Here is a 231,105-nt window from a genome sequence, read left to right as displayed (position 1 = left end):
TTTCACTATAAATTAGAAAAGTTAGATATTTTAGAAGCAAAAAAATTTTCTGTCTTTTTTTTTTTTAAACAACATTCCACTTAGATCTCCTAAGCAGTGTCAATTCAAGTGGCTTATCTGAGCAACACAAGAGCTGATTATTCAAAGATTTGAATTCAGTGCACCAGAGAAATCCTAAATTAACCTAAGAAAAGCTTGTTTCCTTCAGCCAGGACAGTAGCTACAATGACAGCGCTCAAACACATGTATTCTCATTCTTTTCTTTCTTTTTTTGGCTGTGTTGGGTCTTCGTTGCTGCGTGCGGGCGTGCGGGCTTTCTCTGGTTGCAGCGAGCGGGGGTTACTCTTCCTTGTGGTGCGCAGGCTTCTCATTGCGGTGGCTTCTCTTTGTTTCAGAGCACGGGCTTCAGTAGTTGTGGCACGCAGGCTCAGTAGTTGTGGCGCACGGGCTTAGTTGCTCCGCAGCATGTGGGATCTTCCCGGACCAGGGCGCGAACCCATGTCCCCTGCATTGACAGGCGGATTCTTAACCACTGCACCACCAGGGAAGCCCTCATTCATTTTTGCAATAGAAAGTATTATGAGATTTAGGACTAGTTATATATATTCTGGTCAGCATCTTGCCAACACTTAAATGTTGCCACTTGAAAACCAATTTGTCAACCTGATGCTTACCCCATACTGAAAACGTTTTCTTCGTGATCAGGTTTAAAACTTCTATAACCAATGTAGTACTTACTGCTCCCAACATAGCTTATGTACTGGATATTTTATACAGACCTTCTAGAAATATACTTTAACGCAAAGAAATCTCACGGTAAGAACCTCAGACATTAGAGCAGGTGAAAAGAGGAGACCATATGGCTACAGGCAATGCTTTGTGGTAATCTCTTCTAAACTCTTCACGGGTCCTCAAGCACATAACTCTGTGTACCCATGGGTTACAGAGAGAAAATGCTAGAGGCAAAGCTGCCTGATGTCCATGCTTAGAAGACAAGAATCATGCCCAATCCTGGGCCGAACGAAACCCTCCAAACCATCCAACCTGTAGAAGTAAAAATACTGAAAACGTGGGAGACAAAATAACATTTTTTTTCTCAGATATGTCCTAAAAGAATATTAAAGGAATATCAAAAATAACTTGACTGTCAAAATAAAAACCCATGTCTCTGGTTCTTTTCTTGGCCTAAGATTAGGGGGTAGAGAGTGAGCCCGTGAGATGGAGCGAAGGGAAGAATTAGCAAGAGCTGGTGTTGGGCGTAATTCAGAAAGTGAGGGGAATTTACTTTATTCCTTCAGCCACACAGCATTGGTTTCAAGCAAAAGGCCACCTGTAATCTGCTGAGGAGTGGTCCATTTCCTTCTTTCACATAACCCTCAAATCTTAGAACTGCCACAATCCCCACTCTACTCTCCAGCCCAACTGTTCCCATTTTTCTTACTCAACAGTTAGAGATGGTGGCAGACATGGAAACACAAAGCCAGGAGGGGACTTCTCATGGATAAATGCCCCAGCATCCTGTTTTTCAGAAGATGATTCTGAAAACACCCCACACCCTTCTGGGACCATCCAAGCGGAATCCCCACTTGTCTACAGCCTTGACCTCCATAAGGAATCCTGATTTTGGTTTTTCCTCCCTCCCTGCCTGTCTCATCACCTCACCTCCTCCTGGGACCAGTTCCCAAAGAAACTCCCTCTGCTCAAGCCCTCGCCTCAGGCTCTGCTTTGGAGAAAACCAAAGCAATATGCAGATCTCTTATTCATCATTTAGGAACGAAATAGTTACCTTTGTTTTTCAAAATCTTTTTCCTTTCCAAGCAAAGAAAGTTCTGTAAACATAGCAGCCATTCAGCAATCCATTTTCATTCATTTATTTGGTATGGTGAATTGCCTTTTGTTGTATGAAGTAGCCTTTCTTTGTTGCTTTGTTGTTGCTGATGTTTTGTTTGATTCCCGTAGATGGGCATCTCAAGAGAATTAAAACCCCTTACCTGGGTGCTTCCCTGGTGGTCTAGTGGTTAAGACTCTGCACTTCCAGTGCAGGGGGTGTGGGTTTAATCCCCGGTCAGGGAACTAAGAGCCTACATGCCCTGCAGTGTGGCCAAAAAATTAAAAATTTTAAAATTAAAAAAAAACACTTTACCTGGAATTTAAACTTAGTTATAAAAGTAGGAGCTTTGCAAAGTCTTTTGGTAAAACTCTGCAACAGCCATCAACACGTAATATTTGCTCAGTTGTATCTATTACGGCAGACCCCTAAGAAGCAGAAAAGAAACTCTTAGGACACGAATTTCAAGGGAAGGGGTACTCAGGTTGCGAATTATGGCTCAATTAAGGGACTGTTTCTTTCCTCTGTGTGGATGTAGGATGACTAGCGTCTTCAAGAAACAATGCAGAAGGCTGTAATTAAGAACAGAGATTTGGGGGGCCTTAAGAATCACAATTTGGGAGACATAGATTCAGGTAAAACCAAAAAAGTGTTCTGGGGAAGAGAAAGAGTCAGGAAGACAAAAAGCCACAAGGTTGTTAAAGCTGCCTGGTGAGAGCTGTGATGGGCTCCAGCTTGAGCCAGGAAACATTTGCCTTCAAGGATCATGAGTTGTTTTAGGGCATGGATCTGCTAAGAAGACAGACCGTCATGAGTTATTTCAGGGTAACAGTCTGAGAAGTATCTCGAGTTTCTGGCAGACATTCTGGATGCCTTCTTTGGACAGTAAGTGGTCAAAAGGTCAGATTCCATCCAGGCTAATGTGCACAGGTCCCACTTCCTTACTGGCCTCCTGGCTCCATTTTGGAGAGCTCTCTTAACAATACCAACTCCATTTTTATTTTCCCTCCTTTGATTGAGATCTTCCATTAGAAGCACTGATGGTGAACCATTTGGTTATTTGGCAACAGTATCAACCCCTTGCTTCCGGGAAGGCTCATTCTCAGAAAGCATGCCCCACTGAGGGGCAAAGAGGTGGCTGTGTGAGAGGTATGCCCTTTGAGGGTTTATGGCCCCATAGGAGCAGCACAAAGCCATCCAGGAAGCGAGTCTTCGAAACAGGCATGTATCTTCATCGGGAGGGGTCTTAGAGGAGTGGTTAATCATCTCAAGACCTCAAGCTACCGTTATTCCTGTGGAAGGTATCGTAGCACAACAGCAAAAGATACAAAGCATACACTGTTTAAAACAGCAAAGAGAGAACAAATCAGAAGCACGATTAGAATCACTAGTTGCGATCCGGATCGCAATGAGGCCCCGAGTCCAGAGCGGAGCCAGCTGATTCTAGATGTCAGGGTCAAAGCACGTTTTGCAAGGTCTCTGATGCTGTCATCAGGTGTTTAGGTAAACTTTCTGAGTGGCTCAGATACAGAAGGTACAAAGACTGTCTATACAGACATGATGTTATGGTGATTTCTCTGAGGTTTATATCAAGTTGTCCAATTTTAGTTCCCATGACTTTGGAAAAAGGGCAGTTTTAGTTCTCAGTGATTCCAAGTTTTCAAAAAATGGGAGAGGAACTGAAAATGTTAGTTTGGAGAATTATAGCCAGATATTGGAAGACACCAGAAGAATTCAGGATCTACTCCAGTTTACAGATAAATAACAAAACCTCACAGACAACTGAGTACTGGAACCTAATATCCACAAAGGTATATTACTGGAACATAATTTTTCTCTCTCAGAACACCCTCATTTCTACCAAAGAGAGTCAAATTAAGACTAACGTGTTTGCAAAATGTCTGGTTTCAGAAAACTTGATCTGATTATTTATATACATGTAACAACAATAACAATTGACCATACAGGCTTTTTAAAACAGGATTTGCTGGAACTTTTCATAAGGAATCTCAGATTGAATTTTTTTTTTTTTTTTGACCATGCCCCATGGCTTGCAGGATCTTAGTTCCCTGACCAGGGATGGAACCCAGGCCACAGCAGTGAAAGCACCAAGTCCTAACCACTGCACCACCAGGGAATCCCAGATTGAACTTTTAAAGACCTGTCAGGGCAAGAAAAGACAAGCAAAGGATGGCTATCAGACTTTGCCTGCAGTACCTACAGATATGGGTGAATTCTTCTCTTCTTGAGGTCCCCAAAATGTCTTGAGTTTTCTGCACCTTCCAGGAAGTTACCTTCCCTACTAAGCTGGTTATGCTGCTGGGAACCATGTAACCAAGGTACCAAGTGAATATTTCCAAGAGTCTTATTGGCTCTATAAAGTCAATCTTAGTTCCTTAAAGCTCTCTGGTCACATCTGAGTCTGTTTCTCTCAAATATGACACTCCAGTCAAAGAGTATATAATATAACATATATATATGTTATATATATATATATATAATATAACATATATATAATATAACACTTCCAATAGTGTCCTGTAATAAGGAGAACAGATTCTTATTGAACTTATGCAAGTAACTATGTTGAAATAAAAATAAAAGTACTAAGAGTTTCCAAATTCTGGAGGAATCGGGTAGGGAGAATAAGATAAATATTTCATCTTTGTTTACAAAGGTATACTTTACCAAATTGCTGCAAGTCATAGACAGCTTGAGAGAGGAGGTTTCTTTAACCCTGGAAGAGCAAAACATAAATGAACCAGCAAGGTTTAAAAAAAAAAGTCATAAATATTGTAATCATCCCCATCAGTTCATTCAGTCCCATAGAATAAATTCTTGGCCTTTATCTTTTGTTAGCAGTTATATGAAGTCATCAGTTTCTTCATTAGAGTTTCATAAATTCTTTCCCAGTTCAATGGTATGATCTGAAAGTTCATTAGAAAACTGTACTCTAGATTAAGTGTCAGAGTCCTTGAATCTGTCTGAAGATGAAACATGTTTGTAAAAGCATCAATGTAAAACAATAACTGTCTAGAAATGACAAAAAACTTAAAATGACATGGTTAAAGAGCTGAGTACAATGCAATTGACAAAGGAAATTAGGTTATTTCCTCTGTGGTATACAACATTTTAAGACAATAAATAGAATTGGCTGATAACATTTACCAGAAATATCAAATTTCTAGGAACTTCACAGTTTCTGAAACACTTATATGCCTATAAAGAAATCTTAGCCTTTCTTGCCCATGTACTTTAACATATCAAATAAACTTAATTAATGACCCTTTTTTATAAGGAGAGAGAACAAATCTTTGAGATATTTCAGGGGCCCTCTGAAACATATCTCAAAGTTAGTTCTAAGTAAAAAGAACAGAATTTGATTTGGGGAAGTTTGTCAAAAATATCAAAAAATTTAAAACTCTTGTTCAAATTGGATCAGGGGTCACTGTGAAACAATGCTTAGTTATTCATTTAACCAAGATAACAATTAAAGATGCCACAGGCAAATATAGATGGTTATATAGTTGTAAAAATCTTTGTTTTTCCAGACAGATTGCATTAAAAGTAAAGAAAACCTTTGTTTACAATTTATCATTAAGACCAGAACAATAATCTAAGAAAACTTTGTCTTTTAACGGAGAGAAAAAACCAAATTTTAATTTTTCACCAGCTTACTTTTGTTATTAAAACTCATTTACTAAATTAAAGTTATTCTGATTTTATCCAGATTGGCCACTCATAAAATTCCTTTCTAAAGATTCCTTTTTTGGGCTTCCCTGGTGGCACAGTGGTTAAGAATCCACCTGCCAATGCAGGGGACACGGGTTCGAGCCCTGGTCCAGGAAGATCCCATATGCCACGGAGCAACTAAGCCCGTGCGCCACAACTACTGAGCCTGCACTCTGGAGCCCGAGAGCCAGAACTACTGAGCCCACGTGCCACAACTACTGAAGCCCGCGCGCCTAGAGCCCGGGCTCCGCAGCAAGAGAAGCCACAGAAATGAGAAGCCCGTGCACCGCAATGAAGAGTAGCCCCGCTCGCCGCAACTGGAGGAAGCCTGCACGCAGCAGCGAAGACCCAACGCAGCCAACAATAAATAAATAAATGTAGAAAAAATATATAGATTCCTTTTTTAAAAACCTCTTACAACCTTCTAATTCCATTTTATTTGCCCCTTGTTTTCTTTCTCATTTACAAATAACCAGCTTTAGGACAAAATCACTTTTTTTCCCCTTAACAAATGCTCTTCCATTCTTTATACCTTTTTTAAAAAGTTTCCTTTCATTCAAAGATGCTTTCCTTATAATTTTAGGAGTTTTAATTACATATATTAAGTAGAATTCTTAATACTTTGAAACCCTAAATTTTTTTTAGTAAAAATAAAGAACTAAACAATTGTGAATTGTATTAATGTTACGTGGCTTGGCATACTTATAAATACATTTTATAATTTTAAAAAGGATATGCTAATTTATAGGACAATCTTTTAATAAGGCACAAGATATACACATTTACTTATAGACCCAATAGTTTTAGTCTATCTGAAAAAGAGGTCAAAAGTAGGTAAACTTAGACTTGTTTAGCAATAAAGCTTTCAGTATTTTGACTTTTAGCAAACCTAGGTACAATAAAAGTATTATACTTAATGCTGATAGCTCTAACGACATGTCTGTATTAATTAAACCAGCCAACTTTAACAAGTTTTACACCAAATGTTAATTTAATACCAGATATTTCCCAGACCACATGAACCTGAAATTCATTTGGGCTAGTTTCTATTATATTTCTGAGAATTTATATAAGTACTTAATTTTCTTTAAGTCAATTAAATAGAACTCTTTACAAATTAATTTTGGTTATACCATCTAGAGGTAGAAAAAAATACCATATCTAAAATGTACATATCTCGACATACAAAGTGATAGACACAGACACAGACAGAGATCTCACAGCTTTCTTTTTAAAACTTTAGCCAGGGAATTCCAGTGGCGGTCCAGTGGTTAGGACTCAGTGCTTTCACTGCCGGGACCCAGGTTCAATCCCTGGTCAGGGAACTAAGATCCCACAGGCCAAGTAGCACCACCAAAAACAAGCAAACTTTAGCCATAAATCAATTATACCACAAAAGTCACTAGTTTATAAATTACAGTTGGAATAAAGTAAATCAACTTGCTTAGATGGCTTTGATAATTTGTGGGGAAGACTTTTAAGATTTGTGTTTGTCCTTGACAAGCAATTGTAAGAAGGCGGTTTGGACAAGAGAGTCCCGTTAGTAGTTTGTGTTTAAAAAGACCCCTTTCCTCAGTCTTTTAAATAAATCTTCAATCTTAGGATTGGTGATGATCTAAAAAAGGGTTCTTGAAGTACTGGTAGAACATTTACATTTCAAAGGCACAGGGAGAGAAATGCAAGCTCCTCCTAGGAAGACTTTTGAATAAATAGTATTTTCGCAATGATCATAATAATCATAGACAATGTCACCAGGCCATTGGATGCACTGTTGCCTTCTATGCGGGATCAATCTTAGTGTTATAAGAAATAAGTTCAGAGAGAGGTGGGCAGCAGGGCGGAGAACACTGCAGTGGACATTCAGAGGAACAGGAAGAAGCAGGGGTGGGGTGGGGGGAGGAGGGAGACTTTCAGAAGCCTCAGAGGACGTTTTTCCAATCTGGAAATCCTTTGAAGTAATCGTGAGTTCGTTTCTCTGAGGGAAGCATTAGTGGATTCATTAGTGTGTTTGGGGCCCTCAAAACACCAATTGAAATGTGCTTCCCTATTTTGTCTTACATCCTTTTTTCTAACTGACTGGGCACATAGACTCACAAATAAATTAGATAAACGAATAAATAAATTAGGTAAACAATTCAGGGATTTCAAAGGAGCCACAAGTAGGTCAATTTAATTGTTAATCATCCCAGGTAATCACAGTCAGCAAAACAAATACTTGCAGGGCTGGGGTCCACAGTTCTCATACGAAAACCCAGCAGGAGTTCCAGAGGGATTGCTCTGCAGACTGACCCTTAGAGAGTGAACTTTCCATATTTCGACAGTAATTACTCCTCAGACCAAACAGAAAACGACATCTTGAAAACAGAAGTCAACAACAGAGGACAAAGAAATAAATTAGAACCTCTACAAGGTGAGAGCCTTGAGTAGAAGAGCACCCACCAGCAAGTCCAGGGCCACGGAGGAGACGCTGGAGCGCCGCGCACTCCCGCGGGGGCTTCCCTCGGATCCGAGGTTGCGCCAGAGCTGGGGCTGGAGCAGCTGCCCTGTAGCCTATTCATCGGATGCCGTGAAAAGTCAACCCCAGAACAATGCAGAGGCTGCAGTTAAGAAAAGAATTTATTTGTGGTCTTAAGAACTGTGGCTTGGAAGACACAGATTCGGGTAAAACCAAGAGTGTCCTAAGGAAGGGAAAGAGTCAGGGGATTGTAAAGACAAAAAGCCACGAGGTTGTTGGTTACCTGGCGAGAACGGTGATGGACTCTTGATGTGGGTCAGAAAATACTTGTCCCTGAGCAATCGTGCGTCCTTTTTGGGTAGGGGTCCAAAAACACATGGACTGTGGCGAGTTATTTTAGGGTGAGGGTCTGGAAAGTGTCTCGAGTTTCTGGCAGATGTTCTGGGCGCCTTCACTAGGGCGATAAGCGATAAGTGGTCAAAGGTCAGATTCCATCAGGGCTGAGACACACTGAGGCCACATTTCCCCAGTGGCCTCCGGGCTCCATGTTGGAACTCTCTTAGCAGTACAGACACAATGATGATTTTCCTTCTACACTCGTTTCCAAGGGAAAAGGAAAACAAGAGAAACACTCGTGGGAGATGTGCTTGTGCAAGGCTGCTCTAGCCCACTGTGTGGAAATGGCTTTTGTCCACTATTGCTGGTGTTATTTGTCATGAAACTCCCACCCACATTTTAATATTCATTCTTTCCCTAGGTCAAACGTGATATTTTGCCATTTAAAATATGTCCCCAGATTATGCTTTTCATTATATAAATTAATATAATTTTTTAGATAAATGTACTATTTATACAATGAGACATCATTCAAAATTGTCTATATAGTATGAGTTGTACAAATTTTATGATATAATCTTCATGTATCATATAATTTTTAAGAGTACTAAGAACACATTTTATAATCAGTTGGATAAAATGGATAAAATAATGGAAAAGTTTAGGTACGTAGCCATAATATATTGTTTGAATCACATGAAATTGTTGCTTTTGTGAGTCAGAATAGTTGAATAGCAACTTCATATGGTTCATGTTATCACTATTCATGTAATACTTAGTACTAAACATAGAAACATTATTAAAGGGGGTTTTGAGTCAGGAAAATTTGTGAAATGCTCAAATAGACAAGTCAATTCTTTGAAAAGGAAGAGGGAAGCCCATTCTGATGCTGCCAGGTTAAACATATCTTTAAATATTCAACAAAAGCTGCATCATAACGTATTAGCAGAGAACCCAAGATTTCACCCTGTTACTGATTGTGCAGTTTTCAGATATATTTCCCATCGCTTCCAACCCAAACATCTCTTAATAAATCTGGAGCCCAGTGACTAAGTTCTGCAGTTTCCTGAGTCCTTCATTCTTAGCGTGCTCGCGTGACTCTCCCACTGAACCCTTACTGGTTCTTTAAAATGGTACTTCCTCCGCTTTGCTTCCATGCTTTCTGTGATAACCCCAGCGGAGCCCTGTATTCCCTCCCGAGTGTTCAACAAGACTCTCTACTTAAATTCTTAGACTTACTATCTTTGATTTTGAACCTAGGGTTTTCGGCCTGATTTGCTCACTAGGCTGTATTTCCTCCAGGTAAGTTCTGTGTGTTCTCTCGCTTGTGTCTTCGGCCTGCAGCATCCGCCCAGGGAAACAAGGATGCAACGAACGTTCTACCAAGGTGAGCCTTCTCGTCCCATCACCCCTTGTTCAGCAGAGGCCAATCTAAACGCTTAGGTACTTAACAGAGAAGGAGCCTGTCGATAGTACTTAGAAACATGGGGACAAACATGGATAACCTTTGAAGAAAGTCAATGAGCTTTGCTTTAAAATTATGAATCTCAGGTACTGGGGATTGTACATTTATAGCAAATATTTGCACACAGGTGGGTGGGTAAGTCAACAGCGTGCTGAGCACCTGTCAATAAAAGTCGTTCCGGTGCAGTTCACTATCTTCTGTGCACTCTGAATTCTCATGAGTCCAAGATTAAATTGATCACCCAAATCATTGGCCAATATGTGTGAAGTGATTTGCACAAATGGATGGAGAAAATACGAAAAAGAGAAAGAGAAAATAAGTATGTAATTTTTGTAATGCCTATTACATGCCAGACACTGCGTTAGGGTTGTTTCACAGATTCATGCATTTTTGGTCCCCTGAGAACCGAGGCTGCATATGTTGGGAGATAACAGAGCCGCGTGTAAACCAGACTCTCATTCCGAAGTGCTGCCTTGTCATTCCCAGCTGGTCGACTTCAGTAACTCACTGGGAGATTATAGTTCCTGGCACAGAGTTCTTGAAACCTTGTAATTTCTCAAGTGATAAGAGTGCTGGGAGCATCTTTTGTTCCAATATTTGGCCTTTGACCCCAACTCCTGACACAGCTCCTGAAACCCTTGTCATTTGCTGGAGGACAGGAGTGTCTTTTGTTCTAAGGAGGCGTCTCTGGGTGGGGTCCTGGACAAGGGTGGGTCACTGGAAACGCTAAGCCACCGTTAGAAGCTGGGGATTTTCAGGCCCAGCCCCTTTCTCTTGTGAAGGGAGAAGGGCGGGAAATGGGGTTACAGGTCCATCACGCCTGTGTGATGAACCCTCCACGCAATCCCAAGAGTCTGGCCTCCAGCAGGGGCCCGGTGGGTGCACAGGCGGTGGGAGGGTGGCACTCAGCGGGCAGCAGTGCTCTGCACCCGTCCGCACACCGTGCCCTGCAGCTCTCTCCATCTGGCTGTTCATCTGTACCTTTAATAAACTGGTAAACACGAGGCAGTGGCTCTCTGAGCGCTGAAAGCCATCCTAGCAAGTAATCGGACCTGAGGAGGGGGTCAGGGGAGCCTCCAATTGGTAGCCAGATCGGACGGAGGCTGTGGGTGACCCGAGGAGCTACTGCTGAAGCTGGCATCTGAGTGGCAGTCAGAGGCGGTGCTGTGGGGCTGATCCCTAAACTGGGGTACCTGACGCCGTCTCCAGGTAGAAGCCATTAGAAGCCGGTGAAATCGTAGGTGTCCCGCCTTCCTCCTTCCTCCTTTTGGGTGCATTTTGTCCTTGCCCCCTCTCGTGACTTTTGTGGGGAGCTCTTGGTGGCCTTTGCACCAACAGTACCTGTGCTCTGGGGCAGAGACCCCGCCTGTGCGGGCCGTACCCCCAGCAACCCTCGTCGGGGGGACAACGAGCCCGGGCCCTGGCTCCCCGTGCCCCCCACCGGCTGATCTGCTGCCCACCCTCTCACCGCTCTCGCCCCACGTCCAAGTGGGATTTTTAAGTCTGCGTTGGCCGAACAACAGTTATCAGTAATTCCAAAGGGAAAAAAAAGAGAATCGCTTGATGGGGTGAAAAACCTCCACACATCTGGCGACCAGAAGTAAAGTGCTCCGTGTGAGAGTAAAGGAGACACAACAGGTAAAAAGCGTTTTTTCTTTTTACATCCCTTTACTCATTCTCCTCTTTATCAAGGACCAAGTTTTGCAATTCTGTAAACCTAGGAATATCTTTAATTTCTTATACAGCAAAGAAATCAATTGTTCTGATAATGAGTGGCTGATTTGACTTTGATTTGAACTTTTATTTGCTTAAGTGACAGAATTGCAATAACCAGAATCGGACCCGTAAGTCAGGTTTATTAGTTCTCCAGGAAGTAAGGCATTTGTGAAAGGATAAGTCTCACTAGTTCCAAGGTTGCTTCAAGGCTTGGATCTGTTTAAACAGCCAAATTAAAAGAGATGCGTCCATACTTAATAGGACAAAATATCAATAGGACACCAAAGACTCATATCTCTGGTATAAAAAACAAAGTGCTTAGAATTTTCTATGTAGCATTTGTATTTCATAAGCTCCGGTATTTAAAATACAGCCTGGGTTTTAGAAGTTAAAATCGCTTAGTTCATCATCCGTCCAACCTTTTAAAACACTGACCCAAAATATAAACAGTCTTAAGTGTTAAACTATGTTATTATAAGGTTATTTAAATTTGCTCTAAAAACATTCATTCAGTCACAATATTGAGCACGTCGAGTACGTTATGAGCAGTGTTCTAGGCTCAAGGGTTCAAATGACGAGCGGCACAGAGAATATCCATTCTTTCATAAAGATAATATTCTTAATAAGAGAAAAATGACAATAAAAATTAAGATGAATTAAGAAAAAAAGATGATGACTTTAGATCCCAATGAATAAAATAAAACAGGGTCATGAGACAGGTCCAAGCAGGGCTGGGGCAGCTTGACTGACAAGGAAAGGGCCCTCGGAGGGGTGTCACCAGCGAGCCCGAGCCGTAGGAGGGAGTCAGCCAGGCCCAGACCTGGGTGGACATAATATCAGAAGCTTGACTCCTGTAAAGGAGTTAAACTCCAAAGCAAATGTATAAAAACGTACCAGTAAAATTGTATATGCAGCAAATTCAAAGTCACAGATCTAACCTCATGTCTGTTGAAAGTGTGTGTTCTTGGCTCCAGTGTGACTGCTCACACTTGTTTCAAGGCAGGTCTTTCTGAGTGTTGTTTGCTGATGATGACGGGGCCCAGTGATGCCTCCATCCTGCCAGCACTGCTGTCTGTCCCTACGATTGTGAACACCTTTCCCAGCACAGCAGAGGATAACATCGCGGCTGTGCCGGGTGTGAACAGGCAGACACCTCCGCAGCTCACCTGTATTCTCGTCTCACCTGCCCAGGACAGAAGTACGGGGTGCGGGTGATGACATGAATATAAACACAAGTGCACACATCCCCACATCACAGGTGACATGGAACCAGAGCCTTCATCTGCCTGCATAGAAAGCACCTTCAAGGCTGGGGGTTGGGCAGACTCCTCACGAGCCCCACCTGTTGCAGTGGAACATTATTGCCACGAGCACGTGCGCTGCAGTCAGCTGACATTCTGAAAGTAAATACAGCAAGTCCCCTACATACGAACCTTCCAGCTGTGAACTTTCAAAGATGCAAACGTGCGTTTGCACGTCCAGTCACGTAAGTTAGTTCACGTGTCTGGCGTACATTGTCACGTGCGTGCAGCCTCCACAAGGGGTTGTGCTTTTGTGTACTTTACTGTACAGGACTGTATAGGGCACAGTAATACAGTGTCTTTATTTCAAGCCCAGGATGTCTGGAAGCAAGCATAAAAACAGTGGCATACAGCCGATTGTGTTAGTTGGGTGCGTAGGCTAACCTTGTTGGACTTACGGACGAATTGGACTTACGAACGCGCTCTCGGAATGGAAATCGTTCATATGTAGGGGACTTACTGTAATGCAAAACTACTGCAGTTTCCCTGTTGGTGGGAATGTAAATTGATACAGCCACTATGGAGAACAGTATGGAGGTTCCTTAAAAAACTAAAAATAGAATTACCATATGATCCAGCAATTCCACCACTGGGCATAGACCCTGAGAAAACCATAATTCAAAATGAGTCATGTACCACAATGTTCATTGCAGCTCTATTTATAATAACCAGGACATGGAAGCAACCTAAGTGTCCATCAACAGATGAATGGATAAAGAAGATGTGGCACATATATACAATGGAATATTACTCAGCCATAAAAAGAAATGAAATTGAGTTATTTGTAGTGAGGTGGATGGATGTAGAGTCTGTCATAGAGAGTGAGGTTAAGTCAGAAAGAGAAAAACAAATACCGTATGCTAACACATATATATGGAATCTTAAAAAAAAGCTTCTGAAGAACCTAGGGGCAGGACAGGAATAAAGATGAAGATGTAGAGAATGGACTTGAGGACATGGGGAGGGGGAAGGGTAAGCTGGGACAAAGTGAGAGAGTGGCATGGACATATATACACCAAACGTAAAATAGATAGCTAGTGGGAAGCAGCCGCATAGCACAGGGAGATCATCTCAGTGCTTTGTGACCACCTAGAGGGGTGGGATAGGGAGGGTGGGAGGGAGACCCAAGAGGGAGGAGATATGGGATATATGTACACATATAACTGATTCACTTTGTTATACAGAAGAAACTAACACAACAACATAAATCAATTATACTCCAGTAAAGATGTTAAAGAGAAAAAGACTATAGGCTGCACATGACTTTGAAGATTGAAACAGCTGTAATATCTTTCTATCTAAACATTGGAAACATCTGCTTTTAATTATAATTGTTGTGATTCTTCTAACAAAAAAAAATAACTTGTACAAGTCATCCCTACTTGATAATGTGGGCTAATCTGTAACAGTCATTGCTAACAAGTATTGAGCTCACCATGGAGCAGACACATTACCTCATTTAATTCACGGACAGCTTTATGAGAAGCCATTGTACTTGATCCGAAGGAGAATCCGAGGGACGTTTTCTGGCTACACAGCCAGTCAATGGCACAGCCAGGCCATTGCAAACACTGTGCGCGTTCTACTCTGCTAGGCTGCCTTCTCTTAATAAACTTACTTTGTCTCCTAGAAGAGATTATTGTCTTGATATTTGCTCAAACTGATTGACAAAGTATAACCCACTTGATGAACCGTAATAACTGCAAGTAGGAGAACCACAAAATGTAAGAGAAAGAAATTCTATTAAAACAAACAGAAAAATAAGGGCAACTTTGCATATGATCCACTCCCGGGCATATACCTGGACAAAGCTATAATTCAAAAAAGATACGTGCACCCCCTATGTTCATAGCAGCACTGTTCACAGTAGCCAAGACATGGAAACACCCTAAATGTCCATCAACAGAGGAATAGATAAAGAAGATGTGGTACATATATACAATGGAATACTACTCAGCCATAAAAAAGAACAAAATAATGCCATTTGCAGCCACATGGATGCAGCTAGAGATTATCATACTAAGCAAAATCAGTCAGAAAGAGAAAGGCAAATACCATAGGATACCGCTTACGTGTGGAATCTAAAATATGACACAAATGAACTTATCTACGAAACAGAAACAGACTCACAGACATAGAGAACAGACTTGTGGCTGCCAAGGGGGAGGGGGGGAGGGAGGGATGGACTGGGAGTTTGGGATTAACAGATGCAGACTATTGTATATAGGATGGATAAATAACAAGTTCCTACTGTAGAGCACAGGGAACTATATTCAATATCCTGTAATCAACCGTCATGGAAAAGAAAAAAATATATCATTTATCTTGATAAAAAAGAAAAATAATGGCAACTTTAAACTTTTTTTAAACTCAACTTATCACTCAGACTTGAGCGAGTCGTGGCTTATTTTACGCAAAAGTTTTCAGTCACCTCAAGCTAAAAAGGCCATTGTGAAAGAGCCGTGGGCCTGCGTACCATGGCTGCTGGCCCCAGCCAGGGGCAGACCTCATGTCACAGAAGGGAAAGAACCATTGTTATCTCCTCAACTGACAGATCAATTCAGCGCGTCAACAGCAACTCTGCAAACACGCTTGCACCCACAGACTCCAGCTGTCTTTATTTTTACTTTTTTTAATATTTATTTATTTGGTTGCACCGGGTCTTAGTTGCTGCAGGTGGGCTCCTTAGTTGCAGCTGGCCAGCTCTTTAGTTGTGGCATGCAAACTCTGAGTTGCGGCATGCATGTGGGATCTAGTTCCCTGACCAGGGATCAAACCCCTGCATTGGGAGCATGGACCCCCACTGCACCACCAGGGAAGTCCCCCCAGCTGTCCTTAGCCACCTGCTATGGTAAGTCGTCTGAGAAACACATTTGTCCCAGTGAAAGCTGGTTTTAGCTTGTGTGCAGTGAATGCTCAGAATTGTTACGGAAGGGGAGCAAAGACTGTTCCTCGACCCTTTGAGGGTCCCTGGCTGTGTCTGAAAATCAAACTGCCGTATTAACAGGAGAAAAGTATACGAATGTTGTTGAACTTGTACATGTACACGGGAGCCTTCATAAGGGAACGAAGCCCTGAAAGGACCAGAGCAGGAAGCTTTTATATTTTTTAGACCAAGAAACAATAAGTTTGTGAAGAATTGACAAGACAAAGGGGGGTAGTAAATAGTGAAGAAGTAACTTGGGATATAAGGGCGAGTGGAGTAGGTTTTGTTTGCAGATTTCTCCGGTGACTTCTCTGGGCTGCTAAGGGTGAAAGGAGGATTTATTTCCTGCCTTTAGGCAGAAAGTGGGGAACTTTTCCTGCATTTACTGCTTCTTAATTGCCTTCACCTCCATATCACTTTTATGTCAAAGAAGCATATTTGGGGTGATATATTCTGGTGTTTCTTTCATTACTGGTCACTTTGGTTGTCCTTTGTATCTATTATCTAACTTGGTATCACACAAACACACACACACACACACACACACACACACAACAATCTCATTCACTTAACAATTCTTTTGAAAATCCCATGTTTTCTTCAGGAGAGAGATTATATCAAATTAAAGGACCTCCAGGAAAGAATAGGTATTTGAATTTTTCTTTATTCAGACAAAAATGTACACATTGTAAGACAATATTGATACAGAAAGAGCACCACGTCAAAAATGAAAGTCACCAGGTTCCACCTCCCAGAAATGACTGATCATTAACTAGAGTCAAATACTCCCCGAATTTTCCCATGTCTAGAAAAACAATTATTTTAAATATTATAAACTTAGTCAAATCTTTCTTTACCTATGTTGAAAAATGTAAGTATGTGTATGTTACACAAGTTTTCAACCCCAGCAAAGACCCTCTCACCTCCTAAGAGCTGTAAGCAAACCAGTGTCTGTTGATTAACGGGTTGATTTCACTTTCCTGAAAAAACATCCCCTAAAGACATTCATCCCCAAAGAAGCCCTCCCCAACATGGCTGTTTCTTCTCTCCACAACCCCCTAGGCCTTGTACCATGGGGAGCGATAGAAACTCTACTCCCTTTTTTAAAATTTAATTTTTATTTTATATTGGGATATCGTTGATTTACAATGTTGTGTTAGTTTCAGGTGTACAGCAAAGTGATTCAGTTATACATATATCCACTCTTCTTCAGGTTCTTTTCCCATATAGGTCATTACAGAATATTAAATAGAGTTCCCTGTGCTCTACAGCAGGTCCGTGTTGGTTATCTATTTTGAATATAGAAGTGTGCATACGTCCATCCCAATCTCCCAGTGTATCCCCCTCAACCTTTCCCCTTTGGTAGCCACAGTTTTGTTTTCTATGTCTGTGAATCTGTTTCAGTTTCGTAAATAAGTTCATTTGTATCATTTTTTTAGGTTCTACATTTAAGTGATATCATATGATATTTGTCTTCCTCTGTCTGACTTACTTTGCTTCGTATGACAATCTCTAGGTCCATCTATGTTGCTGCAAATGGCAGAAGTTCGCTCTTTTTTATGGCTGTGTACTCACTTCTTATTCTTGTTTTCAGACTATTCTTCTTTCTTTCTTTCTCTCTAAAAACTGCATCACTCCTCACTGTTGCTGTGATGGACAGAACCCTGCCTTGTCCTCTCATGTGTCCAAGAGATTCTACCTACCTGCTTATTGGTTTTTTCTTCAGAGGTTCTCCTTTGTTTATTCTTGGAACTTTCAATACACGTCTAGACGGTCCTATGAGCAGCCTGGACTTTCAGTTCCGCCAGTCACTTCCGCCGTCACCACCTGCATCCGCACCACCAACGCTGTAGCCATTAAACACACATTATTGACACTTGGAATGTGCTTGGTCCAAATAGAGATGTGAGTGCAAAATATACACCAGATCTTGAAGACCAAGCGCTAAAAGCAGAATGGGGACAGGTCTCCTTAACAATTCTTATGTTGATTACAAGTCCAAGTAATATTTTTAAATTATTTTGTTACAGAAGAGCCATGATTAAAATTAATTTCACCTGTTTCTCCTTTTTTACATCTACAGGAAGATTTGAAATTACAAATGTGTCTTGTCCTAGTGCCATGCTACTGGGCTCACTTTAGAGTCATAACCATGAACCTCAGGTGGGCTCTTCACATTATTTTCATCTTCTCCTCCCTCCCCTACCCCTAGAACACAAAGGAGCAGATCCCGTATGGAGTCAGAGTTGTTCTTCCCTGTTACACAGTGACTTCCCCATGTGTCACCTTCATCGCACTGTCTCCACAGACCCTTGATTTCTCCTGCCAGGTTTCACTTCTTTTATGCCCCTAGCACACTTCCTTCTCTAACGCGCTGGGTAACTTACTCACTGATTAGGTTTACTGTCGCTTGCTGCTAAACTAGCAGCTCTACAAGATTAGTCATCTCTGTTTTGCTCGTGGATGCTTCCTACAGAGCTGGGAGCAGAACCTGGACCACATCAGGTGTCCTGTCTTTGTTGAATGAAAACAGCTATCCCTGGGAATTTAACGCAAAACCCAAGCACAGTGTAAAAACACTTCTCATTGCTCTTGACGGACTGAAAGCCTTGCAGAGGTTCTGGCCTTTTGCTGTGACATAGACGTCATGAGGTGTTTCTCTCCATCTTCTACATCTTTCCTGGCATTCATCTGGATGGCCACATTTGTTTTGCTCTAGAGCCGCAGAAGAGTTTCACATCGTGTATAAATTCACTGTTCACTTTTGAAAACTAGGCTTTATCGTCCGGCTTAGTTGCCAGGGAACCTCACAACGTTTTTACAAGTCCTCAGTTAAAATCCGTCTGATTTCTCTTCAGTGTGTGTGCGGGTTTTTTAGGACTGCTAGAACAAGTTACCACAGGTGCGGTGGCTTAAAACAACAGAAACTCATTCTCTCACAGTTCTACCAAAATTCCAAGTCAAGGTGCTGCCAGGGCCAGGCTCCCGCCAAGGCTCCAGGGAGGAATTCTTCCTGCCTCTTCCAGCTTCCGGGGGCTCCTGGAGACCCTTGGCTGACGGCAGCCACACTCCAATCGCTCCCTCTGTCTTCACACAGCCTCCTCCCTGGGTGTCCCTGGGTCCCAAACCCAGATGGTTTCATCCTGAGAGTCTTAACAGATCACATCTATCCATAAAAAGACTCTCTCTCCAAATAAGGTCACATTGATGTTCCGGGTGGCCGTGCATTTTTTTTAACCCCACTGTAGTGTGTGAAATTCACAGGAGAAAAAACTAAATCGTTTCTATTATATCATGCCCGGTGATCTACACCTCGTGAATGTTCAGTTTTTAAAATTTGCCGTCTTTGAGTTCTTTTGTTTTGCTTTCTTTTTGGAAGATGCACTAAGCACACAACTTCTTTAGAATAGTTCCCAAAGGTATGAAGATTACGGGAAATCAATATTTTTGTTCTCAGTCGTTGGAAGGTAGGTACGTTTCTCCCAAATGTTCTACTGTGCAAAGAGATAAGAGATCAGAGTTGAGAAAAGAGACAGGAACATGATATTGCCAGTACAATGTTTGGATAGTTTGACGCTATCCGGGTAACCTTGACCCAAGTGACACATGATTTTGCAACCTCCTGGACCTGCAGGTTAAGCACTAGTGGAGCCCGTCCCTACCTTGACCAATTTCAGGAACAGTTGCATGCTGGGAAGAAAGCCCCAGAGGTGCTTATACAGAGGCTGTTTCCCTGGTGGCGTCGCAGCAGCTGAGTGACAAACAAACCTCCCACAGACTGGACCAATGGCAGGTGTGGCAGAGCTGAAGTGAAACTCACCAGCAGTCCCCCCAGACTTTCATTTTCAGAAGGTTGAACACACCAGCCGGGGATGGGCTTTTTGAACACATAAATAATTAGGATATATCCGAGGTGCATTTAATATGTGATTGTTAATGATGGTGTTACGGATCTGTAACATTTTCCTGTGTGTATTACTCCTATGTGCATTACAAAACAGTTGCTTCCTGTATTTAAAAATCGAAGGACGGGCATTTCATTTAATCAGTGCACAAAAATGCAAATCAGAAGAATTCTGTTTGGATAACAAGTTCAACATCTCATTAAATATCAAAAAATAGGGGCTTCCCTGGTGGCGCAGTGGTTGGGAGTCCGCCTGCCGATGCAGGGGGCGCGGGTTCGTGCCCTGGTCCGGGAAGATCCCACATGCCGTGGAGCGGCTGGGCCCGTGAGCCATGGCCGCTGAGCCTGCGCGTCCAGAGACTGTGCTCTGTGGCGGGAGAGGCCGCAGCGGTGAGAGGCCCGCGTACCGCAAAAAAAAAAAAAAAATATATATATATATATATATATATATATATATATATCAAAAAACAGAATGAAGAAACAGAGAGTCTGTGACTCGATTTTGTGTTGATCCAAGAAGTTTTGTTTCTAGTATATCTGCTAGAAAAGAATAAGATAAATATAGCAGAGGAAACCGAGTTATTTAAAAGGAACACCCAAAAGTTAGCATGTCTATATGTCGCCTTACCACTCTCTTTATAACCACCCAAGTAACTGAGAGCCAAAATATCATGAACTCTATCTCCTTTCTACGGCTAAGTATTTTGGTGCTCTAAATTGATTGATCTGAGTACAAAACATCACAAGTTTGTGTTCTCAAATTAACAATGTTTTTCGTCTAAAATATATTTTTGAGTTACTAATTTTAATAGATAACTATTGAAAATGAGACAGTAGTAAATACAGTAAATTTATTTCCATTAGTTCTTCCGGAAAAGGTGCCACTTTAAACAATTTTTTAAAAATAGCAACTATGGAAATAGGTTTTAACGTACAGGATAATAAAGCAATTCTTTAATTTTTTAAAAATAAGGGAGATCAGAAGTTAAAGCTCTACTTTAGAGAAGAATGCCAACAAGATATAGAAAGAAAGATAGAAAGAGAATATCATCATTTTGTAAACACCATAGCAATAATTAATTAAGATGAGACTCACTGATTCATACTAAAATCACTGGGTGAAAGGCTGGGGACGAGATAGGCTAATCTCCCACAGATTACTTATTAATTACAAAGGGAAAAGGTACGTTTACAAAGGGGAAATCTGACCCACACACCTTAGCCGAGAGATCAAGCTTATTGTCACCAATAGGAGGAGAGACTGAGGTCATGTGCTCTTCGATGTGATGCTTTGTGAAGGACACTCATCCCCGTGTGGTTCCAATGACCCTAAATGCTAGACCTGAGCCTAAGAAGAAACTGTACAACCCCAAACTGAGAGGCATTCTGCAAAACATCAGACATGGATTCTTCAAAGTTAGCAATGCAATGAGAAGACAGAAAAAAAAACCCAAGGAGCAAAAAATAAATTAATGGGTAGGGAACTGTTCTGGATTAAAAGTGAATAAACAGAAATGACAAGGAAATAAAACCTGTAATCCTTGATGGGATGTTGAATTGGGAAATAAAACATTATAAAGTTTGATTGGGGAAGAATTTAGAAATGTTCAGTATGAGATGTATACTAAAAAAGAGTGCTGTATCAAACTGAAGTTTCCTGAATGTGATTTTTATATCTTATTTACACAGGAGGATGTCCCTTTTCTTAAGCAAGAAGAGGAAGTTTCACTTAACGAGGAAGATAAAGCAAATGTGGGAAAATGTTTAAAATTAATGAATTACAGTAAAGAGTACATAGGTATTCACCGCACAGTTTTTGCAACTTTGCTGGAAGTTTGCATTTTTGAAAATAAAAGGTTGGAAAACTTACAGTCGTTTTCTCATATCATGATGGCATGTGTGTAATGAGAGCAGTGCAAAGCTAGGGCAAACTTTTTATTCATTCAACATATTTCCCGAGTGCTTCCTACCTACCAGATGGATAGATCCACAGCACATACAACGGAGCAGCCAAAGAGCCCGGACCTTGTGGGATTTACACTCTTCCTCTTCGGGTCTGAGCTTTCGCCACTGATGAATGAGTGAGGGTGGCAATGGCTTACAGGGTTGGCCTTGGTGGCAACATAGGGTCCCTTTCTGCACGAAACGCTATCGTTTTAGGTCTGTGAATTTATTTGCTTTGAATAGATATGATAGAATGGCTAATTTCTTCCATTTAGTATTTTATAGAAAATATTGTAATGAATACAAAAACAGTAACCCACAATGCTTACATACAGGGCATAGAGAAAATAGCAGTTCTGGTTTTTGTCTTAATGCAAACCCAAAGCAAGGCAGCATTAAAGTATTTATTAAGAACATGCTAAGCTGTGAGTTTGCTTTGTTTTTCCCTTCCAAGATTATTAAGAAAAATATCTACTTCCAATACAAGAAAAGGTATTCTTTACACTGTCTTCCTTTGCAGACCCTGTAGTCTTATCAAAGCTGTCTAAATCTAAAAGAGAAATTGCATCACTATTAATGGTTGTGCGTTGCCCCAAAGAGATAGTAAAATACAAGTTTTAATTCAAAGCTAAATTTAAAAGTAGTAGCTAAAGATAACTTTTATGTACCTTTAGCTGTATGCATATTCAATCGGATCAAAAATTTCATTAAAAACACATAAGATTTTTTTAAAAACACCATAAAAATGTGTCTGTATAACTGGTGGTGGGCCAGAACATACTTCTCTAGACACTGCATAAAATTCTTTTTTTTTTTTTTTTTTTTTTTTTGCGGTACGCAGGCCTCTCATTGTTGTGGCCTCTCCCGTTGCGGAGCACAGGCTCCGGACGCGCAGGCTCAGCGGCCACGGCTCACGGGCCCAGCCGCTCCGCGGCATGTGGGATCTTCCCGGACCGGGGCACGAACCCGCGTCCCCTGCATCGGCAGGCGGACTCTCAACCACTGCGCCACCAGGATGCCCTTATTTCATCTCTTGCAGTCTTCCGTGGTAATGAGTGGTTTTCTGCTGCTGATGCTACTTGTGCAAGGGTGGTAGACAACACTAATTCAGAACCCTCTAGATTCTCCCTGGGTTTGGCTTTGTCATTCAATTCCCCATTCTTTTGTTTGTGAGCATGGTGATGGGAGAAAGCTGAGAATGGATCTTTGGCCAAAGGCATCTGCTCTGCAAACCAAGGGCATGAGCGGGGGAAGCAGGAGGAAGGAAAGCGGGAGGGTCTGTGTTTTTATTGAGCTACTTAGAGAGTTAATAACAAAGAAGCAAGCAGAGGGCGTTGCGAGGGGAGGATGCTGGGCTTTGATTTCAGACAGGGGCAATGCAGGCAAACGCTGGGGTAGGGGCGGCATTTCCTCGCCAGGCAAAGAGGGAGTCCAAATTTACTACAAGTCGCCACAGTAGAGGGCGGTGACGGTGAAATACTTTTTAAGTGAGCGGAGAGGAAGAAAAGGCAACAATGTTCATCCTAAAGTCGAAGAGGCATCGATGAGGCGGTATCAGAGCCCTGCAAGCGAGAGCAACCAAAATTATCTATTTTATTTTTATTTTTACTGTTCAAAACCATTCTATTAAATAGTTGGTTTACAGTGTTGTGGGAAATCATCATTTTTAAATGTCACAGAAGAGAGGAACACGTGAGCAAATAAAAATAAGAGGCTTTTTAAAATTGAATTCTTTATCAAGTAAAGGGTAGGCACGACGGGAGAGACCTTGCTGACCTTCTTTCCTTTTTGTGTTTCACTCTCTTTTTTCCCTTTGCCCTGAGGCCCTACGCGGAAGCAACTAAAGGTTGTGAGCTAGAAAGAAGAGGAAGTGAAACTGAAAGGAACGTCAAGAAAATTTCTGGTTATGCCTGAGCCTTGGTTAAATCACGGTGCAGGTAAAATATGGCTTTGTAGGGCCTCTTTCTCTCTCTCGAGTTTCCTTCCAGCGCTTTCCCCCCAGGGCACCCATGTCCCCCTCCCCAGGTGCATTATTGCCCCGCAGGCAGTCTGTTCCCAAACTGAGATCAGCCAAAGACTCTGCGCCTAGAAGTCCAGTGAGTGACTGACAGGACACTGACATGTAACCTCCAGGAATGCTGTGGAAAGATGCTAAGAAGAAGAAAGGAAGGACGGCTGGCAAGAGCAGTAAGGGCGATGAGGTAAGTCAGGAGCGCCTGGATTTTAACAGACTGTACCTGAAGCTGTGATTAACCCCAGGGAGAGCTCTCGAGAGGAGAAACGCATACGTCGTCGTAAGATTGACCCTCTCCCTGAAATCTTTAATTGGATGCTTGGGGAAGTCTCCCTAGGACTTTCATTTACATCTCTTGAAATTTCTTAGTTTGTTTCCATATAAGACTAGTTTCAACTTAGAGTCCTGAGTTTCCAAGAAAATACTTGTGACTCATACATGTTAATGGTTAGAGGTTATATACCTGTAAAATGTTACCGTGGCGCTCCTAAAAGGCTCTGAGATACACGCAATTCCTCAGTTCTGTCAGGAGATGGCGCCATTTATACGCAACAATGCATATTCTCCAGTTTATTATTTAATATAAGAAGTTCTAATAATTTCTCAAAAGTGTTCATGTGAACCAATAATTAGCCTTTGTGCTTTACTGAATTTGAATGCTTTCAGCAATCATTTCTTCTCGAGGAAATATTCTCTGGTGCTTCATTTTATCATTTTCATTTGATTACTATTTCTGTTTAAAACAGTTTCATCTGAGATTTAGAAAGAACCTTCAACAAGGAGAAGACGTCTTTGTCCCCACAGTTTTCACTCCAGCTGCATTTGGATTCAAAGTGAGGTAAAGAGAGGTAGAATTAAAAACTAAGGAGACGATCTCCGGTGAGTCTCCTGAGATTCAATTAGCCTGGTCAATTAGAGGTGATTCTAAAACCACAAGTATTCGTAGAGGTTGTCCCTCTAACTGTGAGAAAATGGTTGCCTTAATTATGTTTTTTGGCTTCACTCTACAGTAGCTTCTCCCAAGTCCATAAATGCCCATAGCTGGTTCTGCCGGCGTTTATGTGGCAAAACATAGCAACACAAACATTGAAACTGCCCCACGTTTCACAGCCTCGACTGCTGTATTTTATGCAAAGGCCACAAAATGAGTGTGGTTATTGATGAAAATTGGTTAGACCTCAAGGACTCCTGCTTGCTGAAATTGGGGGTGGAGCAGATTGAGAAACCAGAAGCCCAGGCTGAGCAAGGTGTAAAATCCTCAGAACAGTTACAATTTTCATCTCTAAAAGCGAGAAATTAGCAAAGGAAAAGGGGGTTATATTTTTCATTGGGGAAATTTGACCTCCAATATTCCTTGGATATACGTCATACAGCTTCTTCTACTTAGGAAAAAGTCATTCCTATGAGGAAGTCGAATATATGTAGCTTCAAAATATTCCTATATGCTAGAACCTGTTTTTTGTTTTATTTTGTTTGGTTTGGTCTGATTCCTATTTATCAAGTGCCTACAATTTTTATTTCAAAACACAGCAAGACTTGTTCGATGTTCCTCAAAATGCTCTGTAAAGATCAGTATTCAATGCGAGGGCCACTTGTAATAATTACATAAGAAGTATTATTGGGAAAGTAAGACGTTTCCTGCTTTGTAGGCTGCTGGCTCTTTATTAAACCAGTTCTAATCTTCCTCACAGTAATACATCCCCTTGTTTCTTCACCATTCATCTAAAACAAGATTTTTGAAAACTCTTTTGAAACCCTAGCAAAAGATAGAGAAGACTCCGGGAAAGCCAACACAGTTGTCAAAGGGTAGATTTATATTAAACGAGCTGATTTTTCTGTGGTTTTGTTTGTTTGTGGTACGCGGACCTCTCACTGTTGTGGCCTTTTCCGTTGCGGAGCACAGGCTCCGGACGCGCAGGCTCAGCGGCCATGGCTCACGGGCGCAGCCGCTCCACGGCACGTGGGATCTTCCCGGACCGGGGCACGAACCCGCGTCCCCTGCATCGGCAGGCGGACTCTCAACCACTGCGCCACCAGGGAAGCCCAAGAATTTCTTATTTCTAACAAAGATCTGGATCCAGTGACTCCATGAATTCAAGGGTAACGCCTTTGTTTTATATTGTCTCCTCTGACGTATTTATACTAAAATGTAAATGAAATATAAATACCACTTGTTAAGGGGGCAGTGATTGAACTTGTTAACCACTGTTTTAAACATTGAAAGTGAAATGATAAAATTTTAAAAAGCTCTGTCCTCCCCACTGTGAAGTAACCCTCTTGTCTCCGTATCCTGTCCTAATTTTCATTTCAGACCACACTGAGGTTAGGGGATTATGTACGATGGGAACACATAATTCCAGCTGCCCTGTTCCCCGTGAAGAAGCAGAATACCCTGCTGCCATTTCTTATTCCGCTTTTCCGAGTCAAAAAGCTTTGAAACATCTTTCCAAGAAGTTGAATCAAAGCCAGCAATATATCAGGTAATCGTTTTAGTCTTGTAAATTATTTGTAATTAGCATACATATTTTCTTTACTTTCAAAGGCTCAGAAAATGAAACTCTGGTCAGTCACAGGAAGCCACAGCTTACAGCAATGAATTGTCAGTGAAAGCTTAGAATTTGAAACAGAAAAGATCCTGTCTTTCGATCCCTTAATTTAATTTAGTGAAAAGTAAAATGAGGTCTGTCTGAGTAATTTGCTTATGACCTTACATTTTTGGCCCAACTGGGGAATAATGCTGACTAATATCACTTAGTGTGTGAAAGCGTGAAGTTCCTTACCTGTATATTATATAGTCTGAGTCTTCTAATAGCTGTATTAGGGGGAATACAAATTAGTCTCATTTTACAGATGAGGGAACTGAAGTTACGGTGTTTCAAGTAACTGTCCTGTGAAGGTCCTTAGTGGTGCACAAAGAATTTATGCCCCAAACCTATGCCTCTGGTCTCCATATATTTTCCACAGAGACATATCACTACAGTTTTGATGAACTGAAGATTATATTAGGTCTCTTTCTGCTACATCACACTACCCATCAGAAATTACAAATCAAACTTCATAAAAAGCTCTTTATTTAAAATCAGGGAGCAAATGTAGCATTTCTCTTTGTATCTTATTTATACTTTCAAGCTGAGGGCCTGAAATAACAATATAGTACATTTGGTGTTTGTACTTATATGTATTATAATAAAGTAAATTCACTAAATAAAAGCTGATTTACTTCTGGACAGCCAAGTATCTAACGTTGAACGAATGTTTTGATTCCAGTTTTAAGCTGGTGTTTATTTTAATGAAACAAACAAAAAAAACATGCTCCCGGTATAAATGCCTAGACAATAAAGCGATCTTTCAAATCAGGAAGAAAACGTCTTTTCTTTAAGACAGGGTGGATAGGATAGCACTTCAAACGCTTGGCAGATAAAAAGATGGAAAGCTGGAAGATTTGCAGCTATATCTCTGTGAGCACTTCTGTCTCCAATCTAGATGTCTCTGTATTTCATTTTAATATGGGAAACTGATGTGCTTATAGTGTTATTCCTATTATACTTAAATGTGCCTGAGAAGAGCACTTCGTGTGACATTTGGCTGGAAGGGACCTTCTAGGTTTCCTATTTGGTCTGCAGAGAACGTAGGTGCCATTTTGGAGACATATTGGTGAACCAGAAAAGAAACCCCTTGTTATACAAGGCAACCTTAGCGAACACTGCTGCGTTTTCTCTCCTAAACCTTGTATTATTGTAAGTAGTTATGCAATCCACCTTCCCGTGTAACTGACACATAGGGACCTTGCATGCTTGTGACCAGCAGAGGCCAGTATCAGGAAGGCTAAGGCAAGGGCCGGAACAAGTACGGCTGGACGCAGGGGCGCCCAGATCCTAGACAGAGCCGGGGTTAGGATCACACATATAATTAAAAAACTGGTTCGTGCACAGGGACCAGAAATCAGAGTAGTAAATCAGAAAACGCACATACAGTTTGTCAGGAGAGCAGATACAGAATCTTAGCATCAGTAGGATTTAAGACACCCCTAATTTAATGACGAAGCCCTGTATGTTTTTTCTTGGGTACAAACCAACCCCAGACTATGACCAGCACAGAGCCCCACGTGGCAATTGCCGGACTCTGTTACGAAGGTGATAAGAAGCTTAGCCTGACTGAAGCAGGCGATGGGGAAGTGAATTGTGGCTGAAATTAGGCCAATTTCATTAGCAAAACAATATTTTCTGTTTTAATTGAACAAATTTTCAAGTAAAATGTATATAAAGTGGTTTGCTTTATGCAAAACAAATTTATTCCCCTTAATCCAGCACTCAGACTCAAGCACGTGAAAGCGTCTTTTTAGTGTTTAGTAAATGCAATAAACACTGTTTTTTCTTTGATCTTCTTAGCCTCATTAAAATCCAGATTTTATTTCATAATTGTGCCTCTCCTGACATAAACAAATATTCCTGGACTTAAGTCCTGAAAAATGTCGCCATCACCATGAGGTGTAGAACAAGACCCAAGTTAGTGGGCAAGTCACACACCGCAGAGAAGCTGAGTAAACCTCGGCACATTTTTGTAGGGGACGAATTTACCTTCTCTCAAAAACACAAATGGATAATGCCGGGAAATGGCTATGAGTTTTGTGCTTGGGAAATTACACAGTGTTATCAGTTGACACGCAAATTAGGAGCACAGTGGAGCACAGAAAGATTGCAGTATTACTAAAATTTCTGGACTTCCAAAATAACTTTATTACTTCCTTCACTTTGGCAACTGGTTTATTATTTGCAAATATTACAATATGCCCCTGATTAGCTATTTAAACACAGTACACTCTCCTGTCACCCAGGGTTAAACCAATGGAAATTAATTAAACATATTAATGGTATATTTTGAATTAATTATATTTGGGAATACTGATTTCTAAACAGTAAACCATAAGGAGAGTGATTTATAGCCATGCTTCTTAGATATATTAAAGACATCACATGATTCTGGGAAACATTGCTAATGGGATCTATTTTTTTTAAACTTCTTATTCTATATTGGACTATATAGTTGATTTACAACGCTGTGTTAGTTCCATGTGTACAGCAAAGTGATTCAATTATACATATATCTATTCTTTTTCAAATTCTTTTCCCATTTAGGTTATTACACAATAGGATATATTCTTAATGAAATTATTGTTGTGTTTGAAAATCATCAGGTTTCCAGTTTCCACCTCAGCTTATAAAACAGACAGGTTGATATGTACTTATCTATTCATTCCCGGCTTTCAGTTTTGATTTGTTCCCTTATTTGTCCATTTCACAAATAGGTCATGAGTGCCTAGTGTGTGTCAGGATTCCAGGGTGCACAAAAGACAAAAGCCTGCCTTGCTGCACTCACTCCCCGTGGAGTGAAGATGGACGGTAAATCCGTGAGGGCATGTCAGTGGTGCTGAGTGCCGGAGAGGAAAGGGGCAGAAAAAGAGGCTGGAGGAGCCAGGTAGGGTCGGGGGGAGGGTTGCTCTCAGCCTGGAGGATTGTGATCAAGTAAGATCCTCCTGTGAAGGTGACAGCTGAGCAGACCCAAGCCAGTGGGTCTCAGACTTTTCAGTGTCGAGGTCCCTTTGCATTCTCGTAAATCACTGAGGGGTCCAACGAGCTTTTCTTCATGTGGGTTTTAAGTAACAATATTTGCCATATTACAAAAGTAAGGTGTGAATTTTTTATTTTTTGATTCATTTAAAACAATAATGAACGTGCTATACGGTGACGTAAAGAAAAGTTTTTTTTATAAACAGTGACTATTTTCCAAAAAAAAAAAAAAATTTAGGAAGAGGAGTGGTGTTATTTTAGGATGTTGTAGGTTTCTTTGGTGTCTGGCTTAAGAGAGGAGAGCTGGACTCTCATTTTTGCGTTTAGTCTGTTGGTTTATGTCATTTGGTAGGAGAACACAAAGAAAACCTTGCGTCGAACAGAAGCACTGCTCGAAAAGAGGCATATTTTAATAGCTTTTATGGGTAATTGTGATACTTGTCTTTGATTACACATCAAAACTCAACAAGAGGAGCTTCTCACGTGTTAACTGTACTGCATGTCTGTGGTCGCCCCACAGGACTGGGGTCAACTCTCCACTCAACATTTGGTGAGGCTGCTGGGGTCTATGCTGCCACACGTGCATCAAGAGGGTATGAAAAATGTCCTTACTGCTCACGTAATGACACTTTCTGGGAAGAGTAGTGCAGGCTCCCAGGCAGAACCTCTCCTGGTTTGAGAGAACAAGGAAAGGCAGCTGGCTTTACCTGTCCTTGTGGTTTTGAGGTAGGACGTGGACGAGCGATCCCAGATGAGGGTCAGAGTCTGTGTGCTTGAACTTTCCCAGGTGCCGAAGCAGGAAGCGCATGGCCTTCTCATCAGCGTAACTCTCTGGGGACAAGAAAAGGGCAGGGTGACATTTGGAAGCTGTGAGCACTGAAATGTCAAAACATCTCAGTGAACTTTTCGTACTCAATTGTGTTTATACTCATTGATCTTGCACTTTGGATCTCTTCCTCATGCATGATTTGGACATGAGAAGAATTCTCTGGGCTATGCAGATTTTCCAAATATTGATCCACTTTATTATATAATGTACATTTCAATTTAATACCATTACTTATCCTGCCATAAATGTCTTTAAAAATTGAGTTGTCAAGCTCATCATAGCAGACATAAATTTTCCAAAATTCTCACTTTAGCGTAAAAGTCAAGCTTGAAATTTACTGTGGCTGCCGGTCTTCTCTGTTATTTTTCTGGTGCAACAGCTCGTTTTGTTCATTATGAACAAATGTTCATTTTGCTCATCATGAAAACGTCCCCCAAATTTCATAGTCTGAAGGACCGTAGCTCGTCAGTCGTTCCTTCAAGTGAGAACGGTGCGCCACATCGAAAGTGGCTACTGCAGCTTTCTTGAAATACAATCATAGTGAAGATGTCATAACATGTTAACATAACATGTTAACATAACATGTTAGTACTTTATGAAAATAATTTTGACTTTGTGAGCCTCCCTAAAAGATAACGGGGACCCCTAGGGGTCTGCAACCAAACTTTGAAAACTGCTGACCTAAAGGCAATGTAAGAGTTGGCCTCGATACCAATGGGGAAAGGACGTTTCAGGAGGGAAAACCACATGCAGAGGAAGGTCCTAGGCCAACAGCACGCCTCGTGTGTGGGTAGAATAGCTTGGAACTGGATGTGTCAACAGGCAGAGTAGGTGATGGCCAAGGATGGCCCGGGCGTGGGTCGCTGGGGGACAGAAATCTCTCAGGGCCACAGAGGGTTTTCCTTGGCGTATTCTGGGAAGTCTCTGGGGAGTTTGGAGAAGGAGAGTGATGGATCTGCAAGTTGCACAAGTATTATGTTGGTTCTTGTGTGAAGAGCAAAGAGTGAGTATCTATTGAGATGGAGTACGCCAAAGTCAGAAGCAGAAGGACCAACCAGAAAGCGACTGGAAAAATCCAGGAGAGAGATGATGACAGCTTAGGCACAGGTGGCAGCAGTGAGTGGGTGAGAGGTTGGAATCTGGGCATATTTGAAGGTGAAACAAATATTTATTGATGAACTGGCTGTGCAGTGTTATTGCATTAAAATGGGGAAATATCAAGAGTTTGGCTTGGAATATTTGAAATACCTATTGAACAACCAAGCAGAAATACCAAGAGTAATTCAATGTACTAATGAAGTTCAAGGTGGAATCTGAGCTGGAGATGGTGAGAGTTCACAAGTTATTTACAAATATTGTTTAGCTACTCTGGTCACATATAACGACTTGCAGAACGTATTAAGACAGCAGAGTCCCTGCCCCAATATATTAGGAATGTCAGGCAAGTGACTACCATTCATTAAACACCCAGTATAGGCAGGGTCTGTGCCAGTCCTGTCCATACGTCTGTCCATACGTTGTTTAGTCGCTTCTTGCCAGTCCAAAAGCCCAGCCACAGACGGAGCGCCGAGACTCGGGAAAACCGTGCGCCGTCTCCAGGACCCTGTAAGTCACACGGGACGGGACAAGACTTGAAGTAAAATTAGACACACACTCCATGTTTGTAAATAATATACTCGGCGGAGATGTACATCTAATGTCTTTTTCCAGTTTCCCAGGAATAGAGCATAGAAAAAGTATTGGGTCACGGGGAAAATTCTTTTCCCTAAATACCAACAAGATGTGAATGCCTTCCAAGCAAAGCTATTGTGATAAGTACTGAATACAGTGGCGTGTCTAATTCAACACTGAACAACATCTGAACCAAAAATACATATTACCTTTGTCAACTAGGAATTCAACGTAGGCCTGAGAATCTTGCACTCAATTCGCTCTGTTGGTATTCCCAGGGACAATCTTGTGAACATTGAGATAAACCATAGTGACTTAAACTATAAAATAACCCAGCAGCAAAAAGCAGTGAGTGTGTCTGAGTTACCTGGTAAGTGTTTTTTCGTTGTTCCTCAATTTAGAAAAAATTACGTCAGTGTTTCTTTCCTTTCGTATTTAAGGTTTAGCCTATCAGTGGAGGAAAGGAATCCATAGGGCTTGTCATTCGCCTGCCGCGTAAATCTGACATCTTTCCAGCCCCTTGAGTCGCCTGCAGCAAACTCACAGGGGTGCTCGCGAGTAAAGGCCGGGGCTCATCATGTCCTAGTCACACTCAGCATCTCCTTCCCCTCAGACGTACCCCAACCCACGTCGGGGTCGACTGTCAGCGACGAAGACCTCTGCACAGATCTCCAGGCAGATTGGGCTGCAAAGAGCCTGAACAAGCCTGAATTTATTAAGTGCTCAGCACTCTTACGTTCCTTCCGTCCTCGGCAAACGTAATTGCTGATTTCCTAGACCCACCGCCTACTAGGAGGTCGTGGAGGAGACAGAAGAGGGCATCGGAGTCAGGCAGAGTGAGCGCAGTCAGGCCCTGGCAGCTGAGCCCCTGAACAGGGAGGAAACACACAAATTCCTCAGCGCTCACAAAACAGCATCGTCCTAGGCACGGCCCAGGCAAGGAGCAAAAGATTAATAACGTATCTCTTTAAGAAGGCAGTGCTACAGCAGTGAAATCCATAAAGACGAACGAAGGTGGTGGGTACAGGGGGCTGGGGGAGGGGCGAAGAGCTAGTGTTTCATGGGGACGGAGTTTCCGCTGGGGAAGATGAGAAGGTTCTGGACACAATGGTGGCGACGGTTTTACAACAATGGCTATGTGCGTCACGCCTCAGAACTGTACACTTACGATTGGTCCACATGGCAACTTTTATGTTATACCCACGTTACCACAAAAAAGCACAAACAATAAAGACACATAGATGTTTAGAACTTCTTAAAAAGAAGGCAGTACTGTGCTAATATACTGTCGTATAACGAAATATTGCAAAAAGAAATCGTTTGGACACTTGACGTCACAAATGGCTTGGAAATTTGTTTCTGGAAAGTATCATTATCCAGTAGTGCCACCCTAATGTCCAATTTCTGTTCTCCATTCAGCACTGAGAAATGAATTTGTACTTGTCTAGGGGGTTTTATGAATTTGCTGAGATTTAATATCCTCCAAAGTCTCCGAGTTATATTTCTGGAAATGGATTTTGTGTTTGCCTTTTCTCTCTTTCTTCTGAGATAATATTAAGACATATTCATTGCTGTTGCATTATTTATACCAAACAATATGATACCATTAACTCTTATTCATTTATCAGTTACTATTAACTAATTAGCTTCAAATAATTTAAAAATTAGTAACGTTTAACTTGCTTTTCATGAAAAAACATGATTTCTTCACTTTCTTTATTGGTTTTATACCAGCAGATCTCGGACGTCTGCTGGGCCTATTTTGTGGGCCAGCGTGATTACAGTTCCAGAAATCACTGAGTATATATTCACCAGTTTCTACTGGACATGCATTTTGTTCTTGCTGGAGATCCCTGAAGTGAGCCAGGGGCTGCTGCACCTCAGATTCATCTAGGGGACAAAACCAGCGCACAGGAATGCTGATGTCCACTTAGGACAAAATCTTTTGCTGTTCTCTTCATGATACCTTCAGCTCGACTCGTGACTAACTCACTGCTTTGTGACTTTACGTTATAGCTCTGGGGGTTCAGTAAAATCCATTGTAGATACTGTCTCTTTATACATATCTTCATCTCTGTGTCTGTGTTCAAGTATATATATTAATTTATATATAAAAAAAGAAACAGGCACTGTCTTGTTTTGGGGGTTTTTTTTCCCACCATGGAATTCCCTGCACCTAGAACAGTAGCGATTACGTAGAAAGCATTTTGGAAATATTTTTTAATGAATGAAAGTTTGAGTAATGGAAAAAGACATACTTTAGGGCTAACTCATCTAGAAACTGAGGCTTCGGATTCCCACCCCAAGAATAATGCTTGGATATTTACAGACTAACGTATGGCCAATCAAACGGGCCCCCAGTAACTGAACGATTAGGAATATCTCTCTACGGGGAAGGCAATTTTAGAAATCTGTGTTGGAGAATTTTAGAAATCTGAAGGAGAATCAAAGTGGATTATCAGATGCCCACCTGAAGACCCTGTGTCGCTGCAAATTTGTTTCTTAAAGGTTAGGGTATGGGATGCTCTCCCAGCCCAGATGGGCCTGAAGTTTAGTGACCACTGGCCTCCGGTGAGTCCTGTGCTAACCGGCAGTGCATTTCAGATAGAAAGAGATCTTTGGGTGAAAGTTTGAGAAGTAATATTAACTGAGATGTGTTATGTAAAGCGTATTTTTAAGCTCTCCACAGCAGCTATATGTCATAATAAAAGATTCACAGTTTTACTTATAAACCTAAATGTAAATGAAACTTGAGTAAACTATAATCTCAGGATAAAGGTATGTTTTCAGGGGTTAACCTAAAACTCCCCAGTGATGTCATAACTCATGAGATTGATTGGCCAGAGGAAAAAGTAAATTTAAGTTTGGAAAAGTAACATATGGAGTTGAATTCCTCCATCAAACTCTACTAAAAGGTGCAAAAAAGAATGGATTGAGGAGGGAATTGAGTCATCCCAGTGTTTAAGGACTGTCAGAAAACCTGTGAGACTGGTCATCGTCAGCATGTTTTGGAGAGGAAATTCCCACCCTTCAAGGGAAGCTACAAGTCCTGATTGCCGTCGGTGTTTCAGTGGGTCTGTCTCTATGGGTCAAATATTGTAGAAATTGCTGCAGTGAGAATTACAGGCGGTAGCTGGGGAGACGGGGCTGAGGATGAACTCGTGCTTCTGTGGCCTCTCCTCCAACCGCAAAGAGGAATTGCCTTGAAACACAGGGAGTTTATGGAAGTAAACTTGGCTCAGATCCAAGATAACTGAGCATTCGGCCAAGGACTGTGGGTCCTGGGAAGCACCTGCGGCTGCATTTGGGGTTGTTCATTGAGCTGCGTGGGACCCAAGCGCTGCCACACACCCTGAGAACCCCTCACGACCGGTGACGAGTAGAAGCTGAAGGAGCCGCAGGGCTGAGGGCGTAGCGCCGGCTTGCACGATGGCGCACGTCCCGAGTGCACAGTGTCTGGGGCACACTGCAAACTCTTCCTGCAGTCACGAGACCTCTTCAATGCTGTGAGCATGAACTCGGTTAAAATTCAATACACCAGGGCTTCCCTGGTGGTGCAGTGGTTGAGAGTCCGCCTGCCGATGCAGGGGACGCGGGTTCGTGCCCCGGTCCGGGAAGATCCCACATGCTGCGGAGTGGCTGGGCCCGTGAGCCATGGCCGCTGAGCCTGCGCGTCCGGAGCCTGTGCTCCGCAACGGGAGAGGCCACAACAGTGAGAGGCCTGCGCACCGCGATGAAGAGTGGCCCCCGCTCGCCGCAACTAGAGAAAGCCCGCGCACAGAAACGAAGATCCAACACAGCCAAAGAGAAAGAAAGAAAGAAACCTCTAAGTTAAAAAAAAAAAAAAATTCAATACATCTTGATCCTCCCTCCCACCCTCCCTATCCCACCCCTCCAGGAGGTCACAAAGCACCGAGCTGATCTCCCTGTGCTATGCGGCTGCTTCCCACGAGCTGTTTTACATTTAGTGGTGCATATATGAGGAGATATGGGGATATATGTATACGTAGAGCTGATTCACTTTCTTATACAGCAGAAACTAACACACCATTGTAAAGCAATTATACTCCAATAAAGATGTTAAAAAAAAATCAATACAAAATGGAAACCAAGCTTGAGGATTCCCAGAGCAGACAACACCACTGAAGCCACTGAGAAGCTCCCGGTTCTCGAGCTGTTTTGTGCCCACTAAACTCTTACTAAGTACTGTTTATTGAGCTGGTGGTTTTAATTTTGCTGTTTCTGGATTGTTGACAATGCTCGGTTCCTGCAGAGCGTGTGTTCCACCTCTAATCACAAAATCCTGTCCTTTCTCCTTGGACATGTTCTCTCCTTTCTCATTTTCTCTCATGCTCCATGGCCACTGCCTTAAGACAGGCTTTCATTCCTGAAACTGGACAATAAATAGTCTCCCAGAATTCAACACCTCCTCTCAACAGTGTAGTACATGAGAACGTGTCTTAGGTATTATGTTTCTCTTTTCGTGGCATTCTCTCATCCCAAATGATTTTAGAGTTTCCAATTTCCCATCGCCCCTTGCAAGCTGTCCATCTTACGTAGTCAGCATCGTTTTTGACTTCCTTCTGGTCACACTAATCCAGGGCAGCTCTTTCTCTGTCCCACAAAGTCACCAGGATGATTTGTTCCTCGGTAAATCTCCTCATCTTCTCCTCTTTTTCAGCAATATCCTTCCTTTTCATGGAAGTTCTGAAATCTTCCGCACTCTTCAAGGTTCTGCCTTCTCTGTTTACGTTCTCCCAGATTCTTCAATCTCTACTTAGTTCCTTTTTGTCTAAATACTGTATGACATTTAATCAGCACTCATTTTAAAATTACTTAAAGGTTATAATAAATCGGTAGTTAAATAAGATAATTGAACACTTTATATAGAAATTAACATAGAAAATGAGATATATGCAATTGACACTTTTATGATTATTAAATATAATGAAAAATTTAAGAAAATAATAAAATAAACAGCCACATGCCTACCATTCATATTTAACATTATAGTTTGCCCTATCTCCCTCAGATTTTACATGGATTGAGTCAGTGCTATATATGTCAGTCTAAAACCTAGTCTTTTTATTTTACATGTTTACTGTGTATTCATGTTAACACATGAAGATCTAGTTTATTTGTTGCACAAAATTACATCAATAAATATACCATGATTTATTTACTGACTTTTCCCCAACTAATTCATATTTACATAATTTCAGTATTTTACTATAGCAAAGATCTTGCAGTGGAACTGTACATTTCCTTTTGGTTATGTTATTAGAAGCGAAATTGCTGGGAGTTTCTGGAACGTGCTTTTCCACCTTGACTGTCTACTGCCATGTCAGTCTCTGACTTTGCTGTCTTAATTCACACAGACTGTGTTTCCCATCAGATTATAATGTGAGCCTTTGAAGTGTCTTTTTTGTCCAACCTGATGCGTATGCATCTTATTTTTGCTGTAAATATTCAGTAGACATTAAGAGGCAGGATGGAAGTTGAGATTCTCTAGAGAACAAGAAATTACCGAAAAGTAAGGAGCTACTGCAGCAGAACCATGACCAGGATCTGTGTAGCTCTGATTGGATTCAGAGGATGGTAACCTGCTAGGGAGACTGTGATGCCCAGAGGGTCAGTAGGACGGGCAGAGGGTCCTACCTAAACTCTGTCCCCTTTAACACGAGGGAGTAAGTATTGCACGGCTCTTAGGCTAACATCAGTACAGGCATCGGCCAAATTGTCAGGTTGTTTTGGCGAGTTGTAAGGCGAGTGATCCGGGTGAGTGTGGTAGTTACTGGAAGAAAAACTCTTCTGACTGAGAATTTATCCCCGAAAGTTGCCGGTCAGTGTGTTCTGTTCTGATAATTCCTTTGTGAGTAGTCATCACCCGAGATTTATTGCAATTTTCCTTGTCATGAAGAAAAAAAAATGAGAAACAATGTTTAGAAAAAGGAACAGTTACTTTATTTCATTTATTTATTTTAAGCTCCATAATACATTTTATTTTATTTTTTAATGAGCATTTTTATGGTGAATATTTTTTCTTTTCTTTATTTTTTTAAAAATTTTCATTGAAATATAGTTGATTTACCATGTTGTTAGTTTCAGGTGTATGGCAAAATGATTCAGTTATACATATAAATTTTTTTTTTCTTTTTTTATATTCACTTCCATTACAGGTTATACAAGATATTGAGTATAGTTCCCTGTGCTACACGGTAGGTCCTTGCGGGTAAGAACAGTTATTTTAAATCATTCAGAAAACAAATAAGTTCATTTGTTCAGCAAGAAATGAATGGCTGACTTTGGAAAAAATGTATCTAATGTAGGGACTCTGTTACTTATTTTGTTAAATCATCTCATTACTAAAATTCTGAAAGCCTATTGGAGCATCACTCTTCATCTGAAGGCAAAATGAATGTTGGCATGTGAGTAATTACTTTTAGATTTAAGGTGATAGAAAATTTTCTTCTAGGGCTTAGCAGGAATAAAAATGATCTCATTGGAATGCCTATATCCAAAATCAGAATGAAGAATGGGGAGTGGCAGGAATACAAGTCATACGAAAAGGGATTTAGATCTACAAATCCAATTTAAAATCAATTGACACAGATTTTTCCAGAGTTAGGGGTTTTGAGAAAATAAGAAAGAAGATGAATTACTGCAAAAGCCGCTCAACAATTTCTACACGTTGGTCAGTTATCATCCACACAATAATATGTGGCAGCTTTTATGCAAATCCATTATTCCACGTTCTTAACATCTGCAATAAGTAAATACCTGTGGAAAGAGGAAGGAGTAGCTCAGATGACTCAAATATCAATTTTCAATGACATTCAACTTTTCATATGGTAACAACCACAGTATGTCACCAATTAAGTGTGACTTCTGTCAGTGACCATTCGGATGTTCTGAATAAATTAGTGCATCTTTCTAAAGCGCTGGCAAATTTCTATCTCTATTAAGAGCAAATCAAAATCTCCTTGGAGCTATTCCCATATCCTCTTGAGGCCAAAAAGGAGCTTTCTTACAATAAACAGCCCTATATTATTTTTGTTTTGAGCAGGAGGGAGAGAGGGGGAGAGAGAGAGAGAGACAATGAGTGAGAGTGAGAGCCAGAGAGAGAGAGTGAGAGAGAATGAGGGGAAGGAAGGAAAGGAAAGGAAAGGAGGTACCTACCCCTACGACATGGGAAGTGCATGAGTCTCATCTCATGCATGATTCTTTTAAAGATGTCTACAGCACTCTTTTTTTTTTTTTTTTTTTTTTTTTTTTTTGCGGTACACGGGCCTCTCACTGTTGTGGCCTCTCCCGTTGCGGAGCACAGGCTCCGGACGCACAGGCTCAGTGGCCATGGCTCACGGGCCCAGCCGCTCCGCGGCATGTGGGATCTTCCCGGACCGGGGCACGAACCCATGTCCCCTGCATCGGCAGGCGGACTCTCAACCACTGCGCCACCAGGGAAGCCCTACAGCACTCATTTTTAAACATGATTTAGGGAAGCAAAGGACACACAGTTTTGCTGCACTGAGGGATGCATGGTCTTATAAGCATGATGCAGGTAACTGTAAAAGAATTCAGTCTCTGATCTGGGCATTCCGGAGACAAAAAAACTCCACGTAAAATACTTCTGCTACACAGACATACGACTCTCTACACGGTCAGAGATTGTCGTAATGTCTACAAGACAAGGAAGAGAAATCCACCAGGATATTATGCTCAACCAAAACTAACATTACAAAAGGAAATGAAAATTAGGGGGGAAATACTGTGCATGTTAACAGAACACTAATATCTCTATTACATAGTGTGTTCCAAAGCGTCCATAAAAACAAACATCCCACCCATAAAGAGGTCAAAGAATGCAAATATGCCATACCCACAGGAAGAGAGAGATGAGAATGGCCAGGAAATAATGCATATACTAAAACTCACTAAATAATTACAGAAATACAAGAAAATAATGAGATAGAAATCAGGGCTTGAAAGATTTAATGAATATAAAAATACTAACAGTACTCTGTCGTGTTGACAGGAAAATGAACACCGTCCTAAAGCACTTACTGTCTGTCTGAAGGGTAATTTAGAAATACATTAAGAAGCATTAATTATTATCAAAAAATTGCTCTTCTTGAGGGTATCCTCTGAAAATAATAAGAAAAAAGCACAAAAATTTATGAGACTCATTGCAGCATTATTTGTAATGGTTAAAAAGTGGAAATAAACAATATTAAAATTTTGTTAAATTGAATTAATGACTTTTTTTTTAATGACACGGGAAAATTCTGAAAGACTTAAACGGTGTATACAATATTCAAATTTTGTGAAAGAATATAGGAAATTGTATTATACAAAGGCTTAATGAGAAGGCGAACTTGAGTATCCGTCAACGCATATAGAATACGGAGGACAGGAAACAGGGACTTGACATCTGGTAACGTAAGAAGACTCCCGAACGAATATACGGTGTGCTAGACACAGCGTCATGTAATCCTTAATACAACAAAATATATAAATATGAAAGGGGGATATACTATAAATACATTTATAGTGTTGTTCCCTGAACATATTTTGAGAAAAATGAAATTTTCTATTACGCTAAGTAGACTGTAACACAGCGAGTTATTTTTAAGTACTCCAACTACTTTTTACAGTGAAGCGAAACTCCTAGCCAAAAATATGCAATAAGTTAGCTCCAGGTACCTATTAATTAATTTGGTTTCATTTTAGATCTATTATTCAGACTCTCCAGATTTTTCTCTTTTATCCCCACGTAGCTGATTCATTCGTAATTATTTCTATTGGAATTACTCCATAAGGAAGAGTTGTCCTATCTCCCTCTTTTATTTATTTTTTTTCAGTCACTGATTTAAATCAGCATGGATTCAGAAAGGTTTTTTTTAAATACTTTGGTTACAATGCAATATTATCATTATTTATTTTATTGCTCAAATAAGATTGATAATAAGAAACATTGAAGAAGTCAGGTCCCTCCTTTTCTTGGAAACTGATATAACACCAGAAGAATGAATAAAGATTTTATATTTCACTGTCACAGAGATACCTGTTTTTAGTCATCAACATTAGAACAAATAGAAGAATGGAAATGGATTACATCCAGGTACAACAGAAGATGGGAAATAAAGGAAATGTCTTGTATATTTCTGAGAGACCTTGTTTGAAGCCTTAGAAAGGAAAGTCAAAAACGTTCCCTTGGTCAGCAGCCCTCACAGATAAATAGAAAATGCTAGTGATGGGGGCAGGTGCAGGACGGTGAGGTCGCCACCCTCTGGAGGACTTCCTCTACATCCAGGGAGCCAGCAGTCTGCACTCTGAGCAAGTGCCTTCGTGGAAGGACTCGGCCAGTGATGCTCTTTCCCTACTCCCCCTCCAGCCCAGCAGAGCCCCCTCTTGAATTAGTCGGTCTCACAGCCTGAAAACTCTAAGGCCAATGTGGCCTTCAGGCACAATGGGGCCAGTTACTAACAGGACATCTCTCCTGGTGCACACCATATGGGTTCTCTTGTTGTATCCTGTGATTGCTGCCTTGTGTCCCTCTCTAGACCTGCATTGGTCCCTTGCCTGTGCCTCAGGCCTCCAAATCCTGTTCTTAGTGTTAGTCATCAGATGCGGGACCAAAACCACCTGTCATACCTCCTTCACGCTCTTTGTCCACCTGTCCAACTAGAACTTTATTACCTGGCCGACAATCTTCTAACGTTTGGACACACACTGGAAGTTCATCACTTGCCGCTGCTCTGCTCACCTGTACCCTGAGAGACCTCAGAGGACACTGGTTGGAAGCACGGGCTCTGTACCTGGTTACCGTGTATAATTACTGGTTCTTCACTCACTCTTGTCTGACCTTAGGTGAGGAACCCAAACTTTATGTGCCCCAGTTTCCTTCTAAGTAAAATGGAGGTGATAATAAGGATATTTACTCAATGGCTTGCTACAGGATTCAACACACACAAAATGTTCCAAACAATGTTGGGGACAAGGGCATTCTGTAGTGACTGTAGTATTGCCCCCTGATTGCCACCTGGTGATGTAGGGACAGCAGGGGATCTGATCACCCCTTAGCTTGTTCTTGTCTTCGAAGTTCAATTAGTAGTTTCAATACAGAAAACACTTAAAGAAATGCACATTTTTAAAAGGAGTGTGTAACTTTTATTATAGCGTTAACACTATTTTTACAAGAACTCTTTTTAAAAGGGATTTACCTGTTAAGGAATACAAAGAGCTGTATTTAAAGAGTTATGAATCGCAAAAATACATATATCAGGAGCAACTTTTTGGTAAGATCACATAGAAGAGCTTGTGGTCAGTGTGGTAGGGACATTTGCTCCCACTAAAGTCTGAAGAGTCCCTAAAGTTTTGGGACATTTTGTTGAGCACAAGCAAAGTAAAAACTGTTCATGTATATACATGTGCAAAACTTCTAGCAGCTGCCCTTTGCATAATTAATTTTTACTTAATACCTGGGTAATATTCCTGTCAAATGCAAAAATAGCAGGTTGGGTCGACAGGGAAAGAACAATCTTTAACAGGAATACAAATGAACAGGAGAATGGAGTGTGGGTGGTACCTGAGTGATGAACTAAATCTTTATAAAGAGTCTTAGCTTTGTCAAAAGACAATAGTGTTTCATAATTGCTTCTTATGCAAAAACATTGCAAAAGAATCATCACGTGAAAATGGAAGGTCCTTTATCATCTGAAAACGCTAAGTTGCTAAATGTCAGCAACTTATAAAAAGGTCCAATTTCTTTTTCCTTAAATATTTTTCTAAAAATCTCTCAGATAGAACTCATTTTTCTTTATTACAGTTCTTATCACCGTTTCTACTGTGTCATAGTACATAGAGTGTTTACGTTCAAAAGAAATGCTCTATTCAAAACTGCATATTATAAATGAAAAAGTATGAGCATGCATATACTTTTTTCTTTACTTAATGACCACTTTCAACTATTCATCTACTTTTCTTGTTTTGTTTTTATAAATAACAAGGTATGACTCAGTGTACTGACAAGGAGCAAACAATCAAGTATCTAAAAGGACTATTTGCTTTTCATAGAAGATCTGAGCACATGCATCTGAGCACATGTCTGCTTCTATGAGTTCGCCCTTCTTAGATTCCACACATAAGCGAGATCATGCAGTATTTCTCCTTCTGTGTCTGGCTTGATCTCACTTAACATAATGGCCTCAAGCTTCATCCATGTTGTTGCAAATGGCAGGATTTCCTTCTCTTTAAAAACTGGACAATATTCTACTGTATATATGGACCACATTTTCTTTATCCATGTACCCACTGATGGATATTTAAGTGGTTTCCATCTCTGGGCTACAGATTTCTTTTTTCAACAGGAAATATTTTGCAAGTTAATACAAAACGGGCAATACATTTTATTGGTAATAATTTTTTTTAAAAAACTATATGTACCACTCACTGACACTTCCTGTCTTTAATTTTTAAGAGGTTATCTTCTACTCAGAAAGATTACTGCTTGAAATAGAGGTACATTTTCTCCCCTTATTTTTAGAGCATCAAAAGCCCAGCTCTTTACTAAAGAATTTGAACTTAACATAATTAGGGAAATATTATAGGGCCAGTTTTTAATGCTTTAATACTTGTATACACTAATATGACCTAGTCATTCTGATTTTAGCTTGGAATCAAAAGTCTTCAGCAGGTGTTTGCCAGAGAGTTGTTTATTTCTTAGAAATTAGCTTTAAAATCACCCAGTTGATCTGCTCATTGTTACTTGACTTAAAACGAGTTAAGACTGGATTGTCTTTCTAAGAATTCCCCAGAGGGCCAGGCCAAAGTCACAGCATCCCTGCCCTGAAATTTTCACCACAGAAATGTTGGAATTTTGGAGCAAGAATTGACTGTAGACATCATCTTGTCCAGCTCCTTTCAGATTAGGAATCTAAGATGCCAAGACCACAGGGTTGGCCTTGCCAGAACTGGACTCAGGTTCTTGACTCTCCGGACAGTGGTTTTTGCTTTTGTTTGGTTTTTTACATCTACCCTATACTATTTCCTCTCTCCAATATGGTAGAAGCAAGAGAGAATCATTTAAATGCATTTTTTAATGCAAAATAAGGGGTTTTCCAATTTTCTCCTTGTCTATTATAAACAATATTTGTATTTGATAGATTTTAACATGAGCTACATGCAACTTAGCTTGCCTATAACGATTCTGGACGAAATTATAGCTTCTAGTACAAATGGCCTGTTTGACACGTTTACACACCTTTCTACAGAATCAGCAGGAAAAATGTGGGTGAAATTTCTGAACATGATGCATAGGAGTAGATTTCCTGCTACACAAACGGTCATAATGGCGTAAAAATAATTATTCATGACGTTCCTTTGACCGTAGGGGACTGTGGGAGGGATGAATTCCAGATTGCACGCAGGGAGCGGCCTTCGGTCCGGACCCCGAGACACGCCAGCAGCAGCGCTTCCTACGAGAGCCCCGTGTCCTTCCTCTCCCCCCTCCGCCCGCCCCCCTTCGATTCTGCACGGCCCCTCTGCTGCCCCCTAGCGGTCCTAAGAGCCGGCAGCGAGGCTGCAAAGAGAAACCTACTTAATGGTGAGCAGAGACGTGACTCTTTTCTTCCCCTGTAAGAATCTGCACCCATTTACAGTGTGGGGTGTTTTCCCCACCACAGAGCAACTCTCAGGACTCCGGCCGGGTGTCCTACAATGCAGCTCAGTTCTGACACCATCTACGCCAAGATCGCCTCTGATTCCTCAAGTTCAGGGCTCAGCCCTATAATACGCACCCACTTGGAGACCAAAGCAAGGCCAGGTTGTCACCCGCGCTTGCGACCAACCGGCCGCAGACCCAAGGTTCCCTGCTAGAGAGAAACACAAACGAGGGACCCATTTTACTTACTAGCTGCCTTGTAATTACAAGAGGCTGTGATGTGACTCAGAACAGCCAGATGGGAGACACGCAGAGCTTCAGGCCCACCGCTGCCTCGCCCCGTGTCCACCAACCCGGAAGCTCTCCGACCTTTGGGCTTTTCTGGAGGCGTCATCACACAGGCCCGCTTGATGAGATCACTGGCTGCCGGCAAGCATTTAACCTCCAGGCCCTCTCCCTTCCCAGGAGACGCGGGTCAGGGTGGGACTAAAAGTTCCCACCCTCTGAACTCCAGGTCGGTTCACCTGGCAACAAGCTCCCCCCAACCCAGCGCAGGCCCCGAGTCACGTCACTAACATGATGAAAGACACCTTTGTCATTTTCATCACTTAGGAAATTCCTGGAGTTGTAGGAGCTCCGAGCCAGAAGGGGACGGGGGCTAAGACCAAACGTATACACCTCTTATCACAAACCACAACGTCACACCTTCCATGACGAAGAGACAGAACACATCATCTGGTGACTCAATCAAGATTTCCGTACAATGAGATAACGAACTGGTTCTGAAATATATTTGTGCGTGGGTATAAATTGCTATTCTTCTGTAGAAGTTTAAAAACATGTACCTATTACCCTCAAATCAAGCTGAGAAACTCTTACCTTTCCATAACATTTGGTTCTATTGGTGCTACCCAGAAGGGCTGAACAGATGGGACCCAGAGGCACTGAGAGTAGGCTTCTCCAAGGGACGCATTAATTTACCTTCAGACAAAACCATCACAAAACCCAGCGGGTCTCCCGCCGCCTTCTTCCCACTCCACTTCCGTCCTCTTGTTTCTCACGCTCTGAGTATTCTTTCTGTGTCTTGAACATATTTCATCACTATGAATATCAGACGGTTTGGCTATTTGTACGTGTCTTTCACCCCTAAAATGCCGGGAGCTCGTCAGTGTCACTTCACACGTTATCTGTGCAAATATCCTCCCCACCCCTGCCAAGGTTGGTCTTGCCGCTGTCATTGGAGAAAAATACCATCTGGGAATAGGCCTGATGAAGAGGGACCATTCAGCTTTATCCTAACAGCAGGGAATCAAAATGAAAGCCTGTAACAGGCAAAGTGACAAGATGTATTCCAAAAACGGCACTAATCAATCAAATGACCGACAAGACTATTCATTTCATTTTTATTGAATTAAAAACTGTCTAGAGACAAGTGGAAAAAATAATTTATTGCAGGATCTCTTACACATGAACACAGAACATTTTACACAAATATCCATGTGCTGATAGGAAATGCTAAATTTAAAGACAAACATTTTTACACAAAAGTAATTGTACTATATTTCATAAAGATAGATGTTAATAAATTATCAGAGATATTGAAGGACGACGGGCTAACGAGTCCAACAGGAATGCGTTCTATGTTGGAATTAAAGTAAGTTTTCTGAACACGATGCCCTGGATATAGTCACATTCTTGTAAGCTAAGATAAAGGAGCTAATTTCTGGGAATAAAGGGCCAGCAGGGGCTCTGACGAACAGGAATACCCCAGCCATGCTTCCAGCTTTTTCCTTGGATGTGGTCAGAGCCCCTAACGTTTACCCCAAACTAACGCAATAGCTCATTGTGAAACAGTGCCGCTTTCACAGCTGCACGGGAGTAGTGAGACTTATAATTACACAAGGGGCACAATGCAAACGACAGCGTTTTAGAGGAATTATAATTGCCACGTGATCTGAGTGAACAACCCAATAGTTTAATAACAGAAATGTGATTCTCTATTTCTGAAGGAAAGTGAGCATAATTCAAACTAGTGAGTATTTTCTTAGCATGATATATTAATTCTTATTTGGGGAGTCTGACAATAAATTGCATTTTTTCCCTAAAATTCTGAATTCACTCCTTTAGAAAATGATTTCTATAATGATATACACCAACATGACAAAACTTTTTTATATGTTATAGTCATTAAAATATACATATGCATATATATAGAGCACTGAACAGATATGGAAAACCATGGTGTGTGTGTGTGTGTGTGTGTGTGTGTGTGTGTGTGTGTGTGTGTGTGTGTGTGTGTGTGTGTGTGTGTATATATATATATATATAGAGAGAGAGAGAGAGAGAGAGAGAGAGGGAGAGAGAGACATGGCCAAATACTGTTCTGTTTCATTTAATTAAATTCAACAAATATTTACTGGGTGTCTACTACTTGCAAGTCACCATGTTAGGTGATGCCTGTAGTAGATTTTAAGACACGTGAAGCTCACATCACCCACACGAAGCCAAACTTCAGGTAATATACTAAACCTTGAAAATACTCACAAGCAGAGCTCAAGCTGAATAATGAATAAGGGAAGAGGTAACCAGGAGAAAGGCTTGGGGAAATGGAAAAGGACCAAGGGAATGACTGCTCCCAGGCTTGGCAGGAGTTAGCGGAAGACTGGACCTCACCCCGTCCTCTTCACCTCAAGGTCCAAGATTCAGTTGTCATCCTGCTTTGTTTCCTTTACAAAGTGGAAAAAATAGGGTATTAATTTTCAGTGATAATAAAGCTTGTAGGACTCCCAAAAGATTTTCTTTCTCTTTTTAAATAAAATTTGATCTGCATTCGTATCTACAGTTTTTCTAAGTCATTCCCAGCATCACGCTGGATGAGACAGAAGCACCCAAGTCAAATGAGCAATGCTGGCGGGAAGCTAATTTATCAGAACATCGGGAAGCAAGCTAGCACCAGAGGTGAGAACAGTGAAGAGAAGATGAAGATAAGTATTTTAGAACTTGGCATTCCATTCCTTTTAGGACTTCTACTCTAAACGTATTTATAACGAATGTGTACATCCAGGAAAAGACATATAGTCAAGGAGTCTCCCCCGCTCTAAAGAACCAGCGCATCAGCGGAGAACAAAGCATCAGACTTGTTTCTGATGCAACCCACTGGGAGGGGGGAAAGCTGGCAGGACCTCGGTGTCACGAGCCACCCTGGGTCACAGGACCACCGAGCGAACCCCAGAGTTCTGAGGCCCCCCAGCACCTGGGTTCAGGCTGGAGTACACCCAGGGCACGAGCAGGCACCTATAGCCTCCCTGCGGAATCATTTAGATTCCGGAAAAGTATAAATCACTCTTCTCTCCAGGAAAGACACACGAGGGACCAGGTTGTCCAAAAATGCCCAAACATCCCCCGAGGTGACAGCGTGGCCCTTACAAGGAGCTGGAGCGTCATGGTTAGGAAACCTCCCGTGAAGGCGGCCCTGTCTTGGCCCTGATGGCGCCCTCACGACAGCTGAGGGCGCTGGGGAGGGCCCGGGGGCGCCCCTCACTGCCCACTCCCCAGCTGGGTCTGAGCCAGATTGCGGAGGAACAACCAAAACCAGGTCTCCTCCGTCTACTGCTTTGGTTTTAATCTCATTAGAGGACAAAACCAGCAACCATAAAGTCTCCGCTAAGAAGTCTGTATAGTTCTAACCGGCTCACTAATGGTTCAGTATTTCTGCTGCTCTACTGAAGAGTTCGCGTAAGCAAGAATTCTTTGCAAATGAAACGTGTTTTCAGTGATTATGACTTAGCTCCCATGTTTATAGTCTGTCTTAAAAAAGGAATTACACTCTGATGAGTCATACCTCTGTTCCCGTAATTTTTCTGGATAGAAACCAAACTTGCATTGGCTCTTTTTTGCCCTTCATGGACACTGGGCCTCTGTGCTCCAAATGGAATTGTGGGTCTGAATTTTCTGGTGTCATGAGACATCTAAAGGGGACAGGGAACAGGGAGAGAAACGTGGAGCATGGCTGCACAGAGAAAGTGACACACATCAAAGCTATTTAAAGGTACCTTGAGGTTTTAGTAACAATGATCATAGCAGAAACTCCTAAGATGGTGAAGAATCACTTAAATTGGAAATACTGACACCATCTTCTCAAATAAATAATAAATAATCCTAAGAGCAGAGGTGATAAATGTTAAAGGTAATAAAAGCACCCAGGGAATTAAAACACACGCAAAGAGACGTTCTTCAAGTCAGTAAATACCTAGATGCGTCTCTTACCTGTATGTATATTCAGACACATTTATTTTTCCTTTTTGTCCAGTGGTTTCTGTTCGGCTTGTGAGGTTGACAGTATTTCCAAAAAGACAATAGCGAGGCATCCTCTGTCCTATGACACCGGTGACTACCTCCCCTGTGTGAACCCCTATCGTTATCTGCAGAAATCAAAGCTCTGCCTTAATAAATTCAATACTATGAATTATTGCTTCCTCTATATTAAAGAATAATGCAGAGTCATCATATAAAAATCATAAGAATTCCCTAGAACTCCAAGCATATTACAGACAAAAACCCTCACAGAAATCTTTCAAGAGAAACATTCTTTTTGTCAAGTTTGAAGCTTTCAAAGATGTGAATCTGGCAACTTACATGAGACACAGGAAAGAGATTTTAAAAAATAAACCAGAAGGGACAGGGGTTTTTATCTCATCCTCATGACTTTCAGTACACGGAACAAAGAAGATTTCAAACAGGTGGACAGGTTTCCCATTTCTATGGAAGAATGTAATACAATGGGTTCAATACAATATGAGTCTTTGTTTATACAGATGGCCAAAAGGCACAAGAAAAGATGCTCAACATCGCTAATTACTAGAGAAATGCAACTCAAGATTGCAACGAGGTATCACCTCACACCAGTCAGAACAGCCATCATTAAAAAGTCTACAAATAACAAATGCCGGAGAGGGTGTGAAGAAAAGGGAACCCTCCAACACTGGTGGTGGGAATGTAAACGGGTGCAGCCACCATGGAGAACAGTATGGAGGTTCCTTAAAAAAACTAAAAGTAGAGCTGCCATAGGACCCAGCAATCCCACTCCTGGGCATATACCTGGAGAAAACTATAATTTGAAAAGATACATGCACCCCAGTGTTCACTGCAGCACTATTCACAATAGCGAAGACATGGAAGCAACCTAAGTGTCCACTGAAGGATGGATAAAGAAGATATGGTGCATATATACAATGGAATATTACTCAGCCATAAAAAAGAATGAAATAATGCTATCTGCAGCAACATGGATGAACCCAGACATTATCATACTCAGTGAAGGAAGTCAGACAAAGACAGATATCATGTGATATCACCTATATGTGGAATCTAAAATATGACACAGACGAACATATCTACGAAACACAAACAGATTCACAGACATAGAGAACAGATATATGGTTACCAAAGGGAAAAGGGAGAGGGAGGATAAATCAGGAGGAGTTTGGGATTAACATACACACACAACTCTATATAAAATAAATAACCAACAAGGATCTATAGTATAGCACAGGGAACTATATTCAATATCCTGTATTAAACCATAATGGAAAAGAACATGAAAAAGAATACACGTTATATATGTGTAACTGAACCACTTTTCTGTACAGTAGAAACACAACATTGTAAATTATACTTCAATTTAAAAAACATTAAAAATCTTAGTCTTTGTTGTCAAGATGTTATTCCTTGTACATAATTAATGATTAGCTGGTCAAGAATATAAATCAGTTGTCCAAAAGGTGTATTACTACCATTATAATATCTGTTTTATCTACTAACCTGAACAGATTCACCATCTACCTGGACCTGGCCGGCAATTTCCATCATGTCCAAAGCCAGGTGGCAAATGGAACGTGCATGGTGGATGCAGGGCTCTGGTAACCCACTCACCGTCATGTACTTATCACCGACCGTTTCCACCTAGCAGGGCACAGATTGGTCAGTACAAACGTGACTGTTTCACTTGCTACCCTTACACAGAACACGTTCTTCCAATTGCTATCAATAACTTTCAACTTTCCTCCCCTGAACCTCTTAAAATTCTGATACCTTCAGCTCCAACAAGAAGAAACGTCATTATTTGAAATGTACACATCTGGCACTTGGAGTCTGATCACAGGCATTATTTTTCCTCTAGTTAAGTCCCGGTTTCTCAGCTCAGATATGCTTACTACCCAGTAGAACAATTTACTGCCCTATTTCCCCTTAAAACACTGATGGTTGGATGGGCCAAAGCTCCACTGCCCCCAGTTCAGTGATTTATCCTGGTCATTAACCACAGATTTTTATGATGTGCTCACCAAGTGCTACACTGTTCCTCGGAAAAAGACTATAAAATAAATAGTCCTTGTGATACTTCTATGACTCCAGATGCCTGGGGGTGGTTTAGTTCACATTCTTGCCTTTACGAAGCAATATTCCACTGACTTCATTTTTCCAATATTATATTTGTTACTAACTGAAACCAAGGGCAGAAATGCCTTATAAACGTTTCCCTTCAAGCTGATGCTATCTAGAAGCAGGTCTGAGTCCCCTTCTTATGCTCCATGGCTTCTTTACTGTGCAAATCACTTTTACCTTTCAGTAAAAATGTCGCTTGCAGACCAACGACACGAATGCCATGTTTATATTATGTGTGATAAACCACCTGCACGGATTTAACATTTTATTTTAACTAGGGAATCGTCTGTTCCATTCATTTGGGTTACAAGGAAGAGAATGTTTTAGAACGAGAGGTATCATTTAAGGAAATGGTAAATAACGAAGGCATGAGAGCTGCCCGTACCAAGCCTGCAGGGCTACAGTCAGGGAATGGCACTGCATTAGGGCAGGACCCGGACTTGCCTTATAAACAAATGGATTTTTCCGGGAATCCGTCAGAGTGTCGAATCTGGTATAGAGGTCGTTGAGGAGGTTGACAATCTTCATGGCCCCTTCCCCAGACGCATGCTTGCTGCAGAAGGCGTTGAAGCCCACGATGCCGCTGAAGAGGATGGTCACGTTGTCGTACCTCTTCGCGGGCACCGGACGCTTGTGCCTCAGCTCGTTGGCCACGGACGGAGGAAGGACAGAGTACAGCAACCTGTCCAGAGGGGTGAGGACAAAGCCACAGTGAGAGATGCTGAGAGCAGCTTCAGTGCCTCTCCGGCCCACTTCGTAGACTTCAATGCCATGTGCGCTGTGCAGGCTTGGGTTCTGACAGGACACCCGCTATTAGCCATCTTTGTAAGTCAAGTCGAGAAAATATAAATAATTGGTTTGTTTTAATCCCACAGAACATCCCCAAATCCAAACCAGTTCAAAGCAAATCAAAATAAGCCAAACGAAACAGAGGACTGACACCGGGAAGTCAAAGTTTTCTTGCGTGGTCTTGTGTGTCGACGCTCCTGCTGGGATATTCACAGGGTGAAAGAAGCCATTCAAGCACTTAGCACTGTTTGGATCCCACAAAACCAGGGATACGTTCACCTCTCAGGGATAAGCCATCTGCCTCAACGTTTGTCATCTGACGTGAAAAGCAGATTTCCCCAACAAGGACCTACTGTACAGCTCAGGGAACTCTACTCAATATCCTGTAAAAACCTTTAACAGAAAAGAATCTGAAAACGAATATGTATATATGTATATATAACTGATTCACTTTGCTGTGCACCTGAAACTAACACAACATTATAAATCAACTATACTTCAATGAAAGAAAGAAAGGAAGGAAGGAAGAAAGAAAGGGCAGATTTTTCTGTTTCATTCCTGCCTCACTCCTTCATGGAAGAAACGGATAAAGCAGGTAGAAATTGGTCTAGACAAGAAAAGATCCTATTTCCGTTGACAATCCTGAGACCACGCTGACGGGACCAGGGGCTCTGGGGAGCAGGGAGAGTGGTGAGCACACGGGAGGGGTGAGAGCTGAGCAGAGAAGCGGAAGCAGGCAGACCTGCGGTTCCTTGACGTGACGGCGCACAGGAGTAGCCACCACCTCCGAGCCTCTTCCTCCCCTAAGCCAGACGGCACCCGTGCCAAGGTTAAGGTGCAGAATGGTGCTGAGGTCTCAGTTTTTCGCTACCTTTAGTGGAATTTATTCAGTGTTTCACTTTTCACTTTCAAACAGAGAACATTTTATACAACATTTTAAAGCTGTATTTGAATATTAAATGTGACCAGTACAACTACTTCATTTCAACAAAAATTCACAGTGAATGTTTATAATTAAATCACCTTGAAAACCAAACACCAACGAAGATGGAAACCTTGGTGGTTTTCTAATATAACAGCCGAGCAGGGTCCGAGTAACTCAGACTTACAAATCCAGGTGACTGTGAGCCTTGGTGCTAAGTGCTATCTTACAAGCTCCATAAAATGTCTTATTTTTCATGGTGGAAGCTGTGCCACAGACTGATAAATATACATTTTGAGTGGTTTCTCGAGCAGTAGGAGGAATCTGACTGGCCCACCTCATCCCACATACTTTTGGAAATTTGCCAAATACCGGACCACTTCAGGGGTTCCCTTCAGGGCTGTGAGGAAAGTAAAGTGGTGTCGAAGAAACTAGTTTTCAGCTACATTATACAAAGTAGGAGAAGGGCAGGAAGAAGCTAGGGATGAAGACAGACATTTACGTGGATTCTCTATCCATCTAGCTGCCAATAAACAGTTAATTGCTGTGTTTACCTGTGGGCACAGCATCCAACCACAGGCAACACACACACATCAATGCAAGAAAAGGACAGGAAGTGGTGCTGTTACCAACCCTATGGTGTCAAGTAGAGTGACACAGTTCCTACACGAAGGAGGATGAGGTCAATTCTCCAAGACAGCTTCCTATTATACAAACGTTAAAAATGAACACGCAAGACCACCGGAAAAATTCTCTTACAAAAGTCAGTGATTTCATGCCTTTAATTGATTTTAATTAATATACTCAAGCAAGGCCAAGCAGTATGCACAATGTGTATCTGTTTAAATGAATTACTTGAAAACGAAATACCATCTTAAATGTTACTTGCCCAGTAGTTCATAATTTAATCCCATTCGTAGAAAAATAACAGTTTTGTGTTTTGATACCTTTGTTCATGTATCAAATTACAGATGCAATTGCTGTCATCACGGATGACACTACAGTCTGTCAGACTCACACCTGCCGAACTCACAAATAATTTGGAGTCCAAGAACAGAACGCTTTGAAAATATAATGGCCAAATCTAAGTTCAGTGTTCTGTGTCCCCCAGCACCTGGGCAGCCCTGGCATCTAGAGATGCTCGGCACACCTCTTGTGTGAAGAACTGGATGAACGGGTAGTTGGACTTGAAATACGCACTTGAATTATTCTTCTAATGACTTCCAGAGACATGCTTTAGCGTATATTCTTCCAGCTTGGTTTGTAAAATTACTATTAGGACTGACTGATTTCTGTGTGCGTAACTTCTATTGAAGTGATGTGTTCGACTTTACCTAGGACTCCAGACCTACGGCAGGTCCCACGCCTCGGAGTCCTGTTATAGGGAAGAACCTCTGTGTTCTATTACAAGCTAATCACTAACGGGGTGTTGCTTATCGGATTAAATTGTACACGACGGCCCATCTCTGGGAACCCTGCTCCCCAGGTCATGAGCCTTAAGCTAAATACCTTTGTTTAGCTCCCAGGAAACAGACTAACCAGGTTCACCAGGGAGCGGCCGCAGGAAGACATTCACACCTCCCAGCCCCAGACGCTGCCAGGAACCAGGAAGTGCTTAGCTTTAGCCCCACCCCTTTGGCGGGTCCCACCCACCTTTGGCTTTAGCCCCGCCCCTTTGGCTGGTCCCACCCCCTTCGGCTGGTCCTGCCCCTTTTAGTACAAAAGGAGCCCGAATTCTAACTCAGGCCAGATGGTCGTTTGGGACACGAGCCCGCCATCTTCTGGGCCTGCCCTCTTTCCGACTACGATCGCTGTTCCTTGCCCCAGCAACTTGTGTCTGGATATACGGGCCTGCTGCGCAGCGAGCAGCCTGACGGTCAGTCTTAACTACGGCAGGGCCACCGGCTACCACGCAGGCCAGCCCTGCCAGCCCTGCCCGCCCTCGTTAAGCACAGGGCACGTGCTTACGTGTCTGTCTTCTTCTTTTCATCTTCCAGGGCGCGCAGTGTGAGCTGCAGCCTGTCCGTGAGGATTTCCAGCTCCTGGGTCAGCTTGTACTCCTCTCGGAACTGCTCCCCCAGCAGCACGAGGTCCCGCGTGGCATCGTGCAGGGGGATGTCGCTCAGGTACAGCCCTCGCCGGGTCAGGTCGTCCAGGTTCATGACACTGTCACAGGGAGAAGGAGGCACTGTCAGTCCCCAGGGTCCCCACGGTAACACTGCCCTGGCTCCTGTCCAGGAGTCTAATCCCGCCGCCTGCCATTCAGCAGGTCAGGCGGAAGAAGATTTGGAGAAAAGCGAGAGGAATGTGCTTCATTCTTCTCAATATTTAAACATCTGTCAAAAGAGCAGTGAACCTGACATGCAGTGAACCTGACATGCAGTGGACCTGACATGCAGTGAACCTGACATGCAGTTTTGCCAAATGGCACTAAGGCCATCAGCCTAAATTAAAAGATAATGTGAAAAACTGCCCTACGAAACCCGCTCGGGTTTTTAACACAAGCCTGTTATACTTATTGCCACAGTTTTCCCTCATTATGAAGAGATGAAGAAAAAGTTATCTTTCCTCTCTTTAACAAGGATAACAGTGTTTCTTCTGAGAAGCTAGTTCATTGTTGCCTTAGGGGTTCTATGACGTAACTAGGCATCTTCTCTTTCACAGACAATGATGAAAGGTTTACAGCCTGATTTATGACCCATCTTCAACATGACTTTTCTGTACTCATGACTTTCTAACATGCACTTTCTATTCTGCTCTTACTTCTGGCTCTAATTTCTTCTACTACTCGTATTTTCTTTGACAAATTTTCTCATTTATTTGAAACAGTATTTGCTCTTGCTGAATTTGACTAGTCATTCTTAGAACAACGTGATATTTATCGATTTGGTGAAGATCTACCAGTAAAAAGTTGACTTTTAAAAAAATTTAGTATTTGGTTAAAATGTCTGAAGGTTACATTCTTGGTTTGAATTCTTTAAATGCAAAGTAATTATTTCCAGTTGTGCATAATAATAATTTCTCTAAAATGACATAACTGTGTTGTGACTTTACTAAAGAAATTGGGATTAATAAAATGTTTCCCTGCAATATATTCTCAGCAGAAATGTCCATAAATCAAAGCAAAAGTTAGCATGCTAATAAAGAAAAATAAAATGATCAGTTTACTATTGACACACACCCTTCAGGAAAGAGGCCAGCTCATCCAGCAAAGGGTCTACAAGACCTGCCAGTGAGCAGAGGAAAAATGACTATAACTGTAAAACGAAAATGAAGGGTTCAAATGCTCATACTGAGTGAGAAAACTTAATCAAATTACGTCTCATTGTTCTCAAAACATATTTATTATTTTAATGAGCTATTATTTTTTTCCTGTTTTTTTCTTAACATCTTTATGGGAATATAATTGTTTTACAATGGTGTGTTAGTTTCTGCTGTATAACAAAGAGAATCAGTTATATGTATACTTATATCCCCATATTCCCTCCCTCTTACATCTCCCTCCCACCCGCCCTACCCCACCCCTCTAGGTGGTCACAAAGCACAGAGCTGATCTCCTGTGCTATGCGGCTGCTTCCCACTAGCTACCTATTTTACATTTGGTAGTGTATATATGTCCATGCCACTCGCTCACTTCGTCCCAGCTTACCTTCCCCCTCCCTGTGTCCTCAAGTCCATTCTCTACATCTGCGTCTTTATTCCTGTCCTGCCCCTAGGTTCTTCAGAACCATTTTGGTTTTTTTTTGTTTTTTTTTAGATTCCATATATATGTGTTTTCATACGGTATTGGTTCTTTTTATGGCTGAGTAATATTCCATTGTATATACGTGCCACATCTTCTTTATCCATTTGTTTGCTGATGGACATTTAAGTTGCTTCCATGTCCTGGCTATTGTAAATAGAGCTGCAATGAACATTGTTGTACATGACTCTTGGAATTATGGTTTTCTCAGGGTATATGCCCAGCAGTGGGATTGCTGGGTCATATGGTAGTTCTATTTTTAGTTTTTTAAGGAACCTCAATACTGTTCTCCATAGCGGGTGTATCAATTTACACTCCCACTAACAGTGCAGGAGGGTTCCCTTTTCTCCACACCCTCTCCAGCATTTGTTTGTAGATTTTTTGATGATGGCCATTCTGACCGGTGTGAGGTGATACCTCATTGTAGTTTTGATTTGCACTTCTCTAATGATTAGTGACGCTGAGCACCTTTTAATGTGTTTGTTGGCAATCTGTACACTTTCTTAGGAGAAATGTCGATTTACAGCTCATTTTTGGATCGGGTTGTTTGTTTTTTTGATATTGAGCTGCATAAGTTGCTTGTATATTTTGGAGATTAATCCTTTGTCAGTTGCTTCATTTGCAAATATTTTCTCCCATTCTGAGGGTTGTCTTTTAGTCTTGTTTATGGTTTCCTTTTCTGTGCAAATGCTTTTAAGTTTCATTAGGTCCCATTTGTTTATTTTTGTCTCCATTTCCATTTCTCTAGGATCAAAAAGGATCTTGCTGTGATTTATGTCATAGAGTGTTCTGCATATGTTTTCCTCTCAGAGTTTTATACTGTCTGGTCCTACATTTAGGTCTCTAATCCATTTGGAGTTTACTTTTGTGTATGGTGGTCCAGATTCTTCTAATTTCATTCTTTTACATGTAGCTGTCCAGGTTTCCCAGCACCACTTATTGAAGAGGCTGTTTTTTCTCCACTGTATAGTCCTGCCTCCTTTATCAATGATAAGGTGTCCATATGTGCGTGGGTTTATCTCTGGGCTTTCTATCCTGTTCCATTGATCTATATTTCTGTTTTGGTGCCAGTAACTGTTTTCCTCTTGGGGTTATTTATTTTGTAAGTAAAACTGCTTTCAGTTGATCTCATTTCGTGTGAGTACTGGTTTCTCTATAGACATGAGCAGGTCCCATATGACAACGGGTGAGTGTGTCACTATGTAGCCAATTTCTGCATATGGTGATTAGCAAGTAGACTCTAAATTTCCTGCTTCTATTTCCAAAGAAACCTTCCTCTCCGTGAGTAGAAACTGTCCCTATTGAGAAGCTGTCATTCTACCGATGCTCAACTTGGAAAGAGGCCGAAGGAAGAACACTTATTTATAGCAGTTGAAGATATATAGTTAGATCAATGGAGTTTATTAATAAAAAATATAAAGAGTTTATATTCCCTAATTTTGTCTCTTTTATTTTCGTAATATGTATTCTCAGGGGAAAACCCCATCATTAGTCTTATAGAGTCTTTAATACCATATTAATAATTTCCAAGGAACGTGTTACAAAATTCATTTGATTTTTCAGAAATTTTAAGACAATATCTTTAAATGAAAAGTGATCAATTGGACTTTAAACTAAATTTTTAATCAACAGCCCACCAAAACATCCTTTCTTGAGTGTTACTAAATAATGTGCATACATTTTGCCTGCACAAAGTTATAAATACACAAACTATCACCTAACAACAAGTTCTACAGTTATCTATGTCTACTGCCCTTAAGTAAATTTAGATATGTGTTTCTTATTCTAAATCCCCATGCATCTTTTAGTAGAATGCTTGTCACGTTGGGAAAACACCAACCTACAGTTTTACTTCCCTCTAATTAATTTATTAATTTATTTGTTTGTTATTTGTTTTACTTCCCTCTAATTAATTTATTAATTTATTTGTTTTTGGCTGCGTTGGGTCTTTGTTGCTGTGCACTGGCTTTCTCTAGCTGTGGCGAGCAGGGGCTGCTCTTCGTTGCAGTGCACGGGCTTCTCATTGTGGTGGCTTCTCTTGTGGAGCATGGGCTCTAGGCGCATGGGCTTCAGTAGTTGTGGCACGTGGGCTCAGTAGCTGTGGCTCGCAGGCTCTAGAGCGCAGGCTCAGCAGTAGTGGCTCACGCGCTTAGCTGCTCTGCGGCATGTGGGATCTTCCCGGACCAGGGCTCGAACCCATGTCCCCTGCATGGGCAGGCAGATTCTTAACCACTGCGCCACCAGGGAAGTCCCTATGTTTATTATAAATAACGTTATTTACATAAATGTCAACTTAAAACTATATTTTGAATAGTATATCTCACTTAAAGTAGTGAAATAGTTTTACTATAAAATAGCTTACATCCAGAAATCATTAGAAAAGTAACTTCTTGGTGCCAAATATAACCATGTATTTCTGCCATCGCATTACATGCTTTATAGGTTTGCTTATGGACATATGATGTGTCTTTGGAAGGTACAAAGCTACAGAGTTAGCTACCTTCAGATTAGGTATCCCCTGATCTAATGGCATAAACACTCAGCAAATTGACTAAGGTATGGCAAACAAAACAGAAGACATGACTCCTTCCGAGTTTATTGCAAATGTTCAATGAAGTTATCCTTGTTATAGAGAGGCATATAAGAAGAGTTGTGAAGTCTAAGCATACTTTGTAGAAAAAATTGAATAAAAAGATATTGGACTCCTTCGTTAGCGCCAGATGGGTACTTCTATCTATTATAATTCACCTCGAAGTGATTACCTTGGTGAGCACAGGAAAAGTATGCTGTCTGCTTCAGGTAAGTAGATCATCTGGCCCTTGAGCCGTAAGCAGCTGATCTCAGTGCCCGTCAGTTCATCCTCACACTCTGATTTCTCTACATCCAACAACCCTTCCTGGAAAAGGCAAGACACAACCGTCCACTCATGCCTTTGTCTCTACCTAACGACTCAGCCGAGAAGGACACAGAGACCCTCATTCCCACCAAGCCGTAAGGGAGAACATCGGCCCAGGTAGAACAGGAGAGGCGTTTCACCAGAGTCCGCCAGGTAACAAGCAGACAGCCTTACATCACTGCAGAAAAGCCAACTGACCGTTTCCTTTGAACCCAGAAAGACAGTAGCTGTGCTACTTTCACATCTTTATGGAAAGCTGCAGTGAGTCTTATTTCTGATTTTCCACCATGGCCACAGCACGTAATCCCAGGCTCTAGCAAAGACCAGACCCAGTGTCCCCATGCCCACCCCTACATGCACAGAGCAGCTGGAAGCAGCTGGTTCCAAATACAGGAAGCAGGTGCGGGGAAGACCTTTGTAGGTGGAGGGCGGAAGGGAGGATGAGCTTTGTCCTCTGGAACACTGGCTACATCAGCCCCAAGAACAGAAACTACGAGATCTGGGTACCACCAACTATCAACTGAATGAAAATGTTATCACGTGTATTTCCCCACAAAAATGCCCTGAAGAATAACAGACAATTTAGGGAACAACAAACCAGCGGCTTTGGGTGAAGTTTAAAAAATCTTTATTAGTTCCCCAGATTTCTAAAATAGGAGTCTGTAGCTGTATATTGAGTAAAAGCTGTTGGTTTCATCGTGTGCACCCGGGCAGCCTGGGCGAGGCCTTCTCCAAACTCTCACGCGTTTATTCTAACCAGAGGAGAGGGTCCCACTTCCCTACAGGCAAACCCCAAATCAGCACCGTTGCCTTTGAAATAGGACTCCCTTCGGGCTCTGGTGTTTCTCTCTCTACACCTTCTGCATCTCACAGAATGTTTTCGCAGCTAATTATCCCTGTGGAACACTTCTAATCTGTAACAGACCTTACTTTCTCACATTTACTGAAATAATATCTCAATTACCTTGCTTCTCAGTACGAAGACCGTATTGATGTGTGAGAGGATCCCATGGAAACTGATGTCAATATGAGGACGGACCAGCGAGAAGACAGACAGGAGGCTGCAGGTCCCAGGCTGGAGCTAAAATGCAGATGAAAACAAAAGGATACTTAGTCAATAATTCTTATGATCTGATAGTAGTTATTAGATCAGACCAGCTCAACAGCACTTGAACATAGAAAATCGTAATTATTTCGTAGGAAAGTGACCTCAACTGTGGACTCACAGCATCATCTAAGCAGCTTGGCAACTAAATGAACATCCAGTAGTTGCCTGAACATGAAACCTAATATGGAATCAGGGGACTAATATTCAAATATAAGCTAATCTAAACAAGAGAAGAATTTTTGAAGAAAAAAGAATGGAACTTAGCTTTTAAATTGTAGCATGAGGTGTTAGATGTCCACAGCCTAAAATGAAATTTAAATAGCAAAACCACCCACGACACTCATAGTTTATCGGGAGACGGCTAATTATCAATAAAAGGGAAAGTGGGTGACTGCTTACACTAAGTGATGTTCATCCACCCTCTAGCCTCACAGTATAACAAGGGGAGAGCAGGCCAAGAGGGACGTGACACAGTCAACGTCATCAATGGAGGAGAGGCAGAGGCAGCATAACAGCCCAGTCCACACATGGTTCTGCCTCCAGATTTACGGGTTCATGCCAGATCCCATGGGAGTTCATCCTGAATTAAGAGTCCTTAATTACAAGCAAAAAGTATCTCTAGACACATGTCATGTGCAATTCCAAAAGTCAGAAACGGAGAGAAAAGAAAAAGTAGGAAGAGAGGACTTGACAACAGGTCAGAATAAGAAGATAATATAATAACAATAATAATACTACAAGTCAAACGTACATTCCTGGCATCACCCAACTGCTGTCCTTTGATGCTTTTTCTACTAAACCCCACGGTAACCTCTATCGCTTTCCTCTTTGGTGTATTTTAAATTCCTTCCTTTTCCCTGCAAATGTCAGTGGTTGATTTTGAAAGTTATTTTCAGACAGTAGATATTCAGTGACTATTTGCTCCATGTTGAATAAATTAAGTGAAAACTGATTGTTACTGGAAAGTTACTCACTTCCTCATTAAAACAAGTACACTATTCCCACAGAATTCTCCCACTGCCCTTGTGATTAAAACAGAAAAAAATAAGTAGCTGTCCTAGGCAAAGCTGCAGTATGCTGAAACACACTTAGTGTGCAGTTACGGAACTTCCGTGACGTACAGTGTGCTCCACGTTACCTGATACATAAGCAAAGGGTTAAAGGTATGAATGGTCACCTGTAACGATAGTGTCTTTGTGGCCTTCTGTCTCAGGCCCCAAGGGAGTGTGATGTACTCTTACCTGGGGAAGGACTCTGTAGATGGCATTGCCACACTGAGTGACCACGAGATCCCGGTTGAATATGATGTGAAAGGGAAAAGCTTTGCAGAAGGTATATGGGCTGATGCGTGATTCCTGGGTACCATTTTCTTCAAATCTGTCAAGATCTTCATAAAAATCCTCTTCTTTTGACTCTTTTTCTTCAATCAAAAATTGAGTATGATCACATTCTTCGTTTCTTTGCTGAATAACCTGGATGCCAAAAGGGGAAATGGTGTTAATTGTCTGCATTTAGTTGCAATACCTAAATAGCTAAGAAACTGGTGATGAGAACTTCCCTTAGCAGGTTAATTTTAAAAATTCAACATATGCAAACATATATGCCTAACATAGAAAACTATTTCTGGACATTGACTTATGAAATCTGAAGACTGACTAAGTATATTCACAGAAAGATAGCAAATCTGGTACGAATCCCCTAGTGGTCCATGCAGCCTCTTTGGTAGAATTTGGGGGAAAGCACCCCATTGTCCTGGTGGGCTCAGCACCCCTCAGCCAGGCACACGTACAGTAGACGCCCTACACATCATACAGAGTGGTATGTTTAATATGGTCAAAAATGACACGCACAAACAGGGAAATGAAACGACAGAAATACGTATTTAATATGCCATGTCATTTTTTTATCCATCCATCGGCAAGTATATAAAAATTACAGTACCACATGAGGTAGGATACAGAAGAAGAGTCATTTCACATGCCACCAATGGGGTATTTTGACTAATGTTTCTGAAGAATAGATCGGCAAAATGCATAAAAATCCCCCCTCCCCAAATTACCTTTTTTGATTTAATTCCAAATCTAGGACTTTATTCTATGGGAGTGATCATGATCATGAGCGAAGCTCTCTAAAGAATAACTACATTTCTAAATATTATTCACAGGCAAATAAATGATTAAGCTTTAAAAAAGATTTTTCCTTTCGAGTTTAAGAAACTTCAACCAACACATCCTCTTATAAAAGGAAAAAACCATATCTCAAATTGTGCCCAGATCAAAATGGGAAATAGCGGAATGAATATTTCTTCAGTTGCAGCTAAATGAAGGCAAAACATTGCTCTTTCTCACTTTTTTCCTTAGTTCACTGCAGCCAACTCTGACACTTAAGAACAAATCTCAATTAATATGGACGCTATTGTATACGTTTTCCCAAATGTAGTTTCACGGTGAAATCAGGATATTACTACTAAAACTGTCACACTAATCTACTACACTGCTGAAAGATTAGTATTCTTATTTATGATTGGAAAATTCTGCCCCATGAAGATTAATTTCCCTAAAGTCTCATAAAACAAAACAATCTTAAAATTTTGATGTTCTGCTGTGTTTCCATTTCAGCTAGAAGAACTGAATTATATGCAACCTAAATTTACTAATGAATTCCTCAATTATACCCTTTTGCCTTGGTTAAATCAGCGAAATGAACAGCTTTTCTGATCATGTTTTTAACCTCTCCTTCGTATATCACCTTCATGACATGGTCCAATATTCCTGAAGTAGTTAAATTGTCTGGAGCTCTGGACCTATTAAACTTAGGGATTCAACATAAGAATACCTCAGGAAATTAAAACAGTGCCTTTGAAAAACATTAAATATACCAAATATAATTACCAAATGCAAATATTTCAGACATCAATATTGGAATACTTGAATAAATGAAGGTCACAAGACAACCCACATTGTGTAAGTGGGATGTATAAAGTGAACCCCATAATTATACAGAGCGCTACTGCTGTCAACCCCCCATACCAAAGGCTCTAATAACTACTGCTGTCAACCCCCCATACCAAAGGCTCTAATAACCGTGGCAACTGCAGTTTCCAAGGGTGCCCAGTGTATGCTGCTTTCCTGAAGTTTCTATGCCCTTACTTCTTGCTCAGCTTGGCTACGTAATGAACAAACCAAGAGCAGACCCAGTGTTTACAACCCCCGTGATACAGGCTCATGTACTATAAGTGAAGTGTTAGTTCGGTGTCAGGATCCAGAGCTGGAAATGAAAGGCGTATACAATTTTAACTGAATTCCAGTGAGATTCCTAATCACGGGTGAATTTCAATCCTTGACCCAAGTTTTTAAATGTCTCTGGATTTGATAATGTTACGTTATCCATACTCCCACTTTCTAGTTGTAGAGAAACTAAGGATGCACCTGGGGATCACGTAAAAAACGACACCAACTCTTGGAAGTAAAAACACCCGTGAAATCTCATGTGACATTACTAGATTAAATATACGGCATACTTTTCTAAATTAATCAATTTAAATGTTACAATTTCTATTTGTGTAATACTGTACTTAAAGTGTGGGCTTCCCACACATGTTAGAATGTAACTATAGATCTAATAAAGCACTGCCTGTTAGATTTTCCATAAAGAAAGCAAACCGGAATAGGGTACCCTCGGCCCACTTTTCTCAAACCTAGGGCCACTGAAAAATGTCTCTTGGGGCTGAGCACACAAAACACAGCTCCCTGGGAGCGACTCTCTGGATTAGAAATAAGGAAAAATGATAGCTCCCTTTACTGCACAGCTATTGTATCAGTACCTTGAAATTATCACTCAAAACTGACAGGGTGAATTAGCAACAGCAACACATTTTTTAAAGTCTGAGACCAGCTTCTTTTACCAAGTGATCTAATTTAAAAAAAAAAAAAAAAGCAAAGGTTTTAGCCCACAAAAATGAAATATTCAAACCACATTTCAGGGACAGACCAAAAAGTCCACACACACACACAAAAACCCAGTAAAATAATACTTCATCTCATATTACTTTAGAATGTGTCCATGTTACAGGGTTTTTTTTTGTATTCTGAAGGCCACAGCTCAGCCAGACAAAGGTCCTCCTGCTTCCCAGCTAGTGTGAGCTCACAGGAACTGCAAATTAAATTTCCCGTTGCCTTGAGCAATATATATAATTAGAAAGAAAAATCTGTTCCCACAAGGAAAAACTACCCTGTGTGTGCATTCCAAGCCAAATATAGAAGACTGCCAGTGTTACGGCTGGTACTACCTCTGCTGAGCGCCAGTAGCAGCGCTGATCAGGGGCCCGTTCAGAGCACCTTTCTAACACCCCGCATGTCACCTGTGCCCAGAAGAGCCCCAGGTACTGACCATTACCTTCATGTCTATTTCAGTGTCGTGGATCTGCTGAGCTACCGTCTTAATGATCCCGATGACAATGTCCTGCAGGCCTTCTCTCTCTGAGTAGTAGTGCAGGATGAGCCCTTTGCCCTTCTCTGCATCGGTGCACCTAAAGGAAGGTGCTCGCATGCCCGGGTAGATGGTAGCAAGGTGGTCGTGCAGGGCATCGAGGTTCTGCAAGGAAGGGGACAGAGTGATGAGTGGCAGCTGCCCTCAGGAGAGAAGGCTGAGGAAGCAGACTCAGGTCTGAGCTCAGGCGCCCACGGGCCACGCGAACGCGCACAGGGCACAGCCCTCCCTGCTGCATCCGGACGTCGGTAAGGCAAGAACCACAGAGAACTTGAAACTAAGGTGATGAAATTAAGAAGAACACCTGTGCGAATGGATAAAGAAGATGTGGTGCACACACACGCACGCACACACACACACACACACACGCACACACACACACACACACATAATGGAATACTGCTCAGACATAAAAAAGCATGAAATAATGCCATTTGCAGCAACATGGATGGACCTAGAGATGATCATACAAAATGAAGTACATCAAAGACAAATACCATATGACATCACTTATATGTGGAATTTAAAATATGACACAAAAGAACATATCTACGAAAGAGAAACAGGCTTACAGACATAAAGAACAGACTTGTGGTTGCCAAGGCGGGGCGGGGGGGAATGCACTGGGAGTTCGGGGTCAGCAGATGGAAACTACTGTGTATAGGACAGATAAACAACAAGGTCCTACTGTAGAGCACAGGGAACTGTATTCAATATCCTGTGATAAACCATAGTGGAAAAGAATATGAGGACTTCCCTGGTGGCGCAGTGGTTAAGAATCCGCCTGCCACTGCAGGGGACACGGGTTGGAGCCCTGGTCCAGGAAGATCCCACATGCCACAGAGCAACTAGGCCCGTGTGCCACAACTACTGAAGCCTGCGTGCCTAGAGCCCGTGCTCTTCAACAAGAGAAGCCACCGCAATGAGAAGCCCGTGCACCGCAACGAAGAGCAGCCCCCGCTCGCCGCAACTAGAGAAAGCCCGCGCGCAGCAACGAAGACCCAACGCAGCCAAAAATAAATAAATAAATAATAAACCTTTGCATTAAAAAAAGAATATGAAAAAGAATGTGTATATATATGATAACTGAATCACTTTGCTGTAGAGCAGAAATTAAGACGGCACTGTAAATCAACTATATTTCCATAAATTAAAAAAAAAGAAAAACATCTGTGACTGCTAACAGTGGAAATATTTTAAAGAAGGTAAACAAACAAGGGGCTGTAAAACGGATACCTGAAGCAGAAAAAAGAAACACAGTTATGAGCTAAGACAAAGGTATGCATATTTACAAGAGTTTGGGGCAGTTGTATATTTATGTTATGATAACCAGCATGGAATGCCCAAAGTGATCACATATTACACTTTGTTTCCACTATAATCCTAAAACTTGACTATTAATTCAAAAACTACATCAGAGTTATAAGCATATGAAAATATAAGCATACTCTTTGTGAAATAATATTTTAGTAATTAAAATTATTTTGGAAATTATATCAGTATAATTTCTTCATGTTCATTTATAGTCTCCAAGCAAGGTACAGCCTCATAGCTAACCTGTGAAACTGAACCTTTTGGAACTGAAGTCTTGGAAAACTAATAAATTTGCAAATAAATATTTTCTGTTCTGATAGCCTTGTGATTAATTTCTTTTTGATTAATTTAGAATGTACCAAATTCCCCACTTTCTTGTATTACTAATATTAAAAAAAATTTTGTTTAAAGATCACCAGAAGAAATGGTACAAACTATACTACTGACTGGGTGCAACATGGCTTTCCAACACTTAATTCATAATGCGTGTTGTGTGTGTGTGTGTTGCACAAATATAGTAGCGCACACACATAGCATAGCATGGTACAGGAGTTAAGAGCAAGGTGGCTAGAAGGAATAAAGACGGAGACGCAGAGAACAGACTTGAAGACACGGCGGGTATGGGGAAGCTCGGACCAAGTGAGAGAGTGGCATGGACATATATACACTACCAAATGTAAACTAGATAGCTAGGGGGAAGCAGCCTTACAGCACAGGGAGATCAGCTCGGTGCTTTGTGACCACCTAGAGGGGTGGGATAGGTAGGGTGGGAGGGAGGGAGACGCAAGAGGGAGGAGATATGGGGATATATGTATACGTATAGCTGATTCACTTTGTTATACAGCAGAAACTAACACACCATTGTAAAGCAGTTATACTCCAATAAAGATGTTTTAAAAAAACCCAAATATAAAATTAATCACTTATTATAAAAAAAAAATCAAGCTGACTTTGGGAATTTGCTGGTGGTCCAGTGGTTAGGACTCTGTGCTTTCACTGCTGAGGGCCCAGGTTAGATCCCTGGTTGGGGAACTAAGGTCCCGCAAGCTGAATGGTGTGGCCAAAAAAAAAGAAAAATGAAAAAAAATGCAACTATTTAAAAAATAACTAAATAATAATAATAAAAATAATCAAGCAAACTTGGATTTAAATCATGACACTGTCATTTCATGATAATGTAGCCAACCTACCCAACCTTTCTAAGGCTTGATTTCTTCTGATAAAATGGAGATAACTAAAGTGCTGTATACAAAGCATGAGCCCACCCCAGACGTAGCAGGCAAAATAACGGTGTCCCCGAGATTCCAGACCTCGGCCCTGTGAACATGCTACCTCACGCGGCAAGAGGGATTTTGCAAATGGCGCTAAGGTTACGGACCTTGCTTCGGAAGATTATGGTTGGGCCCCAGCCTAATCCCAGGAGCGACTGAGTCCTTAGGTGCCAAGACCCCTTCCTGGTTGCAGGGAGGGATGTGGGAACTGAGGAGGAAACAGGGTCTGAGGAACAGGACACCGCACGCAGGGCCTGGGGAGAGCCTGGGGCCTTACAAGCCTCCCGCCACCGCCCCCCTATGGCCGGTAAGGAAACTGGTCCACAGCCCTACGTCTGGCCCCGGGGGCTGAATTCTGCCTACACCCGAACGAGCGAGGAAATCTTCCCCATCCCCCATCCCCATCCGCAGCCCTGCTGGCCCCCTGACCATGGTCCAGGGAGACCCCTATGGCCTCCCAACCTACGCAAATGCAGGATAATAATGTGTGTTGTTTTAAGCACTTATGGTTGTGGGCATTTGTCATGGTAGCAGTAAAACAGCTAATTCACCAAATAGGAACCTGTCAATAACTGGTGATTATTACTAAAGAGAATGGGAAAAGCAAAACGATCTCAGGATGCCCTGAGCCTCGAGGCTCCTCTGAAAAGGAGGTGTGGAAAGGGGCCAAAACGGAAGGACGGTTCTCGTTCCAGATGTCTCAGAGACGCCAGTTTAGGGAAACAAGGATCCAGTAAGACGTCAGTTAGGACGCGGCGCGAGTATGGCAGGAGGTGGCTCCCTGAGGGCACGTGCGGCCCTGCGTCGCCAAACACTCATCCGTGCGCTGTCTGTGCAGCGCATAAAGCATGTGCACTGCGCATGCGTCATGCAGCTTGTGCGCTGCAGCCCGGGGCAGGGGGCAGGGCCGGCCCAGATCTGCACCACACGGACCCGGACTGTAAGCGGTTCATGGTTTAGCTCACAAACCAATGTGCAGAGTGGCTTTGGGTGCCTACAAGGGTTAGGGTTAGACTAAAGGACGGGGTCCAAAGACGCAGAGTGCAGGTAAGAGCTGAGGTCACAAAGGCTGACGTTCTGATTTGGGATACATGGCTCAAGTCCCCTCAACTGGTGAAGCGGCTTCTTTTTGAAATGCCTTCAGGCCTAGGGCTAAAATTTGGTTTTCTGTCCCCCAGTTCCACCTGTTATAATCAAGTCAGGCCAGTTCTTAACTCAAATACCAAGTGGTCCTGATTGCTCCACAGGCTGCCGTTGCCAGGTAAGAGGAACCCAACACGGCAGATGCTAAGGGCGGACAGTTTACAGAAACCTCGAGCAGCTGAAGGCCTGAGACGACTTCACTTGCTAAGTAACATGGAGGGTTTTCCTATGACGAGGTCTTCCCACGGGAACCCTTTCCTGGGAAGGGAGACATGAAGACTGCCCCTCATAACCCTGCCAGACCCCTTACACGTCTGCTGATGCTGCAAAAACGCTGTCATAGAAAAGCTGGTGAGAAAAAAGATCATCAAGAGAGTTCTGTATGTGTTTCCCGCAAAGTCAAAATTCAGCCTGTTGCTGCTAAATTAAATTTCTGTCCTTGTTCCTAAAATAATTTCCTAATGTAGTCAGGCCCGGGTACTGTGTTGTGGCTCATTTTCATGAAAAAATTTAAAAATGAGTCAAACAGTAACTTGAAATATGTAGGGGTTTTTTTTCAATTTCTTTTCTATAAAATGTTCACATACAGTATATCTTAAGTCAATATGCCTAGATTACTTTCACACTCATCTGTTTTCATCTTGTGTCATATTATATGAGCACATTTCTATACGCAGATAAGCAGATGGCAGGAGGCGGTACCGATGGTACCATTCACCTTCTCTGCATCACCGATGCTAAAGAAAGCGAGAGATGGGCCAGGAGTCACACAGGGACATGCACTGCTCCCTAAATGTGGGGACATTTTAATTTAAATAATTAAATTAAATAATGCCATTTTAATTTAATATTTGCCTTAAAGGTATTGTTAATACTAAAGTATTAATAATAAAATGTTGCTTAAATTTATCAATTCAAAGCAAGTGGGAAATCAAGACACATGAGGTCATGTCAATCTTTTAATAAGTCTCTGTGGTAACCAACTCTCCAGGGATTGACTGTTTTGTCGAGTTTGCTATTAATTAGACAACTAAAGTGCTTTCCTGGAGCATAAAAGATTTAACACCACTTAATGTAATATTGATTTTCTTTAGGTAGTATCTAACCATAAAAAGTACTCCTGGGATTTCTTTAGTTACAGCTTCCCTTACTGGGTCTTACTCTCTCAAAATTGAAGTGATTACCACTGCCTGTCTATTATGAGAAATGGAATTCATGATTATATATTAAATTATTTTCAACTGAGTACATCTGTACTGCTAAAAATGTACTTTCTTCACAGATTTCACAGATAATTGTTTGCAGGAACCTCAAAGGCCACAACAAAGATACTCAAAATAGCCAAGAGAAAAACCTTGTCTGTCTACATTTTATAACACCATCTATACAAAGGTAATTATTCGTCCACATGGTTGTAGCAATATATTTTGGAAAACAAGAGTTTCAATTAAAACTGGTTTTGTTTTATTTCTAAATATACCCATGGAGGTGGCTATACAAAGAAAAGAGCTGAATGGCTAGTTACAAAGAAGTACACAAATAAGAGAAAGAAAAAAATATAATCGCATGTATTTCAGCACAAGTAGATTCCCAGGAAACAGTAAAGCAAACCTCAAATACGCTTTCACGTCATTCTCCTTAGCTTTATGACACCAGGAATCAGGAAAGGAACAGAGAGCAGGTTCATTCATCTATTTTGCCTCAAGATGCCAAAAGGTTGGTCTGAGGTTTCCATTTCATTTCTCTGAATGTCCTGGTATCACTTTACTGCTTTTTCTACAAGCAAGATGAATGTACTGTTTCTCAGGAATTCTGCTACTTATAAGTCCTCCAGCCTTTATCATTTACAGAAGAAAAAACTAGTGCTGGCGTCCTGGGATTTAGTACACCCCACAGATTTAGGACCAAAAGAGAATTTATTAATCCTCTGAGAAATATTACTTTGAAGTTCCATATTTTTAAAGATCTTGGAATGCTTCAAAATAAATGCAAAATTTCTCTTTGTACTATGCATGGCACAAATAAGCTTATACATACTTACAGAGGCAAAGTTTTCCGGGAATTAACTACCTCATTCCCGTTTCCAGGGCATCTAATTAAAAATTCCTAAATGATGCACATAAATGGGTGTAGTAAGACCCTGCCTTGAAAGTGTTGAGAGAGAGACAGAGAGAGAGAGATTTTTCAGCATTCAAGAACCCTTATTCTAGGGAGGTCCCTGGCGGCCTGGTGGTTAGGATTCCGGGCTTTCACTGCCGTGGCCTGGGTTCAATCCGTGGTCGGGGAGCTGAGACCCCGCAAACACAGAGCCAGAGTAGCATGGCCAAAAAAATCAATTAACTAACTAAAAGAAAAAAGAACCCTTATTCTAGGGGACGGGGAGAAGGGAGCTGTCTGTGTTACTTGAGAGCATTACTACAGTCTAGAGCTGGAAAGAATCTTAAAACTCAGTCACTGCAAACCTCCCTGTTTTTAAGGAAAGAGGATGAGGGAGAGCATTTCCTTTCTTTCTATTCCTCACACTTCTGAAAAGCAAGACCAACATCAATACTTACTTGTGAGACTCGTGCAATTTGAAAAGCATTTTAAGTTTCAGAAGCAAGATGTTATGTTAGAATCTGAATGTGAAAAACGGAAACGAGCAAGACGCAGATGAAGCGGAAAAGTCACCCCACATACCGGGAAGCAGCAGGTCCGGGCGTGAGTAGCGGAAAAGTCACCCCTATATACCGGGAAGCAGCAGGTCCGGGCGTGACTAGCACGAGCTCACAGCAAGTAAGGGGCAACGTTTAATGACACTTTTGTGCCTTTTCTACTTAAAGCTGCTCCTTGAGAAACAGCCTTCCAACCGAAAAGCTACAGGGAATCTTTTTTAAAAGAAATAATGTAAGGCCTTATTTAAAAAGAAATTGTACCAGAGTCACTAAAAATATTTAAATGGTGATATTTTTAAAACTACTTATAGTTATCATTACCATCCTCTCGAGAGAAAATTTAATTTAAAAAAAAAGGCAAAGAGTCATAGAATTACCTGTGTAAGCTATTTCACTTATTATAATACTGCCTTTAAATTCATGTTTAAAAAAATCTCGTTCATATACAACTTCTGACAATCAATATCTTGTAAAATTGTGAAAATATATACGAGTTATTCAAAGAAAAAGTTCTTAGAATTCTAAAATATTATCTTCCTTCAAGAGTTCTAGCATGTCAACTTTAAAATTGCAGATGCCAACTAAGGGATGTCACTCCTCACCTGGTTCTACAAGAATTTAGTCAGTGAGCCCCTGCAGTTGCTGACCTTCAATACACCCAGGATAGAATTCAGAGTGAAGATCAGGGATGAAAAAAATGTTAGCACAGGCCCTCAGGTAGTTAGGAAATTCTGATGAGCCTGGATTCTTGCATCTTCCGCCAGTCAGAAAAGCACTAAAGCCATTAACTAAGATCCCTGCTCCTGGTGGCCAGCAGACACCTGGTACCGAGACGTGCGCCTGACTGCACATATCCCTTCACCAACACCACATACACACTGACCTGCCCCTTCCATCTGTGCCACAGTTTCTCAGAGTCACCCGAGAGGCTGTGTCCCTGGCTACAGTCCTCAGCAAGACACCGAATCAACTCATGGCTCTCACATGAGTTGTGCGTTTTTTTTTTTTCAGGTAGACACAGGTTATAGAAATTGGTGTTTGGGATTTTGAGAAAAGCTCTTCTTGAAATTCAAAAGTTAAAAATAAAATGAATGGTGCATTTTTGTCTAAGAAACATTATAAATAATTTAGGGAAATATTAGAATTTCACAGCTGTTCAGGAAAAATCCCATTTCCCGAAATAACACTTCGCACAAACATTTAAGACTTGCAGATCAGCCATCAACCCCAGATTGCTCCTGGCGGGCTGGCCAAATTACAGTGTAGTCCTTTAGAAGCCAAACCCTGGAGCCGACACAGATTGAAGAAGACCCCGTTGCAGGCTGAACAAAGGCCCTGGCAGAAGACTCTTAGGTCTATGAACTGGGAAAGTAAGTGAAAACGCCACCAAACCCAAAGTAGTGGAAGAAGCCAGTGTTTCCAGTGAATGATGACAGAATATTTGTTTGCTTATTCCACTGAGATTCCTATGCATGTTTAAGCAGGCTCATAATTTAAATCCCGACTGGTCTCTAAGATTGCAAATTGCTCCTTTATTTTTCAATAGTCAGCTTCCCACGCTCATTTAGGTTGCATTTTACCTCTGTAAAATTATTGGGGAAGTAAAAAATATATAACATAATAAATAACAAGACACCACTGGAAATGAATCAGTAGCCCTGCTGTGGACTGACTTGGGTTCCAGACCCAGAGGTTGTATACCATCTTATCTCTTCAAACATGGACAACTCAAAGCTCTACTCATCCATCCGTAAATACAGGTACACATGTACACACACACTAACACAGACACAAAACATAAAAGGAAAAACAACACACAGAGCGCTGTCCCAATTATCCACTGCTGCATATCAAAGCACCCCAAACTTACTGGCTTAACACGCTAATATTATTTCTCACGGTTTTGTGGGCTGTCTGGACTCAGGTGGGAAGTCCTCTTGGGTTGGAGTGAGACAGAGGCTGGGACGGACTCATCGTAACAGCTGAGAGCGCAGCCAGCAGCGCTGTCCGAGGGCCTGCACAGGCCCTTCCTGTGGCTTGGGCGTCTCGTGTCACGGGCTGGGTTCCTACAGGGAACCTCCCAAGAGCAAATGCTCCCAGATACTCAGATGCGAACTTCACGAGTTCTTATGAACTAGCCTAGGAAGTATCAGAATGTTACTTCTGCCATATTCTACTGGCCAAATCATCACTAAAGCCAACCCAGATCCAGGGGAAGGGGACTCCACCCTCTCATGGGGGAGAGGCACAGCCACACTGCAGCAGAGCGTGTGAGATGGGAGACATCAGTGTGGCTAGCTGGGTAAAGACAATCTGCAGTAATGCAACAGGGCATCCGAAAGTAAAGGGGAGCATAGCTTAGGCTGGGAATACCATCAGACTGGACATTCCTCACCAGCTGTATGTTTCAAGTCCCTTCAAGTCCCATCTGTTCTCTGCATTCTTTTAATCAATACACTAGAAGCTTCAGATAGAAATTTACTGCAGCAGCAGCATGAAACCACACTTTATTCCTAAGTTAAGAATAAGAAAGTGGCAGAATAGGGAAAAAATTCTTGCTGAAATATAGTCTTACCTTTAAGACAATAAATCCAGATAAAATGTGTAAAATCCAAAAATCTAAATCAAAATGTCTTCCTATTCTTGTTTATCTTTTTTTTCTCTATTTATTATTTTATTTTATTTTATTGGCCATGCCACATGTGGGATCTTAGTTCCCTGACCAGGGATCGAACCCCCTGTACCCCCGGCATTGGGAGCACAGAGTCTTAACCACTAGACCGCCAGGGAAGTCCCTTGTTTAACTCTTTTTGATAAATCATGTTTTCGGTTGCTAAATCAGCAAAAGGATAATAATTAATTGCAAGGACTATCTACTTTGATCAATAGTCCACAAACTGATGGTTTCATAGGACATTTAACAAAAATCAATTCCAAATTGTGTGATGTCTTTGGAAGAATAATGTTTCTAAAAAGTTTCCTCTAAAACCTATATTTTATTACATTATCCATTTAAGATGTGTAGCTCTTTTCGTGAAAGTCTTGAGGTAGACTAAAAATAGGCATGATGTAAAAATCCTTAAAATGACTTTGAAAATGCAAGGGAGAGTGTGTAAGCAGAGCCGGGAATTTGCTATTGGCAGCAAAGCCTTTCAAAGGAGAACTGTCCACTATTCAAGCTGGTAAATTGTTAAATTGTTTAAGTTCACTAATCAAAGGAAATGACAAAATCCATGAGAGAAACAAACATTTTTCCAGAACTAAACTACAGATACTATCTATACAGCATCTCCTTGAGTATAAAACGTGCATAAAGGAACAGAGGTATTATCTGGACAATACAGTCTGGGCCAAATAAAAAGTATACACATAGAACTCAGAATTAACTAATTCTACCATTTGAAGACTCTTTATTGATTGCCTGTTATACGCTGTGCCTGGTACTCAGAAAACTTAAAAATTATTTCAAGAAAAGCAAAAATATGTATATTTAATAGGGAGTCGCTGTTAATAATGTATCCCACTGAGAGGCCGGGAGAGACACCCCCCAAGGAAGCCTCCTCAGAAGGATGGGAGTGGATGAAGGAACCCAGCCTGACGCATGGCCAGTGGTCTCCCGTGGTACAGTCTATTTTCTTGTTGCCTGAGAGCCTCAGATGGAAATATTAGAACAAACATTTTAAAAGTTTCAATAGATACAAGTAATGTCACTTGTATGTTAATGAATAAACAGTAATATGCCACGCCCGCATGAAGAAGAAATTGGTCTAGAGTGTGTCTATTCGTCTATATTTCAATCTATAATCAATCTCTAAACAAAGTTATATAGCCTCACTCAAAATCGGTTATTATTATTCTTAATAAAAAATTAATCTTGAGCTATTGGGGTATTTGCTTCCTATTTTTGTATAAACATCCAATATTCATTTTAAAAAATGTTCTTTCATTCCCAGATAAAGTCTGTGATGATACCATCATTAAGAGACTATACACGACCTCTGGCCTCATGGCATTTACATTCCAGCCCCAAACAGGAAATGATCTACGGTGCGAGACTTCCTATGGGTGAGGAAATAGATGTACTGTGAAAACATGAGAAATGTCAGTTCCCTGATTCAAACAGGGTAGAGCCAGGAGAGAGGAGGGGAGCCTTCCTGGAAGAAGTAATTTGACCAGCAGGATGACGAGGACAGGTCCAGCTGAAAAGGACCAGGAACAGTGTTGCAGACAAAGGGAAGAGCAGGTGCAAAAGCTCAGAGGACAGAGAGAGCAAGTTTAAAAAAAAAAAAAAAACGTTCTGGAAGAAGTCCTGTTTGGCTGGGCTGGGGGGAGCGTAAGCTGGGAGAGATAGACGGGGATGTGAGTAGTTTCAATTATTTTAATTGCTTTTTACATTTCCAATGAGCAATTGGGAATCACTGAAGGGTTTAAGCAAGTAACTGATGGGAGGAGATTTATGTGCATTTCAGAAAAGTCACTAGTTATAGAATGGAGAGGAGATGGAGGGGTCATGCAGAGAGATGGGGAAACCGATCCGTCACTGTATATAATGGTAGACTGTCCCACGGAAGGGTAGGGAAATGAAGAAAAGTGGTAGGATTCTGAAAAGTCAGTACTTACGACGTAGAGTCTAAGGATTTAGTGACTGTGTAAAGTCAGGTGGTGAAGGACAAAAATAATTTTTTAACTCTCCTTAGAATAAAGCCCAGTTTATCTAACTCTTTAAAGTCTACCGTGAAGAATGTTTTATTATTTTATGTAATGAAGAACGTCAATTTTTAAATGCGAGCTAGGATCTTAGAACAATTTAAGAAAATCAGTTGCTTTATTTCATAGTCAGTTTTACAGAAAAACGGTCCATTTAATTTGTTTGTAATTAGCCTACTCATAACACAAATATCTACTTTTAAGAAAAGCAGTATGTTAATGTAGCCCATTTGCCATTAAGATATTAATTTCAAAACCAGGAAAAAAAGCAATTCAATCAAAAGTAGACAATACTGATGAAAACTTTACAGTTTTCTAACTTTCCAGTTTCCTCATTGTTCACACTGGCACTGAAAGAAAAAAATAAAATAAAGTCGTGTGTAATTTAAAGGTATATTAACTAAAACTGCCTATTGACTTTGAGGAAAACAGACTCAGGACTATTTAAAATAATGCTGCCCAGGGAAAATAAAAGGCATTAACAGCCATTAAGGCAAGTCACAAATATTAGTCTTCAGGTCATGTTAAATTTTCTAGTGGCCATGTTTAGAAAAGGAAAAAGAGCCGCGTGAAATAAACGTCAATGATACATTTTCATATAGCTCAGCATTTCCAAACTTTTACCATTTCACCATGTAATCAACATAAACTAGGTACGAGCTATTTGCATTCTTTTCGAAGCCTGGTGTGTTTTACCCAGAGCACGTTTCACAGGCTGAGCGTTCACGTGGAGACCATCCTGCCGGGCAGGGCAGCTCTAGAACAGGAGAAACCTCCGGAGCTGCCCATCCTCTGCTGTCCCACTACACACCTAGCAGTCGGTCACAATGAGTAAAGGGTAAAAAAAAAAAAAAAAAAGTAAACCGTTTGTTGACACAGATGTGGCCACTGACAATGTTAAAATTAAGGGAGAGGAACTGCAACTGCAACTTAGCTGAGGTGACAGCAGTCAACAGAAGTATTAAAAATGGAAATGTATTCAAAACCCCCAAATCCCAAAATACTTGTACATCTCAAACTTTAATCCATGTGAAGTAATCCATTTAGATACAACCTGTTAAAGGTTAATTTAAGTATCTCCTGGCAGCTACTTCGTTTGGAAGTGGCAGCTTTTTCGGACACCAGTAGTTTCATAAATCCATGGCAGGGACCGCAAACCAGTTTCCATCTTGATTTAAGGCTGTTTTTAGTTTATAAGAAAAATGTCACTATGTAAACCACCGACATTTTGATTAAACACTACAGTTCTTATTTTGGCTGTTAAATCAATAATGCAGCCGGATTGCAAGCAGTTTACATTCCCCCCAAACTGGGCTCCAGTTCAGCTAGTACTGCATTGACATCATTTTCCAGCAAGACCTGGCTGCTTTCAGCGGCCAGTTTAGAAACATCCTTTACAAACAACCACATAACATTCAATGTTAACACATTTCAAGAAGAGGGTCTCACAAGTGCCTGTGCTTAAAATAGGACAGTCAATCCCAAAATAGTCTCCCACCTAATGTGTCATTTGCTAGTATAATAAAAAAATAATAATAATAAGGTAATTTTAACAAGAAGACAAAGGCCTTTGACGTCATTATTTACCTTTGACTTCACCTGAGACTGACTTTGGACGATTTCCTATTTTCCTCTCCAGAGTAGATTGACTAATATGTAACCGGCAGCAATGATTCTCAAACTTGTTTTGGTGGCAGGCACTTTCTCCGAAACAGCGAGCTTCAGGTAGAACATCACAGATACTGATACACTCTTTAATTACGCTATGCAAACTCGGAGTGACTTGCAAGTAGAAAGCAAGCCCACGTTATATACATAAAACCACAGCTACTAGCACAAAGAACTATTTTTAAAAAGGCAGCTGCAAAGATCACAACATGTTGAGTCTTTCAGAGACCACTACTTTACAACTTAAGTATTCAGCATCAGTACCAAAAATTAAAGGAAAAATGCTAAAATGTATTCAAGACCATCCAATAATTATTATTTTACGTGAATTAGGAAAAATGTCACTATGATTCCATTTCAGCAGTTAGACACTCATCCAGCTGGCTGAATAAAAGGATTCTAGAGACTACATTGGAAAATTAAAACCTCCAGGACCTCAAACTGCTCACCTGCAGAAATTCTCTGACATTAGATCCCAGCACACGCAGGATTGTGTCATAACCAGATTCTTGACAAAAGACGAAAAACATCTTCCCAAACATTTGGAGGATTTCTCCAGCATTGAGATCTAGTTTATAGATTTGAGAGGCAACAGAAAGAAAATATATTAGAGATGGAAAATTGTTAGTGGGAGGAATGAAGACAAGTGCATAATAAAAAATGTTAAATATCCTCAATTTCTGTGCAGAGTGAACAGATCACAGGAAAAACATCTGGCCAGGAAAATACAATGAAATCTGAGAAGACAGCGTATTTTGACGTGTTAACAGGGTAAGTCTGTACTTACAGCAAAGCAGTTTCTCAGCTTGCATGACAAAATTTTGAGTTTTAAACTTATACTTAAGGTATAACCTACTTTTTCCAAAAAAATACAGAAGGATCTTGAAAATCATCAAGAATGCACATGATAATACTGTGGTGCAAAATTATTTTTCTTTATATAAATATCCATATCTAATAACTCGGTTGCATACAGTATGTACCCTAAGACCCTGTGTTTTTCTTAATATTCAATTATTAATATTTCCTAAAATTTAAAATATTTTCTTAATATCAATTTTAATCACTATTTTATCCAACACAGATATGCAACAATTTATTTCACCAATGCCTGCTTGTTCAAAATGTAGGCTTTTCCAATTTTTGATAATGTAAGTAACTCTGAAATGAAAACACCCATAAATCTTAATGTTAATAAATCTAATCATTTCTTTAAGAAAAATTTCTAAAGGATTTGAACATTTTTTAAAAGATTTTGACTGATGACGCAAAATTATCCTCGGAAAAAACTCTTATCTTACCAACAGATTTTAAATGTGCACCATTTCCTCTTTAACTCTACCCTTGACTCCACTAGATATTTTTTTTAATTGCCAAATTTGTATAAAAATTATTTCACATTTGTGTCAATTCTGATTACCAATAAGGCAAGATATTTTTCTTCTTATTATTAACAATTTACCATACTTTTGCTTTGGGTAATTCTTGTATCCTGCAAAAGGTAGCACTTGCTCTTCTAGCTGTATTTGACAAAGCCAAAAACCATCCATCTAGTCTATCCGACCTGTAGCCTAGCTGTAAATTAAGTGCCACGAGGATGCGAGATACTACTCTGAGAACAACATTTTTCCCATGAAGTTTTTTTTTTTTGGACTTTGCCTTCCTTGCATGAGTTTTGCCTGATGCAGACCTCAGTTTCTTGTTTCTTTTACCAATAGCTAACAAAACCTGTGATTACAACAGAGATTTGGAGATAATATTTTCTTTATTCTACACTTTTGAAATTACTGTGCTGTTGACATGGCAACATTAAATTATTATATTATTAACTTATTACATTAAGTATCAATACTTTTTTTCCTTCCTCAACACATGGCTTTTTGTGGGGAGGGGCAGAGAGCTCCTCTCTTCTCTAAAGAGTCTGTAAAAAGAGCAGTGGGACTCAGTGTGGCCTGAGGCTAACATTACACGTGACTGTGCCCCAGTGGGGCTGGGCAGCACGCGTCCTGCGCAGCTCACACCGCGACCTTGGGCCACGCATGCCTTTGGACGTCTACGGTGGCTTTAACCAAAGAAGGAGAGTCACATTTAACTTACTGAGGACTTTGCTTGCGGCAGCAACCAGATCATATGTTTTAGAATCTTCGTATATTATTCGGACGAGAAACTGCCCTTCTTCATCTAACTGTGCCTCTCTTCTAGAAAACAAAAAGAAAACAGACAAATAAAAGAACAGCTACAATGATCATATAAGAAATGGCTGCATATCTGGAACAGAATTTACTTTTGGCAAATTTGGTTAAATCATTGACAGGTACCTAAAAGTCTAGTGATTGCAAAGATCTTACTTCACATCCCCCCTCCCCAAATTAAAAATGATATATTTAAGTATGTTTTAACAAGATTAACATTTGTATAGTACTCTAATGCCCAATACCATGCCTGATATTAAATATGATCATGAAATAACTTGTGGCAGCAAATATGTGTTGAGTCCCTCTATGTGCCAGGCACAGTTAGAGGCACTAGGGATACAGCCTTTAGTAGGAGAGAGTACCAACCTCTTGGAACAAATGTATTCTAGGAGGGGAGACAGAAGGGCATAAAACTAAGATAGAACTAAGATATACATACATACATACACACACACACACACACACACACACACACACACACACGCACACATATAATAATGGCAAGTAGTCTGGAGAAAAGTAAAACTGGGCAAGGGGGTAAGGGACTCAAGTACGACAGCCGGAAGCATCACTGAGAAGCTGGCAATGGAGTCAAGTGCGAAGCATGCCTGCAGGGAGCCCTGAGCAGCCTGGGAGCCCCGGACAGGGGAAGAGTAGGTGAGAGTGCTGGCAGGGGCAGCCCAGGGCCTTGGAGGAGGAGCAGAAGCTTCAGTGAGGGGACGGATCCTAGGGCTGCACAGAGCATGGATGGAAGGCATATAGGACGGAGCAAGGTGACAGCAAGGTCAGAGCAAGGACAAAGAGAGGACACAGCAAGGTCACAGCAATGACAGAGCAACGTCAGAGCAAGGACAAAGGCAGAAAGGTCATAGCAAGGTCACAGCAAGGACAGAGCAACATCAGAGCAAGGACAAAGAGAGGACACAGCAAAGGCATAGCAAGGACAGAGCAAGGTCAGAGCAAGGTCAGAGCAATGCACAGCAAGGACAGAGCAAGGTCACAGTAAGGACAAAGCAAGGTCACAGTAAGGACAAAGCAAGGTCACAGCAAGGACAAAGAGAGGACACAGCAAGGACAGAGCAATGTCACAGCAAGGTCAGAGCAAAGACAGAAAGGTCATAGCAAGGACAGAGCAAGGCCACAGCAAGGAGACCAGGTTAGAGGCCACCGGGACATTCAGGCGAGAAAGGCCCGTGACCTGAGTTGGGGTGAAAGCAGTGGAGGGAGGGAAGTGGCCCAGATCCTGGTGTACAAGAAGGTTCCACGTGGCTCGCCGATGAAACGGACGCAGGACGTGAGAGAAGGGAAGGACACAAGGATGACACTGAGGTTTTGGCCGGAGCAGCCGGAAGGATGTTGCCACCAGAGGCTGAACTGGGACAGACGGCTGGCCGTGGACCAAGGGGTAAGGCCCGGAGCTCTGTATTAAACACGTGAAGTTTGAGGTGCCGGTGGACAGGTAGCATCGTCCACCACATCCTCAGCGTGTTAAGTGCAGTAACTCAAAATACACGCAGGATTAGTGACAGGAAATCACAGCTGTCAGTTAAATAGTGGTCATGGTTATATATTCATTTTGATGGGATTTAACTTGTTTTTCTCAAACTAGTGTCTAAACGGGAGGAGAAATCCATCGTTCAAAACACTGCCTGCCCTGGAAGAGCGCAGCCAAGGTCCCAGACACCCCGTCCACATGAGATGCACAAAAACGGGCGGCTCGGGGAGAACGTAACTGGGTGACGTTTCACCACATTGCGGGGTGGGGGGGGTGCTCCTCCGCACCGCCTGGCAGCCTCCTGCCTTCTGCCCCTCGGAAGTGGGGCTGCCACAGTAGCCGCCCGTGGCTGTGACACCAGTGTCTGCTCCAAATGGCAGCACAGCTTGGGTCCAGGGAGGATGGACATTTCTTCAAACACCCTGTGTTCTTCAGAGCAGTCCAATTATTTGCCTGCGGTTACGCGTAACAGTGCACGTGGGGGGAAGAGCATGATTTTGGTGGGCACGAAGACGTGAATTTCAGAGCCCAGGATTTCCTAGTCGAATGAACTTGGACAAATCACATAAAGCATGTGAGCATTAAAACCCCTCTCTCTCAGGGGAAAGAAGGATTGGGAGTTTGGGGTTAGCAGATGTAAACTATTATATACAGAATGAATAAACAACAAGGTCCTGCTGTAGAGAACAGGGAACTATATTCAATATCCTGTGATAAACCGTAATGGAAAAGAATAGGAAAAAGAATGTATATATGTGTAGAACTGAATCTCTTTGCTGTACAGCAGAAATTAACATTGTAAATCAACTATATATACTTCAATAAAATTGTTTTCTAAAACCCTTTCTTCTACAATGGGAGAAATAATATACCCCACCTTCCACATCTGTAGTGAGATGAAGAGTGCAAAAGTGTGTTCTAAGCCGCTGAAGCATTTTATGTATATAACTGATATGTATAACTGATGACCGCAGTGCTTGCCATGCCTAAAACCAAAGAGCTACATACAAGCTGTGAAACTCTCCCCTCGGCCGAACATACGCTACTGTTAAGTGAAAGGAACACATCTTCAAAACTGCAAGTCTTTTTAATACCAAAAGTCAGTGAAATAGTCCCAAATCATGAAAATAGAATGTAAAAACACTTACTTATCTTTTGATAAACGCTACTGTGTAACTTACACATTCTAATTTCTAACTGTATAAAAATATAAAGTATATGAAATGAAAAACCTAAAACAATCCTCCACTATCCTGAGACAACCACCGCTGGTATTATATTCAGGTTGCTTATGCTTGAAAATAATTGCGTATATAACACACACCAGATCACAATGCTTTAAAACCTCCTTTAGTGACTTAACTGTTTGACGGACACCTTTTCATGTCAATAAATATACCTTTCTATACCTTGACTACATAAAATTGCACTGGTTAGGCACATTGAAGTTTTAGTAGATATTAAATTCCTTTTATTTTTTCACAAGTCCAAACAAAATGTTGTGATGAATATCTTTGTAGCATTATTTATACTTCTATGTAAAAATTCTAGATTTAGAGTTAAATTAAATTCTAATTTATACTAGAATAAATTCCTAGAAAAGAAATTACTGATTTGTAGGATACGGAGAGTCTAATTTTTCTCATTTTGTCACTACCATTTTATTATGAAACAGCATTGGTCTACAGATTGGAATTCTGAAGCCTCTGATTTAGGGCCTTCTAATAAAATATAAATAAATTTTAATTAAATATATAATAAAGGACAAATTAACTCATGCTCTCACTATGCCCTATTATTTTTCTTCCAACCGAGATAAATCAAATGACATAAGTTTTTGTAATGAACTCAGTTTCTCAGAAACAGTCACCAATTCATAACCGTTAAACAGAATACAAAGTTCTTTTGCACAAAATAGAGAAATGGCCATTTCCCTAGAAATCCCCCAACCATGAGTCAATGCATTCCCTCTTTTCTTTCTCTTGCTTTAATAAAATAAGCGCCCGTATCTTTTAAGCTTTACTTCCTGGAATAATCAGCCCAACATGCTCCCAGGAGGGAGGCTGAGATATAAATTAAACAGCAGTACATGAAAGGAAATAATCGTCTTCTCAAAAATCTCACACTGAATTCCAATAAATTATTCAAAATGATTAGAATTCCTTATTTACATTTGTCTTAGAAATCTTTGGGAACTCTGGGTCGCCCTTCGGGTCCTTTTCCCCCTGGGGGACGAGTCTTGCCACAAATAACTGAACACTATTATGCTCCAAGCCCTTTCTGAGCACTTTTAATAGATGAATGAACGAAACAGATGAAGATTCCTGCCTTCAAAGAGCTTTACATTTCAGCAGATGGAAACAAACAACGAGCATGTATCATTATATTCATGTATTATCATATTTATATATTATCTTTACATGATATATATGCACATTTTATAATTTATTACGAGGTGATAAATGCTACAAAAGAAAGGAGATCAGGATAAACGGGGGAGGGGAGGGCAGCGGAGGAGGGGCAGTATGCAAGGTTAAGCAGTGACCACAAGAGGCTTCCTGAAGCTACCTCTCAGCGAAGGGTCCAGAGGCAACACTTTTACCTCTGGGACCTCGTCTCTCTGGACCCAACGCACGTCTTTCTGCAGCCCATTCTTCAGACTCTTCCCTTTTCGGGGTAAAAGCTAAGTGGAGATACTGCAAACACTTACCGACGACTGGTCTGCTCCATTACACTGAACAGGAGAATTTACAGAGCCAAAGCAGTCATACCCCCAAAATTAATTTCTGGCAATACGGCCATTGAAGCCAGTAGACATTCTGAGTGAGTGTCTCTCAATTCTCAACACTGCTTTTCTTCTAACTCTGAGGTAAACTTAGGTTCGTTCAGACTCTTTGTGTCAAATGTTTCGGCCTCCAGAGAGCACAGTCGTGATAACAATAATCTCTCAGTTGTACCTGTTCTTTGAGGGAAGAAAATGTTTTTTCACCAGCTACCTGAAATCACAGAGGGTGACCAACAAATGAAAGAAAGGCTGGGAAGTAAGCTACTATTCGGATTACATAAACACCGTACATAATTCAGGTAACATCCCCTTATACTTCTCTATCCCTCATTTTGTCATCCCATAACTTTCAAGGTTTTTTTTCCTCCTTAAAAGCAAAGTAAAGGATGACTCAAATATACACATACAACATTTCTAACAATATTTGATTTATTTTCTTGATATGTAGAATTCCTTTCGTGCTTAAATTATCCAAATTCAGCCATGCACACGACCAAATTTTCTAGACTCATTCATTATTCAGAGTATATTTTTGGGGCAGCAATTTTGTTTAGAATGTTGCGTTACACAAGACAATTATATAATTCCCCGTTATTTAAATTACATGCGGTTTACATGTGAGGAAAACACAGGCTTCTCTGAGAAACATGATTGAAAATTTTCCCCAAAATGAAACACTTTGGACATGTTTTTTTTTTTTTTCCCCAATAATTTTTAGCTGACAAAAAAGACCATATCAAGCCATAGGCAAACTGGATTAAAATGTATTCAACGTTGTTCATCTATCAAATGGCAACCGATGAAACACTATCATCAAATATCTTGCTGTGTGTGTGATTACACTCTGTTGTTTCCCATTATGACTGTAACGACCCCCCGGATAAACCCAGACGACTACAGTCTCCCACTGTTTCCAAACAGTGTGACTGACCGTAGTTTGTGTTATCTTTCCCTGTACACTTAACAACTGTGTTTGGTGGTTAAGCATTAGATCTTTCTACTTGGAACCCTGAAAGAGGTCAGCAGACAATAATAAATATTTAGAGAAGGTTTAGTTTTAAGTTTGCCTAGGTGAGGTGGGGTGAGGTAAAAAGGCGCTTTCCTTGACCACCAAGTAAACCCAGATGGAAAGAAGCTCAAGTGCTTTCAACCCAGGTCACAGTCTCGCCTTGCACACGCCGGAGAGGAAGGACCCCACACGCACTGCCCCGCGGATGGGCGCGCTCGCCTCTCACAGGCAGAACCGCGCCACCTGGGGCCGTGCTGGTGGCAGACGAATCTAGGGAGAAGGCCTCCCACATTCGATGTCCCGAACATCTAACTGACAGTAGTCAGTAGCTGAAGACGACGAAGGCAGGAGGACGAGGAAACGGCGAGTGGAAGAAGCGGGGACAGCGCGGGGAGAGGTTTCCACTCAGCATCCAAGCAGTTAAGCTAAGGTTGCACTTAGTGTGCCGCTTAGCGGATAGGATTTATTGCCTCAGACAGCCAAACCCAAACAGGCGCCACCTCTCCCAAGAGCTTTAAAAATAAAGCTCTAACCTGCACCTGGAAACAAAACCAGAAATAACTCTTCTATACATGTGTAGCCATACGAAGTATTTGAAAATTGAGTCTGTATACGTGAAAAAAATGTTCCCAGTAGCAGTTCACTTCCTACTTACTTTTAGAGGTGGCTATTCGTTGGAATTTAAACTGATCATTTATTTACACAAATTACCTTTCCCCAAAAGGGTCGCAGCTATTTTTATTATGGTGGGGGTTTTATGGTTTTGTTTTTTTAATCACTGGTGCCTAACCCAGATACCTGGATTAGAGCATGCACTCTGTGAATGTGTGCATGTTTGAAAAGAAATGAATGAATGAATTAAATACATTTCCCTCCACGTGTTTCCAAACTCCCTACCAAAAATCAAACAATCACACGTTACCGGCAGAAGTTCAGAGTTTGTTTTCAAACTTGGGAATTTTTTTATTTAAAGTTGTCAGAAATATCCAGGCAGCATTTCTCACAACTCCATACCTACGGAGATATTCCTTATCTTCAAAATGTGAATGTACAAAACTGAATTCATATTCTGACACTGAGCTCCTGCTATTATTATACACCTTTCAAGGAAGTTTAGGATACTACAGAGACTGCTGGCTAGTAGGTAAAGAAGCTTCCCAACGAGGTATGAAAATGGGAATTCTTAGATGGGACAGGCTGAACACGGGAGTTTCAAAATAAGGTCTGGTCTCAGGCAGAAAAGGTCAACACATGTCAAACGATCAACCTGACCAACGACAGCTCCCAGGGGTGCAGATCCTGTAAAAACCATTATCCCAGCACATGCTGTATTAAAGACAGTACGCAGATATCGTCGTGACGATAAATCCTAGGACGGTCCATTTTAGGGAGAGGTAAGGACGTTCAAGGCTGGGTTGTGTCCATCTGGTATTAAAATTAAAACCTCCCACCACAGAACAAGGCAATTACGATGTATGACACCTGAAAATTAAAATTTTACATCCCTTTATTCGGAGCGGCTGTGAAGCATTAACTACCTCTCCATTTTCAACAGCACAATCGCCAATTCCCAAAGTCTGCATCCCCAACGGAGAGACTAGTTTAGGGGGTTTGGAGGAGAGAGGCCTCCTGCTTGGACCCCCTTCCAGTTGGTGAAGGTCAGTCCTCTCAAGCCAATGTCTTCACTCATCCAAGCCCTATAAACGGTGACAGTCACGTTCTCACAAGTGACACGGATTTAGACAAAGTACCACTCTGGATACATAATGGTATTTTTTTTCTGGCTGTGTCCAGCTTGCCATGAGACAGCCTCCTAAGTAAATTGCCCCAGTTCTGGAAACACAATCACAAACATTTCAAAGGAGCTCTCGGCAGCAGCTTCATCACACCAGAGTCCCTCAGCCCTGTGTGTCCTTGACCCTGAGCACAGCGGCCCAGAGCGCTTCCAGAACTACATAAACTGCTCAGAATTTCTGAGGCTCTGATTTTCTTTAGTAGAGGTCCTGTTCCTGAATAAAACCGCCTGTAAAAACATAACAGCCACAAGCACCTGGCAAGCACGTGAAAACAAAAACAAAGATGGTAGTAGTAACGCACATATATGTTGCCCATTTCCTTGCTAAACTGTCTTTGGAAAATCGGAAAGGAGAAGCTCCTTAAGTCCTTGTTTGGGGAAAAGCACATAATATGATCATTACAAGCCTATCTGGGTCCAAATCTCTGCTCTGATGATTGACAAATGAGTGGCCTGAGGCAGGCGTTTAAAGTCTTCAAGACTCAGTTCCCTTATTTATGAAACAGAACAAATCTATCTTCTATGGTGGATGTGAGGATTAGGTGAGTTAACAAGTACAAAGCTTTTAGGACCACTACTGCGGAACATATGGTAAGTGTCCAACATGTATGAGCTGTTACATTCAACACTGAAGGTCCTGGTGAGCATTCTCATCTGGTTTTTAAATTTAATTTCAGCATCACAAACGTCTACTTACAGTCTATGATACTGACTTTAAACAGTACCTTTGAGACACTTGCTAAAGGATTCAATCTTGCCCTGAATCCAACCCAACAGTGTCTTGGGGTTTATGAAACTGGTAATCCAACAGCAGTGTTCTTAATCCTTTTATTATATCCATGTGTGAACGCTGACCCTCCCAAAAAGAGACGTTATAATTTACTGCTACATCTTCTGCCTTTGTTAATATCAGAAATGCCCATCTCAACGGAGCTTATATTTTATTAAATAGTAGTTGAAGATGTCACCATTCTGACATAATAAATCCTGGTTACAGAAAAAAAATATTAAGTGTGATGAATATACACGTGCTCTATTCTCTGGAAATTAAAAAATGAAAGATAATTCATATATATATTATAGATAGATAGATACAGAGAGAAAGAAGGCTTCTGCTAGTTACAGATGCTAGACTTTAGTGAGATAAGACAGCTGTTCATCAAATAATACTACAAATAAGTAATTATAAACTTGTGCATGTTCTATGAAGGAAAAGTACAGCTGTGGAGGTGAAAGAGGTCTTCCCTTAAGAAGTAAGATTTGTCTTGCCATCTCAAAGCTGGGAAGTATTTCCATTTGCAGGACAGAGTGAGGCATGCGGAGAGAGACCCTACTGAGCACAGGTGTCCTCGCTCCTGGACGGGAAAGGCCAGCCTGGCTGAGGAACTGACCCCCGGCCCATGAGGGTGCTGAGAGTAAGCGGGCCGTGTGGACTGAAAGGTCCCACGTTTGGGTGATCTGAAGACTGACCACAAAGACTTTCAATAGAGGAACAAATCATTCTGCAATTTACAAGTACACCTAATCCATACATCATACACCTTAAACTTACACAATGTTATGGGCCAATTACATCTCAATAAAGCTGGAAAAAAATTGAGGTAGAAAGGCCTTTCTTATTTCAAATGGGTATTGTGGCACTCATGTGAAATTAAAGAGGAAAGGACTTTGGAAATTTTAAACAGCTTTTATAATAAAAAGTACTGTTAATATTTTAAGACCTACTTGAGCGAGAATATAGGAAGGTATAGAAATTGAATTATATCGCCTCAGGAATAGGAAAATCTGATTAAAACATGGCAAAATGTGGTCCACTATTTGGTTTTAATTTGTTTTGACAAAATGATTAAGAGCATATGGAAGCAACCTAAGTGTCCATTAACAGAGGAATGGATAAAGAAGATACGGTAGATATACACAATGGAATATTACTCAGCCACGAAAGAGGACGGAATAATGCCATTTGCAACAACATGGATGGACCTGGCGGGTATTACGCTTAGTGAAATAATGCACTACAGAAAATGAAAGACAGATACTGTATGTTACCACTTATATATGGGATCTAAAAAATGAACAAACTAATTACTGATTTTTTAAAAGAGCATATGCTGCATCTTCAAATAACAGCACACTTAGAGGGACGTGGCATGTGGATTCAATGGATTACTCTTATGTAGGCGGAGCTGGGGAAGGGACGAGCTGAAAAACTGGATCTAGAGTGAAAATCGTTAACAGCTACCATTTATTAAACAGTTATTTATCGAGAACTGTGTTGAGCGCTTTACAGGCATCATTCAACATATGACAACCCCATGAAGTAGTTATTATCTGTTTCCTTGTACAGTTGAGCCTTGGAAAGTTTAGGCAACTGGGAAAGTCGCATAACCAGCTTACAGCCACGTGTTTGCTTATATGAACTATAATGATTAATTCGTGATTAGCAAATTCAAGTAGATGCATTCGTTTCAAAACTGGAAGATCAGAATATGCTATCCAACAGCCAAATGCTTCCATGTTTGAGTTACAGGCAGAAAAATCAAGATATAATAAGATTAGAAATATCCTGATATCTCTAGACTCGATCTGAAAGCAAGGATTATGTCAAACATTTTCCCATCCTCACTGCCCGAACACTAGACTGTGCTCCTTAAAACTAAGCTTAACTAGAGAATGGAAGCAGGTTTGAGTCACTGAATGAAAAAGTACGCTGCCCTGCTATAGATAAATCTCCCAACACATACCAAACACGTCTGCGTTCTTTCCACAGGGAAGTAATCATCTTCCTGGCGGCCTTCTAAAGGAACACACTCCAATATTTATCAACTAACGGTGTCATTACTCCACTTGCAAATCACATACCAAGATTCTGGACCCAGTAATTTGATGCAAAGTGAGCGCAGCCAGGGCCGACGGCAGGGTGACAGAGACAGTCATCAAATCCAGTATTTAGGTGCTTTTCTAATACGTATATCCTGACTTGATGTTCTTCCTGAAATGGTGACCGATATTTCTCATCCCTTAGGACCCACGGCTCCCAGAAAGGGCCGTCTCAAAACTGAAGGGACGCCAACACAAGATCTGAGGTAGATCCAGAGGTCTCTTTGACTTTCTTTACATATATTTATGGTCTAGATCAGAGGCGCAAACTACAGTCTCTGGGTCAAATCTCAACCAACACTGGTTTCTGCTCTTTGGGGATCTAAGAGTGGCTTTTCCATTTTTTAAGTGGTTACCCTTCAATGGTTACACAGGTACGCATAATATCATCAATATTGACTCGTGGCCTGAAGCACCTAAAACATTTACTATTCTGCCCTTTAAGGGAAAGTTTGCCGACCCTCAGTCTTGACCATTTTTCATTTTCTTACAAAGAGGAATTTAAAACTGTTGTGAAATGGTTATATTGTTGGTAACGGTGTAAGTGGGTACGGAGTTTACAATGAAGCATTTCTGGCTCTAAACCACTTAGGATTTTCTGTCTGGAATCTGTTACTCAGGATTTTACTTGTCCTTAAATGTTTGGCATATACTTTCTGAAGAAGGATGGATGGCCACTTCCTCCTAAACCAAAACAGTATTCTATGAAATTTTATAAACGTCAATTTAGACAGTTTCTCACAGAGCAAAACGGAAGCTACAGGAGACTGGAATTTACTGAGACAAAAACGTTTTCTTTCATATATTCAGTTTCCATAAAAAGGTAAACCTGAAAGTATCTTGGACCAGTGACTGCAGCAACCCTCCCTGGAGCAGATGGTGAGGTCAGAGGAGGACTCAGCATCTCCAGGGAGCATTTTAAACTTAAACCCTGCCAACCTCTCCTGTCCTGCCCTCCGGCAGTGAGAATCTCTAAATACTCCTCCAGGGAGCACACGGTGATCCCTCAGGGGTCCTGACAGCGAGCTGTTCTGAGGTCCTCCATGCATAGAGCTCAGCAAGGTTCTCTCGTCCAGATACTACAGCATATCCAAGACGAGATGGGCTCCCCCAAGAGGGATGCTGAGACAAAAGAGAATCCAACTTAACACCTGGATTGCCAACACTAGTATAACTAATGGCATTTCTCTTGCAGGGGCACACGATCCTTGAGGTCATTTTGTAGGAAAAAGATCCATGATTTGCTTCACTTTACTAGAAAAAAAAATGTTTTGTATGATTTAAATTATTAGCACTTAAACAGATGAAGGATATTGCTTGATGCTACTTAAAAATAAATTCATGAGTTAGACGATATTGATGTTTAATTCAAAATTAATACATTTTTTAAAGGAAAATGAAACAACATTCTTAGCGCGATTTGGTAGAGTTAAGCTCTCACATCGAGGGGATTTGTAAATTTTTAGATATTTTTTTACCTTCTCTGTGGAAAATACGGCCAACATAAACAAATCACTCGATACTTTAATTTTTAAATTTCCGACACATTTCCCTATGAGGTATTATTTTTCATTTCTGTATTTGACAGTGATTGAAACTGATAATGGGTAAGACACACGTTCTAAATCCAATAAACATACATACAACTGTTTCACCACAATAGCCATCCTGTGCTCTCAAAATTCTAAACATATTCATTGCCATCGCACATCCACCAGGAAATCTGGGGACTTCTAGCTTACGGATGAGACATTACCACGTGGGAGATATATATGGTGCTTTCATACCTTCACAGAGAAAGCGGCTTAAAAACAATCCTACACTGAGATTACATCTGTTTAACATCTTCTCTTGATGCCTGCTTTCTCTATAACTCTGTCTACGAAGAAACATAAAAATTATGACGGTATTAATAAGGTGGATAGAAAGTTCAAATCCCAAAGTAAGCTTTAGTGCCTAGATTCTCATTTGATTGAACCACATAACTCTCAAATCCCCACTTCTCTTTATAATAAGTAGATGTGCTCCGTGGGCAACATAAGTGGCTTATGGAACCTGAAACAATGCTCAAGGGTACAGACCCGAGGGGAGGAAAAGTTGCATTCTACTGCTTAATATTTAATCCTGGGCATTTCCTCGGAAACAGATCTGTAGAAGAAATCACTATCGCGGAACTGCATGATAGAGCCTGCTGGCATTCACTGCCACTAGCTGTAATACATTTAGGAGCATACAGCATAAAGCATCACCTACTTGACGTAACAGAAAGAAATCCGCGAGCACAGGCAATGAGAGTGAATAACAGTAAGGTGTTCTCTGCCCACAGAGGAAAACACCCTCTTCTCCCTCTGGTTGCCTGTGGCAGTCGCACTGCTGTCCCAGGATGCAAATCCAGATAGTACTGGGTGTCGGTGTGGCGACTTGGCTGCGGTCATCCATACACGTTACACGCAAATTTCACCAGAGTGAGAGGGAGAAAAGGAGAGAGCGCTGCTGGACTGCAACGCTCAGGGGTCCACAGGGACGATGCCCCGGTCGCTGCAGCAGGTCTAAACTCCCAGTGGCTGCGGTATTTCCGCGCACGTGCAGAGCACTGGGCTCACAGCTCTGGACAGAAACTAGGGTGCCCTCCTACCGCTGACAGCCTTCACCACAGCAGAAACCAGACGTAAAAGACGGGGGGGGTACGGGAGAGGCGGGGGGCGGGAGAGGTGTCCCTTCGTTTCAGGGGGAAAAACGCGCTCGGCTCACAGCTGCTCAGAAGGGAGTGTCCGCAGCCCGGAAAAGCGTCCCTGCCGCGCGTGCCTGCGAGGTGTGCAAAGGGCCCGCGAGCCGGTCTCGGTCCGCTTGCGAGGCCCCGCCATCCCCGGGGCCTCTCCACTTGGGAGCCGCCGGGGCGCGGACAGCGCGTTCCCACGCCCGCCGGGGCGGAGGCCGCGCGACCCCGGGCTCCTTCCCGCCCGCCCCTCCCGGCCGGCTCCGAGCGTGGGAGCGCGGCGGCCCCGGGCAGGAAGCGGGGCGGCGGGCACGCACTTACTTGATGTCCTCCCACACCTCCGGACCGTAGTTGCGGATCACCAGCAGCTCCAAAGCGTGATTCACGAACCCGTACTGCGGGGCCAAGGAGAGCCGAGCGTCAGGGACCGGCTGCGGGGCAAGGCGCCGCGCCCGCTACCCCGCCCCCAGCTTCTGCCTCCTCCGCCGATGCTCGGCCGGGGGGCGCGGGAGCGGGGGAAGGGCGGCCCCGGCGCCGGCCGCGCGCAGAGCCCTTCGGTCACCGTGCTCCCCACCCCCAGGCCGCCGAGAAGCGCTGGGCCTCCGGAGGGGGCGCGAGCCCGCCCCCTCCCCGGCCGCCGGCCGCCTGAGACGGGCGGCCCCCGCCTCGGCCGCGCGCACCCTGCCCGAGCTCGGGAGGCCGCGCGCACCCTGCCCGAGCTCGGGAGGCCGCGCGCGGTGTGGACTCCGGGAAGCCGGGCACCGGTCGCCCCCGCCGCGACCCCGGCCGTTCCGGTCTGCCGGCTCCGGACGCCGGCGAGCCGCCAGGCTGCCCCGGGCCCCCGCGCGTCCGCGGCGCTCGGCCGGTCCCCTCGGCGGCCAGGCCCCACCGGCCGGCGGGACGCGCGGCCCGGGCGCCGAGAGCACTCACCATGATGTCCGCGCCCGCCCGGCCGAGCGACCCAAGCGGCGGCGCCCGGCGCGCCCCGACGCCGCCCCCGCAGCGCCCGCGCGCCGAGCCCCCGGCTGCCGCCGCCCCCCGCCTCCCGACCAATCCGCGGCCGCGCAGCGCAGGGAATTCGGTGTCTGCGGTGCCGCCCCTCCCGCTGACGAGCTTTCGTTTGAGGCCGCGGCAGGGACGGCGGAGCAGCCGCAGCAGCTCCGCGCACCAATTCTGGGGCGGGGAGATGCAGCTGCTGCGTCCTCCCACCAAACGTGTTCTTATGCAGAGGTCTGCCCCGGGGGGGAGCACCTACTAATAAGGAGGGGTGTGTGCGTGTGTGTGCAGACTAAGGAGGGTGTGCGTGTGTGTGTGCGTGTGTGTGTGCGCAGACTGAGGGTGGGCGTGTGCAGACTAAGGGTGTGCGTGTGTGTGTGTGTGTGTGTGTCTATCTTGCAACGCACACGCCTTGAAAGGAATACGCCCTCGTGGCCAGCATCCTCCTGTTTAGTGTAGTGCTGCAGATAAACGTTTCCTCTGTGGCTTGTGCCCTCAACATAGTTTATAGCAAACTGAAAGCTAGTAAGACTGCGCTCATCACGTTTCACTTTTCGTCAATGAGACTAGTTGAGAGAGCTAAAATTGTCAGTAACATAGTTTGGATGAGCGTCGTGTCAACCAGATCTGCCCGTTACTCAACTGCCCTGCCAGGTCCAGGGGGCGCTGGACTCCATCCGGGTGGGACACCTGACCCCGCACCACAGCCAGGAGCCACGACTCCAGGGAGTCCGCAGCTGGCCACAATTTGGCCTCTGTTGCACATTCTCCGAGGGAACTGCTGAACTGGAAAAGGCCGGGTACCAAACGAGCAGACTTTTAATTAATCTACTTCCGGTCTCCGTTCTACCAGGCACTTAGGTTAGTTACTGCCCCGAGCTCCACCGCGGAGAGAAGATGACCGAGCAGGAACTGTCTGCTGGTTAACACTCTGTGCCCGAGATGCATGGACACGGTTGACTAGTGTTAGGTCAAGAGTGAGGAAGGAAAGACAAGCCGTGCTTCCAGGCACCAGTCTCACTGGAGCCAAGAAGCCAGGATGAGATTCTATGAGGAGAATAGAGAAAAATGTCAAAGCAATAAAAATTGTACTGACGTCTGTACCCAGAGACGGATGTTGAAACGTAATTGACACAGAAATGCTATATAGCAGACAAATAAGACAACAACCTATAAAAGTACTAATTTCTATCACTAATGGTGGATTTTTTAAATAAGTTAGAGGCTTTCATACCTTATATAATTATTAAAATATTAAACTGTTATTTAATATTAACTACAAATTTTTAACCATTAAAATAGCCCATTACTCTATGCAATCATAAAAAAGCTAGCTACATATTGATAAGAAAGATGCATTGTTGAATAAACACGTGGCACATGTATGTAATCACCTTCAATTTTTTAATATATAAAATCATTGTATAGAGTAAGGTGCTATTTGGATAATAAGAGCACACACATTGCTATAAACATAACCTTCTGGGAAGATGCCTAGGAAAGCTTTGAGATGACTATTGTCTGTAATTAGAACCAGTGGCTGGAGGAACCAAGATTTTTACTTTTTGTATCATGACCTTCTGTACCTTTTTATTTTTTTCTATGCAGATATAATATTTTATTTAAAAAATTTTTTGGAGTATAGTTGATTTACAGTGTTCTGTTAGTTTCAGGTGTACAGCAAAGGGAATCAGTTATACGTATACATATATCCACTCTTTTTTAGATTCTTTTCCCATACAGGCCATTACAGGGTATTGAGTAGAGTTCCCTGTGCTATACAGTAGGTTCTTGTTAGTTATCTGTTTTATATATAGTAGTGTGTATATGTCAATCCTAATCTCCCAACTTATCCCTCCCCTTCCCTTACCCCCGGTACCCATAAGTTTATTTTCTACATCTGTAACTCTCTTTCCGTTTCGTAGATAAGTTCATTTGTACCCATTTTCTATATTCCACATATAAGCGATATCATGTGATATTTGTCTTTCTCTGTCTGACTTACTTCACTCAGTATGATAATCTCTAGGTCCATCCATGTTGCTGCAAATGGCATTATTTCATTCTTTTTTATGGCTGGGTAATGTTCCACTGTATATATGTACCACATCTTCTTTATCCATTCCTCTGCTGATGGACATTTAGGTTGCTTCCATGTCCTGGCTATGGTCAATAATGCTGCAGTGAACATTGGGGTGCATGTGTCTTTTTGAATTATGATATAAGACAGTCTCTTCAATAGTGGTGCTGGGAAAACTGGACAGCTAATGTAAAAGAATGAAATTAGAACACTCCCTAACACCACAAAAATAAACCCAAAATGGATTAGCGACCTAAATGTAAGGCTAGATACCTTAAAACTGTTGAGGAAAACATAGGCAGAACACTCTCTGACATAAATTGCAGCAACATCTTTTTTGATCCACCTCCTAGAGTGAAGAAAATTAAAACAAAAATAAACAAATGAGACCCAATTAAACTTAAAAACCTTTTGCAGAGCAAAAGAAACCATAAACAAAACGAAAAGACAACCCTCAGAATTGGAGAAAATATTTGCAAACATAGCAACCGACAAGGGATTAATCTCCAAAATATACAAACAGCTCATGCAGCTCAGTACCAGAAAAACAAACAGCCCCATCAAAAAACGGGTGGAAGATCTAAATAGACATTTCTCCAAAGAAGACATACAGATGGACAACAGGCCCGTGAAAAGATGCTCAACATCACTAATTATTAGAGAAATGCAAATCAAAACTACAATGAGGTATCACCTCACACCAGTCAGAATAGCCATCATCAAAGTATGCAGATGTAATATTTTTGTAACGTGTTAAAAAGCCCTGTTGTTATATCTCAACCTGTCTTCCTCTGAACAACAGTTGTGTTGTGTCTCAGTCCAGAGCATGCTGCAGTGTCCTGCACCTTAGACTCTGCAAGTAAAAGGGGGAGCACATTGCTCTGTCGTGGTGGAAAATGAGGAAAGTTCACCCGGAGAAAGATGGGAGAGGAAGTGAGCGATGAGCATCCCTGCCAACTGTTTTCCCTCTCTGAAGTTCACACTTCCGCCCACATGGACCTTTTTGTCCAACAGCCATTTGCATTTGTCAGTATATTATACTGTCTGCTTTTCTAATTATCTCATAGTCACCTGAGTGTAAAGGAAACTTTGCCGATGTTCCTTTGGCCCACGGGTACTACAGAGGATGTGACATTTAGGGAGAGAAGGGAACCTGCCAGCCATGAGAGCCCCAAAGCGGGTCGCTAGGCTTCTGCCAGCGCCTTACCCACTGTCGCCACTGCTGCCATGGGAGCGGAGCAACCGGGTCACAAGTAGATTGTGCTGTGTTCTCGGAAACAATCTGTTACTGGGCTCCCTTCTGGACGGCCAAACTGAGGAGAACCAGCTACAGAGGAAAAGGAGGTGCTTGGGGAACAGCTTAGCCTGCCCCCCGCCCCGGAGTTAATGCAAACTACTTGAAGATCTGTCTAATGCATGAAAAATAAATAAGTAAAAAGGCAATATGTGGCTTTCCAAAATGTCAGCTGAAATGACTCACATTTTCAGCTGATAAAAATAAATGCGTTGGGTAAGTTAAATATTAAGAGTATTGTAAGCATTGTTCTCAAGGCTTTTCCAGCGATGGGAAGATAACGAACCTTAGGTTGGGGATAAAGAGGAAACCTTCCGGGGCTGTTTTCGGGTCTGTGCGTTGTTTTTCAATGCTTTGGTGTTTTTCCAGATTTTTTCCTACCAGGGAATTAGGGCTTCTATTTTTGGATCATGTCGTAGAGCATCGTGTGCTTTAATTTCAACAATTCCTTATACAATGTTTTGCTTGAAATTCACATGCTTCTTTCATCTGGATGGCTCAGAGCCCGATTATTTTTTTTTTCCTCCATAAAGCTTCTGCTGCTTAGTGCTGGGTAAGCAGAGTAATCACCCCTCCTGTGATTTTCACTAATACAGCCACTTCAATACTTCCAGCAGAGAATTCAGAATGCTTATGAGCAAAGAGAAAAGTAAGTTCTGGATGGCATGTTATGTGATGGGGTTCTGGACCAACGGAAGAAAGGAGATTCAATAATTCAGATTCCCAAAGAGGTGGCGTTCAGATTGCCTTTTAATTTGCAAATTAACTGTAAGTTTAGTCACATGAAAAGGGTATTATTGAATATTAAAAGAAGCACTTTCTGAAGTTACTTTTCTGTACCAAATTCCTTTCGATGTTTATAGTGCCATCAGAATTTATAAACAAACAAAAAAATGCAGTCACACACATATACATATATATGTTCACGTATATGTATATATATACGTGAATATATATATACACATAAAATGCTCGAACTCTGTAAATAAATGGAAAGAGATTTGAAGAGAATTTAAAATGATGCTTCGTATTGATGTTGTAATAATTAGAAGCTTAAAGGTAAGTCAACTCATCACCTATATTTATACTGAAATATACGTAATTAAATAAAATATATTTTATTTCTGAAAAAAGCTTATGAAAACCAGATTCAGCTCTCATATGCTTCTGCAGTCAAATTGATTAAAATAAAAACTCACTGAGCTTACCTTGGCCACAGTCCATACTTACAGAGTTTTTTAAATAGAAATAGATCTACCACGAACATGTCAAAGATTCATCTACTTTGAGCTCGGAAAGTTATTTTAAAGGCCATTTGGTAAAAACCTTCTTTCTCTGTAACAGGAAAGCTCTATGCACTTTGCTTTGTCAGGGAACAATGAAAATTTTAAATGTCAGCCATTTATTTAAGAAGTAATAATGAGCAAAGTAATGAATTATTGTCCTCAGGAGCCCTGGAGGATTTTAAGATTCCCATGAAGCCAGGGCTAAATATACTTTCCTCTTTTCTCATCCACTAGTGGTTGGAATCTAGCACTTAAGCTCTGTGTGTCTTTTTCAAAGCAGTCCACAGCATTAAGAAGCCTCTAGATACCGCATTAAACTTTCTAGTCTGTGTTCAGTTACAACTGAGCATTACTGATACAAAAGGAAATAGGGGAGAATGAGAGCCACAAATTCAACTGTTTGAATACCTTACTTTTTATCTTTTCTTAATTGAAAAAGAAAAGAACAAGGTCAGCTCTGGGGACAAAATATAGTGTAGTAGTTAATTGCACAGATTCTTTAGTCAGACTGCTTGTTTCCCACCACTTAGTAGAGGACTGACACTGAACAAGTCACTTTATTTTTTGAACCATCGTCTTCTCTCTTATCAAATGGGGGAAAATAACAGATCAATACACTCCAGTGTTGAGAAGATTAAAAATATTACCAGCCTCACAGGTTTATTGTGAACAGCAAATGGCTTAATGCAAATGTGATGCCTGAGCAGTGAAAGGCAGGTCTGAAGTGCTCAGAAACTGTGCTGACAGTGCTTTTGACATCGGCTGTTGCTAATATTGCTGTTTCTAGAATCAACCACTACTGTGGCGAAACTCATAGTGTCCACCTTATAGAGGTGTGATGTGTCCACTGGTACCAGATGCGCAGTGAAAAGAGCTGACACCTGGCGGTTTGAGCATCTGGATCAGCACGGCTGGTTTCCTGCTTGGCGAGTTAGCCGGGGTCTGCAATCCCCCCTTTTATAACCTGACCAAAGTGCCTGGCCCACTTTCCTCGGCTAAGGTGCCAGGGGGATCAAAGGAGATCTGTGTGAAAGCGTCTCACAAACTGTAAAGCGCTGCCCACTCTGTCCCTTACTGACTGGAGTTCATAAGTGAGTGAGCCAAGGACTCAGGTCGGAAGCAGTGGGTGACAAGGGACAATCTGACGATCTCTCGGCTGCGTCTACCTTTCATCTCCTGAATTCTGTCCTTTTCTCCTGTGTTAAAAATTAAATCCAAACCTAACTAAAAGATACAATAATATTATGAATTTTCTAACAAACAACAGTTAAAAATAGTGAAGAGGAAGCAAATTATCCATTAATCCATTCATATACAGCACGAGCTTTTTTTCCGGAAGGGGTGCTTTATTAGCAACGTAAAAAAATTGAAAATTATCCTCTGCTGATGTGATAAAAACCTTCCTCAATTTCACTGACATTTGAAGCAAAATAACTGTGTTGAATATACCCATTAGTATGTTTATCAAACATATGTATTTATTACAATGGCAGTTAGAATGTATTTTGCAGGATCTTCCTTCACATGACAAAGAACATGAAACCTAAAAATGGGCAGAAGACCTAAATCGACATTTCTCCCAAGAAGATATACAGATTGCCAACAAACATACAAAAGGATGCTCAACATCACTACTCATTAGAGAAATGCAAATCAGAACTACAATGAGGTATCACCTCACACCAGTCAGAATGGCCATCATCAAAAAATCTACAAACAGTAAATGCTGGAGAGGGTGTGGAGAAAAGGGAACACTCTCGCACTGTTGGTGGGAATGTAAATTGATACAGCTGCTATGGAGAATAATATGGAGGTTCCTTAAAAAACTAAAAATAGAACTACCATATGACCCAGCAATCCCACTACTGGGCACATACCCTGAGAAAACCATAATTCAAAAAGAGTCATGTACCACAATGTTCATTGCAGCTCTATTTACAATAGCCAGGACATGGAAGCAACCTAAGTGTCCACTGACAGACAAATGGATAAAGAAGATGTGGCACATATATACAATGGAGTATTACTCAGCCATAAAAAGAAACGAAATTGAGTTATTTATAGTGAGGTGGATGGACCTAGAGTCTGTCATACAGAGTGAAGTAAGTCAGAAAGAGAAAAACAAATACCATATGTTAACCCGTATACATGGAATCTAAGAAAAAGGTTCTGATGAACCTAGGGGAATAAAGACACAGACATAAAGAATGGACTTGAGGACACGGGGAGGGGGAAGGGTAAGCTGGGACTAAGTGAGAGAGTGGAATGGACATCTATACACTACCAAACATAAAATAGATAGCTAGTGGGAAGCAGCCGCATAGCACAGGGAGATCAGCTCGGTGCTTTGTGACCACCTAGAGGGGTGGGATAGGGAGGGTGGGAGGGAGACACAGAGGGAGGGGATATGGGGATATATGTGTACGTATAGCTGATTCACTTTGTTATACAGCAGAAACTAACACAGCATTGTAAAGCAATTATACTCCAATACAGATGTTAAAAAAAAAAAGAGTATTGATATGGAGAGAGTACCCAGGATTTTCTGAGCAGGTCCAGTGTCATCACAAAAGTCCGTGTAATAGAGAGTCAGGGGTGTCAAAGCCAGGGAGGATGTGCTGGTAGAAGCAGAGGTCAGAGGTGTGGATGGCAGTGGAAGGTCTCCCGCTTGTTCCACATGTCCTGTCACTATGTGCATCTGTCTCTTTTCCCCTGTTGGCTGTGCTGTGATTCAGAAGTACATCTCAGTGATGTACCTTGTATATGATGTAGGACACCCACCCTGGAATGGACAGCCACAGCCTTCTCTGAAAGAAGGATGTTTCCCCAGGATTAACTGTCATGGAATTTGGTCTCTCCATCAGTCAGAGTTCTGTATTGCAAGCAACAGAATCTTTGGCTGACTTAAATGTAAAAGAAATTTAGGAATAATGAGAATCATGAGGAAGACTATGAAAATAGTGGGGAAAACGTAAATTATGTGTAATTCTACTCGTTTCCTCCTTGAAAGGTGACCCAAAAGAGTCAGTTGTGTTGCATGTATTACATAAGTATGTGGATTGGGGAGGGGGTGACTTTTTTACAAGGATATAGCATTATTTAATAGTTTTTGGTTTGGGGAGTTCTTTGTGCTGGTAGGTGCATTACAGGGTCTAAAGTATTTTCCTGTCTGTCTTTTCACCATCAAAATCCTTGGTCTGTTTCCAAACACTGTTTTTTTAATTATTATTATTATCACATTTGAACATCAGGAATATGTAAAGGGAGATGGCTCATCCCGAGAAACAGCCAGCAGTGAAGCTCGAAGGCTGGGAAAAGAGAGGGTCAGCAGCAGATGAAAGTCTTCATCTTGGGGGCAGAGAAAAAACCCACAGGAAATGAGTCACGTTTCAGGGATGAGCTTGGGAATACAAACCAAAAACTGATTTATCACGGATTGCGCTGAAGATACTGATGGTACAATTGAGAACAAATGCAGGAAGAAACCCCTGTGGACCCACTGGTTGGCATTTCTAGATCCTGGTTCTACTGTTTCATCTTTGGTCTGTGGCTTAGTGACCACCCCGTGGCACAGGTTCTTACTGACTGTCCTTTTGTCTTCCTGATGGTGTGTGGTCCAGCATGGACGGTCTATCTCTTCTGCTCTAGACTACTCAGGGTACTGGACCAGGCGGACATCCCTCTAACCTACTGAGCCGGGGAGAGAAGCCCAGAAAGCTTGAGGTCCCTCCACCTCCGTGACTGTGGCTATGACCCAGGAAGCAGGGAACTGCGGGTTGCAGTGCTTGCATAGCAAAATCCATGTGGCTGGAGAGGTATTTGCGGTTAGCAGACCCTGCCATCGGTGGGTAAACACTGGCAGAGTTACCCAGCCCTTTGAGGAGGGCTGCAGGGGTCTCCTGGAATTGAAAACTCTGATTAAAGAGATCTCTTGAGGCATTTGGTTAAAATGCAGATTCTTGGGCCCCGACCCTGCCATTCTAATTGACGGGTCTGTGGTTGTTCGTGCAAATCCGCAACTTTACCAAGCACCCCCTTCCTCCAGTGATTCTAAAGCAGGTGGTCCACATTTAGAGGTCCTCTGTCGGGTCCCCAGGGTACGTCTCATGCTCAGTTCTCCTGGCTTCTCTCCCTTGATGCCAAGGTTGGAAAACGAACGGCAGGAACTCCCCCTGGAAAACTAGAAGAGGTTCTCAAGCAGGGCGTACCGGCGACCAGACAACATCCAGCCCTGGCAGCAATAAGCTTCCGTTAGCATAGCAGTCGCTCGGCAGGCCCCTGCTCTTTGTGTGACACTCATCCCGGGAAGACACTTCCCTCAGCGTGCAGCGTCCACGGCCTCCTGACGCGGGAGCGGGGGGCATCCAACTCCCTCCGCGGAGGAACGGGTGGGTTTGGCCACGTTGCGATTCTCTCTCTGTCACCTACTCTGCGGGTGTCACCGCTCCTGGCAGCACTGACGACGGGCCTGGTCCGGCCCACATCACTCATCTCCTGGTTCTCTGGAAACTTCCAGTACCGTGTAGCACTTCTTCCTGGCGTCCCTTCCAGGGAGGCTGGTCACGCCCTAGGGTTCCAGCCAACGGAGGGGCATGTTCGCCTCCAGCCCTGGACATAACCCTCCACAGGGGCTTGCCCGTTTTCTTTCCCATCTGCCGACGGGGTGGGTGTCTGTGCCCGGGGGGACACTGCGGAGGAGAGCGCTTCGTCGGTCAAGCCCTGAATGGCTGGTTATGTGAGAACTAAACGGCTGCTGTGGGCACCAGCCCTCGGGGGTCTGTTTGAGGATCCGCCTGTCTTAATGACCACGGCCCCGGCTGGCAGCCTTGCAAAGGGAGGATTGCTTACTCTAGGGATGCTGCTGTTCTCTGTACCACACACAGCCTCCCCGGGTTTCCCCCAGGCTTTGTCCGTCCAGACTCGGGTGGGCCTGTGCCTGCCCTGACGTCAGGGATCCAGACTGCTGTCAGGACGGCTACTCTTTCCGTAAGCAGGAAGCACGGGTGTGAGCTGGGACTTTGGTCTCAGTCAGAGTCGTCAGGCAGAGGGCTTGGGATGTGTCACGGCAATCGAGCAGTGGACCCTCTGAGGACTGAACCCAGGGCTGTTAAATCCTGTACTATGGCCAGTTCCAGGATGCAAACCGACCACCACTGCGGCATCTGCAAAAGAGACACACACAGCTGTCTCCTGCCAGTACTAGGGCAGAACTGTGTTAAAGCGAACCTCACGGTACGGAACCTGTGTTCTCGACAACACACACAGTTCTCAAGACCATGAATCACATTTAGTCATGCCAAGGGGAGGAGTTTAAGGCAACCCTAATATGAACTATGGGAGTCGACAGAGGAGGGCTGTTGACATGGTGAACAGTCCTTTTTATCATAATTCTCACAGAGCAGGTTTTGCTCTACTAGGGAGGTATGCACAGACCATGGCTCTAAAGCCCACGGGGCTGCAGGGGATGGAATCTGATGGGGCAGTGTGGGCAGGTCTGTTACCCAGTCCAAGCTCCTACGGTTCACCGCTGGACAGGCCAACAAATCGAGAGCCGAACTGTTGGCACGAGGAATAACGCTGTTACTGGGAGGGCCAGCAGACAGAGCAGATGGTGGGCTCGTCCCAAAGAACCATCTTCCCCAAGTTAGCATTCAGGCTTGCTTTACACTAAAAGGGGAGGGGGTGTGGCCAGTTGTTGCAAACTTCCTGGTGTCCGAATCCTTTGTTCTTGCAGCTGTTATGCTCTGCTCTGCAACTTTTTATTATTTGAATGTAAAGTGTTACACCTTTAAAGGTCAAAGCCTTGAGAAGAGGCTACCTCGTATAGTTCAGGCTGTAGGCAACATTCTCAACTTGTAGCAAAAGCAAAGGAATACACAGGTTACAGTAAAAGAAGCCGCTCCAAGGTGGGGTCTGTTCTTCCCTAGCACAAGTTTCAGACGACAGGGAGTGTTGGAGACTGCAGTGGGCTGCCGAAGCCTTACCAGCCCAAACGCGGCAGCAGCGATTCAGGGACAGATATTCCTTGATAGGACAGTGATGCCAAAGGTACTGAGATTCCCGAGTGAGATCTGTGATCGAGGCTTCTGTGCAAAATGGTCTCATTTAAAAATGTTGGCACCCTATCCTAACCACATCCCACTTGCAAGCCAGCAAGTTAGCCTAAGGCTGTTTCAAGGATCCTGGCAGAAGACACGACACTCCTAGAATGGTGGTAAGCACTGTATTCCTCACAGCCACGGCAGTAGCCAGAGAGGTCAGTTTCCCAAGTCCCAGTTCCCACAGGGAGACACAAAGAAGGCCAGAGGACAGCTGTGCGTGCAGCGGGCTTTCTTCCAGGATAGCAGCCCTGGGCTTAGGGAGTTGAATCCTATATACTGGATGGTAAGCATCCCTCCCTCTGTTGAGACTGAGTCGAGCTGCCCCAATGGAAGCAGAGGCTGGAGAGCCCCACGGCCCTCCGGGTCAGGCGTTCGGCTTAAACAGAAGACCCACAGCAGCAGACCAGTAAGGTGGGCAGTAGGGGCTGCAGGTCGCTGTCGGGGGTGACAGGTCTGACCCTCAAGGGGGACTCTCACGGCGAAGGCTGACTCTCTGTCAGGGCTCTAATCACCAGAGTTATCAGACCAGAGACCTGCAGCCGAGGACCTGCAGCTGCTGAGTCAGTGGTGTGCATGTCGCATCAGGAGAAGCCCCTCGGGCGCTGAGGCACAAGGAAGCAGGGGGCGGACAGGTCAACTCCAGACGGACATTCGGACAGGCGTGTAACCACAGTACAGTGAATGAGCTAAAAGGCCCCCCACGGGGTGCATGTGCATCCCTTTTCCACTGTGATTCTTGCCTAAACCCATTAATGTAATTCACATGCCCATCCCACCGGGGAACCAGCTGGGTGGGCGACTTGTAAACAGCACAGTCCTAAAACCTCAATTCCCTTCACTCTCCCTTCCCCACCCCCCAGTATTCAGACCCCTGACTCCACCCACACACACACACACACACACCAGGGGCAGGGAGACCTGGGCCTCAGCCCTAACCGGCTCTCTCCTGAAAGAGGCGCGAGTAGGAAGGGCCAGGGGATGCAGAGGGGGAGGGCCGCTCCAGCCCGCTGAGCAAGGAGCCTTCACTTGTAGTTTGCAGCCAGCTCGTGGCTCCACAGAGAGCCTCTGAAGCCTTGGGTCCGGCACCCTGGAGCACGAGGCCGGGACCTCGTGACTGACACCGTCCACCTCGGCCTGGGGACCCTGCTCTCAGCAGCCCAGCAACGCTGAATCCAGCCTGGGCCGTGGGGCTCGCTCATTCCAGCTGATGAGGGGCTGACTTGCATAGCAGTGACTTCTTTTTAAGGGGATCCTTTTAATCTGGGGCACGAGTTGCCCTATTACTAAGAAAATATCCTTAACTTCTTGCCCAGCTGATGTGCAAGGTCTTCCAGGGCCGTGGGTCTGACCTCAGTCATTTGTCTTTGTCAGCCTGTCTAGTCACTTGAATCAGCAGCGTAAATCCAATTCAGGGCATGAAAGGTCCAGACACTGCCTACCTGACTTTGCTAGGGTTGCCAGAACAGCGTATCCAGGTGCTGCAACTGCAGGAATTTACTGTCTCCCAACCCAGGAGACTAGAAGTCCAGGATCAAGGTGTTGGCAGGGTTGGCTCCTTCCGAGGGCTATGAGAAATACCTGTCCTGGGCCTCTCACATAACTTCTGGTTGGTTCCGGCAATAACTGATATTCTGTGACCCGTGGAAACCTCAGCTAGATGTATGCCTTCAGCGTCACGTGGGTTCTCCCTGGGTGGCTCTGCGTCCAAATGTCCCCTTTTTCTAAGGACACCAGTCATTGGATTAGGGGTCCAGTCTATATGCTCTGGGTGACCTCATCGCAACTAATTACGCCTGCTATGACCCTATTCCCAAATAGGGAATGACACCGTCTACCTCCACATACGGATTCTGGGGGGACACGGTTCAACCCACAGCAATGCCTTATCTGTGGTTTCCACAGGAGTTTGTGTGTCTCCGGGCAATCCCCCCCAAAGAACCAAGCTCCCTTATGGCAGCCAGGACTACGGAAAAAGTCCAAGACCTCTGACTGTCATCTCTGCAAAGATCTAAGGTTGGCATGAAAGTCTGCAGAAGGAGCTCAGCCTCAGACTCCCTTGTTGCCATCCTTTCCCCACCAGCATGATGCATCCGCGGGTGAACTAGCCAACGTTTCCGTGTTTCACCTGGTTTCTGCCCACAGGGCGTGTCGATTGTCTTCCTTTTCACTGAGTGTAAATGTCCCTCTCCATTACTGTTGTCTGAAGACGGCTGGAACCTTGCTCTAGTCCAGGACTGTTCTTTGTACTGGTTATGACAATCACATACATCTAAGGCTGGCAACCTGACTGGGGAGAAAGGCTCTCATCCAGAGGGTGTCAGCAAGAACACAGCCACTGTTGAGACAGCTGAATTTGCACCTCCCGCCCGGTGGGTGACATGAAACTCCACCCCCAATCCTTCCTCACTAGCAGACAATAAAACAGACGACCACTTACTACCCTGTGGAACGTGAAACTTGGTCACCATCTTTGCTACCGAATCCCATGGACTCTTCCTTCAAATCCTGTCGATTGGCCCACAAGAGCCTCGTCCATCCTCTTCTATGGAGCCGTGTCTCCATCAGCATCCCATCCTTGCTGCCAAACCGTCAAGAACTAGAAGAGTGAGATTTTACTCTACTTGTGAGGTAACAGGTTGAACTGCTGTAGTGTCGTGAATTCTGGCGGAAGACGCGAGATCCCTGGGTCAGAGGCAGAAGACTTCACCACTCAAAACGACGTCAAGAGACACACGGAGAACCAGCCTCATCTTGCACTGGCTTCCTGGGCCCTCACTTCCGGAGGACAATGTGATCTCTGCACACACAGTGGGCTGCATTATAGGACAGAAGCCCTGAGCTTAGGGATGCAAATCTTGCGTAATGGGCAGGAAATATGGCTGCGCTTTTGCTCTGCGGGAGGGCATTATCTCACTTGCTAAGGCTGCCTGCTGTACAGACGTTCTTGAAAAGATCGTGTAAAGCAAAGGCAGCCAGTCCTCCTGCTTCTCTACAAAATGCAAGGCAGTGATGGAAAAACGTCTCCTAGCAACCTGCGGCCAAAGCAAATGGACCCCAGAGCTCGCGCTACTCACCGTTACACTGGGATAAGCTGAGCGCAGTTTTATTCTCAAATGTAGGTTTTCAAAAAATGTATGGCTTTCGTTTTATTTGTGATTTGGAAAACTTGAATATGAGTTTTGTTGGAAATAGGAGTTTTACAGACTAAAGAAATGTATTTTGATTATACCGGGACTGTATTCAACGTTAACTTTTTCAAAAGGGATTTTGGATACACTGACCTATACACAGCAAAGGCCTGAATTAAGAGTTTGGGGTCCTTTTTCTCCCCACTGTTGTGTTGGAGGTTCCCTCTGTCTGAAACGGCAAGACTCGCAACAGAACAAATGTATTAAATAGTTTTTACTTGATTCGATGGTTCATTTTCTTTTTAAACAGAACTCATTTTTTTTTAAACAGAACTCATTTTAAATTTTAAGAAGATTTTTATTTAACACTTTTATTACAATATTTATATGGCAACAATATCTAACAAGCTTCTGAGACACAGGATACATTTTTGATAGACTTTGCGACTCTGCCAGAAGCAGATCTCAAAATAAAGTGTTATTTAAAGCAACTGTGAAAGTAATCATAAAAGAAGTGTTGTTAGTATCAAGGTTTTCAACACGAGGTTCACCAGCTATCCTATTTCACGTAGAGGAAAAATGAAAAGAAGTACTTGAACTAGAAGAAAAAGTGGGATACCAAGAGCAGTGCACATTTACCAAAAACTTGAGAAAATGTATTGAGAGATATGTTAAATATTTGCTAAAAAGAAAACTTTAGTTGCTCATATGTGAAGCCCCATGAATCAATCATTCCATAGAATCAGGAGCAAAAGAACTTCTTCCCTTTTCTCCTCAAAAATCAAGGGGTCACATCTATGCCCAAACTCACAGACTTCTTCTAGTTCTTCGTTCTCTTCTCATTTCAAGTAGGACTTGCTGTTTTTTCCCTTCTAGATAATGTTATTAGCCTGAGGGTCTCTGCTACCTCCCTGCGGTGGCCTAGGAGTACATTCCAGGGAATCCCCTAACCTCTGGAAATACACATCAGTCTTGGGGTGTAAGGGCATATGCACATTTTTAGAAGGGTGATGGCCTATATCTTTTATCCAGTTCTCAAAGTGATTTGTGACTCAGTGAAGGTGGAGACACACTGGCCTGTTGTAACAGTTTCTAGAGTCAAATATAAAGAAGATTCACTGGGGTAAGTGAAGAAAATACTAGAATTTCTATTCCTATTCATGCTTGCTTAAAAATAAGCTTATTACTATATTATTTCAGACTGAGAACAACATATTATATATTTATTAATCATAAATATTAATAATACTTATAGGATAAAATTTATTTTTATATACTTATAATAGATTGTCAACGTTCTAAAGATCTTACTAATGGTGTGCAGAAGCCAAACGTCTGGAGAACGCTGCTCTAGATTACTAACTATCAAGCTGTGTCCTTAAGCTCTTGCAGGGCATCTTTAATTTGCATGTGGGAGGAGGTGAAGGAACAGTACATTCTCAACGACTAAAACGTTTTTATCCACTTCAATTTTCCGACACACAATTTATCTGGGGAAGAAAGCAGCTCACTGTGATCGAACAGCCCTGGATGCCGCCTCGTGGGGCATCATTGTTTCCAAAGGCACCTGGGAGCACTGTCACTGTAACTTTCCAAAAGGTTCAGCTTTACCTTTTTATTCGGGCGTGTAATACGATGGATTGTCCGACTTCTGTAACAGCATTTTGTCTTGCTGTAATTTTCCCTGAGATGACCTCATAGCTCTTCCCTCAGTACAGATGGGTTTGGCAACCTTTCAGACTAAACAAACATCTTAGCTGATACTTTATAAGATTTGGGCATTATGCAAACTCGTTTTCTGCCAAGTGATCTTCTTCATGATCTGTAAGGTTTAGTTGCAATTTAATATATTTTTTGTTATATACATGTTTGTTTTAGTTTTTAGATTCTGCATATACGTGATAGCACACAGAACTGGTCTTTCTCTGTCTGACTTACTTCACTAAGCCTGATACCCTCCAGATCCACCCACATTGTTGCAAATGGCAGAATGTCTCAACATTAAATACTTAAAAAAATTGAAAGGCAGCACAACCTTATCGAAAATCTTCTAATCTCCAAAATATCTGAGCTTAAGTCCTAGATCTGCAAATTAAATTTTGTCCTGATTTCGATCCCTGTGTTTAAATCTTAGATATTAACATTTTCCTGAAACTAAGTTTATTACGATGAAAATGAATTTGCACTGATAGTAAAAGAAGCCTAGCGTTTAGAATATCACATTTTTCCCCGTTTGGCTTAGTTTTAAAATTTGAAAGCTATGCGTTTATGAAACCTATGCTATGTTGGTTTTGCAGTCACCGAATACAGGAAGAACAGTTTTAGAGGTAAAAGTGTGCAGGTGTGACAGGTCAAGGGCAAGGCTGCTTCAGGAGAAATATAGGTGGCAATAAAGTGTAAAATGCTGCAGGTGGCTTAAAGTACGAACACCAAGTGAGTACACGTCACCAACACCATAAAAGAAGCATTAAAGGGAGCCGCACTTCTGCAGTCTGGAAGCGAACAGGCAAAGAGCAAAAGGAAACTAAAGGCAGCCAGGACTGCAGAGGGCTAATCCCTTCCAGAAGTTCTCGCCTCTCACAGTGGGACGATTATTCTTCCCCTCCTCACAAGAGAACACAGATTTCCCAGGATTTGAGGAAGAATTCCAGCAGAGAATGTAGGTCGCAACACTGTAAACTCTGGTTTACATTTACCTCTGGGTGTTCTCTGCTGAGTAAAGCAAGCTGTCCCTGCTTTTAGCCTCTGTTTGGACAAGGGGATCGCACTTTCCTATCGTCTCTGCAGCAACCTGAGGATTGGTTTTGCAGGACGTGTTACGTCCTCCATTACAGGATTTGCAAACCCTCTGGCCCAAGCCCCTCCGGACCGCCCTCCCCGCGCCCGTGTGTCACGTGTGTCACACCGCATCCTTCACCCTGCAAACCGGCCTTCACTTCACTTGTTCCCACGCAGCCGGCTCCACGGGGAAACGCACCCAAGCCCACCAGCAGGCACGACGGCTCTTTATGTTCTGTGGTTCGGGGAAGGGCCGTGTCCTGTAGAGTCCCTTCCACTGAGGAATGACGACTATCCAGGTAAAGCCCACCATTTACAGCCACAAGCATCCAGCGGCTCATTGGGCGTGGCTTTCCAGCCTCACGCAGCCTTAGGCATCGCTGGGGCTTTGCAGGTGGCGCTCGCGGGGCGAGGGCGAGTCTGCCCCAGCCACTCCCCACGTCACTCCTCCTTCCCTTGCTAGCCCACCGGCCCCGGCCAAGCAGCCTGCTCTGTGCCTCACCATAGCTGCCCCGGAGGGACTGGCAACGTCAGGGAGGAGGGATTTGGAGGACAGGCCAGTAGAACGCTGCAACAGCCCTTCCCACCCAAGAAGTCACGGAAACAACAGAACCTGAAGAGCAGCTCCTGGCGTTCTTAGGAGGACCCGGTGGCTTGGGACCCACATTATATACATTTTAGGACAGTTCACTTGGCAGTAAGATTCGGAACCCTTGGCTCCCAACCCTGTCAGAGACCCTCTGTGTCCATCCTTTTCTGCATCCTCAACCCCACGCCAGCCTCAGGCCCCCGTCCGGGTCCCTCACTTTCCTTGCGAACATACCCTCGGGCTCCGTCCCTGCCTACCCTCAGTGGTCTGGCCATGAATACGTCTCCCTCACCTGCACCCTCCAAAGTGGATCAGACAGAGATGGAAAAGGGATTCCTTAAAGTTTTCAGCATCCAAGTTGCAGATTTTGAGTGCATTCCATCATGGAGATGTTGTATGTCCATCTTGCTGAAGGGCTCTGAGGTATCCCATAGTTAACAAGCCTTTGCAGGCTGGTCTGGGGAATCTATCACAGATGACTTAATGTTTTCGAGAAAATACATTTTCGGTAACTTTTTATTTGGATAAAATATCAAACTTATGGAAAGGTTGCAGGAATAGTACAAGGAATTCCCATGGAGCTTTTGCCCAGATTGTTCACATTTTCCTCCATTGGTTCTGTGTGTGTGTGTGTGTTTACACACACACACAGAGAATATAGTTTTTGAATTCTAATTAATTTACAACTTTTGGAACATAAATTATTAGCAAATTTGGGTCTGCTTAAATAGGTGATAAATAAGACACATTATTTTATGCTTTTCAATTTCCCTTAATTCCTAATATTTTCCCTGTAATAAGGGCTCATTTCCAGAAAGAAAAATGTATTTAAGTCTTTACTTTCCTTTTAAATACTTTTATTAACTTCATATAATTGTGAGACTATGTTTTCCCGAGGCCTGCGATACTCTCCAATAATAGGATTGGTATTTAATGAGTCCTGTTCAGTACCTCGAGACACTGGAGCATCACTGAGTAAATAATAATTATTGTGATATGTATAGTAATACGCCAGGGATGCTAGAGGCCAGCCAGTAATGGCCTTTATTCCCGAGGTCACCATGGACTGGCCTGGGGGCTAGTGGAGAGAACTGTTAAAAATTCCAGCTGACTTACCCCTCAGATCCCCAAATAAGAGTTCAGTGTACCTACAGCTCTGCTAATACTGATTTAAACACTGTAATGTTCAGCTTTCTCTTGCTTCGAAGTTGCGTTCTTTTTAAAATCAGATCCTTATCTCCAACCAAACTCTGCACGTTACTTAGTTCACCAGAGATCTTAGACTAACATTATTAAAAGTTCACTTTCCAGAAAAATGTTTTGAAATTTCTACAATGAAATCACAGCATAATTTTCTTCATCCATATTAACATCCTCTTTAAAAATATCATTGAATTAATTTCACTAGAATAAAAAATTCACAGATGTGTACTTAAGACAAAGAGTCCTGATGGTTCCAAGGACATATATACACACCAAAGTGTTGAACACAAACACTTAAAAAGTAAGCTATCAGCAAAAAGAACAAGTCTTATTTCCCACTTCTGAACTTCAGATTTTCCTGATGGAACTTTAATACGGCTCAGCCTGGCAATGGAGGGTGTCTGCTGACATAGGTCCAAATTACTGCTGTACGTTATGATTCATTCCCTGAATGCTGCCTTTACTCCATGTTGCTTCTCGGTAAAGTAAATTAGAATAATATTATTGCATTTTAATGTAGGCTGTAACCCTCTTTTATCCTGAAGATTATGACACAAAAATGAATTAATAGAAATGAAATTGCTCTTATGAATTAAAATAGCCTTTCCCATATATAGACTTTTTAAAATGTCAAAAAAGGAGATATTTATTGTTACGACACATTACGTTGTGGAGAATATTTTCATAAAATCATCTTTGATATTTACAGAAGAACTACTTTAGATTCATATTGCATCTAATCCATAATGGCTTATTTTCTCTAAAAAAAAGAAAAAGAAAAAAGTGCAACAGAAGAAGCCTCAATCTGTTTTGTTATGTATGCTAACAGTTAAATGAGGAAATGTAACAAAATGCAGACTTGAAAGCTTCAAGGAGCTTGGGGTATCGAAGACTATGGTTTCTATTCAAGAAGCGTTTTTAAGGCAACCAACACTATGAGAAGCGCTTTGATAACCAGGGTGTTGGGCCAGGGCAGAAGGCAGGCGACTCCACCAGGCTGTACAGGTCACTACAATCGCCCGATATATGAACAAGGCGCTCAGTTCTGAGTATAGGTTATAAGCTATTCTTATATATCAGAAATACTCCCCCAAAGTCACTTTTTGAGGCTTCCTTCTTTCCTTCTTTCTTTCTCTCTCCTCTCTTTCTTTTTCACTGAAGAGTTGAACATTGAGGTGAATATATTTTTGTCATGTTAAGTGGAAGGAAAAGCAGGTGGTGACTTCGCTCCCAAAATGTTACCACCGCTCCTGAGCTCGCTGCCATCCCAGTGTGCTCTCAGAAGGTCCACACACGCTCCAAGGACTCAAACCCAGAGACTAACAATTGGGTGTGTATTTGGCTAATCTATTCCTGATGCTTTGCCTAAAAAATTGGCATTGGCTTCCTCAACATCTTTCTTCTGGAACCATGGCTTTGAAGTTGTTCCTTGTTGATAAGCTTCCAGAAAATGACAGATTCCAGGAATGTCACTAGGAAAGTTTGGTGGGAGTTCCTCCCTTGATCGAGGTGTAAACACAAAACCAGGACAGTCTTTGAGTAATCTGGAAATATTGAAACACAAATATTAATCATAAAACTTAAGACTGACGTAACTGTCTAGTCAAGAAAAGGTGACATAACTAAAGGAACATTCCTGAGAATATTAATAAACCAGCCATCTTCAGTGTCACTGACAGGAAAAATCCTAATGATGTTTATAAGCATCTTCACAGAAGAACGGCAAGGAGTCAATGCACAGTAACAGAAAGCCCTACCAAACACTGTAGTTCACTCATATTAGGAAAGATAACTATCAAATAGTCTTGTAAAGGTATCATCTATAATCTATAGGACAGTGCAATTCACAGCAGTGAGGAAAAAAAACCCAAACAATGCCAAAAGTCTAATAATACATGAAAATAATGTTACAGAACTGGAGGAGTTGAAAGAGATAAGACATTGTCAATTCATTCCTTTTCTAAATGTTACTGAGAAGTAAGCTTGGGCAAGACCTTGTGAAAGAAAATTCTATATAAGATATATATCTACATATAAAATGTGAGAGTAACTTTGGGATCTCGCAATAGAATTTTTATGAATTCTAGGTTAGTAGGACTTAAGTGAGATTTAGTTGTATATATCGACACTCTACTTACTATCTGATATTTGCAATATATTTTCTTCTTAAATTCTTAAGAATTAAATTTCACCTTAAATTCAGATGTTCTACAGGCTTTTATTATTTGCTGCATTTGTCCATGATGATAAACTCATTTGAAACTCTAATCATTTTGATTAAGTTACTGTCTCCTCTTCCCACTTGCTTCCCTAGCTTTCTGTCAAATGCAAACTTAATAAGCATCTCTCTGATCTATTATTCAGGCCGTGGATGGAAACTGGCTGTAAACCAGCTTCTGCAGAAAATCTCTCCTCGTATCTCCCCTTCCACTCCCCAGTCTGCAGTGAAAAGAGTGACGATGCTGCACGAGACTTGGGGACGCTGACGCCCCTCTGTGTGCTGAGGAAACCGCTGTACAGAGGTGCAGGTCTCGAGGATCACAGACCTCAAGCAGAATACATGGGAGTGTTCAATCAACTAATTTTTATCAGTGCACCAATAAATATGTAGCCTGCAAAATTATAAGACTAATGAAATGATGTTTTAGTCATGGATTTGTAAATATTTTGAGTACCTATTATTTTTAAGGCATAGTATTTGGTAATATATAATGAAAAATTACAGAATTCCACACAATTGAAAGTATAAGCTTCAAAGTCTGGTAGATGTAGGTTTGAATAACAGCAAAGATGTCAGATTTCTAGCCTTTCAAATGGGGATTAAAATAATACATGTCTCTTAAGACAGCTGTGAAGATTAAATAAATTGAACAAGATTAATTAAGCATCAATTAGATATCACATAACACCCGTCATATTGGCAACAATCAGTCTGATAATATCAGTCACTGGGAAACAGAAACCTTCAGACACCGTGGATTCTATTGGTACATATTACCAATATATACCAATAGATTGGTGAAACAAATCTGGACAGCTAACGGATGCTTAGTAAAGCCGAAACTGGGTATAGCCCACGATCTGGGAATACCATTCGTAGGTATATTATCTAGACACATATGTTTAAGAATATTTATCAAATCACGTTGTGTAATAATGAAAAACTGGCAATCCTCTAATTACCCATGGATAGAAGACAGACTGGCTTATTTATACTCTAGAATACATATTATGTCACATGCACATATGGGGACATGCTAGATTTATCTCGTACCAGCTTGTGAGAAACAGCTGTTAAACACTCTGGAATTCTGCAAGCCAGTTAAACCATCGGTAGCCTGAAACCTGCCACGGTGATAGTATTTACACCTTAAAAACTGGTAAAAGCTAGAAGTCAGGGAGTATCCACTTCACTCCGCAGGCTGGTTTACCAGCACACCACTGCGTTAGGAATACTGTAAATAAATGAACCAGATTTTTATGAACTGGATTTATATTTCATCAAGAAAAAAATCTCAAAAACATAGTATTGAGTGGATTGAAGGCAAGTTGTAAAAGGGAACGGGTGGAATCTATTTTCCTCTGGTTTTATTCTTCTATCTGGAGCATTCAGAAGTGGCTTTAAAGCAAATCACTTGAATGTATGAAGAGCCTCGCTCCAGATCGCACATCTGGTAAGCCCTGTGCTGTAGGACATGTCTTCTGCCTACAAATCCCATGCTTTTTAAAGAGACTTACAGATGTTTTGTTCATTAAATCATCTTTTTAAAAAGATCCAAATCTGTAAGAAAAACAGGTTGGAAAAATAAAACCATTTAGAAGAAAGCTTGCGTAAGATCCAAGAATAGTAGCCACAGTCCCAGGGCAGACGCTCACATGTGGAGGGAGGTTTTCTTTACCCTCGTGACCGGACGCGGTTTCCTGCAAGCAGCTGCACCAACTCTCCTAATTTGGTCATCGTCCCATAATCCCTTGTTCTCCTCGTTCCCTGGTGGACTTCAAGTCCTGCTTCTGTGCCACTGGTCAACTTTCCCGCCCCCACGGGGCACCTGCCAGTTTTGTCTTTAATGATCCTGCATCACTGCACGCAAACCTCCCTTTAATCCACTGACCCCAAACTCAAACGATATTGAACCTCGTGTCTGCGTTCTTTGCACTTCAGTAAAAACAAACAAAAATGCGGGAAACTGTCCCCTAGAAGGAAACTCCTCATGACATTTAAAAGAAAGGAATGTCTAATTGCCATTACATTCTAAATTACTGATCAGAATCTGGAAGTGGAAGTTTGAAGGAAATGGATAGTTTTGGTTGTGCGTATGCAGTCTGTGTCCTAAAGTTACATGTGCTTCATAAATATATCAAGGAAGTTAACACTTCCTAATATTATTGTATTGGGAAACGCCATCCCTGAATTCAGTGTACTATCAATAAAGCTCTGCAAAGAAATAATTACCTTTCATATTTGTATAACGTCTCATAGAATCTCCACTTGTCCTGATCTTAAGAAACACAGGATGAGCTGAGATGAGCACCTGAGGGTGTGTCCAGGGCGGGTGAGGAATGTGTCTGTGAAGACGCGGCCTCTGACTTAAGGTCTGATGTGCGAAGGAGGAAAGCGGGGGATGACCCGGGAGAGAAACGCAAAGCACGCATCCTCCATTCAGGAATCGGTTTGGCGAGCGTGATGCATAAAAACGAGGCCGGGTTGCAGGAGATCCATGAAATAAGGAGGGAGTGGAAGAAACCTTGGTGGTAGGGTCTGGCGGGACTCTGGTCAGAGGGAACACGTGAGTCCGTGGTTGCACGTTTAATTTTGTTCTGGCTTGTAAGGCCGGGGGACGGATCTGGCCTGTGCTTCACGAAGAGAACATGGGTACCACGTGGAGGGGAGCCTGGGTGTGAGTAGCGCTGCGTGCAGCACACTCATCTGCAGCGGGGGCGGGGCACGCACGGGGAAGGTGAGGGCATGCCAGGGTGCTGGTCCCAGGAACCAGGTGCACGGAGGCCCTCTACCACCCAGTCAGGAGACTGATGGAGCTTGGCCGGTAGGAAGTGGGTGTCTTCGGGGGGGGGGGGGGAATCAGCTGTTCTAATAGGATCACATTGCCTGTAATGGGCCAATTAGTCACCCGAGCAGAAATACAGGTCAGAGCTTACGAGTGGAGATTCTCAGTGGAGAATCATGGGTCGGGCTGGAGATCAAAGTTCCCGTGAGGCTAACGCGCAGTTTAAAAAAAAAAAGTTAAAGTGAGGATGATACAAGTTACGGCTTTTCTCTTCCTTTAAGATGATCTAAGCAAGAACAAGTTATGAAGAATGAAACAAACCAATAGACAAACACGACGACTGCGTATGAATGAAAATAGACTCCAGGCACTGAACGGGATCCGTACCTGTAGGTGGTAGGGCTGACGTTGATTTTCCGGGGGACACTGCAGGACTCGAACTTGTTAGCCAAGGTGACATTATTTCCAAAAAGGCAGTAACGGGGCATCTTAACTCCAACAACTCCGGCAAAAACCGACCCAGAATGCAGTCCAATGCGCATCTGAAAGCGAGAGCAACGCAACGTCCGGTCATGGGTGAACACTGCTGCTAGCCAGCGCCGGCTGCGTGCCTGTCCAAACCACCGGGCTCCTGGCTCTGCCCACAAGCCCTCCTTCCTCCAAGCCTGCAGCCCATCCCCTCTCCTCGCCACCTCCTCAGCCCCGCCTCTTCACGCTGCTCACAGAGCATCCCTTATCTCAACTGTCCTCCGCATCTGAATCGAAGCCCCCCACGAACGGACCACAGTCACCATGGTGACCAAAGTGCCCGTGGACTGTTGACGTGAACCTGCTCTGTCCGTCGGTGAGAGAGACCTGACTTCCGCCGCCCAGAAGTTGTTTCCCAACACGGTCGGAGGGGGCCAAGAAGCCAGTGCTCAGGATGCAGAGGGCGGGTTTTTAGGTGTTTTGCTTTAAAAGGGCCTTTGTGCCAAACACTACCTCACTACTCAAATGACCGGGTGCAGAAAGAGAATTGTAATATTTAGGCAGAAAATGACGGAGGAAGCGGAAAGCTGGCATTGCTGACGCCTGCGTCACAGCGACTACACACACGTCAGTCAAAAACATCTGGACCCGAGGAAAACCAGAGAGTCCTGCCGCATCAGGATAGGCTGAGGTAAACGCTGAGGCACCCTGAAAGCTATCAATGATCTGGAGAGCAGTTAAGACAATGTTTTAAAGTGGGATCTTCCGGAAGCTCCAATACCGGCCGATCTCAGAGGAGGTACAGATTTTAAATTACTGCTGCAACGAAGCAAGTTAAAGCGGGGATGTTTCAAATGACAGTCAGATACCATGCACGTTACTTTCAGTTCTATGTTTAGCTGACCATTTGAAACAAGTTTTATTAGATGTGCGTATTGTACACAGAGGCCAAGTACTCAGTGACTTAGATGTCCTTTAGAATCCAGAAGACCCCAGATCTCCCTAGTTTTACAGCTAATTTCAGAGCTCTTCTAGAAACTTCTGAGAATCATTGGCTTATAACATGTCAAATCATGAATTCTGCAAAATTTTCAAACAAAAGCCCTACATCATGAATCAGGAAATTTGTATTAGAAACCAAAATTGTGCTGATAGCTGGTGCTCTGACCTACAATATTATATTAGTTTCAGGCGCACAACACAGTTATTCCATATTTTATAGATTACACTCCCCGCAGAGTTGTCATAAAATAACTGTACTCGCTGTGCGGTCCATGACATCCTCGTAACTTACTTATTTCACACCCAGTTGTCTGTACATCTAACCCTCACTCCCACGTTCCCCTCCCTCCACCCGCTTCCCTCTGGGACCACTGGTTTCTTCTCTGCATCTGGTAGTCTGACTTTCTCTAAATCTCCAAATCTCCCTTGTACTCTTTCCTCACCTAAAAAATGCAGTGTTGGATTCTTTTTAAAGTTCCTTCTTCATCCAAGTTTTACTTTAAGCAGAAAAACATAAATGTCTATTACATTCTGGCTTTTTCTTCCTTAGGAGAATATGGTTCTATATGTAAACACTATGACAGTGAACAATGTCGACACATAAAATAAGGTGACAAAAGGCTCTCTTCTGCTTATAAATATCAGGCAGAATTTTAGAAGTTTTTACTGACTTTGGGCACTCTTCTGGTTAAATCAGTTTCTCTCTTTGTACCTAGTCACTCTAGCTTTTTTTTTTTTTAACATCTTTATTGGGGTATAATTGCTTTTCAATGGTGTGTTAGTTTCTGCTTTACAACAAAGTGAATCAGCCATACATATACACATGTTCCCATATCTCCTCCCTCTTGCGTCTCCCTCCCTCCCACCCTCCCCATCCCACCCCTCCAGGCGGTCACAAAGCACCGAGCTGATCTCCCTGTGCTATGCGGCTGCTTCCCACTAGCTATCTACCTTACGTTTGGTAGTGTATATATGTCCATGCCTCTCTGTCGCTCTGTCACAGCTTTTAATACGACAAGTTTACCATGGCGTTTTACTGTTTCTATTGCATAATTAATATGGAAATGCGTAAACATTTCCTCTTCGTAAACATCCAAGCAACGCAGACAAAGCCAGTGTCTCTGCTTCCTCCCCTGCCCCCCAACTCCCCTCCCCCAGCCCTGAATCTCACTCTCAACCCCAAAACTTCCTTATACGGGAACTTTTCAAATTTACAAGCACAATAATGGTCCAAAGTTTAACAGGCCCGTCACGCCCCCAGTGGAAACCTGCTGGGGAGTCTCCCCTTTGGGGCCACTTTTGATGTAGCCCCTCTGCACTCAGGTTCTGGGGCTGGGAGGGAGGCTCCCAGAGCCTGTGTCGGAGTTCACTCTGCACCTTCTGATTCAGCCTGGCCCTGGTCTCCATCATGAGATAGCGTCCACCCACCCACCGTCTTCCAAGCCTCAGTGGGTGGACGTTAGTGAGGAAGTCGGTAGGAATAAGTGCATAGATGGTTTATACATACGACACGCTGGAGAAAACAGAGTTTGAAAAGAAAAAAAGGAAATATTTCCTATTCTTTCACTGTGATTCCATGCCGTGGGGCAGAAGGGTAAGAAACACATGACTCCAAATCTGGATCGGTGAGAGACTCGACTACTCTTGTCTAGCAGTGAATTGTGGATGTCTTTTCATAATGTAGTTATACAGATTTTAAATAAGATGATGTTTAAGTCACAATCTGCTCCCTGTGATACACATTAGTGCTTCTCGCTCTACTAAAACTACTCTGCACTTCTGCGTCTGTGATATTTCATGAGTAGCCCCTAAGGCTGTCAGGTATTTCCTAGGACTGCAGGTCAATACAAAGAAAAAGGTGGTTTAACATCTGACTTTACAGCTCAGTAAAGCTAAACTATTATCACCCAGGTAATTATCTTTGAAACTAGCTATAAATAATTCTTGCAATTGCAAAACTCTAAAAGTGTATTTCTACAAATATCAAACCCCCCCATGCCACTAACCCCCCTGCCCCAAACATACACATCTTATTACAAAATCCATTTATGTGGAGATCACTGGTTTTATTATTAATCGGGATATTTTAAGCATTTACTTTGATGCTATGAGTTTCCTCACCAAAAAAAGACAAAACAACAACAACAAAACACAAAAAAACACATAATTCTCTTCTAAAAAAGTACAGAAGTTAAGCATCTGGAAAAGTCAGATACTGTGAAACTTTTAAAGCACAGTTGAAAATTATGTCGCGCTCTTCCTATTGAAACCTGGGGTCTCAGGCTTCTCCCCTGTGGGCAGGCTTAGGGTTGCTGTGACCATTAGGACAAAATGGATGTGTCACAGTGTATCTCCTCAGGCCAGGGCATAAAGGCCATGCAGTGGAGGCAGACCTGTTCACCGGGACGTGGCCCCTACGTAAGAAGTGGGACGGCCCTGAGGCTGCCCCAGCAGAGCGTGACAGGTGAGCACCTGGGCTGATAGTCCCAGCTGGGCCCCGCCCTCCGCCAGCCCCACCCAGGGAACCGGCGAGGGAAGCTCTGGTTCAAGTGGTGTAATCCCAGCTACCTGACGCGCCCTCGACCGCTGAGCTGCCGGATGCTGTGAGAAATGATGAGGTATTCCTGCTTTGCCTCATCCAAACTCCGACGCACAGAACCAGTGCAAAATCAAAGCTCTGTGGTTTTATGCCACTAATTTTAGGGAAGTGTGTCACACATCGGTATATAACTGGGATGAGGGTTGACTTAGAAGATAGTTGTGACGGCTTACACATACGGCTTCTAGTAACGGTGGAGAGAGCCCTGGCTAAACTTCCAAGTTTTTTCCTCCTTCTCTCTCTATTTTATATCATGGCACATAGGATTCCATATTACTTCAAAGACCCATTTCTGAAGGTCATCAACTGAGACTGTTCTATGGCAGACTCACTTCAAGTGGGACAAATAAGGATATTCCACTCACGTTTTATCTATTAAATCAATGGTTAGCATGTTAATTTTATTTTCTCATCTGCTATAAGACATTATTGTTCTGGGATATGGCTCGTCTAGAAATTTTAGAATTTTATGTGTCCTGGAAAATATTGGTGAGTTAGCAGCCCACTTCATTCTCGTGTAATTCCTCCCCTGCAGGGCTCAAAAAACTAAGCATTCCATTTTCCAAAGTCCCTTGAAGGTTCTAGATGTACTTAGGTGTGGTGAATCGGAAGCCCTTGCCTGAGCTCTGGAAACCTGCATTTCTGCCTGCGCTCCCGGTGTGAGCACGGCTGGGGAAGCCTTTGTGTTCTCTCTCCCCTGCTTAGCAGGGAGCCCAGTGGCCAGTCATTCATTTTGGAAGAGTCGTGATGCGGTATTTCCACGCTGCTGATGCAATTACAGCAGCTGCAACTCTCCTCTGCAGCCAGCAGTGGGCGCAGCTGCTTTCCGAGCACAGTGGTTCCCTGCCTGGCTGTGGCTGTGTGGTTCTGGAACCAGCTTCCAGGTCACGGAGGCAGCTGTGGTTCTGAAGTGCGGGTTTGGGAACCATGTTTTCAAAGCTCAAGCCATGGATGGCGTCTCTGGTCTCTAAGTGATCTGTAAGCCATTTAACACCGTGTAGTAAAGCAAGAGGAGATTTGCCCTCTGCCCCTAAACCCTGAGGGACGCACCATTCTGTTGGGATCTAACTAACCAGCATTTACTGTCCTGACATCTCCTGGCCAGGACGTGATACGCCTCACCTTGATGGGCTCTCCGTGGGGAGACACCACTTCATCAGACAGCTCCATCATCTTCAGGGCCATCAGTGCGATCCGAACAGCGTGGGTGTCGCTCTCTTTGTGCAAGCCCCCAGCCACACAGTATGCATCGCCGATGGTCTCCACCTACGCACAACAGATTCTCCACGTTACAAGCAGAAGCTGAGGAAGCACCACAGGGCATATCATAGAGCAGAAATTAAGAGTCATGCAGAAGACACCTCGGCGCTCAGGGCCAATGGAACATCAGAGCAAATCGCAGACTCTTGGAAAAGGCTTTCCTTCCCAGGACACGCACAAGGTGAGCGGCAGTGCCGCACTGTGAACACAGTTTCGGGAGGGCTTCTACTCCCAGGATCGCCACTGACTCACCTCCTTCTTTCCCCACCACGTGAAAGGGCTTTGTAGAAGCAAATGACGTACTTCGGGTTTATACTAAACTGTTTAAGATACTGGGTGATTTTATACCCTCTCAGCATAAAATACAGCTTTCTGAACAAAGTCACTACTGAATCAAGGCCCTATGAATTTATTAAGGATGTGCCTGGTTAAAACTGTCATTTTAGCTTTTCAAAAGGACATTTGGGGTTGTCATAGCAACGCTAATCACAAAGTGTAGAAACCAAGATGTCAAACCCAGAGGCAGACAGTGGTGACTGGAAGCTATTGGAAATCAGGCTCTTCTGTAAATTTCATGTACATTACTATCATTGTCATGATTGCTGTTGCTACGAGTGATTTTTATCTGTCGGTGACCCTGAGTACAGAAAGCTAACGGTTACTTTAAATCCACAAATAAGCCACCAATTTGTAATAGGTACATTTTTCTCCTCTAAATATTAATTGTAACTTATCAGATCATATCACTGTTCTGATCCAGAACTTCCAATCTAGGGGGACAGAGACGAGAGAGGAGAAGAGAACGGGGACAAATTTCAGTGACTCCCTATTTCATGCAGAATAAATGCCGGGGCCCTTAACATGCCCCCCAAGTTCTTGCCCTGCCTTTCTGCTGCCCCCAATCCGTCTCCTAACTCTCCCTCTTGCGCACTGTGTTCCAAGCCAGCGGCCACCTGTTTCCCCTCAAACATACAAAACACTTGCTACTCCTCGGTCTGGAACAGTCTTCCTGCAGGTGGCCACCTGGCATGTCCCTGGTCTCCTCGGGCCCTGCTGACACCCACCCGGCGAGGAAGCCCGATCCCGCCCACGGCCCGTACCGGCTCCATTTCCTACCAGGAGAGCACACCAACAGGGATGCTCTTGGAGTTATGCCCGTTTGTTGGCTTTTCTCCCAGTAGGACACAAGCTCTCGGAGTCTGTCTCATCAGCTCCTCCATCACTGGGGCCCAGGCTGTTCACCAAGGACACAGCCCGGCGGCCGGGCATCCCGAGAGCATGTCCTCAGCACTACAGGCAGAGAAGCGCTCAGGCTAACGGCTCACCTGTCACAGGGCTCAGGAAGTGTTGCTAAGTAGAAGGGCACCCTCGCCCTACTGGGCGTTGGGTGCTAAGTAGAAGGGCACCCTCGCCCTACTGGGCGTTGGGTGCTAAGTAGAAGGGCACCCTCGCCCTACTGGGCGTTGGGTGCTGTCCTCCGTGCTGCTGCAGCCCCTGCAGAGGTGAGAGTGGTACCGCGTCCCCAGTGTCACAGGGAATCTGCCCTGTGTGTCTCTGTGTGTTCCTCCTCTGCCCGCCCCCTGCCGTGGACTCTTTTCACAGGGACTGTACCCCCTCCCACGCTGGCCAACGCTGGAGGACCAGTAAGGATGTGCTGAAACAACAGACATACACACTCAAATAAGCAGAAAATGACCGAGAGATTGAAAGACAGAAAGGAAATGTAACTGAATGAAGTCCTGGTCCAGCCGGGTCCTGGAATAAACAAGCCTGACTGTTCCCTGGAAGCCACCACGGGCACAGGTCAGCCCCTGATGAACACTTTCTATATCTTAAGGTTATTCCGAGGTGAGGACCCTCCCCCGTTTGTTCACAGCACCTCCAGGTGTTTCCACGCGGAGTCAGCATGAAGAGCAGGTGAAACGAGGATGCAGGCTCTCTGGCTGGGGCTGCGGCTGGGCCCCCAGGGGTCTCTGCGCCCGCACCCTCATCGTGAGGTACAAGATTCTGACCACTGGGGAGAATGACCCATATTTTAAAGTTTCAACAGGGCGAACCATGCAGCAGCGGGCAGCCACAGCAGTTTGCAGAAGACAGGGAGACCTCCCAGTTCTGAGAGGAGATATTCTCAAGGCATAAACTGTCTACAAATAAATACAGTGAATTCCACAAGAGGCCATGAGGCTTAACCTAAGTGAAGCCAATTATTTTATCTGTAATTATGCATGGACCTCTTTTTTCCTAAGGGAATCATAGCTCTGTCTGGAATTTCCTGTTACAAATTTTTTAAAAGGCAAGTTTGACTTCCAGCATCTAGATTGGAACAAAGGAGGGGCTTATAGAGTCCCATAAATCATTTTTGTTTCCTCTTTAATCATTTATTTATTTTCATGTTGCATTAAGCTCTGAAATGCCAGCATTTTACGTGGCAAATTAAAAGATGATTCAAGCCACATAAATGAGAAGCATGCTTTATTCCTTATGCCAGTATTTAGGACAACGTAAAATACTTTAAATCAGCAAGAAAATATGTTTTTACTTCTAAAGAAATAAGCTGAACACAAAGTGTCTTCATTGGTTCTCTTATTAACAAAAGTTACATTTAAAAAATAGTTTATTATGTTTCAGGGACAATCCCGTGCAGCCTCGGAGCCTAGAATGATGGCTGCTACCCTGTAGGCACTCAGTGCCTGCTGGCTGATGAAGGACAGATTATTTTTTTTTACCGTAATCTTTGTAACAGTCGTGTTCACGAAGATTACGGGACATAATGCATGTTATTCATGCATATAAACTCTGTGGGTGGGTATTATATCCTCTGTTTCAGAAATGAGAAAGGTTATTTAACTTTCTCTGCTTACAAAGCCAATAAGGCAGTAAAGGAGATTGGAAGACAGCCCTCCTGCTGCCCTTGGCCTGGGTACAGTAACCCCCCTAAGCCGCTGACTTGGGTTTCTCTTCCCCGGCTGTGAAAAGGATTCCGTTACCCTGTACTGAATGAATCCGTTCGAAGACAATTTGTGCAGTCCTCGTGCTTCTTTCCTTCTGCAGACAGAAAGGATACGTCCTCCCTGTGCAAGGCTGACCTTGAAACATCTCACCTTAACAGTTCATCTCGGGTCTCACAGTCGAGGCTCAGGCTCACTGTCTCTTTTTTTTTTTTGCGGTACGCGGGCCTCTCACTGCTGTGGCCTCTCCCGTTGCGGAGCACAGGCTCCGGACACGCACGCCCAGAGGCCATGGCTCACGGGCCCAGCCGCTCTGCGGCATGTGGGATCTTCCCGGACCGGGGCGCGAACCCGCGTCCCCTGCATCGGCAGGCGGACTCCCAACCACTCGCCACCAGGGAAGCCCAGGCTCACCGTCCTTTAAACTTCCCCTCTCTGAGGGTCCGAGGCCCGCCCCTTGCTCTGTCGCCCCTGCACTCTGTGCTTGTTCTTTGGCACAAGCTCGTCCTTTCTGGAACGCGCGGCTTCGGAGCCCTTTCGGGCCGGAGGCCACGCGCACGGCCGAGGCACGCCGCCTGCTCCCGGGCCGGGGCCCCTGGCCTCGCCCTGCCCCCCCGCAGGCCCCTACCTTGTAGACGTCCAGCTCCCCGCACTGCCGGTCGAAGCGGGTGTAGAGCGCGTTGAGCATGGTGATGACCTGCAGCGGGGAGCACTGCGAGCAGATGGCCGTGAAGCCCACGATGTCCGAGAAGAGCATGGTGACGTCGCCAAACCGCTTGGCCTGCACGGCTCGGCCCTGCCACAGCTGCTGCGCCACCTCGCAGGGGAAGATGGAGCACAGGAGGTCCACCGTCTTCCGCTTCTCCTCCTCCAGGGCCTGGTGGGCCTGCTCCAGCGTGGCCTTGAGCTTGCCCAGCCTCTTCTTCAGGCCGTCCTGCGCCCTGGCCTGCTCTCCGATCAGGACCACGTCCCGCAGTGCGTTGTGGATGGGGATGTCCGAGAGGTAGAGCCCCCGGCCCGTGAAGTCCTCCAGTCTGTCCACGCAGGGCGAGCCCAGGAACAGGATGGCGCTGGACTCCACCATGTAGATCATCTGGCCTTTGAGGTCCATCACCTGCGTAGGAAGAAGCACCAACCGTTGTGGCCTATTCAAGTTCCCAACACCTTTTTGAGACAAAAGGTGAGGCGGGTACAGGGATAATCCCCTTGGTTTTTGTGGCTGTACCGTGAGGCTTGCGGACCTCAGTGCCCCGACCAGGGATCGAACCTGTGCCCCCTGCGGTGGAAGCGTGGAGTCCTAACCCCTGGACCGCCAGGGAAGTCCCTCCTTTTATTTTTATACTTGATTTTTTTCTACTGGTCAACAAAAACAATATGCTTTCTTATCGTTGCAATTTACTATGAATTCTAAAATGCATGCAGACATTTGAAGAATACACTGCAGTGCAGGCTACACAGAAATCATGATTTTCAATCAACAGAGCCCCAAATTCTTGCTTCAGGGCTTTCTCACTATGTGGCATGCTGATGCTTCTGCTACTGCATTCTGTGGACAGCAGCAGAAAGGATGGCACAAGGAGCCCTGAGCGAGGGGGCTTCGTGTGTTTGTCCTGGATGACAGGGTTACTTGTGTGAATGAGACAAACGTGTACATGTGTGTTCACGGCAGCAAAGTGGAAGGCAGCCCAGGTGTCCTTCAGTAGTGAACGGTTAAACGGAAAACCACACGATGGGATACGACACGGCCTTTGAAAACGTGGAACAGACAGGTATCTCATGACATGGCAGGAGGCCCATAGGTATCGTTTAGTGATTAAAAAAAAAAGTTGTAAATAGTATATTTTGTTTTAAACAAAAATGTGTAAAATTAATGTTTTTGAGTTTGCAATGAACATCTTTAAGTATTACCTATTTTTTAAACACTTAGCTATACTACTTTTATGATAAAAAGTAATAAAGCTGTTTTCATTTGGGGGGGACAGACAGCATGTCTGCTGGTTTACATGTGTCCAGAAGTTAGATGCGTCATAAGCCTTTCTTTGAGCTCGCTTGTACTATCGGCTGTGATTTCCCAAACATTTTTCTAAATCATTACCATGGTTATCTATTATGAGAGCAGAACATTTTTCCCCACATTCTCTAACAGTTAATCAAACAAGTTATTGATTTTTTTCCATGTCTATTAAATACTGAAAAAATCCATTTAGTTGCCTCCTGTAAGAAACAAGTTGTTTCTTTGTTGTAGAATCCCTCTTATCATTCCAAATTAAGTCAGCTATTTCATGATGACTGAAACCATACTTTTACATCAATATTTTTCTAATTCAGTTATAAAATACTCCATAAAGGTTGTAAAAGGTAGACTGCATTCAACAAATATCTGTGCAGTGATGGCTTAAGTGAGCAAGCAAATGAATGCAGAAAGAATCTTGTCTTAAATTTATTCCACCCTTCGAAGTGTTTTAGAATTGTCTTAAACAGAAATGCTGTATTAAAACATCTCAAGTAATGCGTATATTTTCACCTTTTTTATTTCTAGTCTTTAAATATGAAACAACGGATTCCATATTCACAACAGTGTAACGTTCTTCTTACCCTGGAAGATTTCTTCACGGCGTTGTCCCACCTCCTCACGCGGACCACAAACTGCATGTTCAACATGGTCATGATTCCGCTGAAGTTCTGGCTGATCTTTGGAGTGAGAATCTCGAAGTACTCGTCAAAATGAGGCTTCCCTTGCACGTCTCTCCTGCTCATCAGCCTTCTGATGCCGTTGCCCAACTGCAGGATGGTCATGTCTCTGTCCAGCATGAAATGGAAGGGGAAGGTCTTGCAGAAGAGCGAGGTGGGGATCACCAGCGAGGACGGGGGCTTCCCCGGGGGTGGGGACGGCCGGGGGGTCTTGACGTGGACAGAGTAGAGCAGGCAGGGCTGGTCCATGAACTCGCTGCAGTGCTGGTGGAAGCAGGGGGGCGTCGAGGACACCTCCACTTCGGTCTCGTACAAGATGCGAGCAGCTGCCTTAACGATGCCGGGGAGAATCAGGGAAGTGATCCTCTTGGGGAAGAAATAGTAAACATTTAAGAAATCGGGATCTTTATCCAGGCACAGGATGGACGCTTCCTCAAACCTGCCCTTCTTCTCTGCTTCCTGGCAGTGACTGCTTTGTCTCAGAAGGGTGCTGAAGCTGTTTAAGAAGTCTTTCAGGGTTCCTCCGACCACCCCTAGGATGTATTCATCTTCTTCGTAGCATATTTTAAAAAGCTCCTCACCGAGAGATTCTCTGATGATCTCCACTGGGACTCCTGAAAGCATATAATACATTTTCTGCCATATCAAATGCGCCATCTTAGCAGAGACGTGCTGTTACTGGTTTTAATATTGTTCTATCTGACGAGTTAGTTTGCTTTATATCGGCTAATAAGATTTCCAACCAAAATTAACTACCCGTGTTTAAATTATCTACATAAATTAGTTTCTAAAATTTGGACAACTCCTAATATGAATCCCAAGTCAGTTAATTATGAAAGAATGATCAACTGAGTATAATATATGACTTTTTATCTCCCTGAAGCTTAACTATAAAAGAGCAATTGGAATCACAGGACCAAGTCCATTTCAGAAAAAGCTCTCCCACCTTGTTAACAACGGAAACAGTGGTACATGTTGCTGAAGGGGTCTTGGCCCCCTTGGAGTATAAGCATCAGACACAGGAATTAATCTAAATCACTGGTGGTGAAACTCAATTTTGTCATTTTTCCTTAGAGACGATATGAAGTAATTTTTTTCCAGTAAAACAGCATTCTTGTTTGATGTTACCTGACTGAATAGGTGTTTGGAATATATTATCTACTTTGCACAGCTTCTCCCTCTAATGTCCTTTGTTCTTTACACTCTGTGTACCATTCTTCTCATCTGTGACTTAGGGAAACCCGAGTGCCCTGTCCACAGCGCTGCCATGGCAGGGTTGGCGGGCACGTTAGGATCGCGCCTGACCCGGAGGAAGGGCTCAGTACAAGTCAGCCATCGCCACTGTCATCATCATCATCATCAAGTTCTTCATATCTTGTACTTTGAGAAACATCTAACCTGTTGGTTCATGTACTCAGACTTTGGAAAGGACAGTATGACAGAGTCACTCATCTGCTTGTTTCCTCCAAACTAGGATTAATATGAGAGCGCTGCTCACCTCTTTTCCCGTGATTGCTTCCAACCTTTAAAAAAATTACTTCTTTTACTTTGCTGAGTAGAATTTTTCATGCATAAATGAGGAACACTTAAAGTTCAAGACCAAAGCCTGTGAACGCCTATGAGTCAGCCTCCCACGCAGCTTTATCTACTTCTCAGCAAATAAACATTGTGAGAAGAGGAAATGTTTGAGGTCAAACAAAGACATATAGTGCGAAAAAGTTATTCTTTGTGTTAACACAAAACATGATATTTAACATTTCACACTGGAAGCTACCAACAAATAAATATGAATATTTTAAAGAAAATATTTGTTCTCCAGCTAAATATTTTCTAGGAATAGAAAATCTTTGTTTACAGGTAAAACATTAGTTCTACAAGTATAATTATTTCCTAATTGCATATACTTAATTCTATTACCTGCTGCAATCGCTTGGTCTGCCATTATTTTTTCAAAGTCTTCTCTTTCCAAAGATTTCCTGAAATTATTTCAATATCTTAAATTATAAACTGACATGTGAATGCTAAAATTTCAGATTATAACATACAGGAATGATGACAGAAAATAATTTAAATTACCTTTTACTTTATTATCCACTCCTGAGGCAAATCTTGACTGTCAAGTTTACAGGAAAGGAGCAGTGACATGTACAAACCCAAAACAATGTTGGAAAAACCCCGGATATACCTGATTTAGAGTGTTTCATCATTTCTTATAAAGTACATTTACCTTTGAAGCTAACTTCATATTGGCTAATAGTATAGAGGCTGTACTGGCAGAAAACCAGTGGTATGAAATGGCCAGGAAAAGATGATAATAAGTCAGCATGGGGTTTTCTGATAACCCAGCCAAGAAGAAAAATCTCTGTGCTGAGGGATTTCACTTTTAAGTAAGTTCTTAATTATTTTCTAAAGCAAATACATAGTACATCCTGCTTTTGAGTTTTCGGTTCTATATATTTAACTCTCAGACATCATTGCATTAAACTTTTATCCTTGATCTTACATAAAAATTAGTAACTAAAGAAACCTATTCCTTATTCAATTTCTGCGCTGCTTTACGTAGCACAAAAGTTGATAATATAACAGCATACATTTTGACTGATAGAAGGTTTTTGTAATTTCAACTGTTTGCCTAATTGTTTTTTGATGATTTCTGACAGTGAAGACTGATTATGGCCAAATTTGCCAAACTACTGAAGTGATTAAAAGACACCCAAGTTCTACTTGTGGTTCAGCTTGCCATTAGACAAGGCAAGAGGAAACAGGCATGAATTTAAAATGTTAAAAAGGTTTCAGTAAAGCTCGATACATGTAGAGAAGTTTCAAAAGGAAATATTTTTGAGAAGGAAATTGCTCTGTTGGCTACTGGATCGCATAAAGGTATACTGCTTATAATTATTTAAAATACTAGGTTACTAGAAATATATATTTCTTTATGTTCTTATCTAAATAGTTTGAATTACATCTAGTTTGAATCTAGAGACCCCCCCAACCCTTTGTTATATATTATGTTATGTTTTCAGTCTTTACATTTGCTCCTTCTTCTCCCTTAAGCAACTTCTGGGTTTTTTTCTAAAGAAGGAGAGCAAAGCTGCTCAGAGACCTCTTCTGCTAACTCCCAGCAAAGCTTAGCTAATCCAAACAACACATAGTGCGATTCAAAATAAGCTCCCTGGGACTTCCCTGGTGGCGCAGTGGTTAAGAATCCGCCTGCCAATGCAGGGGACACGGGTTCGAGCCCTGGTGCGGGAAGATCCCACATGCCGCGGAGCAACTAAGCCTGTACGCCACAACTACTGAGCCTGTGCTCTAGAGCCCGCGAACCACAACTACTGAAGCCCGCGCGCCACAACGACTGAAGCCCACGAGCCACAACTACTGAGCCTGTGCGCCACAACTACTGAAGCCTGTGCGCCTAGAGCCTGTGCTCTGCAACAAGAGAAGCCACCGCAATGAGAAGCCCGCGCACTGCAATGAAGAGTAGCCCCCGCTCGCTGCAACTAGAGAAAGTCCAAGCGCAGCAACGAAGACCCAATGCAGCCAAAATAAATAAATTTATTTAAAAAAACCCAAAAAACAAAATAAGCTCCCTCTCTTTACCCTCAAAAAAAAAAAACGAGAAGCTGTAAGCCTGCATGGACACCAGCAAATGTGCATATATTGTACACAGAGACACACACACCAGCCACAAGTTCACACGTGATGCTGTGATGTGATCAAAAGGTCCTAGAAAAAGAAACACACCCAAAGCTCTCTGTGCAACCAACCTAAAGAGGTATCATAACGGGTTGTACTAAAACTCATTCACTTAACAGAGGTGGCGGATGGGGCATTTAAGGTACCCTCAGCAGGCAGCAAACTGACTGCAGTAGAAACAGCAGCTGACCTGCCAGAAAGATGGGGAGAAAGGCCCAATGTCCCGAAGAACTAAAGAAAGACAGCAGAGAGAAGCCATTTAGCGTATCAGCAGGCAGTCTCATAAGAAAAAAGGTCCTTCATCTTATTTCAACAGTGGAATAATGATGAGGACAATTTAAAAGTGTGAGCAACTCTAAGAAGTCAGGGAAGCGGTAATAGATTTTTTTAAATTTCCAAATAAAATAATTTTTTTAAGTTTTGAGAATTTCTTTTTAAAGAGATAGGTCTCTGGGAACACATCCTAACGGAATATCTGCATCTAGCTGAGGCACGTTTCAGGACACAAGGCCCTGAGAATAAATTCTGAGTAAACTGTCTGGCAAAGCCCTAGGCAGACAGACATAGTAGCACAGCTACAGGACTTGCTGGCTATCTTATCAGCCTGCCTGAGAATTAAGGTCAGAGGCGTTCTGGAATGCTTTCCGTATCACTCTGTAAACACAGCTTCTGTCAGACACATAGGTTCACACTCTCTCTTTTTGGACCTGTCTCTGACCCCTTCTTGCCTTTGCCTGCTGCCTACAGTGTGGGACCAGTTAGTCAGCAAGGGAAATTCAGCCCTGATGATCCGCAGAGCCGATTACCCACTCCTGAGCAGCAGACAGATGAATGAACTCGTAAAGTATTCCCGACAATGATACTGGCTTGCAAAACTTTCAAGTTCGAGTCTGAAAATTTGAACTCAAGTGTTTATTGTATTACTTGCCCATGAAATAATTCTTTGATTTCAGGAAAACCAAAACAAGGCCAAATCAAGTTGTCCACCGGCAGGAAATGAGCCGAGATGTATTTTTAAAATGAACTCTAAAAGTCAGGTTGTTTTTTTTAAAAAAAAATTACCTTATATATGAAACGGCTACAGAAAGGTTTCTTAAAGAAAATTTCAAAGACAGAGTAGAAGAACAAATACAAACGGAACTGGTATTCGCACACCAGTATAACCGAACCAGTTAGAAAAATACCGAAACACGTCCCTGAGTACTGCCCCAAACCCCTGAGTGGTCCTCCTCTTGCTCCGTATCCTTTCCCATCCTCCTGATGCAGGAGCTGAAAGTTTAACCTGTGGTCGAGGCTACGGGGGAGGGACAGGCAGGTCCCAGCCTCTCGGTAGTGTTCTTCAAGCAAGGACTCTGCTCTGACCCACGCCTTACCTTTGTAGAACATTTCAGAATATCCCTTGCTAGGAAAGAACAGGCCTTCTGGGAGCTTTTTAAAAGCAAAAGCACAGGGCAACATGGTTAAAATCATGGGCTTTGAAAAACCCAGGCTTGAAACTCAGTTCTGCCTTTGCCTGAACAGCTCTACGAGCCCAGATATTTTACAGGAACCTGAGCTCAGTGATATATAAAATGTGAAAAATGAATACACTTGCTTTCATATGAGTGTTAGCCCAGTTCCCGGCACACCAAAAAGATTCAAAACACACGCATACATCACTCAGTGGTGGTTATTAGTAGCTGTGTCAGCGGTTGCAACCGGAGATTCATGCAACTAAAGTGATTCAACTTACCTGCTTTCCTTTATTTTGTGTTTTGCCAGTGTTCTCTGAAGGGCAAGATTCAGCCGCTCAAACTGAAAATTGAAAGGAAAAGTTTTAAACATTCCCTTAAATAATCATATTCTTGAAGATACATACTTTACAGAAAATTAGTGCTGAAAGCTCCTTATGAAGAAGCAGAAGCAGTTACTTTAATAAGTGCAGTGAATTGACACTGTGAAAAAGGGGATAGATTTTCTATGGGCTTTTCACACTTGGGCAGAAGCAAAGCTCTCAGACTCACTTGAGTCTGGATGTGGGCTTTGCCCTCGGCGGGCGCTCACTGACAGCCACAGAGCTGGAATCAAACAGGAGACCTGGTTTGGTGAAGTCAAGCCTTCGTGGAGGAATCGCGGGCACCCCTTCCTCGGGGGCCGGAAACCCCTTGGGTGTGTGGCCAGGACTTCAGTCTCAGGGGCGCTCAAGTCAAGAGACTCACACTCCTTCCACAGTCCCATGCCAGCTACCCCAGTGACCGCCACCCTTCCCACAAACCCGCATTTCTGTCTCATGTACGGTTTACGTGTCCTGCTCTAGAAAACTCCCAAGTTTGTCTCTCCCCTTTCTTTTTTTTTTTTTTTGCGGTACGCGGGCCTCTCACTGCTGCGGCCTCTCCCGTTGCAGAGCACAGGCTCCGGACGCGCAGGCTCAGCGGCCATGGCTCACAGGCCCAGCCGCTCTGCGGCATGTGGGATCCTCCCAGACCGGGGCACGAACCTGCGTCCCCTGCATCGGCAGGCGGACTCTCAACCACTGCGCCACCAGGGAAGCCCCTCTCCCCTTTCTTTTATCCCTTAAATCCAATCTGTCACTAAGGTCGGTTGATCACTGATTGAAACAAATCTCAGATTTCCCCGAACTTGCACTCATTTCCTTTCTTTGAACGAATAATCTTCACCAAATACTTGCAGTGTTCTTCTCTTCTATTGATTTCTGAGTATCTCATGAATCTTCCTAGATTGCAAAATAGTTGTACATAAGCCTGCATAGTTTTAAACACTGGCTTCAATACTATTAATCTCTCTTAACAGCTTGTTGATAAGTGGGAAGTAAAGCACTGGTAATTTCTTTGCATTCCGTAAAATATCATATGTATCTATGTGTGTATATAGCCACCAGTGCTTTGTGTAGTTTATGCAGAGGACAGTGGCGAATTCTCTGGCTATATCCCAAGTTGTGAAATTCCTTTTTCCTTGAGAACTATTTATATTTCTCTTGGAATTTCCACTGGTCAAGTGAGACAGTAAAGTTAAGCAAAATAGACCAAGCTTCTGTTTTAATAAAATGAGTCATGAAAATAAATTTTGGTGTTTTTTTAAAATTTATTTATTTATTTTTGGCTGCGTTGGATCTTCGTTGCTGCACGCGGGCTTTCTCTAGTTGCGGCGAGCGGGGTCTACTCTTCGTTGCGGTGCGCGGGCTTCTCATTGCGGTGGCTTCTCTTGTTGCGGAGCACGGGCTCTAGGCGCACAGGCTCAGTAGTTGTGACACGCGAGCTCAGTAGTTGTGGCTTGCAGGCTCTAGAGCGCAGGCTCAGTAGTTGTGGCGCACGGGTTTAGTTGCTCCGCGGCGTGTGGGATCTTCCCGGACCAGGGCTCGAACCCATGTCCCCTGCATTAGCAGATGGATTCTTAACCACTGCGCAACCAGGGAAGCCCCAAAGCTTTTGGTTTTTAAAGAGCATATAGAGCTTAGAAAAGAAATGTGAAATTTCTTGAAAGAAAATGCAAGGGCTGAAAAGAAACGAGAACTTAGATTTACCACGTAGAACCATTTATCTGACGGTTCCGGTAAGGAGAGAGAGGACACATCTGCCTCAGGAGGAAAGAAGGGCTGGAACTGTGGGCAGATTCCGACCAAGGGCCGGATGCCTGGCAGGTGGGGAACGGCTTTGGGAAGAGAAATGGGGGCCTGCTCCTCAGAGCCCTTGAATCGGGGAAGGAGGAAGGGAACATTAAACCCGAGACCGTAAACAAGGCAGCTCAGCCGGGGGTGCTCAAGGATCTTCAGTTTCTCAAGGGCCTTTTTTCTTCTCTCATATATTGCGTTTTATGTCCATAAGCTATATTTTTTTCAGTGAAACCCTTAAAGTCTGTGGATTTTTAATTTTCAGTAGCTCTTTCCAAATTAATTTCATAGAAGTTTGTAGCAATTGGCACTCTTATCAGTTATATATGCGACTGCCAGTTTAGCTCCGCCCCATCCATCTTTCCGTAAAACCTATTCATACGGGAAGAGGGGTCAGCCGCGTAATGAGGGTCACTGCCTCTGCACGAGCCTGTCTTTCAGGCATTTGCTGCCTGACATTTGTTTCTTATTTTCTGTCTTCTCCACTAGAATAGAGACTCCAAAATGGCAGGGAATACCTGTTTTGCTCACTACTGCGTGCCCAGCACCTAGATAGTACCTGACCACGGGAGATGCTCACTACAGTGATGGGATGAATGAATGAATGAATGAATGACCATCACCCCCGTGCCCCCATCAGCTATTTAGTCTTGAAGGCTTGGTCTATAACATTTCTATCAGTGAGGAGATATAAGCCAGCACAGAGGTGTTGCTCTTTCAGCTTGTTCAAAAATGGATTTAGATTGTTTCCAATTTAAAATAGTTTGATTACATTTGTTTATATATGAATTGCTGCTCTGACCAGGAACTTTGCATGAGCAATGAGAAAAGAGAATCCATCCAATTCTAGCACCACAGACTTTTTCCTTCCTCACCCCGAGCGCTAGTTGAGACACCACCCTTCTCTCTCCTCCTCTTGACCTTTCCGTTAAAACACCAAGTACATGGTTTTATCCTTGCCAGTCTGTATTCTTCCTGGTCTATCATTTCCTTCCCACTGCCACCAGGAACTTCTTTTTCTAGTCCTTTCCTCCTAGCATATATGCTGCCATTGTAAGCAAGGAGAAATGGTCCCTCTCTCATTGCTGGGGTTTGTGGAACAGGTGTCTTCCAGACTTTCCATGTTGAATCAGAACTTAGGCCCTGCTGTACAGCACAGGGAACTCTACTCAATACTCTGTAATGACCTATACGGGAAAAGAACCTGAAAAAGAGTGGATATATGCACATGGATGACTGAATCACTGTGCTGTACACCTGAAACTAACACAACATTGTAAATCAACTCTACTCCAATAAAATTAAAAAAAAAAAAAGAATTTGCTTTTCTAAAGAAGAAAGTTCCAAAGTCCTAGCCAAGCTGCAGTAGCATATGTTGGTGATACTGTGGCTTACCAGGCTTTCCTGTCTACTTCCATCACCCACCACTGCACCTCTGGAAAATTGTTATAAATTCAAAACAAGACAAAACAAAAGCAACAAGTTTTTCAGACAAAACACGCATTGGTAAAGGCTGCTGGTGCATAGTTTCCTACCTGGTGCGAGGGCTTCTACGATACAACCTGAGCCTAGACCCTGAGATGACGCAGTTCACAAGAAATCCATGAACAGGACTCAACGTTCCTGAGACCTCAGGCCTCGTGACACAGAATCAATCACTGCAAGACAGCCCCCGAGGATACTCATATATTAATACCTCAGGTACAACTGCTGTTTGATGCCATATTGTCGGGAACACTCTGAATGGAATTTCATCGGTCTGGTTTATGGATATGTTGCTATTTCAGTTGATTTTTAACTTTTCTACAGTGTTTTTTTTTTTTTTTTTTTTTTTGGCCTGGAGGCTATATTAAGAAAGTTTATGTTAGAGCAATGAAAAGTCATTGAAAGGTTTTAAGTATGGCAGGAGCTGGGATGGGGTGTTTTCTACAGCTTTTAATGATTTTCTAGACCAAGGATATTTCCCTCATAAGGATGTTGTAAAACTGCTTCTCTTCTTTTCTTCTTGCAACCCAATATTTTGCAGCACATTTAGAGACTTCAGGAGTGCCCTCAGACCCTCCTAATCTCACAAGGTCTTGGATTTGGGATGATATCCTTTATATAAGCATATCTGACTCAATTGATTCAATTCAGGAAGTGGGTTCTGATTTGCTACAACTGTGGCTAATACCATATCATAATTTCTTTAAAGACATTCTGCCTGAGGAGCTTACAGGATTACTGGGGAGAATATTCAAGAAAAATCAGCTAACAATGTAACAGGAAAGAGCAACAGATTACGAATGAGGTGCAGAGAACATTCCAGTCTCCTCCTCAGTTATCTTTTACTTAAAGCAAGTGGCCTTTTATGTGTCAATTTCTTCAAACTAATGAAAAGTTTGCATTAGATGAGCAAAAGGATTTCTGTAACCTACGATTCCACAACTCTGGAAAGCCATCTCCCACCCTAAATCTGCTAAGGATATACTTGTCCCCCCATAAAACATAACTGGGGAGTTAAATCTGATTATCGAAAGCAAGAACTAGGGTACCATCAAATACTATTTGGAGTTTCTTCCTTTAGGTTACTGATAGAACTGAAACTGAACAGTAGGCTAAGCATTAAATCTGTCCCCTTGAAAAGAATCGTCTTAAAAAAAAAGTCCTACCTAATCAAAGACACATAGCTGTTCGGAGAGGGGATGAAGTAATCTACACGGCCCTGGGACGTTCCCTGTTTTAATGAAAATGGCCTCAGTTGTGGGAAAAGAGTCCTGGTCCTTGATGCCAAGGGTCACCTCCTGCCTCTTGGAAGGCCTACGTCCTCGCCTTCCCTGCTACGTGACAGCGCAGTCAAACCTTGATGATTATTCCTGTGAGCTCACGAACAAACAACACAGATCCTTCTAAGTAAAGAAAAGGAAAACAGGAACATATATGTTTGGTGTTCAGAATGTTTTGAAAAGAGGATCCAACATGTGTATGACTTCTATTGTAGGAACTCAAAACTTATCAAACAGAATAATGACGCCAACATGGTAATGACAAGACCCAGGGAAAGCATGGAAGGTCTCCAGCCGTCCATCCTCACCATCTGTTCGTCCCTGTGCATCACGCTCTGTCCTTGGAAATGAGAGTACCAACCGCTTCCCAGACTGTGATGCCAGCCACCTGCCTGAGAAGGGCTACATCCCTCACCCCAGCCAAAGCTGGCTGGCTAGTGACTGGAGCAGAGAGAGAATAATTAAATATTTCCATCTCAAAGGCCACGAACCAAAGTACTACTGTGTTTTTTTATATTTGACATAAGTTCCCTCAACGTCCTGCTAATTCTAATTTATCCATCCTTCAAGCTTCCATTCAAGTCTCTTCTTTGTCACTCGAGTCCATATTGTTGACAGCAGTAATTGCTCTATCCTTCCAAAGCTGTGTGACTTTGGTCAAGTCACTTAGCCTCTCTAGTCCTTCTTGGGAGTGAAACAAGTTTCTCTCTGACGTCCCTTCCACTCCTAAAAGTCCCCAGTCTGTGGTTCTTCAGTGCTCCACACAGGCACAGGGGTGATGTGGAGTCAACTGAAACTCATCCGTGATCACATCAATCCCCAACCTCCCAGTTGATGCGAATTTATATAAAACCGTGAACACTGACAGAGGGAGGAAGACGCAACATGAAGCCTTTCAGTAGCTCTTCTCTTTGACCCTCCACATGCCCCATCCATTGCAAAGATATTTTACCTGGTCTATGCTCTGTCCCCAGGTTCTTTTTCCCCCCGTTTCATTGGGAACTAATTGACATACATCACTGTCTAAGCTTACAGGGCACAGCACGACGGCTTGATTTACATAGAGTGTGAATAATTACCACAATAGGTTCAGCTAACGTCCACCTTCTCCTATAGATACAGTAAAAAGAACAGAAAGAAAAACAAAGTCTCCTTGTGGTGAGAACTCACAGGATTTGCCTAATGACTTTCCTACACATCACACAGCAGGGCCAGGTAGTCATTTATCTTATAACTGCCAGTCTGTACTTTCTACGAGTTGTTGTTGTTGTTCTTAAGATTCCACATATAAGGGAGACCTTACAGCATCGGTCTTTCCAGAATTCCCTTAAGGGCTGCGCTCCACACCTCAAAACGGCATCAGGCTGTGCAGCCCAGCCCACAGAGCTACATCAAGATGTATCTGAGGGCTTCCCTGGTGGCACACTGGTTGAGAGTCCACCTGCCGATGCAGGGGACACGGGTTCGTGCCCCGGTCCGGGAAGATCCCACATGCCGCGGAGCGGCTGGGCCCGTGAGCCATGCCCGCTGAGCCTGCGCGTCCAGAGCCTGTGCTCCGCAACGGGAGAGGCCACAACAGTGAGAGGCCTGTGTACCATAAAAAAAAAAAAAAAAAAAAAAAAAGATGTGTCTGAGCTGAGGGCAGGTGGGTGTCACGGGCAGGCCCGTGACCCTGACTCAAGGAAGCAGGCCAGGCCTGGCGTGAGTGGAGACTTCAGACTCTGAACCAGCAGGATGTGGCGGTCTTCCCAGCTCAGCAAGTTGCCAGGGAACAGATGATGCTCTTAGGAAAACCCAGCAGGGAATAAGTTATTCTTCAAGGAATTCGGTTCTAAAAATATAGCTAACGGATCCATAAAAACTAGCTTGGCATCCATGAGTAGAAAACGGGTCCTTGTGGGCGGTGAGAGCTGTGGATCGTTTCACCGAATGCCCGTGCAGACTCCAGGTGTGAGCATTTCCATTTTCAGGTACGTACGCTGAGGCCAGAGGGTGAAGCAGCGGCTCGAAGCCATAAAGCCTGTCAGAGTGCAGGATGCTTTGGAAAAGCACGCAAGATTTTAAACATTTTCAGATTAAACACAATTTAAGAAAATGACTGCTTTAAAAAAATGTTTTTAAATGTTTCCAGAAAACAGTCTACATCGACTGTAGCCTTGAAAGTGACAGAGCAAGCGTTCACATTCTCCTTAGGAAAACGTCCTTTTGCCATTTTCAAAATACCAGTAAAATCTCGAAAGGCCAGGGACTCACCTCCGGGAAAATCAGTTTGCAGATACTCTCGGCCAGAGTGTGCAGGTAGACGCGGCTGCGGCTACTCTTCCTCTGAGGAAGCCCTCCGGGCAGCTTCTTCGCGGGGTCGCCAGGACAGAGGCCCTGCCCTCCGGCCGGAGCTGCGGGCCCGCCCCCTGCCGCCTCGCCCGCGGGCTCTTTGGGGACAGGGCCCGGGGCCAGCAGCGAGAAGGGGCAGTCCCCCGTGATCTGCAGGTCTTTCAGCTTCGCGCAAAACATGGTGATCACCTCCTGGCGGCTGTTCTTACGGGGACCGACCCACAGAAGCCACTACGGGACCAGGGACACTGGTGACGGGAGCGTCCAGGGGCAGCAGAAGGTCAGAACAGAAAGAGGGGCGACTCTGGATTCCTACGGAAACAGAGAAAGGCAGGTGTGAGAAAGCAAAGACCATCCAGTGCTATGTCACTTTCAAGTAAGAAAAATTCTGGTGCAAATGTCAATGAATGGACGGAACATCTGGTAAAGTTCTTGATTTAATACGGATGCATCCTAGTATACTAGTACTTCCTTTTAGTATTTTAATATTGTTCAAACGGAACGCAATTTTCTCCAAAATGTCTTTAGCACAAACTACTGATTCTCATTTTTATAGCCCATTTGGCCCTGTGTGATTCCACAAGAGTGAAACACTAGGGTTTTATGGCAGACGCTGAGTCTCCATCTATGTCATGTCACTGCTGGTACTGCTACGTTCTCACTGTGCTGTCTCTTCTGAAAAATCAGAATCGCATGTCTAATGTCTCCTAAACATACCTAAAGAAAAAAATATATATAATGAGGCCCAAGTATATGTGATTAGATCTGAAACACTGACTTTTACATGAAAAGAATTACATGAAAAAAATTAATTGAAATGATTACTGGCAAAGAAGATACTTGTCTCTATAAATAGTAAAATAACTTAAAAATATCACCAAAATGAAAAACACGTAATAGTTTTTCAAAGAACTCCTGATTCCTAAGACCATGCCATTGGATTTGCCAGGGTCTCTGGATCCGAATCCAGACAACACCGGGGTAAACCAAGAAAGCCTCTCTTCCTAGGGGTCCCTGAGGTCACCCGCACGGCCCTTCTGGCCGACTTTCCCTCTTACTTTTGTTTTTGTTGATGTTCTGACTGAGTCTCCACACAATTCGCAACCCACGTCTCATTAGTTACTTTTCAGTGGAACCGTGTGGTTGTAAATTCAGCTTATCCACAGTACAATGATCTTGGGCTTCCCTGGTGGCACAGTGGTTAAGAATCTGCCTGCCGATGCAGGGGACACGGGTTCAAGCCCTGGTCCAGGAAGATCCCACAAGCCGTGGAGCCACTAAGCCCGTGCGCCACAACTACTGAGCCTGCACTCTACAGCCCGCAAGCCACAGCTACTGAGCCCGCGAGCCTCAACTAAGGAGCTCGCGTGCCACAACTACTGAGCCCGCACGCCTAGAGCCCATGCTCTGCAACAAGAGAAGCCACCGCAATGAGAAGCCCATGCACCGCAACGAAGAGCAGCCCCCACTCGCCGCAACTAGAGAAAGCCCGTGAGCAGCAACGAAGACCCAATGCAGCCAAAAATAAAAATAAAGAAAATAAATTTATTAAAAACAAAAACAGGGCTTCCCTGGTGGTGCAGTGGTTGAGAGTCCTCCTACCGCTGCAGGGGACACGGGTTCGTGCCCCGGTCCGGGAAGATCCCACATGCCGCGGAGCGGCTGGGCCCGTGAGCCATGGCCGCTGAGCCTGCGCGTCCGGAGCCTGTGCTCTGCAACGGAAGAGGCCACAGCAGTGAGAGGCCTGCGTACCGCAAAAACAAAACAAAACAAAAAACAAAACAAAACAATACAATGATCTTGATTAGCTTGGGTCCACCAACTATTTCCATACTTGGAAAATCAAAAAGCACAAAAGAAGTGAAGAAGAACCCATGGTTACTTAACCCCACTAAGTGCCTGGTACAGGGCTGGGAACTCTGTATTTACGTTTAAGCCGCACAGCAACCATTGGGAATAGGTACTATTATCTCCAATGGGCCAGAGGCTCAAAGCTTAGGTCATTCCATTTGAGATGCTAGGAAGTGCTAGAGCCAGGGTTCAAATGTGCGTCCTTCTGCCTCCAGGCCGCTGCCTTTCGATGAACCCAAACTCACTTTACCAAGTGAGACTGGCGTCTGAGTAATCAGGCTTAGTTTATACAGTGGGATTAGTTTATCGTAAAGATACGGGTTTTGTTTACATGAGAAAGCAAACAAGAGCATAATTCTCCTGCTCACTGGCTCCTGGTACTTGAATCATCCGGGATAAAATCGTACGTCATGGGTATGTATAGCTGCTTCACTTTGTGTAGAGCAGAAACCAGCACACCATTGTGAAGCGATCATACGCCAATAAAGATGTTAAAAAAAAATCTTATGTTTCTGTCTTTGGAACTGGAGTTCGATTATTGTTTCGTCTTTTCTATGCCCCTCCGTGCTCTCAATATGTTCCTAATATGTATAAGCATCAGCTTGTAACTTGTCACAGATAAGTTACTAACAAGCTTACAACAATGGACAATTCACTTCCTAAACTGGGACAAATAAGGAAGCTAAATTCACATCTGACAGCCCCTGGGGTGTTGCTGGGTTATCGGGTTTGAGGAGGATGATGGATGCTGACTGGCCAGAAGAAGCTGCCAGGACTCTCTGTTTCTTTTTCTTTTTTAAAATTTTTATGTTATATTGGACTACAGTTGATTTACAATGTTGTGTTAGTTTCAGCAAAGTGACTCAGTTATACACATATATACCTATTTTTTCAGATTATTTCCCCTTATAAGTTGTTACAAAATATTGAGTAGAGTTCTCTGTGCTCTACAGTGGATCCTTGTTGGTTATCTATATAGTAGTGTGTGTATGTTAATCCCAAACTCCTAACTTATCCCTGTCCCCCGCCTTTCCCCTTTGGTAACCATAAGTTTGTTTTCTATGTCTGTGAGTCTGTTTCTGTTTTGTAAGTAAGTTCATTTGTATCATTTTTTAAGATTCCACATATAAGTGACTCTCTGTTTCTTAAAGTCAAACCCCAAATCTGTGATCACGCGTCATTCTTTTTTTGTTTTATTTTTTGCGGTACGCGGGCCTCTCACTGTTGCGGCCTCTTCCGTTGCGGAGCACAGGCTCTGGACGCGCAGGCTCAGCGGCCATGGCTCACGGGCCCAGCCGCTCCGCGGCATGTGGGATCTTCCCGGACCGGGGCACGAACCCGTGTCCCCTGCATCGGCAGGCGGACTCCCAACCACTGCGCCACCAGGGAAGCCCGATCACACGTCACTCTTATTCTGCGGGCAGAGAAGAGGGCACTTCTCCGTCAGTGGGCTGCTGAGTGGCCCAAAGGTAATCTGGTGATGCAGGAACGGCTACTTGGATTCTGAAAAACCTACAGATCTAGGGCTCTCAACCAGGCTTCGTTTAAGATTCAATTCTACAAGTGTCTGCTTCTCAGTCTGTAATGTATCTCAACATAACTGTTACTGTTTACTAATTCCTGTCCTCACACACACTGTAGATCAGGGTCAAACCTTCCCGTAAAGGGCCACAGGTCACTTCAGCTTTGCAGTCAGTGGCTCCACTCCCCATTGCTGGCAGGAAAGCGGCCACAGCAGAGACACAGAGGGCCGGGCATGGACGTGTTCCCATAAAAACAGGCTGCACTGGGCCCACAGGCCACAGTGTGCTGACTGCTGTTTGCAAAAAGCTGAGCAAATTAACTGAAGCATTTAAATCCAAATATAATTTTGACTATAGGGTCAGAGTTACTTCCTCACCTCTTCTCCCCATCCCACCCCTAAAATAGAGAACCTCTGTGGAGCCAGTTCTGTACAACTTGGAGATAATAAAGGAGAGTATAGTAGATAATATTAAGTAAATATTCATTCATAAAAATTATAATACCATTATTTCATATGAATTTTTAGGAAGAAGAACTGTATTAATTGAATGCCATGGTTTCAGTTATGTAAACGTATAATACGATAACTAGAAAAGAGGGCACTCAAAAAAAAAAGAAGGCCACAAAAAATACAAGATTATATGTTGGAGCCGATGCAGGTCTGTAATTTCTTCCTCAAACAAGTTATCCTGGTACCTATTAGAATTTTAGTATTGGACCTAGGAGTTTGACATAATGTAGTTTATGAAAATTCTTCCATTACGCTTAATCTTCTCATTTAAATTGGATTTCAACCCCTGTCTCCAAACCCAATATTTTACCCTCATCTTCTCTTCAATCTCACTAGAGCAGGATACAACTGACCAGTCAACGTTCCTGGAAATTCTTTCTTCTCCGAGATGGCGCAATGCTCTAATTTCCAGCCAATGTGCCTAACGTGGTTTTTTTTTTTATTAAACTAAAAACAGCGACAGGAAACAAGTTGTGCATACTGCAAGATCACTTAAGTGTTTAGTCTCATTAAATCACATATGTATCAACAAACTAATTAGCATCCTTTGTCTGCTCAGCTGATGAGATTACACTATGAACAGATGCACCCAGCGCTGATACCTTGGAAACCCGTGTTTGTCTTGCGTTTGCCAGGAAGACAGACTACGTTCTTCAACAGCACGAACGATGATTTTCACGTGTAACATTAGCAGCAACTTCAGAAACGGTTGGGTCAGTTCCTGAATCCAGTACAGAGCTGGGTGTAGAGATGGTAGTGACAGGGGAAGGAAAAAACAAGTGAATCAAAGTGATAAATTTGGTGACAAGGCCTTGGCAAGCAGTGGGAGAGAGATTCTCAGAAACTCGGAGAGGTATTTGCCATCCCCAGGGTTGATGATTAAACGGCCTCCAAGTCCATTGACTGCTCTCTCCCTTTACTGGTAAGTGATTAACTCCACTAGGGTGAGAATAAAGACCCATGTACTGGCCTCAAATTAATAACCAAGAGGCAGAAAGAGTGGATCTATGTGTGTGTATAACTGATCCACTGTGCTGTGCACCTAAAACTAACACAGCATGGTAAAGCAACTAGACTCCAATAAAAATTTAGAAAAGTGATGAGGATGCCTTGCTGTGCAGGTAACGGGATTCTCCATCATGAACCTCTAGCAGAGAATGAAGCCCAAAACCCTTGTTTCCACATGTAAAAAAAAACCTGAAGAAAGCACCCTATGCATACTCCATCACACAGAAAGCCTGTTTTCCAACAGCAGGTCATATGCCAGACTTAGCGTCCAGCCATGCCGAAACCTGTGATTCAAGAAATGAAAGTGTTTTAAGATTGAATTCCAAAGTCCAGCTTTTGAAGAGTACCTGAAAGAAGAGAGAACTTCAAAACAAACTGCCTCGGTAAGGATAAAGTGTACCAACCCCAGCCCAAGCTGTAGCAACCATTTTCATAAACAAACGTCAAGGAGACAGCTTCATGTTCAGAAAATCGAACGTCTTCATTCCTTAAAAGCTGAAAAATTAAAAAAAAAAAAAAAAGCTGAAAAATTATTAAATAAAAATCCAAAAATCAGGCCTTTAAAATGTGTTTCTTTTCACCTGGCAGTAAGCAATGTGTATAGAACTTTCCCCTGCGATAGATCAGGACAGCAGGACAAAGTAGTAGAAAAGCTGGTGAGAACTTCCAAGTCTGTGCAGTGCTGGGCAGAGGGAGGGCTAGCGAAGGCCCCACTCCCAGCTCCCCAGTCCCCTCTGCTTCCCCTTCTGGTCACGGCCCCTGGGCTGCGCTCACCCCCTCAGACGAGATTTATTCCTGTGCCTACGAGGCCCTGGCTTTGCTTCTACCGTGTCACTCAAACCTCCGTTTGCTAAATTCAACCGTGCGCTCCTGCAACTTAAAGCTCTGCACACACCTGACACACGTGCTGCTGGCATTTTGCTTTTCATAACCTCCACTCCCACGGATTCTTCGATGCACTGGATTGCTTCCTGCTTCATTACGTCATTCCTCCACTTGTTCACTTTCATTCTGTTCAACAAGCGTTTATGGATGGCCTAACTGTGTGGGACCTTCTTCCAGACGCAAGGGCAGAGCCACACACAAAGGACATCACAGCCACATGGAGCTTACAATCCAGTAGAAAAACTATTTCTTTTTTTTTTTTTGTAACTCCTAATTTATCCCTCCCCCACCCCTTTTCTCCTTTGGTAACCCAAGTCTGTTCTCTATGTCTGTGAGTCTGTATCTGCTTTGTAAATAAGTTCATTTGTACCGTATTTTCGATTCCACATATTAGCAATATCACATGGCGTGTGTCTTTGTCTGTCTGACTTACTTCACTCAGTACGATAATCTCTAGGTCTATCCATGTTGCTGCAAACGGCATCATTCCGTTCTTTTTTATGGCTGAGTGATATCCCATTACATATTCGTACCACATCTTCTTTATCCATTCCTCTGTCGATGGATCATTAGGTTGCTTCCATGACCCGGTTACCGTAAATAGTGCTGCTGCAAACACTGGGGTGCGTGTGTCTTTTTGATTTATGGTTTTCTCCGGATAGATGCCCAGCAGTGGGATTGCTGGGTCATAACAGCAACTCTATTTTTAGTTTTAAAGGCACCTCCTTACCGTTCTCCACAGTAGCTGCACCGATTTACACTCCCACCAGCAATGTAGGAGGGCTTCCTTTAGGAAAACTCCTCCTGACACGACAGTTCCCAGTGTGATGTGTGCTATTAAAGGACAGGCACACTGCGATCTAGGAGGGACACGAGGGATCCAAACCCAGTCCCAGCAGGAAGAGACCGCGAGCTGAACGGGGGCCACGAGCCAGGTGAAGAGAGCCCCAGAGAGAACAGCGCGCTTGGAGGCCAGGACGGACCCAGCCACGTTCCAGGAACTGAACCAATCCCGGCCCGGCTGGAGCAAGCGGTCGGGGAGCTCCCGGGGAGGCCAGGACGGTCCAGACGCGAGCGTGTAATCAACGCCGCGTAAGCCACCGCTCTCTTCTGAGGGCAATCAGCCGAGTGACTAAGAGGTGAGATCGGGATCATATTTTTAAAAGATTATCTGAAATGCAGGATGAGGGCTGCATCAGAGTTGGGTGGGATTACGGAGACACCCTGAGGATAAAAAGTGGATCAAACCCTGCAGCGTTTCAGAGACAGAACCCACAGGCTGTGTCTCCTGGGGGGACGTGGTGATGAAGGGAAGGGAGCCCAGAGTCCCCGGACTCACCTTCTCAACACCCCCGCCCCGCGGAGGGGAGACCAGGGTCCAGGGACGGCCACCAAAACGGTCTGCAGTTCACTTCGCAGGATTTGGTCATTAGGCCATCACTAAGCCCAGATGTGCAGTTTTCAATATTGCGTAACCCCTCGTGGGGGCTGGATGCTTCAACTCTCCTACTGAAACCCCCTTTAGGGAAGCAATTCTTCCTTCTTCAAAAGCCCAGACGTGGGCAAGCTGACTGCCGTTCAGATTCCAGGCCAGGGACTCACCCTCCCGGGGCAAGGCGTCTCTAGCTCTCTGCAAGAGTAGAGGTTGCTTTTCTTAAATATTTTTGTTCCTAAGAGCCAGTACTGGTCACCCTCCCCCAAACTAAGAGGTCAACTCTAAAGTCCACGGCGACCTCAGCTCTGGGGACCCAAAATTCCAGCATCCCCCACTGGAAACAACTGCCTCACTAAAGCTACACTACGGGACATAACTTATGTTTAACACGCTACATTAATCCTTTCTTGAAAAAAGGTGCCTGTGATCCATACCTTTCTTATTGCATTCAGCAGGCAATTCAGTGACAAGTTTGAAGTAAGAGCGAAGTTTAGTGCACTCTAGAGTAGGGAGGTTTTTAACTCTAAGAATGATCATTTTTTGATTCTCAATTGTTACAGCAAAATGTCTACAGGATGCTTTATAACTAATTAAAGAGTAAAACCTTTGGGACTATAAATCCTGAATATCTGTGCTTTTAACGATCACCACTGAAATCTGAATGCATACAGTTACTATCTCTTCAAATTAAATATCATTCCCACTTATGGCAGGTCACGAGGAAATCAGATAAACATTTCGGCATTTTGTTCCTCTAACACATGAAATAATCTCCAGCTACTCCTCTAATCCCTATCATAGTTATACTGCTCAAACAGTTCCTTACAAAGACATAGTCATTTAAAATACATTTACAGGGGCTTCCCTGGTGGCGCAGTGGTTAAGAATCCGCCTGCCAACGCAGGGGACACGGGTTCAAGCCCTGGTCCAGGAAGATCCCACATGCTGCGGAGCAAGTAAGCCCGTGCGCCACAACTACTGAGCCTGCACTCTAGAGCAACAAGAGAAGCCACCGCAATGAGAAGCCCACGCACGGCAACGAAGAGTAGTCCCCTCTCTCCGCAACTAGAGAAAGCCCGTGCACAGCAACTAAGACCCAATGCAGCCAAAAATAAATAAATAAATAAAGTTAAATTAAAAAAAAAAACATTTACAGAAAATATAGTGATTATTATGAAAAGGGTTAAGGGAGACGAGTAAGGCCTTTTTACTCTATGAAAAGCCATCTTGTTTTCATCTATTTGCAGATAAACACTGTGTATTTCTGTATTGTGGTTTGGCTCATACTAATAAATAGGGGAATAATGTCAGCGTAAAGTAGCGGCCACATTTGAAGACGCCCACCCACCCCTGCAGGTCCCCTCATCTCAGTCTGAACACACGCCCTGTCTTGGAAAAACCTGTTACAGAGTTTCCTTTATTGGTTCCTTGTCTCAGCAGGCTCTGTGCTTTCCTATAATATAGGCCCTTCCAATCAAGCTACCTTTTTCCCCTTAGACCAGTCCTATAATTACTGTAGCGCGGTATTCATCAGAATTCAGCTTGTCTTTTAAACTAATCTTGTATATTTGTTAGGACTGTTATAGCTTTTGTTAGTGTCCATAAGTGCTGACTGGTTTCACCCCAACATATTTTCTTCCCATAAATCCTTTCATTTTTAGTGTGTAGTTTTGCAACATACAGCTTTTTAGGAAGTTATGTTGTATAAGAAGTGCCTATATTCTCAGCAATGTTGTTTGTTTGTTTGTTTTTTGCGGTACGCGGGCCTCTCACTGTTGTGGCCTCTCCCGTTGCGGAGCACAGGCTCCGGACGCGCAGGCTCAGCGGCCACGGCTCACGGGCCCAGCCGCTCCGCGGCATGTGGGATCTTCCCGGACCGGGGCACGAACCCGCGTCCCCTGCATCGGCAGGCGGACTCTCAACCACTGCGCCACCAGGGAAGCCCCTCTCAGCAATGTTTGATTTAAATTTACAAGTAAGGCGGGAATTCCCTGGTGGTCCAGTGGGTAGAACTTGACACTTTTACTGCCCAGGGCCCAGGTTCAATCCCTGGTTGGGAAACTAAGATCCCCCAAGCTGTGTAGCCAAAAAAGTAAAGTAAAATAACAGGTAAGTTGAAAAGCCTACTTAACTACACGGGAGAAAACCCAATAAAGTACATTCTCTAAGGCTCTACAGATCTCGTTATGACTTAGGTCGTAAACCCTGATGAAACTTTCCAAATGGACCCCACGTGAGGAGCTGAGGCTCCGGGACCAGAGGCTCCACCTTTGCCTCTTCCTCTACCCTTTACCAGCTCTGTGACGTGAGTCAAGTTCTTAGTCTAACTTCACCTCCACCTTCTCCATGTGGAAATAGGGATCCTAATAACAACTCTTTCATCCACGTGTTGTGAAGGTAAACATATAAAGTACTTAGGAAAGCACCTAGCACAGTACGTGCTGAATAAATGTCAACCAGCACATTTCCTTCTCAGCAGTCGTGTGATACTGAACCGTTTTCTTAACTTCTGAGCTTCTGTTACCTCACCGGTAAAATGGTATGAAACAGGGATATACGAGGGATCAGAGAAAATATATGTAAAGGCCTTCCACAGAACAATCACACTCACAGAAGGTCACTAAATAAATGATTGACAAATGTATTCTATCTTCTCAGAAAGACAGGTAACATTTTCAAGCTACGACATTTTTTCTCTTCACTTTTCAAAGCCAAGGGAACTCTGATTTATATCAGGTGCTTGGTGTCCCACAAATATAAAAAACATTCTCCACTTGAAGAACACGACTGCACACCAAGAAAGTTGTTATCTATGTCAATAGTTAGGGCTCCTTTCATTGAATTACCAAATAGTAGAGTTTACAAGCACAGCCCAGGGCACTAAGATGCCATTCTGGTTTCATCTTATGTAATTCTATCAGCTAATAAGCTGCATGCCAAAGTTCTTTAATAAAATATTAGAATAAACATCGAAGAACTATGCTAGATTTTAAATCTCTTTTTCCACTCATTAAACCAAACTCGTTATATCAATCGAGCAAATATTATGTCATTGGAGTGCATACTATTTTCAATAAATACACATTATTCCCAATGTGGAAATTTTTTAAACAAAATAAACTCATAACAACCAAGGTAAAATGGAAATTCCATGGTATCTGATTTTCTTTTCCTAGAAGTACATTCTGGGATTGACTGTCATATCTGCGGAGCATCTGATTTAACATTTTGAACAACGAGGAGGCATTAAGGTGGCTTCTCCTTGATGGGAAGGAAGGGTGACCCTACGAGCACAGAATTCCCTCTATGGTGGAAGAAAGTCAAATCATCTGGGCTCTAACCTGTCATATTTGGAAGGAAGATGATGGAAGAAGACACAACAATGACTCTGGATTCTTCTAATCCAGCCCTTGGAACTTTTCCCAAGATCCTTGAGAAGAAAGACCACAAACTAACAGAGTCCTAAAAACGTAAGATCTGTGAGCATTGCTGGAGACAGAACCTTCCCAGCCTCACCACGAACAAATCAATCAAGATGCGTACGCCTGGCCACACAGGCACCAACAAAGAGAAAACCAAGGAGACCCGAAGAAATGCATGGCAATGGAGGCGCGGGTGGTGAGCCAAGGGGAGGGTCAGACGAAGCTAAGCCAGCCCTGAGCAGGCCGCTGGGCACTCATGGGGTCGGCCTGTGGGTCAGGTCCAGCCTACTGCCCGGTTTCGTCCAGCCTTTGCGCTAAGAATGGTCTTCACATTATGTAATGGAGGCAAGCCAAAAGAACGTCTCGTGATGACCGAGCACAAAATGAAATTCAAATTGCGGTGTCCACAAATACAGCTTCACTGGAACACAGCCCTGTTCTGCCATAATAAGAAACATAGTTGGTCTCTGCCCACTCTCGCCCTTTTCTGTTTCCTGGCTCGCAGCTCCGCAAACCCTTGGAATCTCCAGAGGGATGGTGTTTTTTACGCAAACCAGGTAGCTGGTGGCTGGAGGCCCCTGGGCAGCCTAGGACGGGGCCTCCTTTCCAGGGAAGCCAGCCTGAGATTAGAAGGTTGGAACTTTGCATCCCTCCCAGATCTCTCGGGGGCGGGCAGGGGGGTTGGAGGTTGAGTTAATCACTAATGGGCAATGAGTTAATCAATCATGCCTACATAACGAAGCCTCCGCAGAAAACCCCAAGCGCAGGGGCGAGCTCCGGGCTGGGAAACACGTGAAGGTGTAGAAGGATAATGCGCCCAGAGCTCACGGAAGCTCCGGGTCATTCCCCACGCCTGCCCTGTGCGCCTCTTCCATCTGGCCGCTCTTGAATTGCATCCGTTTATAATCAACGGGTAATATAGTAAGGAAGCTGCTTCCTGAATTCTGTGAGCTCCTCTAGCATAATGTGGACCTCAAGGGTGGGCCATGGGAAGCTTCCAGTTAGAGTTGGTTGTGGCATGAATTTGAGATTAGGCTCTGAAGCTGGGGCGGCCTTGTGGGGCTGAGCCCTTAATTAATCTATGGGATACGGTCTCAGAACTGAATGAAACTGTAGGACACCCAGATGGCGTCGGGAATTTCCTGGGGAGGAAACACACACAGTTGCTGTCGGAAGTGAAGTACTGATGAAAGAAGGAAGACGGGGCTTTTCAATGTTTACAAGTTCATCCATTTACCTGTGGCCTAAGGCTGCTGCTTTGGAACAACAGTGGCGGTGCTGAGTAATTGCGACGGAGACCCAGCAAAGCCTAAAATATTTACTGTCTGGTCCTTTATAGATTCCGTTTGCTGACCTTATAAGACATCATATACATTATCTCATCGAATCTTCACAACCATCTGACGGGGAGCGAGTGTGTATATGTTACACAAGAAGAACCTAAAATGTAGATTAAGGAACTTGTGCTTGGTCATTGCTAGTGAGTGGCAGAAACAGGAGGTGAACCCAGGCCCATCTGGTTATAAAGCCAATGCTCTGGGGTGACGTTGAAAACTGGGGGACTTTTATATACCATAGTGATTATTACTCAAATTGTTCTGGCAGTACATACAGTCGGGGAAAACAAAGGTTAAATTTATCTGCTAAAATGGAAGGTCAGACTTTTGGGCCTGGGACCGAGGGAATGAAGACATCCCAGAAACGCAGGTGGGAGGGGCCCTCTTGGGACCCCCGTGAACTCTAAGGAGACCCCGTTGTGCAAAATTTCACTTTGAGCCTCTTTGGTTTCAGGAATCAAAGTAGAATCAGAAGACAACTAGAGGGGCTTCCCTGGTGGCGCAGTGGTTAAGAATCCACCTGCCAATGCAGGGGACACGGGTTCAAGCCCTGGTCTGGGAAGATCCCACGTGCCGCGGAGCAACTAAGCCTGTGCGCCACAACTTCTGAGCCTGCGCTCTAGAGCCCGTGAGCCACATACTACTGAGCCTGCATGCCACAACTACTGAAGCCCGCGAGCCACAACTACTGAGCCCACGAGCCACAACTACTGAAGCCCGTGCACCTACAGCCCATGCTCCGCAACGAGAAGCCACCACAATGAGAAGCCCGCGCACTGCAATGAAGACCCAACGCAGCCAAAAATAAATTTATAAAAAAAAAAGACAACTAGAAAGACTGTGGTTGTCTCTGACACACTTAAAGCATCTTTATTGTAAAGGAGAGGAATAAATTATGGGAAAGTATATTTTTCTGAGAAATTTTCTTTTAAAATCCTAGGGAAAAGGCTAATAACGGTGAAAAAAAACCAGAGCTGGATTAGAGTAATGTTGACACAGAAGAGAGTTAGATTTTTTGAGTTAGATCTTCCCTCTTCTGTGATTCACCCAAAGCTCCCGTCCTGGAGACCTCGGGCCGGGGGAGAGAGGTTTCTCTGGCAGCTCCGGGGGAGTGGGGTACACAGGCCACTGACTGGTTAGACGCTGCCGGGCGGTCACGGGCCTTCTAGAGTTTTCCGTTCAGCTCTTTCTGATTCTTGAGACAGAAAATGGTCTTCTGTCACTGACACTGAGACACGGTCCTTGAAGCTTATGCTGGAACCAGGCCAGCCGAAGAAATGCAGCAAATTCCAACAGAAATTCACTTCTTTCTGAGTTTCTACATTAGGATCAGTTCAGAAGAAATCATTACCAGAAATGACACCTGGCTTCTGAACACGGATTTGCAGGTGTGTGTCTGGACACCCCAAGGGGCATGTTGAGAGAGCAGGTTCTTTCCCATTAAACCCCAAACCACGACTACATTGTTTTAAGGCCTTCTCATCTCGGACCAACTGAAAACAGGGAGGGTCCGAAGAAACTTTCCTGTTCACAGCGAACACAAACAATGCGTCTCCTGCATTTCAGTATCTTTTACACAGAAGTCAACATAAGGACACAGGCACTTACATGATACAAGTTCAGAACTTGAGACCTTAGAGGCTGTTAACTGCAGTCCTTCCCACTCGCAGATGGCGGAACAGAAATCCAGATTCTCGTGACTCGGCCCAAAGCCCAAAGCTCCTGAGGGACAGCGGTCGCTCAGCAGCTGAGGCCATGTGATCACTCCACACACTCTGGTCACCTCCTCAGCTGAAAGGCAGAGACGCCCCCGCCATCGTGGAGGCCCCGCAAGGGCTGCGATGCTTCGAGAACACGTCCACGCTCCGTCCTCTGAGTTCGAGTCCCACCCCTGTTGATCCGAGAGTTACCACACGTGCTCCACGTTAGTCCAGCCGGAGGGTCACCCGTGCTCTCACCTCGCACCAGCACCAACACTCGCTGCTAAACGGGCTTGGCTGTCTACAGCTTCTGAAACATTTCCCCAGGCTCTTTTCCATGATTTTCTCATCACCTTTGCACTTTCTCAAGAAGCTATCTTTAGTCCTTTTTTAATTCTCTAAACATATTTTCTAAATAGCCTGACTTACTCATTACCCTGTCTTTGCCACTTAATTGAAAGTTAGGTATGTTTCCAGCCTTAATCTAACTAGCCAACGTAGATCACAATTTATCTAACTTTAGGCTCCTAGTAAGTTAATTTTATGCTGAAATTAAAAGACAGGACTACCGGCTTGGAGTCGTCTGGTATAAACGTGGATGGGATACAGATATATTAAGTCCTTATTATATGGTTCACTCAGTCTTTTCCCTTTATTTTCCCTGGATCCTTCTGTACGTGCAGCACAAATACACATATGTAAGCAACACACAACTGGAGAAGAAATCATTTTCAGAAAGTTTTCCTACGTATTTTCCTTTTCTGTCTTATCATTTTGTATGAGCTGTCCTATTCGTTTTTACTATTTCTGTCCAATTATTTTCCTTTTCTTTTTTATCACTTTCATTATTTTATTATTTAATGTTTACCTTTTTTGGAAAGGAAGAATCTCACTACTCATAGAAATGCATGAAATTCACTGAGCTCATTTGAAAATGACAAGAGATTGGACATGAAGCCATGAGCGGAAGGGCACGCCATGGAGGAAGTACAGCGAGGTGAACGGGGCGGGGGGGAATGCAGGAAGTTGTGGGAAAGGCAGGAAAGGGTGGTGCTAGAGATACTACAAAATTAAAGTTGGCATCAGTGGCAAATGACTAGGTCTGAGAAGCAGGATGACTCAGGTTCTGTCTGGAAGGATGTTGGGCCATTGATAGAAAGAGGCCCCAGAAGCCGGTTTGACAGAGTGATGGTCAGCTGTGCTTTGTACACGTGGACCTTGAATTCTTAGCGGGACATCTGGGTAGAGATGCACCTGAAAACTGAAGTCTTTAAGGAGTGTAAAGCAGATTAGAGATATGAATCTGTGTCCTCTAGATAGAGGAAGCCGTTTAAATCGGGACTTTAACTCAAACCGTTCAATGTCAAAGGGTCGCAGAAGAGAGATAAGACGGCCACGTGGATGACTGGGGAATATTTGTACTTAAGAATTGAAGAAGGATGTTAGGACTCAGATGGAGAAGCAGAGATCAGAAAAGTATGCTGCGAATGAAAAAGAAGAGGACACACGTTCAAACAGAGGGGTTTGTTGGGAGACCGAAGAGGGTCGGGGGGTGTGGTGGTCAGCCAGGCCTGCTGTAACTCAGCACCACAAACTGGGTAACTGGGTGCCCGCGACAACCTTAACACGTCTTCTCAGGTTCTTCAGGCTGGAAGTCAATGGCAGGGTGTTAGCATGGACGAGTTTTGGTGAAAGCTGGCTTTGTGGCTTGCAGATGTCTACCTTGTCACATGGAGGGGGGCAAGAGAGAAGAAAGAGAGAGACAGAGACAGAGACCGAGAGCGACAGAGGGAGAGGGAGACAGAGGGAGAGGGAGAGGGAGAGAGACGCGATAGTTCTCAGGTATCTCTTCTTAAAAGGGCACTTAACCCCATCATGAAGTCCTGTAACAGGGAAGAACAAGTCTGACTCCGCGTTGGAGCTGCTTCTTTTTCTTTAACCTTTGTGTTCTGTTGCTTTTTGCTACAAGGTAATCGCTATAATCAAGTTGCCTATAAGCTTAAATTATCCATAATGGCCCATCTCTGGGAACCCGGTCTCCCAGGTCATGAGCATTAAGCTAAAATAACTTTGTTCAGCTCACAGGCCCACCTGTGAACGTCTGCAGCAAGGAAGAAATTCGTACATCCCCTCCGGAGTCTGAAGCGGAAATATCTGCAACAACCTATTACCTTTTTCATTGTACTTTACCTCCTTACCTCCCTCTCCTTGTTCTATAAAAGAAACTAGCATCCAAACCTGGTTAAGATGCTTCTTCAGGACCCTAGTCCACCATCTTCTCAGTCTGCAGGCTTTCCGAATAAAGTCCCTATCGCCTGCGTCCACACCGCGTCTTTCGACGTATTGTCCCGTTGTGTGGCGAACGGAGCGAGCTTGGACTCGGCAACACTCCCACCCCCACCTAAACCTAATACTAGCCAATAAACATCTCTTTGTGTTCAATAATATTAGTCATGAGACAAAAACCCATTAGAATGTCTAAAATTTAGAAGTCTGACAATGCCAAGACTTGATGCTGATGCGGAATAACGGGAATTTTTCGTAAACTGCTGGTGGGAAAGTAAAAAGGAGCAAACCACTTTGGAAAGCAGTTTGGTGGTTTCTTAAAAGGTTGAACACACCCTATCATACCACCCAGCTATTCCATTTCTAGGTATTTACTCATGAGAAAGGTAAATACATATACAAACAAAGACTTGAACACAGACATTCATGAAGCAGGTTTACTTGTAACAATCAAAAACTGGAAACAACTGAAATGTCTTCGATCACGTGAATGAATAAGATGTTGTATAGCCATATGTGCAAAGGACTGTTATCCAGCAGAAACATGCAACAAAGAAGATAAATCTCAAAATCATTATCTGAGTGATGGGACTGCACACACAAGAGTCCACACTGTAACAGTACTCTGTATAAAATCAAGACACTGCAAGCAAACCCAGACTTACAGACAGCAGATCAACGATCGCCTGGAGATAGAGGAGGGGTGCTGATTGGAAAAGGACACAAGAAATTGTTCAGGGGTGACGGAAACGACTTCTATCTTGATTGTGGTGACGGGTTAACGGGTGTCAAATCTTATCCAACTGTATATTTTTTGTATTTGAGGTTTATTTTAAGTGTCATACCTTAGCCAGGTCATTTAAAAAAAAAAAAAAACTCAGTGGAGGACTAAAAGAACCTAAATGAACTAAATTCCAAAATAAATAAATAAGAAGCCATGGAAGAGATGAGACCTGGGCTATTTTCATCCCAGATCAAGTGGCGGAAGGTGGCAGAATCTCCCACAGGCCGGGGTCAAGAGTGGCTGGTTAAACGTCTATCAGACTTTTAGCTGCTGGAGGAGAGATCAGATCACCAAGGACCCCGAAGCTGAGATGGGCTGGTCCTCCACCTCGCAGCCTAATATGTGTATGTGGTACATGACACACACACCTGATAGATGACATGAGAAGAGGAAGAAAATGTGACCCACGGTCAAGAGAAAACAGTCAACAGAAAGAGACCAAGAAATGGCTAAGATGTTGTCACCAGACAGGAACTTTACAACACCCGTGATAAACATACTAAAGAATCCAGTGGCCTAGTTGAATAGCAGGCATAAATAGGGAGCTTCCATTAAGAAACCGAACATAGAGGAAAAGAAGCAATCGGAAATGCTAAAAATGAAACATCACAGAAAGGGAAATAAAGAATTCCATCTAACATCAGAGGAAAGGATCAGTGAACATGAAGTCAGGTTAACAGAAATAACCCCAACAAAAACACAAAGAGAAAAAAGAGTGATAAAATGAAAAAGCATCTGAAATCTGTAGAACAATATCTAAAGGTCTAACATACATGTATCGAGAGTCCAGGGAAAAAAAGAGAGGAAATGGAAGCAGAAAAATATTTGAACAAATAATGTCTGGGAATATTCCACATTTGATGATAGCATCAAACACAGATCCAAGAAGTTCATTAAACCCCACACATGATAAATACAAAGAAAACTACACCTAGGCATAATGTTATCAAACCTCTGAAATTCAAAGATAAAAAGAAAACTTTCAAAAAGCATCCAGAGGTGAAAAAAAGAAATATAATAAAGAGGGAGTAAATGATTTTTACTTACTTTTCTCCAGAATAGAGAAGAGCAGGTAATGCAAAAAAACGTATGGGCTGAAAGAAGAAAACTACCCTCTTTACCTTAAATTATAAATCCAACAAAATATTCTTCGAGTTAACACGAAAAAAAAGAAGTTTCCTAAACACTACAGTCATAACTTTGGTGGAGAATTTAGGTACTTTAATTTAACTGAATTTCTATCATTTGTATTAAATGTATTAATTTTTTTCTGGTTTTATGTGTTTTATTTGGAAGTTCATAGATCAGCAAAACCTAACTCTAAAGCTCATAATGCTATAGAGTCTAATCTATTTTAAAAACAAATGCTACTGATTATATGTAAAATCATATACAAACCAACAGAAAAACTGATATGTAAGCCAGTAAGGTGGTAAAGCATAGTTTTTTTAAAATTAAATTTAAAATTAAATTTAAATTAAATTAATTAATTTATTTTTATTTATTTATTTTTGCTGCATTGGGTCTTTATTTCTGCATGCCGGCTTTCTCTAGTTGCGGCAAGCGAGGGCTACTCTTCATTGTGGTGCGTGGGCTTCTCATTGTGGTGGCTTCTTTTGTTGTGGAGCACGGGCTCTAGGCTCATGGGCTTCAGTAGTTGTGGCACGTGGGCTCAGTAGTTGTGGCTTGTGGGCTCTAGAGCGCAGGCTCAGTAGTTGTGGCTTGCGGGCTCCAGAGTTCAGGCTCAGCGTCTGTGGCGCATGGGCTTAGTTGCTCCGCGGCATGTGGGAACTTCCTGGACCAGGGCTTGAACCCGTGTCCCCTGCATTGGCAGGCGGGTTCTTAACCATTGAGCCACCAGGGAAGTCCTAAAGCATAGTTTTTAGAGGATGGACCCTGCCTGGCTAAAAAGACTGGTTCCACCACTAATTCAATGTATGACATTTAGGCAAATTATTTTTCTACTCTTGACTTTGTTTTCTGACCTTAAATTAAATGATAAGGGTAGAACATTCTCAAGGGTTTCAAGAAAGGTAATTGCGTTTTAACAATGCTTGGAATATAGTATGTACTTAATGAATGTTGACTATTATGACCTGAAATTAGGTTTACATTAGCCCCTTGATGCTACTTTGTTCAAGGCTTGGTTAACAAAGCAGTAGTTGTCAAAGGGCTCCAAGTTCTGCGCACCCTGGGGTGCCCCGAGAGCCTCTCCTAGAAGGTGCAAGGTCAGAACTGCTTTCATAACAGCACTGGGATACCATGTGTCCTTTCCATCCTCATTCTCTCTCAAGTACACAGCAGCTTTCTGGAAGTTAACACGACATCTACAAGGTCATCATTATGCAGCTAATGAAATGCATGCCCCTACTTCTACGTAGTAGGTTTAGGGTATGAATGTGTATATTCAGGTATTTACCCCGTTTGTTCTCCGAACTTCTACTGTGGTCCTTCTCCCTTTCATTCGTTATACTTGCTCTGATCTCTGTAACCTCATTATTGCCCCCAAAAATCATTATTTTGAAATTCCCAGGTTCTTCTTATATCTACATGTAAATACAAGAAGTAACTACACCTTGGGATTTTGTTTTGCAGTGATATTATATTATATTAGCTTTTCTAAAGTTAAAAATTTTATTTTAACAGTTATTATTTTAGAATTCAATAATACTTATTCTAATGTAAAGAAAAAATTATTTATACTTTTCCTTTACTTAAAGACAGATTTTTTTGCTTAAAAAGAGGGAACTGGAAAATTTCCTCAACCCACAGCTGCACCATGTACATCTGCCATGGTAGCCTGACAGCTTCCCAGTACTGATGAGATCAGTGGTGATGTTAATTAATGTGATTATTTTGATACTGTATAATATAAAATGTAAAGTTTGTCAACATTTGGAAGACCTGCAAAACAAGGGGAACCAGTATTTTCCAGTGACCACGATGTTCCAAATTCATGCAGGAATAAAGGTTCCATTCACAGAACAATGGATTTTAATGGTTTCAGATCCCACGTGGCAAGTAACCTTGCTGAAATGATCACTTCTCAAATTTTGAGTTTTTTATACCAAAAGAATATCTACAGTTGTCTTAAAACATATTAAACCCCTCCTCTCTTTTCAACTATGCATCACTGTAAGGCTGGTTTTTTTCATACTTCCACTAGAGCAACCTGAATGTGTTAAATATAGAAAACATATTCCTTTTCACTTCAAACGATTGTATATTGACTGTGGGTTCTTCTACCAAATGCATAGTTACTGCTCACAGATATTAAACTTTAAGTTTCAATCTCACTAACCGTGTGGACACACCACCGCTTTACCTTCACATCACACTGCTCTCCATCCGGCAGCGCACACTTCTCTCCAATGCCGGACAAGACCATAGCTTTCTCCTTTAAAGCTGATATTCTGCTCTGGACTCCATCACAGATGCTTCCTTTAAGCCCTTTCTTTCTAATTATTCTACCTATGTAAAATCTTTAATCTTTCTGTCTACCTGAATTCCTGAATTTACCCATCCATCCAACCATTCGTTTATTCATTTGTTCATACATCCGGCAAATTATTTATTAAGCACCTATTACTACATTCTAAGGGATGAGGTTTCAGGAATTAAAAACAAAAACAAACAAATACAAAGAAGCCAACATTAAACCCTAAAGGAGGGTCTCATGTAGGGGTTGGTGGGTGAACAGGATAAAAACACACAAATTCAGTGAAGGTGAACTACCATGACATGTTGTGATGGGGACACAGAAAATCTGCATCAAATGCTGACACGGTACATTGGTAAGTGCTTCCTCAAATGAATGACTCTTAAGCTGAGCCTTGTTGAATGAGTAAGAAATAACAAGGCATAACAAACAAGAAAAGCTATTCCAAGGAGCAGAAAAGTAGGCGCAAAAGAGAAAGACAAAACAAGAAAGAGTTTGGTGACAAACTGCAGCTGTGACAACATGGCTGTGACACAGTATTCTAGTAGGAGGGTGACTGAGACATGGGAGCAGAGTTAGAGGTGAAGTGCGGCCGTCAGATCACCCAGTGGGAGCTGTGAGCGCTGCGCCGTTTCTACACCAGTTTACACGCGTGTGACACGCAGCATGCAGCACCGCTTCTCGGTACCCAAGCAGTGACCAACGCTCATTTGTCAAAGACAGCTAATGCAGACAACCACAGCCAAACGCCATTTTACTGTGTGTAAAACAGACTGACGGCACACAGCTCCCAACACCCACTGTGCACTGAAACAGAGCCAGGATTAAGACAGGAATAACTAACAGATTTTACTCCAGTTGGATTTAGACAGATGATCAAGCCTGGTGAGCAAAAATGTTCTAACCATCCCCAGCTAAGACGTTTCTTCACCAGCGACGAAGGAGACTAACAGGGAAGAAAACGTGTGAAAAAACAGCCCTTCCCAGGGCTTCCCCGGGCCTCCTCGCTATTTAAGCGCCCTGCTGCCCGAGGCACCCGACTCACCTGCCTTTCTTAAGCCCCACATGCGACGTCTACCACTTTCCTTTTTCTCTTGACTTTGAAAGTCTATATTCAGGAAACCATGGTCTTGATTGAAGGCAGAAGGCAACATAATCAAAGTGACGTCTGCTCTTGGACAAACAAGCTTGTGCTGCTTTTCTGGGTAAAACAGTTCCCCGTGGCCTCCAGAGATACACTCCACGGGACCGCATCAATCCAACTGAACTGGCCACAGGGCAGGGCTGATGGGAGAGAAACCTTTGTGGGGTGTGGCCTCAAGATACCTGCGGTACACAACCTTCTTGCTCCTGGCCGAGCCGGCAGGTGAGCTGCAGGTGACAATGCAGCCTAAGTCAGGATCAAGTCTTCCAGCTTCAGAGGGCGCGGGGAAAGAGAAGCATCAGAAGAGAGCAGCTTCACTTAGGACGGCCTGCTGTGCAACAGGTTCTGCCAACATCGCGGCCCTCTCACACACCACCGGGAACCTTTTTCAGCACAAGATGGCACAACAAGAGCTTAAGAATATTACTCTAAACCGTCCCCACAGAGAAGATGCACAACAGAGGCTGTGGCACATTGTTACTTGGAGTAGAGACGAACAAAGAAGAGTGTTAGTCATTAGCGACTGCAAATATTTTAAGACATTGAAAAGTGAAATTTTACCCAGAGTTTGCACTGGGAGGATTGCCTGTCGCTAAGCACATTTGGAAACGTACAGCGTTGATCCAGCGTAAGAATCTCTTGCCTCAAATCTTGACCTATCAGGTCTCGACTATGTGACTGTGTTTATCCAAGTATCTTCCACGTTACATTTGTAATCCTCGAAATTCTGAGTTAACCCATATTGATTCAGTTTTATATTCACCAATACACAACTTAAAAGTTCATATTATACTAGTGAAACGTTGAAATTCTTTGTCCTATGTTGAATTAAGTTAATCATATGAGCCATGTATCATTTAACTACTTGTAATAGAGGATATCTGAAGCTGCAAAATGAATGAGAAGAAGCAGCTAGCAATTTCAGTGCGTTCATATAAAATTAGACTAGTAACATAACCAAACTCCTCTAATAAAAATATGCATTATTGGGCTTCCCTGGTGGCGCAGTGGTTGAGAGTCCACCTGCCGATGCAGGGGACACGGGTTCGTGCCCCAGTCCAGGAAGATCCCACATGCCGCGGAGCGGCTGGGCCCGTGAGCCATGGCTGCTGAGCCTGCGCGTCCGCAACAGAAGAGGCCACAACAGTGAGAGGCCCATGTACCACAAAAAAAAAAAAAAAAAAATGTATTATTAAAGTCCTAGGGTTTGTCAGCCTCATGGATGGAAACTCCTGATGCAGTGTGAGGACTCAAGCAATTTCCCTAAGTCTAGAGATGCAGCTAAAACTCTGAAGGGTTGGAATTGACTACGAAGGTCTAATGAAAAGTAACGCATATGCCACACATCCTTTCCCCAAAACTCTAAACAACAAAATGGTTCCGAGTCACCTAACAAAGAAAGGTTCAGTGGACATCCTGGTCTAGGTGTCACCTAACCCCTTTGAACCTTAACTCTGTTTATCGGTATTTCCCAGCACTCACTGCTCTGAGATGCCCACTTCACATCACACATTCCGACCGAACGCTCGTGATCCCTGGAGCACTTTTATTACGTGTCTGTGAACAGAATGGGAGCTAAACTGAAATGGCATCTCCTCCCATTGGGGAGAACAGTCAATTCAGCAAGTGATTACAGCGGAAGATACGACGGTGAAAGACAAGTCCCATATGACATCGCTTATAGTGGAATCTAGAAAAGTGATGGAAATGAGCTTGTCTACAAAACAGAAACAGACGCACAGACACAGAGAGCAAACTTATGGTTGCCAAAGGGGAAAGGGGTGAGGGATAAACGAAGAGTTTGGGATTCACAGATACACACTACTGTATATAAAACAGACAATCAACAAGGACCACTGTATAGCACGGGGAACTCTACTCAATATCTTTTAATAACCTGTAATGGAAAAGAATCTCAAAAAGAGTATACATATATATACATGCATATATATATATGACTGAATCACTCTGCTGGACACCTGAAACTAACACGACACTGTAAATCAACTATACTTCAATAAAACAATTATAGCCAAGGATAAATAACAGCATAGGGGATGAACAGGGAGGTGCAGGGAAACATAACAATGCCCTCGATTCAGGCCCGGAAGAGCAGGGAAAGTTTCTAGGAAGTAGAGCCTAGCTTGAGATATAACGTCTGAGTAGGTACCGGCCCCTCGAAGACCCAGCAAGGGGCCAGGGAATCGGGAAGAGGAGGGGAGGTGGCCGTGTTTCCCACAAAGGGATGCTGCAGAGTGTGTGGTGAGAAGTGGCACTGCCGGTTCTCCATCCATAGGTTCGTCCCCCCGACACACACACACTCACACTCTCACACAGCCCGTCACACACGCACTGACAACCTCACACCCCCTCACACTCATACAACTCTCACACACTCACCTTCACACACACCCTCATACACACTCACACACCCCTCACACTCACACACACGCACTGACCTCACACACACTCACATACACTGACCTCACACTCACACACACTCACCTTCACACACCCCCTCATACAAACACCCTCACACAGACACACACTCACACCCTCACACACAGTCACTCTCACACACCCCTCACACTCAGACACAGGCACTGACAACCTCACACACCCTCACACGCCCCCTCACACTCACACACACACTGTCACACACACTCACACCCCGCTCTTCCCACTCTTTAAATCCCACAGGTCCTGCAAAGTCCGGCATCCTCATCCTGTTGTCGAATCTCTGCTCAACGCCAGACCTTCCCTAGAAAGCCTTCTTCAGCATTTCCCTCCTGTGGGACGCTGGCTTTTCAAGTTCTTGAGAGAAGTTTCTAAAACTGCAGCACAAATATTAAGCTCCTGGTAACGTGCTGACATGTGTAATTCCAAGGCTGTTTCTGGGTGGTTATCTCCACGCCCAGACTTTAAGCCCCTTCAGGCAGGAATGTCATAAACTTTGCATCTTCCTTAGTAACACGCAAAATCCATAATACACTTCATCCTGAGAGGTACTGAAAAGTGACTAACCTCTGAAAAGTGTGTCACAGAACATAACGTAAGCTGAAGCTTTCAAAGACTACAAATTGAAAACAAATTCTTTTAATTCTTGTTACTACTGCCAGGCACAGCGGTGCTGATGGCGTTTATTAGCTATAGAGGAGAGCACACTGACTGCGGGGGGCGAAGAAATTCAGATGAAGGTGACTGACTGGACCAGCTGGTTTGGCTTCATCTCAGTTCCTCGAGAACGTATCATTATAATGGCAAAAGCAAGATAAAAGTCAAGTAACAAATTTAAGGCCCAAGCCATAGTATGATGTTCAATATCCTAAATGAGTTTAAATCCATTAATTGGGAAAAATTTCATCACAAAGTACTGAAAGCACGTGTGGATGTGATAAGCGAACAGTTACAATCATCTTTTAAAATGTTCCGTGAAGGGAGGGCTGACAGGGAGCAAAGAAGCCAGCCATGGTCTCAATTTTCAAAACAAAGAAGGTGGATTCCAACTTTAGCCTTGAGAGCTAGACACTGATTCCAGGCACGCCTCCCACGAGATTCTTAACATTATCATCTGTAAGCGCTCAAAATGTGAAGTGTTGTTACCTACCAGCTAGGGAGAGGTCAAAGGAACCCATCATTACAAAGGAACCCAGGGCTATTTCTTTTTGTTTTTACAGGGTTACTTCATAGCTCTTCTGCAGAAAGTGGAAATGCAGTGCAGCAAGGAACCTGACTGAGTCTGTCACAGAATGCATGCGCCCCGCCCACAGGAAGGAATGAAAACGCTGAGGAAGGAGAGTCGCTTGACTATAACGCTGCCGGAATGGCCTTATAAAGACCACTCATTCGTGGGCTCCTGCAAAGCAAGGGAAGGCGTCTAGGACCAAACGTCCTGCCCGTTCTCCACTCGGCATAGTTATTGGATGAAGATATTAACTGCATCCTGATCACATCTGCTCATGCCTCTAAATGGGGAGGAATAGCTAATCTGTATCATGGAACCAACATCCAAAAATATCCTGACCTCCTGGAACAACAGGCTAATGAAAGGTGAAGGTGACATTTAATTGCAATAAGTATTTTTTAAAGTCCCAAATCTAGTAGCCAAATGTACAAATCGAGGAAAAGAAGTATACTTGCAGAGAAGTATGCAAAAAGATGCCTCATTAAACAGTGCAGTATGGATGCCAAAAATATAGAAGGGGAGAGGACAGATTTGACTTTAGAATGATTTACCATGTGGTACCCAGAGGAGACAGCCAGACAAGTCCAATGATGTTAGTCCGTTCCTGTTTGCTCAGCTCTCAGGACCACACTTTCAGAAAAACAGGAATTCATCCAAAGGAGAAATTCCTTGATGATAATGGGATTCTCGACCTATGCCAATTAAGGACAAGTTGAAGGACATGAATATTACCATAGAGATCACAGACGTATTATATATCTGTTATGTAGAAAAGCTTTCTGTATAAGTATTCTAAGAGGTAAAAATTGGGATATGAATATTATAGAGGCAAATAGTACAGTTCACTATAAGGAAAGAGTTCTTAGGCTCAGAGCAGGTCAAATAAAGGAATGCCTCCCGCGTTCAAGATGAATCTTGATCAACAGCTCGCCTAAATTGATCTTAACATTCTCCTTGAATTTGGAAATAAGATCATCTGCTAAAAGTGAAAAAATAAAGATAATTTGGACTGGAAAACCTGGAGAACTCTGGAACATGTCTTATGGGGAATTTGATAGAAATTATCCAGGAAAGAATAGAATAACTTCCGAGCAATGTTAACCATCCCTGAAGCTGAAGGTGGAGTGAATCAGGTGCTGGTGGGCCTAGTGGCAAGAGATTAAGGGATGGAGCAGAGCTGACATGGCTGTCCAACGTCAGTGCGTTGAGCAAAGAGGAAAACCGGAGAAAATCGGGACTGGCCAAGGTGCAAAGTCACAGGACAGGAGGGTGTGTGCGGTGCTGAGTGAGGGGCTTACTGGAAGGACAGGAGGTGGGGTCAGAAAGAGAATATGGAAGGCTCAGCTTTTTCAGCTGGGCAGCCCTGAGTGATGGGAAGGCCCGGAGGGCGGGGGGCGAACACCAGTGGATTCCCAGAGTGAAGCAGCGCAGGCTGAGGTCCTGGGGACCCAGCGCGCAGATGCTGAATGAAGTTCTCAGCAATGACAGCTGACCAAAGTGTGGGAAGCAAATACTCTGTTAGCGTAGGTTCCCAAGGGAAGTGGAATATTCAGGAAGTCAACAAGCACGGGTCACAGGGAGAGGGTGACACCCATGCAGGGTGTAAACTTAGAAAGACCCGGGGTAGCTGGGCGATGCTGAAAGGATTAACAGTTAGGAGCAGCTCTGAACAGCCTGCGGGCCCCATGGGAGAAAAGCACAGGCATGTGTGTAGGACCAGGACCACAACAGTCCATGTAGGCTCCTTGCAAAACAGATACTAATCCTGACATGGTATCGTCGAACAGAATACCTACAGCACCAAGGCATCAAAAAACTTAAATCAATAACTAGGAAGACACCCACTATGTGCCAGGTACTGCGAATCCAAGGATGAATACCCTGAGGGAGATCTGGGTTTGGTAGCAATACAGACATCTGAACAGGTGTTTGTTTTTCCACTGAAGTATGCTGATTTACAATGTTGTGTTAGCTTCAGGTGTACAGCAAAGTGATTCAGATACACACACACACACACACACACACACACACACACACACACAAATCTTTTCAGATTCTTTTCCCTTATAGGTTATTACAAGATATTCCCTGTGCTATAGAGTAGGTCCTTGTTGTTTATCTATTTTATATACAGCAGTGTGTATCTGTTAATCCCAAACTCCTAATTTATCCCTCCCCGCCCCTTTCCCCTTTGGTAACCGTAAGTTTGTTTTCTATGTCTGTGAGTCTGTTTCTGTTTTGTAAATAAGTTCATTTGTATCTTGTTTTCCCCAATTCCACATGCAAGTGATACTGTATGATATTTATCTTTCTCTGGCTTCCCTGTCTGAACAGGTATTTTTATTTTTAATTAATTAATTTTTTTGGCCGCACTGCGCGGCATTAGTATGTTGGTTCCCTCACCAGGGATCAAACCCATGCCCCTTGCATTGGGAGCGTGGAGTCTTAACCACTGGACCACCAGGGAAGTCCCTAAAAAGGTATTTTTAATGTAAGGTAGCAGAGTGAAAGGGGACACATAGCTATGTCAGACCTGGAAAAAATTCAGGATTAAGAAGCTTTCCTGGGGGTGCCCAGACCCCTTTCCTGGGGTGTTCACTCCCAAAGCCACTGTCTTCTGTTGGCTTCTTGCTAATTCCTACTGTGGTGAGAAGGAAGAAGTGGTACCCGAGTGAATTAACTTAAGTTGCCTTTGATTTTCTGAAAGGGAGAGTTTATTTTAATAAAAAGATTATTAACGGCCAGAAAGGATTCCAGGCAAGCATCTACACACAGTTGATAATCACATTTCTGTGGCTGGGCCTGGGGGAGGGGGGATCATGGCCCAAAGCCCCTCAGGGCTCATAAGGGAGTCACTCTCCTACTGCTGCTGGGCGGGGACTGGCCTAAAGCTCCTCAGTCCTGGCAAATAACTCTGTTCGTACCCTGTAAGCCTGAAGGCTGCAGAAGAACAAGCCTGTGGGCCTAGCACTCAGGGGAGAGAGGAGTAGATGAACTAGGTCAGACACTTCCAAACTGTTTGAGAGAAAAAAAAGAAGCCAATGTGAGTCAGGATAGCCAAAAAATCACTCCAATGCCAAACGAGTCAACTAATCTATGCGCGGCTGAATTGGTTCATCTAAAGACCTAAAACTTGCCAGAAGATTTTCTTGTATCAAGATGGAGAGCCCCAACCAAAACTGCTGCACAGGCACCTAACAAATGTTTACTGAAAACATCTAGATGGCCTAGGGACTAAAAACGAGTGAAATTATTGATATTTTAGAAAGAAAAGCAACTGTTTCTACAAATATGCAGAAAAGTAATAAACTGTAATGTTTAAGAAGAGTTGCTTGGGTAAATATTTATAATTAAGTGGTATAAAAATCAATGATACAAAAGTTATATATCCTAGCAAATAAAAGGAAAGTTAAGCAACTTCCTGGAAAATCTAACATTCCTAATGGAAATAACAATTTGAGTTATCACTTACTTCTTTAGTCTTTAGTCCAATATTAATTTAAAAAGTTTTTTAAAATAATGCTTTAACACAAGATCATTTTATAAACCATAGTTATATGAGATTTGAGGACCAAACCTTGTGAAGCTATGTCTCCTTCTACATTCTCAAGAACGACAAAAAAAGTATCTTGGACATGTTATTTTATACCCGGGTACCTAGTAGTGGGGACTTAAAGGGGCTTTTTATATTCTTACACTATGAAACACCACACCAAGCATAAGTACTTTCTATTTGTGTTGGGTCTCAAAGAGAGAAAAATAAAATTCTTATTTTCTCTGTCATACATTAGAAAAAAGATCCTACAGCACAAGGAAAAACAGAATACCCATCTATTCATTACAAATTTCTATTAAATAAATAAACTTCAGCTACTTAAGTTTCCTCGCTGATACATTTAAAAACATACAAGTGGGTCTGTTTTATATGAGATGTTTAATTACTGTACCAATAATTATTCTAGAATTTTCCCTACTACTTTATGTCTACAGGCTTTATGTAAAGAGCCTACTGTTTTGACGTGAAAAGTACAGCTTACTTATTTTAACTCCGTGCTTCTTATTTTTCTGGTGGGTCATAGATCCCTTTAGATATCTGAGGACTCTGGATTATCACCCTAAAAATGCAGAGACTCAAACGTTTAAATACAATTTCAGGATCCCCGGGAGCAATCCACAGACCGAGCTGTGTAATAACTGAACAGAGAGCACAGACTGCACGGGCAAACTCCACCAAAAGCATAACACTGTTAACATGGCTTTTTGACAAATTAAGATTTGCTTCTAAATTTTAGACATCATATTTCTGTTAATTGCTGTTATTATTGATTTTTGTCACTCTTCATAATATAGTACCTGAAATGACAACTCCCAAAGAAAACAAAAAAACATAGCCGCCTTAGGAAAAGCAACAGATTAGCTCCACACTAGGAACCAAGGTATAAAAATCTACATCCATCACTGAAGGCTCTAACGCTTATCCACGTGTCATCAGAGGGTCAGCGATGTTCCTCCCAAGAGCAGTTCTAGTTAGGAGGTAAGCATTTGATGAAATCACTATCACAGGGCTGACCCTGGTATGTTATAAATCAAGCTCTAATTTAAAACTGTATATATGACCCGTTCTACTTAAAATTCCAGGGGGTTTCAGTGTGTTGGAAACCAAGACGCCCCGGTCACAATTAAGCGACACGTTCAACCTTCTGGCTTACTTCAGAAGATACACACTGTTCACCAAGTGCAAAATGAAGGCGCAACCCTGGGAAACGAGGGAGTAAAGGAAAGACGCACGGAATGCATAACCTGAAATCACATGACCACTCGCAGCGGAGCGCCCACACAAGTGCCGGCGCGAGGCTGCTCGGCCCACCCAGGACAGGCTGAGGGCACCGGCCCGACGCCAACCGCTCCCCAGGGCGCCGCGGTCACAGTGGGCATCGGATCCCCAAGCAGTAATTAACACGCGCGCACACACACACACAGACACGCGCGCGCGCACACACACACACGCACACGCGCGCACAGGCACACACACACGCACACGCACGCAGACACACGCACACTCCCCGGCGGAGCCCGGCAGCCCCCCTGGAAGTTCGCGGCGGCCCCGCTGAGCGATCCCGGGGTCGCAGCCGCCCGGCCCCCAGGAGCGCGAAACGCTCACGCGCAGCGTGGCCGGACGAGGCTGCGGTGACGCCGGCGCGGCCTCACTCCCCGCGGGCCCTCCGCCCTCGGCCGCCGCGGGGCCCCGGGGCGCGGTGCTGCCCCCGGCGTGGGAACCGGGCCCGGTCCCGGGAGCACAGGAGGGCTTCCTGGGGGGCACGCGAGGGCCCGGACTGGGGGCCGCGGAGAGGGCCGCCCCCCGGGAGCCCGGGCCGGCGAGGGCGCGCGGCGACCACTTACTCGGGGGCGTCTCGACCTCGGGCTGCGTTTCCGGCTCGCCGGCAGCTCCGGGCGCGCCTCGCAGATCCGCGCCGCCCGCCCAGGAGGAGAGTGGGCGGCGGGCGGCAGAGGGGGGCCCGGCGGCGGCACCTGCCGGTCCCTGCACCGGTGTCCCCACAGCCGGCGGCCGCCGCGCCTCTTCCCGGCTGCCGCTCAACAGGCAGGGCGGGCGCGGCGCGCAGCAAACCCGGTTCCCGCGCGGCGCCCACGCTCAGGCAGTCCCGGCCCCGGGCTCCCGCTCTCTCTCTCCCTCTCTCCCTCCCTGTCTCCTCCCCCCGCTCTCAGCCCTAAGGATCCCTCGCAGCGCCTCTCCCTGCGGTCTTTTCGGAACCCCTCCCCTTCCCTGCACCAAAAGACTGAGAAAGAAAGCAGCGGTTGAAACGCACCATGGTGAGGTTACGCCGGGCCCCAGTCCGCTCGCGGCGGGCCCTCCCCGCAAGTGTCGGTCGCCTGGGGGGCGGGTGTGCTCCCGCGGCAGCTCCCTGCTTTCTGCGTGGACTCTAGCAGCCAAAGTGTAGGGAAACTACACCGAAATCTGCTCCTGGAAAGCCAGCTCGGGGCTGAGTGTCACCCACTGCGACCATACTAGGGCAGGGGGACTGAGTCCTCCAGCCGCCCAGTCGCCTTCCCAGCAGTTCCTGTGTGGAGACGGAGACCAGGGAACAGGGACAAAGGAAGAGAAAGGAGAAAGAGGGAGGGAACGCAAGGAAAATTTGGCCGACTTAAAAAACAATGTTTTCCACTATGCACTGGGCCGGAAAAACCTCAGTTCTCCGTAGTTAGAAACTCCAGCATTTCTGCTGGGAAATTGATGTCTCTGCATGGATGGTTTTCGTGCCCTGGTTCTCAGGTTAAAGCCAATCTGCTCCTTTGCAAATGCAGTTCTATGGCTGCCGAGCATTTACATCTTTCCAGTAAGGTCCTGATTCTGCTTGGTTCGGTACATTTAGTTCTGTTTGTTGGATGTGCGGTGTGTGTGTGTGTGTGTGTGTGTGTGTTTGTGTGTGTGTGTATTCCAGAACAGAAAAATAAGTTCTTATATAAGCGTTTTGAGTCACCTTTTCCGACCTCAAAAAAGCTCATTATGCTGTTTCATTTTGAATTCATAATTAGTCATGATTATTATGCGATCTTTCTTCAAACCCAGGAACTCTGAGATACATTGTTCGTGGTTATCTCCAATTCGTATATTTCTCCCCAAACTTACCCACATAAATCTCTCCATTTTAGACTCATCCCGCAGCCTTGACAACTATGCTGTCCTCCAGGCAAACATCAGCCAGAATTAACATACATTTAAATAAGAAAAAATACATTTAAATAAGAAAAAAGGGCGTTTAACTAAAATTTGCCTTAGTATCGGGCAACTGGTCCAGAGCTATAAGTGCATTTTTTGGCTCTGCCATCTCTGGAACCATCTGTTTCTCTACATCTGATGCATGATAATCCCTTAGGTCAAAAGGGCTTTTGTCTTCAGAGAATTTAAGTGCTAGGAGGAAACAAATAAGAAGTACCCAGTATCGCATAGTTGAAAGAGGATTTCATAGTATTTTAAGAAAGATAAAGCTAATGATTTGAAGCTCAGAGGAAGCACAGATACCGTCTGACTGGAGACTATTTCATATCAGGATGGCAGTAGAGTCAGGCCTTAAAGCACAGATCATATCTGGGAAAAGATAAAATAGAGGAAGTTTTTGTCTTTTGTGTTTTTCAGGCAGCGGCGAACTTGTGAGCAAAGGCTTGGAGGTGGGACGGTAGGACCCTGCTGTTCAAAAAGGGAGTGGTGATCACAGGGGTCGGAAAGGCCACTGTTTCTGCAAATAACAGACGCTGGAGAGGGTGTGGAGAGAAGGGGGCACTCCCCCACTGTTGGTGGGAATGTAAACTGGTGCAGCCGCTGTGGAGAACAGTATGGAGGTTCCTTAAACTAAAAATATTGATAGAACTACCATATGATCCAGCAATTCCACTCCTGAGCATATATCCGGAGTGAGCTATAATTCGAAAAGATACATGCTCCCCTATGTTCGTAGCAGCACTATTTATAATAGCCAAGACATGGAAGCAACTTAAATGTCCATCAGCGGATGAATGGATAATGAAGATGTGGTGCATGTACACAATGGAATACTACTCAGCCATCAAAAGGAATTAAATAATGGCATTTGCAGCAACAGTGGATGGACCTAGAGATTATCGTACTAAGAGTGAGTCAGAAAGAAAAAGACAGATACCATGTGATATCACTTATATATGGAATCTAAAATATGACACAAATGAACTTATCTAGGAAAGAGAAACAGACTCACAGACATAGACTTGTGGCTGCCAAGGGGGAGGAGAGTGGAGGAGGGATGAATTGGGAGTTTGGGATTAGCAGATGCACACTATTATATATAGGATGGATAAGCAACAAGGTCCTTCTGTACAGCACAGGGAATTATATTCAATATCCCGTGATAAACCATCATGGAAAAGAATATATATGTATATATATAACTGAATCACTTTTCTATATAGCAGAAATTAACACAACATTGTAAACCAACTATACTTCAATAAAATAAATTTAAAAGGGAGTCATTTGCAAAGTACACCAAAAAAAGTGTAAGCAGATGAGGTAGAAAGGTAAGTTGAGTCCAGACGGCCTCATTTGCCCGCCTTCTAGTTGTCCTGCATTGCAGCCTCATATAAAACCTGCTGTTTCCTTTTTTGTTTTCCTCTACTATCATTACTCTTCTCAACATACCCTTCGTCCTGGATCGTGACTTGCTTGACCCATTCATTCTTGCCTTTACCGGCCTCAAATTCTAAGGCACACAGACTCCTTGGTAAGGACTACATTGAACCTCAGTACTTTCTACCAGGACCTACCCAGGTTCACCAAGGGTAGCTCTCAGGTAGAGAGTCCTGTGCAGACACTTCCTCAGAGACACAGTGAGTTCAGTTCCAGGCCACCAAAATAAAGCACATATCACAATAAAGCGAGTCACACAAATTTTTTGTTCCTAGTGCATATAAAAGTTACATTTACACTGTAGTCTATGAAGTATGCAGTAGCATTATGTCTAAAAAACAATGTACCTGCCTTGACTAAAAAAATACTTTGTTGGGCTTCCCTGGTGGCGCAGTGGTTGAGAGTCCGCCTGCCGATGCAGGGGACACGGGTTCGTGCCCCGGTCCGGGAGGATCCCACATGCCGCAGAGCGGCTGGGCCCGTGAGCCACGGCCTCTGAGCCTGCGCGTCCGGAGCCTGTGCTCCGCAACGGGAGAGGCCACAGCAGTGAGAGGCCCGTGTACCGCAAAAAAAAAAAAAAAAAAACTTTGTTGCTAAAAAATCCTAACCATCAATGAGCCTTCAGCGAGTCTTAGTAGTAAGTCAAAGATCACTGATCACGGGTCACCATAACAAAATACAATAATGAAAACGTTTGAAATATTGTGAGAATTACCAAAATGTGACACAGAGGCATGAAGTGAGCAAACGCTGTGGGAAAAACGGCACAGATAGACTTGCCCGATGCAGGGTTGTCACAAACCTTCAATTTCTAACAAAAATGCAATAAAGGGAAGTACTAAAAAGGTCTGCCTGTGGCCCTCCCCCGTTCTCTATAGGGTGTGTAGGAAAAGCAACCAGCCTGGGGTACAGGAACCACCAAAGCGTGATTGTGAGAGACATTCTCTAATCTGGATGACTGATATGCCCTGAAAACTTACTAAGAGTTCCTTGATGTTGGGAAGTAATCTTTCCAGCCTAAGTGCTTAGCGATGAACATGGATTACAGGAGGGATTCGGTAAGATCATTGACTGGATAAATGAACACGTGAATATTTCATCACCTTTGAGATCTGTTCTGTCTTACAGATGATGTGTAGGTTAAACCCTACCTGCCTCCACTTTACTGAGAATAGGAAAGTTGTCATGACAACTTCATCAAAATGTTAACAAGGACGAGTATTCAGTTTAAAGCGACTTGACTTTCCGTAACTTTGTCTCTCAGGCAGAAAAGCTCAAGTTTTTCTTCTCAAGAGGCTTCGTTTTTCCTGTATGCACAATTGGCAACAGCACACAGGCATTCAACTGTGTATTCTGTTCACATTTGCAGATGACAGTGGCAATCAGAGGTGCGATCTGACTCCTTGCTACTCAGAGTGTGGCCTGAGTGTCTGCAGCAGCAGCGTGACCTGTGATCTTGTCAGAAGTACAGGCCTCAGGCCTCACCCCACACCTACCGAATCAGAACTTTATTTAACAAAATCCTGGTTAACTCGTATGCGTGTTACAGTTTGGGAACCACTGGTCTGCAGTCGGCTCATTAAGTGTGCTCCACCTGGAAGTGGGTTTTATGAATCTGTTTAAACCTGGGGATTTTTAGAGCAAGGCTTGCTCTTTTTTTCTGGGATGTTATTACCATATCAGTTCAAATCAACTAATGGGACTAATGGATTCATCCTTTTGGCTTCTCGGTCTAGTTCATAAACAAAAACCACAAACCAAGGGAATTTACAAAAGGGAGAGGGTGGGAGGAAAGAAATGTGAGGAAATTGTACGCTAGTGTACAGGTACTTTTTAAAAATATGTCAGAGGTAGAACTTCTCTTTACTTTCTAGCAAACAGACCATTACCCGTACTGTTTATCCCAGCAAGGTAACTTGTCAAACTTCATGATCTTTGTTTTTCTCTTTATTATTCTTTTTTCTTCCTTAAGGTCATTTACTTTCAATTTGTTTGCAACACACCTAGTTAGATGTCTTTTGCCCTGGTAACCTGTGATCGATCATTGGGACCACATTAGCATCCCACGTCTCTTTTGGAATGTGAGGTTTTAATTAAGAAAAGCAGAACTCAGGAGGTCGGAGTCCCTAAATTTCTGGTCCTGCCATACATGTTCACGAAGCAACGTGGGCTTTAAGAGATTCCAGTGGGGATGGAAATAGAGTTCATTATATTTTCTCAAAACAGGTGGTGTTTGTCAGCGTTCAGTAGGGTGGTTGGCAGAATAATGCCCTCACGCCCTGCACCCCGGCCCCAAGATGCCGTGTCCTGATCCCTGAAACCTGTGAATAGCTTACGTTTCGTGGCACATGGCGAGGGACAGTTAAGGTTGCACACAGAATTAGGATTGTAACCGATGGACCTTGAGGTGGGAAGATTACCCCAGATTACCCGTGAGGGCCCAATCACAGGGTCCTTATAAATGAAAGATGGAGGCAAGAAAGTCCGGGTCCGAGGCAGAGAGAGTCACAGGGATATAGTGTAAGGAAGACTTGCCCAGCGATTGCTGGCTTGAAGGTGGAGAGGGGCGAGTAGCCAGGGATGTGCGCAGCCTCTGGACAAGGGTGAGGCTAGAAAGCCCTTCTTCCTGAGCCTCCAGAGGAGAGGCAGCCACGTGAGCGCTTTGCTTCTGGTCCAGCGAGACCCATTTCAGACCTCTGACTCCCAGAATTGTGAAGCAATACACGTGCGTTATTTTAAGTAACTAGATTTGGGCAATTTGTTACAGTAGCGATAGGAAATTAATACCGATTTTGGTCCTGGGAAGTGGGGTGTTGCTCTAAAAAAATACCTTAAAATGTGAAAGTAGCTTTGGAGGGGGCAGGCTGGAAGAATCTCGCGGAGAATAATTTTTTAGAAAGCCTAGGTTGCTTTGAGTGTACTGTTAGTAAACATACGGCTGTTCACTCCTCTCTCAACGAGTCAGAAGCACGGCAGAGAAAACCTCCATCATCTTAGAGCATCCCTAACAGGTCACAAATGCTCAGCTGGAAGAAGCAGGGGTGGTGAAAGCACTGCCAGTGAAGGCACAGCTGGAAATGAACCCGTGATTGGAAAACGGGGGAAAGGAGCTCCTTATACAGTGGCAGAAACTCAGCAGAATTGTAGTCCGCAGGTATGCGGGAACAGGGAATATTTAGGTACTTACCAGAGGCCAGTTCTAAGCAATGTGTTGAAGACACAGGCTGGTTTCCTCTTGCTGCTTCTGGTAAAAGGTGAGAGGAGAGAGATAGCTTGAAGGAAGAGATAGGAAGCAAAAAGGAACCAGGACTTGGTGAGTTGGGAAATCGTCAGCTTATCTGGATGCTAAAGCATGGCGTGCCACCCTTTTCTGGGTAAACATAACGTACTTGTGCTTTGGCGATCCTGAGAGGTTTTGTTAATTCTCATATTTGAAAAATCTGTTAAATATATTGACTCCACAGGTCCCCATATTTTAATTTGATGTCCTAGAGTAATAATTATAGTGACATTTTTGGCCCTGATATCACTACATAACCCTGGTATTGATAAATTGTTTGTGCTTCAAAAGGAGGCCAAGGGGCTTCCCTGGTGATGCAGTGGTTAAGAATCCACCTGCCAATGCAGGGGACACGGGTTCGAGCCCTGGTCCGGGAAGATCCCACATGCCACGGAGCAACTAAGCCTGTGCGCCACAACTACTGAGCCTGCGCTCTCGAGCCGCAAGCCACAACTACTGAGCCCATGTCCACAACTACTGAGCCTGTGGGCCACAACTACTGAGCCCGTGCGCCTAAAGCCCTTGCTCCACAACAAAAGAAGCCACCGCAATGAGAAGCCCGCACACCACGACGAAGACCTAACGCAGCCAAAAATAAATAAACAAAAATCAAAAAATAAGGAGGCCAAAATGGTATCCTATAAATCTCAATATATTTAATGCTGCTTTTAAAGTGCTCCCCCCATAGGAATAACTTACAACTGCATTGACTAGAGGAAATTGAAAGGAAAGCATAAGGTAGAAACAGTGACATGGAAAGTTCCGAAGATGAATGGGTTAATGGATACTGCAAAATAAAGATCTGACAAACTAGTTCAAAGGTATTTATTGAGTGTAACTATGTTTACTCTATCCAGTAAAAGATATTTCACACGAGGAAAACTGACAAGTTTAAAAAAAACAGGTATGTTTTCTGTAAAGAGAGAAGAAAAAAAAGAAGTCCACAGCTAAGGTTAAGCGCTCATTCTTAGTTAAAAAATACACGTAGTTTTCAATGTTGCTTTTTCTTCCCCTGCATCTTGCTCTTGCAAGACTTCTAGGCTTTCCAGAATTGATCATATGAAGACAGATTCTGTTTTCTGAGTCCTTGACTTTACTCTTTCTTAAATAGAAAAGCTACACTAGTTGCCAACAGAGAAGTCATCTGAGTTATTTATAATAACTCCAAACTGGAAGCAGCTCAAATGCCCAGCCACAAATGAGTGGCTGAGCAAATTATGGTACATGCATACGATGAAGTAGAGCTCAGCAGAGGAAAAGAAGAAACTACTAACCCACACGGCAACACAGATGAATCTCAGAAACATTGTGCTGAGGGAAAAAAAACCAGACACAAAAGAGTACATATGGCATGTTTCCATTTACATGACATTCTAGAACGGGTAAGACCAATCTGGTAGTGACAGAGGGCAGACCCCTGGTTGCCTGGACCCAGGGTGGGGAATTGCTGGTAAAGGGACAGAAAGGACTTTCTTGGTGCTGGGAATGTTCCACATCATGATTGTGGTAGGGGCGATGAGGGTGTATGCGTTTATCGAAACTCATCGAATATTACACTTAAAATGGGTATGTTTTATCGTATGTACGTGTATCTCAATAAAGTTGGCTTTAAAATGAGAGCTGAAAACATCAACAACAAGCAAAGTTATTAAGAGAAGGATGAACGAATTTTTTTCTGGGGTTCTAAAATGTTGTCAGGAAAGAACCATAGTAGTTGGCGCTGCAAGATGTAATTATGTATCAGACACTATTCCAAGCACTGTATGTGTTTGGTCACTCCTTTCCTCTAATAATCCTTTGAGGTGAGCTTTACATTCAAGGAAATTGAGGTATAGGGAAATTAAGCAATCTCCCCCAAATCACGCAGCTAGCAAGTAGCAAAAGCAGGGCTCAAACTCAGGTGGCCTGGTTGGGAACCCTGGGTGGGAATGCCTCTGGTCATTCTGCAAAGAGCGTGCTAATTACGCAAAACAAAAAACCCCAGCTCAGGCTGATTAGATCAGATTCTTTGGGTACTGGCAGGTCCCAGGACCTTACATTTTAACAAGCATGTGTAGATCATTCTGATATTTGAGGATCACGATGAGAAACCCTAAATATATCTTGGTAGTAAAGCTGTCTTGGTGAAGAAGTACCTGGGCGGGGACGCATTCCCGACACTGTTATGCAGTGGGATTCTCAACACTGGCACTCCAAGCTGTTTATATATTCCTAGTTTCCTTGTCTGACTTTAAGCTACATGTGAGCAGTGGAGAACATGAGTTTCAACAGCTTTATTTCCTAATGGCAAGGTTAACTAAATTGTAGTAACGCATTTCCATTTATTTATGCATTTATAGAATGAGAGAGAGGGAGAGACTGAGGCAGAGAGACAGGGAAGGAAGGAAGGGAGGAAGGAAGGGGGGAAGGAAGATTCCTGAAGCACGTAGGCAAGGCATTGGAAGTATATTCGTAAAGCTGCTTATAAGAGAAAATATTAAGGAAATCACACTCAGGTAACCTTACCCCAATTCTTCAAACGTCATAAAGCTTGACAGGTCCCTGCTTCCCTTCATGGCAAAGCATATTAGAAAATAAGCATCAATTACGTGTATGCCTTTTACAAAGAGCTGAAAATCCCTTAGCACCTGCCATGTCTGGTCAGTGGACTTGGAAGTAACCCCAGCGCTCCTGCAGGTGAAGCTCCCAAGCATCTTCCTCGCCAGGATGCGAGTCTCCTATTTCAGGGGGTCCTGCGTTAGCTGAATTGAAACAGAGTTAAAAACATCACAGCCTTAAAAGCATATCACTTTTGGAAGAATGCATTTAATCCAAATGAGGAGAGTTTTTATATGCGAATACAAATATGGGAAAATCTATGAGCCCTTAAGTTTTAAGAGAAACATTCCAAAGCCACACGACCTACTGACCTACGGGAAAGAGCCAGCTGTGTAGAAAGACACGTTCGCAACTTTTCAGATACCGGTGAAAGGAACGAAAAGTATAGTCTAGTCAATAAAGTGCCCTCTCTCCTTTCAAATATTGTAACAGATAAACATGTTTCTGCTTCCAGTATAATACTGCATAATTTAAAGTTGCAAAATGGGATGAGAAAAGTAAGATGCGGCTCACTGAGCAGTCCCCCGGGAGGGAGGCCTGCTAATCTCCATTGTTCACGCGCCCTGATGACGCGCTGTGCGAGCGAGACAATGCGTCTGTGCTAGAAACGTCTAACCCACGGGCGCCACCGTCGCTTTTGTTTTTCTCTTTACTTCCAAAGACGAGATGTTTCCTTTGATCCCTGCTCATAAGTGTTCCAGGTTTGCTTCTCCTTCTGGCAAACACGAAGCACATAGACCTCAAAACTGCCAAGGAGACTACGATGGTCTTAAGGGATCACCTTGCCAGACGGGGCCCAAAGGCATATCCTGAGCCCTGGTTCAAAACAAGAAACTGACTCAAGTTTCCATGTAGAGAGAACTCTGTTTTGACATAAAGGAAACACAAATTATGCACAGGCAGACTTGTTGAAATCTCACTTTCTGAAAATGACAGGTATAGGTGCTTCTCTTATATTTATAAAATACTGTGTTTGAACGGTCGACAATATGACCTAGGGGAAGTAGTGTCTTACCAAACTCTCCTTCCTTTCCAGAGGATCTACTTTGGCGATTATAAAAGGGATGCAAGTGATAAAAGGGGCTTCCCTTTCCAACACCTCAGGAGATGTACAGAGAAACCCTCCCCAGTACAGAACACCTGGCAGGGCCGGATAACAGTTAAGCACGATGTTAGGGCTGAAGCAGGCCGGATGTCCAGGAAGGGGAACAAGCTGCAGCCAGGAATAGAGAGAAAAAAAGGCTTCACTGGTAGGAAGCAGAGTAGCTGGAATTCCTCGGCTGTCATCACCTGCAGCTGGTGGACAGAGGACTGGGCCAGTGGAAGCAGGTACAAGGGGACAAGACAGAAGCAGTAGGGACAGGAAATGATGCCACAATAGAAATCCTGCTGGCGTGTTTTCTCTCTTCAGTGTTGACTCAGAATGGGGAGGACACAGTCTCTCCCAAGTATTCCCGCACATGCACGGTTTTGGCTCAGAAACGCATAGACATTCAGTGGCTTGAAACTCGCAGGAAGAACCCTGAGTTTAAAGTGGTCCTGTGTTGGGAGCACTGCAGGAGCCTGGCAGAAGCAAACACAAATTCTCACCAGAAAAACATAACATTCCCTCAGAGTCACTCATTCATTCAAATATTTTTATTGAACACCAACCCCACAGCAGGCACTGTTCTAGAAACTGGGGACTTAACAGTGTGTAAAACAAAGACTTTTGTTGTCATGGTGCTTCCACTATGGCGGACAACTAGAAATATGAACAACAAAAATATAGGACATCGGATGGTGGTATGGGGTGTGAGAAAAATACAGCAGAGAAGCATGATGGGCCGGGGGTGGGAAGGTGGGAGGGGAGGGAGTTAACCGGCTCTAACCAATAAGTCGTGGATGTTGTTTTAATATCTCAGTCTTATTATGACCGCTACATCAGATTGTGTTTCTGCAGGAAAACAGACATCACTTGACCCTTGACGCATTTTAAACAGAGCTGTTGGAAGGCCTTGGCGAGGAGTGTAGGGACCGGAGGAAGATATCAGTGACGCCAGATACCTGCTGCTTCTCTCTGCCGTCTAAGCCTCAGTGAAATCACAGGCCGGTCTCAGCCCTGTTGGTGAAGGATTCTGGGAACCGTAGTTTCCATGCTCCCTGTAATTTGGAACGCTGCAGACTAGTACCCTCCTCAGATACTCATTAATTTCCAATAAATCGTTTGTGCTTTACTTTGAGCTGCTCAGTTACTTTTCCAAAACTTTCACATTTTCCTTGTGAGCCCTTCTCTGCACCTATTTTATGGTTAGCGGCTCGACATACAGCAGTCGCACCAATTTGTCAAAGAGACCCACTGTTAGCATACTATACGCTTTCTAACACCCCGTGTCTTAGCTTCCCCTTCACATGGGGCGAGGGTGGGCCTGCGTCATCTCTGCAGCTCTTCCTGTTACAATCTGTAACCATATAAGCATCGTGGGAAGGTTAGGGTGTGGGATAAAATTCAGAAAACAATCTTCTCTTTCCTTTCTCCCATATGTACTAGAAATATGCTTGCATAAACCAAAAGAAGGAGTCATCAATTAAGTAGAAATTAAAATTCCAAGCTCAAATACCTGTAACTTAACCTTGATTAAAGTTAGGTTAAGAAAAGAGGGTAAAACTTCAAAAACGACACCTTTAACAGAAGAATAACACAGTTATTGATGCTAGTTCTTTGAGAACAGGTAAAGAAAGCACTGGATAAACATTGCCTTTTGTTCAGGCTAGAAAATATTTCTATATCTGTGTGCATATAACAAGTTTAATTTATATTTATTCTGTATTTTATGTCAAAAAGCTATTTTATTTTAATTGTATTTTCTAAAACAGGCAAAGAGCATTCCTATTTTTTCTAATATTTTCAAGGACTTCGAGCTGTACCACTTGACCTTGTCCCACAGGTCCTTTAAGCTATCCTCACTCTTTCGTGCTTTTTTCTTTTTGCCGCTCTAACGGGATGAGTTCCACTGTCCCACCTTCCAGCTCACTGGCCCTTCCTTCTGTTTTATCTAGTGTGCAGCGACCATGGCTCACGGGCCCAGCCGCTTCGCGGCATGTGGGATCCTCCCGGAAGGGGGCACGACCCCGTGTCCCCGGCATTGGCAGGCGGACTCTCAACCACTGCGCCACCAGGGAAGCCCCGGGGTGTCAGTTTTTTGAAACTTATTCTGCTTGGTGCTCTCCTAACTTCCTGTATCAGTGATTTGGTGTCTGTCATTAATTCTGGAATGTTCTTCACCATTATGACTTCATATATTTCTTCTGCTCTGTTCTCTCTTTCTTCTCCTTCTGGCGTTCCAATTATACATACGGTACACATTTTGAAACCTCCCCACAGGTCTTAAAAGTTCTATTCTTTTTGTTCATTCTTTCTTTGCCTTTACATTGTGAAGATCCCGTTGACCTAATCTTCACATTCCCTGATTCTTTCCTGGGCTAAGTCATATTCTACTAATAAATCAGTCAAAAGCATTCTTCATTTCTGGTACACTCTTTTGGATTTCTATAATTTCCTTTTATTAAAATTTTTATTGGAGCATAGTTGATTTACAATGTTGTGTTAGATTCAGGTGTACAGCAAAATGAATCAGTTATACTTACATGTATATCCACTCCTTTTTAGATTCTTTACCCATATAGGTTATCGCAGAGTATTGAGCTCTACAGTAGGCCCTTATTAGTTATCTATTTTATATGTAGTCGTGTGCATATGTCCATCCCAATCTCCCAGTTTATCCCTCCCCACCATCTTTCCCCCTTGGTAACCATAAGTTTGTTTGCTTCATCTGTGACTCTCTTCCTGTTTTATAGATAAGTTCATTTGTACCCTGTTTGATTCTGTCTTAGAGTTCCCACTTCTCTGATTACATTACCCGCCTGTTCTTACATGTTGTCCCCTCTTCATTAGACACCTAAACGTCCTAATTTTAGTTATTTTAAATTCCTGCTCTGATGACTCCAACATCTGTGTCATATCTGAGTCTGCTTCTGATACTCCATTTGTTTCTCCCGACTTTTTTCTTGCCTTTGGCATGCCTTGTAATTGTTTGGAGAAAGCAGGACATGTTGTACTGAGTAATAGAAACAGAAGAAAACAGGCATTTAGTGTGAGGATTTATGTTATGAGAAACACTGGGGTTTTCTTGATGTTTGCTTTAGCTGTGGGTGCCAGAGGCTTCAGATTCCTTGAGCGTTCTTGTTTTTATCTCCTCTTGATTCTGGGCTGCATGTTGCAGCAAATCTCCACTGTCATCCACTCTTGCTGTACAAGAGCCCTGTTGGTGTGGTGCTGAAGTGGGGGAGAGGAGAAGGGTTCTGTAATCTCAGGGTGAAATCTCAGCCCCGTAGCGGGATGGGACTTGCACAAGTGTATCCCCAGCAGCACAGCTTTTGTTTGCTCCCTTGGGTTATGCCGGAAGGTGGAAGTCAGAGGAATGCCCTTCCTCCAGAGGAGATAAGGAGCAGGTGAACCCTTTTCCCTGGAGAAGACACCGGACGTGTTTCACAACCACAGCTGGGAGGCATTTTCCTTGGAACTTCACAGGATTCCTAGATGTGAAATCCACAAAAGCGTGGGGATCCTTTGAAGACCGTGGACTCACCCTGGTCCAGGTCAGCATTTTCTTCTCGAAAAGATGGGAGTGATAACTTTTAAGTTCTTTAGAGCTGTCAGAGCTGAGGCTGAAAGTTCTGCTTATGTTACAGTCAAGATAGTCAATATACAAAAGAAAAAAATACCGTTCTTCTTTAGTTTGTCCAGATATGTTACTTTTAATTTAAGAAGAAAATGTTTTGAAAATAGACATCGTTTGAAAAAATACATATCTCCATAATATACAAAAGTTGTCTTATTAGAAAAAAATGAACATTTCAAAAGTTATATAATTTCAGTTATTTTTAGTATCCTCTTGCACTCTCAAAAGTGCTTGGTTTGGACTATAAGTTATATGAGAAGACTCAAGCACCTACAGTTACAAAGCCCCGGAAAAGTGTTTGACTTTAATGCCTTTATTTCATCTGCAGAGACTCACTATCTATTATCATTACAAGATCCAAATATTTGATAAATATAAAATCATGTCCTTGGGTTATCAGAAAATAACATAGTCTTGTCAATAAGTAAATTATGCTTGTCTGTCTTGTGTGCAAACTGCAAATATCCCCATCGAACTGTTGAGACTGTGGTTTAACATCTGCTTCTCTAGATGGAGCTAACCAATTTCTGTGATGAGGAATTTTCTTGGATGTGTATTAAATTACTTTTATTCCTAGGTGAGAATAGATGTTAACAATAATAATTTTCTTAGAAGTTATGGAAAAGGAAACATCTGACTTCCTCTGTTTATGACAGAGATTTCCTACGCCCCACATTAGAAAGGCCTGCGCTTCAGAGCGCTTGTCTTTGTCAGAAGAAAATTTGTATCACTGTCAAGTTAGATACATCAAAAGAACGGCAAAGATGAAAAAGTGGACACTAAGGATTTTTCTCTTAAGTCTTGCTCTTGAAAAAGCCAAGATCGCTTCCCTTTGGGTATTTGAGATTATAGAACAGAGGGTGCAGTGGAAAAGGCCTAAAACATCTGCTTTGAGCGTTCCATGCTGAGATTCAGAAACGGGGAATATCACAGGAGACACAGGGGAGGAGTGTGTCAAAGATAACTTTTTCAGATTGAGTCAGTGATAATTTTTATTTATTAAATAAAGTCGAGACCAGATACACATTAACAAAATACAGTGGTGAGCGAAACAGTTCAATACTTTGCCGATTGCTCCATAGTTAGTGAGATGGGAAGCAACAGCCATACAATTAAAAACAGCCCAAGTGCTATGAAAAAAAGTGCAGAGAAGTATGAGAAAAGGAGAACCTGATCTTTGCAGGTGCAGGTGGAAGGTGGAGTAGTGGTCAGAGGGGGTGAAGCTGGAGCTGAGATATGGAGGGTGTGTGGGAACAGAACAGAGTGTCGGGGAAGGAAGAGTGTTTCTGACAGAGGGAACGGTATACGCGAGCACCCTGAGGACAGGAAGTGCAGCATGTCAGAGAACTGAAAGCAGATGAATGTAGCTGGTGTGGAGGCTGAAAGGAATAAAGAACCGAGACTAGAACGGAGTAAAGAATAGAGACAAAAGACCGAATGGAGAAATGGTGGCCTAGGCAATGCACGAGAACAGCATCCTCTGACTTTGATCTGTGGTCCAGGGAGAAGTCAGAGACCACGTTCTGTTGTTCCCACACCCGTTTTGGACCCTGCCTGTACTCCATTCTCTTATACATCTGTACTTCTCCCCAGAAGGCATCTCCACCTCCTAGATGTGTTGCGAGCAGCCCCAGTTGCAGCGCCTTGCAGACCCTTCCATGGAGGCTTCTTCCCACCCTCCAGAGATCAGACAGGCCAAGAATGGTGCTGACACCGTCCTGGATCCCAGCTCCCTCGCCCGCTCTCACTTCCTTTCATGTGTGAGTTCTTCCCTTTTGAAGCCCAAAACCTGAACACAAGTTGAGCCTGCGTCTTGTCTGTTTTGCTCATATGAGTTTTTAGACTTAGATGCTTTATTGCAGCATTTTGTGTACCCCTGTCTGCACTACTTGACTACAAGTTCTTTGAGGTCTGAGCTCCCTTGACTGGTCTGAATTTGAGCGTGGAATTTATTCTTCGGAGTAGAGATGCTTTTCCTTGTCTGCCCCACACGGAGAATGACGTGCCCCGAGCCACACACTCGTGGCCTAGGAGGGATGAGGTTGAGACCAGCGAGGGCACGGTTCACAGAGCCTTATGCCACTCATGGTGCTGTCATTCCTCATCTCCCGCTCAAGGAAACACTGCCACACGAATTAAGGGACACCGCTGTAGGGAGAATCTTGACTCTTGGGTCCACTGTCACTTATTTTTCAAGAAAATCTTGCACATACTTGAGTGCCTTACTAAAAAGTAAAATTTTGAACACACTTCAAGACTGATCTTCACATGCATACTATTATCTATAGAATGGATAAACAGCAAGGTCCTACTGTAGAGCACAAGGGAACTATTCAGTATCCTGTGATAAACCACCATGGAAAAGAACATGACAAGGAAGGTGTATATATATGTATAACTGAATCACTTTGCTGTACAGAAGAAATGAACACAACATTGTCAATCAACTATACTTCAATAAAATAAATGTCTTTAAATTTTTTAAAAAAATAAAAAGCTGATCTTGACAAACCGTGACTTAGAAGTTCTCTGAATGAGACTGAGTAAATCTTCTCTTAACAAACTGAGGGACAATCTTGACATAAAATTGAGAGTCATATCATAGTCATACTATCCCATTTTCAATCTTCAAAACTACTGATCCAAAGATTGATATTAAGCCCTTTACAGGCTCTCAGGGCTCCAAGCGTCGTGAGAGTTGCACCCTGCACAGCTCCAGAACCCCAGTCAAACGTAGCCTTCAATTGTACGGTTTAACCCAGGGTTGCAGAGTCTCTGTGGCTTCTTCCTAGGGGAGGATGTGATGTGTCAATACCAGGTTACTGATCACTGCTTTACCAACAGTGCATTCCAGATGTTTCTAAGTCCATTTATTAGATTAGTTTTCTATGGTCTTTTGATGACAATATTATTTGAGAGGAAATCAAATTGTCAGCTATGGTCTACCCATATATATCTGTGAATGTATTAAAACTTCTAAATTTTAAATAGCTCTTTGTTTAAATGATTGCTATGGAGTGACATTTTAATAGTTCTATTGTTATCTAGTAAAATCTTAACAGCATGTCATATAATTAATTTAGAAAACCTCAAATCATTGATTTCTGGTTCCAGGGGCAGAACTCTCATTCTCCCCCACCAGTACGCTTCAGTCACAGAGGTTACGCCTCTTAAGCTCTCTGGTGGTCAGCAAGGCCACACAATTATAGCATAAGTCATTTTAATTCTCATTTGAAATATGTGGTTACTCAGGAGAGACTGACAGTGCTATGATCTAGCCCGTGAACTGGGAGCCTTTCTGGGCCAGCAGAATATTTTCTATGGTAGAAACTACAAGTTTATTCAAGGTGTGTAATCAGTGATTTGTGTAGTCTAAATATATTTTAATGACTATACAGTCACAATTATACCACATGTACAATACAAAATCAACAAATAGCAATTTTTTTAACATAAAGAGGCTTTTATAATTAGCCATCAAAGACTTATTAACTTGATTCAAAGTGAGTTTTAAGTGTGGACTCTGCGAAGAGACATATTATGTGCCGGTACCAAACACGCTCTGAAGCCAATATTTTCAGATGTGTTTTATTTTAAATAAATAAATTTATTTGTTTGTTTATTTGTTTATTTTACTTGGCTGCTTTGGGTCTTCGTTGCTGCACGCAGGCTTTCTCTAGTTGCGGCGAGCGGGGGCTACTCTTCGTTCTGGTGCACGGGCTTCTCATCGCGGTGGCTTCTCTTGTTGTGGAGCACGGGCTCTAGGCGCGCAGGCTTCAGTAGTTGTGGCACGTGGGCTCAGCAGTTGTGGCTCGCGGACTCTAGAGCGCAGGCTCAGTAGTCGTGGCGCACAGGCTCAGTTGCTCTGCGGCATGTGGGATCTTCCCAGACCGGGGCTCGAACCCGCGTCCCCTGCATTGGCAGGCGGTTTCTTAACCACTGCACCACCAGGGAAGTCCTTCAGTTGTGTTTTTACCGGAGCTGTAGTTTTAAGATCTCACATTGTAGTGCTATAGACAATGAGACATTACTGAATTTTTCCATGGCAGTTGGAAATCGATTCCATGCTGTTTGCTAAGAACTGTGCACCACAGTAAAGCTGCCAAAGGCTCCCAGCCAGGGGATACAGTGTAATACTCACCAAGCAGCTTATGACAAGTATCAGAACTGGGGCCGACCAGACACTGACTATTACATGATAACTAAGATGAATCTGTTGAAAATTTGACTTGAAAAGGGGGCAGATATAAAATGTGGTCCAACAGACGGAATGTATAAAACAGAAACAGCTGCTTACTGTCAACTTGTTGACTTGAACAAATCTCCTTTCCTAGTCATTAAAACACTTTTTCAAGGCCATGTACAAAGTTTGAAATAGCTATTTTGTCAACACACATCTGCATGATCTCAAAAGCTACATGGTGCGATTTTACGATACAATTAGTGAAGTTTCATCTGGAAGAGTCCAAAAGAATGTGAAAAAGAGGAAAATGCCTTTCAGTAAGAGGCAAAAGGATGTGTTCTAGAAGAATAATGATAACTTTCCACATTAGTGCACAATAAACGTCCATTTTATTACTGCTTTACAAACAGTGATGAAAAGATTAGCTGAGATATGAGAAAATAGGCTGTAGTCATGGAAGTGATAAAACAACGTTTGCATAAGATTTAAAATCACCTCACTCCTTCCTTCCTAAATTAACAGTTTATTTGAAATGAGTGTAGGAATAGTTGCTAAATAAGCATTTAGTGATTCACAATTAGCAAACACTTCATTATTCTTGGATGGTAGTGAAGGGTGACAGAGAGAGTACTGGTGGGACAATAATAATTTATCATTCCATAAGCAGTGTTAATACCTGTAAAAAAATAGGTTGTTGCCTATAGCTTTAGTGCTTATAGCATAAACTAAGTTCTGAGGAAGATTTTTTATGTTCAAAGATAAAATTTATGGCCAAGATACATCTACTCTAGATAAAGTAGGATGAAATACATTTGATTATTGGTATTTATCACCTATGTAGACTGCTGGTCTCAGGGTGGCAAACAGGTAAGTGATTTGAAGGGGCTTCCTGGGGCGTTGTGTTGAGAAAGATTCTGAGGACTGACTGAGAAAGTATATAATGATAGTGATGTTTGGGGTGAGTGTGGTGATTGATGGCCCATATACCTAATACTTATTACCCCTAGAGGTTGTATAGCTTAGAAATTAATTCAAAGACAAAACTAATTCTATTACTTATATATCCCTGAACATATATTCAACATTTAAACTTAAAGAAATTTAATTAAATGTGCAGTGAAGGTTTAAGTTCTTTTAATCTCTAAATCATAGTTGGTACTTTCTGTGGTGTATGATAAATTTTATAACATTTTCGTGTTTGGAGTGCCTTTTGGTTGGGAAGATAAAATGAAACAAACGTAGTAAAGCTGAAAGCACAAGCCCCACTCTTGACAAAGTATTTACAATAACACTTGACATACAACCAATAATCCAAAATTTCCCATAAGCTGCTGGGATAGAGGGCACTAGAGTGATTTTAAATTGGAGTTTACAAGAGCAAGACACATAAGCAATGACGATGAAGGTTGGCTCTAATCTTAAATAAGTAAAAACTGTTTGAAAGGGGATCATAATTACTGTCTGAAATTGTAAGGTATAGAAAACAGAGTCACTGGACCGTTGGCAGTGTCAACGCTCTGATTCCTGGCTTCTCATCTCTAGACAAATCTTCTAGAATTAATGTTCTTGTAAGTATGTGGAGGTTCAGAACTTTTGGTTAATACCGAGAGCTCCATAAAAAAGATCACTGAAATCCAATTGGAAAATTTAACTATTTTTCCACAATTTAAATGTATCTGCCTGAAGGGAAAAATACATATATTAGGGTTAGAGTTAAGACCACAGGCTAACTCATATGTTAATAATGATAGACACCTTGAAAATGATCAATGTGAAAAACAACAGTCTCACTCCAACAAGTTCTATTTTCCTTAAGTTTCTTTTTGAAAGGAGCTGACCCTTATCTGATAGCTGGTTTTCAAAGGGAGAATGAGTCATGTCAAAAATGTTGTCAATTTTGCTTTTATGAGATTTGGCAAAGGGCTTTCTATTTTCTTCATATTTTATGAGATCTCAAAATAGATTTTGGAATTTCCCCTCCTAGGGTGAACACTGTAATACCAACTTGTGTTTAAAAGATACTTTCAGTTTTCAAAGAGCTTTCACCCATAGCATGCAGCTTTCCCAGCCCTGACAATCTCCTAAGGGAGGGAGTCGAGGTGTTAGCACCCCTGTTTCAGGGTGAGAAAGTTAAGACACGGCTGATTGAGGGGTTTTCCACAGACACATGGTTGCTAGGAGTGAAGGTGGAAGTTGAAACCCAAGCTGCCTGACTCATGATTTAATTGTTCTTCTGACCATGTTATGTTGAGGGCGGTGGGAAAACCTGGGATTCTTCCTCGGGAACGATCGCCCTTCCTCTAGGACAGAGTAATAAAAATAGGGGGAGGTATGCGCTTAATAAAGGCCGAAGAAAATCTCGGCAGGAAAAATGGTTCTGTTGTGCTGCCTTATCTTTTCAGCTTTTCCCCTCTTCTTTCACACATCGCCCAGATGACATCAATCGTTCAGCTCAGTTTGATCCTACATCCTGATAAGTCCCGGACGTACAACTTTAGCTCAGATCTCCCTTCCTTCATAACTTTAGACCTAAGTATATACTCATCTACCGGATGCCTCTGCTGGAATGGCTTCCAGGAGAGCCAGACTCAAAATTCCCCAGATGGAATTCACCATCTTCTTCCCCAACCTGACCCTGCTCTGTATTTCTATGTTGGGATTGACACCTTACTTCTCGGAACTAAACAAAACTTGGGAGACTTCCCTGGTGGTCCAGTGGTAAAGAATCTGCCTTCCAATGAAGGGAACGCGGGTTCAATCCCTGGTCGGGGAATTAAAATCGCTCATGCCTCGGGGAAACTAAGCCCGCGCGCCACAACTACTGAGCTCGTGCGCCTCAACTGGAGAGCCCACGTGCTGCAAAATACTGAGCCTACACGCTGTGGAGCCCAAGCCACAACTAGAGAAGGGAAAACCCACATGCCACAACTAGAGAGAAGTCTGTACCGCATCGAAAAATCCCACATGCAGCAACAAAGACCCAGTGCAGCCAAATAAATAAATATTAAAAAAAAAAAAAAACCCAAAACTTGGCTGCATCTTTACATCTTTCCCTGTTAATCCCTCATATACAAGAATTCCCCAACCACTGCTGATTCAATTTTCCAGACACCTCTTAAATTCTGTTGTCTTTTTCCTCCTGCCTTTATTCAGGTCTCATAAATTTTCACCTGGATTAAGGTCCACACGTCCTCCAATCTGGCTTCTCCCCGATCCAGTTTCCACACTGCAATCACCCAGCAAATCTTACCCGGCGCATCTGTGATGAAATTCTCCCTCCTTAAGGTGGCCTGTAGAGCCTACGTGACCCGGTTTCATCCTTGTCACTCTCTGTTTCACCATCTGAGATCACTCAACGCTGCAATCAGTGTAAGTCTGAGGCTGTTCCAACTTCTATCCTTGTTCTATTGCTTTGTTTACAACATTGATGGGTGGTCTCACTCATCTGCTACCAAGTCCAGCTCACAATGTGGTGTCCCTCCCTGCCCTTTGGAAATTACACACCCTTGCCTGGTGGACTTGGCCGTATGGTTTACTTTGCCTGGTGAGACGTAAGCAGAAGTGGCACGTGCCACTTTGGGATGACAGCTCTGTGCTTCAACGCGATGTTTGCCTTCTGCCATAAGACAGGCGATGTCCCGGATGAAGAATGACCTGTCAACTTGTGTCCTGGAGAAAAGAAGGCAGGGAGCACAGCAGAGCTGATACCGAACGGCGTACTTGGCCTCCTTAATCAATAGAAATGGACTAGATGTGCACTGCCTTGTGTAAAACAGATAGCTAGTGGGCACCTGCTGTATAGTGCGGGGAGCTCAGCTCTGTGCTCTGTGGTGACCTAGATGGATGGGATGGGGGGTGGGATGTGGGGAGAAGGGAGGCACAAGAGGGAGGGGATATAGGTATATGTATAGCTGATTCACTTCACCGAACAGCAGAAACTAACACAACATTGTAAAATAATTATACTCCAATTAAGCAAAAAAAAGAAAGAAAGAAGGAAATTGACTAGAGGCCAGACAAGAAATTCAGGCAAGGCTTAACTGGGGCCCCTGCTGCAGGGGCGGGGAGCCAGAACAAGCAACAGGGGACCTTGCTCACCCCCCGAGGCGGGGCGAGCTGCCTCCTTACATGGGGTGAGGGCAGGGGCGTGGCCAGGGGTTGGGCAGGAGGCGGGGCTTAGGTGGTCCGCCCACCCCTTAGGTGGTGCTGTGTGCAGGGGGCGTGTGCAGTGCCCTGTTGCTCCAGGAGAGGTGTGTCCAGGTCCCAGGTCCCAGGTCCCAGGCCCCAGGCCCCAGCCTGTCTCAGAGCTACAGCCAACCCATGATGGACACATAAAGCCCAGAGACCTGGAGGTCTTTTCCGTTACTTCAGCATGATTTAGCCTCCTTGAGTGGCGCACATGTCTGCAAGAGTCTTCTCCTTTTGGCTCAGCTAACTCCCCCCATTCACTGTCTCATGTGAAATGTCATTCTCTTCAAATCTACTTCTAAGTCCTCGATTGGGTACAGCTTTTGTGTTTCCATAGCACTCCGCATAACAATAACACTCACTGCATCGCAGTTATTCGGTCATTGTTTGTATCCCCTCCTAGATGGTGGGCTCCTTTCTTTTTCACATCTTTATTGGAGTGTAATTGCTTTACAATGGTGTGTTGGTTTCTGCTGTATAACAAAGTGAATCAGCTATACATATACTTATAACCCCATCTCTCCTCCCTTTCGCGTCTCCCTCCCACCCTCCCTAACCCACCCCTCTAGGTGGTCACAAAGCACTGAGCTGACCTCCCTGTGCTGTAAGGCTGATTCCCACTGGCCTCTTTGTGGGAACAGCTCCTTTCTTGCTCTTAACCACTTTATTTCCACCTCTTAGTACCTAGTGCATAAGTGTTCCACAATAGCTATGTTGTATGAATGAATGAGAAATAAATAAATGGAGGAAAAGTAGTCAAGAGTAAACCAGTTGTGTGGGTCTAGTTCTGTTTTGTATATAAGTTCATGTGTATCATTATGGTTACCAAAGGGAAAGTGGGGAGGGGTAAATTAGGAGTTTGGGTTTAACACATACACGCTACTACATATAAAATAGATAACCAACAAGGACCTACTGTGTAGCCAAGGGAACTCTGCTGAATATTTTGTAATAACCTATAAAAGAAAAGAATCTGAAAAAAATAGATATATATGTATGTATAACTGAATCACTTTGCTGTACACCTGAAACTAACACAATATTGTAAATCGACTATGCTTCAAAAAAAAAACAAGCCCAAAACAACAAAAAAAGAGTAGACTGGTTCTCACATGCAAATCTTGTGGAAGGTTTTCAGCTTCAGAGCTGCCTGAGCAGCAATGATACTCGGGGATTCTTGCTGCAGTGACAGACAGAACGCTAAAAGAAAACCTGTCATCACTGACCTCTCACCTGCACCAGCCTCACTCTCTGTTCTCACACATTTGCAGAGTACAGAGCTGGGAGGAAAGTTTCATTCGTAGACTATAGCCTCAGCTACGCTTTTGTCCCATGAATCCCCTGAACGTGCTCGATGTCATTGTTGCAGTCACGCCCCGTGATGACCCCATGGCCTCGGTGGGCAGTTTATCCTCCAGCACAAATGCCAAGGCAGACCTACAGGAGGCAGGTAAGGAGGCTCGACAGATCGGTCTTCCTTACCTCGGCTGAGGGACACGCTTCCTTCTTCATCATGTGTGTTTTTATCCAAGATGGTAGACAGTATAATTTTAGTCTAGAACTGTGATAATTTTAGTTTTACATTCAAACCACTGCATAGCTTGAGGTGCATATTTGCGTTATATGTTGCCGACTCTTTAGTGACATACAGACAGTAGGTTCGCAACACATATTTATTTTCAGTCTGTACTCTCCTCTGACAATTGTTTAGACTTTTCCTTCACTATCAAACATCTTGAAAGCAATAGCAGAATAATTTACATTGTTCACATTCATTCTCTAATATCTCATTCACATTTTAGCCCATCGCTTTTTTTATCTTTTACCTTTCAGACTCCATTCAAACTGACATTCACACACAGACACACAGAGACAGATACACACACACACACACATACACACACACAGCCAGGTCGCAGTTTTAACGTGAGGTCATGATCATCCCATGACAAAATTCTATTAAGAGAAATTTCCTAGAATCTCTCTCTGCCTCATTGATATTTTTCTCTTGTCTGCATAAGCCCTTTATTTTTTTAAATTGAAGTATAGTTGATTTACAATGTAGTGTTAACTTCTGCTGTGCAGCAAAGTGATTCAGCCATATATATATATATATATATATATATATATTCTTTTTAATATTTTTTTCTATCATGGTTTATCACAGGATATTGAATATGGTTCCCCGTGCCATACAGTAAGGCCTTGTTGTTTATCTGTCCTATATATAATAGTTTGCATCTGCTAACACCAAACTTCCAGTCCAACCCTTCCCCACCCGCTTTGGTAACCATAAGTTTGTTTTCTATGTCTGAGAGTCTGTTTTGTAAATAAGTTCATTTGTATCAGTTTTTTAGATTCCACATATAAGTGATATCATGCAATATTTGGCTTTCTCTGTCGGACTAACTTCACTTAGTATGATAATCTCTAGGTCCATCCATGTTGCTGCAAATGACGTTATGTCATTCTTCTTTATGGCTGAGTAGTATTCCATTGTGTATATGTGCCACATCTTCTCTGTCCGCTCACAGACACTTAGACTGTTTCCATGTCTTGGTGCCTAAGCCCTTTGGATTGTTGATTTGTTGGGTGGTCTAGTCAGCTTTGATTCAGTCTTCCTAGATGATGTCTTGGGTTACCCTTCTGCACCACACCTTGTAGTCCACAAGTGAGACATGCCCTGTACTGTAGTTGACCCAGGCTCCCAGATACTGCACCTGGACCTGGCTCAACATTTCAGGTCCTGATTTCTTAGGAGGGGAAATTGGAGAATCACATGCTCATGGCTCCCCTCCAGGAGCCTTGAGCACCTCTGGAGTCCTGCTGGGATCTCTACTTGACTCCAGGGCTCTCTGATAGTTTAGCTTGAATGTTACAACCTGGAAAACAGGCAATTCTGAAGAAAAGTCATAAAGTGTCAGGAGTAGGAAAGATCTCATGCCACACAGACAAATACCTCATCTCATAGGTGAAGACTCTGAAAACCAAGGCATGTTTAATGGTTTACTGGTTTACTGGAGCTAATTAGTGGAAAGTGTGCAAGTAGAACCCAGGTCTCCTAAGTTTTTATTGAGTGCTCTATTATTTACGCCATCTCATCTTTTCTTTTCTTCCTTTCCTTCCTTCCTTCCTTCCTGCCCTCCTCCTTCCTTTCCTTCTATTAACAGTGACTATTTCTCAAATAGTTTCTGAGCCTCATTGGACTTACTGCTGTTGACATTTTAAGTGAAGCCTAGCAGGGGACCTGTTGCAAAGCCCGGGCTTTCTGTACACGGGGTCGCTAGTGGAGAATAAATTAAATAAACTGATATCTCAGATGGACAATTTGGATGGGAACATAGGAACCAGAGTAGGAGTTTACTGAGAATTAAAAATAACTCAAGGTTTTCAGCCTGGAAAAAGGCTGACGGTACAGGTGTGCCTGGGATAATGTGGCATTAAGGATTTTTAGGAAAGAGGAGAGGGAAGAGTATGCATTTCGGTTTAAAGATATTGAATTTGGGATGACAGTAATTCATCCAAGTGGAAATATCTGTCAAGCAGTGGAGATTAAAAAAAAAAGAGATGAGAAGAAGAAGAAATGTCCGGGTTGATAAAAGACGTAGACTGGGAGAGGTTCGCTCTTATTTGAAGAAGGAAGACTTTGCCGTCTTCCTGCAGAAGATTGGAGGTGGAACTGTGCACAGTGTCTGCAGTATGAGAGCAGCTCTAGCCACAAGGACTTGTGCTCGTCAGCTTCCCATTGCCTATGGGGCCCCTGTCTGCTAAAAATTGACTGTTTTCCCTTAGGATAAGACTGATAATAATCTGAGTTTTGTATTGAATAGTTCTCTACTTCTGTGGGACTTAATATTCTGGTGTGTCTCCGTAACTTGTAAGGCAGATTACAAGTAATGTATATGAATGATTTATCTGTTTATTTTATCTGACCTTATCATTATTACTTTTTTTAAACCTTTTGAACCCCTTCACCTATTTCTCCCATCCCCATCCCAGCCTCTGGCAGCCCCCAGTCTGTCCTCTGTATCTAGGATCCTGGGTTTGTTGTTGTTGTTGTTTGGTTTAAATTCCACATGTAAGAGATATCTTAACGATATTGGTGTTTGTCTCTCTCTGTCTGGTTTATTTCACTTAGCATAATGCTCTCCACGTTCATCCACGTTGTCACAAACGGCAAGCTTTCATTCTTTTTTATGTCTGAATAATATTTGATTATATCTATATACACCTCATCTTCTTTATCCATTTATCCATCGAATGGCACTTAGGTTGTTTCCATATCTTGGATATTATAAATAGTGTTATAGTGAACATTGGGTGCATAGATCTTTTCAAATTAGTATTTTCATTTTTTTCAGATAAATACCCAGAAGTGGATTTGCTGAATCACGCAGCAGTTCTGTTTGTAATTGTTTGAGGAGCCTCCGTACTGTTCTCCACAGTTGCTGCACCAATTTACATTCCCACCAGCAGTGCATGAGGGTCCGCTTTTCTCCACATCCTGACCAACACTTGTTATTTTTTGTCTTTTTGACAAGAGCCATTCTAACGGGTGTGAGGTTATATCTCATTGTGGCTTGGATTTGCATTTCTCTGATGATGGATGACGTTGAGCATCTTTTCATGCACCTGTTGGCCATCTGTATGTTGGTCTTTGGAAAAAGGTCTGTTCATATCTCCTGCCCATTTTAAATCAAATTGTTTTTTTTTTTTGCTATTGAGTTGGATGGGTTCTTCATATATCTTCTCCATTCAGTAGGCTGCCTTTTCATTTTGTTGATGGTTTCCTTTGCTGTGCAGAAGCTTTTTAGTTTGATGTAGTCCCACTTGTTTATTTTTGCTCTTATTGCTTTTGCTATCAGATTAAAAGAATTATTTCGAGACCTATGTCAAGCAGCTTATCACCTATGTTTCCTTCTAGGAGATTTATGGTTTCAGGGCTTATATTCAAGTCTTTAATCTATTTTGAGTTAATTTTTGTATATAGCATAAGATAGTGGTCGAGTTTCATACTTTTGCACGTGGCTGTCCAGTTTTTCCCAATAACGTTTATTGAAGAGACTGTCCTTTCTCCATTGTATATTCTTGGTTCCTTTGTCGTAAATTAATTGACTGCATATGAGTGGGTTTATTTCTGGGATCTCTTTCTCTTCCATTGATCTATGTGTCTTTTTTTATGCTAGTAACATACTATGTTAGTTCCTAGATATTTGGGGTTTTTTTTTTGTTTGTTTCATACAAATTTTATAATTATTTCTTATTTTTTCCATTAAAAATGCAACGTTGGAATTTTGATAAGGATTGTATTGAATCTGTAGATTGCTTTGGGTAGTATGGACATTTTAACAATGTTAATTCTTCCAACCCATGAGCATGAAGTATCTTTCCATTTATTTGTGTCTTCTTCAATTTCTTTTATTAATGTCTTTTAGTTTTCAATATAAATGTCTTTCACCTCCTTGGTTAAAATTATTCGTAGGTATTTTGCTTTGTTTTTTGGATGTAAATGTAAAGAGGGTTGTTATCTTTTTTTCTCTGATACTTCGTTTTCAATGATGTTAATGGTGGACTTGTCACTTATGACAGCTGGGTTGCACCCCGCAGGCCTGGAAGCACAGCTTTGAGACCAATGAAAGAGTCCAGAGTCAGCGACAGAAACATCAATGGTTTATTGGACAGGGGATCTTACACATATAAAGCAAGGTCCTGGAGCGACACCCCCCAGTGTGCTGTGGACGGGCTGGCAGGACAGGACATGGCAACAGTCTTTGCTACTGGGGGGAGAGGGAGGTTACCAGTTATAACGGAAGTTGACATCAGGTTGGCTCATGGGTTTCCAGGGAAACCAGCAGAGGGAAATGTCCCTCATAGCCCTCACACTAAGGATCAACATAGGCAGATATTTTCCCTTTGATAGACTATCACAGTGGATCAATAACTAGCTGGGAGGAAGGGCGGGGCGAGCACACAGGCAGTTACTGATTGGGCTCTGTGATTAAGAGGGAGGGTCGGGCATGTGAGTGGGTGTGGATCAGACAGGGACTGGTCGGGCCGGGGATGCACAGAGAACAAGAGCAGCCCTCGTGAGTGGCCTGGCCATGCCATGGCCTCTATGATGTGGAGGTACCTGCCCTCTACACCTGCTTTATTAAGAGTTTTTATCCTCAGTGTATGCTCAATTTTGTTAAATGTTTTTCTGCATCTCTTGTGATGATCGTATGATCTTTACACTCTGTTTCGTTAATGTGGGGCATCACATGGACTACTTTGCAGATGTCAACCCACCCCAGCATCTCTGGGATGAATCCCACTTGATCACGGTGCACAACCTCTCTGTTCTATTGAAGATGGCCAGCACCAGTTTCTGTTGCAACAAAGCACCTTGTCTGACACGCAGGGTGACTTCCTGTTATTTCCGGGAGCATAGAGAGGTATGGTTTCTGCCAGTAGCACTGGGGGTGGCAAGGATGGAGGAGGGGATATATTTAAAGATGAAGAGGTCTTTGAAGATCTTAAGGGGGTCAGACTCAATGGTCTGTGGAAGGTTAGATGTTACATTGTAGGGGTCAGGGAATGAGTAGCTGTTGAATTAAAGGAGGCCATAATACAGATGAGTTTGAAAAGTCTGAAATTATTATTGTCTTCAAATTTGGTTATGGAGAAGTTGTGCATGTATGAGTGGTGGGGTTCAAACATCACTGTGAGAAAATCAAGCATGGCGGAGTTGGGGTAAATCAACCAAACACATAACAAAGTGTGTCGGTGGGAGTGGGGTGACCGAAGGTGGAGAGAGAAGCATTATAGCCACTGAAACAAATAGAATAAGTTACACACATTAAATTTTAATGTGATGGGTTTTACTATCATCTTCCTCATTTGTGCTAATACCACAACTGAGATAAATTACACTACACCAGGAAAAAAGTCAACTAATTGCTCCCATTAACCTATTTTTGATATAACCCAAACATCAATGAAAGCAGGATAATTATTGTTTAAGAGGGTCATTTTTACCAGTTCTTCCAGATACCTAAATTGTGAAACACTTTTGACATCTGAAAACCCCCTGTGTGGGATTAGGGAAATATGCCCAATTAGTGTATGAAAATCATTATTTAATGCAATGATTAGGTTTCTTGACATTTTAGCAGACCTCATTTATTTTTCCATCAGAAATCATATTTTAGTCGCATATAGCATTCGAGGCAATATGATTACATATAGAATAGCTTTCATCTTCTTCCTTTGCTGTTACCACAGCTAAATCAGCCATATTGTGTGTGGGATCTCGAGCAAACTTCAGCTTTCAACAAATCTGTGAAACGTTGCTGTTAATTCCATGAAGAGCCTTGCTCGCTTTTATGTTTCAAATATAGTTTGAATTAATTTGAAGTAAGGACACTCTAAAGTCCAAGGAATATAAAAAATTAAGTTATCAAATGTAGAGTCTACAAGAAAGCAAATCCTAAAAGGGGACATTAATTCTTTCAGCTAATTTCTGGACAAGAAAGGTTAACATATGTGGACATAGACACAGAGTGGATTCCATGGCTTCGTGGAGCCTTAGTCTTTCTGAAAGGCTCACCATTCTGTCCTCAGCACACGTGAAATTCTCAATAAATATTGGTGAGTAAGTGAATAAATGAATGGGTAGATGGTAGCTTTAGAAAATAGCTTCATTACATGACTTATATGTAATTAGTTTCTATAATTTCTTTTTTTAATGTATTTTTTTATTTTTTAAAATTTATTTATTTTGGGCTGTGTTGGGTCTTCGTTGCTGCGTGCAGGCTTTCCCTAGTTGCGGTGTGTGGGCTTCTCATTGCGGTGGCTTCTCTTGTTTCAGAGCACAGGCTCTAGGCACGCGGGCTTCAGTAGTTTTGGCACATGGGCTCAGTAGTTATAGCTCGCGGGCTCTAGAGCGCAGGCTCAGTAGTTGTGCACAGGCTTAGTTGCTCCGCGGCATGTGGGATGTTCTTGGACAAGGGCTTGAACCCGTGTCCTCTGCATTGGCAGGCAGATTCTTAACCACTGCACCACCAGGGAAGCCCCCTTTTCTATAATTTCAACTCATTATACAAAAATTCCAGGGATGGAATGAGTATGATCTCTTTATCTCTACAAAACTGTGAAATTTGTTTACCAAACAGACTAACATTAAGAATCTCTGCACCTAGCATGCATTGCTAATCTTTTAGCAGGATGCTTTGGGCATTAGTATATATATATATATATATATATATATATATATATAGTATCACACACACATAATTGTAAATATATTTGAAGCTAAAAAAACTTGCTTAAGGTTCTTGTAGGCTCTTAATAAAATTAGCCATGCTTTTTTTTTTTAAATAAGAAAGGCTTATCTTAGAATAAGCCTAATTTTTATAATAGCAACTTGTTTTTGTACGTGACAATTACCATTTAATGACCCAGGACCCTATACCTAAAGAAATGTGTGACTTTGAAGATTTTGAGACTGAACACATTTCTTTACATCCTTTAAAAGCTTTTATTCTCTGAGAACTGAATATTTTAAAAATTGTGATATCATTTGACCAACCTAAGTCAAGAGATATGTGGAGAAAAATGGAGGGAAAAGAAAAAGTGCCGTTTTGTGTGGTTCTAAACTTGTGGAAGAGCCATGATTTAATACTATCTTAAGAGATATAGAAACTTGCATTTTTCAAAATATGTTTCATCATGATGAAATTTCCACAGACCACATGTCCTAAGATGGGAGATATTATCTCTAGTCCAGAAAGAAAATGTCAGAATGTCAGAAGGATTAATTGACCTGATATCAGTTGCAGAATTAATAGAGAAACAAATCAGGGGCTAATACTCAGAGTCCTACTAAATAAATGTTCGTTATATGCACCTTATTTTCTTCTTTTATGCTGTGTAGCCTCCTAGCACCTTCCAGCAATGGAATACAATCGTAACAGTATCATTAAGGGACTGCTGTATTCAGGTCATCATATTAAGTGGAGAAAGACATTAAGTATGTTTCCCCTGGTTTCCCCCAACACCAATAGAGAGTGGATACTTTTGTTACTACTAAAAGGGTCGTCTATTTCCTAGACACATTGCAGATCTTCAGAGTATAGGGATCACATAAAAAATAAAATGACCCCAAACAATAGCTTATGGATGTGCTATTTCATAACTGTTGGAAGCTACAGGATTGAGCAATAAAATATTTTACTTCCAAGTCAGAGGAGTCCTTCAAAAGATTTCATGGGTTACACTTTTCCTTACATTATAATATCTTCAATATCTTTCCAATTCTTCCTTCTTCAGACATTTATTCCTCCTACAGTATGTAGGAAGAGGCAAGATTTATCCAATAAATCTTTCTAGGGCCGGGTTTTCATTTTTATGTCCTCTATTAAACGAAAAATGCCACTTACGTCAATTGCATTCAAGAATATTCATGACTGAAATAAGGGTTAGGTTTTGCTCTTATGATCCTATCTACATGAGAAAAATTAATTTTCTATGGGAAAGGAGAGGAACTACAGTTCTAGAAAGTATCTAATGCCTGAGGAGATCTTAAAGTCAACTAACTATAAAAACAAAGGAAGGAAGAAAAGTCTTTAAAGACTGGTCCCCGTGTCTACTCAACCTTGAGTAAGAATGTTAGATGCCTGTTTTAGATACACAGAACGAAGAAAAAGATTCCATTTTCCTGCTGGTCGGCACAGACTACTCTAAATGATTGAATGTGAAGCTCCTACGTGATTCATTTTTCAGTCCTTTGAGCTTAGTCTTCATCAAGTGTTAGACCACTGAATACAGTCTTCCCTCGGTGTACACAGGGAATTGACTGCAGGAACCCCATCAAATACCCAAATCCATGGGTGCTCACGTCCCTCCTATAAAACAGTGTAGTATTTGCATGTGACCTACACCTGACCTCCGTACACTTTAAATCATCTCTAATTACCTGTAATACCAAATACAATGTAAATGCTACGTAAATAGTTGCCAGGTGTAAGGTAAATTCAAGTATTGCTTTTTGGAACTTTCTGGAATTTTTTCGCCCCAGATATTTCTGATCCAAGGTTGGTTGAATCTGAGGACAAGGAATCCATGGGTAAGGAGGGCTGAATATATGTCCCGGGAGTTCCAAAGTCCTTGGTATTTTCAAACATCCTTCACCAATGTGCCCAACCCTCTGTTCAGACAACTGGTAACTGTGAAGACCATCGTTGACTAAAACGCATTTTTTTAGGACACCTATGTCCTCTGGTTTGTGAAAGATGATGTGTGTGTGCGTGTGTGTGTGTGTGTGTCTGTTGCGAGGGACAGAAGGGAAAGTTCTTTACTGAAATCAAGGTGGGCAGCACTGGATTAGATGAAGTTAAAGCATTTATTTAACACTGAATGTTCAAGCCATGAATGCATCAGTCGCATTTCTAAACCATATGTAATCACTAACGCTGCTACCCCGACCTTCCGTCCCTACCACTGTGGCCATCCTGTAAATGCTTGGCGGGGCTGTAGTGCCCCAGTGACCCCTGGCCTAGAAAACGTGGACGCAGAGTAGCCAGCTGCTGGCCCAGTGTCGTATGCAGCAGCTCTGCAGCCCCTGGAACGCCCTTGGCCCCGGGAAGGGAGACTTTCTTCATATGTCCTGGTTCCTGCTTTTCTGTCAGATGAACAAAGCTGAAATAACCTGTCCCTATGGTCACGTCCACCCCCTCACATAGGGTGAAACTGGCTTATTCTTCAGCCCCCAGCTATTTAATTTCTATCAAAAGCATCACAGATTTTTTTTTTTACTTTGTTCTTTCCTGATTTAGAAAACAATTATTTCTCAAATCTGTATATTTTCTCTCTAAAGCCTACAAAAACAGCAACACGACATCTGACCCTCTCAAATTTTCCCTGGAAAAATGACCATTTCAAAGGTCTGTCTGTGGCCCATTTTCTAGCATTCTGTTACTTATTGGTTACTCGGGAAGGGAAAGGTATATTTTTCTAGATCATTTGATATTATCTCCCTCATGATTTTTTTGTTAAGATCTCTCCATGACCGGAAATTTTTGCTCAAAAGCAATGAAAGAAAAAAAAGGAAATTCAGTAATAAGAATACAAGTCAAACATAGGTTGAAATTCCCAATTACTTTCTCACCTAAAAAGGAAATGATGTAATGTTGGCCTTTCATCAGGTTAACTGGCAAAATGACAGAAATAACCACGGTAAGGGTATTGTTAACATTACAATTTGTTTGGAATTAGGCTGTGGGAAAGAGGAGTTTCTACAGAGAGTTAAGCCAAGTTAAACAGAGAAGGGAAAAAAATACTGTTATTCCCTTTACTCCAAGTCTGGGTTAAAGGGTTGATTATGTGGGAAGATGCCAAAGGGTCAGATATTCAAAACCAATGGAATCTGGCTTCTTGACGAATAACTAAATATAACTTATGGCTTCAAGTTCTTTTTTCCTATTTTGTTCTATTAATTTGGAAATTCTGATATAGATAATTATAAAACACAAAGAAGTTTTTTCTTTCTTACAAATGGTTTAGATATTTACAAAGTAAAAAAAGTTAATGTTAGAAGATATTTTTGCAAACATCTGTATGGTTTTTATAGACATCATATTTTTCAGAAAAAACGTAAGATATCCATTACACAAAGAGTCCCTAATGCATTTTTTTTAAGATTCTTTTTTTTGACGTGGGCCATTTGTAAAGTCTTTACTGAATTTGTTACAATATTGCTTCTGTTTTATGTTTTGGTTTTTTTGGCGTGGAGGCATGTAGGATCTTAGCTCCCTGACCAGGAGTCGAACCCTCACCCCCTGCATTGAAAGGCGAAGTCCTAACCACTGGACCACCAGGGAAGTCCCCTAATGCATTTTTATACATGCACAATATCATGGTTTCGTTGAATCTTTAGAGACGATTCAAAAATAAAATAAAATATGTAATATGTTCTCTATTTGAAATTACATTAATTTGATAGTCTTGTGTAGTAGGAAATTGACTTAAAATGGAACCACTTAATATGAAATTATTGAAACCAGACTGTGGGAACGATTGCTCCATTTACGTCGAGTGTCAGTTTGATGATATGCATGTATGTTGTTATTAATGGAAGCTTACACTGTAAAATAACTCCTCTGTGGTCAGACGTGCTGTGTTGCCTTATTTTAGCACAACTTTGGTCCAGTATATACACTGTTCCATATTGCAACATCAATATAGATATTATTGGATTGTTGGTATAGTAGATCGCTCAGATGTACTGATTATTTTATGAAAAAAGTCTTGATTCTTTGCCAAGAGTTGTAATGCTGTTATTTTGGTTAAGCTTTGTATTCTTTGGGTTGTGATTTTTAGACTTGAGAGAAATCTCCTAAACTCTCTTGAAACATAAAACAATTTTTTCTTTTCCTTTTCCTCTTTCCAGCCCAATGCCTTACAGCTGCCCTGATTTAAATCTGTTTTGGATTAATTGTTCCTTTGACCAACAGCAAATAAATTTTCCCCATGGACCATTCAGCCTACTTTAGGAAGTTCAGGATGTTTCTGGAAAGGATTGGATATGTTTTCTTTCCTTGCTAAGCGCGGGTGCCTGTCATTTGTTCTCCATGAGTTAGGAAACAGAAATATCAGTGAGTGTGGAGCTGCGACTAGACCCTAGGACAACAATTTAATGCGAAGGAACATGCCAGGCACTTTCGTACTAAAAATCTTCCTTCAGTTTGTTTAATTTTGGCTTCACGTGTCACTACTCTGGAAAAGGTGCAAAAAGATCTGACTTTTTACAATTAGCCTCAAATACATACAGCACAATTTCAGGGTGGACTCATTGACTCTGGTATAAAGATGTTTTTAGATGTAATTAATAACTTCAGTTAAGAGAAATGGAAGAAACAAAATTTTAGTTAGGTGGAGAGAAGAAAAGTAATGTGGTGAATTCTATAGTTAACTGTCTGGAATCTGTTTTTCTCTTATCAAGTAGAAAAGTACAGAAGGTGGGACTGTTTTCATTCTAAAAGGAGAATGCTGCTTCTTCTAGCAGGTGTGAAACTCATAAGAGAATCTGACTGACAATTTCCTTTTTGTGTGTGGATTTTGTACAATTCATTTATATACACTTCATACATAGGGTTTAAAAGATAATTGACTTCTAATTTTGTCATTTTTGTAAAGATAGAAAGAAATAATAATCCTCAGTCAGTATAGGAATTTAAGCCTCAAAAGGCAAAATGTACTTTGAATGATAGTCAAAGAAAATTAAATCAGTCTATATGGTTTGCATTCTTACTTCGTTCTTGTGAAAAATATAATTTCTTTAGAAGGAAGTATAAACAACTCTTTGCCACCTGAGTAATATCTATTCCTCATTAAAATCTCTGCCAAGACAGAGTTAAAAAACATTAACTTTGGGCTTCCCTGGTGGCACAGTTGTTGAGAGTCCGCCTGCCGATGCAGGGGACGCGGGTTCGTGCCCCGGTCCGGGAAGATCCCACATGTCGCGGAGCGGCTGGGCCCGTGAGCCATGGCCGCTGAGCCTGCGCGTCCGGAGCCTGTGCTCCGCAACGGGAGAGGCCACAACAGTGAGAGGCCCGCGAACCGCAAAAACAAACAAACAAACAAACAAAACATTAACTTTAACCAAAAAACTTTATAACAACACAGAGTAGGTGTTATATTGAGGCAGGTGACAGTGCTAAAACAGGATATTCCTTAAATGGAAAATTTGAGACAAACATGAAGTTGTTATCTTGTTCTTGAATACACAGAAGCAGGTAAAGGAAACTATTCACTTAGAAGCTTTGAACTTGCAGTCTCTGAATCTCATTTCTGACCATACACACCGATCCTCTTCCAATGTCAGTGCCAGATGGAACTACCATACAGCTGCCCCTTGAACACACCGGGGATTAGGGGCTCTGACCCCTCACAGGTGCAAATGTGCAAACTTCCGTGTCTGCCTCAAAAGCAAAGGGATTGATAAAGGACTCGCCCCAGGGCAAGAAGCTGAAACGGTTTGGATAGAATCAGGACTCAAACCCTAGTTCTTTTGATTCCACATACTGCGATCTCTCATCACAGGCAAACTACCCTCCGCCACTTTGTTAATCTAAAGCTCTGTTTTACTTAAAAAAGTCCACCTATAAGTGGGCTCCTACAGTTCAAGCCCATGTTGCTCAAGGGTGAACTGTAGTTTAATTTTTCAGTGCATTGTTGTTGGAAATACCTTGACTTGTTAAGCAAAGGTATCAATGACAATGTGCAATTTAAAGTTAACAGACCGCGTCAATTCTTCTGACGGATGGGTCTCTATGACTTGCCTATTGGTGGAAAACCTCGAGACCCTCAGAAACAGTCATGGCCCATGTCCTTCAGATTTGCTTCTAAGGTGAAGGTCCCATAGCATCGAGTGGAGAAAACTTTAGTAACCTAATGGAGTAAGAAGGACAAAGCACAGGGAGATCAGCTCGGTGCTTTGTGACCACCTAGAGGGGTGGGATAGGGAGGGTGGGAGGGAGATGAAAAAGGAAGGGGATAGGGGGATATATGTGTACATATAGCTGATTCACTTTGTTATAAAGCAGAAACTAACACGCGCTTGTAAAGCAATTACACTCCAATAAAGATGTTAAAAATAAAAAAGGACTAAGCAAATTCCTAGCAGAACATAGCAGTTAGAACCCTACCCTTTACGTCCTTTGACTCCTACCGTTAGTTTTCAGTAACCACACTGAAACATCAGGACACCCTAAGCATGTCTTTTGGGCATGTTGCGCCTGCCGGGAGGAGCCGCAGGTCTCTGGAAAGACATAAGCTTCTCCACAGTGGGTGAAGTGAGAAGAGAAGGAAAGGAAAGGGAAAATTGGCTGTGAGGGAGAAAACTAAGCTGGAGCAGGAGTAGAAAGAGAGAGGAAGCGCGCAGGAGGTGTACCAGAGGAAAGGGACGAGTGCTCAGCGGAAAGGGAAGGGAACCGGAGAAGAAAATGCATAGAAGAGGAAAGGAAAGCAGAAAAGGAACGGAAAGAAAGAAGCATAAGGGGCCGCGCGCGGTTAGACGCCAGTGGCTAGCTGTCTGTGGGCTGAAGTTGTGCTCTCTCCCCTGGGGGCTGGTCCCTTCCTGTGATGACATGGCTGCTCCCAGGCCCTCTGGGTGTCTCTGCCTGCGCTGCCTCCCCAGGGGCCTTCTGTCCTGGGCCCCGAGGTCTGGGCGCCTACCTCACAGGCATGTCTCAAGCTGAACAGGTATGCTGCAGCACTGCTGAAAGATTGTGCTCCGTCGCCAGGAACCTTGCTGGATTGAGAAGGAAACCTCTCGTATGGCCAAGGAGAGCGCGAGCTGAGACCTGAGCCCTCCCGTCTGCCCTCACGTGTCAGGTGTCCCTTTCCGGAGACAAGCAGAGGAGAAGGCAATTGCAAACGAGCGGCCAAGGCATCTCATTTTTACTGTGGTTTGTGTAATATTCATAATCATCTTAAAAGGATTTAACAGTAAAGAACTAAAAACACACTTATGGATATCCATAATCTATACTTCTGTGCTGTAGGCATTGCAGTGTCCATAAAAGGTCTTTCCAAATTCAGGAAAACACATTAGATCCAAAACTCATCATCGGCAAGTTGCCTTTATTCTTGTAAGAAGGACTTGGCCTTGATCAGTCTGAGAAAACAAAATAAACAGAAGATTTTCACACTCTGGCATAAGAACATAACAGTTGTCATGTATCTACGATCCGGAATTTTGGCACTGGTGAGCAAAAAAATGACATTCTCGTCTAGTCTGCTTTACTGATAAGCATTAACAAAAGTTTCTCACAGTAATTAGTTCTTGCGAGGAAAAAATTCTTTTAATGACATTAAATTATAGTCATTACGTGGGGCCTTTTTTAAATTAATAAATCTTAAGCAAATAATATGTGGAAAAGTAAACATGTACATTTTTAAAGAATCTGAACTAAAAAAGTATATATGTATATATATATTTATATATATATATATACAACTGAATCACTTTGCTGTACACCTAAAACTAACGCAACATTGCAAATCAACTATACGTCAATAAAAAAATAAAATTAAATAACATTTAAAAAAAGGAGAAAGGTAACAGCTCATATGCATGGCAGCGGTTGAATTCGGTCTGTGCCCATGTTCAAACTTCAGCGAGACATTGCGACCACCCACGCAAGCATAGCCGTCTGGATTTCATGGACAACTCATATTAGGATGAATTTTGTGTGTGTCTCCTAAACTATATGGTGTTTACCAGGACTTACAAATCTTCCCCAAATCATTTCCCTTCAAAGCCTTTTACTGACAGGTGCTGATCTACCTTCTTGTCCTCTCTGCATACGCTGTACTGCGAACAACAGCCCTCTTTCCTGCATGGACCTACAGGCACAGAAGAGTGAGGCCAAGTGTCCTTTGCTTTCCAGCGAGTAACGTGAGCACCTTCAGTCTTTCCCATTAATTCTGAGAACAGACCACATAAATGGATACCTCACGTTTCCTTCACGATAGTCATCTAAGCCCAGATACAAAATGCAGCTTCTGATAAGCTTTTCATAAGATCAGGCGGATCACAGAGTCATGGTTAGTGGGAAATGTGGATTCTCTTTCTTTATCTTAAAAGTGAGGAAACTGAGAACTAAAGATGTTAAATAACATAAACGTCTACGAACCACAATTGCTCCATGATTTTGGATTAGGTCCTCAAATTGTGCATGGAGTTACTAAAAATTCAGATGGATGGCTCACCAAAAATACATCCCTGTACATTCTTTTGATTATTAATGATTCCACATCTGAAATTTGTATTCAAATTAAAAGCTTAGGATGATATTTAAATATTGTGAATTGCTTATTTTTTTATTAATACCAAGGACACAGAAGCTATGTTCAAAATCATCTCTGGCCAGAAGTGTCACCTCTGAGAACAGATCCATTGGATTAAGTTCATTATTTCAAAATAACCAGTGATGGACACAGAAGTAGACGGTAAGAGTCGGGTGGGGGAGCAGGGCGTGACTTAAGGATTCTAACGTCAGTGGTGAGACGCTGGATTTATGTTCTCTCCTGTCAGAAGCACTACTCAGAAAAGAATGCTGTCATCTTGTAAACGGTGTTCCAGGTCCACGTGAATCGGCAGTTGTGAATGACAAGGATTGCATCAGAAAGAGACGCTGGGTCCTGTTAGGACAAAAGGAGTCTCACTTTTCCCGACAGCTGGGGCTAAGGCATGATGGAAGTGTATTTCCACAGATGAGGGGAGGCCTGCATTTCTCATCTCCGTCAACGTGGAGATTTTGGAGAAGGGGAAATCGTACCCATCACTGGGTCCCATTTGGGCTTCAGGGTTAGACTGAGGTGCCCTCCCAAAGGGCCACCAGAGTGCGGGGCTCCTCTGATGAATGCGTCACAGAATGAGGGCGGCTCACGGGGAGGTGAGCATGCTTAAGCCCTCTCTGTTTACTCAGCTCTTCCATAATCCTCTATTCTGCCTGCTTTACACAAAGTTACGGTGCCTCCCGCCATGCCTCAAGACCTCAGGCGTATTTAGGGGTACGCCCAGCTTCTGTGGCGTGAGTCAGAGATGTGACTCCCTGGGGCTGCTGGGTGGGCCGCAGTGGCTTCCCTGGAGTGGTGGCCATAGGGGTCTGCTTAGTCAAAGGACCCGGGAAGCACCCACTGCCCTGGGCCAGTCACCTGGAAAGCATGAAATTCTAAGCTTCTTCTGCTTTTCCCCTTCGAAATGTTCCAGTTACCAAATAGTACCAGTTGCTGGTTTGCTTTTTTTTTTTTTTTTTAAAGTATTCCAACTAATAATTGTGAAAGGAACGAGATACTTAGAAAATCACGAATTTGGGACTTGTAATGAAATAAATGTTGCAAGAAACAACACATATCTGCAAGCTAAGGCCCAGAGGAGAAGTCCTGATCGTGGGAAAGCAGCTATGACCTGACGGGCCTGCGTGTGGCCCTGCCTTGGGTTGTGCTGCCCGAATGGTTCTGCCAGGCTCTCCCTAACTCTCCTCGCCGCACGTCCTCGTCCATCCCTCCTGCCTTCCTTTCTTCCTTCCTCTTCTAGTGGCTGCTGACTGAGACCACATTGGTGTCGGCACTGAGGACATGAAAATCCATCCTCCTTTCTTTGTTCTGTTCCTGAGAGACAGTGTTGAATAGAGAAGCACAAGACCAGATTGGAACACCCACTGGATTGGAACACCAGCTCCATCACTTTCAGCCTGGGGGATTTCAAACAGGTGACTGAAGCCCTCTGAGCTTGAGTTTTCCATTTCTCTGCGTTGCTGTGAGGATAAGTGAGAGAGAACCGTAAAGCACCTAGAATAACCACGGCAGGTAGCAAGCGCTGGAGAATGGTGAGCTCAGGACTTTCCCAGCCCTCTGCACCTCCGCCCACGAGGGAGTCCAAACACAGCTTCCGTGCTCACGCCCTCCAGTCTGGCCCTTCTGCGCCTCCTGGACCTGGGACCTGGACCTCCCGTCGTACCTCGGCCTGAGCTGCTCCTTTTTCGTCACCCACTGCCCCTCGAATCACCTGTCTGTTCGCCCATCACTGACAAAATCATGAGAGTGGACTCTGGTCCAGCGATTCCAATTTAGCCTAATTAGGCAGAAAAGTCTTGAATGACAGGAATCAGCGTGTGCACCACTTCTGAGTTTTATTTTTATTTTCATGAAAGGTTGAAGCTGTAGATATGATTGTGATACTCGATATACCTTGCAAACACAATATACATTTGAAAATATACTTTCTTCCATGACCTGATAACTCTATTGATTAAAAATAGTTTTTGGTTGGTTACTGGCAGGGAAGGAAACTTCTCTCCTCTCTCTTGGTCCCGACCCTCTCCTTCTTCCAGTCTGACGCTGACAGATCTCTGTAACTCCTGAGGTCTGTGAGCACTCAGATCTGGGGCAGCTGGCTGTTTTCCAGTCTTCATATTTTCTTTAATATCATTTGCATGATCTGTAGTTTTTAACAGTCCTGAGGGTTTTAATCCCTCCCTTTCCCCTAGTTGTACAGGTTAGAGGATTCCTAATAGGATAAGTAGGGTCTGATGGGTTTTGGGTGGGTGTTCTAAGTGCCAAACCACTGAAGAAGAAGCAGAGTTTACATCAGAGGCTGTTTCTCCTTTTCTCCCTTTAGAGCAGCTTCAGTTTCTTCAGCGCTTTCTATACGAAGGCGAGGCAGCAGGCTGGTTGCTGGTCTGACACTGACACTGACCAACAGAGTGAGGTTCGATTACCTACTTACTTCGGCATCTAGGACTTTAAGATTCGTGACCTGACACTGAGGTCTTTGATGTAGATAATGTCTTCCAGCTCTTACATTTTGTGACACTGTTATGACCTTTTGCTACTCCTGGGAAATATTGTGAAAATTTGCTGTAAAGAATTGTTAAGAAGTCAGGTGTGGTGAAGGAAAAAAACTGGGCAAGGTAATACAAATAATGTTGGGATTCTCTGGGTTGCGGTCAGGGACGGCTTTGCTGAGTAGGTGATGTCAAGGTGTAAATGGCAAGACGGAACCTGCCTTACCAAGATCCTGGAGAGAGCCTTAGAGGCAGAGAAAACAGCCTGTGAAAAGTCTCTGAGGAAGAAGGAGGTGGGAGAGGGAAAAGGGCAACCCCGGCTGAAGCCTGGTGACGTGGAGACAGCAGTAGGAGAGGGGGTACAGAGGGTCCGCGGTCATGGTGGGCTAGGGCAGATGTGTTTGAGATGGCCCCTCCAGGAGCTGTGAGTTGAGCCAGGGTAGAAATCGATTCTTTAAATCTGGAGGAAAGTTCACCAGGAATATCTTCAAAAACAGTCCTAGAGTTCCAATACTGTGATACGCTGCTAGGTTGACTTTTCAGAAGACTTACATCCAAAATTCACCCTAGTGCCTTTTATCTAAGGATGATTCATGTAAAGAAAATCAGAGTTATATTCAAGGCAGTCTTTTTTTTAACCTGGATGCTTTTGGTAAAAGGCTATTGCCTAAAAATTCCTAATGGAAATAAATTACAAACTTCAATTCGTAATATAATGTAATTCTACCATGCCACTGAATATGAATGTCCGCTAGGGAACAATACTGGTTTTACATAGAGAAGTGAATATCATATTATTATTAATTTATTTTTTATTTAAAACATGGCAGGCCGGATCAACTTTTGCTACTGGAGATGTCAAATCCAACTCCAATTTGTGGTTTTGTAATTCATGATATGATAGGATGAGTCACTTTCCTAATTAAGGAAATTAATGGGCCTACATTTTGAGAGTTAAATGGTACTGGCCGTATTTCATAATGTAGACCGAGGGACAGTATTGGATATTAATAACCGTGGCTTGATAAGAAAACAGTGTTTCTTAACGTCCTAAGTGTGATCTGGTAAAATGGGTATGTGCAAGGCAGAGAGTTTTGCGATCCAATCCCTCTCACAGAAGAGTTCCCCGCACTGCCACATCTGATTTCGCTTACCCTTGGTAACTTTATCAGTAAAGCGGGAATGATCTCCATCTCTCAGAATGAGTTTTCTTTCACAGGTGAGGCGGTGTTTGGAAGGGTCTGCTGGTGAATTCGTAACTAGTGGTCCTTCCACAGTTCATCCTGTAGGAACCCAGCCCTCCCTGCTGTCACTTCTCTCACCCCCACCCTGGCCACCAGTCACGTTTATGGAAGGCTTTGGGGACCAGTATGGGTCAATAATGTGGTTAGTTTCATTTGAGTTTGGCGAGTTACTTTTTGTCAAAATTTACGATGCATAATACTGCAAAATAGCTTTGTGGAAATAACGGATTCAATGCCTGTGTAGTCCTTTCCTGACAGAAAAGGTGCCGTCACAATGATATACGAGCGTTTGTCTTATACCTGACAAAATAAGAATTCCTTGAAAACTTTAGCACAATCTAATACTAAAATCGGCTCTGCACCCAAATTCCAACATGTGGGCGAGGGGGAACTTCCAACAAGCAATGGTCTGGACATCAGCTGGGTGTCCTACAATTCAGCTCAATTCAGGCACTATCTACCCAGAGAGAACATCGAATTCCACAGGTTAAGGGTTCAGTCCTACAAGGCCTCCCACCCCCAAAACACACACAGTTCAGCCACCAACTGCAAGCCCAGATCATCACCTGTTTTCTGACCAACTGGCTACAGACTGGAGGTTCCCACAATGCCATCCAACTCAGGTTGTCAGCTGTAAGCCCAGGTTGTTACCTGTACTTCTGACCGACTGCCTATAACCTAGAGCTTCCCAGGGGCTTAATTAATTTGCTAAAGCAGCTCACAGAGCTCAGAGAAACATTTCATTTACTAGATTACCGGTTTGTTATAAACAGATACAGCCTAGGGCGACCAATGCGAGAGATGCACAAGACAGTCGGGGAAAGGGCATGGGGCTTCCACACCCCTCCAGGCACACGCTCTCCTGGAATCTCCACGTGTTCACTGGCCTGGAAGCTCTCTGAACTCCGTCCTTCTGAGTTTTTAGGAGGCTTTGTCAGATAGATATGATTGATTAGATCATTGGCTGTTGGTGCCCTCCAACTCCGGGCCCTCTGTCCTCCCTGGAGGCCAGGGTGTGGGGCTGAAAGTTCCAGTCCTTGAAGCCCAAGGTGGCTTTCTTGGCCACCAGTCCTCACATTTAGGTTACCTAAGGTCGGTCCCAAACCCACCTCATCAACAAATAAAAGACAACTTTGTTGCTCTTATCACTTAGGAAATCCCGAAGGTTTTGTGACAAAATGCTAAATATATATTTCCTCTTATAAGTCACCATATCACAAATATATACCCCGAAACAATGGGAGAGAATGGACCATGTACCAGTGTATATACTAAGTATCAATATAGCAATGTAACAAGTACTGATGTAATTATATGTAAAACAGCTGCTGAGGTCATTGATGCTATTACACTGAAAGAATTGATGAAAGAAAGTAAACAGGTAATGAAAATAACCATGGATATTTAAGGATGAGGATAAAGTTTCATGGAGAGGAAGCGTTGACTGTTTCAGCCTCCCAAAACCAAGAGCAGGACACATGCTCTATAATTCATGAAAACAGAAATCTTATCGTCTGTCTGCCAGACTGAAAGAAATGACATTTAATGAATTTGTCTTCCTTGTTCTTTTGCAGTGTTTCGAAGCCTTATCTCAAGGACCATACATGCGCTTGCTTTTTAGTCAATTTACTGATTAAAGGAAGGAAAGCTCAAAGCGTGTGTCCCCAAATTTGGCAACTCATTTCACATTACACAGATTAGACCCTGCCCTGCTCCGCACCAATGCTGTTATCCACACAGCTACTTCCTTGCTGGAAGAAAAATCGGCTACGCTCTTCTCTCTTTGTATTATGAAGTAAAATGCACTTTAAAAAATAAACGGGAGCAAATTTTAACAAAAACATTACCAATCACTTATTACTAATTACTTATTAATTACTATATTGTATATCAACATATAATTATTAAAAGGGCTGGAATGGAAAACAATCTTATGTAAGGACGAAAATGTAGGAATAGGTAAGGTTATCAAAGGGTCAAAAAAAACCCCAAAAATTCTCAAACAGGAAAAGTAGTGAATTGCAATCGGGAATTACTGGGCTTGCCTGAATTGTTAGTAACCAGGCAACCTAGCAACAAGCTGGTCCAGATTTCTGGGCTGCCGGTGCGCGATATTCCAAGGCCCCCATCTGGGAGCCTTAGAAGAAGACAAATTTCTCCCGGGAGAGAACATTTTTCCTGTGTTCTTATTGTACATATTCACTATTGTGAGGTGTTTATCTCACAACAGGTATTTCTGTACCTTTCCCTTACCCTGATGGGCAAATCCTTTTTTTTTTTGCGGTACGCGGGCCTCTCACTGCCGTGGCCTCTCCCGCTGCGGAGCACAGGCTCCGGACGCGCAGGCTCAGCGGCCATGGCTCACGGGCCCAGCCGCTCCGTGGTACGTGGGATCTTCCCGGACCGGGACACGAACCCGCGTCCCCTGCATCGGCAGGCAGACTCTCAACCACCGCGCCACCAGGGAAGCCCCGGCAAATCCTTTTTACTTTCCCTCCCACTGTCTCCATCCCTTGGTAAATCTGATTACGGTGTTCTCTTCAGGGGTTCCTTATTTGATAGAGAAACTGGCTTTTCCCTCAAGGAGTTTTGACTCCAGTCAGCAAGAAAGTAATGAGTTATTTCATAAGAAATGGCAGGAATAATTGAGATGGTAAAGCAAAATGCATGCTTCGCATCACTGCTGCAAATAAATGTACACAAGCTAACTTAGAGTTTGATAACAACCGTGCTTTGCTCACCATCAAGTCAAGTGGGACAGCTACAGGACACCCCGAAGTCACCTGCACAGCATTTTTACGTGGAATTTCTATTAAAAATATCTGGTGAACAGGACACTCTATTTCTTATAACCTACAAAATTCCATCATAATGTATGTTCTTTTTTTTATTGTGGCCAAAAGACACGTAACATAAAACACATTCTTGCAAGAGTTTTGTAACGTGTATTCTTAATGCTGCTCTTAGGAATCCAGCAGGATTGTGAAATGCCTTTTCTGGCTCAGCAGAGATGAATGCATTCAGTACAGCTCGAGGACGACATTATTTTCTGAAGTTTAATACTTTGAGAAAAGCAAATTCATATAGAGTGCTGCTTTCCCCCCCAAAACTGGCCACATCTTTAGAGTTGCCTGGGGAAGAATCTGTTAAAGGTAGAATCTTCCCTGGAGACCTGGATTCAGTGGTTCTGGAACAGAGAGGGATCTGGATTTGTAACAAGGGCCCCAGCTGACTACTTAGGTCAGGCTGATTGGGAAACACAGAAGAAAAAATGTGTATTTCTCTTTATGAGAATACCTCATTCTTCATCTGTGCTGGAAAGCATGTCGCGAATACTGTCTTCTTTCACGCATTACCGAGTAACAGGAGTTTTCTTCACTCCTGTAAAGTCGGGACACTTATGGGCTCTGACAGGCTTTGCTGCCACCTGGATCCTGCCTCAGTCCTTGTGACACTTGGCACTCACAGCGAGAGCTGTCATTATGAGTGACATCTCCCAGGGCCCTGGCAGGCCTAACACATTTACCAGCCCCTTGTGAAAAACCCAAAAGGGCAAGTTCCTGAAACAAAGCTTTAGAAAAATTGTCCACCACAAAGAGGTTCCAGAAATAACTAACCTAAGGTAAATATTCATCCCGAATGTTTTATTTGGAATGCAGACGAAAATTTTGGATACTGTGTCTGTTTCTTTCTTTGTAAATAAAAATGACTTTTCTATTTATAAACTTTTGACTCGCTCCTTTCAGTTGTTAGGCTTAGTAATATTAGCCAGTGATAAACATCTAGCTTTTAAACAGGAAAGATGTTTATGCAAGCATAACTTCGCTATTAAATTATAAAAAGGGAGAATTGAAGCTATTAGAAGCCTGTTAACTGAGTTAAAACAGAAAAAGAAAAAGCAAGTTTACAAAATATGTACAATTTAATTACATTATTTTATAATAAAAGTACACATACAAAGACCTATACGATAGAGAAAAATAGACTGGATGGAAATATACCAAAATGTTAGTGATAGTTTTCTGATTCTGAAATTATGGATAATTTTAGTCTCTTCTCCTTTTTATTTTGTATTTTCTAATCTTTTTAACAAGATGCATTGTATTTATAATAATTTTTTTTTATTTTGTTGAAAAAAATCACTTGCTTTTCCTGAAACATTACTGAGGATAATATTTTGGCAAACTTACTTTTCAATTCCTCCTTTAAAATTGACCTTGGAAATTTTGTCTGATTTTTGTACATCAACCATAGCAGTAGATTTGTACACCAAAAATCCAAAAAATAGCTGCAGAAAGTTCAGAGTGAACGGTGTGTTTGATAAGATGACATTAATAACATACTGTCAATTCTATATTCATATATCTTCCAACTCATTTGGAAATTTTTAGCTCCAGATGAATATGATTCAATCTTTGATGTGAAAAGAAAATGGGAACAGTGTTTAGAAGAAATAATTTAACAAAAGCATTAAGGAAAAGGTTATGCATATAATCACCTCATATATAAATGATTTTTTAAAAAAATACAAAGCTATTTACTTTCAAAGTACAAGTGCTATTTTTTGACATGGTTGTCTAGAGAAAACATGTGGTTGGATGCAGGGAGCTGGGTTCTAGAGCAGGAATTTCCACCAAAGGAGTGGGGTGATCATAGATAGTATGGATTTCCTCAAGGTTCAATGTGAATATAATTATGCTCCCTTTAAACACCTTATAGAGGTCGGATCAAGTGAAATATGGAGAGATTACTTCGAAGTGTTAAAAACACACTCTGAAAACCATACACGGTCCAGCCAAATTGAAATAAGATGGTCCAGATTTACTCTCCCACCAGAAATGACCAATACACAGAAGAGAGTATATGAAATACTGGCAATCAGAGGCTAAGATCAGACAGCACAGGGAGTGATTTCTGGAAGAAGGAGAGGGTCCTGTGGTCTCCCCAGGCTGGGCAGACAGGCGGGCATCTGGGGATGCCTTGGAAGGAATGAGAATTACAGAGGCTGGAGGCGTCTCCTCATTTTTGGCTGAATACTCATCAGGTCATGCACGTGAGGGCTTTACTGGATACGGGGGAATAACCACTTCTGACCCTCAGAGCTCCCAAATTGCTGAGAAGAGCTTGTGTTCTCAGCTGCCAGAGAAGGGAGGCTTTTTCATCCACAAGGTATGTTACTTAGAAGAGGATTGCCTCAATACTAAGATAAATTAGCCTTAGACTATAGGCTACACTGGGCCCACCTAAGAAAACTGAAAGTTTAAAATTGTTTTGGAGGACCTTATCTGCACTGCAGAACACATCTCCAGAATATTGATAGAAATACAAAAATATCTAGCACAGAAAATAGTATCAATAATAATTTTTGGCACCAAAAAAGTGAGAGACATACAAAGTAACAGAAAAATATAGATCCATAGCTAAGACAAAAATCTATCAATAAAAATAAACTGGGGCTTCCCTGGTGGCGCAGTGGTTGAGAGTCCGCCTGCCGATGCAGGGGACACGGGTTCGTGCCCCGGTCCGGGAGGATCCCACATGCCGCGGAGCGGCTGCGCCCGTGGGCCATGGCCGCTGCGCCTGCGCATCTGGAGCCTGTGCTCCGCAACGGGAGAGTCCACAGCAGTGAGAGACCCGCGTACCGCAAAAACAACAACAACAACAACGAAACTGACAAATGCCCAGATGATGGAATTAGTAGATGTAAACTTATAATTCTGTTTCATATATTCAGGAAGGTAGAGGAAACATGTTGAAGAGAAAGCAAAAACATATTTAAAACTCACAAAAAAACACCCATATAAAACTTCTAGAGAGGAAAAAACAATATGAGAGATGAAAATACACTTGGTCTAAAATATATTTAATTGGAGTCCCCAGAGGAGAAGAGATAGGTGGGGAGCAGAAATAAGGACAGATCATTTTCCAAATTTAATGAAAACTATAAAAATGCAGATCTAAGAAGTTCAAAGTACTAAGTACAAGAAACATGAAAAAAACTATCTCAAGGAACATCATAATTAAATGGCTTAAAACAGTGATTAAAAGAAGAACTGAAAAGCCTTCAGTGAAAAAAGAAAATTAGGTACAGAGGAGCAAAGAATGGCAGAACTTTCCGTTGGAAACCATGTAAGTCAGAAAAAGTAGCACAGAGTCATTAAAGTTCTTAAAGGGGAAAAGTAAAGAAACCCAAAAACAAAGCCCAAACTGTCAAACTAGAATTCTATATCCAGCAAAAATATCTTTAGGAAATGAATGCCCCCAAACTGACTTTTCCGGATATATAAATGTTGAACAAATTTGTCACCAGTAGACGTGAACTATAATAAATTAAAATGTTAAAAAAGTCCTTCAGGCAAAAGGAAAATGATATCAGATGAAATCTTGATCTACACAATGGAATAAAGAGCAGAGGAAATGGTAAATATGTGGATGAAAATACAATATTTTTTCTATTTCTAAATCTCTTTAAAATATAATTGACTGTTTAAAGCAAAAATAATAGTTACACATCATTGGGAGCTTTATAACACACGTAGAAATAAAATGTATGACAATATTAACCCAAGTCGGGAGGAGAAACAGAAGTATTTTGTTACAAGACTGTACTTTAAATGAAGTGTTAGGTCACTACTTAATGGTGGACTGTGATAAGGATGTATAATATAGACCAGAGTTTGACAGACTTTTTCTGTAAAGGACTACACAGCCAATCTCTCAGGCTTTCTGACCAGCATCTGCTACAACTGCTCATCTCTGCCATTGCAGCAAAGATGATACTGAGTAAGTTGTGACTGTGCTCCACCAAAACTTTACTCACAAAGACAGAGAATTAGGCCTATGTGCTATAGTTTGCTGACCCCTGATACAGGCATTAAAGTATCTACTTAAAAAAAATGAGTTAAGAAGTTTGTTGGTTACAAGTCAATATGTAATAGTCAATTGCATTACTACATAGTAGCAATGATAATCATTCATTAAAATTAAATTTAAAAAACAGCAATACTATTTACAGTAGCCTCCAAAATATAAATTATTTAGGGGTAACTTTAAGAAAAAGTGTAGAAGAATGAAACACAAAAACTAAAAAAATACTGCTGAAGAAAATTAAAGGTCTAAACTAATGGAGAGATATACTGTGTACATGAGTCAGAAGAATCAATATTGTTAAGATGTCCATTTTCCCCAAATTTATCTGTAGGTTCATCATGAATCCCAAGTGAAATTATAGCAGGGTTTTTAATAGCAATTTATAATCTGATTCTAAAATTTATACAAATATGTAATGTACCTAGAATGTATGAAACAACTTTTAAATAAAGAGCAAATTATTGGATATAAACTGTGTGATTTCAAGGCTTATAAGCATACAGGGATCAAAATAGTGTCATGTTGGTGCAAGAATAGATAAGCAGGTCAGTGGAACAGAAGAGAGGTCAAAAAATAGATCTAAATAAGTTTGTCTGTATCATTTTTTTAAGAGTCCACATATAAGCGATATCACATGGTATTTGTCTTCCTCTGTCTGACTTACTTCACTTAGTATGATAATCTCTAGGCCCATCCATGTTGCTATAAATGGCATTATTTCATTCTTTTTCATGGCTGAGTAATATTCCACTGTGCATAAGTACCACATCTTCTTCATCCATTCATCTGTCAGTGGACACTTAGGTGGCTTCCATGTCTTGGCTATTGTAAATAGAGTTGCAATGAACATAGGGGTTTATGTATATTTTCAAACTATGAACTTATGGTTACCAAAGGGGAAGAGGAGGAGGGATAAATTAGGAGTTTGGGATTAAAATATACACACTACTATATATAAAATAGATAACCAACAAGGACTTGCTGTATATCACAGGGAAATAGACTCAACATCTTATAATAACCTATAATGGAATAGAATGTTAACAAGAATATATATACATATATTTATATGTAACTGAATCACTTTGCTGTACACCTGAAACTAACACAGCATTGTAAATCAACTATATTTCAATAAAATTTTTAAAAAGAGAAATAGACATAAATATAAGAGTTTAAAACTATAACATTTCTAGAATACTACATGAGGAAAAATATATGGACCTTGGGTTTAACAATAATCTCTTTAAAAACACACAAAAGGCACAAAATATACAAGAAAAAAATAAGATTCTCAAAGTTGTTAGTAAATGCAAATTAAAATCACATTGATTAGACCACTGAATGTAGAATACAATGTCTAGAATTAGGAAGACTTACCATACCAAGTATTGGTGAGGGTGTGGAATAATTAGAACTGTCATAAATTGCTGGTGGTAACACAGAATGGTATGATTACTTTCGCACATAATTTAGACATTTCGTAAAAAGTAAAGTATCACTGAACTCCTAGAAATGAAGCCCATGTTCTCACAAAGACTTTTATGCCTTTGTTTGGAATAGCTCCCAAATAGAACCACTCAAACATCCATCAAGTAGTGAACAGAAGAACAAATTGTAGCTTAGCCACAGAATGCAATACTACTGTGCAATATTCCCATACAATGATATGAGCTACCATTACATATTTTGTGATCTACACAACCAAAAAGCCAAGTATCAATATATAAACTGCTTCATACTTACAAGGGCTAGGTGAAATACTTACATTTTATAAGTGAAGGACTGAAAATAAATTTTGAAAAATGACTCGCTTTAAATAATAAAGCTATTATAAAGCAAATCTGAGGTTTGAAGCCAACACCAACAAGGCTGAATCCACATTGTCCTATTCACTATGCTGTCTCCTAACTGTGTTCGTATTTCCTTTGCTCCTGTTAGAGTTTCTGCCAGGCAACCAGAGAGACTAAGTCCCTTTATTATGTGAGTTTCTTAATGACTATTAGAGGTCATTAGCGTGACTACTTTTTCAATTTTGGTAAGCTCGAACAAGTTGTAAACTTTGAGAATCATTTTCAATATACGTGTGTAGACTGAGAGATAGAGTTGCAGACAGATACGCAAGGACCTAAAGTAACTGAAACAAGCTTGAAAAACAGTTGTTGAAAAAAAAATTAATGAGGGATACATGTCGTTTGACATTTGTCCAGATGCATAGATTGTACAACAGCAAAAGTGACCCTGATGTCAACTAGGAAGTTTGGGTGATGCTGATGTGTCCATGTAGATGCATCTGTTATAAAAAATGTACCATGTGGTGGGGATGTTGATGGTGGGGGGAAGCTGGACATGGGTGGGGGGAGGGCTAGATGGGAAATCTCTGTACTCAGTTTTGCTGGGAATCTAAAAGGGCTATAAAAATTAGTCTTAAAAAATGCACACGTACACACCAACACATACATACCTTTTAAAAATAATTATTTGTTTTTGGCTGTGTTGGGTCTTCGTTTCTGTTGCGAGGGCTTTCTCTAGTTGCGGCGAGCACGGGCCTCTCACTATTGCGGCCTCTCCCGCTGCAAAGGACAGGCTCCAGACACGCAGGCTCAGTAGTTGTGGCTTACGGGGTTAATTACTCTGCGGCATGTGGGATTTTCCCAGACCAGGGCTTGAACCCGTGTCCTCTACATTGGCAGGCGGATTCTTAACCACTGCACCACCAGGGAAGCCCCAACACGTGCATATCTTTACCTGCATAGTTTAGCGGTCTTAGCAGATAAGAGGAATTTCCATAGTTATGTTTATAGCTCTTAAAATAACCAATTTGGAATCCTTAGAGAAATTATAGAATTAAATTTTATGAAATAAACTCCTATCGTAATCATTATTGTAATTAATAAAACCCATGTTTTTTTTTCTTTTTATAAGGGATGTGGGATATATACAAAGTGAGACTACGATAATAGAGATAATGACAACTCAGAAAAATATGATGTTGAAATCTCTTCTAAAACAGCGACAGGCATTCCTCTGGGGCCTTTTTTTTTTTTTTAATGTTCTCTTTTTTTATTGAGAGTTAACTTACATACACTAAGATGCGTTATTAGTCTTAAGTGTATAGCTCCATGAGTTTGACAAATGTATACACCCCTATAATCACCACTCAGATCTTGATGTCGCACCCCCAGTCAATCCCCACCCCAGAGGCAACCATTGTTCTGATTTCTATCATCATAGATTAGTTTTGCTTAAACTTGAATGCCATATGAGTGGAGTCATAACCATGTACTTTATTGTATCTGGCGTATTTTGCTTACCCTTCTGCCTGTGAGGATTGTCAGGTCACTTCTTTTTTTTTTTTTTGAAAATTAATGTTAAATTTTTATTTTCAGTCAACTATTGTGTATTTTCCAGCTCCTTATTTATGTTTTTTTAAAAATCTGTTTCTTTTCTTTTGCCTGAGTTGGGTCTTGGTTCCTGTTTTCTCTAGTTGTGGTGAGAACGGGCTGCTTTTCCTTGTGGTGCACGGGCTTCTCATTGCAGTGGCTTCTCTTGCTTTGGAGCACGGGCCCTAGAGCATGCAGGCTTCAGTAGTTGTGACTCGTGGGCTCGGTAGTTGTGGCGCACAGGCTTAGTTGCTCTGCGGCATGTGGGATCTTCCCAGACCAGGGCTCGAACCCGTGTCCCCTGCGCGGGCAGGTAGATTCTCAACCACTGCGCCACCATCCTCTGGGGCCTTTTGTGCACAGCCCAGAGTCAGGGGCTGGGAGGCAGACCCCAAGATGGTGGGCCCATCAGGCCAGCTCTCTGAGGCAGGTCTCAGAGGAGCCCTGCTACGAGGGGCACAGTTTTGAAATGAATCCCATGTCAAGGACTGAAAGAAAAGTTGTACAATGAGGAACAAAGTAGAAGAGGATGATCTTGAAATATCGTTCCTTCAAGATGCCAAAAAGAGCAGGAACCAATAATAAGAAGAAGGAGGTGAATCCAGAACAAAGAGAAAAGTTGGTCTAAACATGATTCTGCACCAGGAGCCGCTTTGGGATGAATCTTACAGACGCCAAGTTCTTGCAGCGGCAAACCTCTGCAGAAGGGATTATTCTCTCTCTCCCTTCAGATGAGGTGAAGGTTCTCAAAATGGTAATCAAGACCACCCTGGACATAACGAATCATTTAACACTGTCCTAAATCCAGGGGAAATGGAAACACAAAGTATTACTTAATGGTTGTTGCTTACCTCCTTTTCAAGCTGTAAAAACAGATTTGCCAGATTTACCAGGTGGAATCTTATGTAAAAGACATGAATAATAGACCATGCTTTTTTAAAAGGAAATGAAAACCTGTATATCTGTGATCCACAGTTCTTTTTCATACTTTTTTAACCCTACACATTTATCCAGACTAAAATATTGGAGCAGGTTGGTGTTCAAAAACTGTAAAATATTAAGGTTCAGAAATCAGTGACTCTTTAATGCATCTATTCCTGGTGTCAGTGATATAACCCGTGTCCACTGGTAAAAGCTATCTAACCTGTAATCAGGTGAAATAAATGACCCGTAAACATTGTGAAGAAGAAATAAATCTTAGTCCTGGATGCAGGTTCTCAAGAGATTCAATTTTACTGTTATTTCTATAAGTTAATTGAATTTCTCCTTTGAGTTTTTCATTCTACTGTGACAAAAGAAACTGAATTTCAGAAAATTAAGACTTTCCCTGCTTTACTTTCTCTGGGACTCTGACACCATAGGAATTGTCAGGCGTTGGTCTAAATGTGTGATAACATATTCCACCCCTGCTTGGGCAAATCCAGCTGCCAGGTCATCATTAGAGTCCACATAAACCTAAATATTTCTTCTAAGATTTAAACAGCAGCAACATCGGTGCTTTGTGACCACCTAGAGGGGTGGGGTAGGGAGGGTGGGAGGGAGACACAAGAGGGAGGAGATATGGGGATATATGTATATGTATAGCTGATTCACTTTGTTATAAAGCAGAAACTGACACACCATTGTAAAGAGATTATACTCCAATAAAGATGTTAAAAATAAATAAAAGAACAGCAACAATGATACTGTAACCCGGATGCTTCCAAATTCCTGGTGTCTTAGATAGCGTCCGCAAAAAAAAAGGAAGGGGGTTGGAGCCTCCCTTCCACATATAAGTGGGAAGTCCTGCACTTTTCCCTTTGAGAGTATCTTCAAGAATTCATTAATCACTTATTATTATTTTGCCTGGGTATCGTATTTCTGCAGCTCACCTACATCTCCAATCTCCTCCCTGCCTCAGTTTTCACTTACTATTGACAAAATGCTCGCCACACAGTACAAACTAAATGCTTCTTTGTTAAATAACAAATTAGCTTTTAGCTATTTGACTCTCAGGAGATCACAGTGGAACATAAAGCTTAAGTATCTCTGTGATTCCTTTTATGCATCGTTGGAAAGGCATCAGACGTCTGTCCTTCAGTGGTTGCCTGTGACTCTGCGTGTGCGCATTTCCTGATAATCGTTTGCCATATTTTCTACTGCAGATGACACTTGGACTAGGTATTCTGGGTTTGCATTTTCTGAACTACATAAATTCACAAACAATTCATTTAGATAAAACAAATCTTGACAATAGGGACTCAGAAAAGTACGAATCTTAAACCTGAACTTCGTTTTTATACTCGAGACTACTATTGGAAATACTGCTGTAAGGGGAAAACGATACTCTTCTTTTACATGGACCTCTGTTATGAGGGAAAACTGATTAAGTTCCCTGGTTTGCAAACAATTATTTGCTTCTATAATGTGAGGCGGAAAAAATCCATAAATAAGGTACAAGAATCTCTATGGGGCAGCTGTCAGGAAACCCCTCCCTTCATTTCAACCATTCGATATAAGGCTAGTTTTATTTTCTGTTTTGTTGGTTTTTTGTTTATTTTACTGGAGTATCATCGATTTCCAATGTTGTGTTAGTTTCAGGTGTGCACCCCAGCGTTCACTGCAGCCCTGTTTACAGTAGCCAAGACAGGGAAGCAACCTAAATGTAAGGCTAGTTTTAAAAGTTCCATATCTTCCCCCATGGAACTCTTCCACTCAATACACGTGACTAGCTCTTTCACAAGGCCCGGCTGCCTGTTACCTGGGTTGCAAGGCCAAACAACAGATCCTTAATAGCAGTCCAAGCTTGAAGTTTTAGAAAGAAATATCGGCTTTTTGGTTGCAAATTAAAAAGTTCTTCAGTGGAGAAACTCATTCTGTCTTGCGTTGGTTCTACCTTAGTGGTGCACAGGAGGCTCCAGCAGAAGCCCCCCCGCCCCGCCCCGCCCCGCCCCGCCCTCCACTCCTCACTGCAGAGACGCAGACCCATCTCCTTGTGTCCAAAAGTGGCCTCCCCTCCCCTCTGGGAGAATAACAGAGAGGATGATGCCCAGTGGAAAGATGCTCCCACCCGCAAACTGACTTAATTCTGGGGGAAAGAAAAAATCTCTGCTTAGGACTTACTGGAAAGAGATATTTCATCACAGCAGCAAATGTTCAATCAATTTTCCTTTTCTCAGTTTGCTAGAAGACTACAATGGAAAAGAATCTTTATTCACTTTATTCAAGTAAGGGCAGTCTGTAGTTCCTCAGAAAGGAACTACAGTTACATGGAAACAGAAATCCTAGACATCTTTTCCCTGGAAGATACAGAAGTACAGCCAGCAGTGGAGACGAGATTCACAGCAGAGATCTAAGGAATTGAAAAAGGCCAGCAAACATTAACAAACAAACACATATTCTGAGAATGCAATCAGAATAGCATACACAGCCTTGGCATGAAAAAGCCGAGAAAATTCTGACACTTTAACCTTGTTAGGAGGGAAACCAATTCAAAATAAGAATGAATATTTCCTTTGAAGCATCAGGAGACTTGGTTAGATGAGATGTCCCAAACCCACCCCAGGCAATTCAGTTAAGAAGTAAGTATCCGGTGGGTATGCAATTTCATAGAACTCATACGATGATCATTAAATATATAGTCCACTAAGCTATATCACATAATAAAATGAAAAAAAAATACCTTAGGACTTCCCTGGTGGTGCAGTGGTTAAGAATCCTCCTGCCAACACAGGAGAAACAGGTTTGAGCCCTGGTCCGGGAAGATCTCACATGTCACGGAGCAACTAAGCCCATGCGCCACAAATACTGAGCCTGCGCTCTAGAGCCCGCGAGCCACAACTATTGAGCCCGCGCTCCACTACTACTGAAGCCCACGCACCTAGAGCCCATGCTCCGCAGCAAGAGAAGCCACCGCAGTGAGAAGCCCGCACACTGCAACGAAGATAAGTCCCCACTTGTTGCAACTAGAGAAAGCCCGCGGGCATCAACGAAGACCCAATGCAGCCAAAAATAAATAAATTAAATAATAAATAAATTTATTTAAAAAAAACCCTAACATGTTAATACGGCAAAACTAATCAATAAATTGAACTATACTAGTTCTTATGGCTGAGACAGTTTTTAGGAATGGATCCCAGATGAGATCGCTCTAGATTCAACATTAAAACTTTGAGCAGAAGAGGGGTTAATGCTGTTTGGCCAAGGATGCTTTCCTTTTCAGCTTTATTTGTACACAGGCCAGAGCTCTGTCTCTGAGCATAGACTAGGGGTCATAAACTCAGATTCCAGGAAATGTTAGTTAGCTCAGAGACTACTAACATGAGAGGATATAACACATCTGAAGACACTCTAACTAAAAACAGACAAACAAAAACAAGCCAAAAATACTGTGCAATCCAACCAAACACGTGCCCGTCCTACAAACAGTGGGCACCTCTGTGCCTACAGCTGTATCTGGCTCAGAATGGCACGAGGTGAGTGTCTGGTGTGGACGGTCAGCTCCCCACGGGCGAACCACACAACATGTTGGGGCTTCCTGAAACAGCTTAATTTCTAGAGAGCAGGAATTGCACTTCAGTCCACAGAGGATTAATAATATACCTCAAAGTGATTTTAACATTTAATGACATTCCGAAGTCTATTCTCTTATGGAAGAAGATGAAGTCTGCATAGAGCCAGCTCTCATCCTCGAAATCTTCCTTGTTTTTGTTGACTCCCTTTGGGCTCATGTTTTGAACCCCTGCCAATGCCTAAGCGGTTCTACTAAATTACAGATAGGTGCCAATTAGCCACTTAAAATAAAAAAATACTGACCACAGCATGCTAAGCACAGATGTACTGGAAGGGCTGCCGATAGAAGTTGATTACACATGCCATGAATCTTACATAAGCCTCTCAAGAAGCCCTTCTGAAGGAACATGAGTAAATTCAGCTATTATGGGGATTAAGAATGCTTACTAGTCACCCTCAGTGATCCATTCAGCTTACCTGAATGCTTGGTCCCCTGTCCAGGTGGACAGTGAACTTGATTTGGAAGCTGTGCTGGAAATGCCCCATTGGCCTCTTGAGATCCACTCTCTACCATTTCCACATTGCTCTGTGTACTGGGAGCCTAGCCTGTGAGAAATACACCAGAGGTCTCCCTTGCTTTCTGGTGTCTGGTTGGATCATCCGATGAAGGATACTGAAAAAAGATCGGAGGATGGAGAAGCATGAAGTCCTGGTATTGTTTCCTTGGATCCTCTTGTAATGGTGGACATGAGTGGGTCACATCCTTCAAGGTCACATCCCTCACATCCCTCAACATCCCTCAGAGATACAACTCCCCTCATGGGACCTTCCTTCAACCAAAGACACAACTCCCCTTGGGGACCTTCCTTCAACCACAGACACAACTCCCCTTGGGAACCTTCCTTCAACCAAAGACACAACTCCCCTTGGGGACCTTCTTTCAACCAAAGACACAACTCCCCTCGGGGACCTTCCTTCAACCACAGACACAACTCCCCTTGGGGACCTTCTTTCAACCAAAGACACAACTCCCCTCGGGGACCTTCCTTCAACCACAGACACAACTCCTTTCAGGGGACCTTCCTTCAACCACAGACACAATTCCCCTTGGGGACCTTCCTTCTCCACACAACTCTCTGGCTCTCTGGATCCCGGGAATGGCCCCCTCTCCTTGCCCCTTGGAGAATAAGAATAGTTATGGCTCCATGGTTACCATCCTGGAGCATCCCTGTTGCTTCTCCTAAGGGCTGCCCACGTCTTTTAAAATAGTCCTTATTTACTGCCTGTTCCTCAGTTAACCAGCTTGCGGCTGCCATCTATTTCCTGCTGGGGGTCTAATTCACGTGCAGAGTGAGGGTGAGAAGCATTTGGTACACGAGCAGGAGAGGGTTGGCCTGATGCTGTGGACAAGGCTTTTCGTGCATTGATCTAAGTAAGCTGCCATGTAGCACAAGAGTGTGTGCAGTTGAGGATACACATTACCAAAAAGAAAAACTGCCTTAAAAAGAGTCCTAATTACTCTCTGAAACTTTTAGTTAAATTTAGTTAAAATCACATGGTGATGTACAGCTTAATTTGATTACTAAGAGAGTCTTAGTGAAACTTAAAGATATTCTTTAAAGTGCTTCTTCATGTACATTATCCAATACAATAATGAACGAAGAATTAGCAGAAAAAGATAGTGAGAAAGTAGATAAATATGGAAAAGAAGAGGAGCCGGGAATAAAAGGCTAACATTGAATTAGTCATGAAGTTATTAATTGTTATAGCTTTATTTTTTTTTTAGTTTATTTATTTTTGGCTGTGTTGGCTTTCCGTTGCTGTGCATGGGTTTTGTCTAGCTGCGGCGAGTGGGGGCTGCTCTTCATTGCGGTGTGCCGGCTTCTCATTGCGGTGGCTTCTCTTCCTGTGGAGCACAGGCTCTAGGCACATGGGCTTCAGTAGTTGTGGCACGTGGGCTCAGTAGTTGTGGCACGTGGGCTCAGTAGTTGTGGCTCACAGGCTCAGTAGTTGTGGCTCGCGGGCTCTAGAGCGCAGGCTCAGTAGTTGTGGCTCACAGGCTTAGCTGTTCCGTGGCATGTGGGATCTCCCTGGACCAGGGCTTGAACCCGTGTTGCCTGCATTGGCAGGCAGATTCCTAACCACTGCGCCACCAGGGAAGACAGATATAAATTGTTATAGCTTCTTACTGAACATGATTTTGCTAAAACTTCCAACAAAAACAAAGCCTTAACAAAATGCCTTTTTTGAAGATTTTATATAGGAACCAATTTAGCTCTGTCCCAGTGTACTTTTACTGAGGGGATAAACAGAAATAGTAAAAGTGTAGATTGTCCATAAACCGTGAAGACCATGTGTTCTAGGGGAATCAGAGAGTGAAGGTTCTTATATGGCAGCACCAAATGACCTTATGCCCACAAGCAGGAGCTTGGGTGGGGTGAAAGGTAACAGTGGCCATGTAGCTGGGCCAGCTTGGAGTCAGCTCACTGTATCTTAGGGTGTCTCACTTCTGGAGTAGTATTTCTCTGGTTGAGTTCTTCTCGTCTGTTAGTTTTGCAATCTTCTTCCTGTTGAGCAGCTTCATCTGATCAGAGATTATATTAATAGCTAAGCAGAGCCTCTGGTCACTTTTCCAATGAATAGAGCATTTTCTTGACAACAGCTTCTCAGGTAGCAGAGGAGAGAGACGTTTGCGTGTCATTGACTTCACGTTTCATTCAGCTTGAACTCAGAAATCAAAGCCTCACGTGCATATCAATACTTCGAACGCTGAAGTGAGCGCAAGAAGATGAGAAGGTCTTACCAGGGTAATCAGCTGGACTTTTTCACTGCTCAAAATGTGGTTTTCATTATAAATGAATTGGCCTTCGGGGGAGAATATTCACAAGAATAGGAACTCGGGTTACTTAATATTATGAGTAAGCACCATCTAAACAAAGTGATCTGCGTAAATGAAGGCGTGAAGGCTGGGATCTGCTGGTGAACACATGTCACAGAGACAGCTTTGTGTAAGACTCACGAAGGTCTGCCCCGCATTACTCAGTGGGGATGTGGGCAGGTCACACTTAGGTCCACCGTGAAGAGATAAGGAGGAAACATTTTACTTCCCTGCAGCAAAAGTGTATCCCATGAATTGGTGGCGAGTTCTCTCCCAGAGCTTTCTGAGAGATGGACAGTTCTGTCTCTGGGAAAAAGCTAGTGTGGGCTTCCAAAATCCAAGGAGCAGAATATGGGTGTATTTTGATACCTGGAGTCACTAGAGCCCCACTCTCAACCTTTAGCCTTCACCACATTTTACTACCAGTTTAGGGACTAAAGTCATAAAGTCCCTCCAGTGATATAAACGCCTTATGTCACTCTTCTGCTGAAAGTCTCATTGAGGTCCCGTGTTTCTTTCAAAGCAAAAGTAAAGCACTTCCAGTGGGTCTCAAGGC

At 42.8% G+C, this 231,105-nt stretch overlaps 2 protein-coding genes across 9 annotated transcripts; both read right to left on the bottom strand.

Annotated features, from left to right (window-relative positions):
• Window positions 1-46,682: 46,682 nt before the first annotated feature.
• Window positions 46,683-93,346, bottom strand: GUCY1B1 (guanylate cyclase 1 soluble subunit beta 1). Of its 4 annotated transcripts, none has more exons than XM_060147497.1 (14): window positions 93,298-93,346; window positions 92,689-92,762; window positions 79,590-79,690; window positions 77,942-78,060; window positions 64,643-64,840; window positions 61,489-61,719; window positions 60,104-60,220; window positions 59,006-59,139; window positions 54,470-54,667; window positions 51,235-51,472; window positions 50,170-50,310; window positions 48,616-48,770; window positions 48,191-48,317; window positions 46,683-47,075 (listed from the first exon to the last, which is right to left on the bottom strand). In XM_060147497.1, the coding sequence occupies exons 1-14, from the start codon at window positions 93,298-93,300 to the stop codon at window positions 47,052-47,054; spliced, it is 1,860 nt and encodes a 619-aa protein (XP_060003480.1). In that variant the 5' UTR covers window positions 93,301-93,346; the 3' UTR covers window positions 46,683-47,051. The 4 variants fall into 4 exon arrangements, with proteins under 4 accessions (XP_060003480.1, XP_060003484.1, XP_060003481.1 ...); XM_060147501.1 differs by lacking the exon at window positions 93,298-93,346 and adding an exon at window positions 93,077-93,095; XM_060147498.1 differs by lacking the exon at window positions 92,689-92,762 and having other exon boundaries at window positions 93,298-93,316.
• Window positions 93,347-109,594: 16,248 nt separating this feature from the next.
• On the bottom strand, window positions 109,595-171,258 carry GUCY1A1 (guanylate cyclase 1 soluble subunit alpha 1). 5 transcript variants are annotated; one of them, XM_060147493.1, is made up of 9 exons: window positions 171,032-171,258; window positions 140,118-140,507; window positions 133,225-133,286; window positions 129,714-129,772; window positions 127,701-128,410; window positions 125,734-126,219; window positions 122,020-122,163; window positions 117,216-117,370; window positions 109,595-113,366 (listed from the first exon to the last, which is right to left on the bottom strand). In XM_060147493.1, the coding sequence occupies exons 2-9, from the start codon at window positions 140,373-140,375 to the stop codon at window positions 113,165-113,167; spliced, it is 2,076 nt and encodes a 691-aa protein (XP_060003476.1). In that variant the 5' UTR covers window positions 140,376-140,507; window positions 171,032-171,258; the 3' UTR covers window positions 109,595-113,164. The 5 variants fall into 5 exon arrangements, with proteins under 5 accessions (XP_060003476.1, XP_060003475.1, XP_060003478.1 ...); XM_060147492.1 differs by lacking the exon at window positions 171,032-171,258 and adding an exon at window positions 170,607-170,833; XM_060147495.1 differs by lacking the exon at window positions 171,032-171,258 and adding an exon at window positions 147,314-147,330.
• Window positions 171,259-231,105: the final 59,847 nt, after the last annotated feature.

The sequence above is a fragment of the Lagenorhynchus albirostris genome, chromosome 4 (genome assembly GCF_949774975.1).
Source record: "Lagenorhynchus albirostris chromosome 4, mLagAlb1.1, whole genome shotgun sequence".
Lineage (NCBI taxonomy): Eukaryota > Metazoa > Chordata > Mammalia > Artiodactyla > Delphinidae > Lagenorhynchus > Lagenorhynchus albirostris.
Note: the sequence above shows the minus strand (reverse complement) of the source record. Positions and strands in the feature narration are given on the sequence as shown.

Excerpts from the sequence above, each read along its gene's own strand:
- GUCY1B1 (XM_060147497.1), bottom strand. Across the intron at positions 79,691-92,688 it reads GAGGTGTGGGAGGACATCAA|AAGAGAGGCACAGTTAGATG; the intron begins GTAAGTGCGTGC and ends TTTGTTTTCTAG. Across the intron at positions 50,311-51,234 it reads AAAATCCATTTGTTTATAAG|GTGGAAACGGTCGGTGATAA; the intron begins GCAAGTCCGGGT and ends GTGCCCTGCTAG.
- GUCY1A1 (XM_060147493.1), bottom strand. The coding sequence starts at position 140,375 with ATGTTTTGCGCGAAGCTGAAAGACCTGCAGATCACGGGGGACTGCCCC. Across the intron at positions 128,411-129,713 it reads AGACCAAGCGATTGCAGCAG|GAGTCCCAGTGGAGATCATC; the intron begins GTAATAGAATTA and ends ATATGCTTTCAG. Across the intron at positions 117,371-122,019 it reads CCCACGGAGAGCCCATCAAG|ATGCGCATTGGACTGCATTC; the intron begins GTGAGGCGTATC and ends TCTCGCTTTCAG.